The 251,482-nt window shown below is 43.0% G+C and overlaps 2 protein-coding genes and 2 pseudogenes across 9 annotated transcripts; 2 read left to right on the forward strand and 2 right to left on the reverse strand.

The window, feature by feature from the left end:
• Positions 1 to 8,765: 8,765 nt before the first annotated feature.
• On the reverse strand, positions 8,766 to 138,066 carry FILIP1 (filamin A interacting protein 1). Of its 4 annotated transcripts, none has more exons than XM_066612443.1 (7): positions 138,048 to 138,066; positions 64,069 to 64,347; positions 52,971 to 53,144; positions 49,863 to 50,041; positions 27,022 to 29,827; positions 22,293 to 22,518; positions 8,766 to 9,577 (listed from the first exon to the last, which is right to left on the reverse strand). In XM_066612443.1, exons 2-6 carry the CDS (start codon positions 64,339 to 64,341, stop codon positions 22,312 to 22,314), a joined length of 3,639 nt encoding a protein of 1,212 aa, XP_066468540.1. In that variant the 5' UTR covers positions 64,342 to 64,347; positions 138,048 to 138,066; the 3' UTR covers positions 8,766 to 9,577; positions 22,293 to 22,311. The 4 variants fall into 4 exon arrangements, with proteins under 4 accessions (XP_066468540.1, XP_066468542.1, XP_066468541.1 ...); XM_066612445.1 differs by having other exon boundaries at positions 22,461 to 22,518; positions 138,048 to 138,065; XM_066612444.1 differs by lacking the exon at positions 138,048 to 138,066 and adding an exon at positions 116,937 to 117,337.
• Positions 58,668 to 58,784, forward strand: LOC136638214 (5S ribosomal RNA; annotated as a pseudogene).
• A 6,344-nt stretch (positions 138,067 to 144,410) lies between the features above and the next one.
• SENP6 (SUMO specific peptidase 6) lies at positions 144,411 to 231,440 on the forward strand. 5 transcript variants are annotated; one of them, XM_066612447.1, is made up of 24 exons: positions 144,426 to 145,026; positions 156,669 to 156,762; positions 158,545 to 158,608; positions 161,062 to 161,204; positions 172,037 to 172,138; positions 176,633 to 176,653; positions 184,859 to 184,929; positions 189,955 to 190,100; positions 191,793 to 192,171; positions 192,742 to 192,992; positions 198,043 to 198,216; positions 200,360 to 200,393; positions 202,006 to 202,191; positions 204,466 to 204,692; positions 205,063 to 205,169; positions 205,252 to 205,368; positions 206,620 to 206,742; positions 206,912 to 207,004; positions 209,487 to 209,893; positions 211,265 to 211,368; positions 218,394 to 218,479; positions 225,688 to 225,756; positions 225,847 to 225,997; positions 228,749 to 231,440. In XM_066612447.1, exons 1-24 carry the CDS (start codon positions 144,978 to 144,980, stop codon positions 228,956 to 228,958), a joined length of 3,408 nt encoding a protein of 1,135 aa, XP_066468544.1. In that variant the 5' UTR covers positions 144,426 to 144,977; the 3' UTR covers positions 228,959 to 231,440. The 5 variants fall into 5 exon arrangements, with proteins under 5 accessions (XP_066468549.1, XP_066468544.1, XP_066468547.1 ...); XM_066612450.1 differs by having other exon boundaries at positions 144,427 to 145,026; positions 189,955 to 190,016; XM_066612448.1 differs by lacking the exon at positions 176,633 to 176,653 and having other exon boundaries at positions 144,427 to 145,026.
• Positions 157,626 to 157,744, reverse strand: LOC136638218 (5S ribosomal RNA; annotated as a pseudogene).
• Positions 231,441 to 251,482: the final 20,042 nt, after the last annotated feature.

Raw genomic sequence — 251,482 nt, forward strand, 5'->3', positions numbered from 1 at the left:
CATGCACCTGTCCTGAGAGAGAATTCTTCTGGCTCTCAGGCAGGGTCTCGGCTCCTGGGAGTATCTCATGCACAAGGTCCTCCTAAGGGAGAGTGTTTGAGAGCCTCTCCGGCCAATGCCACATTATGCATAGTGGTTCCTCTGCTGCCACACTCAGGTGAGGTGGCCTAGACCAGTGTTTCTCAAACTGTGGGTCGGGACCCACTAGGTGGGCCAAAAGCCAATTTCAGGTGGGTCCCCATTCGTTTCAATATTTGCTTTTTATATATTAGACTTGATGCTATCTCTTAGCTTCACCTTCCTCAGAGCGTTGTTGTGAGGATGAAGGAAGGAGTCACGTGCACCACCCCGAGCTTAAATTGCACACCTGCCTTCAAGGAGCTCAGGCTGATGTACCTGGTTATCACCCTTCTCCTGCCTTTCATACTCACATATTTTATCCCATTTATCCTCACAACCCTGTGATGTAAGTTAGACTGCAAGTGACAGGTCCAGGGTCACCCAGTGGCTGTCTACAGCTCTGACCCTGCCTTCCTAGTCCTCACCCAGCATTCTAATTACTGCACACAGTGAGTACACTGTACATTACACAAATATATAAGGAATTAGGTGTAAAAGGATCTGGCTGCCACTTCAGTGACACAAAAAAACACACTGAACCTTGGGACAAGTGAAGACCTTCCTGTTCTTTTGTGCGTTTGCTAACAAGCTTTTTCACTCCTCTATTGTTTATCGGCTTAGGGCCAAATCCTATCCAACTTTCCAGCCCTGGTGTAGCCATGCCAATGGGGTTTGCACTGCATCCTGTGGTGGGAGGGTAGTTATGGAGGCCTCCACAAGATAAGGAAACATTTGTTCCCTCGCCTAGGGGCTGCGTTGCAGCTACACTGGGGCAGGAAAGTTGGATAGGATCGGGCCCTTAGTTGTTATTGTATTAGTTACAATAACAATAACTATTGTAATAGTTACAATAACAAAATAACAAAAAATAGTTATATGTTTTATTATTTGATTGTTGCATTTCTATTAGGGCTGATCTGAAGGCCCCCCACCCACCCATTTTGACAATATTTGGGGAAGAGGCAAAAATGAAGGTGAAACTTTGTGACTTTTATGAGTTGTTCCATGAAAGTTATCAATTTTCAGAGTGGAGGGAGGAATTATCAGAGATGCGGGCAGTAGTGTTTTTCTTCTGTAAGAGAAAGGCAGTGCCCCTGAGGGCAATGACAACAGGGCTAGCTTCCCATGCTGTTCTTTACTCTTTTCCTCCTTTTCAATCAGGGGTGATCTTGTGAGTACATTTGTGAGGTAAGGAAACTGCCACGCAACCCCCTGTGTGGCAGTTTCTGACCTGCTAATCAGAAAATTGTACAAAGCTGAGGAGGTTACATTTGTGATGCTGGTGTGATAAAGATAGCAGAAAATTGTACCTGCATACAAAGCTGAGTAGTGGTATGCATTATGACGCTGAGTACAATAGATAAGCCTTCTGAGTTCATGGCCTTTTTTAACATCTTTTCTATATCTTTTAGTATTTTTACAGGCCTGATTCCTCTATGATTTGCTGCGTTTTGCTCTTTTTATCTGACTTTTTATCTGACTACTGTTTTTATGGGTATTTGTTAATGTGTTTTAATATGTTTTTATTTGCAGTTAAATTATGTTTTTAATCTGTTTTTAATATGTTGTAAGCCGCCCCGGGTCTCTTCGGGGAGAAGGGCGGGATATAAATAAAGTTGTTTATTATTATTGTTATTATTGTTATTGTTATTATAAGAGCTAGCCTGCAGTGGGAATTGCAAGAGGAATTGTGTGTGTGTGTGTGTGTGTGAGAAAACACAAATGCTAGCAGTGTATAAACTGGATGGATGGATGCATGTTCCTACAGGATGCTCAGTGCTGACAAGAGGTTTGGCAACATCCACATCCTTGTTAAATAGACATTGTGTACTGTACTATTTTCTGTGGTCCTAAAAGCATCTCTGTGGAAATGATGAGGGTGCTTTCCCTTTCACCAACTGGCCCAAATGCATAATCACACATATGGAAAGAAGCACATAGGACCCCACTCTCAAAATAAATAAGGGGTGTATCCAAAGTGAGAAAAACATGAGTGAGAAAAATGAGGATCTGGTTTTGTGGGTTAAGGAAGAATGAAGAAGAGACAGAGCTAAGATGAGTGAGGGGGAAAAAATGGAATTTTTCCTTTGAGGGAATGGCATATGTATCTAGATCAGGCACTGGCCATGTGCCCGCACCCATCAGAGAACCAACCTGACCAGATTGACCTATTTTCAGCAGTAGCTAGCCTCTGGAAGCTCACAGTCAGCCCACAAAAATGACAGTCTTTCTTTGCTGTTTGTCCTCTATAGTGTTCAAAGCTCTCTTTCTTTTGAACAAAGAGTTTCCATTTAGCTCTCAAGACTAACAGTGGCTGATTCCATTCATATGGACTCAGTCCTATCTATTTCCTTCCCACAAGCTAATGCAGTGGTGCAAAACTGGCTACTGCTGCAACCTATGGGGGGCAGCGGAGGTGGTCTCCTCTGAGTAAGAGAACAATCATGGACCTGTGTTGCGGGATCGGAGCTAGGAAGGTGGTTAGCATTCAGTAGCTGCTGTTGCCGTCACCAAATCCACTGCCTTCTCAGACCCATTCTGCCTACCCGTCCCCTCCCTGTCCCATTTTGCCCCCATCCCACCCCGTTCACCCCACCCCCACCCCTCCTGCTTTTTCCACTGACTTACCTACTCCAGTGAGTAGTGGGAGAATTGATGACACTGGCAGGAAGATGCAGGTCTTCCATCAGGGCTTCCAACAGTATGAAGAGTGGTGTGCCAGACCAATGTTTATGACTGGTGCTGACTGATTTATGGACAGTCAATGCCGGGGGAGGTCCCCTAGCAACATTGTGTAGTAAGTACAGGATTGGGCTATAATTCTTTTTTTAATGCTGTCCAAATCCGTGAGCCTTGCCACACCTTGTGACCATGAATTGGATAAGGGCACGATCCTAAGGCGCCCATGGGTGAGCACAAGTCCCTTGCGCCAGCCCAGGCAGGTCGGCTGGGTCAGCGCAAAATGCACGCCGCCCTACAGAGGCTGAATCCAACCTCCACGCTGACTTTGATGGAGAGGCTTGTGTCAGCTGAGCTTGGCCAACGCAAGGGTCTGGGGAGGGCAGGGAGGAGACAGGAAGGAGGCAGGAGGGAGGCATTCCAGGGTGGGGGGAGGATGGTCCCAGGGGCAGAAGGCAGGGCTGGGACCTGACAAGCCTCTCCACTCTCCTCAAATTTATTCCACCTCTGGAGGTGGCACAAGTCCGAGGAGACCCATTGGGGCTGCAATGGCTTACCCAGGGATAAAGGGAAGAGTTTCCCCTCACCTTACCTTTGGCTGAGCCACTTCTGGCCCCTATCTTGCGCTGGATTTACCCTGTGTAAAGAAATAATAGGTGCAGCAAAACTTGGTCAGGTCCCCTGAAATTGTTTTCCTTCTCAGCCTGCAAAGGTGGGAAGTCTTGGGAAGAAAAAAAGGAGGAGAAACCTAGAGTGAGGTTTATCACAGCATTGCAGCTAAAATGGGGGCAAAGATGTGGTTTGACTATAGTTAGGTCTTAGACCCCACATCTGTGTTGAACTCAGCTTGTGACCCCTGGGCAAGTCACTGTTGTCTCTCAGCTTCACTAGTCTGCTTTCTGAAAATGGACATTTTGTTGCAACGGTCAATGCAGGGGCAAAGAAATGGTAATTAGTTTTCCTGTTTGGGCCCAGAGACAGCAGGAACAGGAAAGGTAAGTGGGGAAGGTTACGTCTCCTGTGTCTGTCGTGTGGAAAGAACATTCCATTTCTGCATGTGATTGCAAGCAGAAAAGCAACAACTGGCTGGCACAACAAAGAGCTGACCTGGAAGTGCCCTGGGATTCCATCTCTGGCCTGTATTCCTTTTTTGCCTTGTCTTCATCTCGCCCAACATTCTGTTTCCAATAATGACCAGCCAGATGCCCCTGGGAAGCTTATGAGGAGGGGATGAGGACAACAGCCGTCCCCTGTTGTTCCTCACTGGTCTCCATTTTGCAATCCATAGGAGGGGCTTCCCTTGACAGAGCTGAAGCAGCTAGGAGGAGCTTTGGGTGGGTGTAGCTATATGGTTGCCAATGCTGAAAATCATTGGGGTTCCTCATCTTAGCTCAGGTGCAGAAGGGGATACTTCAGCAACAAAGAGGGGTTTATACTCGTCGCTTTATCAAGAAGCTTCTTGGTGAGCCAACCCAGAATGGGCTATGCATCTGGCTGGCTTCCTTTGTTCACCATGGCAGGGGGTCGGGGAGCACCAGGGGACCAAGTATCTGCCTTGCCCCAGATGTTTTCTGCACATTTAACTGTGCTACGTTCCCAATGAAGAGCACAGGGAGCCACTCCAGGGATGCTGCTATAATAAGCAATAGTTTTTGCTCTCTTTCTGCAGATTGCTCAGTTATCTCTTCTATTTTCATGAGATACTCCTTTTGTTTTAGGGAGGGGAGAAAGGTAGAATGGATCCCCACTCTGGCAAAATACAATAGTAGTTTGCCATTTCCATTTTTTTTTCTCTCAGATGGGTTTTCAAGTAAAGCATGCAAACTCTAGCTGATGTCCAGCAAAGAAACTATTCCAGTTTAATTTACTTTGTACATTATCCTATATTCATAAAGTAGGCATGTACAAATAATCCCCTTGCAGTCAACTTGAAAAGACATAATGCAAGGCTGCTCAGCTTGGACATACATCATTGGAAATCAGTATCTTGAGTGATGTATAGCAATAACATTACCTTCTTGAATGGATGAAACTTCACAAAGGCCATCAAAGCCTGGTTATGCTCTCTACCCATTTCATTCTGTCATAGTGTGGAATGCGCTTTATAAAAACACAAACACGCACAAGCTCCACAATCAGTTATTCAAAATGCTTGCCTGAGCTATAAAACAGACATACATAAGTCCTTGTTAAGTGACATTTTCCTGCATTTTAATGCGCCCTTCTGTAAAAAAAAAAAGGCATGCCACACAGAATGTTGCTATCTATGTATGGGATCACCTGGAACATACAACTCCAGTTATTCTACATCCAGAATTAACCTTGCAGTGTAGGAAATGAACTAATTCATTCTTTCCAGCTAAATACAGATTGCTGATAGAATTTTCTCCCCCCCCCCCCCCAGTCTTGATCATTAGGAAAAACTTGTAGGTCAGTTATCCATCTGCTATTTTGCAAAGGAGACTGCATGATTGGAGTAACAAAGCCAGGAGACCTATGAAAGGATGGTGTAGAATAGTTAGCAAAATCAAACAGAACCACCAGAAAGCAAAGGTAAGTGCAAGGAGACACACCAAAGTTTGTTTTTAATGTTCATAGACTCAAATTTAACAGAAATGTACAAATAACTTTATTGCAAGCCCTGTATAAATCAAATCTACACAAAACAGGAGTTGGCGTTTTAAGGCAGACAACTGGGCTGTTGTCTTACTAGGCAGTTAAATTGAACAGCAAACCTCTCTCTTGTCTCCCTTACAGCCACTGCACCCTCTAAGGGCCTGTGCCAGTGTGCGCACCTCTTCTGCAGCTGGGCAGTGTTGCAACTTGTCACAACTTCTGGAGAAGTTCTGGAGAAGTTCAGTAAAGATGTCATTGCCAGCCTTCCAGGCTTCCTGAGCTCTGTGCTTTGTGGAGCTTGGCCACACATCAGCACTGCTTATAGGCTGATCTTGTTCTTCGTTTTGGGAGAAATGAATCCCCTTGATTTTGCTGGAGCTTACAAGTATGCTTAGGATTACAACCATGGGACCACTCTGCTTATTACACTTTAAAAAGGTATGCCTAAGAAAATAAGCATGAATGCAAAAAAAAAAAGTCATGTCTCGTATCAATACACGTGGCAAAGAATCATGAATGGCTACAGCTCTGTTGAGAATATACTTGGTAGGGGAGAAAGGTGGGATAAAAATACTATATATAAATAAATAAACAAAACTTATTTCACTTCCCTAAATACTCCAGGCTGCTAGATTCTCTTCTGTCTCCCCACCCACCATCCACACCTGCCTTCACAATTTTGATCATGCTGTATTCCATGCCTGGAACAGCCTCCCCTGCATCACATGTTTGCTCATAACAACCCCATTTGCTCATAACAATCCATTTAAAAAATCTTAATAAACAAAAAATCTTCACCACAAACTTTCACCCCCCCAGTGTTTCCCATGCTGTCCTCATAGATTCTAGTCTATGCTACCTACAGTTTATGCTGCCCTTTATCAAAAACCCTTCCTATTCCTCTCATGTACCTCCATTTCCTCTACTACACTTGACATGATGTAATTTGGATTCAGATCCCCAAAGCTGCTGTTAGCCAGATAGAAATGCATATGGGGATGACTTGAGATGTGGTATTGGCACAGGCATGAAAAATTAAAACACCCTTTCATGTGCTCTGGCCCCAATCAAAATCAGGGCTCCATCATGGAGCTTTGGAAATATATTGGAAAATATATTTGGGAATTCCAATTTGGAAAATATTCCAAATTCTTGGAATACTCTTTGGAAAATATATTGGGAATTCCAATCACAGATCTCTCATGACAGGTCTAATTTGATCCTGAGGCAACATCCACCTCCCACCAGTGAGAAGGCTTGATGATGGATTTGGACTGCACCAACTGCACTCATCCTGCTAGGTCATATGGGCTATCAATGATCAGCACATGAAGGGACATGTCCCCTTAATTTGTTTTGCTTGATGTGAATACTAGATGTATAGGCTCCAGGCACCTTACCTGTGCCGAGTTTTTCTGTCTGCAAGACCACCTAAATTACAAGTCTTCAGTGTTTTGCACAATACATAGCCTATTACTGCTGCTACATAAAGGTTAATAATTACCCATCAATTATTTTTCCCGTAGCTATATACTATTGAAAAACTTACAGCATCCCCAAATAACTGAAAGTGCAGGAACACTAACCCTCTGTAGATGTTTTTAACTATGGCCACTCACCACAGTTACACCACAGAGTGTCCAGGAGTGCACCAGTAAGTCCCATCCCCATCACACTCCATAGCTTCATCCCCATCTTATCTGGGGATAGCATTTGTCTTAAGAGGCAGATTGGGGTGGAGCTCGAGAGTACAATCAGGGTAGGGCTTTCTGGCACACTCCTGGATGTTGTGTAACCATGAACAGAGTCCACTGTTATAAATGTCCTCACATGGCTAACACAGTTTAAGAATGTAGAGACTGCATTTTATCTCTGATGCATTTAACCTCTGATGGAGATTCTAATTCATGGATTTTCTTCTTGAGTGCCTCTGATGGAGATACCTTCCTCTGAGTTTGTCTTATTTACTAAGATAGCACATGTTGAAAGATTCTGGGGAAGTGGAGAGAGCTAGGATTTGATCTGGCAGAGACAGTAATGGAAACAAAGAAAAGAACTTGGCAGCTAGCAACTGCACATGTTGCTTAGAAGCCACATGTCACTGATGTTGCTACCAATTCCATCCTGTGCTCAAATATGCACATTTGCAAGTAAAGCAAATATTACAAAGACACTGTAACTCTCCAGTTCAAAGGAAGTCCAAATCTAGTTTCCAATGTGTCCCACTTGGACACATGTGACATGAGCACATAATATAGAAATTACCAGTGTAATTTCAGTATGCATTGACTAAAGGTGCACATACTGTATATGGGACCTGCGCATGCACAGGAGCTCCCCATCCACAGTTTTCCTTGCATTCCACACTCCCCATATATACACCAAAAACGTTTAAGGGCTGGGGGACCACTAGGAGTCACTTGTAATGCTGGAGGAAGGACAGAAACAAGAGGGCAAAACAGGCAGAAAACTCAAGGTCCAAACCTATCCTTCAACAGCCCACAGCATCATCAACAGCGCATGCTATGGGGACGGGGTGACCAGACAGCCCAGGAGAGGCAAGTAAACGTTTTTACTTACCACTTCCATAGGTCACTTTTCCTCCAGTGGGTCTCCTTAGACCTACACATGCTCTTTGGCTGAAGTCTGAGGAGAGAATGAAGGTGGGTTCAGGCCAGAAAGGGGGGAAATCTTGGCATGTGTGGCTGCCACCAATATCCTCTTCCTCCCCAACCCACTCCCCACCATGATCCTGCCCCCAAACCACCTTCACTGCTGACTTTATGGCAACAGAGGTGGGGTTCTGTAGGCCAGTGTGGCCTATGTGTGGCCTCCAGTCATTTGCACTGGTGACTGGAGGAGCATCTTTTCTGCCGTAGGCCTGGGATTTATGGTGGCAGATTGTGAGATCTGTCACCATAAGCTGCAGATAGGATTGGGCTGTCATTCGTATGCAGAAGCAACTTGGCTGCACCTTAGGAGGCTTGTGTGCTGCTAACATCAAAACTGCAGTTTGTTTTGGATCTGAAATCCATATTCTGGAAACTAAGGTTGGGTTTTCCTGATCCCACATTCGTTTCTAGTATGCAGCAAACTCAGAATACATCACAGCAAAACAAGCAGTTAGCTGATCCTATGTGGATTTGGTGTGCCTAAACCCAATGAGAATCAAAGAGCTTCCAAATGCCAAACATAGCATAGGATCAGCTATTAACCTCACAACAAAAATCAGCATTTGCTTACAATCAGGCAAGTGTAAAGTTGCAATCCTCATCCTGTGTGAAGTGGCTCTAAACTAAGCACCAGTGTTAACAGCAGTTTAACGCTAGTAGGACAATTTGTACACCATATTACTGTTGCACACTTGTGAAAATTTATTTGTTACAGTGCGATAAAAAGGAACCTTTTTGGTACAGGCATATGTAAAAGCACATATTATATGACTTAATAGAAATCAGTTTACACCATTTAAAAAAAATTCTTAAATCTAATACAGTTCCAAGGCTTTGGTTTGTTGGTATTCAGTTTTATGTTAAACCACAGCGCAGTGCAAAGAACTATAATACTCCCCACATAGCAGTCTTCAGGGCAATTAGTCTCACAGTCAGGTTATGGCTAGAAAATTTTGCAGTAAGTTTTCTCTAAAAGGTGCCATTATGGAGGTCACGACAACATCTTTATAATCTTCAATACAAAAAAATACAAACTGGCATTTTGTCATTTTGACAGTGTATTCTACAAATGAATGTGCCACAGACAAAAAGAAGTCAGAAGGTTTGGCAAAAGACAAATCTGCATTACAACATGAAATAGAAAAATAAATTATGTAGGAAACACCAAACAAATCAAAAACAAAATTCAAACATTTGCCAATTGATTCAAAGCCTTTGCAAAATTGGAGTAAAATTCAATTGGCACAAGAGACGTGGTTTTTTTTTCCCCATGTCATTTCAAAATGTCAAACATATTACCTTTTAAAAAAAATTAAAATCTGCACAAAAAACTCAGATTCCAAAGGAAGCAATAAAATACTTCTATAAGTGATCAGTAGCACAGAAGATCACAGTGATGGAGTTTCAGTTATCCAACCACGTGGCATAGTACGGGTTTGGCAGGGCATCTCATCTGGAGTTCATGCGTAACTGATGAATGATGATGCTCTCTAAGGGAAGAAGAAACATAGCAAAGCAATGGCTGTTACCACAGAAATACATAAAAGCCTGTGAGGACCCATACCGCTAATTCTTTAATCCCATCAGTAGTTTTGGGCTGTGTTAAATAAACTTCAAGTGCCACTTGAGACAAGTAAGGTAGGGCAAACTAGCCATATCAAGATTAGAACCCAAAATATAAACTGAGCACATTCCATTCCTATGTAAAGACTACATCAAATGCGATTTTCTTGAAAGTGGATGACCCAATCCAGAATATTCACATGCAAAACAGTGAAGCTTCCTTTCCATTGACTATGTGCACACCCCACTGTCGGGGGGGCCTTTAAAGTGAATGAGAAATCTGTGCAAATCTCTCATATCTTCAGCCAGCCCCTATTGGATGCAAGTTATTTGTGCTCATGAGCAAATTGTCCTGAGTAAAGAGGAAAAGCTATGTAAAGAAGAAGAGTGGGGAGCACAGAAAGCTATTCCATTGTTCCCATGATCTCTTTATGCTACCTGCACATGCAGCAGGAAAACTGTGCATGTGGCTCTGTTGGGATGTTCCACACATCGGAACTGCATTCAGTGAACTGCATCATGTCCTTATTTTCCTTTAAAGAATTCCAACAGTTCTTATTTTTTTCTATCTTGGGGTACAATACCATTCAGTAAATAATGTTTACATAGCTTTATTTTAAAACTGAGCAGGAAGTAAGAGTTGAAGTCTTCCTGAGCAGAGTTCCATAATGTAGTTGGCATTACCATACTTAAGACTGAATCCAAAAAAGCGCAAGCAGAAGAAAGCGCATGGAAGAGAACTTTTCCATATGTATTTCATCACTGCAGTCCCCTGCACCCTTGGGAGTCAGGGGACTCAGAGGGTATGGCAGGGGGTTACAGGGATGGCGATCCGACAGAGGTACCTTGTAGAAATGGAACCTCCTGTTGATGTAAGGTGCCTCTGTCAAACTTCAGTGGATTGCCCCTTCCTCTTACCACATGCCACATACCATCTTGTCCCTGAAGGTCTCTGACCATAGGTGCAGCTTTGAGGGAGCACAAGGGGCTGATGTGGGATGTGGAAGAGACCCCTTCTTTTAGCATCTTTCTTCTCATGCCTGTTTGAACACAACCCTACATTTTCCCAACTTTGGGCACACAAATAATGGTTTTATAATGCTACTATATAGTTGATTTTTTTTGTCTTTCTCAAATCTTATTTTCAAACTAACTTGGTTCTCTGTATCTTAAAATTTCCATCCTTATACCAATTTTTAAAGCTTCTAATCTGAATATATTCATTGTATATATTTAGAAGGTGAAGTCCAGTCTCCTCATATGAAACTTCAGGTAAGAACCTGTAGGCTCTTTGAATCCCAGACTATAATGATGGGCATGCCAGAAATTCACTGCTCTAAATAGAAACAAGCAAAATCCCAACAAAGTTTGGGGTTATGCAGCCCTTCTGCAGGGGAATGTTTCTGATTTAAAATATTCAAAGAGGCACATCAGGTTGTAAGCTGCCAAAGGGTTGTATAGCCTTAAACACATTTTGAAGATGACAAGCTGATATTCCCTATGCTATTTTCTAATTGTATCATGGCTGGCAATGTAGAGCTCTGTCAGGCTGAAATCCTATCCACATTTACCTGGGAGTAAGCACTATTAACTGTAATGGGAAGCTTCCTGGGTGACCTTGGACTAGTCACTCTCTCTCAGCCTCACCTACCTCACAGGGTTGTTGTGAGGACAAAAGGAGGAAAGCAGCTGCGTACACCGCCCTGAGCTCTTTGGAGGAAGGGCAGTATAATAATAATAATAAATAATAATAATAATAATAATAATAATAATAATAATAATAATAATAATGTAATGAGTAGACTCTCATCATCAATGTGCTCTGTCTCATTTCACTTGGAGAATTCCTAAAACTAATTTTGGAACTGGCAAGTGTGGCCACTTGAAGCATTATTCAGCTCATGTCCTTTTTTTCCCCTCTTATGGGCTACTCACGTGCATGAGCATAATACATGCATTCACTAAATCAGAGTGAATAAAAAGGAATCCTAATGTGACAACATTAAAAAAAAAATTAAATACCTGGATCGTAAGATTACCAGTAGGTGGCAGTACTTTAACTCAGCTTTAAAAAGCGAAAGGTCAATTCTCTAGTACAGGTAACTTGGAAATATAGTACAGTATAGTCCATTGAAATTAATGGAGGTTTCAACAACATTGAGTTGTTATTTTTATTTTCAGAAAGCTTTGAAACTTGGATATAACTCTGAGACAAAAGCAATATATCTTGATCCAATTGCTAACATCCAAGTTCATGGTGATCTCTCAAATACTTTGATTTGACTGAAGGTACTAGCTTTTCACTACATTCTTAATCTAAGCAAGAGTGGCTACCAGCAGCTCTATTATTTGTACTAGAAACAAACAACAATAAAAGGGATTACAATAAAATAGCAAGAATATAAGAGTTATGTCTAGGCAGATGATACTGCAATTATTTTTGACAGATCCAATGAGTTCAATAGAAGAATTATATGATTATGGAAAGATAACTGGCATTAAATGGATATTAAAAATTTAGTTATAAACATAATATAAACATTAAATTTATACAGTAGAAAAAAACAAAAAATATTAGTGTCCATATCAAAGACAACCTAACAGGTGGATAAGGGTAGATGTCTTATAGCTTTAGCTGTTCATTTATAGCCCACATCTAGGAATATAAGCAACAAAGAACAAGAATATGCTTAAAAATATGAATTTGGAAGCTTAAAATACAGATAGAAAAGTGGCATCACTCCATGATGGTATTACTCCAATTTAATTAGGCAGCATGCAGATCTTTTGCAGAGCAGTGCTCTACTGTTGACAGTCCCTTCAAGGACCTCACTCAGCAAAAGTTCTGGATGCTACTCACTCAACAGTATTAAATTGTTATTTTATTTGAACAAAGCAACATGATGGTATAAGCACAGAATAGAGCTACTGTACAATAAACCTACAAGCATTATTATAGTCATGAAAAAGGAATAGAATGATTATTTCGAAGATTCAATTCTGTAAGAACCTGCTTAAAATCTGGGGCATATAAAGTACCTCAATATTTAAATAGCAGTAGTGATCTATAATTTTAAATTTCAGTAGAAGAGAAAGTTAAGTGCTTTTGAAATCTGGAAGGAAACACACGTTTAGATATATACATTTGTTTGAAGCAAACTAGTTCAGCTTTCTGGAAGAGATAAGGATAGGACTAAATGTGGTTTACCTACCACAGTTTGAGTACTTGCAACTACAAACTTACTACAGTGGGCCTTCAGTATCCATGGGGGATCCACTCTAGGACCCAATACAGATACCAAATTCCATGGATAATGAAATTCGCAGTGAGTGGCATGGCACGGCACCGCATTACTTACCAGGGGGTTGCCCTCCAGAAGTCATGAGGTGCCTTCTGGCCTCCTTAGTAGGCCAGGTACAACTGATACAACTGAAAGTCATTTCTGACTGGTTCTCTGAGGCCCTCCGGCTGAGGGTTGGCATTCGCCAATACTCAAATCGGCAGATGCTAAGCCTGGGAATACAGAGAGCCCACTAGAGGTAAATTTGAAATGGAGATAGAGGTATCAACGGCAGTTTTTAACCAGAGAGAGGGTATCAACCATTTTTATCCCCAAAGGGAGAATCATTTTTTCTCCTAAAATCCATAAAATTCCTCTGACATCTGGTCAGAGTTTTGGGTTATTTGTAAACTTTGAGATTTACAGTAGGAATATCTCTGGAGATATGCAAGTAACTTCTAAATACATTCCAATGTACATGAAAACTGTTGCAAATGATGAACAGGTGGTATACCACTCCAGAAAAATATACATACTGAGTATAGAAATACTGATGGAAACGTAAGAAAAAGTGAATCTTCCCCCCACCCATGCGTAGTGGTTATGAGATAGTGCTAGGAAGCACTGTACTGAAGTTAGAGAAAGAATTCTAAGTGGTAGAATTAGATCCTATTACTCTAGTACAGGGATTCTTTATCAAGGGTATCCATACCCATTGGGGGAGGGTTGGGAATCTTGGAGGTATACGACAATTTTAAAAAATGTTGTTAGATTAGATTATTAACTATTATCATTATCAATATGATTGAGGCATTGTGTTCTTAGCTTTTCATATGTAAAGTAAAACCAAACTATTGACATCTTTTGAAGTCATAACGGTATCTAATAGAACTGGTGAGGATGATTATTTAGACCAGCGATTTTCAACCACTGTGCCATGGCACACTAGTGTGCCCAGAGTGGTTCAATGGTGTGCCACAGGAATTTGGAGGAAAGTCATTTATTAGTAGGGCCAATGGGGGATGTGAGCCCCCCACTGGTAGCATGGTGTGCCTTGTCAATTGTCAAAAACCTGATAGTGTTCCTTGACAATTTTAGTGCCTTGTCAGTGTGCCATGAGATGAAAAAGATTGAAAATAGCTGATTTAGACAGTATGGTGATGGAGGTATGAAGACATACTGGGTAATCAATTAGGGATCTGTCATTGTAAAAAGTCTATGAACACCTGCCCTAGTATTTAGACCCTAGTATTACTGATAATACCTATTATGTCAGAATGGGAAGAAAAAATGTATTCAGTTACAATGAAACAAACTGCTTACATTAGTGAAAACAAAGGTAGATGGCAGTGCAACCAATTTGTTCAGAACTGGCTGCCTTGAATTAGATATTAAAATACATCACACTCTTCTTTTGATGTTCAGTATTTATGTCATATCTTATAAAACTGAAAATATGTATAATTCCTGCAATGTATTACATCTTCTGCACTGTTTTAAATATAACAGTGTTTTAAATATTGAACAATATTAAGTTAAGAAAATGGAGCCTATTTCTAAGTATTCTGAAGGGAAAACTCTATGATTTACATCCAAATTTACCCTTCAAACTTGATGCAGTATTGCACATTCGGCACATGAGTTCTTTTGCAGCCACATAATGTCATCAGCTCTAATGCTCACACCAAAACGTTTATATGAATCCTGAGAATGATCACCAGTAGAATACTTTTAATTAAGATCCCTTTTACAATGTGAATTACTCTTTATTGCATACATCCAAGGAGATATGCTTTGCAGGGCCCCTTTGACAGAACATCATGGTCTACCACTTTCACTATTGAACAACTTTTAAAAACCTTGTCCTATTGGAGCCTCAACAGAATACTTTTTGCATCTTCCAGAATACAAGTAAAATTAAATCAGAATCCACTTCTGCCTAGCTTTGCACTCCTGGTTGTTAACTTCCAAACAAAATATTCAGCCATGACATTTTCCCCCGCTATAAAAATCCCCAAAGCGGAACACAGAGCAAGTAGTAAGATAGTTTTAAAATGAAGTCAACCTTTATAATAGCAAAATATTCGCTCAAGCTCTTATGAAAACTCACTTAAGATTAAGAGAATTACACTGATCTGGGAAAGAAAAATATAACCCTAAATGAAAATAAGCCCCAAAAGATGATCTCACTGCCAGCGCACCACAGTTTGAATCAAGCCCAGCAACATCAGCAGTCAATGTGCAATAGAAGCATTGAAGGAGTCTTTAAAGCCATCTTCACTGCAGTAACCTCTGCCATCAGCCAGTTAAAACAAGGGAGGTTGTTAACTTGCATTATTTTACAATGTAAGTATAATACCCTTGCATTGTAATCAAAGTGGCTTTGAACTTGTGTTAATCTTGAGAGGGTACCTAAGCAGATAAGCACTGCATGTAGTCCATCACCGATGGCAGTCCTACGAGCCCAGCCTTATTATACTGTGCGCTCTGTGAACAGCTGTGAACAGCTAATGCAGCAACAGAAAAGTCATAAGAACTTATGGAACTTGTAATCACATACATGAATGGTGCACAGGTTTCCATTTCTAAGCAGTCTGGTTTTTGACATGCTCAGATGACTCTTGAGCATGAGGGCCAGCTCAAATAACCTAACTCCACAAGCAGAGACAAAGGATATGTTTTGTTTTTGCATACAGTAGTCCTGCATTGCATGCTCGAAAAACAGCTGTTTCGAATGTAGGATGATCTTTTTCTAAATAAAAGGCAATCATTTCTCTTCAAAAAAAATGGGAGCGGGACATCCCTCTCTTAGTCACATAGCACCTCTATAGGTTCTATGGAATTGCACAGCAAATCAGAAGCGGCCAGTAAGGTCACAAGTAAAATGGTTTCCAATCTTCCCAGCATTAAATAGCCTATGTACTAAACAAGGCACTATCAGAGTACTCTAGAAATCATGATTTCTCTGTAAAAAAAAACACAGTTACCAATAATTCTACCACAGTGTAACCAAGAAAACAGAACCCAACACAGGACACAAAGGTTGGAGGAGACTTCACTCTCAATGGACCAAGTGCTTTAAGGTTTACCAAGTGCTGGGAACAGGCTTAGGGCACAATCCTAACCCCTTATGTCAGTGCTTTCCAGCACTGGCATAGCGGTACCAATGGGACGTGTGCTGCATCCTGCAGTTGGGTGTCACTCACGGAGGCCTCCTCAAAGTAAGGGAATGTTTGTTCCCTTACCTCAGAGCTGCACTGCCCTTATGTCAGTTCTGGAAAGCAGTGACATAAGGGGTTAGGATTGCGCCCTTAGTTACTATCATTTTGCAGAGGAGAGCAATGCACAATTCCTCCTCTATTACAGCCCCTATGGGACCCCTTCACTGAAGTCAGGACATTCTGTGCCCGGGACAGAAGGTGGGCTTTGCTTTGACACAACAGTCTCCTGGTATACTCCTTTCCTTTTTCCAAAACAAGTGAACGCCTGCCATCATTCAACCCATCTTGCTACTCTCCCCTTTGTATAAGCTATATACACTTCACCCCTCATAAGAAGGGATATTTTACTAGTCATATATGTAAGAGTCAGCTCTAGTGTGACCCAGAACTGGGGACAGCACAGTGGAAAGAGAAGTGCTTTTTTGAATGGAAAAAGATTGCACAAACCGCATGTACAACACAACTGCCACTCATGTTACAAGTTGTATTAAGAGATCCCAGGCATGAAGCGCAGTTCTCCAGACTCATTTCTGTATGGAAGCATTAGCTGGTTTGGCTGGAAAGAGGTAGCAGCTGCTGCAGACACTTCTGTCACAGGCTTAGCAGAAATGGAGCAAAAGGAAAGTGACAAGCAGGGTGAAGCTAGCAGTATTTTGCAAGTGTGAGAAAGTGAACATACTGGAGGTGGATATTCCCATGAACTAGAAGGGAACTAAGGGCATAATCCTAACCCACTTTCCAGCACCGATATAAGGGCAATGCAACTCTGAGGTAAGAGAACAAACATTCCCTTACTTTGAGGTGTGCCACCCAACTGCAGGATAAAGAACATTCCCAATTGGCATTGCTATGCCCGTGCTGGAAAGTTGGTTAGGAATTGGGCCTAAGTGTGATAAATGAGAGTTATTACATGCAACATGGTTGGAGAAAAGGTTACTATAACTTGCCTGATTTTGTCATAGCACAATGTTAATTGTCCCTCAAAGTACTCTTGAGAATTGAGTTCAGGCATCAAAGTGCTGGGGGCCCTGGGGCAAAATCCTGCCCCAGGCACCCCTTAGTTCCCCTATCTACTTCCAGTGGTGCACTGGGCAACACATATGCCATCTATACTAAAGATTCAGGGATCTGTTCTGGCCATGTGGGCACTCTGGCGTGGGCCCTCAGCCAGGCTGTACCTGGCCAGTCTCTGATGCCACACTGTGTACAGCCTATTCTTTCTATGGAGCAATAGGATCAACCTCCCCTTTAATAACATTACAAGGCTTTGAGTGCCTCTCTTATGGGAGGGAAGTGCACAATACAGTATAACTTTTTAACTATAATAAATAAATGTGGTACCAGCTTAATGGTTTCAGTAGAAAGAACATGCTCATTCTAGCTTGTTCTACAAATTTAGTTCAAGACAACTTCAGTCTATACCAATCCATGTTAACTTGGACTCTTAAATATTTTCTATTCTAAAGCAAAGAACATCAGCAATACAGAACAAATTAAACTTGGAACATTTTTAAAAACTTAGCTAAAGGCAACTCTGAAATACCTAGAAATATTTAATTATTGCTCACTGCCAAAATGAAACCTGGGGCATATACAGGACCCTAATGACTCCAGAAAATAATACATACACATCTTAGCTATATGGTTAGTATGGTATTAGAAAATCAATGTGGGACTGTCTTCAGAAATCTTATCCACAATTTTCAGCTAAACCTAATGGGATAGTAGCAGTTATTTTAAATATTAATATAGCACAATCCTGTACATGTCTACTCAGAAGTAAGTGCCATTGTGTTCAATGGCACTTACTCCCAAGAAGGTGTGCACAGGATTGCAGCCTAAGTTGACTGATCGTGAGTCAAACCAAAATATCAATAGAGTCTCCTGAGTGGCACCTCAAAGATTAATACAGGAACTGTGGTGTAAACTTTTGTGGGATGCACCTGATAAAGCAAGCATAGAACACAGAAGCTTATGCTGCAATACATGTTAGTCTTTAAGGTGCCACACAGGATCCTTGGTTGTTATGGCTGTAACAAGCATGGCTACTCCTCTAGAATCTGAAATATCAATAGCCCTGTGTAGATGTTATGTTCAGCATATAGGAGACTGTGGAGGGGGGCAGAGAGAATACTCTGGCAAGACTCATCCCATGGCAATGGTCTCCCACCAACATGCTGCCAAACTCTCATTTTCCATCACACATACAGCATTTGCCTGAAGCAATGAACACTGTACCCAGGGAGAGATATTCCCTGTGTAATTAAGGATGCTGTCTTGGGCATCTTAGCTTTTAAGAGGAAAGGTGGCATAGAAATCTTCAATCAATCAATCAGGGCGCAGTCCTAACCCCTTATATCAGTGCTTTCCAGCACTGACATAGCGGTGCCAATGGGACATGTGCTGTATCCTGCAGTTGGGTGTCACTCACGAAGCCTCCTCAAAGTAAGGGAGTGTTTGTTCCCTTACCTCAGAGCTCCATTGCCCTTATGTCAATGTGGGATTAGGGATTTAATCATAAGGGATTAGGATTGTACCCTCAATCAATCAAAGGAAGGATCTCTCCCCAAGAACTGTAGTGCATTCTCCTATACAGTAAACATCTGAAGAGGACTAAAGAACATGTCAGTACACCAGTGCAGATGAGACCTTGCTCACTGCAATCTAAATCAGTGGTTCCCAATGTTCTACTTGGACTTTGGGAAGCCTGCAACCCCCTCTGCAGCCCTTCCCAAAGCTTCAAAGTTGTGGGGGGAAAAAGAAAGAACATTTCTGGTTTTGCAATGAAAACAGGAAATGTTTTTTCCCCTTTTTTTACAGGACTTTGAAGCCTCAGGGAGGGCTACAGAGGGGGTTGCGGGCTCCCCAGACCCTCTGGAGAGCTATAACAACCCCCTGGTAAGTTGGAAAAACCCTCCCCAAACTGGCAGCAGCACCATCGTCTTGATTGTGCTGCTGCCAATTTCTGGCCCCTTTCCAGCCCTTTTCCATTTCCCCTGGTGGGTCATGACTTATCAGTTTGGGAGCCACTGCTCCAGATACTTATTGGTACTTTTAACAGAATGGCAAATGAAGGCTACATTTCACCTACATTTCCATACATTCCTTCAGTCACATATCACCTGCAACTATTCATACTTGGCTGACTTTCTTTTACAGACACTTTCCTCAAACTATTATAAACTTCATAAAGTAGTTTAGTAATCTCTTTGCTACACAGAGTCCCATTACAATTTCTTAATGAGCAAATTTGTTCCCTCTGCTTTAGCTTTCACTTCATTTCGAATTGTCACTGGTTATATATGTTGATTCTTATTTTTGCTGTGGATTATCTTCCTTTCTTTCCAAGTTGGTAAACTAAGGGCAAAATCCTAACCAACTTTCCAGCACTGACCTAGCCGCAGTGCAGCCCCAAGTAAGGTGACAAACATGCCCTTACCTTGAGGAGGCCCCATAGACTGCCTCCCCACTGCAGGATGCAGTGCACACCACATTGGCACAGCTATGTCAGTGCTGGAAAGTCAGTTAGGATTGCGCCCCAAGGGAATGCATTGATGAATTTTAACAGTTATGTCTGGCACACTCTGGTAAAGATTTTGTACTGTCTCACTTCAGACAAAGCGCTGAAGGAGCTTGAGTTCCTGAAGTTTACTTCTGTGGAACTCCCTTCAGTGGAATGCTCACAATGGTTGCGATTTGACAAACACAGTCACGATAACAGTCAAATGTATGTGCACACATTTCCACTCTTAAACATGCTTTCAAAAATACGTACAAGCAAGGCACTTCAAGGACTCCAGAACAAGCAAAAACACACAAAAATCTAGTTGATTATATCACTAAACTCAGGCCTCTGTGACAGATACATGTACAATCATGAGGAACACACATATCCAGAATACACTGTATTCACCAGCCTCTGTCACACCTGTCTCTATGCAAATTCTGCCAGCAGAACATGAGAAGAGCCCTGCTGAATCAGGCCAAAGCTGCTTCCAGCTTCCTGTATCTCACAGTGCCCCACCAGATGCCTCAGGCAGGGCCTCTGAGAGGAATTTTATCAGGGGGTACAAAGTTTCTTTTGGGCCCCTTTCCAGAGCGGGAGGGGGTGAAACAAAGTGGGAGTGGCAATGAGGGTGGGCGGAATGGGGGCAGAACAGGCAAGTGGAAAGTGGTAACAGTTGGAATAGCCTTTGGAGCCCAGGTCTACCACTCTTCCCAATGCAGAGCAGGGCCTCTGAGAGGAATTTTATCAGGGGGTACAAAGCTTCTTTTGGGCCCCTTCCCAAAGAGAGAGGGAGTGAAACAGAGTGGAGGGTGGCAATGGATAGTGGACAGAAAGGGGGCAAAGCAGGCAGGGTGAAAGTGGCAACAGCCACAATAGTCTTTGGAGCCCAGATCTACCAGTCTGCCCAATGCAGAGCTCAGGTTTACATGCCAGCCCGGTGTTGGCAGCTAGATACAGAAATATGGAAAACCGGCAAAGACACTCCTAAGTCTCTCTAAAAATTTTCAAATAGAGAAAATTATTGCAGGAAATTAGTATTGTTGTACACACTAGGCTCACACTAGAATGGAAAGTGTCCCGTGTACACCAAAACTGACATCTGCAGTAGCTGCAGTCCATCAGCTGTGTCGATGAGTTCCTATACACTCCATCATGGTTAGTAGATCCACAAGCCAAAGGGCTTCTGTAGCAGGTCGGTTTCCTCCCAGATGTGACATTGTTAAGGAATATATGCATTCCTGGGCCTGCTGTGTATGGCCTCCTGGCAGTAGTCGCCGCCATGTGCCCACAGTAATGCCCCCGCTCCCCACATGGGCAGTAAGTCTGGATGAGATAGGAAAATATAATATCCCATAAAATTTCTGGGCCCCCTCCTATGGTTCCTGGGCCCCCTTTCTGACCTTGGGCCCAGGTATAAATTACCCCCTTTACCCCCCTCTCCCAGGCCCTGATGCAGAGCTTAGGTTTACGTGCCTGCCTGGCACTGGCAGCTAGATACAGTAATATGGAAAATCAAACACACTCCTAAGTCTCTCTAAAATCTTTCAAATATAGAAAATCATTGCAGGAGATTAGTATAATTGTATTTAGGCTCACACTAGAATGGAAAGTGTCCTGTGTACACCAAAACTGATTTCTGCAGCAGCTACAATCCTGCAGCTTTGTCGCTGAGCTCCTGTCCACTCCTTTAAAGTAAGTGGATCCATAAGCCAAAGACCTATTGTGGCAGGCCAGTTTCCTCCCAGATGTGACACTGTTAAAGAATGTATGCATTCCTGAGTATGGTGTGTATGGCTTGTGGCAGTGGTTGCCGCCATGTGCCCCTAGCATTCAGTGTGGACAGTGAGTCTGGGTGACATTGAAAAATGTAATACCCCGGAAAATTTCTGGGCACCCTCCTTTGGCTCCTGGGCTCCCTTTCCGACCCTGGGCCCAGGTACAAATTACTCCCTTTACCCCCTTCTCCTAGACCCTGGCCTCAGGGAGCACACAAGACAACAAAATATCTGTATCTTGTTGCCACTCCATTACACCTAGCATTCAAAATAACATAATACTACTTTTCACTGACCAAAAACTACAAATCATGATTTAATTTTGATTGCACACTATGGAGCTAGATTCATTTCTCCCTGACATAACTGAGATGTTGTTTTAGTGAACCCTCAATTAGGTCCAATTTGAACTGAAAGAAAATGTTTTCCAGAACATAGTCTCTGGTACAAAGAGTATCTGCAAGAGATATTTCCATCCTGCCAATTTCTGTCTTAGAAATCCGAAGTAGAACAGTGCAATTCCTAAAATAAGTTACAATTCAATGATCATTCCCTCCCCTAACCCCACTACTACTACTACTCTAGCAAACTCTCAGCTTGGTTGCCACTGCTTAATGGAATTATTTAAATAGCAGCCCCATTTTAGAAATAGTTGAAGAATGCCTGTCTATTTTTAGTGAGATCTCAACATAACAAAGAGGGGGGGAAAGAAGAAATTATTACATTCAATAGGGCAAGACATGCACATATTAGTAGAAGCAACAGCTTTGGCACACTCTATTAGCATGGGCAAACACAAACCACCAGACAGACAGGGGGCTTATTTCCATGGTAGCAGCAAAACCCGCAGAACATACCCCCTTATAGCCACTGCCCTCAGCCCTTCCCCCCACCAAGGGAGGAAGAGCTATTGGCTGAAGACTTCTTCAGTTCTATTTTCATGGACTGAGTCTCAGCACGAGGCTCGAATTTGCTCTGATTTCCTGCTCCTGGGGCTGTCACTACTGGCTTCCCGGCTTTCATACCTTTAGACACAGGGATTCGGGTGGGTGTAGGTCTCTGGGATGACCCATCATGTCCTGTCTGCAAGGCAAAGAAGAACATCAATGTAATCAAGACAGAGTTTTTGTAAAGTAACTTGTTTCATCTACAACACCTTCTTTAAATCAAGGGTGGTTGCTGTTTCTCCTTTAGTATATTTAAAACTAAAGCAATGTCATAAGCAGCCAGCAAAAATGCACTAGACTGCTTTAAATATTAGGCAACCCTCTTATGCGGAACGGACCAGTGTCATTCTGGTTTCACCATCACTTTTGCACAGGTAACTTAAGACTTTTAAAGAAATACGTCTACAAGTTTAAGCACTGCAGAAACCATATTTCTTTCCCAAAGGAGAAGAGAAAGATCATCACAACTGGAACATCTGAATGCCAGCTCAAAAGATTTTTCAACAGCCAGAACAAGCGTTTACAGTAACTTCAAAAGGACAGTCTGTTATTTGCTTTTCCACGTCGAAAGAAGCAGACTTCAAGAAACTTCATCTGGTTAGCAAGGCAAGTGCTTTCTATCACTACTGAAAAAATGTCAACATAACATGCTGCCAAACTGATCAACATCCTGTACTTCCTGAAATCTTTCCATAGTGCAAGTAAACATATAGCAATTAAGTGAAGCAGCTGGAATCTCAGGCATCTCTTAAGTTTCAGTAGCATGTTAATTATTTACTCTGGGTTCCAGCTCTTTAGAGAATTAACAAGCTACTAACGTAAATGGCACCCAATCCTATGCACTGCTGGTGAACTTAAGTGCTGGGCTCCCAGGCCTCGTCTCAACAACAGATCATGCAGTAATGTTCCTGGGCTTTACTACCAGAATGCCACTGGAGTGAGGAAATTGCACAAATGGATACATAAAACATTCCTGCACATACAGAAAACTAAACCTGAGGCAGATGGGTGCAAGCATGTCAGGGAGCAAGCTTGGCTAAATGTAAATGTACACAGGGATTTCATTTTTTCCCTTTCTGTTGGCAATTGTATGCTGGAATGCTCTCGTGCCTGCAATCCAAGTCTGAAGTTTTCCCACATTCTGGTGTTTATAGTTGCCATGATTGAGGCCTACCACAGTGTTACTGATCAGTGTGTGGGCCCTCTCCCCTCAAGCTTGGAGAAGCGCAGCCTTCACGGTTTCATGTCAGGAAACATTGTGGGAGGGAGAAAACGTGTGATAAGGTGGTGTGGACAGCAGTAGCACCCTGCAATTTTCTGCTTTAAAACCATCAAGACTCTGAGGCAAGGAAACCAAGGTCATTTGATAGGAGCAGAGGTGGGTGTCTACGTCCCATCACCTTGCAACAGGCATCATGGATTTACATCAGCTTCTCACAGGTAGCCATTAAAGGTATGTGTGATTATTCTCAAGGAATATATTTTAGGAAAGCTACCTCAAATCCTGCAAGAATTGAGTTCTTCTATTCATTTGGATCTGAGCTACACTACAAACTAGTTTCAATTTTATACTACTTTGACATACTGTGCCCAAAGGATTCTGAGAACTGCAGCTTAGTGAGGCATTGAGCATTTTCCAAGTGATCTCCTACTCCTCTTCCTTAGAACTACAATTCCCAGAATTCCCTGGGGAAAAGGAATGACTGATAAAACACTTCATAGCACAAATATGTGCTAAAATAGAGTATATATCACTTACACTCATCAGGATTGCAAGCTGAAGAAAGCAGCTATTTTCTAAATTTCCATAGCACACCCCTACCTCAACAGATGGTTTGCAACCTTGTTGACACATTTTAAGTTGAGAAGGATAAGCAATTGCCTACATCTGTTAGAATATATCTATGACTCACATTAAAACATGTGGATACGATTTTCGGGGCAACAGATGAGACTTGGTAAAAGGGCTAGCTGGTTGCTTTATGCAATCTTACGTGCATCTCTCTCCATTATTCCATTTTAATATGCAAAGGTGGCTTTATACCACCTCATAAAGGTCAGTCATCTGGTTCCATTTCCCTGTTGCAAGAGAATACTGTAATAGATTTTCTGTTCCAAGCTGGAAAATTCTTAGTTTGAAGGAAGCCACCTCTATGAATTATCACTCATCACTGCTTTTGACTCCTGCTGTTCAAAGTATCTTTTACTGATTGCTATTAACCACTTTCAGTTGTTTTTTGTTGCATCATGGCTTTTATTATGGTTTTGAGAGCTGCCTTGGGTGATATTTATAGCAGAAGGCAGGATACAAATTTCTATGTACGGTACAAAAATGAATAAAGACACTCAGAATGAATAATGAACCATGACAGGTCCTAAGGCAGCTATGGGCTGACTAGAGGCCTGCAAGATCAGCTTGGGTTTTTTCCCCTAGAACCTTGAGCTTCACCAAGCAGATCCTAAGTACAAAACAGATTGGGATGGACATACAGTACATTTATCATGAAAGGAGAAGGTAACTGTGAGCACATTCTTAGCTCAGTAGTTTGTTTTCAGTACTGGAACTGACCTTACAGTCGTTCCCCACTAAAAATCCACTTCTCCCCTCCCTCAGGGAAAAAAAAAAGTTTTCTGCTTCAGGACTCTGCTTAGAAAGAAAGGGGGAAGCTTTGTTATGCTATCTTAAAAAAAACTGGTAGTCAGAAATTCTTGCAGTTCGACCACAAATCACTCTGATATCTACCAGCAGATCCTGATCTGCATCCTGCCCATCACCATTTGTAGAATTTAATTCCACCAAGAACAAGAGAGACCTTGCAGCACATGAAAGACTAATTGGTTTATTGGAGGCATAAACTTTGATGGACTAGAGCCTGCTCCTTCAGAAGATGTGAAGCTTTAGCCTCTGTTGGAAGATGAACATTTGTTAGTCTGGAACAATTATTGAAAGCATGGATCCTATGAAAGGCAATGAGTAAGAGGAGGTCTGTGGCACTAAGATGCCACCCCAGAGCTCCCTGGAGGAAGGTAGAATTAAAAAAAATGATGCAGATAAGACAAGCCACATTGGTGGGGAGGGCATTAGAGTACCATTAGAAGCAAGCAAATGTATACGATGAGGATCACCATTATGCAGTGGTCAGAGTATAGGACTAAGATTGAAGAAACCTGGGTTCAGATTCCCATGAAGTTCACAGAGTGTCTTTGGGCCTGTCACAGTCTTTCAGCCTAACCTCCTCACAGGATTATTGTGTGCATAAAATGAACTTCAGAAGAAGAGTGGGATAGAAATGGAACTAACACTACCAAAGAAACTATGAACACTATATATTAGATGTTAAATAGGCAATGGCAGAAATTGCCAAGTTGGTGACACAGAAATCTTGTTGGAAGTCAAGACATCTAGTCCTATTTGTTCTAGAAACTTCTTCTGACCTTGAAAAGGTTGACATCTAGTGAGGCAATTCAAGGAGGGAAGGGGGAGGTGTCTCTAGAACCCACAATCTACCAGGCTACACCACTGTACTAACCCACTAGAATGGAAGTAGTTGGGGAAGTAATTCAACACATCCACTGTAAAGTGGTCCAGTCCAGGAACAGTTAGTTTTACAGCTTGATGAGTTATTTGTCAACAACCCCCAAATTACAAATTACAAGCTATTAATTTAATAACTTGAGATAAACCGCAGTGAATGCAACATAATTTACACACGTTTAAACAGCATGCACAAATTCTGACTTTACAGAGGTATGGACATCCACCAACAAACTGCACACGTCTCCTGTCATGTGAATGATGCATGTGAATAAAATATGGCACATGTCCATTTAAAACAACTGAGAAAAGATGAACTCTAGCCCCTTTTAAAAGGGACGTAAGCCAAGTTTTACACCTCTGTGTAAACCTTTACTGCCCACTTGTCCCTTTCTTCTCCTTTGGTTCACTGATCAATATCTTTTATCCTCTGTCTTTTGCCATACCCCCACTTTAATCTGTCAACCTTTTAAATAGGTTTTACTGCCTGATCTAAGTTCACTTGGGAAGGAGTGTCACACTTACCAGCACTCCGGTTTTGCTGCTGTTTGGCTTTAAGTGGAACCCTTTGGATGTGAGAGATCATTGGGAGAGAGGCCCCCTTGGTAACCTCCTTCTGTCTAGGCTTCCTAGCTTTGGTTGGCATCAGTGAAAGCTATGTTTTTTCCTCAGCAATTTCACTATACCCAATGAGAAGAAAGCAAGGGAAAAAGCTGGTTCTGCTAACTGCAAGGAGCAATGCCTGTAATGCCCTCTGGCTTCCTTTATAGCCCTAACGTCTTGCTGAGAGATGTGTGTATTTTGTTCGTTAGTACCCGGTTAAGTGTACAATATGCAAAGGTGAGTGTCCTAAGCAATAGGCAATAACACAGTAGTAACACACTTTTACAAGGTGCATTTTGGGGTGAGAGACAACCGTTTGGCCAAGCAGACACAGTGAGTCTCTAACTGGATTTGAACCCAGATCTCCCAGATCCAAAGTATGATTCTCTACCCATTGACAAGATGGATTCTCAATATAATTCTCCCCTGCCCCAAGCAAAGAAGCATGCACTCTTATTGAAGAATTGTATGTATGCACCCATACAATTCTATCCTGCTTACCAGTGATTGTGTTCCTCGAGTGGATGACGTAGTAACTGGAGTTATGGTAATGGTACTTGTCACTTTGCTTGCTCCGGGCCTTGAGGACACGTTATTCCTGGGGGAACGCAGGACGGTCCCAGTCATGACCTCCTTTTCTGCGGCCACATTCCTAGGTCTGACAGTTATCACAGGACTTGCTCCATCCTGAGCGGCCCCAGGAGAGCGCTTAAACTGAGAGCCTAAGTGGATGTGAATTTTGTTGTCCTCTGTTGTAATGATGTTTGCATTGGCATTGTACTTCCGGACTGGAGTCGGGACAGTTTGCTTTTCTGGCGTGACTTTGAACACAGCCCTTCCCATGGTCATGTCTTGCGATTCTGGGGACACTGTGATATCTGCTGGTGCTGCAGAGGTAGACACTGTCATGATCTGAATTGGAGACACAGGTCTTTCCATGAATGGAGATTTAGGGCTCTCAGGAGATTTCTCTCTGGAGAAAGTGGTTATAGTAACTGGCGACATAGCTCGCTCTGGGCCTACTGGACACTCACCACCTTTTCCTTTCTGGGGCTTAATGTTAGGAGAGGGAATGATGGTGATCCGTGGCTTCTGATTTCCCAAGGTGGGGAAAACAGTAGTACTGGAGAAGAATTCTTCAGATGTCGGACTTGTAATCTCCAGAGTAGCTGTACTGTTCTCGTGGTCTGGAGTGACCCGAATATGAAGTGGCTGCCCCTGCTTTGGAGAAAGGACCACCTCTCCTGGGCATTCTGGACTGGTATGTAGTCGGGCTCCTTTGTCTTGAGTTCCTGGAGAACCATTCTCCCTTTTTTTCATCCATGGAATCCAGGACTTCCTCATCGTGAGCTCATTTGCTGCAGGAGGATATCTGTCTAGCACAGATGACCTCTCTGAAGGCTTTCTGAGTCCCACCTGTCGAAGATTGCTCATGATGTGATTCTCCTCCTGGAAGGACTTCCTTATGAAAACAGCAGGGGTTTCTTCTTCTGCTATTTCACTGCTTACTGCATCTGTTTGTACTCCAGTGGATGTAACAGGTACATCTACCATTCTTCTACCATTCATGCTGGGTCTTAGGACACGACTGTAGCGCTTAGACAGTTCAACCTCTTTTGTTAAGTTCAGTACCTCCTGCCCCATGCTTTTATTTTTATTTTCTTCTTCTAGAAACCTTTGCTGGAGGACAGAGTAATCCACTTGGAGCTGAGAAAGCTGATCTTCTTTGTTCATCAACTCATGAATCTTCTCCTTGAGAGCCTGAACTTCTGCTTTCAAGTCTCTGCTTTTTGCTTCTTCCAGCCGAAACCTTTGCCTCAGCTCTGCCTCTTGACTCACTGCCTCACCCTTCTCTATTGCCTTATTTTTGGCGATCTGGAGCTTCATTTCTTCCAGCTGCTGAGAAAGGAAGTTAGCTTTGTCTTGCTCAGTCCTAAACTTTTGCTCCAGTTGATCATACTCATCCTCTGTCTTCATCAAGTCTCCTTCAACCACCTCTAGTTGCTTGAGGCGCTTTTTCAGTCTCTCAATTTCAACCGTTAGCTCTTTAATCTTGTTATCATCCTGCCCAGAAAGTGCCTGCCCTTTTCTAACACGACCTCTGGCTATTTCTCTTTCCACCTCCTCTATGCCATCAATTCTTTTCTTTAACAAATCCACAGTACAGGTCAGCTCAGAAGATTTTTCCTCTTCACTCTTCAACTTTCCAATTAACTCATCCCTTTCCTTCATTAAACTGGACACCTTTTCCTCCATTTCTGATTTCAACTTCAGAAGCTTTTTACTTTCATCTATTAGCTTTTCAGTCACCTCCATAACTTTGCCTTGCTCCACCTTAAAATTCTTATTCAAGCTTTCAACTTTCCTCTCTTCCTGCTTTATCTTATCCACCATGTTTTTTCGTTCATCCACGAGCATGACAGTAAAGGACTTCAGCTTCGTGAGGTCATCTTTTAAGATTAACTCTGCCTTTTCCAACTTACTTTCTGAAGATTCGAGGTCTTTCATTCGTGTCTTCACCACTTCCAACTCATTGATCAAATCTTTGGTTAAATTTTTTTCTTTCTCCAGATTCAAGTGCAGTTGGGTGCACTCAGTTTTGCTTTTGTTAAAGGCCTCTTCCAGCCGCTCCAGTTCTGACATTCTTTTCTGCAGTTTCTCCACTTCAAGTTTCAGTTCCTTGCTATGGTGCTCCTCTTCCTGTAGTTTCTTTTTCAGCTCTTTACACTGAGATTCTGTTTTGGTGATCTCCTCATCTTTCCCTTCCATTTCAAGCACACGCTTGCGGAGGTTTTCCACCTCAGCCATCAAGCTGGAGTTCCCACATTCCCCTTTGGCTATTTTGTCTCTCAGATCCTGAAGTTCTTCTTCAGTCTTCTGAAGATTTTTGTTGGTTTCTTCCAGCTCCTCAATTCTACGGGTTAAACCAACCAGCTTAAGCCTAAGTTGTCTGCTGTGCGACTCTTGACTAACCAATTTAGCAGTCATCTCCTCATGCTCTTGAGAAAATGAAGATGTTTTGTGTTCAAGTTCTGCCTCTAACTTTATCAGCTTCTGCCCATCCTCTTTTGTCTTGGAGCTTAAAATTTTAAGCTTTTCTTCTTCTTCTTTCAATTTCTGAGTTAGATCCTGTATTTTCTGGGTTTGCTGATCAAGTTGCTCAATGTGCATCTGTCTCTCATCCACCAGCATGAGTGCAAATGACTTGAGCTTGACTAATTCCTCTCTTAACTTATTGAGCCTTTTTGCATGTTCTTTTTCCTTGCGGGCTTGATAGATCTTTTCCTGTTCGAGAAGCTTCTTTAATCTGACGGGGGGGGGGGGGAGGGAAACAACACAAAGTGTCATTAGGCTTCCTTTTTGAAAGTGTTCATTCCTAAAAATCTATCTCTGGGCATTTGTACGTGCATGTAGGCACCAAGTCATACATTCGTCAAATCAAATAGTGTGCTACTCTTCTGAAAGTTAAAGATAGGTTGAAGGCACTTTATATGAACGTGAGGGCCCTTAAATCTTTCCTTTGGGGTTTCTATATGCTAGTGTACAATTCTTGACCAGAACAGGAAGAAAGCAAATTCTTCTTTAAACCACATCCTTCCCCACTCACCCGCCATACTTCAACTACACCCTGCCACAATCCCAGATTGTGCCCACCTCCTAGCACCTATTGTGGTGTTATTTACAAAACAAAATGAGCACACCAAGGTAATGGTATAATTAAAGTCAAACTGAAACTTTCTCCAGACATTTGCTCTCCACAGAAAGCAGCAGCTTGAGGGGTCACGAGTATGCCACTTAGCCCCAGTCTGTGCATATGCTAGCTCTAGCCCTGCCTTCCTCACGTTCAGCAGCTGTCAGCAGAAGCAACACTGAGGTTCTAATCATAGGAAGAAGCTTCCTCCCCATTCAGTGTTTCTGCTGACAAACATACAAGGAGAGCAGGTGGGGCTAACATCAACATCTTCAGTGAAGGGGGCAAAGTGGCACAGTCCACTCCCACATGGAGAGCACACTGCCTGAAGGATGTTCTTGTCTGGGGTGGTAAGAATACTTTGTACAATTGGAGAATAAAAGTTGAGGTATTAGTTTCGAGTGCCTCTCCACATCAAAATAATAAAAACCTCCCTGCAAGTAAAAGGCCATAGGAAAGGAACAAACTGGTCTAGAACCCGTTTCTTGTAGTAGCAGATTTTCCATATATGAGAGCATTCAAAAATGTGATTGCCACTGCAAAAATGCAGTATGAAGTGGTACACCACCCCACCCCAAGACTCTACCACCTCATTCTCACTCAGTCTGCTGTAGGTGTAGATCAGTCCTGAATCACATGAGTACAGCCACTGACTTAGATACAAAAACGGAGAAGAATAGAAAGTAAACTCCTTTTAACTTGGGGGGAGGGGGAGACATAAAACAGTAAAAAAAAGTCTGCCTATATAATAATAATAATAATAATAATAATAATAATACAGGTATTTATATACCGCCTTTCTTGGTCTTTATTCAAGACTTTATTCAAGGCGATTTACATAGGCAGGCTGATTAAATCCCCATAGGGATTTTTACAATTGAAAGAAGGTTCTATCTTTCAAGAACTACAACAGTCCAGATGTTTCACTCTGATCTGGTTTCACATTCTGGCCTCCATCCTCCCACGCTCAGAGCAGATGGAATGGCTCGGCTTCAGCTTGTCAGCTGCTTCAAGGTCGCATGGTGCCGGTGGCCTCGAACTGGCGACCTTGTGGATGTTATCTTCAGGCAGACGGAGGCCTGACCATCTAGACCATATATATATAGGCAGACTTTTTTTACTGCTTGAAATTATACGAGTATATAACACTTCAAAAGATGTAGGTGGATATATCATGTTGCCACAACATTGCTCCTAGAAATTTCCATCCACAACTGCAATTATGGGTTTGTTACATCCTTTGAAAATGGACATGAAGGGGCTGTTTACAGTGGCACAGCTCTGTACACACAACAGAGGTCCGGCATCATTAAGAATTCCAGGATCCAGGTGTCTATTTTCAGCATGTATGGCACAATCACACATTATTGTTCAACTTTAAATGTTCAGTTCAGTATTTTTCTAGCCATTTTATTTTCATTTATTGTATGCTCAGAGAGTTACAAACATATACCAATACCATTTGCTAATAAATAAATATGTTTTGAAACAAGGATCTGGGAAGAACAATCCCCAGAGGAGTGCTGTCTTTTGACTACTGTATCCAGTGGTCTTCCAGAGCAGAACAAATCTCTGCGCAATTGCTTTTCAGACAATATTAACTGCTATCAATGCCTCACAGCTGACTTTATAACGTACCAGAGTCAATGAAGTACTTGAAAAGGGCCAACTCTTTCAAGTAGCAGCAACTGGTTCTCTATAAAACTAAGTTCATGCAACACTTTCATGTTTCCTCTTACCAGAAATATTTTTAGATTTCCAGAAAGTACTAAGATGTTTTCACAATCTTTCTCTGTTTTTACAAGTTATAACTCAAGTAGTCATGGGTTCCCCTCCCCCCCCCAAAAAAAACTGACACACATTCAAAGCATAATCACAAAGGCACTTCCTCAGTTGGCTTACTATTAAAAAATTGATACTAGATGCTTAATGTTACCATAAATTTTACTACACAGAAACACTTTCATGAAGGGGAAGAGCATTTGAAAACCACAAAGATCAACACAGAAGCTGTATGCATTTTCCTATGTGGAAGAGTCCATCACACAGGAAAATCAAAATGGACAAAGGTAATTCTCACACCAGCCTTCCTTGAAGCTAGTCACTTTCCCTGGGGAGCTATCCAGCATTGGTTCTTATTAAGGCCCAGCATGCATACATGAATTTCAGAGTCCAGGTGGACTGTTGTTATCCATGAGGGTTCCATTCCTGGACCCCTCCTGGATATCAAATTTCACGTGAAACCAAGTCATGCAAATTTGGGCACCACCAAGCTCCAAACATGACCAGAGTCTTGCTCTGGTTGCGTCCAGAGCTGTTCTGAGGCCTGTGGAGGCTGCACACAGCCTCCACGAGTCTCAGAATGACCTCCAGAGGTCCTAGAAGGGCACTTTTAGTTTTTGGGCAAAAATTGCCCTTCTAGGACCTCTGGAGGTCATTCTGAGGCTCATGGAGGCTGCTCACAGCCTCCATGGGCCTCAGAAGAGCCTCCGGAGGGCTCAGGTTGGGCCACGTCTGGCTCCAAACAGGTCCAGAGAGCCCACGTTGAGCCAGATACACAGATGGAAATTCCGTAGATAAACAGGTGCCACCTGTATACTCAGTTGGACTCCCACTTGATGGAAATATGTAATGGTTCCAATTATAACCGGATCAACTTTTGCTTTGGTGCAGAAGGTACTACTATGCTCGAACGGCTCTTCATCATCTGGTATTTCTAGAGCACTTAATACATACATATACATACATATGTATATTAATACATACAAGCCCTTTAACAATAAATAAAAATTCACAACAGCCCCCGTTTATAATCTAATAAGCTGTTCACAGCTACTTCACACATGATGTCTTTTTCCTGCAGTACCAAATGTATAAACTTATAATCAGTGGCACATTTTAAAATGTAACACATTTTTAAAATCAATGATTCATTTTAAAATGTAACTTGTACACCTATAGAGCCATGCCTCGTTAAGGTAACAACTATCACCACCTTTAAACATCTTCATCAGAGTGTTTTCTTCTCCTGCCATTTATTTCTACTTTGAAACTTACTATACTTCATTTACAGATGTAGTTAATTTCACCCCGAACTCTTGGAGTGGGTTGCAAAAGTTTTTAATGTATAAAAATTGGATTTAAACATATCCTAAATAAATATACAAAGCATATTAGAGTGCTAACCTCTACATGTAAGTGCCACTGTGCTCAATAGGACTCACTCTCAGATAAATGTGTAACTTTAAAGTATCTTGTGTCACATACCACCTCTCAGGTAACCTCTGGGAAAGAGGAGGACCTAGACCAGCTCTTGCCTAACTACAATTCGTGGGCCAGATCTGGGTTTGACAAGAACCTTCCTCCTCCCCCCCCCCCCGAACAGCGTTTACCATTCCACCGCGCTGTCACTTCTTTCTTCACCCGATCTGGGCACAGGGACACTCTTAGCAGTCATGTCTGCCTGGACATCATTCTGCAAAGCCTGCTAGGACATTGGGCAAGAGACGTGACTGTTCAGAGCATCCCTGTGCCCAGATCGGGTGAAGAAAGAAGCAGCAGCACAACAGAATGGTAAGCGCTGGTCGGGACAGGGAGGGCTTTTTCAGAGCACAGTGGTCTCCAGTTTGGAGACTGCTGACCTAGACCAGTAATTCCAAAACTTCTACGGGAAAGTAGAGAACCATTTGTTGTGGAGGTGGAGAAAAACCAGCAACATGATCGCCAGGATTGCACCACTGCTGGGGGCGACAGGGTTTGTTTTAACTTATTTGTTGCAGCACTGACCATCCCATGGGTTCAGGTAGCCCATGGATGCCTCTGCAGGGCTTCCTAAGCCTCTGAATTTCTAAAAATAGACATCATGACCCACATGAAGGGGGAAATTTTTAGCAATTCAGAGACTTGGGGAGCCCTGCAGGTCATGTTGCTGCCTTTACTCCTCCCTGCCCCTTTAGGGGCCAGTGGTAGGGCTCTCCCTGACTGGTGGGTCACAACCACCAGTTTGGGAACCACTCATGTAGGCATAAAGATATACCCTCAGGCAAATTTCTCAGTTTGCCTCCTGCTGATCCTGATCCTATTTTTCATTAGAAAAGCCCTGATAAATCAGACTAAAAGCCCATCTGGTTCAGCATCATGTTTCCCACAGTAGCCCAACAACTTCCTGCTTCCACTTAGTGTTCAATCTAGTCACTTTAAGCATTCAGGCTGCCTGCAGCCTGTCCGCACATACTATAAGTTTGCATGTTAATAGAGATCTGTAAAAAAGAGGAAATATTTTGCCATGGTAAGCCACTAAACAATGGTAATGGACCCGGGGGTCCCACGGATCCTCAGAACTGAACCCACGGATACTGGATCCGCAGGGACACCTGTACTTCTCTCTTGCTATTGTTCCCTTGTCACTGGTATTCACAGGAATACTGCTCTTGAACCTGAAAGTACCACATAACTATCACAACTAATAGCCATTGACAGACCTGTCATCCATGAATTTGTCCAATCCTCTTTTAAAGCCATCCAAGTTAGTGGCCATCAATACATCTTGTCAATTAAGGTCCTTTGAAAAAGGTTTCAAAACACTGCACCTGTGCACTCTTCCTGATGACATCACTGCTCCTGCTGCAGGAGAAGAAGAGTTTTAGGCAAATCCTTGAACATAAGAAAAGGGAAGGCTGTTGAAAACACTGGTAAAGACCAGTCCAGCCCAACTTACTATATAGATGTAGACCCAGTATAAATTTTTGAGTTTATAAATAAAGTATAAACATATTTACTGGACCAGAAGTTTACCACAAGCTAATGTCTCAATCTGACCTCTCACTTTATAATATGGAAATCACTGAACTGGCCTACCTGATGGGGCTGTTGTAAAGATTACCCAGATAAAAATGTCTTGTGACCCATTAAATAATACAATAATCAAATACCTCTGTTGTGCTGACCGAGGATCCAATCCTATGCAAACTTCAGAGTAAGCCCTATTGAATATAATGGAATTTACTTCTGACTAAACAAGTACAGGATTGCACCGTAAGTAGCCAAGGTCTGCCCAATTTACCACAATATTTTCTGGTGAAACATGTTCAGTTATTTTCAGAGGTACCCACTTTACAAAACTGAAGTACAAGTAGAATACAATTTGTCTTCCTATAAAAATTATACCAAGGAAAATGTGGGTGCTGCTAATAAGATTTCTGTCCATTAGAATTAGGAACTATTCTAGGGGAAAAAACTTTTTCCCGAAGTCTGAAACATCACCTTTTAAAAAAAAATTAATGTACTGCTGATCAAGTTTCCTGTCTTTGAGGAGTGGGACATCTTACGTATTTACGTACACGGATGGCTTTCCAAACACTTTCTGCATCAAATCATGTAACAAGAGTCATCACACTTACGAAGACCAAACAATTCAGCATCTGACAGCACAATCCTATGCATGTCTACTCAGATGTAAATCTCATTGAGTTCAATGTGGCTCACTCCAAGGAAAGTGTGTTTAGGACTGTAGCCTTAGTTGCATACAAATAAACAACTCAGCACAGTGGGACAGCACAGCTTAACACAAAGCATTCCACCTGTGTCAATGGGAAACAGTCGCTCTCAAATTTTGGAAACACTCCTTCCGGCTGACATTAAGCTTTCCTGAACAACTCAGGTTTGTGAACTGTCTTCTTCACACGGAAATAAAAACTGAACCACAGAGTAACACCAAGGAAAAGGTTCAGTTTAGAGCATCTCTCTACTAACAACAAAGTCAAAACATTCCACATACAATACCTGAAAACCAGAGTGCCCTAGCTGGGATGCAAGGCAGTTTTCTCTCCCTAAGTCAGCAACACACAAACAGTGGAGCTGTTAACCTGGAAAAGTTGTAGTCATTTGCCCCCTTTCAGCACATGGCTGCACTTCACACTGTTACTTACAACTGCTCTCAGCTGAGTCTTCCTGCCAAGCAATTCTATTAACAGACACTGAAAAATGTACACGTACAAGAAAGAACATACATTTATGAACCAAGCAAGCAGAGCATGCTTTCCTTACCTTCCAATGAGGAGCACTTTCTATCCCCCTCCCTTCCCCTCTTTGCAAGAGTTTACTAGTCTGAAGGCCCTGCTTAGCCCCTGCTCTACAGGGAATTAGCCATCACATTCCAGCCATGTCATCAGAACAATGAAAGGTGAATGTTGTGCAAAACAGCTTGGGACCTCTCACTGATGATGTCATCCCTCCCTTATATGGTTCATTATTGTGCAGATTTAACTTTCAGCAGTGGGGGGGGGGGGAGGTGGAGCCTTACTACTTCAGAAAGCAAGGAGAAATAAGTTGGCCAGAGAAAGGCTTAGCAGTTGGGGGGGGGGGGGAGGAGAGAAGAGTGGCAGGAGAGGTTCAAGAAAAGTGTATTCTCTCTCCCCCTGCCATTCCCCCTCTTCCAAGCTAATTGAACTCCAGCCAGTTCTATTCAATATGTGTTCAAGCAGCAATTGCAATCCTTTCCGAATCAGCATAAGGAGGTGAAATCATACAGCATGAAAGTAAACCATTATTCAGCTAGAAAGGAATTCCATCCAAAATGCAGCACAAAGCAAAATGGATGCCAAAATAACCCCCTACTTGTTAAAAAAAATCTTTTCAAAATAGTTTGGGGGGGGGGAGGATGATCTATCACGGTAGCCAAACATCCCTTGTGCATGTCGTAAATAGGATCTGACTTACCATCTTTTGCATTTGTTCACAATTCAGGTATATTCCTTATTATGGCCTACAAGGTTTGGGGTTTTTAATTTTGCAAACTCAAAATAATGATCCAGTTTACTGTTGTATGTACTGAAGGGACAGTCATAAATTAACAGTTACAAAGGTGAGATGACCAAGGAAACCAGAGTTCTGTGTCTGGTTAGTATATGATACTGACCACTTGCAAATTTATGCTTTTATGGAACTCACTCCAGTAGTCATCTCTTACCAGCAAAATCTGAGCAAAACGCTCTCTACATTGTGACTTGGGGCAGAATCACACAGCCAGTAAGTACATGGACAAATGCATGCCTTTCAGCCCAGAATGCTATTTATAAAGATTCAGCCATAGGCCATGAATGGAGGTGTCATTATTCAGCCACCTTTAAAGAAGTTTTATAGTGTCACACCCAACTGTCATCTGAATTGCCTCCCCTTCCATCCTGGGCCTTTCACAGTTATGCAATAGGAAGAACATCAGCCTGTCAATGTTTTCCCTTCAATGCTAACAAAAACTTCTCCTGTTGAATCTGTCAGGCATATTTTTCACATTTTTATTTTCACCAATCTCTTTGCTGCCCCTTAAGCCTGAAACTGACTCCCAGAAAACCTGTCTGTTGGTACCACAACTTGTACATCCTTCAAATCCCTCCTCAAAACACACCTTTTCCATGAAGACTTTGACATAATCCCTTAGTCCACACATCCTGTTGTGATTAAGCCTTAGGGATGTGTAACAGTACAACCCTCTGCATGTCTGCTCAGACATAAGTCCCATTGAACTCAATGGGACTGTCACCTGGGCCCGGCTCAGGTGGCCTGGAGTTCCATAGACACAAGGGTCTCTTTGGGAGACAAGGTCTACTTGGAAGGAAGCCCCAAGTGTCAGCAGGACTGGAGGCCTGGGCAGGACACCTACAGGGGAGTAGGGACAAGGAACAGCTGGGAGCAGGAAGACACAGCTGGGAAGGAAGGGTGGGGTCAGGCTGGCCAGAGGTAAGCCTCATAAGGGAGCTGAAGAGGGAAGAGGGAGGTCTCTTCCTGCCAGAGGGGTGGAAGGCCAGGAGGAAGCCCGAGGGAAAGGATGACCCCGGCCAAGGGGAAAGGAGAGAGGCCTCTGTAGGGAGGAGACTATGGTCAGCTACAGAGACAGGAGGTTGGGGCCAGAACCTCCAGGACCCAGGGCCTGCCCAGTCCCAAGGGGCATACCCTGGAGAGCTGTGGTGGTCGAGAGGGGCACTCGACACCAACTACAAACCCGGAGTACGAATGGAGAAGGGAGCCCACACCAAGGGGCCAGGGGCCATCCTAGGGCCGGCCAGCCAGCACGGTCCCTGTGGGCTGGGGCAGAGGCCTCCAAGCACAGGGCAGAGGGACCTGGTCCGGGAAGCCTGGACTCCCAACTACCAGGAACCTGAAGGAACGGGGCCAGAACCACTCTGCCAACGCCGGCATCAGTCAGCGTAGACTGAAGGGGGCTGTGAATGTAAGGAGATTGACTAAATTAAACCATCTGTGTAAAGCTGCCCTGCTGGTGTCCCATGTGTTACTTCACCGCCGACCACCGTGCCTAGACCAGGTAAGCCCCTTGCGCTCGGTACAGACCCCAGAGCAGGGGCCTCCTCCCGCCATGGACATTACAGGGACTCACTCCAATGAAAGTGCACATGGGATTGCATCCTAAGACATAAGCACACTTTCCCTTGTTTACTCCTGCTTCCATTTCATTCCTCTTCCCCTTTTGTCTCCACATGACAAAATTCAGACTGTAAGCTCCTCAGGGCAGGAACCTATCCTTGATAAAATACCATGCGCATTGATGCCATTATATAAATTGTTATGTATGCAAGTTATGCAGGATCAAAATCCTGCATAACTGATTGGCCCAGACTTCTGGCTGGCCAATCGGGTGGTGGATCAAAATCTTACCATCTGATTGGCCCTCTAGTTAATGTTTCAACTGCACCAATCATGTGGAGTCTGGGCAGAGCTAAAGGATATAAAACCCAGGGGTGTCTGCCTTGTGTCAGATTCATTGCTAGGTTCTGTTCTGAAGATGGAATAAATGTATTGAGTTGTTATCACTATGCCTTCCTTTATTCACATGGACCCACTATATAACACTGGCGACAAGGATGGGATTTGATTCCTCCATGCTTAACAACGCTAGGACCAAGAGCTGATTCATCACCGGGGAATTGTCGCCCCAGACGAAGAAAGAAGGACCTGCTTCCATAAGCCTGCTGAGCTGCCACAATGACCACTCGAGGTCATATTGAGGAATTCGATCCAGCATCCCCAGAGCTATGGGACACTATGCAGAATGTCTTGAGTTCTTCCTTGAAGCCAATGCAGTTAAAGATGCACCTTGCGGGCCACCTTGCTAAAGCGGGCCACCTTGCTCAGCATCTGTGGCTCCGCCACATTTGAAATCGCCCAGAATCTTGTGGCACCAGCAGAATTAAGGGCTACCAGTTATAAGGACATTGTGGCCCTCCTGAAGAATCATTTCCGCCCCAGCCGTCCCGTATTGCATGCTGCCATGCCTTCTACAAGCGAGATCAGGCTGCCATTGAGTCTGTTCCAGCTTACGTGTCCGTGCTTCGTCATCTTGCATGAAGATGTGAATTCCGAGACCTGGAAGAAATGCTTCTTGACCGGTTTGTATGCGGCCTCCAGGACGAAAGGATTCGGAGGAAGCTCTTTGCGAAGGAAGAGCTGACCTTTCAAGAGGCTGTCAAGGAGGCGCTGGCGTTTGAAAAAGCAGAAGAAGCAACAAGGGAGATTTGTGCCTCTCGCAGCCCAGCCACAACTTGAAAAGCCGAGGCAGTCCACCATGAGGACATGGCCTCAGATCGTTTGGAAGAAGGGGAGGTGCTATGAATTAATTGAGGTATGTCGAGACACAATGATCGCCAGGAACCACAAGCACCTAGACCTAGGGCCCAGCAAGCCTCCAAGGTCTCCAGCCTAGGCCCTTGCGCCAGCTGTGGGGAACCACACGAACGTCAGAGTTGCCAGTTCCGCAATGTGACTTGTTGGGCATGCGGAAAGAGGGGCCATATTGCTCGTGTTTGTCACAGTAAGCCTTCTCGGACTCGGAGCCAGAAAGTTCTTCAGCGGTCTGTCAGCCAGGAAGAGCCCTACACTACTTCAGTACATCCCATCCAGAGCGTCCGTTTGCCAACCAAGAAAAAGATACATGTGACAGTAGAAATTCAAGGGTCTCCCTGCGTAATGGAAGTGGATTCTGGATCAGCGCTCTCTATTATTTATTTACAGAGACTTTTAAGCGCCTTTGCCCTAGAAAGGGCCCCAGCCTTGAGCCGATTGGAATTTTGCTTATGGATTTCCAGGGCAACAGTGTCCCTGTTTGGGGTGTGGGTAAGTTTCAGGTTCATTATAAACACTTTGAGGGGCTCCTGGATCTGGTGGTCATCGAGGGCCATCACACCAGTCTCCATGGCCTTGCGTGGTTTGATCCACTTGGCATCCAGGTAACTGGGGTCCAGAGTATGAACAAATTAGACTTTGATGCTGACAACATTCATCCTGCACCAGACAGAACTTTGGAAAGACCACTGACTTCCAAGATACGAGAGGCCATTAGTGGGTTCAGCCTCAGTGACAAAGTGTACGTCTGGAACTATGCGAACGGTCCAGCGTGGATCCCAGCAACCATCATTGGAGTCACCAGTCCTGTCTCATACGAGGTTGCCATCCAGTATGGCCGGACTCTCCGCCATCATGTGGACCAGATGCGCTGCTGCCTGGCTGACTCAGCACCCACCACACCGATTCCAGTCCCTAGTAACCAGCATCAGGTCTTGCCACAAACTGGAGAGGCCATCACTCCTGATGTGTTACCGTGGGAACCAGAGACCTCCCTGGACTTATCAGAGCCACCTGATGTTAGTGCACTTACGGGGATTCCCTCTGCCATAGCTGTGCCAACCCCAGAGCGGACTAAGGAACCAGAGGTTCCGACATCAAAGCCTTGCCACACCTTGCGAATGTGGGTACAGCCCCGCCACTCTGAGGACTATGTTTGTGAACCTTGAACTGTACTTTGGTGGGGAGGGGTGTTATGTACGCAAGTTATGCAAGATTGAAATCCTGCATAACCGATTGGCCCAGACTTCTGGCTGGCCAATCGGGTGGTGGATCGAAATCTTACCATCTGATTGGCCCTTTACTTAATGTTTCAACTGCACGAATCATGGGAAATCTGGGCAGAGCTAAAGGATATAAAAGCCAGGGGTGTTTGCCTTGTGTCAGATTCATTGCTAGGTTCTGTTCTGAAGATGGAATAAACGTATTGAGCTGTTATCACTATGCCTTCCTTTATTCGCATGGACCCACTATATAACATAAATAATAAAAAGAAATAATGTTCTAGGGTTCAGCCCTGTCTTGAAAAGAGATTCCAGAGCACCAATTAGACCTTGCCTTGGCCTCTCTTTTGCTTTTTATCTCAAGTGCAGGAACTCATGTTATTTAACAACAGTAACATTCCCTGATTTCCCCAGATTCCATGGCTACATCACTTAAATCTCTCCAAACAAACTCAGATGTTTCTGTTACAGAAACACAAACAACCTCCCTCTAGGATTTGTGTTTGCTTACTGCCACGAAAGTGCACCTCATACAAACTACAAATCACCATCCTTAAAGAAGCCATTCAAGTCTTTCCTTAATTAAACCCCAAGTTTTCCCCTTATGCTCACAGAGGTCTGGCTTCCAGATAATTAGCATCCTTAGATGCAATCCTGTCATCAGACTTCCACCTGTCCAGTGCTTAAGGGATATTAACGGGTTTCTAGAACCCATTTTTGGGGTAGTACAACAAAAATCATGCACAACACTTTTGAGACACAGACAAAGAAAGCTGGCTGTTTTCAATATACTTTGAAAATATATTGCATTAGTCATCTTGTGCCTCTTGGGAAAGTATTCAATAAAGAGAAATACAACATATCCTTGAGAAAGAATGCTGCTAGGGGAAGAGGGCTGCAAGTTGAGCCGATTCCAGGCTATACATTTTCTATGACTTACATCATATTCCCTGCAAACCCCTCACTTACTAAACTTAAGAGGAGCAACTGGCCTTAGTCACCAACTATTGCTGTTATTTAAAACAGGCAGATGTTGTAAAACACTATATTATTCTCAAAGGGGATTCTTTTTCTCCTGAACGGATGGACTGAGCTTTCCCTTTAAATCTCACCATGTGAATTGCTCAAGGTCTCCCTGTTATACACATTGCTTTTTATGGAGCATGATTAATGAACTCAATACAACAACTCTAGATACTTTGGTTTAAAAAAAAATTGCCTTTTTAACTGAAGAAAATTCAGACTTTCACAAAAATGTGAGCAGATGGTGTTGGGATCTTGGGGTTTGAGCCTGACTCTTTCTGTATCAAAGCAAAGTTCCAATTCAGTTGAATGATACAGGACATTCTTTTAAGCCAGCTATTTTCAACCACTGCCCCATGGCACAGTGGTATGCCACGAATGGTCCACAGGTCCACGAAATGCCAAGGGAGTTTGGGGAAGGCCATTTATTAAGAGGGCTATTGGGGGATGTGGGCCCCATGCTGGCTCAATGGTCAAAAAACTGATGGTGTGCCTTGACAATTTTAGCACCTTGACAGTGTGCTGTGAAATGAAAAAAAGTTGAGTTATAATTGAGAACTACCATAATGAAAACCAAAACCACAAATGAATGCAAGCTCATTAACTAGAAGTCATATATGGCATTAGTTTTAAATAAGACAAACCATTGTTCTTATTTAAAACAGACAGTTTGCATGCTTGTCATATAAATTTCTTGGCTCTCCCAGGTGATTTAAAGTATCCTAGAAGGCAGTACCACCAAGAGACTAAAGCTGGCAATACCTGAGCTCATCATGTTGTATAAATAGTATTCCAGCCCTATGTGCTATTATAACCTTACCTCCTGCATCAGTCAACTGGGAAAGTAAATCTATTGAGTCTCAGTCCCAAGTAAGGATGCATAGGATTGCAGATATACAACCCAATCCACTCTTTCCTGGGAGTAAACCCCACTTACTCTAATGGGACTTACTTCTGAGTAGACATGCATAGGATTGACTGGCTGTTAATTGGGAGTCATCATCACTGAACATAACGAAGTAAATCTACATAGACTGTGGTGTTCTGAAACTGTCTGTCTCCATTCCTTTTTGCATCTTTGGCCAATTCACAGTCCTACAGGTCAAGTTCATTAGTTTCTTCTTGAATGCTATGGAACCCTTTTATTCCTGCTCAAATATTGTATGTTGGTATGCACTCTTGCTTTCCACAGATATCACTGGCTATACTACTCTGCGTTATCCAGTGTATATTTGAATTGTTTTAAAAGTTATTTTTCAGATACCAGAGGCAAAAATTGTAGTATTTTTACATAGTCCAAAGGGTCTGAGCTGCATAGTCCAAAGGGTCTGCCCAGTCCACAGGTATACACATTTGATCCCTGTTGTGTATATGCAGTGTTGGGCAGAAATGGTTTAATGATATACAAAACACAGTGCAAGAATATTATGAAGGGGCAGCAGGTGAATACATTTTGTCAAACTGTCATCCTCACCCTGATAGTTGTCTTTCTCCTGCTTGCAGTTTTTATGTGTCACAGGCTACAGTCCTATACACACTCACCTGTGAATAAGCCCCACTGACTTAGGACTTACTCTTGAGTAGACACACATAGGATTGCACTGTCAGGCTTGGGCTGAATGTCCTTGTGCTTACATTTTTTCTTTAAGTGCCTAACAAGCAATCCTCTTCAGACTAAACAGTTCATCTTGTACTAGGATAGTTTTTTAAAGGCTCTGTGCTTTAAAAAGCTGCCCTAAAGCCACAAATTCAAGGCATGGAGTTTTCTGCCATGGTGACCATGTGGCAGTGCCCTGCCTGGCCTAACCCTGCTGCATGTTGGTGTGAATGGAACCAGGGCCACTGAGAGGAATTTACCGGGGGGGGGGGGAATAAAGTTTTTGGGGGGCCCATTTGCAAAGAGGGAGGGGTGAAAAGAGCAGGGGAGGGTGGTGATGGGTGAGAAGAATGGGGCAGGGAGGGGCAAAACAGGGTGGGAGGAGGGTGGAGGCAGCTGGAAAAGTCTTTGGAACCCAGGTCTATCAACCTGTGTGGCGTCGGCAGCTAGATACAGTAATACGGAAAACCAAACACATTCCTAAGTCTCGCTAAAATCTTTTAAGTATAGAAAATCATGCAGAAAATTGGCATCATTTTATTTAAGCTCACACTAGAATGGAAAGTGTCCTGCTTTCCAAAATGCTTCTGCAGCAGCTGTAGTCTTGCAGCTATGTCCCCGAGCTCCTGTACACCCCTTCATGGTAAACAGATCCACAAGCCAAAGAGCTACTGTAGCAGGCCAGTTTCCTCCCAGATTTGACAATGCGTTAAGGAGTGTCATGTATGCATTCCTTGGCTCAGCATATATGACTTTGCAGTAGCTGCAGCCACACACCCGTGGTAGTGTCCCCAGCGTCCCGTGTCGGCAACAAGTCTGAGTAGATAGGAAAATGTAATATTCCAGGAAATTTCTGTTCTGGCTCCTGGGCCTCCTTTTTGACCCTGGACCCAGGTACAAATTACCCCCTTACCCCTGGATGGAACAGTACGGTGCATCAGTTGGCAAGAAATGCCTATTCATCTGCCTATCCCTTCAAACATGCCGTGGTTTGGGAAGGCCCAACTCAAGTCACACACTCCTGTGCACAGCTGTCATTTTTGGAGTCAGTGGGAATATCTGCAAAAGAGGTACCGGCAAAAAGTGGTACTTGCCAAAAAGCAAAAACTGTTGAAAAACCCTGGATTAGAACAGCTTCATTATGCTAGCTATTAGTCATCAAGAAACATTCTGGATAACACTGTTCTAGGCCATAACCCTTGTTAAAAAAAAAAAGTTTAGAGACTGTAGCCTGACATCCTCATCCTCTAGTTATCATGTGGTTGCAATTATCTAGTTATCCCTCTTTAATCTTGACAGATGCTTAACCCATACAGAAGCTTGAAACTATTTTCAGTCTTGCTTGCTGCTAGAAGTCACCATCCTAAAAGTCAGCTGGAATTAAGAACAACTTGCACTTGAGATTTTGTTTTATTTTCTCTGCCAGTTTCTAAATGTTCATTGGAGCAATCACAACACATTTATGTGAAATTAGTAGGCAGCTCTTCTCAGACCAAATCTGTTTCTATCATTCAGATGCTTGCCTTTCACTTTAAACCATTTCTGCCCAATGTTGCATATATGTAACAGGAATCAAATGTGTACACCTGTGCACTGGGTTGAAATGGGTTAAGGCAACTTTTTATGTACAAGAAATTCACTGTACTGACGACACCACTGGGAGGTGGACAAAAATCTTGCTCAGTGTTACAGATTTGCCAGTAATGTACTGCATTGATGAAAGAGTTTTGTGTGTTTTGCCAAGCTTCTCAGAATGTTGTACTGGTTCTCATACTTGTCTGTTCCTGCCAACTTTCATTGCTGATGTACGGTAAGATGAGTAATAACTGCAAAGCCATGGATTCCCACAATATCCCGTTGCATTATTCTGTCTCCCGACCCTCCACTTTCTCGACCTTCGTTCAGAACTAGGGCAGAGCAAAACAGACAAAAAAGAAAACTTGAATACTGAAATCAATATAGGCAGAAAGACTGCTGGCTGCTGGGTTTTGTATAATGAAAAAAGATCTTTGCAGCCCAGTCCTAAGCTCTGCAGGCAAAGTGGGGCTGCATGGACTCCGCTCCATCCAGTGAAGTTCAGGCGGTGGCAGGAGGTCTTCTTGGGGTAAGGAGACCTCCAGCCACCCCACAACCCCCCACCCCGGGCCACCTGGCGCAACCTTACCTGCGCCGTCCAGCCAATCGTCAGGATTCAGAATTGGCAGGGGTGGCGCAGGCAGGTTTGCCGGTGCTGCTTACTCCGGAGGTTTCATGAACGTGCTTTATGGCATGTTCGTAACACCTTCAGCAGGCGCAGCAGCTGCTGCTCCAGCCAAGGAAGAAGTTAGGATTGCACCATCAGTAAAACTTCAAAATTAAACCAAACTAAAATAAAATTATTTTATTTTACCCAACCCAAGTACCAAAGTCCAGGTTCATGCATAGTCCTTGAGGGTGCCATACATACTGGCATGTGCGTCACCTGAAAATGTCATTAGTAATGCATTGCTTTTAAACATGACCAAGCTGGATACTGAGAGCACAATCCCAACTTGCGCTGAAAGCAGCCAGGCCAGTGGGCCTGCACTGCATCCAATGCCAGTTTGGGGGCCAAAAGCCTGAGCCAAGGGGAAACCTTTCCTCTTACCCCCTGTCACAATGCAGCAGCCCCAATGGGTCCACCTAGATCTGCGCCACCTGACGAAGTGGTGCAGATCCAAGCAGCCTGGGACTGCCCTGGGCTGCCCAGGAACGGGGTCAGGATTCAGCATAACTGCCAAGGACTAGTCCTGCCTCAAGCTCCCTGCCCATCCACCCATGGTCCCGCCCACCCTGTCCCACCCCAAAATGCTTCCTCCCCACCCTCCCCATACCCCCCTAGACCCCTCCATCAGTTGAGCTTAGCCATGCAACTCAAACTCTCCTCAGGTCCTGTGGCAGTGCAGGGAGGCCAGCACCATGCGCCGGCCCATCTCCCCAACGAGTGGCACAAAAGTGCTTTACAGCATTTTACGACACTCCCGGGCCAGTGCAAGGGCCTTGCATGGGCCCAAGTGCCAGGTAGGATTGTGCCCTGAATGTTTACATTCCAAACCTTATGCCCAAAGGGACTTTTTTTCCTTGAATGGCAGCCTACCCACCAACCGTGTTTATCAAATGGCTTGTGAAAGTGAGGTTTCAAAAGCTGTTTGTGATCAGGCAGGAGAAATAGCTGTTCAAAGGGAGGAAAAGAATCAGTTGAGCTGACAGAAGCACCTTATGTGAACTCTTTGAACCTCAGCCTACATACTCAGGGTAATCCTACATTAGTCAACAGTAAAGTGATAGCACAGCTTGTGCTTTCTCTGTTTCCTCGATTCTTTATTTTAAATAACCCCACAAAGTCTTCAGATCTGAAATGAATGAGAGGGCAGCAGCCCTACTCAGAAATCAGCCTCCACAGAAATTCCGTCACCCTCTACCTGCATCTCATGTATATGAAATAAAGTGGAGCCAAATGAAAACAGCACGGGCTTCTCATGGGAAAAGGGAGAGAAGGAAACCCAAATAACAAAAGCACAAAAGTTGGGGGGTGGTGTGTGTGTTTAAAATCCACTAACTAAAATCAGTGCTCCTGTTTCTGTTTTGGCTGTTTCAAGACGGCTGGGCTCTTTATTACTTGCAGATCAGTTTCCTTTGCAGGTGATGTGGTCCCAGCATTACATCACCAGAGGAGCAGCCAAGGAGCGTCCCAGTGCCAGGATGACTGAAGCAGAGAGGAATGTATTATCACAGGCCACTGAGAAACTCACCAGTTCTTTCTTTGCTGGGGGTGCCGGGATGGGGAGAGGAGGGGAGGAAATGTCACTGGAGGACTGAAAGACCTGATTTTTTTGGTAGAAGAATGATCTGGGGATCTGAGAACCCTCTACATACATATAACTATAGCCATGTTTTGTCAGAGGAGGTAGAATCAGGGGTATTAACAGAACCCAGACTTAGCAAGCCAGTGCTTCAGCAGGATAACATGAATTTTTGACTTTGCATTGGAAGAAATTAATCACTGCTTCTCTATACTTGGGACTGCTTTCACCAAGGAATAAAACTTCAGGGACCATGAGCTAGGAAAATTCCAGTATGAAATCATAATCAGTGGTTTAACCTACAAATGGAAGTCTTGTGCAAGAGTTCAAAGTATAAAGTTTAACCCGAGCTAAACTACTCTAGCAGAGTTTATGTAGGAAGAGATAATGAACGCAAATTAAGGGAATAGTTCTCTGAATTTTGTTTTTCAAGGTCTCAAATGATCTCACTGAGCGCATCCAAACTTGGCAAGCCACAATGCACCCCCGGACCACTCCCCTGATCCTTTTCCCATCCATGTGGCAAATAGGGCTATACAGGACACTGATAACAGATCACATGTTTTACCTTCACCATTATTGGTTATGCATTTCAGTACCATACAGGGAATGTGGGACACTCCTATGTGCATATTCCTTAAGTATTCTTACCAACTATGCTTGATTCTGGTGAAACAGCCATGGTGTACAGTATTTATTAAGCTACATATTCACAAATGTTCTCAGCCAGTGGACAACAGGAACATCATATATGCCGACATGATGTCATGTATGCCGTCTACTACCAGCCCAATATCAAGGCTAGCCCAATATCTGAGGTGGCTTGCCAAATGTTTTTACCTGGTGATGGGCCAGACTCTGCTCCTCCCATTCACTGGATTGGAAAAGGAAGAGGGGAGTGAAAAGAGAAAGTGAGGGCATCGCTGACACTCTAGCTCACCACCCACCCCTCTTCTTTACTTCTTCTTCTGCTCCATCCACCCTTTCTTTTTTCAACCCAGGAAGTGAAAGGGGAAGCAGCAGTAGTGAAGGCAGGTGGGCAGACGGAGGTAAGTGTCCCATCAATCCACTGTCTGAGGCACCTCCCTCAGTCAGCCTCATAGAGGGGATGGTGCTGATGCCATCAGTGTCCTGCTCTGTTCTTCACTAGTTCATGCTGGCTAGATCAACAGCCCCCATGTATGTATGAAATGACACAATAAAACTCTACATTAAATTTATTACATTAACAACGCAATCCTAACTTGCACTGGAACAGGGAGGCCAGCAGGCCTGCCCCGTATCCAGTGTGAGTTTTGGGCTGCAAGTAGCTCAGCCCAGGGGAAGGGCAAATGCTTCCCCTTACCCTGGGGACAGCCGCTGCAGTCCCAATAGGTCCCAAAGAGGTGACGCAGATGAGCAGAACCAAGCAGCCTGGAGCTGCTCTGTGATGCCCAGGAACAGGGTCAGGATCCGGCATAACTGCCGGGTCCTGGCCCCACCTCCTGCTCCCCACTTGCCTGCCCACAGGCTTTCTCGCCACCTGCCCCCCCCACCCTGAAACGTTTCCTCCCTGCCTCCTCCCCACTCTCCACACGCCCCCCCCCGACCCATGCTCCAGCCAAGCTTGGCCTGTGCGAACTTACCTCCCATTGGGGCGGCACAGGCTAGATGCAGCCTCTGTGTGCCGAAGCACCTCCATGCGCAGGCCCAGCTGACTCCTAAGGAGGTGCAAACATGCTTTATGGCACGTTTGTGACCCTCCCAGACCAGCACAAGTCCCTGGGCACATGACCCAGGGCACAGTTAGGATTGCGCCCTAAATGATGCAATAAAACTCGGCATTAAATATGCGAGTGCATACAAACTAGTGAAGCAGCATTTCAATCTCCCTGAATAATCCTTCTCTGATAACATAAAACAGGCCAGTTTCAAAGGACATTTATACAATGAGTCTGTAGAACTGGAATTTATCAACAAATGTTACTTCATTTCTCAGGGCTCAAAAATGGTTCTCTGCTCCAAAAAATGGTCTTTCATTCTAGGGGAGATGGCGGGCATCTGTCTGCCACCCTTCCACTTGGGCCTCAATCTGCTGCCTGATGCAAATAGAGTCATTTGCATCATGGATGGGTCGGCTGGCCGGATGTATAGCAGTACAAAAGAGCTGGCAATAGATTTGGGTTGGGAAAGTTGTTTTGAAGAGTGGTGTGAACAATATATGGAAGAACAATGTTTCAATGTGGCTAAACAATTTACACTCCAGTGGTAACTGCACTTCTGAAGCTTTGCTGAACTATATTGAATAAGAACCTGCCATTCCCAATCATAATATTTGAAATGCAATGTTTGTTCACCAGACGATCTCTCATGCTCACCTTTCACGCTCCTGCTCCAAGAGGTTGGTAAAGTCATCGCTCTTGTTCATGTAATCTGTATGTTTATGCTTCTCATTTTCCAGCTCGTAAACTGTGCGCCGATGACATTTCTCTGCCAAGAGAAGCTGCTCGAGCATGCGCCGGTATGTTTCTTTCTGCTTTTCTTCAAGTCTGTCCAGCTGGTTTATTGAAATATAAAATGACCTGTGTTAAATATGTCATTGGCTGATTTTGGTCTAGCTAATAAACTCATGTGACGTGGCCTATTTTGCTCGTAAGCAGTCACTGGCAATAAATAAATGTTTATGTATTTATTTAAGAGATTTAAAAACTCTTTTTCTTTTGTAGTATTTACTGAAGGAGGATCACTAAAAACATGAACAAATCAAGTCGCTTCTTCAATAAGCGGAGAGTCTGATTTTCATGAGCAACTTGGAAGCAAAGCACATTTATTAAGAGTACCATTTCTGGGCCAAACCTCACAGTATGGTCAATATGTAGTTTAGCCCAATGTTTTTCTTTTGCATAAATTGCAGCTGTGGCAATGCTGGCACCAGGGCTGGAGGCCCTAGAACAAAACTCTACACTGGATCTCCCATTGCCCCCAATGGTGTAAAGGGCTGGCCCGCCCACCAGGCCAACTGAGACAGTACCCACCTCTATCCATCCACTTCCCTCCAGTGCTCCTCCTCCCACTCCCTGGACTGGAATAGGAAGAGGCTGGTAGAACAGAAGGGGGGGTTAGAGCAGAAGAGCTTTCTGACCTCATAGGGTTGTTGTGAGGTCAGAAGGAGGAGAGGGACTATATACACCACCCTGAGCATCATGGAGGAAGGGCAGAATAAAAACATGAAAAACAAAATAAATATCTTGGAGTCCTGAGGAATCACCATATAAAAGTTTCTGCTTTCTGACCCATTTCTTGAACCTGATGAACCTGATTGTTCTGTTGGGAAGAATTGCCTGATTATTGCAGCAAGGGAATAAATCAGAGACACAATAATATTCTAGAAACTCCTCATCTTAAACCATCATTAGAGAAAACACGAATGCGCGAAGCCACACTAGACGATGTTCCAAAACCACCTTTCAGAGCGCAATATCAGCCACACTAGTTTCACTAGCCACACTAGTTCAGCCACACTAGACGATGTTCCAAAACCACCTTTCAGAGCGCGATACCATAGTCTCTCGAGACTGAAGGTTGCCAACAAAGAGAAAACACATGAACCAGGGGTGGGAGGGGGGAACATTGTGTCCAGCCCAACCTAATGCTCACTCTTTTACCCTGAATGAACACCTGAAAAGGAATAGTATAGCAAGTACGTATTCTCAGCCACAATGGCAGAAAATGAGGAGGATCTAGAGAACTCTTGATGAGGGTGCAGGAGGAAGGTGCAACATGTGGCTTGAAACTTAACATAAAAAAAAATAAGATCATGGCATCCAGTCCCCTCAACCCATGGCAAATAGAAGGCAAAGAAATGGAAGCCATGACAGAGTTTATCTTCTTGGGCTCCAAGATCACTGCAGATGGAGACTGCAGCCAGGACACTTGCGTCTTGGGAGGAAAGCTATGGTAAGCCTAGACAACTTAATTAAAAGCCGAGACATCACCTTATTGACAAAGGTCCATATAGTCAAAGTTATGGTTTTCCCAGTAGTAATGTATGGCTGTGAGAGCTGGACCATAAGGAGGGCTGAGCACTGAAGAATAGATCTTTTGAATTATGGTGTTGGAGAAGACTTTTGAGAGTCCCCTGGACTGCAAGGAGATCAAATCAGTCAATCCTACAGGAAATCAACCCTGACTGTCATTGGAAGGACAGATGCTGAAACTGAAGCTTAAATACTTTGGTCATCTCATGAGAAGAGAGGACTCTTTAGAAAAGACCCTGATGCTGGGAAAAATTGAAGGCAAAATGAGAAGGGGATGGCAGAGGATGAGGTGATTACATAGTGTCACGGAGGCAATGAACATGAATTTGGACAAACTCCGGAAGTTAGTGGTAGACAGGGGGGCTGGCTTACTGTGGTCCAAAGGGTCACAAAGAATCAGACACAACTTAACAACAACATTCTCAGCCAAGCCAATTTATGCTAGGTGAACAGTGAATACAGTGCAACTGTAGTTCCCCTAGTGTGGGAGGGAGGCTTAATTCCCCCCTTTTTTCTGAAGCAAACTCAACCAGATTCCCATGACTGCACACAGATGTCACAATGGCTTGGTCATCAATATATCATGCTGCTCAGGAATCTACAGTTCCTAACACAGCAGCATCCCTGGTTTCAAATTCAAAGTTTTAGAGTCTATCTTCAAGACTTTGAACACTTGGGAATTCTCTGAATTTATGCTATTTGTTCAGCCATACTACAGCCATAGCTAATCAGCTGTATACTCCCACATATGCTGCTGTTGCCACTTTCATATGTGACATGATGGTCATGCAAGAGAGGAATGTAAATGCAAGAAAATTAAATGCAAGAGGGGTGATTATGCAATACAAGTATTATACAGTATTATACAACACTCTATTGATACTAGCCAAACTGAGGGCCTATTCTTATCTGTACTTGTCGTAAGAGGCGACTTAACAGCCACTGGGTAGGTGGGACTTGTTAGCCTGGGAAGGCAGCTCATCTGAGAGAAGGAAAACTCTGATCCCAAACCTCCACTGCCTTGTGGCTTCATCCAGTTATGGAAGAGGCTTCAGGAGTCAACCTTGAGGCAAAATTCGGAGCCGGAGTCCCTGAGGCAGTTCATGGCTGAACACAGTTCTGGCAACTCCTGCAATGCCGCTGGAACCAACCGTATTGGCCTCTGCCTTTCCATTGGACCATTTCAGTGATGTGGAGAGGGGGGATTTGCTGCATGGGAAACAGTATATCCTCCATATCTACTTTACCCAGGCTTCGTGCACTGGAGAGGACACTCTGTTCCAGAACCACCATTCAGAGCGCGATACCGTAGTCTTCTGAGACTGAAGGACACCAACAACATTGATACTAGGCAGCACTGATACTTAAAACAGACCAAAAGAGAATTAAAGTGGAAATCAGTTACAAAGACATCCTGGCTCGCATTAAAATAATTTGAGAGGTGGTTACCTCTGAAATGGGCTTCTCATAGACATCTTCACCAGCTGATTTCTCTTGGGCAAGAATAGCATCTCTGTGCAATATTCTTAGGACATTCTCTGGAGCTGCAGATCCATAATGTGCCTCTAAAACATTAGGTTTGATTTTCTCTGTCTTCAACATGTGGATCACATCTTCTCTAGCCTGTAAGATTATATTGGAGAAATATTAGTACTATTTCCACCAATCCAGTATTTTAACACAGTGGAATAGCAGCATTTTCGCTGCTTTGATATCATGAGCCAACCATATGCCCTGTTACACATCTGTTGAGGTTCTGATAGTTCCCAGTACTAGTACAATCCTGTCTCTTGTCTCAGAAGGTGGGAGGGGGGAGAAATCCATATGCGGGAGTAATGAAAGGCTAGGGATTCTCAGGCTCTTTCATCTAGAACACTTGATGTAATGCAGATCTATGAATCTGCATATGGAGTGAAGAGAGTGGGGATTGGCAAAAAACTCAATGGTAACCTTATTGGTTACATGACTCATCATGTTACATGACTCATCATTAATGCATACAGTGAACTTTCACAAGGTGTGGTGATGGCCACCAACACAGAGGGCTTTAAGACATGACCAAGTCACAGTTGGTGACTCACATGGGATATGTCTCAAAGCAGCAGATAGCAATAACAGCTGAATTGAAACCTTAATGTTTGGAGTCAGTATACTTCAGAGTAACAGATGCTGGGGACAAGTGATAAAGAATGGCTAGTGCTATCAAGCTTTGCTTGTGAGTTTCCAGAGATGTCTGACTAACTGCTGTGGAAGTAAAAGACTACTAGACTATATGGACATTTGATATGATCCAGTGAAGTACGTAGATTATATGGTCTAAAAGACATTTTAGGTATTGTAGCACCTTCAAAGCCTGCCACATTTGCCTTGTATGGAATGTGCTACATGGGTTGACTGATGTAGCACATTCAATCCCTTAACTTTGATGAGTGATCCGGACATTCCCTAAGATGATCTGTAATGCACTGAAGCTACACGTCACTGGTCCCATTATCTTTGACCAGTGGTTCCCAAATTGTGAGCCGTGGCTCCAGGAGCACCATAGAAACCCACCAGGAGAGCTGCAGAATCCTCACAAGAAACTCACTGCACTATACAATGTACGAGTATATAGAATTGTGGTCCTAATGGAGAGCCACAGCCAATGTCCCAGTAGGTCAAGGGAGTTGCCAGTAGAAACGTTCGGGAACCACTGCCTTAGACCCACTATAACAAGCTCATTAAAACAACTTGTTTCTTTTTTTAATTCTTGACTTTTATTTGCCAACAACTTTGTTTTCCAGCTCACAGATGTGCTACATAAGGCAATCATTTAGGCTTTGCTGATCAAAAATAGTTTATTTCACAAATACAATGAGCACTGCCCAAATAATTATGAAGGATCTTGATAACATTAAAAGGGCATTACATTACATTCATAAGAAATGTTCTTCATTAAATCATAGGCATTTATTAGGTATTATGAATTTCTCAGGATGGCTCTTCCAGTCTTCCTGGTACACAACTAGGAATCCATAAGTGCAAAAATCATGAAACTGAGGATCAAAGTTTACTAAGTCATATTTATTCTTCTTCTTATGCTAAAAAAGTAGCTGTCAAGTCCTGGATGTGAGGTCTCTACAGTACTTGTCCGGTTTATTAATAGTGCAACAGTTGCTGTGTACTAGGATCAGAAATAAGATAAGGTCAGGGTCCCCCATGCAGTGTTGTGGCCATACCAGTGGCAAATTTCATACATTCCAGAGGACTTTGTCAGCATTTCACACTGGCCTAACAATGTGCATGAGTAAAGCCTCAGATGGAAGGCTTCTAAAGGATTCAGGTGGCCAAGGGTATGCTAGATGTGAGATATGCTACCTGACAAGCAAAGAGAAGCTCTCATCCGTTTCTGGAAATTCAAGCTAGTACAGTGTGTTTTTCAGATATTTTTCATGCAGTTATATAATACATATAGTACAACCTCAGTCTTATTGCAAAGTTTACTAGGTAGGGGATATAAGTGGTATAAGGCCAGCAGATACAGTCATTACCCACACACATCCCCAGCAGCCATTGATTGATTGCAGATTTCCCAGTTTATTTTTTCAGATTTCAGGGTTGTTATTTGTTTGTTTACAAAAATGAGAAGTGTAGAAAGTGGTGTTATGTGCTTTTATATTGTTGTTGTGAGGCTCTTGGGTGTTGTCAGCCTCTGTTCGGGCTGACTGGCCCATTAAAGGAGTCCTGAGAAGGCCTCAGACTGGTTCAGGGAGAGGGGTTCCAGTACCCTGGTCCTCTTCCCTGGCTGGGCTTTTGCTGTCTGGGTCCTGGGCAGGGGCTGTTGGCTGCATAGCCACCCACCGCCCAGCTTCTGGCCAGCCCCAGCATCACTGGCCTTCCAGCTTTTGTAGGGCCAGCTACCCTCCCCATAGCCCCTCTCCTTCCTCTCAGGTAAAAAGGGCGGTCCCCGGGAGCCACCATTCCCTTGGCCTCCCTTCTTCCCATGCTGCCTTCACCTTGCCCTTTCTCCTGCCCTTCTGGCTTCTCCCCTCTCCTGTTGCCTGGCTCCCCAGCCCCGGAGCCTTCTCCTGACATAAGGCAGGGGCACGGGTGCAGGGTGGGGACCCCGACAGTTGTCACCAAAAAATCACACCTCTACTTATGTGTCCAGGCTGGGCCACAAGACTAGTCAGTGAGGTACCTACTGCTGCAGAAACTGGCTGCATGTAAGATTGACACCTATCTGTCTTCTTTATAGATTGTTCATGTTTTGAGAGCTCCTCTTATACTAAGTGGGAAACTCAAAGAGTGAATCAGTCCATATTATCCTGGCCCAGTTATGGACCCTACATTATGACAGCTGAAATTGTTAAAATATGACAGTTCACCTTGCACTGTTGGATTATTTTCAGCAACAAAATTTAGTCCAACAGAAACAATTTTCCTAACCAGAACTCTAACCTACCAAATTTTCCTCTTTTGGGCCAATCTGCATGTGACCACACATGCATTGTTATGTTGTTACAGGCTTAGGTTTACACTTGTGTGTAAGAGCCATGCAAGGTTCATGCAAGCCATGCAAGGTTGCGCATGATGTGTATGCGCAACCTCCTGATTTTAGAAATGGGCTATGTCAGAATGCCAGATGCAAGGGAGGGCACCAGGATGAGGTCTCTTGTTGTCTGGTGTGCTCCCTGGGGCATTTGGTGGGCCGCTGTGAGATACAGGAAGCTGGACTAGATGGGCCTATGGCCTGATCCAGTGGGGCTGTTCTTATGTTCTTATGTTCTTAAGGCCATAATTTAGATCAGGACCATACCGCGGGGTAGAGAATATTTAACCGTTTACCTCCATGCTATTTTCCCCTGCTGAAAATGGTATCTAATATGCTGCAGTTTAACCTTAAATGTACCCTTATAGCAAATAGCATTTTTTGGGTTACATTGCTGCATCGTGGTGGTGATTTTCAGTAGGAAAACAATTCATTATTACCATTTGGGTAATATTCCCTTGGATCTGCAAAAACTTTCACAAACCCATTGCTGATTCGAAATATTCCAATGAATGGCCCTGTTGGACCCATTCCATGAATGGAGCACTCTCTTGTTATATAACTGTGTGCTAATGTGGACTCCACCTGAAACAGCTAATCAAGTCTGATGTCAGAGGCAGGATACTGGGCTCAGCAGATCACAGATCTAAACCAGTGAGCCTGCTCTATTTGTTTCTCTATACAACACTTTCTATAAAATGCATCTCCAGAGGGGCTGAGAACTTTGGCCCCAAATGTTTAGAAAACAAAATGAGGACATGGCAGCGGCAGTGATGCAGAGGAGTCGCACTTGGTTACTTCTCACACCAAGCTTTGAAACAGATCAAATGAGCACTGGAAGACATCTGTCTGTTATTTCCTGCCCACACAGCTTTTGGTTCTGCTTTATTGCCAGAGAACTGCATGGATGAGGTCACCTTTCTCTGAAGAGAACAGGCCACCAGAGCCTTTCACTGACATAATTCATTATCTGTAGTCTGGCCCAGGGACAGCAAATTCCCATGACAAGGAATTAACTTCACCATGCTTGATCTTGTCAGACTTTTAAAGGGCTGAAAGATATCACTTTTGGTTTTGTTGATGCTGAATGGGAGCTTTGTTCTGTATTATCACACCAAAGGGAAGGTTACAGCCGCCTATGGTTCCACAGCCCTTGGCAGTACAAGAAGTAAGCTCAAAAGGTCATTGCAGATTATGTATACAAATCAAAGCGTGTTGAGATATGCCTTGCATGCTTCAGGAATGAAGGCATCACAATGGATAAACCAGCTGACTTCATGAGTTATATTATAAATGCTCTCACAGCCAAATTTAGCCATCTGTAGATACGGCACACAGAAGGTTATCAATGGCTGGAGTGACTGAGGGCAACCAGGATAACCCTCTCCCCTCACCAGCTGCTGCAGGATCACAGGAAGACTGAAGACTGATCTCTTGGGAAGCATGTTGGTTGGGCTCATGTGATGTAATGGTGACCCAGAGAAAGGCCTGAGGGCAAAAGGATGCAGCTGCTTTGCTCAAGCTAAGCAAATCTAAGTAGTTAATGCATGAATGAGTGACTGCCTGGGAATCCCATGTTCATTCCCACCTTGAATTCCTTGATAGAAGAAACGTGGCATATAAATAAATATGCCACCCACCAAAGAGAGACGAGCAGGGAAGATTACAGGGAAATTCTCATGCATTTCCTTTTCCTGAATCCTCTGGTTTCCAGTGCCCTGCAGCTCCCCAGAGCACTGTAGCTGGATACAGCATCCACGGTTTGACTAATGTCCAGACAGAATTCATGAGTTGTACTAAAGTAGTGTTCGGGGCATGCGAAGTTACTGCACCTAAATCTCAATTCTTCATGATAGATGTGAAGGTTACAAGGAAAACCTCTACAATACATGAGAAAATGTCTTCACAGAAATGAACTCCAGGTCTTGATCTGAGAATCCCATAGGTAGGTCTTAGGTTGATGGGATAGGGCTAGACCTAGGGCTATGACCACAAACTCTGGAGCTCTCTTTAGGTGTGGAAAGGAATATGGGTGTACACCATCAACCCCTGTAATCAGTAGGCCATTCTGCAGCCTCTGGATTGGCCTGTGCTGGCTAGTCAATCCAGAAGCTTGGAAGATGCCTGCCAATAATAGGGGCTGATGTTGTGCACCCTTATTCCCTTCTGCACTTAAAGAGAGCTCCAAGCATTCTTTTAAGCTTTGGTGCTGGGAAAGAAATGGTCTAGTTACATCCTTACCTGATGTTCTGGCAAAACTCTAGTGGTATTGTTTAGATGTCAATTATCTAGATATCAGGCATGAGTGTTCCTTGAAAATCATGGTAGCAAAGCTAGAAAAAGACACAGAACTCCATGCAGAACAGTTATCTGTTAGAAAGTAACATTTGTTCCATTTCAAGTGGCCAATAGGTGGAGCCTTTAACACAAATACGTACAAACTAGAAAAGTTCTAATTTTTGAAGCTCTCTTAAGAGTATTCGGTGTTTCATTAAAACAAACATTTGATGCACATTGTGGTGAGTTCCACGTAATAAATAGTCATTTTTTTCCTTGAGTTACAGCAATGTGAGCTGTATGATACACTAGTCACACAGCCTCCACTGTGGGGGAATATTAGCAACTGTTACCCTGCACATGCCTGATCTCATCTGATCTCAGAAGCTAAGCAGGGTCAGGCCTGGTTAGTACTTGGATGGGAGACCACCTAGGAATACCGGGTGCTGTAGGCTACTACCATAGTCTTTCGAGACTGAAGGTTGCCAACCATGACTGATATGAAAGTCTGAGGCAGTCATGCCCAAACCACTTGTGGGTGAAGACAATACTTACACCTCTCAAGCAGTGGCTAATTCCTGAATAGATGAGCAGCCAGACACAAATTTATCCAATTCCTCTCAGGGTAATGGGAGAAGCAATGCAAGAAACAGGGCCATAAGGTGAACTCTGTCTTATGCCAAGTTTTTTTTTTTTGGGGGGGGGGGGGCTTACCAGACATACACATACAAAAGCAACTCACACCCAACATTCACTTCTCTATTCCTGCAATCTCACATGGAAAAGAAAGCATCGAAGTTCTGCTCCTTATCCTGAGCAGATCCTAAGATACTCTCCATTTTTCTACAACTAACGATACAGCCATTATTTTTTGTCATATACCACAGAACAGTGACCTGACCACACTGCAAACCACAACAGGTTTTAGGTTAGCCATATTTACAATATGTGGGAAAACATGCAGTTGGGCCATTTACTGGTACTGCACTTCATGGGTGGCATCAGGGGTTGGCCAGGTTAGGCACTGGTGGAAGGCTCACACCCACCTGAGGGCACACCTGGCTGAGCCAATTCTCGAACCCTCATTATGGGGGCAATGGTAGCACTCAATGCACCTGTGGGGGGCAGACAGGTAGGTGCTATGAGGGCTTTGCTCCAGGGCTTTGCTCCAGGGATCCCAGCTACCTAGCACTAGCACTGCCACAGTCAAGTCCTCATGTCAATGCTAAGTCAAACAGCTAATTTGTCCCTGAACACACACACTCAGGTCCCTACAAGACATTCAGATAGTCCATGGAAAAATGCATCCGTGAGTCACATCCCGTGATTCAGCCACATGTTCACTCCAATCCAGGAGTTTCATTGTGGCAAAAGCTGCTCTAGTCCCTCCTCTAGCATTGTCAACCATTCTTTCGCAGACTTCCTGTGTCAGCATGTATCCCAGCAGCGTATCTCAGCAGTGGTTGCCCACCAAAAGGGATGGAAGTTTCTCCCTGGAAACTTGTGCTTCTGAGGGCAGTAAATTTCCTGGTTCAGGCATATCATGTAATTCACCACTTCAAACTGCCAACATTTACATAAATGAACAAACTCTAATATATATCATAGGTAAAATAGTGAGGACCTTAATGTGTAATGTTCTCAGTAACTGGTGTGTCCATGGATGGGATTACTACTACTTCCCAGCTTCAGTCTATCAGATGCACCAGACATAGGGATATTACACAACTGGCCAGTTTAATTTTAATAAGGAAGTTTTTTTCCACATGTGTTCTTTGACCAGGAAGGCAAGGTTCCTCCATGCCAACTGACTGCAGCTCATCCAGGACAACTTACCCAAATGGAATCAGGGGAAGGAGCTAGTGGGTTGGCAGGCATGTTGGACAGTGCTGCTAGATCCATAAAATTTCTGCCAAAAAGATAAGACAAACTCCCAGCAGCTACTTCAGGAGTGAAGGACTGGATTAATCAATGGCTCAAATAAAGAGATGGATTTGGGGGGAGGGACTTTTACTCTCAGGGACAAGCAAGGGTGTATTTTTAAAATAGTTTGCTGTCATATTACCTGCTAATAAACTTTCCAAAATAAATCCTACACCATGTGCATTCCAATACACAATCTCTTTCCATGTCTAAAGAATTCAAGAACTAAGGTATAGAAAGTCAACTGAAATAAATGTAAGAAATTAATTATTCCCTGCAGAAAACTCTGCTCGAAAATTAGATTCGATTGTATTTTCTATTGCAAAACAGCAGCAGGGTGAGTATAAATGTGTAGGTGTGTAGGCTCTTGTTTCCTTCCAACATTCAGAAGAGGAAATGTTTAAAATTGGCATGGCCTATGGCTGCATTTTGGAAGGCAGAACTGGAATATTTTGCTGCCATGACAAACACATATTGTCAGCCCTTAGTTTGTGCACCAGTGACCAGATTATTCATTTACAGGAAGAGCACAGCTTCTGTGACAGCCATGAGAAGGTGCCTTCCAAATAAATGTGCCCAGCAGAGGGGGGGGGGGGAATCTGGCTTAAGCCTTCATTCCAAAAACTGAGTAATTCACAAAGTAAAATTGCCTGTATGAAGCAAAAGGAAGAGAATAACAAAACATGTTATATTAGGCCACTGCAGCTGGAAATAGATTCCTGCCAGGATCTTCACCCTGGCTTGTTTCACCTTTGGATTATCTTCGTCTTGCGTCAAGCCAGATTCTTCGTTTGCCCACACCAGTACATTCAGCAGCACATTAATTTGGGGAGTCATTAATAAAAAGCACACTTGTGGATTAATTGTTTCAATAGCCCCAGGGCCAGCTCAAGATCTCCTGGCACCTGAGACGGCATGCCAAATGCTGCCCTCCTTACCTGGTGGTAGGCCAGCTTCTGCTCCTCTCACACTCTAGCCCATAAGTCTCTTCTCCTCTGCACTTCTATTCTATCCCCCTCTTTCTTTTCCAATTCTGGGAAAGGGTGGAGGAAGAGAATCTGTTACCTGAGACAACCGCTTCAGTCAGCCTCATGGATGGGCTGGCCCTGAATAGTCCCTTCCACCTGTGATTAACAGCTAGTGCTGACTACTGTACAGTCCAAATTGAGTTTCACTATGCCTTTGTGGGGTGGGCAAATATGTTTAGGCTGTCTGAGTAACACTGCCTTGTATGTCGGGAGCTTTTGCTAGCTAGTTATTTTTGGATGATGGTGTGAGGCCGATTATGTTGCCATAGCCACAAGAAGAAGGCCAATCAGAATTGGAATGGCAGTGCGAAAGGGCTTTAATGCCTCACCCCTGCCATTGTCCTGATCTGGATTCCTCTACTTCCTGTGGCTCTTTGTTCCCAAAAGCAAGCCCCCACCAGTGTCAATGGGAGCTACTTGCTGATGGCAAATAACAATTATGCATCAGTTCCATAACAGGGCAAAATCTTAAAGTCCCTCATGCTTATAGCCCATGCAGATTGCCTTCCTGTGTGGCTGCTATTTAGAGACAAAATTCAAGCATGTAATTGGCAAGTGCACGATGCTTGTCATAACATGCAGTTTGGCTCTTAGATGTTGCAAGCACAGATGCTGATGAACAATGTTCCGATATAAGAAGTAAATTCCATTATATTCAATGGTTCTTACTCTCAAGTAAGCATCTAGGATTGCAGCTTTATTTCTTTTGCAGAGACAATGGGAAAAACCCATTAGAACATGTTCCAATATAAGAAGTAAATTCCATTATATTCAATGGTTCTTACTCTCAAGTAAGCATCTAGGATTGCAGCTTTATTTCTTTTGCAGAGACAATGGGAAAAACCTCAAGTCTTTCTTTGCCACAGATGAAATGGCCAACTCTCTTTCAAGTTAGCCAGAACTTTACTCCCTTGAACAAGGTGAAGACATGGTTTGAAAAACATCAAGGGTTAAACCAGATGTGGCACAGAATGCATTAGTATCCCTTTTTAAATTTCTTCATTAAGTAGTGTGAAGGAGGATTTCAATGGCAGGATTTTTCCAATCAAAATATAACATAGGGAGAGTGTGATCAGGATTGGAACTACAGCAGGGACAGAGAATAAAGCCCCATTCAACCCCCCATGATGGTTTTATTGGGGTTGGTGCAATTCCATCTGCTGTCCAGAGGGGGCAGGATGCTGTCCAGAAGGGGTCAAGTTATGACCCATTGACTCTGACCTTTCTATCTGTTCTCTCTGTGATCCTTGAGGGGTGTGGCCCTAACCCTTTATCCTTCCCTTTTCCTCTGAGCACTTCTTCTTGTCCTCTGACCACCGACCTGTTAAGATGGCACACACCAGGGCTCTGATGCCCAGGCCATCTTGAGCACAAGCATGCAGGGCGAGGCAGCTCCAGGGCCTTGCTATCTCTAAGTGTTAGCTGAACCTCTGATCCTAATCAGATGCTGTAAATATACACTCAATGGAACTGTAAGTAAATAACTTCTTTTTGCAACTTTAACAAGCCATTGCCTCTTTGTCTTTTTTATTGATTAGCAGTCAGCTGGGTGAGGAAGGTTCCCTGGGGTGTTACCCAAAAAGGGGGGGGGGGTCTGCTGCTTAAGCTACTCTGCTTCCCCCCAAAGAGGAAACTACTTTTAATTTCCTCCAACAGGTTTCACTCCATTTCAGCAAGCCATATGATTTAACAGAGAGAGAGAGAGAGAGAGGACTTCCATGGTCAGATCACATCTAGTTTGATCCTAAAAACCTATGCACTACTGTAGGGGTTTCCTTTCCTTTTTCCCATAGTGAATTGATCTAGGCTTACTTTTTCAGGCTGCTGTAGATGTCTGCCAGATGGCAGTCAGGCTCTTCTCAGAAATAAAGGCATATGATGACATTAGGGTTTGCTCTGCAAGAAGCATGTGCACATACTATTATTTTCACACACTGGTGTAGCTAACGCATCTGGTACCCAGGGGCACATACAATTTTCATACCCTGCCCTACAACAAAATCAAACCAAATTCATTGTGTAAGTTGCCAGGTTTGCAGGGACTACTTTGTGTAGTTAAGGAAGAAATCAGTTGAAGTGAGTGGTAAATATGTCTAGAAATGTTACACCTAACCTTTTGTGTACTGTACTAACCAATTTCCCATAACTGCTAAATGTGAAAGCAACAAACTGTCCTGTGACACCTTAAAGATGAACACATTTATTTCAGCACAGGCTTACATGGATTACAATCCACTTTATCAAATGCATGAAGTGAAACCCTGGTAGGCAGGCATATACATGTACTGCGGGGTGGTGGGAAACACCTATGTTTTGTTAAACAGCAGGGTGAATTGCAAAAGGAATACTTGTGAGTTTCAGGTTAATCAGCCTGATCTTTTACACAGACGGAGTGGAGGCAGCGAAAGCAAACTGAATTAAACTATTTGCCTGAATGAGCCAGGGATCGATGTTAAACACACACACACACACACACACACACACACACACAGAGAGAGAGAGAGAGAGAGAGAGAGAATTCCTCCAGCTGGATCCCATGTAATCTTACCCAAGAAATTCATGCAACTTAAACCTAATCAAGTGTACACACGATTGACATTTTAAAGCACTTGGAACTGTTTGGACTGGGCACCCTTAGTTCTCAAGGAGCAAAATTCTGTACCACATTCAAGATCATACGACGCACAAAGAGAACGGTAAAGCCAATGTAATCACCTTCTTATGTCTGGGCCCAAATATCTCATCCTATGAACAAAAATGTTTTAAAAATAAACAAGCAGCAGAATACCTGTAGTTCTCCTTCCATTATACTTAGGAGTCGAATCAGGTCCTCTTTGGAAAGTTCAATGGATTTCTTGCTTTTCCGCTCACCAGGACCTGGCACTCTGCTTTGGTGTTTGACAGTTCCTGAGACAGTGAGCTCATCTTCTTTTCGATTAGATTTGTTCTTTTTCTTTGCATCTTCCTGAAAATTTTGGTTTTCAGTGGTGTTGATAATGGGCTTTGACTTGGAGAAATGCTCATTGGACGAGCTTTCTCCACCTTGATTTCGGGATCTCATCCTGACCTATAAAAGAAATATGTATATTTGAACAATAGGATGGACATGCTCATTTTAAGTACTGAGTGGTGGAACATTTACTGAGTTATAAAAATATAGTTACCCTGCCCTTCCGTCCATACAGGACCTTGACAGCAGCTAACAGTCAATCGTAAAAACAAATTGTGCAATCCTAGGCATGTCTACTCAGAAGCAAGCCCCACTAAACAGTCAATAGTCCCACAAACAGCATGGTAGAATTTTTTTCTAGAACCTTTACTGTATCAACAGATAGCTAGAAACATTACTGTGAACTTTCAGTAGGAGAAACCACAGGCCATGTTGCACTTTGAACTTTCCAAAAGGTCTTTGTAGCAGGAACAGGAAGAGTAAGTTGCTGACATCAGGAAACAGAAATATCCAACAGTCTCTAACAACTGATAAAACAGGCTGCTGCTCCCACTACTGTTGGAGGAGATTGGTCAACCCTTAGTTGCACTAAAGTACAGTATCCATGGGGCATCCATACCCGGACTCCCCCACAGATACAAAAACCCGTGGATGATTAAATCCAGTGGTTGTGATCCAATAAGGCTTCCAGATGCAGCCAGAACCTTGTTCCAGCTGCATCTGGAGCCATTCTGAGGGCCCTGGAAGGGCACTTCTGGTTTTCTCACAAACCAGACCCTTCGCAAACCTTCCAACACTTCCGGGGGGGGGGGCTTTTGGAGGCCCATGGATACAGTGTATGGCCTCTATGGGCTCCAGAAAGCCTCCCGGATGCAACCAGAACCAAGTTCTAGTCACATCTGGGAGGTCCTCAGTGGGTCCTCCAGCCTCAGGTTCCAAACCCGTGGTGGATCAAATCAGAAGATTCCAAATCCGTTGATAAAGAGGATCCACCTGTATCGTGCTTTCTCTTTGCTCAATTCCTAAAAGACCATACCTCTTTCATGGTTTCATTTTGCTCATATAAACTCATATAAACTGGAACAAAGATCCAAGAAAGGTATACAATGGCCAAGGCCGGACATAGGAGCTATTGGGTCCAATTGACAGGTCTGTAGAATCTTAGAGATATAAATAAAATTTATTATTGACTTTATTTCTCTATGGTAGAATGGAAAGCAAGCACAATGTCGCTTAAACAGTGCATGTGAGTTACGGCGCAATCCTAACCCCTTATGTCAGTGCTTTCCAGCACTGACTTAAGGGCAATGCAGCTCTGAGGTAAGGGAACAAACACTCCATTACTTTGAGGAGGCTTCCATGAGTGACACCCAACTGCAGGATGCAGCACACGTCCCATTGCTAACTGGGTAAGAGGCACTTTTTAAGTGGGTGCTCTTCTTTTATTTAGTGGGGGGAGAGTAACTGGCCCTCCTCACAGAGCCTCTGAGGAATTTTATCAAGGAGTACAAAGTTTCTTTTGAGCTCCTTTGCAAAGGGGGAGGGGTGAAACAGAACGGGGGAGGGTGGTGTCGGGTGAGCAGAATTTTGGAGGAAACTGGCCTGCTATGGCTGGTGGATCTGCTTACCATGAAGGAGAATATAGGAGCTCAGGGACACAGCTGCAGGTCTACAGCTGCTGCTGAAGTCAGTTTTGGTGTACACAGGACACTTTCCTTTCTAGTGTGAGTGTGGGGAGGGTGGTGATGGGAATTGGCAGGGCATGAAGGGGAGCAAAACAGGGTGGGGGATGTTGGCAAAGGCCAGAAAAGTTTTTGGAGCTTGGGTATACCAGGCTTCCTGATGCAGAGCCCAGCTCTACCCTCCCATGCAGCATCAGCAGCTAGATACAGTAATATGGAAAACCAAAGACTCTCTTAAGTCTCTCTAAAATCTTTTAAATGTAGAAAATCATTATGGAAAATTAGCATCATTGTATTTAGGCTCACATTAGAATGGAAAGTGTCCTGTGTACACTAAAACTTGCTTCTGCAGCAGTTGCAGTGCCGCGGCTATGACCCTGAGCTCCTATACGCTCCTTCATGGTAAGCGGATCCACCAGCCAAAGAGCTACCATAGCAGGCCAGTTTCTTCCCAGATTGGACACTGTCATGTATGCATGCACAGTGCATGCATACATAAGGAGTGTCATGTATGCATTCCTTGGCCCAGCATAGAAGGCTTGCCAGTAGTTGCAGCTGCATGCTCGTGGTAGTGCCCCAGCATCCTATGTGGGCAACAAATCCGAGTATAAAGGAAAGTGTAAGATCCAAGGAACTTTCTGGGGCCCCTCCTTTGGCTGCTGGGCCCCCTTTTTGACCCTGGGCCCGGGTACAAATTACCCCCTTTACTCCCCTCTCCTAGGCCCTGCCTCCTCACCCCAGCACTGTCTTTTCTAGTGGCTTTGCTGGTGTTCTTTTGCATCCTTTTAGATCGTGAGCCCTTTTGTGACAGGGAGTCATTAGTTATTTGATTTTTCTCTGTAAACTGCTTTGTGAACTTTCTGTTGAAAAGCGATATAATAATAATAATAATAATAATAATAATAATAATAATAATAATAATAATAATAATAATAATAATAATAATAATAATAATAATAATTGGCACCACTATGCCAGTGCTGGAAAGTACTGATATAAGGAGTTAGGATTGCGCCCTTAATGGACCAAATGGATCTAAGGACATTTTAATATACAATTGGAAACAAGAGAGTAGATAAAGCTAGCGTGGGGGCCGCTCAGGCATGAGGCCCAACTGGGAGCAATTGACCCAGGTGGCTTAAAGCCAGCCCTGACTATGGCTACCACATTCTTGCACAATATTCTTCACAGAATATTTCCATCCAGGCAGCAATACTTTTCCCCCTAAAAATAAATATCCATTAAGAGCACAAACAATAACTGAGGAGTTCAGGAAACACTTGGTGTCTCAGGATTACAGTGGAAAAATAAACAAGGTTTACTGTCAGACCAGTTCAGTGTGCTTGACCAAACTGAATCTTGAGCATTTGAACTCTACTGTCTTTTGAGGAATGAGTCCTTGGGACTGCTTGAAACTCAGATTTTATGCAGGGAGTTTTGCCTGAGTGACATAAGAACCCATTGAGCATTGTTCAGAATATATGGTCTTAATTACCTTGGGGCATTCTGGGTGATGATAAGCAGGGAAGTGAACTCAAGTCAGGTGATTTGGTCCAAGTTGCAAAAACACATGTCTTTCACTGACTTGTGCAGACTTGAGCCACCTCTGTCAATGACTCAGGCATTGACTCGAGTCTGGGGTCACTGACTCAGCATTTGGTTCTACTCATGCAGACTCGTGTCTGTCTATGTCTGGTGCGCTTGCTTACTTGTTTTGCAGCATGAAAGACCTCATGGGGCCATCATTCAGACCAGGCAAGCAGCAGGGAAGTTCCAGCCAGGAGGCAAGGAAGGGTTAATGTTTTGCTTTTGCATCGTGCAGGAGGGGGACAGGCAGAACTGGACTCTCTTTTCTGTCTCTGAAGGAACTGATGATCATTGGATGAGGGGTGGGTGGTGTGATTTTTTTCTTTGGCTAAGGTAGGACAGTAGGAGGAGCCCAAGGGCGTTCTTGACTTAGAACTGGCTGGACAGCCAGAGAGGGGGAAAACAAGGGAGGCAGGAAAACCAGGGGGAGGCAGTTCATAGCAATCACGCTTTCTAAATGCATGGCTTCTTTTGGCTGTGTTGGCACTTGGGAAGAGGAAACTACACTGAACGACTGGGACAAATGGGACAACTTCCAAATAGAGCTACAAAGGATTGGGTCATACTAGTAAGCCTCCCAGCTGCTGTATGTGACTCTCCTCCCAACAGAGAACCTGGGCAGATGTCTAATCACATACGTTCATATACCATGCAGAATGTTCCATTAGGGTCAAAACAGACTACCTAAAAATGTACAAGGTAGTATGTGGAAAGTCTAGAGATTAAAATATATGTAAGTGAAAATTTGTGGCTAATGTTTTTGTCAGTTTTTTAAATCCCACATCCCCAGGGTCAGAAAGGCTCAGTTTTCAAAGGCTATAATTTTGGCATGGTTCAGCCAAAGTTCAGGACTTTTAAGCCCCCTTGATTTCAGCAGAATGTGAGAAAGCATGCGGTGACATTGTTCTCTGACAACATTGGCCAAAAGTACATCTAAACGCAGAAATTGTGTCTTGAAAGCTCTTTCCTGGCATCTGGCATCTTGTTTTATGTTCCTCGGTTATACCTCTCCAGATTCTGTCCTCCACCCCCATCCCTAATGTAAGAGGTGCATTTTGCGAGGGTTTTATTCCTTAAGAGCATTGATGATTTGTATTGTATTATATTGGCAACCTTCAGTCTCGAAAGACTATGGTATCGCGCTCTGAAAGGTGGTTCTGGCACAGCGTCTAGTGTGGCTGAAAAGGCCAATCTGGGAGTGACAATCCCTTCCACACTGGGAGCAAGTGCAGTCTGTCCCTGGTCTGTCTCCCTGGCTATGGGCCTTCCTTCTTTGCCTCTTTGCCTCAGACTGCTGGCAAAGTGTCTCTTCAAACTGGGAAAGGCCATGCTGCACAGCCTGCCTCCAAGCGGGCCGCTCAGAAGCCAGAGTTTCCCACTTGTTGAGGTCCACTCCTAAGGTCTTCAGATCCCTCTTGCAGATGTCCTTGTATCGCAGCTGTGGTCTACCTATAGGGCGCTTTCCTTGCATGAGTTCTCCATAGAGGAGATCCTTTGGGATCCGGCCATCATCCATTCTCACAACATGACCGAGCCAACGCAGGCGTCTCTGTTTCAGCAGTGCATACATGCTAGGGATTCTAGCACGTTCCAGGACTGTGTTGTTAGGAACTTTGTCCTGCCAGGTGATGCTGAGAATGCGTCGGAGGCAGCGCATGTGGAAAGTGTTCAGTTTCCTCTCCTGTTGTGAGCGGAGAGTCCATGACTCGCTGTAGTACAGAAGTGTACTCAGGACGCAAGCTCTGTAGACCTGGATCTTGGTATGTTCCGTCAGCTTCTTGTTGGACCAGACTCTCTTTGTGAGTCTGGAAAATGTGGTAGCTGCTTTACCGATGCATTTGTTTAGCTCAGTATCGAGAGAAAGAGTGTTGGAGATCATTGAGCCAATGTACACAAAGTCATGGACAACCTCCAGTTCATGCTCAGAGATTGTAATGCAGGGAGGTGAGTCCACATCCTGAACCATGACCTGTGTTTTCTTTAGGCTGATCGTCAGTCCAAAATCTTGGCAGGCCTTGCTAAAACGATCCATGAGCTGCTGGAGATCTTTGGCAGAGTGGGTAGTGACAGCTGCATCGTCGGCAAAGAGGAAGTCACGAAGACATTTCAGCTGGACTTTGGACTTTGCTCTCAGTCTGGAGAGGTTGAAGAGCTTTCCATCTGATCTGGTCCGGAGATAGATGCCTTCTGTTGCAGTTCCAAAGGCCTGCTTCAGCAGAACAGCGAAGAAAATCCCAAACAAGGTTGGTGCAAGAACACAGCCCTGCTTCACGCCGCTTCGGATGTCAAAGGGGTCTGATGTGGAGCCATCAAAGACAACAGTGCCCTTCATGTCCTTGTGGAAGGATCTGATGATGCTGAGGAGCCTGGGTGGACATCCAATCTTGGGGAGAATCTTGAAGAGGCCGTCCCTGCTGACCAGGTCGAAAGCCTTTGTGAGATCTATGAAGGCTATAAAGAGTGGCTGTCGTTGTTCCCTGCATTTCTCCTGCAGTTGTCTAAAGGAGAATACCATATCAGTGGTGGACCTGCTGGCTCGGAATCCGCACTGTGATTCTGGATAAACGCTCTCTGCAAGTACCTGGAGCCTCTTTAGTGCAACTCGGGCAAACAACTTTCCTACAACGCTAAGGAGAGAGATGCCACGGTAGTTGTTGCAGTCACCCCTGTCACCTTTGTTCTTGTACAGTGTGATGATGCTTGCATCCCTCATGTCTTGAGGTACTTCACCTTCTCTCCAGCAGAGACAGAGGATTTCATGCAGCTCAGTAGCGATGATCTCTTTGCAGCACTTTAGGACTTCAGCAGGGATGCTGTCTTTTCCAGGTGCCTTGCCAAAGGCAAGGGAGTCCAGGGCCACATGAAGTTCTTCTAGGGTTGGTTCACTGTCAAGCTCCTCCAGCAAAGGCAGGCACTCAATGTTGTTCAGTGCTTCTTCGGTGACTACATTTTCTCTGGAATATAGCTCAGAGTAGTGCTGCACCCAGCGTTCCATCTGCTGCGCCCAATCCTGGATGACCTCGCCTGTGGCAGACTTCAGAGGGGCAATTTTCTTCTGTGTTGGACCTAGGGCCTGCTTGATACCGTCATACATCCCCTTGATGTTGCCTGTGTCAGCTGCTACCTGTGTCTGGGAGCAGAGCTGAAGCCAGTAGTCGTTAGCACATCTCCTGGCAGTCTGCTGGACTTTGCTGCGAGCAGCTCGGAGGACCTGCAGGTTGCGCTCACTGGGACAGGCCTTGTATGCTGCTTGAGCTCTCCTCTTTTCCTCAATGACTGGTGTCAACTCCTCAGAGTGGGCTTCAAACCAGTCTGCCGTCTTGTTGGTCTTCTTGCCAAATATGGACAAGGCGGTGTTGTAAACGGCATTCTTGAAATGTTCCCATCTGTTGGATGCGTTTGCATCGACCGGGCCTGGAAGAGATTCCTCAAGTGCTCGTGCAAATTCCTCCACTTTTCTCTGATCCCGGGTCTTGCTGGTATCAATGCAAGGTCTTCCTTCCTTTTTCGTGTGATACAGTCGCTTTGTTTGCAGTTTCACTCTGCTGCACACCAGGGAGTGGTCAGTGTCACAGGCAGCACTCTAATAGCTGCGTGTGATCTTGGTGCTGGGAAGGCTGGAGCGTCTGGTGAGAATCAGGTCGAGCTGGTGCCAGTGCTTTGATCTTGGGTGTCTCCAAGAGACTCTATGTTGGGGCTTCGTGTTGAAGAACGTATTGCTGACACAGAGACCATGATGACAGCAAAACTCTAGCAGGCGTTGGCCATTCTCGTTCATCTTCCCAATGCCGAACTGACCTAAGCAAGTGGGCCACGAACTGTTATCAGCACCAACTCTGAAATTGCCGAAGATGAACAATGGCTCTTTTATGGGGATCTTCTTGATAGTGGTGGCCAGGTCATCATAGAATTTGTCTTTGGCTTCTGCTGGAGACGACAAAGTTGGTGCATAAGCACTGATGAGAGTGACAGGTCCTGCTGATGACTGAAGCTGCAGGGACAAAATTCTTTCACTTCCCACAGTAGGTGGGATGATGGACTTCAGCAGGGAATTTCTGACTGTAAAGCCAACACCATGTTCCCTGGTTTCGTTTGGTGGTTTTCCCTGCCAGAAAAATGAGAAATTTCTCTCCTTGACAGATCCAGAATCTGGAAGCCTCGTCTCTTGAAGGGCGACGATGTCCATTTGCAGTCTGCTCAGCTCCTTGTCGATGACAGCTGTTTTGCGTGCGTCGTCTATTTCTTGCAGGTCATCAGAGAAGCCAGGTGTCATTGTCCTAACGTTCCAGGTGCCCAGCTTTAGGGCAGGAGTTTTCTGTTTTCTGTTGCATGGTGCAGAGTTGTCGATCCGCGTGTCGGTTTTCACCCTAAACCCCACGCACCCCGTGAGGTTAACGGACATTAATTATTGTATTACTAATAATACTTATAATTATATAATTATAATTATATAAATTATATAAATATAATACTTATAATAATACTTATAATAATATAAGTATTACAGTAATAAAAGGCTCTTTGTGCAAGAATCATGTAGTGACCACTATTAAATGTTACACTAGCACCACAGGAAAATGTTTTTTTTTTCCCACGGAGGATGGAAAGAACTATGCAATCAATCTTGCTAATGCTGTTGTGAGCCTTTAAAAATTACACTAGCTCTATGGAGTGAATCCACAGAAATGCATTCTCCACTGTACAGTGAGGGCGAATTAGTAGCATCTTGTACAGTTAGGACTGAAGGCAAGTGCTGATGACACTTCAGGATTAGCAGCCTCTGTGCTAACACTGGAGGTTTCCAGCAACCATATGGAGCAAGGGAACTATTGTAATGGGACTTCCCAACAGCCCCTGCTGAAACCTATCAGTATGACCTGGAAAGGCCCTGCTGGGGGAAGAAGACGCTGAAGAGCAGAAGGAGAGGCTCAAAGTCACTGCTTGCAAGCACACTGTTCATTGCTGGCAAACGCTCATTGAGGAACTGGGGATCCTGGGGAAGAGAAGGAGCAAAAGTAGGTTCTGTCACTGCACAAGTGCTGGGGAAACCCTGGAGAGCAGGGACCTGGTGATGTGCTGCACCTGTGATACTTATGGCTGAACTGGAAGCACAGAGATGTCCTGTAGTGAAAGCAACATCCACTTCCTCTGACCTTAGGAATGAGAGGCCACAGATTGAGGAAGCTGTGGAAAACCTTTGCTTAACCCAGGGCTTTTCAAACTGGGGTGTCACGACGCCCCAGCCTGTGGGCCCTGGCCTCTGCCCTCTTAAGGGGCGGGGACAGTGAGGAGGCAGGGAGGAGGCAGCAATGTGATCCCCAGGATTGCATCGCTAAGGGAGCTGCAGGGGCTTGCTGCACTTACCAGAGCCTCCTGCAGCCTCTCATGGGTGAGGGGAGCCCTGCATGACTGTTTGCAGGGCTCCCCGAAGCTTTAGAAGCTTTCACTTTTAAAGCTTCGGGAAGCACTGTGAGTTATTCATTGTCGCACAGACAGTCCTGCAGGGCTCCCCAGACCCCCGGGAGGCTGCAGGATGCTCTGGTAAGTGCAGCCAAGCCCCAGCAGCCCCGTGAGTGGCGCAATCCTAGGGATTGCGCAGCTGCCTTCCCCCCACCTCCACAAGGACTGAAAGCGGTGCACTCTCAGAGCGGTGCACTCTCAGAGAGTTTGAAAACTGCTGGCTTAACCCATTTTTGCCCAGCCTGCAGGTGTACGCATTTGGTCCCTGTTGCGTATGTGCAGCATTGGGCAGAAATGGCTTAAATGTAAACAGTTTGGAACACACAGTCTTTTTAATGCATATGCAAGCCTACAAACTCAAATTAGTTGTGATCTACTGAGGCCCTGCCTGCTCCTTAACTTTGAGCTGAAAAGATCTTAACTGAGCCAAATTCTGATTTGGAGTTCTTTTGAGTCACTTCTGTGCTTGCCTTCTGCCACCTCAAGCAGGGGTTAACAAGGGAGAGTGGGTCATTAATTGGGATGGGGGTGGAGAGCATTCAGCTCTTCACTTGAGAAGCAAGTTGCTGGTCTTGGATTGTGCCTTCAGCAGCAGATTTGGGGAACACAGGAACCTGCAAAGCAGGTACCTTTAGGTTAAATTTATCTGGAGTAGGACCAAGAAGTGGGTCATGAAAGGACAGCAATTCTCAAACTTTGTAAAAAGCGTTTTAAACTAGAGCCATCTGGAGAGGGCCGGACCTCAGAAGGAATGCCCCAAAGAAAGTGTTCTTCATTTTTGAGGTAAGGACTCAAAAACTATGATGATTATGCTAATCATGCATCAAACACTTTGTGAGACATTAACACAACAATCTGCCCAGTTCAGATATTTGTATACAAATGCAAGAAGTATGAGGAATGAACAAAAGGAATGTGCTGGTTTGGCACAAAGAAACAAGACTGTGACTTGTGCTGCTTGAAGTTCTTCAACTGCCCACTGCCCCACTGAACAGAAATCAGCTCAGGATTTTGCATAAGTGGAACCATGAATGGATTTGATGCAAAATGGGGAAGATGCTGCAAGAATTTAGATTTGATGACAAATAATGCTATTCCTTGTTGTCACTTGAAAACATTGGGGTTTCTTAAATCAACACAGCTAACAAAAGGTTTCTTTAAAAAAAATTCTAAGCAATTGGCATTATTAGCAATGAATAACTCACACTAATAAAAAATTCACATGAAGTTATTTGAAGCTTTAAAACATTTCATTGAAAAACACTGATGCTAATTCACAGTGGAAATTAACTCAACAGTTGCTACTGGAACAGCATGTGGGTCCTGGCAAGTGCTTTTTTGCTTGTTGTAAAGTGGTTTATAAATAGTAATATTTATTTAGTAATTAAAATACTTGTATCCTAACTTTCAGTCCTCAAGGGTCCCCATGGAAACTTGCAATAAAATAAGTTAAAACAGCATACAGTTGATATTCCAGATATCCAAGAAAAATCAACAGAAGATAGCAACCAGGAATAATGGACTATTGCACAAACTATTGAACAAGGGGGGTTAATCAAAGCAGAACAAATGCACAGTGAAACAAATAGTTTCAACAGTGTTGCGAAGTGTCCATCAAAAGGTAGCCAACCACCTTTCTATAATCTGAGTGCTGCAACTGAGAAGGTCCTCTCCAATGTGCCCCATCAACCAAATTTGTGATGGCAGTGGAGCAGGGGCTCTGCTGATGATCACATTGGGTCAACAAGCTCAAGTGGAAACAGGTGGTCCTTCAATTATCTTGGTCCTAAAGTGTTTAGATCTTTTTGGGTGATACCAGCTCTCTGCTGGAAAACAAATGAAGATCCAGTGAAAATTAAACAATACTGGAGTTGCATATGCTAACCAGCGCATTCCAGCCAGAATACTAGCTTAAATGTTTTGCAGCAACTTCCAAACATTTTTCAAAGGCATGTCCATGTAGAGTGCATTGCAGTAATCTAAACAGGACGTGACCAAGAGTGTGTGGCAAGATTTGCCTTTTCCAGGAAAGGCCACAGCTGGTGCACCAGCTGAAGCTGAGCAAAAGCACTTGTAGCCACAACCACCACCACCACCACCTGCTAATCCACAAGCTTAGCCAGGTCCAAGAACATTTCCAGACTGATCCATATCTTTAGATGACATATATGAGGCTACCACCCAGTTCTGTCAACTTTCCTGTGAACCTAGTGGAGACCAACAGGGGAGGGGCGGCCCACTCCTAAGGGCACTGCAAGGATGGAAATTCTCCACTAACAGAACTGCTGGGGAACAAGACATGGAAGGAATCAGTGGGAGGTCCTTCAGATGTTAGAATTCCATTATTACAGGTTACAAGAGAGGATTACAGGTTGCACAACATTTTGGCAGTGATCAGTCTTTTCTTCAATATTCAAATCCATGCCTGTTAAGTCATTTCTATGCATTAACTATTCAAAGCCACTAAAATGTGCATTTATGTAGCAGGTAATTGGACAAAAATATCCTACATGCAGGATGATAGAAGTCAAAGAGTCCACAGCCATGTTGTTTTCATTAGTGTGAAGCATGTTATGTAGGACTCCTCGAGGCAATGAAGTTTCTTCTCAGCTTATGCAAGTACACAAATGCTCTGGTTATTTACTGCAATCTTTGTTGTTGTTCTGGGCAATAGTGCTTCATGCAGAATAATTAGCAACACATGCACTTTTAATTATGTGACTTCTACATGGGTTTTACAGAGGTCAGAAAGCAGTCTTTCAAGGAAACTTGCTGACCAAGGAAGATGTCAAAAAAGGATCAACTTAATCTTGTTTTCTTTCATCCATTATAAGATGTACTTGCCAAAGCTCTTGCGGAAACAGGCCAGATCAGATAATGTTGTGACATCAGCTGTACTTGTAGAACCAGAAAAAAAGAGGTTGGTCTGAATTACTTATAGATAGGAGTCATGTAGAGATTTGGCTTGCACCTCATTCATGTACAGGCTTAAGAGGCACTGTTGCAAGTAATGCTCCCTTGTAATATCTCAAGCTTTCAGTTCTGTGACCAACACTACTGATTCTACCACTTTCCTAGAGCAACAGCTATGCTTATGTGTGGGAATCTGAAGCATCCACAGTGCATCTGATTGGTCGAATCTCTTGAGTGCACCAGCTGTAGGAATCCAGGCAGATTCACCAGGGACCACCTGCTTCCCATGGATCAGCAGGTGCCCAGTTGACCTATTATGATGGTTTCATAGTAGGTGGCAAAACTGTACCTTCCCACGGCTGCCTCTGTATTGGCTTGGTAATGTACAGAAGCTCAGAATGCATGAGACTCCCCTAATATTATGATAAATATACCAAGCTTCAGCTCTGATGAATCTTAAGCAAATTTCATAAACATTTATATTTTACCTGGCATTTAAACGACATCTATTTTTACTGGGTTTTATAATAATAATATTTTTCTATGGTGCTTTCTCTCTCCACATGTATTATCTTGATGTAGTCCTTACTAGCAATGTTCCCTGTAATTTTTACAGGGAGTGCACAGAGCCCACATGGAGCTATGCAGGGGGAGCTTGGTGCTGATGATTTCATTGCCAAGTTCCACAGCACTGTGACAGAAGCTGTGCATGGCTCTGATTCGAGCTGTGCAGCCAGACCAAGTTTCTGGGGGGCCTGGAGCAAAGTCCTAACAGTGGGTCACTCTTGTAGGCTTCTACCAGCTTCCTGATGGCACATTGAGCCACCAGTTCTTAGGGCTCAGGAGTCAGCTTGGCCAAGTGGACTGTCTGATGATTGTGAGTCTTCAACAGGTGCCTAACCTGTAGACTCCTGATGCCGCCACAGTCCTTACAACAACTCTGTAAGGTAAGTATGATTGTTAGGCTCATGTTATGATTGGGGAGTTGAGGTTGAGAGGGAGTGGCTTGCCTAAGGCCACTGAATCAGTTCATGGTAGAGGCAGTATTCAACCTGGGCAAGTCCTGATTCACAGCTCAGCCTCTTTGCTACACCAGTTATCTTTTTAATGGGATACTGTTTGCTGTTTTATTATGTTTTACTGAAATTTGTTGCTTTGCTGTTTTACTTTGTTTCCAGTCTTGTGAAAAGTTTTACATTTGAAAAGTGGTGCATGGATATATTAAATAAATATATCCTTCCCATTCTAGCAATTTCTCACTCTAGCAACAGCCTCCCATTTGGCCACTGCAAGAAGTAATGATACATATGATTATCATTAGAACAATCTGATTCACATTTCTTTCTCATACATTACAAAAGCATCAACAAGCTACACCAGTACTTGTCAATCTTTTCACTGCCACAACCAGCTTCATTGGCCATAGTGCATAGTGTATAGTTGCACCCCAGAATGCTTGCAGCTTCCAAGTAGCACTTGCACACACTCCACTTTGTTGGTCACTTTATGCCCCAGAATGCCTTGCAGCTTTGGGGTAGTGCAACCCACCAAAATTTGGCTTGCGACTCACAGTTTGAGAACTACTGAGCTAGAAAATAGGAAAGATACCTTCACACAGCACCAGCTCATCCATGAGGCCAACTGAATTGGTCACTTCAGACAGAGGAATGGTGGGTGATACCCATCAATGCCTGTTTGCCTCCATTGTCCCTCCTTCTCCTTCCAGTCCCTGATTGGAGAAGGGACAGAAGGGACAGAGAGAGAGAGGATATGTGGAGGGGAGGCTAGAAAATTTAGAGCAGGGTTGTCAAACTTGTTTCATTCCAAGGGCCGAATATCATTCATGATGCCTGCTGAGGGCCAGAAGTGATGTCATTAGGCAGGAAGTGATGTCATTAAACAGGTCATAATAAAAAATAAACACATTTTTCTTACTTAGGAACTCATTAGCTGCAAACAACAGAAGAGAAAATACACAAATCGTGATCATATTTCAAGATATGAGAGAGCTCAATTTTCATGTGGGCTGCCCTTTTAGCATTAACACCATAGCACTGCTCAGCAGATGAGAGCCTGAGGGCCAGATAAAAAGCTTCTGTGGGCCGCATCCAGCCCCTGGACCTTATGTTTGACACCCCTGATTTAGAAAGTGGGAGGAGTAGAGGCTGGCACATCATCGGGTAAGAGAGCAGCATTTGGCATGCCCCCTCAGGCATCAGGGGGTCTTGGGCCAGCCCTGCTTTCATATAATTTTCTGCTTCCCAAGTTATTCCATTCATCTTAGCAAATAGCGCCTTAAGTCCACCTTCAGAGGAAACAGCTTTATTAATTTTGCTCCAGATTTGCTCCATTATCTCTCTGCAGAACTGTGCCTGGCAATTTACAAGACAGATTAGTTAGCCTACAAAAGAGATCCTTTCCTCTTGAAACAGCTAATTCTCAATAGTAGGAAACATTTATTTTTTCTCTGTTGTTCTTATAAAATTGATTGTGTGTAGTGCAGTTTCACTACATCATATGTTTGTTAACTGTACTCTTCTTGCTTGAACAGTTTTGAATGGTCATTACTCCTCTCACAATAATGTATTTTGTTGTTCTACTATGACAACAACTTGCCTTTGTCATCTTATGCAGTAAACGCAGTATATTGATAATATACACAGCTGTTGGCTCTTGTTTCCAGGTCTGTTGCCGTCCTTCATCTTGCCTATCAAAATGATCAAAACACCTACGCCTAATTTGACTCTCCACCTAGTCAGGTAATGTTTCACAGCCAAACAAGACGTGGACCTTATTGCACAGTGTGACTGGATGGAGGGTTAATTTTATAATAGCAGGGGGGTTGCTGCTGCTGCAGTTTTGATCCCAATCATACCCCCCTCCAGCATTTTTTGTGAAAGAAAAACTTCTGATGTGTTTGAAACCACCATCTGTTATATTGAGGAGAGGGAAAGGTGAAGGCAAGACAGAGGCAAAGGCCTCTGTCACAGGAAACATAGCAGTACCTGGTTGTTCAAACCAGTGATGAAGCTTGACCTGGACATTTTTATAGGAGTGATGCAGTAGCACAAATCATTCTTTGACCTGTTATTGCTGATAGGAGACTTCCTTGCTTGTCTGCCACATTTTCCTGTAGTTCTTTTCTTAGGTCTGTCAGTGCTTGGTGCTTCAGGGTCTGCAATGGACTTCAGTCCTGACACACTGTTTAACAGCTGCCAATGATGCCACTATAGTCACCTTTCCTTTGGACAAACGTGTACAATACAGTTTATAGGGCCTGAATTTCTGTTTCCCAGCAGTAGCAATCTACAGTCTGATTTCATGCACAGCACATACAAATGAACAACTCTCCATCTGAAAACAGAGGTGGCACAATCCAGCACAAGGCCTGGAGCACCTCAATGAAGCATCTTTGAAACAGCCTTTGAGTGCAGATCGCTCAACTTCATGTTCCATTTGGGGTCTTTACTACTCCATAATTCTGTGGTTGGACCGTTTATCATCTGTGAAATGACACAGCTAGGAACTATTAAACAGATGGCAGCTGGTGAACTGCCATGCTTGAGACCGTTTTGAATGCTAACAATGTTTTCCATGGACAAAGTGAAGATAAAATGCAGCCTAGTAGACCCCTACTTTACTATTGCATTCCAGATACTCTATCTTATCCTGAAAAGATTGTAATGTGAACCCAATAATACTATGATTTTTGGTAATTCGTTCCAAGACCTTGGAAGCCATTCCGCTAAGAGAATTCCTTTTGCCCTGCTGGGCTGCCTTGGAGGTATTCCCTCTCCTCTCTGGTTGATGCTTATTGCTTCCCCTTAAGATATTTTGGGTTGTTCAGGATTCAGGAACTCCTGGCGAGAACCTCCTTCTCAGACATGCTACTTAAAACCCCACTGAGACTTGAGAGAATGGTGTGCATTTGCCAGAAGGTAAATCTCTGCATTTCAAGGCTGCCAGTGAGCTCAGATACTCTCAACCACACACACATCACAGGGAAGGAAGAGCTATGCACAGCACTCTGCCAGTTGCTGCCACTCACTCAGCTTGTCCCTTCTCAATTATTTCACCATGGCCTTGCCATGGCAACCCCAGAAACGGAATCACTGTCGCTGGCTCTGCTGCTACACTGTTGTCTGGCAAGGAACAAGGGTGCAAGGAGCTCCTTCTGCTTCTCTGCTTAGTCATACACTAACTGGCTGCCAGTTCCTCTTCCCTTACTTTCCGCAGTTATGGTGGCGCATCCATCATAAAGTGCATAACCTGTTGTATAGTGAACCTTATTTTATTATAGAAAGTCAATTGTAAAGTGATTTCTTCGTATGCTGAACCAATTGTAAAGCAGGAGTCCACTGCCCTGAAAAATGCAGCCTATAAGGCAGTCTAATCTATAGCACATAAGCGTATTTATTTTTCAGAATTCCCAAGCCATGCTTACTGGCCTGCAATCAGGATTATAGAAGTAAGCTGTAAGTCCAGACCACAATCCTTTGGGTTAAACAGACTTCAGCTGACTTGGGACCGCATACACAAAGTTCTGTTTTAAAAAATCTGCTGAGCTTCAGACAGCAGGGAAACATAAAGCAGAGCTCTGCTGCTGATCTAGCCATTTAGGGGGTTCAGATGGGAGAAGGCAGTCCATCAGGTAGCCTTGTTTGACCAGGGAGAGCTTTGACAGTAAGAACCAGTACTTTGAATGTAATCTTGAGATGAGAGGGCAACCTGTGTAGATGAAACAAACTGGAGTGATATGGCTGCAAGCTTTAAACATAATTCTATCAAGACAGAAGGGGGGAAAAATTGGCACAGTCAGTTAGGTACCCAGTACATATGTTCATTTGTTTTTAATGGAACAGACATGCTTTTTCTCTCTCTTTTGAATAAGGTTACAATAGAAAATTATGTTTTATCAGAACCAATTACAATCCTAAAGTATGAAAAGCATTACTAGAACCCGCTTGGAAGAGATGAAGTTGTTATGCCTGATTAACACTCCCAAGGAAACCACAAATGGATCAGTTTGTTCCTGTAGAAAGCAGGAAGTGGGTAAGGCACTTTTAGAGTCAAATTCTCAATAACGTGCAACTCTTGTTGATATGTCTGAACAAGGGCCAGATTTCCAATAATGATACATTTTTAAAATCATGTACATAGCACTTTAGAATGCTCAGAACACTTCATTCATTATCTCAGTCATCCTGATCACAACAACCCTGTAAGTAGGTCAGTATTATATCCCAAAGCTCCAAATAGAAGGCTGAAGCTAAAAGACAGTGGCTTGTCTGAGGCATTCTACAAACCAGCAGCCTACTGATTCACTGCAGCCCTCAAGAGTATCGGCTCCCATGAAGATACAATATTGAAATAAGCAATTAAACCCCAATGCACTAACAAATCCTTAAAAGAATGCTTTTGTGCTAATATCTTCTCAAAGACACTGACAGCCCAATCCTCAGTGGTGTCTCTAGGATTTGTGGCACCTGGTACAGGAGGCCAGAGAGTCACCCCCATGATGGACCTCCTCCCATGCAGTGGGTGGGGCAACACACCACTGATTTTTTGGCTGTACCTTTCGATAGAACATATATATGGGTGTCAGCTTACTAACACCTTACTGCAGTGATTCTCAGACTTTTAGCACCAGGACCCACTTTTTAGAACGACAATCTGTCCAGGATCCACCAGGAATTATGTCATGGCCGGAAGTGACATTATCAAGCAAATTAAAATAAATAATTATAAATAATTAAATTAAAGTAAGACAAATAAATAAGGAGAAGCCAGCCCAGTTCCACCAAATGAATTTTCTCTGTAGCCTGCTTGCAATACCCCTTCCAAAATCAGTAAGATTTTCAGCCCTACCCAGTGCTCAGTTCAATTTAAGTTCTTATGTTTAAACCAGAACACTGTCAAGATCCACCTGGCTTTGCAAGTATAAAAAAGAAAAAAATTCACCTTACCAGTTGAAATCTCTGTTTTATTCTTTTTATGGGGGGGTGCTGCCTTCTGGAGCATTTGTTGAGCTCCAGTTCCATCAGATCAGGACCATTCTGGTAGCTTCACATTCCCCTTTGCCTAGCCTGACGAGAGCCAAGGCAAGTTTGATAACTCACGAGTAAATGCTTAGTTTTGCTTTCCATAGGGCTCAATACATTCATCGGCTTGGAGGGAGAGACTTCCTTCTCATGTGTTTTGGGGGGCAGCTTTCATTGGATAGGAACCATTCTGGTGTTGTTGGATTCCTCTCAGCCTGCTCTTTCTGCTGGACTAAGGCAACTTTGCCTACTCATGAGTAAATACACGATAGGACTCAGTTTCACTTTCCATAGGGCTCCATGCATTTTTGTTTTACGGTTTTTTGGCCATAACTTTGGACAGAAAGATATTTCAGTCCAGGTTTTTTCATTGCATTCTGCTGTAAATTCTGCATCCAACAGTGTAAGACATGTTGTTATAATTCCTAACAACTGCTATTTTACCATGTGATACCCCCAGTGCATGTCACCCCCCCGTGCACATCACCGAGTGTGGCCCGCACCCCCCTAGTGATGCCATTGCCAGTCCTAACCAACTTTCCAGCACCAATGCAGCCTCAGTGCAGCCGTGAGGTACAGAACAACCATTTCCTTACATCAAGGCGGCTTCTGTGATTGTCCCTCCTTCCCCTGCATAATGCAGCATGTACCCCATTGGCACAGCTGCATCGGTGCTGGAAAGTTGGTTAGGTTTGGGCTGTGATTCTCAGAAATGGTCCATGACTTAAGCCAGAGGTTCCCAAACTGGAGGGTCACAATGTCCCAGCCATGGAAGCCTTGCTCTGCCCCCTTAAGGGGCGGGGTGAAGGTGAAGGCATTGACACGATCACCAGGATCACGTTGCTGCCCAGGACAACGGGTGGGGGCTGTACTTTCCATGGCAGTACCATCCTTCCAGGAGTGCTGGGAGACAATGGACGCCTCTGCAGGGCTCCCCAAGCCTCGAACTATCTAAAAATAGTGATTGTAACCCACTTCCAGTTTTGCAATTGAAAAAATTGGGAGGCTGGCGCAGCCACTGGTAAATACAAAAAAACTCTTTTGTCCCTGACAATGGTGCAATCCTGGCATTGCTGCCTTCGTCCCTTCTCCGCAAAGATTTACAGCAGTTCCCAAACACTCAGAGAGTTATTAGATATATTTCTAACACTTTAGTTCCTTAAAATATAATGAGATTGGGCATATTAATGACATTATCTCTATTTGAATTTTTCATCGGATTTGGAGGTTTTGAATTACCTTGTTCGTGGAGCAGCACTGCATTAGTTATCTGCCCTTCTTCTGCTTCTTAATTTCTGTACTAAATTCAGTTTGCCACAGGTTTCAGTTGACTTTTTTTTTCTTTTGTATTGGCAACCTTCAGTCTCGAAAGACTATGGTATCGCGCTCTGAAAGGTGGTTCTGGCACAGCGTCTAGTGTGGCTGAAAAGGCCAATCCGGGAGTGACAATCCCTTCCACACCGGGAGCAAGTGCAGTCTGTCCCTGGTCTGTCTCCCTGGCTATGGGCCTTCCTTCTTTGCCTCTTTGCCTCAGACTGTTGGCAAAGTGTCTCTTCAAACTGGGAAAGGCCATGCTGCACAGCCTGCCTCCAAGCGGGCCGCTCAGAGGCCAGGGTTTCCCACTTGTTGAGGTCCATCCCTAAGGCCTTCAGATCCCTCTTGCAGATGTCCTTGTATCGCAGCTGTGGTCTACCTGTAGGGCGCTTTCCTTGCACGAGTTCTCCATAGAGGAGATCCTTTGGGATCCGGCCATCATCCATTCTCACGACATGACCAAGCCAACGCAGGCGTCTGTTTCAGCAGTGAATACATGCTAGGGATTCCAGCACATTCCAGGACTGTGTTGTTTGGAACTTTGTCCTGCCAGGTGATGCCGAGGATGCGTCGGAGGCAGCGCATGTGGAAAGCGCTCAGTTTCCTCTCCTGTTGTGAGCGAAGAGTCCATGACTCGCTGCAGTACAGAAGTGTACTCAGGACGCAAGCTCTGTAGACCTGGATCTTGGTATGTTCCATCAGCTTCTTGTTGGACCAGACTCTCTTTGTGAGTCTGGAAAACGTGGTAGCTGCTTTACTGATGCGCTTGTTTAGCTCGGTATCGAGAGAAAGAGTTTTTTTTCTTATAGGTTACCAATATGCACACCTGTTAAATCACAGTGCAGTTGGTGCAAGTTATGAAGACTTCCTAGCATAGGCAGCAAAGTACACATGAATGTTCTCATGTGAGGATCTACATCTGGTAGGCTATACATGGTATCTCCTACACAGAAAGCAAATTTATAATAATGATATAGTGATCTATATAGTGATCTATGCTTCCAAGTTTGAAATTTGTTACCAAAAACATGAAAATGTATGTGTCAAGGAAACTAGGAAATTGCATTTGTTCACAATATTGACCATTCTTCAGCAATATAGCTCAGTGGTGAGAATGCAATGTTCCACTAAGGCTGCAATCCTATGCACACATTTTCCTAGGAGTAAGTCCCACCGCACAAAATGAAACTGACTTCTTAGTAGACATGCTTAGGATTGGGCTGTATGTCCATTAATATCTGTGCCATTTCATTTACGGTATGTCATCTTCCGCAAGGAATGATCGACCAAATCACAAAAAGGTTGTTCAATCCTATTTTTTCAGTGAGAATCCATTTGTGGAATGACATGGAGGTAATATATTTATCAAGGTACATGCATCTGCGTTCAGGTATTCTAACAGCGCAACGCTATGCATGTCTACTCAGAACTAAACCCCCTAAATTCATGACACAGGCTTGTAACCTAACTGCTGCGGTGGGGGCAACATTGCCGCCCCCCACAGAGTGCCGCCCAGGGTCACAGCATCCCTGTGGAACCCCCCCCCACACACACACACACTTCAGCTACACAACTGCTTGGAGGATTTCCTTTTCTCTGGAAAGTTCTCTCATAGCAATCTTGAAACCAGGTTTAATTTACTGACGGTTGAGGTTTCAAAACAGATGTTTCCTTCACAACCTATTTCGAGGATGAGTTGATTCTGCTTCAAACTTCTTGATGCCTAGCCAGCCCCTTTAAACGCATGAATTAAAAGCCAAATTCTGGAAGAGCATCAAAGGAGCACCAAAACGTTACAATAGAAACACAGGTGTTCTGGATGTTCATATGATGCCAATTTGGGTGTTCCAGCCACAGTTGCTTCTCTGCTCTTGCAGTCATTTCAGAACATTTTCTTCCTCAGGTTGTCTTTTTCTTTTAATAGGGTTGCCCTCCTCCTTTCAGCACAGTGCATATCTATTTGTTTTGGGGGCTGAGCGGGCATTCCTATCAAGGCTAGCCCTCTGATATCACACTTCCATTTATTTGAATAACTGTCACGCTAGCACCACTAGACCCGGCCTGGTATGATGGGAGCAAGACATGGGAAGCTGGTGCCATTGCTCCTAAAAAGTGAATGTCTGTCCAAGCCCTTAGGATTAGCTTTCTTGGAAGATGACTGGCTCCAGACATTCTGCCTGGAAGCATGACAAGTCAAGTCCATTGACTCAAATCGCAACTTGGTGCCAGCTGTCTCTACATTGATTAATAAGACCTGCACTGTTTATTCACCTCTACAGAATGTTGTTTTGCTTAACAGCAGCATAGTCATATCAAATGAAGTCACTATTTAAGCAATAGCCCTGGGGACAACTGATAGCAAGCCAGGGTAGTAGCTATTATAATAGCACGAGACACATTTTCCCATGTCCCTTCTAAATGAATTGTTTGTGCATCCTTGCAAAAAAGGTGGGGTGGGGAAGCTGCACAGTGATGGGAAAAGGCTGAGAAAAACAACTTGACATTTACAGTCAACACAATCACCATGTAATCTAAGAGTACATTTTAAAAAGTCTCGACTGAGTCTGTAATTGAAAAAAAGGGGAAGTATGGTAAAATCCCAGCCAAACACAGGCTTACTGAAACAGAGGGTTTGGAGCACTGTATCAGAGAGGGAAATCTGGCCCTGGATGAAAATAGATTGTTTCACAGATAATGAAATACAAATTTTCATCTTGGAACACTGGAACAGAAAACTTAATCATGAATGTCCAGTTCCAGAATACAATTCTGTACTATTTTACTAGTTATTCCCTGACAGCATTGCCCCTCTGCTCAGTGTGTTGTGTTTAATATTAAAATCTTCCATTGGATGTGATGCTTTAAAGCAGCCAGTAGAGAGATAGTGCCCAAGTATAGGTGGAGTAAAATAGTGAGATATTTTACTTGGGCCCAGATGTACAGAAAGGCCTGGCTCAGTGCTGTAGCCTGCCTTTATTATGCAGCCATATTTCTAGGTAGGCCCAGTCCACTAAGGAGGTTCTGTGAGGCAACAGCCTCAGGCAGCTGACTGATGTCCTGTTCCCTTTTACCTAACTGGCATGCAAGATATCAAGCGCCCCCCACCCCCCAATTCCACAGTTAACTTTAACCACTACCCCTCCTTTGGCCCACCTCAATTCACCTGCTGCATTCCTTCCAGGGAGAACAACATCGTGCTGTAGCCAATAACACACACACCCATGTCCAACCCAGTGCCATTCTGGTCTGCTATAAGGAAACTGCTGCCACTTGGACTCGCGTCTTTTTGATCCCACTAAAGCAGGGGTTTCCATACCCCGGCCTGGGGGCCAGATGCAACTGCAGCAAGCCTCTATCCGGCCCGCGGCCAGCCTCTGATCCCCCCGAGAGCCTCTGGCCCAGTTGACCAAACACAACCAGAGGTGTGCTTGTGGGGAGGGGGAATGGGGGTCCATTTAAGTGTGTGTTTTATTTTTTGGACTGCGTTTGTGCTTGGAGAAGTCCTGGACATTTGAGCCCATTCATTTATTCATTCATCTAAGTTCCATCTCTAATGTATCTATTTAAATTTTATATTTAATTTTTTCCCCGGCCCTTGACACAGTGCCAGATATTTGATGCAGCCCTTCGGTCCAAAAGACCCCTGCACAAAAGTCCTAAGGATCCAAAGTCGAACTCCTCCCCTTTTCTCTTCACACTGTGTCAATAAGATAATCATTACAAATAGACATCAATTAAAACTAATTGAAATATTCAGACACCCCAGGGAAGACTAAAATTCCATCAAGAGCTAATATGATAACTGGACAAAATTTCTTCCCAGCCCTTAATAAGATGAGCAAACATACACATAAACACATTGGGAAGGAGGGGGATTAGCAGACCCCAACTGCTTCTCACTCTTTCTTGCAATGCCTACAGGAACCATATCCCTTGAATGCCCTTTCAGGCTACCCTGCAACAAGCCCCCCATACCACAGGCTTAGCTGCAGAACAAGGGACCCTTTTTTTTGTTCTCAATTGCATTATGTCCTGTGAGAGAAAAGCAGCAAGTACATTAAAAAAGAAGAAATAGAGTGATCTTGCACAGAAGAAAATCAACGGACAATTTATTTTCAAGTCAGCCTTTCCATTTTCATAATTCTCCAATTTTTTTTAAATCAAAAACCACAGCCCTGTGACAAAGCAAGAGACTAAAACAATTTACTGTGACATGAATGTTTACAGGCAAAGTTTCTCTTAATCAGATATCTACAAAAACTTTTGCCGTGATACATTTGCTAGCCTTTACAGATACCATTGAATTTGTTCTCATCTTTGCTACATCCAAGTTATTTTTCTGGAATTCATGAACAGGGGGCGGGGGAGTATTTATGGAAGCAAGAGAGGTTCCCAAGGTTCAGGCCATATTGAAAGACTGTTCATTGTGAAAGACTGAATTACACTTCTGTGTCACCTGAACCAATGCCTATAGGCAAGGAGATGGAGTCAGCTCCTTGGTGGGCCATTAAATCATGGTTCCTCTTAACTGATGTTCCAAACTTCTGAATGGGAATAACAGAAATGGGTGTTTTCCCTTGTACTTGAAGTTCTTGATAGATCAGTTAAATTGTTCTCTAGAGGCCTGAGGCTGATCTTGGGCCTCTCCTGAAGGAGTTTAAAACAGAGGTTCCCAATCTTAATGGCACCGTGTCCCATCTTATTGTTCTGCTATGGATTGCAATGTTCCTGGTGGTGCCAAGGAGGCCTCTCCTAGGTTGTGCTGGGCCACTCTATTGGCCTCTGCAGGCCTCAGAATGGCCTGCAGAATTCTGTCTATAAAAGCCACTTCTGATTTTTGCAGGCAACCCTGAAGTTGTCTTCAACCAGAGGTGGCTTTCAGGGTCTTCTGCATTCTGAGCCCTGCAAAAGCCCAGATGGGAAGAATCAAGGAATCCTGTAGGACATTTGTGAGGTGAGCTCCTCTAGAGACCTTCTTTTGTAACTCGATGGTCATTGATTGCTCATTGCTGGTTCTAAATGGATGCTGCTATTGTTTTGCATCCTACCAAGGTAGCCACTAGCTCTGGAAGCCAATTGCTTTAGTAACAAGTACTCCTTGATTGACTTTAGTTATGAAGTTGCTAAGGGCAATGAGGTTTGGAGACCCTAAGGACTGTCACTGTCATGTTATTAACAGCTTTAGCTTAAGACAGGAAGTTTCCAGGACGTAGCATTTGTTCATGGGATCATATGTACTGTTCAGTTAGGTGCGGCCACTCGTGAAATCTTTCAAAATGAACGCCCTGCAAGGCTTCTTTGAAGGTAGCCTGCTAGAGTGGGGTGATTGCTCTTAAAAATTAAAAGTTTTATCTCCCTCGTCACCTGTGGGATCAGAGTCCTCTTGCCATCAGTCCAGCTCCAAAGTCTGGGGCCTGGGTCTCCCTGGCCTGTATTGTGTTCTCCTGGCAGGCCTGTGCCTTTTTGTGTTCTCCTGGCAGGCCAGTGCCTTTTACACATGTATTCAAGCATGTCACACATCATACATTCAAATAAAAGAAATAAAAATGTCAGGCAACAGAGCCATGTAGTTTAACCACCCTTTTCCCACTTTCCTCCCCACTTGTTTTTCAAGCCTGTTAAGTACCTATTGCAAGGTTGGAAAGGGGCAGGCAACTGAAAGAATACAGATGGGAGACATACTGATGATTTTTCATCCAGGACCCCACAAAACCCTGAAGCTGACCCATAAGAATTCACAATTTTTTTAGTCAGCCAGTCACTGTTGAGAATGATAAAAAAAAAATTTATAATGTTTTACAGTACAATCCTATGCATATTTGTTCAGAAGAAAGTCCCATTCAGTGGGACTTACTTCCGGGTAAATGTTATAGGATTGCAGTCTTAATATTGTCCTTTTATTAAGAATGTAAGAAGAGTCCTTTCCTAAACAGAGATATTTCTTCCCAGGCTCCAGACAAAGTGCCCTGGCAAACTTGCTGCAAAATAGTTTTGTGAAACAACTTTGTTTTGGGGAACCGGATTCCTGTGCGTCAGGACCTCACACCCACAGTGATTGCATTACAAAATAATGGTTGTAGTCTGATTCTAGGATTCTAGGGCTGGCTGTGCCAAGAACGCATGATACGCAAATGCCATTGTGTTACCGTCCTGCTGCAAGTGATGGTGTGCTGCTCTAACAAAAGAGTCACTGTGTAGGACTCCTTGAGTGATGCCAGTCAGTGAGCAAGAGTGTTAATAGCGCAGCCATCCTCTAACCATGAGTGACACAGGCTGTCTTGCTGTGAATGGGCACAGATACAAGTGATGAAGCTGTGCGACACACAGACCAGGCAACACGCAAACACACTTGGTCACTGCCACTCCTTTGAAACCCAATCAGTGGATGTCAGAAAGAACAGACATAAAGGACCATAAGGAGAATTCCAGTTGATTGAAACCCCCTGTTAAAAAGTCATGTGATGTGGACAGCCCCATGCACACAGTAGGATTTCTGACCCTGCCCTCATTCTGGAATTCTGTACTACTAAACAATTGTCCTGAAACCCAGAAATGATTTCAAGAACCATTTTCAATGCCATTAGCAGTAAATAACTGCTGCTTGGGGGGGGGGGGCACAGGGAATGCCAATGTAGGCCCTTGTATATGTCTAAGGCTGCAATCCTATACAACCTTTCCTGAGAGTAAGCCCTATTTAACGCACAGGGGGCACAAGCCTAACCAGGTCTACTCAGAAATAAGTCCGATTTTGTTCAATGGGGCTCACTCTCAGGAAAGTGTGGTTAGAATTGCAGCCTTAGTCTTACTTCTAAGTTGACATGCATAGGATTGTAAGTGAGTTTGGGGATCACGTCCAGGCCATCACAGACCACAGAATGCAGTTTTCAGCAGCCTGCCCAGGACTGGCCTGCCCATGGAATCCACACACCAGACCCATGATTGCTTTTCCATGTTGATGACACTGTCATCATCTGATTTCGATCAGCTGAGTTTTGGATTTACATTTTCTTAATATTTTTAAATAAAGATCCTATGGCAAGATATTTAGCAGCCATTGTATGACCTCAGAGATATCTGAAACCTAATTCCCAAAATGGGAATACTGTATTGTGAGATGGAGTTTTTCTTTTTTTTTCTTAATCATAGTTCCATACAATTGATGCTTAAAAGGGTAATCACAAATATTTATAAAACAAATGCTTTTATTCCCACATCCAAAGAAGTTGTAAAGTATTGAGCAGTATGCCAAGTTGAAATTGCTCTGAGATCAGATTTTGCACTATTGCCATTGCTGTTCAGCCACAGTATCTAATGTGTGTTCTCTGGAGTGCTTGCACAGCAGTGTGCAACATTATTCTTGGAATGTGTTTATGAGGCCTGTGCATTTTAGACTATGGTGCACTTTTTCAACAGTTCTTCCATTAAGTATGTCAGCACAACATGCACAATAGCAACAATGACCTTACACAAATTTTTATTATTGTTAGCGAAATTTCTATCCCGCCTTTCTCATGCTGAAGCAAATGCCCAAAGCTGCTTACGAAGTTTCACAATAAATGTACAATGTATAACAAGAAGTAAAATCATTAAAACACACTACAGAGTACAGCCATGGGGTGGGAGTAACTATTTGATCCAGAAAGAAGCAACCAAGCCAGAGCATTATTACAGAGGCGCAGGAGGTAGGCACATCAACCCATCACCCAAATGCCAGATGAAACAGACATGCTTTGAGCCCTTGCTGAAAAGCCATGAAGAAGGGGATAGGGTTAGAAACAACAAAATGTATATCCTGAAACAATGCCTGGGATTATCACCTTCATCCGCTGACACCTAAATATGCTGTGTAGTGTGTCCTGATGTATGCAGCCTGTAGGCTTCGTTCAGTAAGGGAATGTGCCCACAAAAGCAGCTTCTATATTCATATCTTCCTTGCTGGATGGCAATGACAAAGGACAACAAATGTTTCAATAACTGATCTAGATCATACAGGAAATGAAATTGTCAAATTTCCCAAGGGCTATCGAGTCCATTTCTCAGAGCATTGTACAAATGCCTCAATAACAATATGCGCACTTACTTGGAAGTAAGCCTTGTTGAACTCAGTGGGGCTTACTTGCAAGTATAAAGGAATGGGCAGCACAAGCATTTTTTCCTGCATTTCCCACCTATCAAGCAAAAGACCTAAATTGGTTTAAAAATAGTACAGGTTGAGACTAATTATTTGCGTGGGTATAAAAAAAACGCACTATAGCAAATCAATTAAAAAAACAAAGTTTTTTTGCTCCAGTGATTGAAAAACAGCCTTGCTGACCTTTTGACTCTAAGATAAGAGTCATTAAAAAGACAATCCATCAGCACTTTACTCAGCCCCTCCCTTCACCAATGCAAAATGATCACCTTTCTTTCACATGCTGGGGGAAGGAAGGGGTCCAAAGGAGAGAGAAGGATTGATGGATTGTTAGCTTGCTCCCCCCTCCCTCCCTCTCTCATTAAGGAGGCTGTTGTTAAAGGACTGTTCAGTTTTTGAAACTGATTTTAAAGGGATGCATTTTTCCCCTTCTTCAGGGATCAGCACATTCTTTCTCATTTGCAGGGGCCATTCGTGTTGAGTCAAATCCATGTATAAAAAATCCGTGTATAAATAGGCTGGACCTGTACTGTTTCCCTTTCTAAGGATCATCACAACCATCATGCACACACTTCAACAGCATCAGAGAAGAAGAGAACTTACAGGTTGTGTTTCATTGTGCCAAATCATGACTTGGGGTTTCTAGAGGATTCTTGGGCTTCTACATGCTCGCCTCTTTCTCTCACCTGCTGCAATTCACTGCCATCCAATCCTGGTTGGAGGCAAACCATAGTATTCAACTGGTCAAATAGGATTCGTGCAAACCAGGCCTGAAAATCAAGTGTGATCATAGTTTGCAGGATGCCACAAATCCTAGTGTGGCCACCTGAACACTGATACTCAAGACTGGGCAGTAGAGAATAGCCATATGTGAAGGAAGAAGGGGGAGCTTGAGCCTAGGGATCCTCTAGGTTTGCTCATGTTTCTTGACATGCAAATAATTTGTAATTATTATTATTCATTTGTAACAGAGGTGGGTCCTCTTTATCCGCAGATCCAGCACCTGCAGTTTTGCCTTACCACAGACGCTGAACCTCCGCATCGCGCCCCACTGAAGACCTCTCAGATGCGACCAGAACTTCATTCTGGCTGCATCTGGGAGATTTTCTTAACCTCAGAGAGACTGAGAGGGAGAGAAATTGAGAAAGAGAGAGAAAGAGACAGAGAACACATACATTTATAATAATATGTAGGATCATGCTTAAAATGTATTCTTAAAACTTGTCACAGAATTTTTTATACAGGCCCCCAAAACAAACAAGCAGGCTCTGAGGAGAAATATGCTGGCCAAAATACCACAGTGATGTAATGATCTAAGGACATTATTCTCACTCTCTGGTTCCTCACTGCTTATTCAGCAGTCCTCGAGGCCCAGCTTTTCATTAAGGTTACTCTTAACCCCCCCCCCTTTTTTTTTTGCTCTGTGCATTTTGGTGGCAACTCTGAGACAGACTCAGGCATCATTCAAAAAACATCTTCAGCAAAAATGTTCTGTCTTCTGCAGAACCATTTTGACTGATGCCATCTTTTCATTCCAAAAAAATGTATCTCAGAACAGAAGCTGCTAGAAAGGTCGCTGTTTGGATGGCCAAATCACTCCAAGATGACATCCTTTACAAGACAGGCTTCTCCACAGACCTATTTTATATTAATTCATGTATTGCACTTACATCCCACTCTTCCTCCAAGGAGCTCAGGATGGCACACATTCTTCTTCCTCCCTTTTGAACTCACAGCAACCCCATAAAGCAGGGTAGGCCAAGAGAGAATGGCAAGACCAAAGTCATCCACGGTAGAGCAGATATTTGAACCCAGGCTTTAGTCTGACATTCTAGCCACTATACTATACAGTGGACCCCAGCTTCATGATAGTAATCTGTCCCACAGACTCCATCGCGTTGTGAAAATATTGTAATGTGAACTCAAAAACTCAGACTACAATCCTAACAGCAACTTTCCAGTGCTGACATAAGGGCAATGCAACTCCGAGATTAGGGAACAAACATTCCCTTACTTTGAGGAGGCCTCTGTGAGTGCCACCCAACTGCAGGATGCAGCACATGCCCCACTGGCACAGCTGTGTCAGTGCTGGAAAATTGGTTAGCATTGCACCCTCGTTGTTTTTTGGCAATTTGTTCCCTTGGAAGTTGAAGCTTCTGTTACCACAGAACTAAACTATTTCATTCTAAAAGGTTGTTTAAAAGGTGCCTTCCGTGCACTTTAGGGGCCACATTTATCAGTTTACTCAAAGTCATAATTATAAAACATAAATTACAAGGCTGTATCCTTCCCTCAAGACACACAGTCACACAAACGCTGCTATTGGCTAAGTTGCTACCAAATGCTTGCATTCAGATCACTGATTGGCTTATCTGTCACCCACACAATCCTGTTGGTGACAATCATGAGCTCATGATTGATTTACATCAATTGTAAATGATGTAAATGTAAATTTGATGTAAATTTACATCCAATGTAAATGATTTCAATCATTGTAAAATGAATAACTGATTGTATAGTGAAGCTTGTTTTACTGTGGGAAGTACATCGTAAAGTGATATGATCATATGCTGAACCCATTTGATAGCAGTCCACTGTACTGGTAAAAAGTTAAAGCTTTTTATTTAACATTATAATGGAACTCATGCTCTGAGGATTAGCATATGTATATCATATACGTGTGGCTCTCGATAAAGCTGTACTACCTATGAACTCTTCAGTGCTTTACTTATTCCCCAAATTATTCCTATAACTTGTTTTTAACAATTCATGGGGTTTCACTACAGTTTGCTTAGCAAATGGTTTGCAAGCTTTATTTTTTCCATTTCTTGCTGCTATTAATCCCTGTGCATTTGGGTCTGTGTTGCTCCCACCCCCCACCCCAGCCCAGTTTGATGTGCCAGTTTCTCTTTATGCTGTCAGCTATTCAGGCCAAACATGGCAGAATGTGACGGACAGGAAAGGAAAGGAATCCACTCAGCCCCCTGTAGAGCCAAAGGAGACTCTCTGCTGTCAAGGCCATGAAGTCATATTCACAAGGATGATTCATGCTGCTGTTGCTGTGTAGCAAAGCAAACCAGTTCAAGCTGTCAGTGTCACTAGTACCAGAAAACACTGGAAAGATTGTCTTATGGTTTAGAAGTCCAGAAAATCTCAAGCTTCAAGGGAACTCTGAAGCAACCACAGGGCAGTAGCTCTTGCAACCTTACTGTGGGACACCTAAGAACATAAGAACATAAGAACAGCCCCACTGGATCAGGCCATAGGCCCATCTAGTCCAGCTTCCTGTATCTCACAGCAGCCCACCAAATGCCCCAGGGAGCACACCAGATAACAAGAGACCTGCATCCTGGTGCCCTCCCTTGCATCTGGCATTCTGACATAGCCCACTTCTAAAATCAGGAGGTTGCACATACACATCATGGCTTGTAACCCATAATGGATTTTTCCTCCAGAAACTTGCCCAGTCCCCTTTTAAAGGTATCCAGGCCAGACGCCATCACCACATCCTGCGGCAAGGAGTTCCACAGACCAACCGCATGCTGAATAAATAAATATTTTCTTTTGTCCTAACTCTCCCAACACTCAGTTTTAGTGGATGTCCCGACTGCCCCCCAGCTATAAGATTCAGTCTTTGCAATTTTGGTGCCACTGCATCAGTGGGGTGGTGATTGGATATGATTGGGCTGTTATTTGTTGAGAAATTATATGATTATGGATAATGTAATCAAAGTTGTTTGGAAGTTGAAGTGACATTGGAGTTTAAAAAATTATTTTCTATAGTGACATGGGAATACTAAGAAATTATTAGTGTAAAGTCAAAGCTCAACACTAAACCCCTTTCAATCATATAGAGATCAGAAGTGAAGTTTATCTTTTCCTTTACCAAACTATATAGACACAGGAAATACACAGTTAGTGCTCAGTTTGCCCTTTTTCTTAAGTAGCCTGCTTCTAAACTGCCTTTCAACATACTACCAGAACAAACCAACAGCTGCTCCCTAACTTACTTTACTACTACTCCTTTGCAGCTCACAATCTGGGGAAATGGCAAATTCTTCAGTTCTTCATTGCTACCCTTTTAATCTTTGCAATAATGAAACAAGGGGCAGTGGTTATTATTGATTTCTACATAATTAGGAACAAAAGAGTGAAATACTGAGCACAGAGTACTCTGATCTTTGCCTTTGTCAGCATCTGTTGGACCAATCTAGACGCCAGCACCACATCCTGTGGCAAGGAGTTCCACAGACCGACCGCACGCTGAGTAAAGAAATATTTTCTTTTTCTGTCCTAACCCACCCAACAGTCAATTTTAGTGGATGTCCCCTGGTTCTGGTATTATGTAAGAGTGTAAAGAGCATCTCCCTATCCACTCTGTCCATCCCCTGCATAATTTTGTATGTCTCAATCATGTCCCACCTCAGGCATCTCTTTTCTAGGCTGAAGAGGCCCAAACGCCATAGCCTTTCCTCATAAGGAAAGTGCCCCAGCCCCATAATCATCTTAGTTGCTCTCTTTTGCACCTTTTCCATTTCCACTATGTCTTTTTTGAGATGTGGCGACCAGAACTGGACACAATACTCTAGGTGTGGCCTTACCATAGATTTGTACAACGGCATTATAATATTAGCTGTTTTGTTCTCAATACCCTTCCTAATGATCCCAAGCATAGAATTGGCCTTCTTCACTGCCACCGCACATTGGGTCGACACTTTCATCAACCTGTCCACCACCACCCCAAGATCTCTCTCCTGATCTGTCACAGACAGCTCAGAACCCATCAGCCTATATGTGAAGTTTTTATTTTTTGCCCCAATGTGCATGACTTTACACTTACTGACATTGAAGCGCATCTGCCATTTTGCTGCCCATTCTGCCAGTCTGGAGAGATCTTTCTGGAGCTCCTCACAATCACTTCTGGTCTTCACCACTCGGAAAAGTTTGGTGTCGTCTGCAAACTTAGCCACCTCACTGCTCAACCCTGTCTCCAGGTCATTTATGAAGAGGTTGAAAAGAGAAATGCCTATCTTTGATGAGGCATTCCACCATCTTACCCGGTATGGATGTTAGGCTGACCGGCCTATAGTTTCCCGGGTCCCCCCTCTTTCCCTTTTTAAAGATAGGCGTGACATTTGCTATCCTCCAATCTTCTGGCACTGTGGCCGTTTTGAGGGACAAGTTGCATACCTTAGTCAAGAGATCTGCAACTTCATTCTTCAATTCCATAACTCTTGGGTGGATGCCATCAGGGCCCGGTGACTTATTGATCTTTAATTTATCAATGAGTTTGGAAAAGTTTGGTGTCGTCTGCAAACTTAGCCACCTCACTGCTCAACCCTGTCTCCAGGTCATTTATGAAGAGGTTGAAAAGCACCGGTCCCAGGACAGATCCTTGGGGCACACCGCTTTTCACCTCTCTCCATTGTGAAAATTGCCCATTGACACCCACTCTCTGCTTCCTGGCCTCCAACCAGTTCTCAATTCATGAGAGGACCTGTCCTCTAATTCCCTGACTGTGGAGATTTTTCAGTAGCCTTTGGTGAGGGACCGTGTCGAACGCCTTCTGAAAGTCCAGATATATAATGTCCATGGGTTCTCCCACATCCACATGCCTGTTGACCTTTTCAAAGAATTCGATAAGGTTCGTGAGGCAAGACTTACCCTTACAGAAGCCATGCTGACTCTCCCTCAGCAAGGCCTGTTCATCTATGTGTTTTGAGATCCTATCTTTGATGAGGCATTCCACCATCTTACCCAGTATGGATGTTAGGCTGACCGGCCTATAGTTTCCCGGGTCCCCCCTCTTTCCCTTTTTAAAGATAGGCGTGACATTTGCTATCCTTCACCTAACACAGACACGGTTCTTGGACTGCAGCCTCATGTACTACACTGAGCACTGATGGGAGAAAAGAAGGCTGCCTGGCTCTCCCATTAATGGGGTTCAGGTGACAGGTTACAACTGTGTGACAGTAGTTGCCCATCTCTCTTGTCCACCTGTACTTCATTATTGCTGTTTTTATCAGAGTGGTTATTTTTAATTGCTTTTTAAAAATATTGTTGCTAAGCCACCTTATGACTCCTGAAGGATGGAAAGGCAGGGGAGAAATATTTAAATATATATAGTGCTTTTGCAAGGAATCAGCATGTGCACCAAATAACTGCTGTCAAATATCAGCTGTGGTGATCCATGCATTGATTGCTGTCTACTCAGAAGTAAATTCAATGGGACTTACTCCCAAGAACGCGCTTATAGGATTGCAACCTAAAAGTATTACAGGTGGGATGATGGTGGAGAGTCAGCAGCAACCATAACTGGAAACACCCTGACAGTCCATTTTCTAACAAGGCAGCAAGTACCACAGAATTCAATGGAACATGCTCTCAAGTCAGTGTGCCTTATACTCTGGTTCCGAGCTGCTCTTCACCTAGACCATACCACTCTGCAGCATTTTTTCTAGCCATCACCATTGGCAGTTGGTGCTGCTGGAGAGGAAGAGCATTCTAGGGGGACCAGTAAGCCCAGTCTACCTGCTTCCTAGAGACTTCATCTTCATCACACCTAAAACTGAGTTCTGACCTCCACCAAGCCCAAACCACTCCACAGGTGACTCTAATAACTCTGAATAACTTTTCAGAGAGGGTTATCTGCAATATGGAATGGGTGCTTCCTTTTAAAAAAAAAATCTATATGTATATTTGTATCTATTGATAGATTTATGTTTACATTATGTTTACATTTTGCAAACTGTTAACTTTTTTAGGCTGCGTGCCCCTGGAGAGCAGAACTATTAATATTTAGAAAAACAGCTATATGCCAGTGTCCTGCAATGAGAGTCCTGCAAAATCTAAATCAAAATAGACAAACAAATACATGGCTGCTTGTAACTTTCACTGGATTTAGTGGGATTTACTACCTAAGTGTGTTTAGGATTGCAGCTGCAGGCTCTAACTACAAGATGCAGGCAGCTGCATGAAACTGAGTCTTAATCACCCTTTTTTCAGGAAGTGGTGTTTTGGAGAGAAATGACAGCAGGGTAGACAGTGCTTAATGCTCTGCCCATCTTTTTTTTCATCTCCCAAGCTTGGCTTCCTTCACAGGGTTCCAAACATATGTTTGCTAGGGTAAACATGTAACTGGAACTCCTTTGGAAAATAAAGCAGCTGGGGGGGGGGGCTGTGATTTCAAGAGGAGAAGCAGCAGGTGCTACCCCCTTGCCGGTCTATCCTTAAGATCCTAATCCTATGCTCCCCCACCCACCTCCCGCTGGTGCAGCTGCAATGGGGCTCCTCAGACCTGTGCCCGTGATTTTGCTGGTGTATGTCTGAGGAGAGAAAGGGAGCAGGGAAGCTCAAAAAATAGGGGATAGGTCCAGTGCACTTCATTGCTGCCACACCTTCTGCAGCCTCCCCACTCTCTCACCACTTTGTTTCAACTCCTCCCTGACCCGCCACTGCCTTACCTGCTCTGGTGAGTGTTTAGGCTGGTCCACCAAGGGTCCTGGAACGCTGCCACCTTGCATGACAGCACTCCTAAAGTGGCCACTGGTGCAGCACTCAGTGCACCAACAAAGTGCATTCTATTGTCGCAAAGGGCTCTGCATGTTGGTGAAGCAATCAATAAGATTGGGCTGTAAGTGTCTTTTCCTGAAAAAGGGGCCATCAGAATTTGGTAACACACATTTTAATGTAGCGTATGGTTAGATTCAGAGACTTATCAAGGAGCTTGATCCTCACCTTTTAAATTGAAATAGTGACCATCATCATGAGATTCTACAAGGATTATAAGACCCCTTCTTCAATAGATACTGTATGTACATCTCTCTCTCTCTCTCTCTCTCTCTCTCTCTCTCTCTCTCGCACACGCGCGTGCGCACACACACACACACACACACACACACACACCTTTATGTCCCCCTATATATAGGGAGAGGAAGAGACAAAGGGTTTTAAACTGTCTCTACTGTGTCCTTAGAATCTCTTGTTAAGAAATAGATCTTAATTTCTGCATCTGGGACAGGTTCTCCCATAGTGAACGTGCTTCTTATGACATGTAATGAAATAACATGCTAAATAAATTATTCCTCAATTCCATGATCAAAGAGAGAGCTTGGATCAACTTATGCCTTCATAAAGCCTTGATCCATTAAAGGCTTATCTTGTGTCACGTACCACCTATTTTATTAGACCAAGATGGTGTGAGGCATATATATATCTGGATCCTATCCTCACACATTTTTTTCTATACTAAAAGTTATGAAACAATTGTTGTTTCCCAGTGAATGTTCTTTGTCTATGCCAGTGGTTCTCAAACTGTAGGTCTGGGACCCACCAGTGGGTCAGGACCAAATTTCTGTTGAGTGGTAGAATTGACAGGGCAGATTATGCTATGTGCTTCAATCTGCCCTGTCAAGTTAAACAAGCTGCTACTTGGGGGAGGCGGGGGGCACTGCTGCCCAGTCACCATTACAGCCACACCCCTTGACATTTATAAATCAGGCTGCAATCTCCAGGGCTTCTAAAAGGTTTGAGAACCATAAACTAAGCATCCTAAACACCCTAATGAAATGAATTTTTTTGTGATAGTTCAATGATGACTTTTTACTCAGAATTAGGAAAAACAAACTGGAAAAAAGTAGAAAGTAAGTAAACCAGCATTACACAGTTCCCACCCAAATAAACTTGCCAATGACTGATGTGAAATTCTTTATATCACAAAAATGGATTAAAGAATTTAAAGTGCATTTCAATAATTTCATCCTTTGTATGTTGCAGAAAGTTTTCCATAGACAATAAAAATTAATTGTTGGTGGTGCGTGTCTTATTCTGACAAGGTCATTTGAGAAGACAAATGTCTCATCACTGCTTTACAGAAACTGTTAGTGAAAGCTGCACAGAACCAACCCTGCAAATGTTCGTTTAAAATGTACTGAACAGAGTCATTTAAAAAAAAGGGGGAGGTGCAACAGACTAAATGATTCTTCTCTCTGGTTGAAGAACATTCGTGTTTAATCAGTCATTGATCAGTCAGGGTGCTAGCCATGCTGGTACTTCAGGGACAAACTAAATGTTCACCTAAGGGCCAAAGTGCATGTTTCAATGAAAGTGTAATGTGGTCCTATATTTTGTTCTTTTTTTAAAGTGCGAAAGCTCTTACTTTCCTTAATTTCTACTTAAAATAGTGCACAAGAGGTCATCATCAGGAACAGATCTGTGGGGTGTAAAGTTCTAAAACCCTCTACCTCTCACTGTAGTCTCACTTCATTTTGCAGCCCCCATATGCATTTTTTTAAAATTTAAAATAATGGGCCATATTGTGCGTTCATTGTAATGTGTAGTTTGGCTCCAAATGCCTTTTTAAAGAGGTTTGTTTAAAATTGAAATAACCTTCCCCCCCTCTACTCCCCCCCCCCCGCCCCACACAAACAGCAGCTGCAGAGGGCCCAGTTTTGACTGGAACTGCAGTATTGTATGCAGGATTGGGGAGGTTAACTCTTTCCCATCATACTGAAAATCAACTCCCTGTCTTGAAGGTTTGCAGATTTCCTGCAATAGCGACCTTGGTGGCAAATAGCAATGGGCATGGGGTGATTTCTGGCAGAAAAAGGACTTTAGGAAGGAAGGGTTAACCCCTGCCCTGTACCATGATCTTAATCAGGATCAAGCCCTCAAGCCTGCTTTTTATGAAAGAAGAGGAGCTTCCAGTTTTAAGAATGCCTCTTCCAAATGCATTCAGACCAACACATATTTTGAAGAGAAGTGTAGGAAAACACCATATACCCATCCTGCAGTCTGTATACAGTCTCTATTTTTAACACTGCCAGGATATTATTTCTTAAGAACATAAGAAGAGTCCCGCTGGATCAGGCCATAGCCCATCTAGTCCAGCTTCCTGTATTACATTCCAAGCCATCGATCACCCTCTCACAGCTGTAACTATTTAGTTTTACCATTATTGCAAAATGAGGACCTGTTAGCCCTGAGTGGGCTTTGTTTATCTGGACTACAATTTTATTCCCATGCACATGTAACCCTCTTCTGTACAAAACAGCTGGTTCTTTCTCATATAAATTCTTGGGAGTTGCAGAATCAATATGGATAACCATTTTCCAAGCGGTAATTTCCCACAGTGTGCATGGAGTTGCTTGTATCTGGATTATAAAGAAGTACTCTCTGCAGAGTACTTCTGCCTGGTCCTAAAATTAAACACCAAGGTTGTTTATTTGCACAAGCAAATATGCATCAAAGAATGTCATTTGGAATTCAGATCAGTAACATGCTGTTACTGGAGTGTCACTCCTGTAAAGACCTCACATTCTCTATGCGTAAAATAAAAGGTGACTTCATACCTTACTGAGCTCTCAGTCATAAAAATTTAATATTAGTGTTTATGATACTGATACATGAATATCACTGAAGCAACGGAGCTGCCCATCACAGCAAGAGAGCTTCATTTCCAGCTACAATGGTTAACTGATAAAACGAGAAGTATGGGAACACACATTCTATAGGGAGATGCATCCCTGCTGAAGCCAAAACAAAAGCAAATAGTGCTTGAATTTGGCCCCTCTATTATCCTGCAAAGAATCTGTTCTGGCAGCAGACTGGAAATGTTGAAGAACAACATAATAGCTACAATTTGTTTTCTTTCCTGTAATGTTTCATGACAGAGTTTTTAAAATATTTGACACTTAGCCACAGTTATCTTTTGGAATTCTAGCCCTTTCTGCCACACACAAAACTCAAGAAAGATGTTTTCACCCATGTATACATAAAATGTAGTTTAACTTGAGGAACAAAATAGAAACCTAAGTATCAATCTGTTTTCAAAGATGTTAATAGTTCACACAGGTCAAAGAGCTATGCACATTCCTGAGGCAGAACTCTCACCTTGACCCAGTTCCTGTGTTTGTTGCTATCTCGTTGGAGCTTGTAGCCTACCCTCTAGATACATTTGTGGACAGTTCCAGCATCTTGAACATCTTGTTTTTGTCAGTATCCAACTAATCCCATGCTATATGGTATTAAGATATGAGAGAGCCCAGTTATCACAATGGGGGAGTCCAATTTTAACAGGGGCTGCATTCTGCTTCCAGGGGCCACATTCAGCCCACGGGCCTTATGTTTGATACCCCTGATCTAGACGGACCAATGGCCTGGCTCAGCATCAAGCAGCTTCCTGTGTAGCTCTGTGCACTTACTTTGCATGGAGAAGTCTGAGGTTTACTATCCAGGTAGAACAAAGAAAATATTCTGAATGAAACTCTGGAGAGTTACTGCCCATTAATGCAGATAATACAGGGCTAGATTGACTTGATCAATGGACAGATGACTCTGTCCATGGTGCCTGCCCTCCTGCCTTTGGGCCATCTGCTTTCCCTGATACCATTCAGCTCCCTCTTTCCATCCTTGTTTTTAATGCTTGCACTGAAGTTCCAAGTTAAGTTAACTTGGAGGTAACTGCCAGTTAGGTAAATTAGAAAAGCAAGGTGGTTTGAGTGTCTTCTATATTAAGCAACCTAGGGCGCAATCCTAACCCTTTCTGTTCATGCTTTCCAGCACTGACATAGGGGCAATGCAGCTCTGAGGTAAGGGAACAAACACTCCCTTACTTTGAGGAGGCCTCCGTGAGTGACACGCAACTGCAGGATGCAGCACACGTCCCATTGGCACCACTATGCCAGTGCTGGAAAGAACTGATAAGGGGTTAGAACGGCACCCCTAGAAGGTGTTTTCGGTCACATCTCCAATGATGGATTTTGACAATAGCCTCAGTCTGCTTCACAACTAAAAACTACATTTCCAGCATCCCTAACTCCTGCCTACTAAGGAACTGTATTAGAGGCTTCTATGCCAGTGATGATTGTGGCAGTAACATGAAAATAGGGGGAGAGGAAGAAGGGCCGAGAGAACGTCACCTGGCTGAAACTGGACAAGTTAGGGGTTGAACTAAAAGGCAAAGTACACTGGGGATAAGTTGTCCGGACATTCCACTTGTTAGGGCCTGCCCTAGCAACAGTGCAATTACTTGGTCGGTAGCTGTGACAGATACGTCAGGATATGGGGTTCTGAGGAATTCACTTGGTACCACATTCTTCTTGTGCTTTCATGTGCCACAAGATTAGAATCCAAAAGGTTTATATCAGGGCATCCTGTTACTCTGCTTTGTTCCTGCCAAAACCCTTTCTTGTTATAGCTTTTGGACCTCTTTTGTGCTATTTAGGTGAACATTTGATGATTGTACATGTATGAGAAAAAGTAAAGAAGAGCCATTGGACACTGGGGAAAAATGACATATCACCATCTCAGTGAGGGAGGCAATGTGTAGAATGCAAGCATATTATGTGAGGAATCACTCACTTATACTCAAAGCAGGCACTTGGAGGCAGAGTTGATACTGCAGTGAACTGAAATGTATCCGTCAGCTGTAGCTGTCAGCAGAAATGTCTCAGAAACAGCAGCTGCACCATACTGCCAGTAGGGGAATGGGGTGAACCTAGCTCCAAAATAGATTTGGAAGTCAGACAGTGTTTGCGTCTCATAAACCCCATGAAAAACTAAGGCCTGTTTATTCTACATTTGTATACCTGGACCATTGTTGAAAGAATGGAAATATGACATGTCTTTTTTTGGTTTTTAGTGATTCTGTAACCTCTACTGTTAAGGCTGAAAACCATAATTAACTGCCTTACAGTTTCATCTTCTGCATGTTTACTTGGAAGGGATTGCTCCAAGGTAACTGTGTATAAGAGTGGAATTCTAGTACTCTTAAATTTTATGGTTTCACTATGCAGTGTTGCACTATGCGCAGGTCTGCAGGCACAAAACATGTGGACTTTAAACATAAAAATATCTGACTCTTTAGTCAAACTCTTTGCAGCATCAAAATTAAAGTTATACAGCCCGGTCCTATGGAGGCATGTAGAGCGCTTTGTCAGTGGCCATTTTGTGAGTGCTGCCACACTCCCCATCTTTTGCTGGACCTGTCCTCAGCCACCGGAGCAGGTAAGAAGACTGTAGATGGGGTAGAAGGGGAAAGAACAGTGGCGGGGAAGATACAGAAGGGGGTGGATTCAGCAGCGATGGCACACATTAGATCCTATCCTATCCTTTTGGCAGTCTCTGCCTCTTTCTTCTCAGTGGAGTTATGCCAGTTACACAGTTGGTGCAGGTCCAAGGAGACCCATTGTGAAGCAGGACGCTTATGGGGAGGAGGGTAATCCCCTTTTCCTCTGAAGCCTCCTGATCTGCTCCTTCCCTGCCGCATACAGCACTCTTCAGCGTGGCTGCACCAGTGGGTGGGGGAAGTTAGGATTGGGGTCTTGTTAAACTGATGGCCCAACCGATGTCTAAATTATGGTTTGTACACTGAGAGAATTTCAGAAAACTCTGTGCTCAGGGTACTTATAAATCAGGGGTTAGAAATGTGCTTCTTTTAAAAAATCCCAAATTCTACAATCACATTATCTGACTGAACTGTCATAGTAAAATTATACAAATAAACCTGAATGCCCTGTGTTTGCAGTGGCATAGCTAATTATCCTGTTGCCTGGTGCAGAGCTCACAATAATGTCCTGGAAGTGGCATCACATCCAGAAGTGAAGTCACTTCTGGGCTTGGATTTCACACCTGGTTTTTTTAAAAACTGAAAAATAAAAAATCTTCCACATCCCCCAAACTGCTTGCTGCCTCCCCCCAGCACCAGCTCCCTCCTACTCACCCCCAAGCTGCTGGCACTTCTCCAGAGGAAGAGGTTGCTCCCTGCCTCTGTTCCCTCTGAGGTCTTACACTTTTGCTGCAGCCCCACCAGGTTCATTGGATGGGGGGGGGGGGGGAGAAAAGCAGTCGTCCACAACCATTGGCACGTGCCCCACCAGCCAGGCACATTGGACTACAGGGGGCAATGGGCTACATTGAGGTGAGCCCTGCACACGTTTGAGGGGAGGTCTGGGCATGCCCTCCCTGCCAGGTAGCCATTTGTTTAGCAGGCATGGCTCGTGTCCCACAGCTGCCTCGTGGGGGGGGGGGTGGAGAGGAGGCTGTGGAGAAGCCACCAGCCCACTTGCTGGCTCCAAGTGGCTGGGAGGAAGGAGAACTCAGGGCAGGCAGGGGGGAGGAAGCTGCACTTGACTGACTGAGACTCGAATCCTAGCCCCACTTACCTGGGAGTAAGCCTCATTGACTATAATGGGACTTACTTCTGAGTAGACGTGCCTAGGATTGGGAGTGAGTGAAAGGACGGCTTGCTCATTCACAGTGGCTGGGGGAAAGAGGACTTGGGGTGGGCAGGCAGGAGGAAGTTGTGCCTGACTGACTAACTGAGGCTGCAGTCTTCTCCACACTTTCCTTTCCCTGTAAGTAGACATACGTAGGATTGTGCTCCGAGGCTGCATGGGAGGAGGATGTGGTGGTGACACGTCTCCTCCTCCCTCTCTCCCGCCCTCCAGCTGCTGCCACTGATGGGAAAACAATAGTTTTCAATAGCAGATTGGCAGCCCCACTGGAGAAGCTCCCTTGCCTCAGGCAACTGTTGGTTCTCAGCAGGGGAGGGGCTGCAGCGCCCCCCTGCACTGAGGTGCCCGACAAAGACCTCCCACAGCCCTGCTGAGGTCTCAGGTACAGAGCTGCAAACTCTGTTCAGTATCTGCTGTCACTGTCTCAACCCCCTTCTGGGCTCCTCCAAGGACAAACAGGCAGCACGTTCCCTTGCCTCTCCTTTTCGCCCAAATGTGGAGCAAGGGCAGCCCAGGCAGGGCTCCCCCAACCCCTCTCCAAGGGGCTTCCCCACTCCCTCCCAGTTGTTGAAGCTCACTGGGGGGGGGCAACAGTGTAGCCCATTGCTTCACAAGCACGCAACTTATACTTGGCTGCTGGTCAATGTGCTTGGTGGCACTGCAGCAGACTCAGATAACTTAGCATAGTTGCCCCAATGTTGCTCCCCCAGCCACTGATGTCGCCCCTCCAGCAGCTGTAGCCCAGTGCATTTGCTACCCCCTGCACTCCCTTAGCTACGCTACTGTGTGTTTGCATTCCAATTATAGAATTTTTATTTTGTGGATAGAACAGTGTATCTCATTGATTTGAGCAAGAACCCTTTGAAGTGATATTTCCTTGACACAGTTTCAAGATTTTCCTACATTCATGACATCTAGATGCTTGATTTTTAAAAAATTAAAGTGGACATTTTCATGATTCTAGAAAACCACAAGATTCTAGTCCAGGGGTGTCAGTCATTTCATACAGTGGGCCAAATAGCATTTAGGATGCCTGCTGAGGGCCAGAAGTGATGTCATTAAGCAGGGACAGTATAAAGCAAACTAGAAAGAAGCACTTTTTTTCAACTTTGGATCTCATTAGCTACCAATAACAGAAGAGAAAAATATGCAAATGTTGATTATATTCCCAAGATATAGGAGAGCCCAATTATCACACGGATTGCCCTTTTAGCAGTGGTACCTCAGCACAGCTCAACAGCTGAGAACAGCTGACAGTGGTGCTGGGAGAGCCCAAGAGCCAGATAAAGGGCTTTGGTGGGCTGCATCTGGCCTGTGGGCCTTATTTTTGACACCCCTGCTCTAGAACATCCTGTTTGAAATGACCAGACTGTACCCAAACATTCTGTAGCTCTGTACCCAGACTGTACCCAAATATTTTGTTGCTAGGCTTAGCATTCATGGTTAAACATACAGTTCTGTTGCTATCCTTCCAAAACAACTTCGATCAACAACCTAAATCAACCATTACAAAAGAGGTAATAAGTGCATCATGTGAGTTCTATTGTCAGGTATGCAAGGGACTTGAGAGAAAATCCTCCCTGCAGGACTTAAAGACTATGAACAGAAGCGGGGATCACATGCTGGGTTTGGGGGTATATGTTTATTGTCACCGTAACTACAAATCTCCTAATAAACAAGCATTGCTTCGTTTAAGAAATGCACGAAACACTCAGGTTGCTGTATTAAAATAGAATCATAAACTTGACACCACTTCTGTCCTTGTATCAGCCAACATCTTGCTCAGTTACCGGAACTCAGGCTATTATAAGGTTACATTAGCCTTTAAGTACATTAAAAAAAAAAAAAAACACAGAGGGAAAAACTGGAATGGAAAACAAAGAAAGGCTGCTTAGACCCATTGATTCAATGATGTGTGGGAAAGACCTGATTTTCACAAAGATCTCATCAATAAACCAGGCAAGTTGGCAGCAGATGATGAGGGTGATGTCAGAAGTCTACTGCTTTCAATCATATACTTGTTTGTTTTACATTTTTCTTTTAAAAAAGAACAAAACCAACTATGATACATTGTAATGTATAATACGACAGAAGCAAGGCCACCACGTCACCTACATATTAAGAGGCATTACAAAAATGCTGCAATAAAGATAGACAACTGCTGGACTGGGAATTACTAACATTGCTACTCTTGCCATTCTGTAACAATCCAGCTTCTTGTCTCATAATGCAGTGATAATTTTGTTCTCATGCACCAGAGCAGAGTGGAGCTAATAAACCCCAAACATTTCATCCTCAGGAGCTTTAAAAAATCCACAGATCTGTCTGCAAAAAACTGGTTGTACTTTTATAAAATAATTTTATGCATCTCCCTATGATAAATTTTTTGAACAAAATAAATCCTATACAGAATGAGAGGATTTACCCAAAAAGATAAAGCAACCAAAAGGATCTTTTCAGCTGCTTCTCTTAGCCTTACTGACATTTAAATAAGAACTCATCAGAGGTTATTTTTTCCCATTCTGTCCCACACTGAAAACAATCACAAGTGGTGAATTCCAGACTGAACATTTGGGAGACGTTTTTAAGAAGATCCAAGACTATTCACACCACTCTGAAAATGCTGAACTTCAAACTGGCCACTAGTGGCTATCTAATTGCTGTGTCACATGGTTGAATAGAGGTGCTGAACTTACATCTGAATATATATGAACAATGATTCACATTCAATCAAACTTACTCTGCAGTGGCTAAATCAAACTATCACTCTGCCACAGTTCTAACATGCATTGAACTTGCCATAAGGAAGGGGCTGGTTTTCAAACTTGTGAACTGGAAGTTTGCCAAGCCACGCTCTCACTTTTGAGATGCCAATGATTCCTATTGAGATACCAGAGTTGATTTCAGCATACTGTTCCTAAATATTGAGACCTGCTGCAAATCAATCACCTACAGTGCAAACCTATGGTGACTGCTCAGAAGTAAGTCTCATTGTGTTCATTGGCACTTATTCTCAGGAAGGCATACATAGGATTGAGGGCCCAATCCTATCCAACTTTCCAGCACCAGTACAGCCCTGCAGTAAGGGAACAAATGTTCCCATACCTTGAGCAGGTCTCTAAGACTGCCTCCCCACCACAGGACACAGTGCATGCTCCATTGGCACAACTGCACTGGCACTGGAAAATTGGATAGGATTGGGCCCTCAGCCTTCTACAGTGCTTTTACTATGAAAGTACTTAATATATCCTCTCATTAAGATGCTTGTTCACATACCCATTTCAAAGATGGTGAAATGTGATTTGCCCTTATGTTGTAAAAATCCCTGATTTTCCCACATTTCCATCAACATTCTCCTAGGGAGATTCTGTAGTGGATCAACATCATGAAGGCTGCCTGGGTCATTCAGAGCAATAACCATTTCTCCTTTGCTGTTATTGACCTTCCCATTCAGCCCCAGCTGAGTGGTAAACAAATAACATGGCTTTGAAGCAGTTCGTTTGAACCTGAAGCCATCTGACCTCCCAGGTTTTATAAAGCAACATAAGGACCTCTTAGTGCATATTTGCCCTGATCTCTCATCCAGTGTGTTGGATGCAGTGACCATGGTGGCCCGTCCCTCCAGCCTAGTTTCATAGATAGCATATTGGAACTTTTCTGGTAAAGGCCAGGATATCAGCCTGCGCTGGTCTGATACGACTGCACTCGACGCAAGGGCCAACTGCTCAACCTCTCGTGCAAGCTGTGGGCCAAGGGCTCTCTCCACTGCTTGCTGTTTCATGTCTGTGAAGCAGCAGTGGTAGCAAAGGCCAGTCTTGCTTTGCACAAGGCCTTTTACAGGCCTTAAGCTATCATGAGACCTTCATTCATTCATATAAGTTCCATCTCTAATATATTCCTTTATGTAAGTTTATTCAAATTTGAAATGTAAATTGACTCTTTTTTTGGTAGCCCCCAACACACTGTTAGAGAGATGATGTGGCCCTCCTGTGAAAAGGTTTGGACACCCCTGTACTAGACCACACTGACCCTCCAACAAATGAATGATTTTTAAAAGAAAACGTATTATTCCTATACATAAATCCTTTATATTCAAGCCCTTGTGCATTCTGGCTCATTTATATCTGCGACACCAAAAGACTAGCCATGTAAGGGAAATGTTCACACTCCAGGTTATGTTTCTGTACTTCATAGTTTATTTCCTCATTCTATCAACAAGACCTGCTGTGATGCCAGAAAGCATATTTTTCTCTTGTTATACACACATGTACACATACAGAAAGAGAGAGATAAATTACAGCTATCAGCTGTATGTCTGCAGAATGAACGGGAGGGGCCTACTTTCCATTTTCCTTGCTAATTTGATACATTACAGAGAGCCATTTCCTGGCAGCTTGAAAAGGCAACTAAACAAAACCTTGTGACCTCGACTGATGCATCTATATCACATATACAAACACCGTGACGTGTTTTCATGTACACTGAAAAGAACGGATTTCGTGGAAAAAAACTTTTCGCAACCGGCAGAGTTACACAACTACAAGAAATATTTTAGAGTTATGCTTGTAAAGGGTATATTGGTATATTCTTTGGGAGGTGGATCACTCACTGCTCTATAGAACCCCCAAACCAAAGCACAGCCTCACAAGGTAGGCTGAGAAGACAAGCAGCACCATCAATGAGGATTCAAAGTAATCTTCCCAGAAAAGCTAATGGTTTTGTGAGGTGCACAAGGATAATGTGAGGAATAATTTGTGGAAGAGAAAATATTATTTTCCTGTTTGCTGAGGAAATGGTTTCAAAATGATAATGCACAATGCAGTTTGAGTAAACTTTCATAAGTCACAATCTTGCACTCAACAGCAAAAGCATGACTGCTTTTAGCAGCCCTGATGTTCACCCCCTTTTCACACATTGAACTGATGTTCTCCCCCTTTTCATACACTTTGCAGGGAACCGCCTGACTTTAACCCTGCATGCTGTTAGGCTCAGTGGCATAGCTAAGCGGGTGCAGGAGGTAGCAGTTTCACCAGGCATCAAGCTTTAGGGGGGCAACAAGCTGAGCTTGATACTAGTGCCCAAAACTGTGAAAATCTTGATATGTATGAATAATACCATCATGTTATATATCATTGGAAAGGTAATTTAATGCAGAATGCAATGAAACAAACTGCATTGGAATATATGGATTCTACCAAAAGTTATGGCCAGTTAACCAGAAAATGAAAACACCTTATGGAACAAAAAGTGGTAGCAATAGATTGATTGCTTAATTAAAATTGATTTTATCATGGGGGGGGCTACAAATCTTCTTTGACCCCAGATAGCAGATAGATACCTAAGCTATGCCACTGGCTGGGGGAGGCCGCAGAGAAACGGTGGTGAGCTGCTGGGGAGGGAGAGAGGCAGGTTCCCCCCAATCCTCACTTTTTAAAAAGCCCAATGTGATGTCACTTCCAGTTGTGACATCACTTCCGGAGCATCATTTTGAGCTTGGCAGCGGGCTACACGATCATTAGCTACGCCACTGGTAGGCTTCTTAATTAAAGTCTATTGCAGTTGATGGGCTTACCTTGGCCAAGGTCCAATTTATACATGGGTGTTAAACCCACATATATATTGGCCTCATCAGGATTTCAGTGGAGTGCTCCATTTTGGCTGAATGGTGTCCCAAATTTGTCTGCAGAGTTAAAGAATTATTAGCTTGTTCAAATCACTGAGGTTGCTTCTCTAGAAGAATATTTGGAGGAGATTAGATGACATTGCGCACCGTATGTGCCTGGCTAGTCACCCACACACCTGCACAAGACAAGAGGTCCACAGTGGGGTTGGTGCAGGGTACTCTGAACACATGAGCGAAAGTATGAAGAGTTCTGTACCACATTGGTCCTGCTTTTGGGATGGGGAGATTTTCATCTACGTTCCTGTTTGTCACTGCTGAGTGAGAAAAGAAGAAAGCACCATGCAGGTACCCCTTAACTCTATCCAAATGCTGCTCCGTTGCTTATGTAGGGTTTAATTATCTAGCTGTGCCCTGGAGTCCAAATAAAATTCAAAGTGTCAATGCATATACATTCCTCTGTCTGTTGCCTATCTTTCCTACATAACCTTTCCATAGATTTTCCTATAGATTATAGGGAAGCTGATCAGAAGATTTTATTGTATAGCTTAAAACCTATTGAGACACATGTTCTTACAATGAATTAGATTAGCTCCCAAAGAGGTAGAAAGGATGACAATTATAACTTGTGTTCACGTTCTAATGAAATCAATGGGACAAATGGAATTGGGGCCATAGTCCGCCACCTGAAGAAGTTGAGTTGCCTGGCTTGTGCTGTTCAGAAACAATGTTGCAGAAAATCTGTTGCTACCTAGAGTAAAATTACTGCTGTTTTGGGTGACAGAGGAAAACGCCTGTTGAGAAGAGGCCATTTGTCAGCACAGGGAAGGGTTGGAAGTGGCAACTGGAAGAAGGCATGGGACAGAATCTCTGAAGGTGAAATCAAAATCTCAGAAAGTTGAGGAGGTAAGAAGCAGACAGCAAATTGAATGGCAAATAAGAGACCCAGCAAAGGGAGGGGTCAGAAATGACAAAGATAACTGTTTTTGTACATTGCAAAAGAGAGACTACAAAGAAAGAACCTGCAATTTGTCAGTGATTCAGCTCCAAGTGCTTCTTTAGAAAACAGCCCTGACAGTGACAGTTCTGTGCAGTTGTTACCAGATTATTGGCAGTATTAATCTCTGCAACAGTCACCCCATTTTTTTTTTTAACCCAAAACATCTCTGTCGGTAGGAAACCAGCATGCAAAGAACAGGAAGAGCTAGAAACTGTTTCCCTGATGTCTTATGTGAAGGGCATTTTTCATGTGAGGAAAGATGTGAAACATGTGGGGCATCCCCCACCTACAACCTGCAAGTCTACAGTCCACTCCATTCTATCCCTTCAGGATTCAGCCACCTTTAGAATTTGTATGTTTAGAACTGACCTGAAGCTACATAGAGGCTGTGCATACTGAGCATGCTGACATGTGGATTAGCAATGATCAGCACATTTTTTATAGTTTGCAGATATGAGGCTGTGCGTAATAAGTGTACCTGACACTCACAAACGCATATTGAGGCACCAGGAGAAGTGACATATATAGCTAATAGTAATGACAATAACTAAAATGAACAATTACAGTGCTTCATGTTACTGGTCAGTCAACTGAAGTAGAATCCGTTCTTGCAACAGTGAAATCAGTTATCAGGCTTGCTTTGTCTCCTAGGAATAGTTGCTGCTAATTGATTCCACTGCTGCTCTTTGAGTAGACTGGGCAGGAGCATGAAGTACATTGTTCATTTTAGTTACCACTTCTATTAGTGATCTGTGTTACCCTTCTCCAGATAGAGGGTTTTTAGAGTACCAGGTGCACAGTCTGAGATTTGTAAGCCATACAAAGGTCCGTGCGAGTCCACAGATCAGGTAGGTGCCTGTGGCAAAGAAACCCCATGCTTGTAGAATCAGACTCTTAAATAACAATACTGTGCATGTCTGCTCAGAAGTAAGTCCCATTGTGTTCATTGGGTCTTACTTGTTGTAAAGGTGTACACACTTTGTGTACATATTTTGTGTACATATTTTCCCAGGCGTCCTATTAAATACAATGGAACTTACGTCTGAGTAGACACTTGCAGGATTGTGCTGCTAGTGATTCTTATGTAAAGACATCAGAATATGGAGGAAAGAAAGAAATGCACACAGTTGTGTTTAGGTCAATAGCCTTTCCTGGTGACTGTCTGTGTGCTAGATATACAGCCCAATCCTATGCTTGTCTACTCAGAGGTAAGTCCCAGTAGAGTAAATGGGGCTTACTCCCAGGAAAGTGTGGATAGGATTGGGCTGTAAGTCAACAACAAATGACTCTCAGCCCAGAAGACAAGATTATTTCTTTTCATACATTTACAGCACATCCCAAGGGCTCCATTAACTTGTTTAAACTTCTGAAAAACAGGCAATGCTATTAGCAATCCTTCTGAATCCAGCTGTTGAAAAAGCTCTGTTACATATTTTACAGAATTGATAGGAAAATCCTAGGCAGGCTTTGTGGACACCTGTCCAGAATTTTAGCCTGCTTTTCCACTATAAAGAAAAAAAAAAGCCCCAAAGATGCCTATATAATTACAGTATTTTCTTTATTAAACTTATCAGCTGATTGGTTTTAAGGGACTTCATTCAGACTTGAGCTCCCATTACATAAAGATGTTTGGTAAAACACTACCTGGAAAAATAGTAGGGGCCCAATCCTGTTCAGTGTGCACCAGTGCTCTGCCATTGCTAGCCCAGCGCTGGCCGATGCTAGGCTAGCGCCGGTGGAGCACTGGAGTTCCACTGCTCTGGTGGTCACGTGAACCACCAAGCAGCGAAGAGGTAGGTGGGGGTGGGGAGGAGGCGTTCCAGGGCGGAGGGAGATGGAGGAGATGGGGAGGGGGTGAGGAAAAAGCATGCCAGGAGAAGGGAGCGGGGCGGGAGGGAGGTGAGGCCAATGGAGCTTCACTCCACTGGATCAAGAGCCTCCGTGTCAGACTGGCCACCCAACACGGAGGCTCTTCATTCTACGCCGACCTTTGGGTTACCGTAGAATCAAGTAGCCCCATTGCTGGGCTACTAGGTTTACCTGGGGGAAGGGGACAAAAGTCCCCTTCTCCTGAGGAGGTGGCAGTGGCTGTCTGGAGCACGCTGGATGCAGCGGCAGCCATTTTCAGTGCCACTGCAGCCCCGTGCACCGGGCAGTTCAGGATTGGGCAATAAGATGGCACCAAAAAGAATGCCAACAAATATTAAGTTCTCAGCAATGTCAGGAAGAAATAAAATAATGTCTCTCCAACAAAATAAGAAACTTAACTCTATGAAGTTATTTTTTCTTAGTGCTTCCACTGTCTTCTTTTTTGTTGATTGCAGAGAGGAAAACAATGAAACTAATTAATTCTTAGCATCCCAAATTATTAAAGAACCATTTTTTAAGTCTTTCTTTGTTTTCTATCACACTTTTCCATCAGCATAAGACTTCACTGTTCTGGCGTGCATCTCTTTTCATGAAATATTTTAGTGCTTTCTACTAAATATCTCAGCAGTAGTTACAACAGATGTCTATCATGATTGTTTTAGATCTCAGTAGCCAGTAATGTTAGATGAAATATATATTCAGCAAAAATTGACCATATATGGGAGTTTTACTCTGATATTGGAGGTGGATTATTTCTTATAAGAAACTGAGTGATATAAACAAGGATATTGTTATAAACAAGAACTTGATTATTGATGGAAGTAATCAAGATATGGGTATAATTAGAAGAAGAAAAGGATGGTTGATCCTAGTAGAGGTAGGGGAAGCCAACATGTACTACAAGAAAGAAATGGAGGACAGTGTGGGCGCAATCCTATCCTGCGCTGGAACAGGCAAGCTAAGAGGCTTGTGCTGTATCCAGCGCAGGATAGGGGCCCAAAGTGGCTCAGCCAGAGGCAAGGGAAATCTTTTCCCCTTACCTCCAGGTAAAGCATGCTGGCCCCTATGGGTCTCCTCGGACTTGCGCCACCTCCCAATGCAGCTTACTCCTGAGGAGGCGCAAACATGTTTTATGGCACATTTGTGACCCTCCTGGCCTGGTGTAAGGGACTTGTGCCAGCCCATGGGCACCTCTGGATTGCACCCTGTGTGTTCAACAGAGGGAAGCAGAAAGAAGCCCGGAATAGCTAATACCTTTGGTAATATCAGATCTAAATTTGCAATTTGCATTTCTTATGAAAATAACATAAAACATTTTTTACTGCCCCTTTGGAATTTTGTCTCATTGTTAAGTGTTTCATCTCTTCCATTGTTTTGCTAAAAGTTATACATCATGTTGTTAGTATAGTAATAACTAACAACACGAATAACAGTGTAACTTAGTGGTGTGATCTTAAATACTTTTAATGGGAAACGCGTGCCATTAACATCAATAAGTCATAATTCAAATCAGATGTGTTCCTTATCAGAAAATCAGTCATTTTATTTCTCTATATATTTAGCTGAAACAAATCATTTTCATCTTCCTAGAACTGACACTGAATAAACTTTCTGGGTTGAGAACAAGACAGAAGACTCAGCCAATACATTCCTATAATACCGCAAAATCTTTAAACAGACAATCTTTTACATGAATGTCAAAACACAATTTGTGTTATCAGATCTTACATACTTTTTAATTTTCTACCAATTATGGTTGATGGTTTCTTTCTTTCTTTCTTTCTTTCTTTCTTTCTTTCTTTCTTTCTTTCTTTCTTTCTTTCTTTCTTTCTTTCTTTCTTTCTTTCTTTCTTTCTTTCTTTCTTTCTTTCTTTCTTTCTTTCTTTCTTTCTAATGACCTTATCTAAATCCTATGTGCCCACTTGACCAAACCAGTCAGCATTAAACCAGCCATCCTAAACGTAATTGATTAGCAATAAATTTCACTGAAATCAATAGGAATTGCCTGCAAGCAATTTTTTTCCCCTTAAATGATCAAAAACAAAACAAAACAAAGAATCTCCAAAACCCACAGACTCTGGCAAGGGGGCCAAATTGTGAACTGATAGTTCTCTATAAAGATGTATTTATGTTTAAAGAAGTAAAATCAATCATTGCTATGTCCAAAAATATCCTGTTTGTGAGTACCCAGAGAAGCAGCTCATGGAGTTGTTCACATGTTGTAAACAATCAAACTGTGATTTAATATGATAGATTTTTTTGATACCAGCAGAAGTACTTAAGGCTATTATCAAAAGGGCAGAACAAAATGTACCAGGTGTACAAAAGTACTTATACACAGGCAAAAAATAGCCCAATGAAATACAAAGCAACAGGCAAGCCTCACACAAATAAGTCTGAATATTACAGCATGACTATTTCTCTTGCATACCATCTAGGTTTCATTACTAGCATTTATAGCTGTTGTGATGCCAGCCGTAGTCAGCCTCTTTAAAAAATCAAATCTTAATATGTCCTCTGACTGCATGTGTTTACACCAAGGGCAATGCACAGCTCATTTAGCCTCTTCATATGCCTTTGTATTATACCTCCTGTCATTAGTTCTCTAGTATTTTAGAATTTTGCCATTAGTCCTGCTGGTTCGACAGATTGTTTGGAGAACATGAAGATTTTCCTGTACTGATGCAACCACAAGAAAGCCTTTTCTTCCCATATTTTAAGTACTTAACTTTCTACATTAAGCAGAATATTAAGTACAGAAGGAAAAGGAGAACCAAAGGAAACCATCAGAAGCAAGAAGAACAACTTTGAATCCTTACAGAAGGTAACCACTTGAGAAGCCAATTCAGCCTTACCTGCTGTCAGGAAGGAGCTAGCTGTAGTCCTTTACGACAGTGTGTTCTTGGAAGACTTCAGAAATTTTGCCTTCATGACCAAAAATGAAGGTTATCCAGCCCAGAAGGATACACAGACAGAAGCTGCTCTTTTTTTCTAGATCTACCAGTGACTGAAGTAATGCAGGAAATAGGGAAGAGAGCAGAAGGAGCAGAGTTCCTGCTCAGAAAAAATACCAATCAGAAGAAATAGGAGGTGCAAAACTCTCTCTTTATGTTTCACCCAGGCTTTTGTTTGAACACTTCTTTTTTGTGTGTTGTTTTTTTTTCCCCACCCACAACTGTTGCTCTGTGAGGTTAGGTTTTGGCAGTGAAGTTCTGAGATTGCATTTCCCCTCTCCTGGTCTCCTCGCACACTGTTCAGAGCAATGACTTTGTTGCGCTCAGCTCGCTGGTGCTATATTTAACCAGTGTTCTCAGCAAGTCAAGCCTGTCAACAGCTGAGAAGTTTGGAACATGCTCTGCAGAGTTCTTCAGCTGCTGACTTATCAGTTGATACAGAATGGCACTGTATGGACACACAAAGAAAGGAGATTGCAAAGGAACCTCATGTCTTTTTAAGGTCTCCCTATGACTGTAAGCATCAGGCACAAATTTAGTATAATCAAATAAGAAGGGGGAACCATAGTGGGCTTCCACAGATATCTCTCTCTCTCTCTCTCTCTCTAGTAAGGATTTTCTTCTTGTTTGTTTTAATTACAGGAAAACTATCATGTGAAAGGCCTATGGTAGTCATTTGAAAAATGTGACACACAAAGAACTGTTTAGAATGGTTTTACCTACACTTTGAGGCATATGAAACGGTTTTGTGTGTGGAATGCTAACAGACAACGCAATCTGGTGTTCTACAGTTCTTCTTATGTAACCATCTATCCTGAAATATCAGTCTACGAATCAACTTCCATCACTGATGTGTTTATACATTCAGGGGATGAAATAGGTTGAATTGTGTTTCAGGACAGAATGAAACCCTAGCAGGAGCTCTTGGCTTGCCTTTCCTTTGTCTTGGGATAAGTGGTCAGCAGGGCTGTTATCTCCAGTGGGTGGGATTCACATTACACGCAGAAGTTCAGTAACCACTGAATGGCCCAAAAGTAATCAGCACAGGAATTATGTGTGACTAGAAGGGCATTTCCTTAAGAAACCTTGGAGGCAACAGCCTCTAAACTTTGATTGGGTAAAAAAAAAACTGAATATGAAATATTAAAACAACATTTCTCATGGACCTGTTCACATGGTGTTGTTTGAGCATCGCTTTTTATCCAGGTAGCGCTGCATAACAGATATGTGTATATGCTGTTGGGTGCCAGGACAGCGTGACTCAGGAAAGTCTCACGTTGCTTTTGTTTGGACTGATGTCAAGAGAGTATCAGGTCCCAGAGACCTTGGGTATAAAGACCAGCTTTAAGTAACACCCCTCCCCCCCAGCTGGTTGGAAGTCTTACTCTTGGAAAATTCTATGGCCAGCCACACCTTACTTGGCCATCCAATGTGAACAGGCAACAATACCACATTCTTGCCTCTGAGATAGTCACTAAAGATAAACAGTGGTCACAAAGGATGGATTTTTAGTCTCGGACTTTCCTTTCTAACTTCACTGGCAATTCGATCAAGAACCTTACGCTAACCTGGACACAGGTCTCCTGAGCCATTGAGGACACAGTTGCATTCTTCCCATGGTGCTACACAATAGGAGATAACCAATGCCACCTGGGATGGGCGATCAGAAACCCATCAAGTTTCATCTCAGAAGAAAAGAATGTCTCAGGCTGAGCTCATCCCACGATACACTCTATGTTCATCAGTGGCAAAATTCCTTATAAAAGATCATGGAACCACATTGTTCTGGGCAGTGCTTTTTTTGTAAAAAAAAAAAAAAAAAAAAAAGGTGCCGGAACTCACTTGTTAATCTTTTATTTATTTATTTACCTCCCCACCTAAAAAAAAAAGAAGAAAAAAAATTATTCCTTATGGGGATTTGAACCCTCAACCTCTGGCTCCACAGACCAGCACTTTAGCAATTGAACCATAGAAACTCTTAGACTAAAACTGTTTGGAACTAATACTTGAGGTGCTGATGGCCAGCAGCTGGGTTCAAGACCTTATATATTAGTTCTGAGCACTTTGACTTCAGGAGTTCCTATAGCCCAATGGAGAGGGTGCTGGGCTGTGGAACACAAGGTCAGAGGTTTGAAGCCTGCCTTAGCCAGCAGTGCAAAAAGCACTTTTGACTACAGGAGTTCCTATAGCCCAATGGAAAGAGTGCTGGGCTGTGGAGCATGGGGTCGGAGGTTCAAATCCAGCCCTAGCCAGCAGTGCAAAAAAAAGGGGGGTGGAGCTAGTGGGCGAAAAAGGTGCCGGAATGCCGTTCCTGTGCGTTCTATTACAAAAAAAGCCCTGGTTCTGGGACACTCTTCTCCCTTCTAAGGTCAGTGTTATGTCAGGCACCTTCATTCCTTTCAGCAACACAAACCACTGTACTATCTGGCACCTAGACTTCTCACTTCTCTTTCCAGCTTCCTTTGTCCTCTTCCCATGCCTTCGTCCCTTTGAACACAACTGCTGAGATCAGTATTCACTGAACTGACTTCCAAGAAACCATCCCCTGAGAAGCACTGTCAGCAGCCTTGCCCCTCTATGCTGAGCCCTGCTAGGCTTGCTTATCAAACCTTCCTGCCTTTACACCTCCTCTGAACTGGAAGATTGCTACATCTTGACTCACTAGGCCTGCAACTCCTGCATCAGTCCAAGCTTCAACCTCAGCAGATACAAATAGGTAACCTTGGCAATTGCCAACCTGGACCAAAAGTGCCAATATGAACAGTCTTCCTGACAACATGTTTTGTGTTTCTATTCCTTTTGCTTAGTGCAGGGGTCTCCAAACATTTTGGCCAGAGGGCCGCATCAAATATCTGGCCGGAGTGAATAAATGAATGAATGGGCTCATTCCTTCAAACTCTCTGGCCCTTAGAACATCCTCCAGACACAACCAGAGCACAGTTCCAGTCATGCTTGGCCAAGTGGGCCAGAGGTTTTCAGGGCACAAGAGGCTGGCCTCGGGCCAAACAGAGGCTTGCCACGGGCCGCATCTGGTCAATGGGGCCGGGGTTTGGAGACCCCTGGCTTAGTGTATGTTCCACCTGCACTTTGTGGAATACACTCGAGCCACTCGGGAAGGCCAGAGCCTTTCCACATACACCAGAGGGTCGACAAAGACCCACCAGCATAAGTAAGGCAGCAGAAGAGGTGGGATGGGGTGGAGGAGGGCGGAATGAGGCAGAGAGAGGGGCAGGGGGAGAGTGGAATGTTCAGCAGCTGAACTTGCTGAATCTTTTTCAGGGAAGCCTCAGCCTGTTTCACTGTGATAGGCCATGCCAGAAATTGCAGTGTTACCCAGTTTTTCTTCAGGAGAGATCATGGGTTTCTAATCAAATATGGGTTTCCAATCTGATCTCTTCCAATTAGAAGAGATTATGGGTTTCCAACCATGGGGTCCGACCCCATGCCAAGCTGAACATTCCATGCAGATGACAACTTTGCCATGGTTTCAATAGTTCATTTAAAGTCTATTAAACTTCAGTTTCAGTGTTTCAGTGGGAATTTCAGCATACACATAAGAGTCCTTCACTGATATCAGTGAGACATGCGTGCTAAACATTGCCTGGAGCATGTCCTGCCTTTGTTGGAATGTAGTTATTCATTCTTATTCTAACTTCAGGAACAATCACGAATGCACAATTGGATAATGTGCAATTCTTATAATGCTTCCTGTGGAGCAACACAGGAAACTGGTGCCCCATTAAACAAAAGACAATGTGGAAAGAGTAAAGAAAGTGTGGTGGCTGCAAATTATTCTCAGTGCACTCTTGTGCCGTTAAACCACAGACATCAAACAACTGACTTCTGGAACAGACCCACCAGCATTGCTGGGATTGCTTCAGAGTAACCATTCTTAAGCACATTTTCTCAGAAGTAAGTACCACCAAGTTCAATGGGACATCTTGGCATGGGGGAGGATCATAGGTCTTCAGCCTTAGCCACTATTCAGTGGGTGTCATATAAGAAATAGTACTGATCTTATTATTCATGCAATTAAAGAATTTCTGTGTTAAAAAGAGTTTGAGATACTGGCATGGTGGGAATAACTAGCTTTGTCTACATAACACCATTGGTTCCATCCTGGGTGTGGCATGCAGCTCCACTGTTGCTGCTATAAACATCAGAACTAGCAAACAGATTAGCCAGCACTATCTCTTCCTGTTTTTCATATAGAGTGGAGAATAGCAAATAATGCGTTGTTTAAGAGGTATGTAACAACAGCAAATACAGTATTCATCAAACCCTTGTTTCACTATCAACCAATTAACAGTGGCATTGCTAAGGGGTGCGGGCCACACTGGGTGATGCACTCAGGATGGTGGTGATACCACTACTGGGCAAAATGGTCAAAATCTTGGAATTTTTGAATAATATCATGATGTTATATATCATTTGATAAAGAATTTAATACAGAATGCAATGAAACAAACCACACTGAAATATCTGTATTCTATCAAATGTCATAGCCAAATAACCAGAGAAGAAAATCACAACTGCCTTATGTAACCAAAAGTGGACTTCCTTAACTCAAAACTGACCTGTGAGACTGATTGTTCCACAAGCCAATGAGATGCTATTATGACACAGCAGGGAACCAATAAAGTGTCAGCATGAGTCAGCTCTCATTTCCATGTATCAGAGCTAATACAAGAATATTCAATTATGTGAGTGCCATCCAGTTGGCAACTGTTTTTTGTTGGTTAATGATTTGTTGGGTAACCTGTACAGTTCTATTTTTAAATAAATAAATAAAGAGAAAGTTAATGGGGGTTACACCAACCCTAGTGATGCCACTGGATTTATTTTAATTTATTCTGTATGGTCTGGTACAGGAGGAGGACCATCATGGGGGTGATGCAATGAGCTCTTGCACTGAGTGACGTAAATCCTAGTGATGCTTCCACCAATTAACCAATTCTTTAACATATTGGAAATGTTGCTTCTACACTGGGATTTTTAAAAATTGAATTATTAGTGCAATGATCTGGTCTCAGATGAAAACTCAGTGGTTCTGGGACTGCCTGTAGCTCAGTGGCAGAACCCAAAGATAAGCATGCAGAAGGCTCCATGTTCAATCCCTGGCACCTGTAGCGTGCTGGGAAAGACCCCTGTCTGGAATTCTGAAGAGCCACTGTTAAACCATTGTGCTAATGCACCTCACCTTGATTACTACCTAAGGCCGCAATCCTAACCAACTTTCCAGCACTGACATAAAGGCAATGCAACTCCAAGGGAAATGAGCAAACATTGCCTTACCTTGAGGAGGCCTCCATGACTGCCCCCCAACTGCAGGATGCAGCACGTGCCCCACTGACACAGCTATGCCAGTGCTGGAAAGTTGGTTAGAATTGCGCCCTAAGTTAACTGCATTGGCCAGTTAGCTATCTTAAAGGTTAGTGCCCATCAGTACTTTGCGTCTATGTAAGTGCACAGTAATACTACTAATAAAGCTGCCTTCTTTAGAGTGTTGCATTACATCCCAGATTAAGTGACAACAATTGTAGCCAATGGGAGCAGAAGCATTCTGAATAGGGTGGAGCCTATCAGTTCTCATTTCTTTCAATTGTGTCTCCTTAAGCATTTTTGTGTGCTTCTCATCTCTAAAGTTCTCAACTTTGGAGGCACAGATCTTGTGCACTGATGGAGAACTTACTGTATTAACATCTCCATTTTTTTTGTTGGCATCCTTCAGTCTCGGAAGACTATGGTATTGCGCTCTGAATAGTGTTCTGGAACAGTGTCCTCTCCAGTGCTCGAAGCCTGGGTAAAGTAGATGTGGAGGATAGGCTGTTACCCGTGCAGCAAATCCCCCCTCTCCACGTCGCTGAAATGGTCCAATGGAAAGCAGAAGCCAATACGGTTGGTTCCAGCAGCGTAGCAGGAGTTGCCAGAACATGACTGTCTCAGGGACTCCGGCTCTGGATTTTGCCTCGAAGTTGACTCCTGAAGCCTCTTCCATAACTGGATGTAGCCACAAGGCAGTGGAGGTTTGGGATCAGAGTTTTCCTTCTCTCAGATGAGCTGCCTTCCCAAGCTGAGGAGTCCCATCTACCCGGTGGCTGTTTAGTAGCTTCTTACGACAAGTACAGCCAAACTGAGGGCCTATTCTTATCCCCAGCCCCCAGGGGATAACATCTCGATAACATCTCCATAACACCATCTATTTTGGCTATGGGGCCTCTTTGAAGCATCCATCTGAGAAGGCCTTAGTATAATCAAAGTATATTTCTTGAATTTAATATTTCTCACTAACCTCATGTCACCAAAGTCTCTAAGGCAGTAAATTGACATGAACAAGGAAAGAGTGATTACAGTAAATGAGACATGATTAAAGAAACAACTTCCATCAGCTCTTTTATACTTGAAATTTTTGGAAAACATTTTGTTTGAAAATATACATATGATTTTTATGTACAGCTTCAAAGAACAAATGTCCATGTCAGAAGAAATTAAAAGAAAAACACAGCAAACCATCCTCTGAGGGTATCGGTTCAATAAAGCAGGGGGGGTATAAAGTGCCATTAATCAAACCACACATTTCAAATACACAACTAAGGGTCAAACTACACATTAAGCACATGTTTAGTGCTCAGTGGGACCTTCCCTGCTGGGGCAAAGAGCAGTTGTAAGAGAAGGCTCTGACCTGAATCAGGACAATGGCAGAATGGTTGAAACCCTCCCCCCACCATGGTGCCAATCTTGAAGAGCATAGAGGGACTGCACCCAACAGCAGGCCTTCCAGGCCAGGCCAACACCTGAACCATTGTTAATGTTCATGGCAGTATTAGTACCATAAGGGAGCAGCTGCCATGATGGGTCTAGGGCAAGGTGTTTGTCCCAGGAACCCTCACAATCTCATGCCAACACTGCTCTCCTCACCCAGCTGACATTTCCTAAAGAAATTACTGCTATCTACTATTGACTACTACTGACCAAAGTTTTCTCATATATGAATGTTTTTCTCTGGACTTTCTCTGTAATTGACTCAATAATCTGTCATGGTTAAAAGAGCTCATCTTTTCTAAGGGCTTCCTCCCCCCTTCTGGTTAATTTGTCTGTTTGCCAGTTTCATTAATCCAAGCATCTGACTACATTCAGCCATCCTCGCGGGTGCTAGCCAGCAGCAAAACAGGGACTCTTGTGGCACTTTAAACACCAACAAAAATAGCAGAACAAGTCTTTGTGTGTGTCATGCATGCAGGTGTATAGAGAAAAATGAACAAGCAGAATTGAAACCAAGAATGTTATTTGGTAGGAAATATACAGAGTGGCCCCTGTATACAGCTGTAAACAAACACAGTGCTTGTCACTGGATAAGCACTGTGACAATTCACAATTTGAAAGATGGAGAAACTGACAAAAGTTTTTAAACTGTCAAAAACTACTTCAGATAGTTGGCCTCATCATGAGAGTGATAACTAGTTCACTGAACATGGAAAAAAAATTATTTTCACAACAGTCCTATTGTAACTATGGCAACATGTGACCAGCCACACTTAAGCTGCGGGAGCACAAATATAGGGGAGAAAAGGGCAGGATAGAAGGCTTTCTGCTCTGGACCAATGAGCTTTTGAGGTCCCCAATGTTGTGAACCCGTATCTGAATCTTTTCCCCAAGTCTCAGGCCATGTGGACTGTCAAAGTATTGGGAGTGGTTTCTCCTCAAAAAAATTGACACAAAAATAACTGTGTTCCACTTATATTGGTAGGAACCTGCATGATTTCTACAGCTAAATTTTTTCAGCACATCAGCTTGATCATACTTTGTGTGTGGAGTCCAAATGTCCCTGACCTAATCTTTCCAAGTATTATCAGACCAAAACAGTTTTTTTTCCTCACCTCTCAATCTCAGTTCCCTCACCTCTCCTAACTGGCTGACACATACCACACATTGATGGGATCTCATCCTGGATTGACTGCCAGGTACTGGTGTAAAGAAGACTCCTCCAGAGACCAGGCAACATTGTCCTGCCAAACTCTCTAGTTTCTGAAGGCTGAAAAGCATCTTTTTGTTTCTAAATGAGCCCCTCCTATAACTCATTCCCAGAGAGTTTGCTTTATTTATGTACTGAAAGATACAGTCATTACTATCCATCAATGGATACAAAAATGTGGGCAGGAAGGGACAAAGGATTTCAAGATAGGTGGTGGCGAGCGACATACTTTGGTTTTATTTATTTATTTAGCGTACGGCATATAATACATGGACTTATATATCAGTTAGACAAGATCAAATGTCAATGTCCAGTTCATGCAGCCATTCAAGGAAAGAGTTACCCTCAAAGAAAAAGTCAGACCATGGGCCAGTATATGCCCTCAGTTTGCAGCCAGACACGATGTGGTATATGGTTTGGAGGGAGAACCCGCAAACACACTGTGGGGTAGATACTAGCCCCCATTTAGAGTCCTGGCTAACACCATGTAGGATACGGATCCTGTTCAAAGTTTTCCAGTGTTGGCGAGGTAAGTTCAAACCTGGCACCTTAAGTGTAGGATTGTCTATATATCTACCTGTTTCTGGGTGTTTGACTGCCCTTTTTGCTTTCCACTGGGCATTGATGTTGAAATTGTTGAGCAGATGTTGTGCAAGTGCCAGAGAAGGCTTCCTGGATTTGAGCCTACTGATTGATGAGGAAGATCGGCAAGCACTGGTAAAAGTGGGTTGCTGGTGATTTTTCTGTATTCTTTCACTAAAGCCTCTTGTTTCCGTAGGGCTGGTGGTGCCATGTGGCTCAAAACAGGGAGCCAACAGACAGGAGCGGGTCTTATGCATCCACTTATGACCCTCATGGTTTCATTTAATCTGGCATCAATCTTGCTAGTATGACAGCTGTTAAGCCTAGTGGGGCACAGTATTCTGCTTCGGAGTAGATTAATCCTAATGCTGATGTTCTGAGAGTAGTGGCTGAAATTCCCCATCTTGTTCCTGTTAATTTCTGGAGTATGTTGTTCCTGGTATTGACTTTTGTGGCCGTGTACTCGAGCTGTGGCTTATAAGAGAGAGTCCCGTCCAAAGTTACTCCAAGATATTTTGGATGGGGATTGTAAGGGAGTAGGTTGTTATTTAGACAGACCTTCAGGGCTACATTAGCTAGTTTATTATTAAGGTGGAAGCATGTAGTCACTGTTTTGCTGATACTGGGTATTAACCTCCAGTCAGCAAAATATTTTCCCAGAATCTTAAGGTCTTCCGAGAGGAGGCCGTTCAACACCTCCATGTTTTTCCCCTGCACTGCTAGAGCCAGGTCGTCAGTATATCCAAATTTACATCTCCTGTTACTGGCAAGTCTGAGATGTACAGGTTAAATAGCGTGGGTGCCATTACAGAGCCTTGTGGGAGGCCGTTGTTTAGCCTTCTTACCTTGCTTGCATTGTCCCCCATTATGATCTGGAAAGATCTGTCACTTAGCATATTGTTTACTACTTTGAATACTTTCGTGAACAATGAGAGTCTGAGGCTGCAATCCTGGACAGTCTGTCCCACTGAAATCCATGGGAAGTACTTTGGTGTAAGCTTGTTTGGGGTTGCAGTGCATGTTTTGTACAAGGTGCTTCTGAGGCACCTTTACTGTGGAATCATATATTTTATGTGGCTTTGTGGAACTAGGGCTATTTATTGATCAGTATCCTAAGAAAGTAAAAACTAAATTGCATTGAAACTAATAGGCCTTGTTATTGCTATGATTATGAATATTTACATACTGCTTTTTTCACTAGAAAAATTTGCAAAGCAGTGTACATAGCAACAAACATGTCTCTCTGATGTAACTGGTGTTGATCGCAATTAATTTTCTTAAGATGCAATTTTCTTAAGATTCTATGCAGAGCTAGTAAACAACAGTGGCTTCCTGAGGACACCCACTTCAAGAAGTTCCCCCTGCTGGCAGCTTCTCTGTTATGGCAACCTCAAATGAGGCAACAGAGCATTTTACATTTGTCTATATGTTAATTAATTAGCAAATGCAAATAAAGAATGGCAAGATTGTTCCCTGGGAGGGAAGGTAATCATTGTGACGTTAAGAGACCTAGAGCCATCTAATACTAGCAGGAGCACATGAGGAAACAGATGTGGAAAGTGAGAGTCAGTGGCCTACTTCAGATGTTTATTGGATAGCAGCAATAGTTTTGTCATGATAGGGCAGACCTGCATCCCTCCCCTCCAGCATACTGAGTGAAATGTCTATTCATGCATGGAGGCCTGATTTGCTTATTTCCTCTTGTTTTTTTTAGAAGAATCCCATGTATCAGAAAACTGCATATTAGAAAACCCCTCCGACAGCTACAGCCCGAAGTTGTATTTAGATAAATGAACATGTATTCAGTTGTGATGTGATACTGGGACATCTAAAAAATCCTGTCTTATCTACTTTAGGTGCAAAAGCCAACTGAGAGTAACTACGACAAAGCACTCTGGAGAAAAGGCATGACTACTTGAAACAGAATGTTATGCTATGGGAGAAACTGAAGAAAGACCAGTCTGATAACTGCTCCCTGATTCAAATTTGTCGGGGGTATCGCACACTCAAGGATATATTGTGGGTTGCTACAGTAACATAAAGTTCTAACTAGTCTTTCAGAGATTATGTATGATGTCACTTGCTAATTGCATTCCTTTCCAACTTTCAAATTAACTCTGTGGCTTGATATTAAACTTGGGTCAGCTGACATAAGTTAACCCTGCTGTCTTTTTGAGTTAACCAAAGCCAATGTCAACAAGGAGTGGCATTGCGGTAGCGAACTCTAGAAGGCCGTAAGTGTGCTGATTATCTTTGGAATGTTTACTGAGTCAGCACCCAGTCCTGTTTATGTCAGGTTTTATGCCATTACCTCACATGTAGTGTTTTGAAAAGCTAAAATAAGCAACTTCTTCTGCGATAGATTTGGTTCCAACACCAGGCATGGTCTGTGACCCCCTAGTCACATGTTTCTCATTAGGAAATAGCAGTATGTAACATTTGGAGTATGTAATCATATAAACAAAATAAGTGTATATATGTGAATATTAGTTGAGTAAAGAGGAAGTATGACATAATGTGAAACACACACAAGCCATTTCTTTTTAAAGTATATGATAACCAGCATTTGATATCGATGGCATTATTAATTAGACCACATGTAATTGTTTTCAGATGTGCTTTGTATGTTTGATATCCATATGGATGTATACTGTAACTCTATTTAGATAACATATTGAACACATAAGGAGAGCAGGATTACATGTGCTATTTTCATGTCCAACTTCCAAATGCAGAGCTTCGTATTAGCATAAGGTTTATGCTCTTTGTTGATATTTTTTTCATTGAGAGCACAATCCTGAATCAGCCTAGTACTTGCAGAACAAGTACTCACACCGTCGCAAACGGGCTGGAAAGAAGGTTGCAACAGTGCAGATGTTCCTGGTGCCAGCGCTAAGGCCTGCACCAGCCTGAGCACCAGATCCTAGTGGAGTGCTTGATGGAGCAGGTAAGCTCCCACCAGGAGGCAGGTGGGCAGGGGAGGGTGGAACAGGGCAGGGAGGGGGCTGATTGGGCCCAAGAGGGGGCAGGAACAGCAGTACAGGCGACTGCCATATCTTATCGCCCTTCCCAGGTCTTATTTCCTGACACAGGGCTGCTCGAACTTACAGTTTTGCTGATGCAAGCACAAGTAACCCAATAGCAGCTGCTGGGGCTTACCACGGAGGAAGAGGACAAATGTTGCCTAATCTCGGGGAGACCTCCAGCAGCCTATCTTCCTGTGCTGGATACAGTGGAGGCTGTATCGGTGCCGCTGCACTGCAGCATGGAAAGCTCGCTCAGATTGGGCTGCCTAATTAATATTGGGAGCGGGACGGAGCACGTGACCAGGATTCCCACTCCATGTGTTACAGGTCTGAATAAAGCTCGATTTTAATGGAACAACACTGATTCCATAACATGTTTACATATAAATCTCTCAGTAACATTTTTTCCCCATTTCAACCAATCAACCAAGACCTCTCAAAAACCTTCTGAAGGAGATTATGGAATGCACTCCAGATAATTCCAGTTGTTATAGTTTTGTGAGGAAGAAGACTAGGCACCTCTAACAGAGTACTCTTAGCAGCTCACCAAGCTACGGTTCCCAAGATTCTACACAGAAAGCCATGTCAGTGGAAGGAGGATAAAGCCAACTTACATTTGAACCACAAATAGGTTCCTGATCTAGAAGACCCAACTATGGGTAGTATCTTTATGTAGGCACAAAACATGTATTTAAGCACAAGACATTATCTGAAATTTCTAGGAATTTTTCTTTTCAGTTTTGGAATTGTTTCTTCTCATTCCTTCATTGAGAAGGTTCATGACTGAACCTGTCATAGTGTAGCATCCCAATTAGTGCTTCCATTCTGAGCAGGCTACAATCAATACTGTTGTGGCACTTTGAAGATAAACAAACTTACTGCAGCGTTAGCTTTGGTGGATTCCAGGCCACTCCGTCAAGTGCCTCCTATACAGAAAGGACTTGGGAACCCCTTGTATAAAAGGAATCCCAAGCATATAGGCTGAGATTTCACATAAATATACTCATAACTAAAAGCCATAAAGAATAATGAATCATGAATAAATTTGCTCAGGATTGCAGGTTGATTAGTCAAGCTGGAGTTAAGAAGACATAAACATGAATGGTGTGCCATTCTGGTAAATTATGTTTACCTCTGCAATTTATTGTTTCCTTCCTTTTGGTGCCTTCTTTACAGTTGTAGTCACAGACATAATTAGCTGTGCCCAGAGGATTTCCTTCTCCTCTGTAATTATTAGGATTGGCCTGTGAGTCCCATTTCTTCTTCTTTGTTTAAACTGTATACAGTACATTGACTACAGCAGCACTCTACATTAATATTTGGTTGGGACACAGCAATTCCTTTTATGGAATTTCCTTTCATTTATTGTCCAAGGCTTACTAAGCAATAAAATAATGCCACCTTGTGGTGCTCTGTTGAAGTTTGTTTGTACAACGCATTTTAACAGGGATCCCATTTAGTAACAACGACTGGTCACTCTTTATATCAAATTATTCAAAAACTAACTTCTAAACTTGTTTGCTGCCTTGATCAGAGAAAATAGTATTATGATCCACTTTTTTCACATTGGTTGATTTTCTTGATCCCACACTGCTGACACATGTTGAGTTTCAAATCTTTAACAAACATGTGTTCAGTCTGAAAGCAAGAAGTGGTGCTTCAGGAGGAGGGGTCTAGTTGAGGAGGAGAAAGGAAACTTCTCCTACTGTGGGAGTGTTGATGGCATCAGCAGGAGTGCTTGGGTGCTGCCTTTGAAAGTCTTTACAAAGAACCTTATCTGAGAAGATCAGGCTGTGCAGGAGGCAAACTGAGAAATTTGCCTAAATTTGCTACTTGACTGTATGTAACTTATGTTACATTAACACTGCAATCTTACCTAGATGAAAGTCCTTTTGAGTAGAATGGGGTTTACTTTTGAGTAAACACGCAGAGACTAGCATTCTAATACACCTTTTGTATTTATCTGGGACATTTTTCATTCCATTTTTCAGTTTTTATACATTTGTTTTAAACTACTATAACTCAGTTCAAGAATTTGAAATGAAATGGGCTTGATCTGTAAATGGAGTTTAATAAGTTTCAATGTCAGAATAAGTGGCAGTTAAGGAAAACACCCCAATGAACAGCCCTATGTAGGGGGAAGAACAGGGTAGAGACTGGGACAGGAAGGATGTGGTACCAGCGCAGTGGTGTCTCTGATATCCTAAGCAGGATGCAGCATGCACTCTGGTAGCGCTATTGCGTTGGCGGGGGAGGGGATTTAGTTAGGACTGGACTGTTCGAGCAAGAACACACAGGTTGAAATCCCCACTCAGCCACAAAACCTATTGAGGGCGCAATCCTATCCTGCACTAGAACAGGCAAGCCAGGAGGCTTGTGCTGTATTCAGTGCAGGATAGTGGCCATAAGCAGCTAAGCCAGAAGTAAGGGGAAACATTTCCACTTACCTCTAGGTAGGGGCTACTGGCCCCTATGGGTCACCTTGGACTTACACCACCCCAATCCCCGTTCCTGGGGAGAAAAGAGCAGCTTAACTGCCGGATCCCAGCCCCACTTCCCGCTCCCCACCCACCTGCCCCCTGGGTCACCCACCACCTGCCCTCCCCCTGTCTAGGAACGCCTCCCTCCTGCCTCCCCCCGCCTACCTTTTGTCCTTGCGTTGAGGTGGAAACCAGTACAGTATGTCAGCCTCTGCAGGCTGGTGCTTCTCGGTGCACTGGCCTGGCTTCCTCTTGAGAAAGCTATACTCCTATACTATACTCCTATACGCCATTCTGGGCCGGCGCAAGGGACTTGCATCGGTCCAAGGGCGCATTTGGATTGCGCCCTAATTCTTTTTTTTTTTCTTTTAAAAAAGGTTGCAGGGAAAAAAGCAACAGGTTTCAGTAAATATGTAAGCCAAGGGATTTCTCAGATACCAAGTTAAGTGCAATTTGCTCATCAACAATAATTACAACAAGGCACAAGAATCGTCTGGTGCATGGTTGTTGGCATCCTTCAGTCTCGGAAGACTATGGTATCGCACTCTGAATGGTGGTTCTGAAACAGTGTCCTCTCCAGTGCGTGAAGCCTGGGTAAAGTAGATATGGAGGACAGACTGTTTCCCATGCAGCAAATCCGCCCTCTCCACGTTGCTGAAATGGTCCAATGGAAAGGCAGAAGCCAATAAGGTTGGTTCCAGCGGCATCGCAGGAGTTGCCAGAACATGACTGTGTTCAGCCATGAACTGTCTCAGGGACTCCGGCTCTGGATTTTGCCTTGAGGTTGACTCCTGAAGCCTCTTCCATAACTGGATGTAGCCACAAGGCAGTGGAGGTTTGGGATCAGAGTTTTGCTTCTCTCAGATGAGCTGCCTTCCAAGGCTGAGGAGTCCCATCTATGTGGTGGCTGTTTAGTCGCCTCTTACGACAAGTACAGCCAAACTGAGGGCCTATTCTTATCCCCCAGCCCCCAGGTGCATAACCCGCCCCGTCTGGTGCATAACCATCTGCAAACCAAACATTGACACCACTAAATAAAACTTAAAACCTTGAATCCACACATTGAAAGCAATACTTTAAAACCCTCTAAAACAATAGTACTATACAAAATAATCTCAGCTCAGAAATGACAGAGTGAAGAAAACTCTCTTACCAGAGCTATCGTGATATTCTTCCAGAAATGTCCTGGCATTATTACTGAATTCCAAGGTAAGTAATCCTTGCAGCTTATGTTAAAGTGTAAATACAGTCAGATTCTGAAGGACATGCATTGACATACTAGAGTAAAAACTGAAGGTACCAGCGTTTCGGATGTTATAAACATCCACTGGTCTGTGGGCCTGAAAGAAATCTTTTATTCAATTTGAGAGTGGGATGTACTGTCTGCATCCAAACTATGCATAATTTTATTCTGAGTTCCGAGAAAAGCAAATAAAACACTGCTCTTAACAGAAGGCATAAAATCTGCATGGGATAACTGTCTCACAAAATCAAAACATCCATACATTTAGCATTTTATCATGTAAACTTTGGAAACAGTAACACTATATATGCTGGATGTCATAATACTAAGGATTTTTCAGTGTATGAGAGAAAAGAGAAACTGCATGGAATTTACATCCTGATTGTAGGTCATGCGTAGTGTGACTATACCTCTGTTTGAACAAGAAGCCCACATATTAATATACAAAACGAGAATTTTAAAAACAATGGTGAATTTTGCAGTTAGACATAAATGTGATATATCCCCCCTCCCACCTGCACACATACACAGAAACCACATCAACAATCACTTTCAGGCACACTTACTTGTATACAGTAAAGTACTGTTGCTATCATTAGGCCAACTAGGCAGCTGCCTAGGGCACAGATCTCAGAGGGGCAGAGTGCTAACCTTTGAGGGGCAGAGTATTATCTTTTGAGGGGCACAGTTTTATACACAGGGGCACAGTTTTTAACTCAGGTAAATAATACAACTGAAAATGTATATTTTTGTTATTTTAAGATAAACACCACAACGGTGCTATGGAATATAATTAATTATAAAGTCTTATGGAATTTTTTGGGGGAGGGGTGCAAGTAGTTAGCCCTGCCTAGGTTGCAAAATAGCCTAGCACCTGCCCTGCTTCTATGTAGATCAATGGATTTCAGCTGAAATTGTTTTGAAATGATAGCTGTTTTTCCTGTGTTGCTATGATTGCTGGGTAGTGCAAGGAGTGACTTGGAACACACAAGATACTCCTGGCAGGGAAGGCACAGCTATCTGGTTTTATTCTTTATTTGGCTAAGACCAGCAGAGCCAGAACTGGCCCATCCATGACACAGAAATATGATTGTTATTGCTATATGATTGGACATTGACCTAATCTAATTGTATATAAGTCCATGTATTATATGCCATGTGCTAAATAAATAAATAATGATTGCTAATAAATTACATAGACTTATCATAATGTTCATCACAGTCTGCAAGGAATTCTTGTGTATTGCCATGTGCACTGCAATTCATCCTCCACATGGGAAATAAATCAAGCTTAGAAGAAAACATCTTTAATTTGAAGCTAGAAAGGGTTGATCACAGATGATTCTTTCCAATTTTATAACAACAGAATTGGTAAATTACCTCTGTTTAGAGGGCAAGTGGAAACTCCAGTTCTCTCATCTTTTTTTCACACACACAGCCCCCCCCCCCCCCAGGTGGCATAGGCCCACACCAGACATGCAGTTATTCCATGAGAAAATACTGTACATCCACAAGTCAACCATGAGTTTGAACCAACACAGAATTTGTAACTAGGTGTTCATTCCAGTCTGGGATTTAATTTGTAGAAAAAGCTACAGTAGTTCCTCCTCTGTGCTGCCAGTCACCTTTCCGTAGACTTCATTGAGTTTGCATGTATCCCAGCAGCACTTGCCCACCAAAAGGGGAAGGATTTGTTTGTTTTTTGTTTTTGTTTTGACCTTCTGAGGTTTTGACCTTCTGAGAGTAGTAAACTTCCTGCTTCTGCAAGCAACAGCAGGATTTTGAGTAGGCATGCATAGGACTGTGCCATCATCCTGTGGAGAGATGCCTCTGCCTGTCTAGAGAAAAAAGGTGTCTGCATCCTCTCTTTCTTATGGTGGCACCTTTGGCAGCCCAGGCAGTGACAGACAAGGAGGAAACAACCCTGTGCCACCTTTCCCCTCCCTTCTCTCTCAGCACCACAGCAGGATCAGAAGTGCTGACAAGAGGGCCTCCATCAACAAAAAATTGTGTGTGTGTGTGGGGGGGGGGGGGTTCTTATCAGTTTGGCATCCTTTAAATGGCTGACCTTTACAAATCTGAAAGCACGGGAAGGACACATTCTGGTGAGGGTTCTACTAAGAGACAGGTTAGGGGGCTGTTTCACCTCCTCTGAAGACTCAAAACTCATAGATATCGACAACCATGAGTCTTGCAACCATATGTTCAAAACCAACATGGAAGATTCAAAACTCATGGGGAAAAATTCACAAACAAGAAAATTCATGTGAGTATGGCACCCAAATGTGCAGTCAGTCTGTGGGAAACACAGATTTCCACATGAGGTTTTGAATGTTTGGTCTGGGCCTTAGATTCTAACTCTGAATACCTTTCAGAAAAAAGTGGTTACTGTACTTACTTAGCAAGGTTATTAATCTGAGAAGAGAAATGCAGTATCACTGTGTGATGTCACAATGATAAATTACAACAGTGCACTAGATTATCTCAGAAGCCATCTAATTTTCCTGCTGCATTTTATAGATCCCCATCCACACACACACTGTTATTGGCTTTTCATGGGAACGTTTACGTATTGCCAATAAACTAATCCAATAACTGTGGAAATTTTTTTTCTTTTTTAAACTGAAAAAATTATCAGTGACATAATCTGTTTACAATTTTAGGACAAGACACTAAAACACCATTCATCTGGGAGGAATGAGGTCCTCTGATGTAGAATGATGTCAATTTCCATGCTGGGGAAGGGTATTTTGCTTATGTCTTTTTTAAAGTCTCTGGAGTGGAATCACTGTGCAGCTCAGGCTGCAATCTAACACACACTTATCTGGAAGTAAATCCCACTGCATTTTCTGGAACTTACATTTGAGTAGATATGCATAGGCATGTGCTGTTAAACTCTTAAGGACCCCTTTAAGTGGAAGGGAGGCGATCAGTTGATTTTAGTAGGAATTTTATTAAGCCAAGTGACCAGAATAATGATATTCATGAGTCTTGACAGCAAAATGCAGATGAGCAGAAACAGAAATGCAAAGAGCACACAGAATGGTTCTATTTGGAAACAAGACTTTTGAGGCTCAGCCTCTAACTGTAGGATTTATACCCACATGTGGTGTTATCCACATCCATCTGCTGCTACTTCATCTACTATGTACACACCTCCTTCTCCTACCACTACAACCCATGTTTGGTCTTATCTCTGTGCAACAGTGATACAGTCATGCCCAACATATCATTGGTCTTACAAATGTTTGCAGTTAAATAACTCCACTGTGCACAAGAGGACTATTCATTGCACATATACTTTTGGTTTTATGCTACAGGACCAATAGTGCTCCTTTGACTTTTTTTGGTCAACAGCTGAGTAGTAAGAATGCATCTGTGAAATGTGTTTCCTACTGGACCCTAGGAAGCAAGACATACACAGCAGATCAGGTAATGGGGGAAAGGAATTTAAAAAGAAATAATTAAATGGCTTTTGCTCAGCAGATCACGTGGCTGATTGTTTCCATAGTGGAAGGAAAAATAGGAGACTGAGCTCTAGGAAGAATCTATAATTTCTACAGAGATTGTAAGAGGTGATGCTGAATATTTAAGGATCTTACAAAATGTCTTTCTTTTTCATTACTGCAGAATAGAAATCTGCAGTACCTTACCACATTCCTTTTTAGATGGAGAAAATATTTGATAAACAGATAAATGGAAAAGTGGATTGATTAGCTTGGTTCTTGTGGAGATGAAAACTGGAGTGATGCCACAAATGCTATTATTGTATCTTGGAGTAACCTTCTCCTGTCACTAATATTTAGTTATATTGCACTTTCAATGTGCATAAACATGTGCACATGAATGCATGTTTATGCTTTGGGGTTTTATTTTGGCATAACTTAGTTATGCTGTATGTTATATTAAGCCTGGCCGACCTGAAGGGGACTTATGTGAAGGAAGATGGTAAGAGGTCACACTGCCTGCATATACACACATGCTACTATTTGTGGATAATGGATTGTATAGGATTGTAACTTGAATTTTAATTCAAGCAACCAGCCTTGAATTTCTGCCATAATATGGAACTACAGTATGCTTCATGCAAATCCATAGGATAGGATAAGAGAGGAGTGTTAGTTAATTTTCTCTAGAAAAATAGGAGTTCCCTATCTGACCTTCTCCCCTCCTTTTTGACATTACACATTATGGAATTTTCCTCCCTGCTGCAAGAAGAGCCATCAAATCATTCAATACACACTTTGTAACAACAAGTTCATTCAAGCTACTCTGGTGATTATTGAATACCAGTCAGTTATATGTATTATATGATTCCTGCCTCTAGAAAATGGACTTCTGTTAGCTACACTGCAAACTACATTCACTGCAAAGTGACCTTCTTACACTCTTATCTTAAAAACACAATCTTGAAAACAAGTCTCATTACCTCCAGCATAGCTTTCATTTATGCATGCTTAGCATCCTAGGCAAAGCATGGAGACAAGGCATGGACCTCCATGGCACTGAGCTTTGAGATGGTGGCTAGCAGCTTATAAGCATTGCCTAGAAATGATGTGACAGTTATTTTGGAGCAAGCATCGCCTGACCTCTGGAGCAGAATTTTGTTGCAACAAGAATTAAAGCAATTACCTTCTTGAACACCTGTACCTGGATGCATGGTTTTATTTATTTATTTGAAAATTTTTATCCTGCTTTATCTCCCAAGCGGGCATTCAAAAAGGGTTACAACAGGTCAATACAAACACTATAAAAATAAACATTAAAATTCCTAAAAACAGTAGGCAACCTAAAAATCTAATTAAAAGCTAGCAGCAAACAATAAGAAGAATGTAGCCCATAAAACTAATCTGCACAAAACCTTTAATATCCATATTCAAAGCCTGAAACTCTGAAGGTGAGATATCCTGCCTAGGCAATGATTGTAAGCTTCTTAGGACAGAGACCTGCTATGTTTCATCAGATCTGTTTTAAGTCTTCCTCAACCTAAGCTCTAATGCAGTGTTTCTCAAACTGTGGGTCCGGACCCACTAGGTGGGCAGTGAGCCAATTCCAGGTGGGTTCCCATTCATTTCAATATTTTATTTTTAATATATTAGACTTGATGCTATCATGGTATATGACTGCATTTGGGGAAATGTTATAGATCTGTACTTTTAACAAGCTACTATGTCTGAGGTATTCAATCTGTGCATCGGGCCTCCCTAGGGAGGCATGGCTAGCCCCCAGGGGCATCCGGCATCTTGGGGAGAGAGGTGGCCTTAGCTGCTCAGCCCTACTGCCTCCCTACTCACTGCTTTTCTGCAGCTGTGAGGGAGGTGGGTGGGGCATGTGAAACATGGTGGGGGGAGGTGGGAGAGAAGGCTGGCTAGGCAGCGGCAGAGGTGCTGCATCTTATTAGCATAGGGCATGCTCCTGGCAGGCTTCAAACTGGGAGGGAAGAGTAAGTACAGGCAGTGCAGTGCTTTCCTCCGCTTGGGAAGGAGGGAGCCCAGTCTGCTCTTAGTGGGGGGGGGTGTCCAAATGCCCCAGCCTGCATTCCTCCATCTTGTCTGGGGGGGGAACAGGGGTGGCATCTGCATGTTGGGGTGTAGGTGTGTGAACACACCCCCATCTACTTCAGGGGTGAGTTGTAATCTTGCTCTGGGTGGCTGCAATCCTATCCACACTTTCGTGGGAGTAAGCCCCATTGACTCAAATGTGACTTACTGCTGAGTAGACCTTGATCAGGCTTGGGGTCTGCATCAGCTTAACCAAGGATCTTCACCTTTCTCTTTTTCCTCCCCCTTCAAAAAAGAAAAAACAAAGCCGCTCTTGATCAGTTCAAAAATTGATTAAAAAACAAAAATACCCATTCCTTTTCAGCCATCCTCCTTTTTGCTCCTGCCTCCTTTGGGGGGGGGGGGTACTTCTCATGTTGGCTGCTATTATAAGACAAAAGGCACAATCCTAGCTAGGTCTACTCAGAAGTAAATTTTACTGTGTTCAATGGGACTTACTCCCGGAAAGTGAGGTTAGGATTGCAGCCAAATAGTCTCTGGGTCTCAGTTTCACAGCAGTTTGCATTTAGCAGATACACACAGAACAAAGTCTTCCTCTCCCCCTGTAAATTTTATCACTTCTCTCTCCCTTATAAGAAATTCCCTTTCCAAAACCCTCCAGGTGTGCTGCTAACAAACTCAGGGCACAATTCCAACCAGGTCTATTCAGAAGTGTCCTATTTTGTTCAATGGGGCTTTCGTGAATATGTACAGTTTAGGCCTAGTAGCATGTAGAGCCTGAACCAAACTAAACCAGTAACAGAGAAGTGGCTTGCAGTTCCTAGCTGCAAGGATGTGAGTAACAACAGCCAATGAAATTAACAACTCAATGGAAGGTAATAATGTAGCACCTAAGCAGACAGAGAGGTGCCCATGAATCTCCAGTGGAGAGGGGAAGAACTAAGAGGACTAGCATCCAGCCCCACTTCAGGAAGATTCTGTCCCCAAGAGCTTCTGATTGGACAGTTTAAATAAATACAGAGTCACCTCCATCCTGTTAGCCTGAGAAGTATAAGAACAAAGCCCAAGGGGTGTGTCTGGGTCTTTTGGTGGAAAAGGTTGTGGGTGCAACATCCTGCAGGTCAAGAGCCTGGTCCACCAGGCCAATGTGGCCTCATATATAACCTGGAACTGAAAGATCTACAAAAGAAAGCTGACTCAGGTGAGAGTTAGGGAATAATAGAGATAGCCAGTTAATTTTGTTATTTTAATGCTGATATATTTCCTAGATGTTTTATGTCTCTAGCATTTGCTGCCTTTTGTAACTTTATGTAACCCTATGTACTTAATAAAGTAAAAATCCTTTTACTAAGTTGTTTCATTGTCTGTTGGGGACAAAGGTTCAGAATCCTGCCTAGCCGTTCAACAAGCTACCAAATACTCATTGAGGACTAGTAACTTGAAGACTGAGGCTTTAATTAAAGAAAGTACTCAGTGCCTGCAAGGGATAGGATTAAGCCTAGAGGGTCTCAGTGTCCCTGGACTGAGACACTGGCCATACAGGGTGGTGGCAGTACTACTGAACAGGGGTCCTTGAGGGCTCTAGGATTTGAGAACCAAGAACTCTGGGCACCCCAAAACCCCTGGAGTATACAACAGGGGCTTACTCTCAGGTAAGCGTGGTTAGGATTGCAGCTTCAGAGTGCTGGCAGCTGTTGTTCATTCTAAAAAGTGGGTCCTGGTGGTAAATGTGTGAGAACCACTGCTCTAATGATCTGCCTATCTGCCTCTTTGTCCCCAATAGCCAAATCCTATCCCCTACCACCAGGTGCAGTGCAGTCATGCCAAAAGGGTGCACGGTGCATCCTATTATGGGGGTGGAACTCATGGGCAAGCAGTACATAAGTACAAATAATTTTTCTTACTTCCGCATACACCCTGAGGCTGCCTACAGGTCTTCTTGGACATACATAGCCTATTTTCAGTGGCATACATCTGAGGAGAGGAAAAGGGCACAGAGATTTACAAAAGAGGGGATAAGATTTGGCGTGGTGCAAGATCCAGCTCCTCCTTGCCCCAAATGGCCCCATTCCTCCCACAGCCTACCCCCACTACCAACTTGCCAGTGGATAGTGGCCTCTCTGCCACCCTGTGCATGTGGCCATTGTGTTGGTGGCCTTGTTGCTCTTGTTGGTGGACTGTCACTTCCACCGGCATCCTTATACATAAAGGATTGGCATATAGGATTGGGCCATAACTCCCTATACAGGATGGAGGCTCTTGAACTCTGTTAAGTGGGACAGGAGTTGAACTGAGTCTGAGTTCTACTGTCTAGAATTGAAACCCCATTCAAAATAACTGGGAACACAATCCTACCTTGGAGATCAGCTGGTTCAAGCCTCCTGTGCTGGTGCAGGAGTGTCACAAACATGCACAGTTGCACCTTTTCTAGAGCCAGACCAAGGGGGGGGGATGGGAGAGGGTAGAGGGAAGGCGTAATGGAGTGGGGAGGAACATTTTTGAGCAGGGGAGGGTGGATCAGGAGGCAGATTGTGGTTGTGAGGGGGATGAGATTGGCCACAGCAAGTCCAAATTCCAGTTTGATCAGCCTTAAATGGGCTGCTTGGATTTACACCAATGAGTTTGCTGGTGTAGATCTGAATAGCCCCATAGAAGTGGCTGGGGCACTACTTGGGGTAAGGAGAAAAATATCCTGTTACCCTGAATTGCCCTCCAGCCAGCACCTACCTTTTGCTAGATACAACGCAGGCCACTAACCAGCACAAGTAAGGATTGGGTTGTTAAGGTTTTGACAAAACAGCTTGTCTATGTCAGGAAAATCATCTCCTAAATCAGAATGGAAAACCAAGGCCAAAACAATCCCTACAGAGATTAAGAGCACAAGCCTGTGCATGAACAGTAAGTGTTCATCACTTGTGTTCATTAGTTTACTCGAAGGAAATGTGTGTAGGATTGCAGCCTGAGCCCATGAAACCAACCTTCCTTGAGTTGTGGCAAAGGCTTTCCCATTCACTGGCTGGCTCACTGTTTGAAAAATCAAACTGGGAGGATGTGATCCTACGGCAAAGATTCATTTAATTAAAATATTTTATTTTGTGGTTACATCTTGAGCTACTAGTTTTGCATGAGAGGTTGGCACAAATCAAGAGTCGGATGACTTAGAGTCGGATGACTCTAAGCATTATATTGATTTTAGCTGAAGTTTTAAGTACTCAGGATTTATCTATTACCATATTATGTCTGTTATGTATTAGGGAAGAGTGATGCCGTTGGGAAGATAGGTGTGGTATTTATGGAGATCTCTATGGAAAGAATGATTTGGTGTGAAGGCTTGTGATACTTGTGCATAAGTAGTCAAGATGTAGCATATAAATTATTATATCACAAATCATGATGTTTTGCAGAGCTATTGTGGCGGTAGCTGACAAGTCAATAACTATCACAAATGGTTAGGATCAAGCCAAATAGAGATTATATTAAGCTGCCTTTATATTACATTACATTATATTGCTGTTGGCATCCTTCAGTCTTGGAAGACTCTGGGATCACGCTCTGAATAGTGTTCTGGAACAGAGTGTCCTCTCCAGTGCGCGAAGCCTGGGTAAAGTAGGTATGGAGGATAGACTGTTACCCATGCAGCAAATCCGCCCTCTCCACGTCGCTGAAATGGTCCAATGGAAAGGCAGAAGCCAATACGGTTGGTTCCAGTGGCGTAGCAGGCGTTGCCAGAACATGACTGTGTTCAGCCATGAACTGTCTCAGGGACTCCGGCTCTGGATTTTGCCTTGAGGTTGACTCCTGAAGCCTCTTCCATAACTGGATGTAGCCACAAGGCAGTGGAGGTTTGGGATCAGAGTTTTGCTTCTCTCAGATGCGCTGCCTTCCAAGGCTGAGGAGTCTCATCTACCTGGTGGCTGTTTAGTCGCCTCTTATGACAAGTACAGCCAAACTGAGGGCCTATTCTTATCCCCAGCCCCCAGGGGTAGAGATTATATTAAGCACAGGGGTAGAGATTATATTAAGCACAGCAATACTGTGTGCAGGATACTGTGTGTTAAAAATTATATTTTGGTGCTTAATATTACATGCATAACATTCTGACCCCAAATATGTTTACAAAGAAGTAACTCTCTTTTAATCTCACTAGCGTTTTCTTCCACACAAGTGTGCTTAGTAATGCCTGGACGGTCTAAAGAAACCAGTCTGATCCACTGGTTTAACTTAAACCAGAAATACTTAGGGTAAAGTTCCTACCCAGACAGAAAGTTTACAGGATGGTGCTGGGCCAGTCTCTCTGTCTCAGCCTAATATACCTCACAGAGTTGTTGCTATCCTTGGAGAACTTGCACATTCCCCTCTAGGCTAAAATGATTAATAAAATCAAATCTGGCTCTTTTATTCATTGCAGTAATTCAATTCACTTAGTAAGTTAAAACCTCTACACTTTTTTCAAAGTGGACTCTATGGACTCTAACAGCCCAATCCTATCCACACTTTCCTTGGAGTAAGCCCCATTGACTTTAATAAGACATACTTCTGAGTAGACATGAATAGGACTGGGTTGTAAGGCTGCAGTTCATATGCACTTTCCCAGAATTAAGCCCTACTGACCACAGTGGGACTACACCCGAGTACACTTGCACAGGATCATGCTGTTGGGTTTACATCAGCATATTTGCTTATGCCAGCATAATGCAATGTGTTGTAACACTGCACTGGTATAACTGTGGGCATGCACAACATTTGAAACACTTTTGCTCTGATGTAGCAAATCTTCAGTATTTATAAGTGCCATGTTTTAAGGGGCGTCACTGAGACCCTTTCTGACCTTATGGGTTAGAGACTTATGGGAATACTTTCATCAAAAGCAGGTTAGTGTTCTTTCCAAGAGCGACTTTTTCCATCTGCATTCAGTGTAGAGGCTCTGTCCCCTTTGGAATAGGTTGGTATGACCACACTGACAGTACAATCCTATGCATGTCTACTAAATAAAAAAAAGCAAGCCCCATTGTGTTCAATGGGGTTTACTCCCAAGAATGTGTATATAAGATTACAGTCCAATTCATGCTTCCAGATGGACAGTCCAATCCTATCTGTTGGGCTCTACTGGCAGAACATGCGTTCTGCCAGTGGAGCTGGCAGGATCCAGGCAGAAATACCTGGATAACCTGCATAATACCTGCATAACAGTGTTGACTACTCTGGTGCTGCCAGCAAATATGATGATGTCACCAAGTGTGGGTCAGCTGCAAGGCCTCTGTCCACCAGCAAGAGGTGAGTCAGTGAAGGGGGAAGGCAGTGGGAGGGACAGATGAGAGAGTGGGAAGTTTGGGGTGTTTCTGGGCAGGGGGGAGAAACTGGGGGCGGGCAGGAGGGGATTGATCCAATAGCAATGGTCAATGCTGGACCCTATCCCCTCCTTTTAAAACCTTTCTGCCCCTTTTCTCCCCACCCTCTTCCCGTCAGACATATGTCACCAAAAGAGGTGGAGTATGTATGAGGAGACCCATTACTGCTTGTACAGCCTGCCAGGAGGTAAGTGGGAATATTTCTACTTACCTCTTACAGGCTGCCTGAGAGCACCCTGCCCCACTACAGGATGCAGCATGCTGTGATTTGGCACAAATGCATTGGTGCTGATGGTGGCAGATAGATTGGGGACCTTGATTACTAAGTGCGCTCTGTGAAGGGATAAGATAACTTGCAAACTTCAGATGCAGAAGGAAGTTGCAGATCTTCTATCAACTATTGGGAAGGTGTGCAGATGTTCATCTTATTCTGTATATAATACATTGGTTACCAATTTCTGAGCACAATTCAAGCTCCCCATCTTGGGGAACAATAGTATTGGGGAACCCAGTGTGATATCCATAAATTGCATTTATATCACCAGAAACCCTCATTCATCTTTAGCTATGAAATGTATGATAAAGGCAAGACTGCTGCTGCCAGCCCTGATTCCACAAAAAGTGTGGGCTATATAAACAAACAAGTATATAGAGGCCTGGTGGAGTCAAAAGGTGTGTGTGCATGTGTGTGTGTGTATATATATATATATATATATATGCATGCACACACCTTATACACACACCTTTTTACTTAGTCAGGTCTCTATATATATTCATACATATATAAATGTAAAGTGTGCGTGTGTGCATGCATGCATGTGTATATATACATTTTAATATATATATATATATACATGCGCGCGTGCGCGCACTAATAACAACCTGAAAGAAAGGCAGCTGTGGAAGCTTTCCCAGGCAGCTTACACACCTTCTAAGGCTGCAGTCCTCTCCACACTTTCCTGGGAGTAAGCCCCATTGACTGTAATGGGACTTACCTCTGAGTAGACAGGCATAGGCTTGGGCTCTGAGCCTGCCATCTTGTCCACACTTCCCTGGGAGTAAGCCCCATTGCCTGTCATGGGAATGACTTCTGAGTAGACCTGCCTAGGCTTGGGCTCCAAGTTGCTTGTATGCAGCACTTTCGAAGTTCTTCTGCTGCTCCCCCCCTGCAGGTCCCAGTGCTGGGGGAGGGGGCGGCGAGCCCCACAGCCCAGCGCCGCTGCGGCCATCTTAGGCGCCGGGGCGGGGGCCAGGCAGAGGTGTTGTGTTGCGCTGTCACAAGCGAGCTGCGCCCTTCTGCTCTGCAGTTCGGGGCGGCCTCGGAGGCGGCGGCGCAGATGCCGAACTGCGGGCCCCCTTCAGCGCCAGCAGCACCGGCGACGAAGCGAGCTAGGCAGCCGCCCGCAGAGCAGCGCTGGGCCGCCCCCGCCCCCTCGCCCTGACCGCCCCCGCCCGGAGGCCGCGGAAGGAGGGAGCGAGCGAGGCAGCCCGTCAGCCTGCGCGACTGCCGCCGAGGCCGCCTTCTCGTGGCGGCGCCGGGCACGAGAAGGGACGCCGCCGCGCTGCAGGCCTCGCTGCGCTGCCGACCCGGAGGAGGCCCCGGGCGCCGCGCCGCCTCCCCCCGCGCCCCCTCAGCGCGAACCCGCCGAGGCGGGCGACAGGAAAGGCGGCTGAAGGCGCAGGCCGGGGTGGAAGGCCTAGCGCCGCGGCGGAGGCGCCTGGGCCGGGCAGACCCCGCTCCCCCTCGGCGCGATGGAGTGAGCGCGGAGCCGCGGGCGGGCTGAGGGAAGATGGCCGGTGGAGGAGTCGGAGGCGGCGGCGGGGGAGCCTTTCTGCACGGTCAGTCTGGGAGCGCCAGCCGGGCAGGGCGGCTCAGGGGGAGCCCCTCCGAGGCAGTGGCGCTTCCCTCCAGGCAGGCGCGGGCAGGACTGCAGCCTGTGTGGGGAAGGCGAAGGCCGCGGAACTCAGCGGCGCTTGCTTCCGAGTAGGGCTGTACACGCACACACACGAGTCGTGTGCAGGTAAAGGTCTGAAGCTGATGCGTTTAGAGGCTGGGGGGGCGGTAGATTGAGCCCCACTGCGGCGGGGAGATCTTCACCATTCATTTTCGGGGAGCTCTGTGGGGTGCGGGGCTGAGGGGTGAAGAAGGAGCGCTGTTTACCTGTCGCCTTTGTGGTGGGAAGGGGGCGAAGAAGATAGGTATGTTGGCGGGCTTAGAGCCCAAGCCTATGCATGTCTACTCAGAAGTAAGTCCTATTATAGTCAATGGGGCTTACTCCCAGGTAAGCGTGGATAGGATTTCAACCTGAGTGCACTCCTATGCGTGTTTACTTCGAAGTAAGTCCCATTATACTCAATGGGGTTTGCTCCCAGGTAAGTGTGGATAGGATTGCATCCTTATAGGGGTTTCAGAGGATTGGGAGGTGTGGCTATGCTTAACCAGCAAAGGTTAATGTGTAGGTAAAGGTTTGAAGCTGATTGAACAAGGCACTTTTGTACATTGCTGCTCCCTGTGGCCAGTTTCCTTTGGGCAGTGGCCTCCCTTCTTCTAGTCGTTCTAGACTTCTCTTTTTCTAGTTTTAAAAATATAAGTGAAATGCTATGAGGTGAGGGTTGAAGAGTAGACTGAGGGCCCAATCCTATCCAATTTTCCAGTGCTGGTGCAGCCATGCCGATGGGGTGTGTACTGCATCCTGTGGTGGGGAGACAGTCCCCAGAGGCCTCCTCAAGGTATGGGAACATTTGTTGCCTTACCTTGAGGCTGTATTGTGGCTGCACCAGTGCTGGAAAGTTGGATAGGATTGGGCCCTGAGAATGGTAAATCTTCAGGTGAGATAGTTACTGTCAGGGATTTTGGCCTCTTTCCCCCCTTTCCCGGTGTTGCAGATACGAAAGGTAAGGGAGTTATTTAAACCAGTCAGGTTTGTAAAAGAAAATATTTGTAGAATTATGTGTGAAAATTGCAAAAAAGGGCATAGCTGTCAGATGCTTGTACACTGCTCAAAACAATAAAGGGAACACTTAAACAACACATCTGAGATCTGAATGAAGAAAATATGCCTATTAAATGCTTTGTTCCTGACATAGTTGAATGTGCTGACAACAAAATCACACAACAATCATCAATGGAAATCACATTTATCAACCCATGGAGGTCTGGGGTTGGTGTCATACTCAAAATTGAAGTAGAAAAACACACTACAGGCTGATCCAACTTCGATGTAATGTCCATAAAGCAAGTCAAAATGAGGCTCAGTAGTGCGTGTGGCCTCCACATGCCTGTATGACCTCCCTACCACGCTTGGGCATGCTCCTGATGAGGTGGCGGATAGTCTCCTGAGGGATCGCCTCCCAGACCTGGACTAAAGCATCTGCCAACTCCTGGACAGTCTGTGGTGCAACGTGGCGCTGGTGGATGGAGCGAGACATGATGTCCCAGATGTGCTCAATTAGATTCAGGTCTGGGGAACAGGTGGGCCAGTCCATAGCATCAATGCCTTCATCTTGCAGGAACTGCTGACACACTCCAGCCACATGAGGTCTAGCATTGTCCTGCATTAGGAGGAACCCAGGGCCAACCGCACCAGCATATGGTCTCACAAGGGGTCTGAGGATCTCATCTCGGTACCTAATGGCAGTCAGGCTACGTCTGGCGAGCACGTGGAGGACTGTGCGGCCCCCTAAAGAAATGCCACCCCACACCATTACTGACCCACTGCCAAACCGGTCATGCTGGAGGATGTTGCAGGCAGCAGAACGTTCTCCCTGCCGTCTCCAGACTCTGTCACGTCTGTCACATGCTCAGTGTGAACCTGCTTTCATCTGTGAAGAGCACAGGGCGCCAGTGGCGAGGTTGCCAGTCTTGGTGTTCTCTGGCAAATGCCAAACGTCCTGCACGGTGTCGGGCTGTCAGCACAATCCCCACCTGTGAACGTCGGGCCCTCATACCACCCTCATGTTGTCTGTTTCTGACCGTTTGAGCAGACACATGCACATTTGTGGCCTGCTGGAGGTCATTTTGCAGGGCTCTGGCAGTGCTCCTCCTGTTCCTCCTGGCACGAAGGCGGAGGTAGCGGTCCTGATGCTGGGTTGTTGCCCTCCTACGGCCTCCTCCACGTCTCCTGGTGTACTGGCCTGTCTCCTGGTAGCACCTCCATGCTCTGGACACTACACTGATAGACACAGCAAACCTTCTTGCCACAGCTCACATTGATGTGCCATCCTGGATGAGCTGCACTACCTGAGCCACTTGTGTGGGTTGCAGACTCCGCCTCATGCTGCCACTAGAGTGACAGCACCGCCAGCATTCAAAGGTCACCCAAATATCAGCCAGAAAGCATAGGGACTTCGAAGTGGCCTGTGGTCACCACCTGCAGAACCACTCCTTTATTGGGGGTGTCTTGTTACTTGCCTATGATTTCCGCCTGTTGTCTACTCCATTTGTGCAACAGCATGTGAACTTGATTGTCAATCGGTGTGGCTTCCTAGGTGGACAGTTTGATTTCACAGAAGTGTGATTGACTTGGAGTGACATTGTGTTGTTTAAGTGTTCCCTTTATTGTTTTGAGCAGTGTATTTATAGCTCAGTTCTTTAAAGATATGTGCGCTTAATTCCAAAAAAATAAAACTTCTAGTCAGCCATGTAGATATTTGTAAGACAGCTTACAGCTACAACTTAGAACAGCCTGTCTATGTAAACTGCCTTGGATTAAAGTCTGAGGAGAAATCTGACGACCAAAGAAAGGCGGTATATAAATACCTGTATAAATAAATATATAAATATAAACTTAACATCCTGTGTTCCTATGCAGTGAAAGAGAAGCATACTTTCTTCATTGAAAAAATTACTTGGGGAGAAAGAGTTTCAAAAGATGTAGTGGGTCTTTTGTTTCAGCTCTGAATATTTTTTTTTTTTGTAACAACTTGCATTTATCCATCAGATGCCTAAATAATTACCCATTTTTAATATACTGTATTTGTTTCTTGAATTTGGTCAGTGAGGTTGCTTCATGATATCTCAAATTGTAAAATGAAGAATCTGCTCTGTGGGCAGGCTCATACGTTGCCCTTTTTCCTGCATAGAGATTTCTCTGTAGGAAGTCTTGGGTTGTATGATGAGCAAGGTAAATTGCCTTTCATTTCCCTGTTGTGGGTGCATTTGTTGAGCTGCCTATATTTGTACATGATACAGAAATACCATTTGCAGTGCTACTGGTACATTTCCATACACTATAATTATCTCCATGTACCTAACTGGAAAGTAATACTGAAAGCATCCACAATATATGTTTTGAACAATCAAATTTTGTAGTGCAGTGTTGGAAAAGGAGGGAGCTAGCCTGTGATGGAGCCTGTGATGAGCAGGAGGGAGTCCCATCAACAAAGCTTTGAGGTAAATGGGAAGCAAACAGGTTGAGTTAAGATACATGGGAGAGGAAGGTAAGTACAGCATACCCTCCTTATCCAGGAGGTTTGGTTCCACAACACCCCCCTCCCCCCAAGAGAAATTCAGCAGATGCTCAATTGCTGGTACAAAAGGCCTACTGGAAGTGAAAGAGAGAGGCAGGTTAGTGTGAGGCAAGGCTTAGCAGCTATTTTAAAAGAATTGGAGCAGCTACTGCCATTGAGGCTGCCATACTGAAGTGTAGAAGTCCCATCCGGCAGGAAGACAGAGCTGCCCACTGGTGCAATGGTGGTGAGGTGGTGGCAGCACTGCTTCTTCTGTCAGTGCCCTCCACTGTAGGAGTGGAGTTGCTGAAAAGAGCAGCCCAGCTGGCCACTCTTTGCTTTCTCTTTATGGCCAGCAGTGGAAGCAGGAGTGGACTGCTCTTTGCTGCAGCAGTGCTAATGAAGCGTAGGGCAGCAGCTCTAGGGACAGAGATGGTGCTGCCACCTGGTTGCCACCCTTCTGTCTGTAGTGCACTGCCTACCTGCCTTCTCCTTCTACTCCTCAGGTTGATGGCAGCTGCTCCAATCCATTTAAAATAGCAAGTGAGTCTTTCTTTGATCCGACTGCAGGGGCAGGTGGGCCAATCTATGGTTTGTTAGATCCATGAATGCCAAGGCTGTGAATGTGCACACTATACCAGTGTGTGTTTCATTTAACTAACTGAGGTTTAAAGGAAGGCACAGCAAAGAGATACATTGATTGTCAGAAGCTGAATCCTAGGGAGTTTATTCTGTAAAAACTTACAGGTTTCAGCTCTGCTGTAGCAGTTAACATACTGAAGTAAAACTGAGCCAGAAACCCAGACTAATCCCAAACCTGATGATTGAAAAGCTAGTATAAACTGAGAAGGGCAACAGTGCTGACTTGGCTAGAGAAGAAATGGTTTGTAAAGCAGCTTGGTGGTGAAAGCATTGAAGCTGAATGGGATATAGGCAGATGAATTGAACTTCTATGTGACTTGAGCAGTTGTTGAAAGAGACCAAGACATGAACCAAGCTTCTAAATCAAGCTTCCTAAATGAGGTAGAACTTGGTTTTCTAAATAAACATGCTGTAAAAGAATCTCAAAGAAGACCAAACAGTAATCAGCTATGAAGGTAGAAAGCCAATAGGAAAGTAGGTGCTTTATCAGTGTATTTTATAGACTTCATCTGTTGAACTCTCTGCCTGTTAAGCATAGCTTGTGGGTTTGTCCTTGGTGTGATAAGCTCTCAGGCACCCAACTGCTTTGTCTTCAAAGCATGATATTTCTATCATGCTCCTGAAAGTCACAGGCTACTTTGGCTTCAAAGTAGCTGACCTGGAAAAATGGAGAGAGTCAGGAGTATGTAGATATGACTTTCAGGAAAATGATAGAAATATCCTGCTTTTAGGCTGATGCTCTGTGGTTGTCATGGAGATGTAATTTTGGGGAAGAGGGAAATAATTCTTTAGAAGGGACTTGTTGATGGTTAAACTCATAGCTTCATATGCCAGGGTTGGCCCTCCAGGAATGGAGCACTACTAATAGTGGGCCATAGCATCATTAGGAATATGGAGAGATGAATTTGAACAGGCTTGTAGATTGCATCATGACTTGTCTGCTAGGTGTGAAGGCTGCAAATGTCATGCCTTCTCTGTAGAGACTGATAAGCAATACTGGGGAAAAGGCCGTGGTTGATGTGTTCATTGGTACTTGTGACATTGGAAGATGTAGTTGGGTAGCTCCTGGAAGCTGATTTTTGGTTGCTAGTTAGAATGCTGAAAGGCAGGACCTCCAAGTTAGTTTTTCAGAAAGGTATATATTCCACACGCAGGGTCAGTTAGTCATGCAGTGTGTGGATGAGATGGTGATATGGAGCTTGAATTTGTTCAGTGCTGGAGAGTTTTTTTGAGACTAGCTTAGCCTTTATCAAGGGGATAGGCTCCACTCGAACTGAAATAGAACCAGACTGCTGCCATTTAATAGCAAAAAGTTTGCAGTGCAGTGTTTAAACCAGTCCAGGGTGAAAATTGACAGGAGCAGCATTTGCTTTAGGTCAAATCATCCCTGAGGGATAAAGGTATACATGTTCTGGGTTATATAAAAAAGAGAGAGAGAGGGTGCAATTTAGAAATGAACATTCAGATGGACAGGCCAACTGATCAAAGAGAATAAAAGGTTACCAGGGGAAAGGCTTATGCCAGTAACATTTGGAAAAGTACACAAAAGTATATGTGTTTATATACTTTGGAATCACTTTGGAATTCTGGCAAATACCATAAATCTCCAAGCAAAGTTGAAAAAAACTGGAATGCTTGGTTTCAAAGGAGAATGTAGATCAGAAGTGTCAAACTTGTTTCATTGGGCCAAATAGCATTCACGGCCCCTGCTGAGAGCTGGAAGTGGTGTCATTAAACAGGAAGTAGTGTTATTAAGCAGGTGACCATCAGAAACAAGTACTTCGTTCTCACCTAGGAACTCATTAGCTGCAAAAGACAGAAGAGAAAATTATGCAAATCTTGATCAATCATAAAGTGACTACAGTCAGCAACTTGATGATGCCTCAAAGAAGGCAATTGCTACTCTGTGATGTATTAGATGTAGCTACTCTGTGATGTATTAGATGTGACAACCTCTTTATGGTTGGGGAAATATATTGGTAATGTGTATTACATTATGTTCTTAGTGCACATGTTTGAAGATTGTCCTCAAAGTTTTGTAATTTTAACCCTTAATCAGGACTGCTAACTGGTGATATGGCCACAATATTTGTTTATTATTATTTTTCAAAAGTGGTAATGACAAGAGTAGCTAGTAACTCTTCTTTAGAGGAAGAATTCCTGAAGCTCTCTGAAACCAGATAAGGCATTAAAAGAACTGGATCCACTGTGAGGAGAGAGGGAGTGTAGTCATGCCTCAGAACTCTGCCTTTCGGTTTTGTGAAGTCCATCTTAGTAGTTTGTTTCCTGGACCTCTAAAAGTCACTGTTGGGATGGGAGAGGAACTCAGTCCAGGGGGTGGAAACTCTGTAGTGATGTAGGAGTCTAATCAAGAATTTGAAAACATGGATTGGCTATTTTTTAAAATGAAAATATGGTACTTGTATGGAAATACAATCTTACTGAGATGGCAGTTTCATGTTGTTGTGTACTGTATGGTGAATGAGCTTACACCTTGTCAAATATGAGCTTCAATACATCAAGAGAAAAGGGCTAAAACTCTTTAGGTGTTCCTTTTCTCACCCATGGATGAAAACAAAGGAAGTGGGTCATGTGGTAGAGTTGCAGGATTCATAATGCAGGGTCTCCATGGAAATACATTTCCCATAATTTTGTTTTTTACTTAAAGTTTTTGTTCCAGTTTCTCTGCAGTGTGCAGCACAAAAAGGCTTAAAATAAAGCTAAACGTTATAGCAAGATTTAAAAGAAATGGGGTATAGCAGTAGCAGCGGCAAAAGTCAGAGGCTTGCATTCCTGAGCAGCACGTAAATAGCTCCGTGTCAAAATTCTCACAGAAAACATAAGAACAGCTCCACTGGATCAGGCCATAGGCCCATCTAGTCCAACTTCCTGTATCTCACAGCAGCCCCACCAAATGCCCCAGGGAGCACACCTGATAACAAGAGACCTGCATCCTGGTGCCCTCCCTTGCATCTGACATAGCCCATTTCTAAAATCAGGAGGTTGCACATACACATCATGGCTTGTAACCTGTAATCGATTTTTCCTCCAGAAACGTGTCCAATCCCCTTTTAAAGTCATCCAGGCCGTTTTGAGGGACAAGTTGCATATTTTAGTCAAGAGATCACCAAATTCATTCTTCAGTTCCTTAATAACTCTAGGGTGGATGCCATCAGGGCCATCAGAGAAGGTCTTAAGTGTCTAAAAGGAAAGTAGTGTTAAAACTATGTGGACCTCCAGTGAGAAGATGTTCCAAAGTGTCAGGGCCATCATAGAAAGTAGCTTGTTCCTAGTGGATAACTTTCATTTCTGAAGGCAAGGGTTTCGGATGTAGAATGAAGTGTTCTGGAAGATTCATATAGGATGGTGAAGGCAGTTTTTCAGATCCCAAGATAAGTAGTACTAGCAGTTTGAATGGGACCTGGAGACAAAGAGGTAACTAGTGCATATCACAGAATCAGGGTAGCATAGCCAAATTTCTACAAGATAGAGAAGGTGTACATTTCAGAGCTTATCAAGGATAATATTGAGCAGTATCTGTTGCACAGAAGTTCTCCTTCCAGAAAGTTATCATCCACATTCCTGCAACAATGGACTGGCTATTTTGAATTGACATGTAGATGCATAGACCTGATACTGCCATGACAGCACAAGTCATGACTCTTAAAATTTCTGTCAGGATCTGGATTTAGCTATCCTAATTCCTCGTGGTACCATCTCTTATCTGGTCACATTTCTTCCTGCTATTAGTGAACAGTCCCTCTTGTCTGTATACTTAGTAGTTTCATCCTAGTCCTCCTTTATATGTGTCATCTTCTTCCTTTAATTTTTCTTTCTTTAATTCTACCAACCATGTTTTGGTTAGGTTCCTTTTTTCAGACCTGCTGTGTCAACCTTATCTTCCCTATCTATCCTGTGACTTGGCCAGCTTCTCTATCATGCCTTTCTCTCTCCTCATAGCATACAACTCATCTTATTTTTAAACTGAGTGAAACTGCCTTAGGACCCCCCCTCCCCGATTAGTCTTTTAGTTCTCTGTCTGTTCTTCCTTTTCCTTCAAGGAAAGTAATCAGCTGACCCTTCGTATTTCTGTTTCTCAATTCATTATTACTGTGCACCCTTGCTTTATCCTTTTCCAGGGTTTCACAGATTTTTGTTATCTTTTGTAATCTAGCCCAGACTTGTAGCATCCAAGACCCCACGCTTCTCCTTCAACTCAATCTTACGCATACCTGCTTTGAAGTAAGTCCCAGTGAGTACATGTGATTGCACTAGAGCAGCAATTTTCAACCTTTTTCATCTGATGGCACACTGACAAGGCATTAAAATTGTCAAGGCACACCATCGGGTTTTTGATAATTGCCAAGGCACACCATGCTGCCAGTGGGGACTTCACATCCCTATTGGCCCTACTAATCAATGACCTTCCCTCAAATTCCTGTGGCACACCTGTGGACCACTCGGAGCACACCAGTGTGCCACGGCACAGTGGTTGAAAATGGCTGCACTAGAGTGTAGTGTCAGAAATGGAAATATCAGTAATGATGTTTTGGCAGTGCTGTTTTTTAAATTGCAATGAAAACTGTACAGTTCAACTCCAATATACAGTAAAAGGAACTCACATCAGAGATGGAAAATAAGTCTCCAAAGAGAATTCCATACTTTTCTCAAGGCAGTTCGTTCAACTACTTAATCTGCCTTCAGTAGTTAGATCCACTTTTTTGATATGTGTTTGAAGGTTAGGCTCCTACTTTTCTATGGTTACCTGGAGCAGTGAAGGTACCAAACTCTTCTTGGGAGTGCCTGACCCCTTGTAACTGCAATGATGTAGTCAGAATGCTTGTCTGAATCTGTAGTGTTACTGTATAAGGCTGACTTTTTGTTGATTTCCTTTGCTGTCTAACACTCATTGTTTCTACAGCTAGTTTGTTATGGGAAGGTATAGTAAAGTCTTGCAGACAAATTCTCTTTTTACTTAGGGAGAAATGTGCTAGTTCCAGCTCAGTCGAGCATAGGTTATGGAGCCTATAATTGGGAATATCTAATGGGCAGTTTATGCCATCATCTTCATGTGCTGTTATATGCACAGTGCTATGACCTGCATTTACCAGCATTTGCATGTTAATGTACAAATAACTTTTGGCAGTTTTTATGTTAGTCTTTTGTGATAATGTAGTAAGGTGATGTCTAAAAGGAAGAGGACACCTGTGATGATAGTGAGGTAGAAACAGCCCTGTTCCTACTTGGGATTGGTTCTTACATGTATTATCAGGGTGGTACAGTATAGTCTTTGTGCAGTTGCATCAGCTTGGTTTCACATGGAGCAGCTAATTTTCAAGCATTGTCTGCAATAAGTTCTGTGATATTCATGTGAAAGTAATTGGGTTTTCAAGCTTTATCTATGGTAAACACTAGGGTTGTGTTTGCTAGTAAATTAAGTCTGTCACAAAAATTTTCCCCTGTACACAAAAATAAATGCTTAAAAGCTCTAAGAATAATAATTATTTATTATTATTATTATTAACAGTGTTTATAATGTTAGAACCCCCCCCCCAACTTTCCTGAATCTTAACATGTTAAAATGCTACCTTTCAGACCACAACAATTGAAGAAAGCAAAGCAGAACTGATTGTGATTTTCATCCTGATTATTTTGGTGTTAGACTTTAAGTGACTACGGGTGCAATCCAAACTGCGCCCTATGCTGGCCCAAGTCCCTTGGGCCGGCCTAGGAGGGTTGCAAACGTGCCATAAAGCACATTCCGAGAAGCGCCGGCCTGAGGAGGCTGACCGTGCCGGCTTTGCCTCAACCGCTTGTGTCGGCCTGCCTGCGCCGATGGGCGACCCTGGGGGCAGGCGAGCGGGAGGCGGGGCTGGATCTGGCAGATAAGCTGGCTTCAAGTTATGCGGCTTCAAGCTGCTCCACTCTCCACCAGCGGTGGCGCAAGTCTGAGGAGACCCATTGTGACCAGCAGCCCTTACCCAGGGGTAAGGGGAAAAGTTTCCCCTTACCTCTGGCTGAGCCGCTTCTGGCCACAATCCTGCGCTGGATACAGTGCAAGCCTCCTGGCTTGCCTGTTTCAGCTCAGGTTAGGATTGCACCCTAAACTGTTTCAGGGTGTAATCCTAACTTGTGCTGGAAGCAGACAGACCGGTGGGCCTGTGCTGCGTTCAGTGCAAGTTTGGGGCCAAAAGCAGCACAGCCTGAGGCAAGAGGAAGCCCTTCCCCTTAACCCTTGTTGTACTGCAGCGACCCCAGTGGGTCTACTTGGATCTGTGCCCTCTGATGAGGAGGCACAGATCCGAGCAGCCCAGAGCCACGCCGTGCTGCCCGGGAATGGAATCAGGATCCGGCATAACTGCCAGATCCTGGCCTCACCGCCTGTCCTCCGCCGCCCCAAATGTCTCCCTCCCTGCCCTCCCTGCTACCCCCAGAACCCCTGCATCAGCCGGGCATGCTGACACAACTCATCTTTCCTCTGGGGCCCAGGTCAACGCGGGAAGGCTGGAGCACGTCCTTACTTGCTTCGGCCCAAGTGAATTTAGGTTTGCTCCCACAGTGGATAATATGAACACTGTAGAACAACAGTTGTAAATAGGTGATCAGTTGTATTTGTTTAATAGTTTTTGGTTTTCTCAGCTATCAGTGGACGAATGAAATTATTTGGGTGCATGCACACATCAGGAATTCTTCGCACCTGGCAGGTTCATAATTGTATCAAAACCAGTGAACTGGGGGAAAAAATATATGTAGGATATTCTTTCTCTTTAAGTGGCTATTGGAGCATATAATCTATAACTTCCTGGAAAGTGTTCTTTTCAAACAGTTTTTTTAAAGCCGTCAAGAATTTGTTGGTAGTGATGGGTGTATTCATTTTTGTAGTGTTGTTTCTGGCTTTGTTGACTTGAAATTTGAAATTGGCATAGTGCTATTACTGGAGTACTGGATTTGGGTTTGAGGGGTTTAGATTCTTTGTCTCTTAAAAAGCATTGCGGGCCCAGTCCCGTCCACCAGTGCAACCTCGAGGTAAAGGGACAAATGGTGCCTTGAGAAGCCTCCATAACTGTCTCCCCCCCCCCCCCGCAGGATGCAGTGTAATACCTCTTTGGCAAGGCTGCATTGACGCTGGAAAGTTGGATAGGATTGGACCCTCAATGGCCTGGTTCAAGTCGATCTTTCTTGATCTAGTTTACAGCACAAGGGTTCAATGAGAGTGAATTCATATGCTTAAATGCTGTACAGCTGACAAATAAGAAAGTGAAATAATATTTTAAACAGTCTTCCATCTGCCAACTAAACGCGCGAGAGGATAATTTTCCCTCTTTATATCACTAACTAGCTGGCTAATGTGGCTTTGAAACAAAACTGATCCTAATTTATTTTCATTTCAGCTTTGGATAAATCACAGTCCAAGAGGGATGGAGGCTTTAAAAGTAACTGGAGCTTTGATCACTCAGAAGAAAGTGAAGGAGATGCTGAGAAAGAGTAAGGATACTTCAGCCTAGATCATTAACAGTAAAAAGTAGTCAGTTGTAAGAAATCATTAGTAAACTATTGAGCTCTTGGATTTAATTCTCTAACGTGAAAATGTTGCAGTATGTCACTAATTTACATACACAAGAGATAGTCACAAACACTTAATGGGAACAGGGTAGTTAGGCTGCAATCCTATCCATATTTTCCCAGGAGCAAGCCCCTTTGATCACAGTGGGCCTTATTTGTAAGTAGATATGCATAGAATTGGGCAGTCAGTTCTCTCTGGTGCAGTTAATTGTTGAGAAACTAATATTAGGATTATTTAGCAAAATGCCTAGAATCCAAATAGAGATAGTTTCAAGGAAAAATTATGTGGCCCAGTGAGATTAGACTTGAAACAACCTATTCAGGAATTGTCTTAATTCCTTTTGTCTGCACTTTGGAGTATAAAAAAACTTGCAGAGTTCAGCCAAAAAATTCAATTAACGTAGCTATCAGTAGGTTATATCCAAAGGAGCATAAGCAGAGTTTAGCACTTGCACAGTGGGGTTTTCTGATCTCTCTATTGTAGTGCTGTCTTTATTTTTTCCGCATTTGCTCTTGAGGACCAGGGAGATCCTGGAGTGGTGGGGGGTATGTATAGGAGGGGGAGATCAGGGAAGAGTACCCTGTACAAGTGGAAGCACCTTTCCAGTCATGTAAGGAATATTTGACCATAATCAGATCGATGGGGAGTGGTTGGTTGTTTAACAACGATAAATAAGTGAATGATGGAACTTTTAACTGAGAATGCAATCTTAATGTAGCAGGAATTATTTATATATTGGTGGTTAGGATCCAAGGAGTGATATGCACTCCTTGACTGCAGCCTTTTCCTACGGCGCCTGGTATTCCCAGGCAATCTCCTATCCAAGTACTAACCAGGCCTGGCCCTGCTTAGCTTCTGAGATCAGATGGGATTGGGCACATTCAGGGTAGTATGGCCATAGACAACCTCAGCCTATTTATTGTATTGAATTCTGAATTCAGTCCCCTAATCTTAATCAGTAGGTTTTGAAGGATTTAGGTGGTAACTATTTTCATCCCCTACCTAATGTTCCAGTTATGACTTAATATTTGTTTCAAGTTTTACTGTTTATTACCTTCTGTTTTATAACAGAATTATGTGTGTAATTATTTCCCTCATCCCAAAATAAGGAAATCTATACAAAAGATAATTTGTGAAGGCTTCGTGCTAAAGTACTCTGCATATTCTCAGTAGTTTGTAAAGCAGTGTTACTAATGCTTCCCCTCTTCCCACCGGTCTCCTTAGCAGCATTTTACATTTTGTGGAAAAATAGAAGCATCATATTCAAGAGAAAAGTGTAGACCAGTGTTTCTCAGCTTTTTCTTTGCAAGTATCACTGTGTGTGTGCCACCAGAGAGCAGCTGTGTCTAGGAGTGGGTGGCTCACCCAACACCCTGCACTGTCTTCCCTAAAACCATAATTCCTTTGAAGAGCCAGGCAACTGCAGAACCAAATTTTACCCACTGGAGCACCACCATCCCAGCTATTTCCACTTTTGGTGGGTTTGGGCCAAGTGGGCATTTGTCATGTGATCACCATGGTAGTGGGACCAAGTACCATTTTCCTTTCTGTGAAGTCCTAATAATTGAAAATTACTGTTGCAGGTTACAAGATTGTTAGTAAAATTAAAGACACATTGTTTGGACATGCTGATTCTTTTGGAATGAGTCTGCAAACTCTGTTTTGCTGCTGTTGAATTATTTTGTCTCCTGCTTCTTTCTTAGTGAAGCCAGTCTGCTAAGTGTAGAAGACAGTGATGGAACCAGCAGTCCCAGCAGTGAAAAAAAAGTGAGTACTTGTATTTTCCCAATTATGGGCCCAAGCCTATCCAATTTTCCAGTGCTGGTGCTACTGTGCCAATGCACTATATGCACTGCTTCCTGTGTTGGGGAGGCAGTCACAGAAGCCTCCTCAGGGTATGGGAACATTTGTTCTCTTACCGTGGGAGTGCATTGTGGCTGCACCGGTACTGGAAAGTTGGATAGGATTGGACCCTGAGTCATGTAAAATGATGAAAATGCATAGTTAATGTTTCTTAAAACCTATAAAAATGAGACTTCAGTTCTTTAATGGGTGAGGGCCCAATCCTATCCAATTTTCCAGCACCGGTGCAGCTGCAATGCAGCCCTAAGGTAAGGGAACAAATGTTCCCATACCTTAAAGAGGCCTCTGTGACTGCTGCCCCATGACAAGATGCAGTGCATGCCCCTTTGGCACAGCTGTACTGGCACTGGAAAATAGGATAGGATTGGGCTCTGAGTTGGGACATCTTTTCCTCATTGTCAGTTTGAGCCCTAGACTCTTAGACAAAGAATATTCCTGATGATGCAATAAAGGAACTGAGCTCACTTTACAGGGAGAGTCTATTACAGATGGAAATTCTAGAATATTCTATTATTCTAGAATATTCCATTATTCTAGTATAATTACATGCATTTTAAATTGTGTCCACATTTTGAGAAACACGCTTATCCCAATATGGTAATATATGACTTCATACTATATGTATTGTATGTTTTATGATTGAAAAAAAAATCTAATTTTTTTGTACCAAACACCAAAAGGGTTGGGTACATGTATGTTGCAAAAAGGTTAAAATTGGAGTCAAGTTGTGATATATCAGAATAATTCAAAAAAACAAACAAAACAGTTGTATAGGTTTCAGTGTATCGACTGGTGGTCTTTCTATTTTTCCCTTTTTATTGTGGTTCACTGGTACTTTGGCACACTGGCAAAATACATTTCTCCTCCCCTTCCCCCCTAAAAATCCTAATTTTAGCTTATCCAGGAATGTACCTAGGCCACTTTGAGGACCAAAAGAAAAATGTGCAGTGGTGATGTATTTTTGTTTTGCCATAGTTAATAGTTCAGTTTCCATTTTCAGGTCTAAAGTTTTCTTATTTATGCATCTGTAACTAGTGATTATGCTGTCCAGTATTAGGGCCCAATCCTATCCAGTTTTCCAGTGCTGGTGCTGCTGTGCCAATGATGTATGTGCTGCTTCTGGTGTTGGGGAGGCAGTCACAGAGGCCTCCACAAGGTATGGGAACATTTGTTCGCTTACCTTGGGTCTGCATTGCAGCTGCACTGGTGCTGGAAAGTTGGATAGGATTGGACCCTAATGCTACTATGAGAGAGAAAAGAGTCTCATTGTAATGAAATTTAGTAAAGCTGTCTGTGCTCCCCACTTTTTATCCCATAACTATTTATTTGAATTTATTAAGATATTACTAAATGTCTTCCATGCAGCTTTGATGCTATTTTAACAATTTTTGATCTCAGTTATTCTTACAGAACAGCAGCATTTTGTGATGACTCCCTATTCTGAGTCAGGAATACATTGGGCTATTTCTGCTGCATATGTTATAGGTGTGTCACAAATTTGTTTGAAATTCCCTTTTCTTGAATAGTAATTTGCAAGTTATTTTGCTTTGCAAAGCACCTCTTTGCTGCTGAGCTGCGAAGTGCTGCCTCGGGCAGAAGTGGCACTGCTGAAATGGCAGTTCTCATGATAATTGGGTTCTCTCATATTTTGAAAACATGATCAAGATTTGCATATCTTCTCAGCTGAAGCAATGCTACTGATAGGGCAGCTCACATGATAATTGGGCTCTCCCAGAGTCTTGGCATCTCCTCTCTTCTCCCTTTCTCACCTTTCTTGCCTCTTCCCCTGTACTGCTCCTTACCTTCCAAGGCCACCTCCTGTTTTTCCCTCCCAGCACTTCTATAGAAACAGTGCTGCTAAAAGGGTGACCTGTATGATAATTGGGCTCTCCTAGCGCCACCCTTTCAACAGTGCCACTACTACTGATGCATCACTTTGCAGCTGAGAGCAGCTTATGGGGATGCTGGGAGAGCCTAGTTATCATGGGATACAGATAATGAGCTTCCACCGGCCATGTCCAGCCCGCAGGTCTTATTTGACATCCCTGAACTAGAGTGTAGTCAAGGCTTAGTGCTTCATAGTTTCACATTTGATTTGTAAGGCACAGATTTCATCAAAATAGAGATTTTGTGTTACAATTTATTTTGGTTGTATCTCAGTCAAAACATTTTGATCCTCTACTTTTTGTGCCAATACCTCTTGTTTTAGTGGCATTTTGAATAGCGCAGTTTTTTGGAAATTGGCATAAGAATATCTCAATGTTTGAGAACTGAGTAAGCATGTAATGAAATAATTTTTCCCTCCATTTTACAGCTGCTTTTATATATTTCAGCTTTTGCTTATTTTTTCACTGCAGTCACTACATTATCGCCTAGGAACCATTGGGCCCAGACATGATTCCATAAGAACATACACTAGAAAAAACAAAGTTGAAACTTCTAGAGTTATAAAAGGAAACTCAATTGGACTCAACATGCTGGCAAACAACAAAAAATTGAGGTACAGTGCTTTTGAATATACCCAGAATTGTTTAGTAAGTAGTTTGTTCTTCAGGAAACATTGCTTGTGAATGCTGTTAGTAAAATAGTGTTAAGATTTTCACATGTTGCTGCTGTACTCCGAAGTGGTGATTGATTAAAATGTTTTGTTATAAATGTAACCTAAATGGATAATGTTACCTAAATGAGGTACCTGATACCTAAATGTTATGGACTAGGGAAGTGGTTCCCAAACTTTTTCAACTGGTGACTCCCTTGACCTACTGGGCCATTAGCTCTCCATTAGGGCTACATTCCTATATATTTTATAGTGTGGTGGGTTTTTTGAAGGTTTCCACGACTTTTCTGACTGATTTCTGCAGCTCCCCAGGGAGCTCTGACTCAGTTTGGGAACCACTGGACTAGGATTCGGGATGTTGTTTTTGCGAATTCTTTGAGTGGAAGTTGTAAGTTTTTTCTCATCCCATAACTAAAAAAAATCTCACTACAGCTCCAGCCTTGTAATACACGGATTTTTAATACACAGATTTGACTCAACACGAATGGTCCCTGCAAATGAGAAGGAATGTGTGATCCCTAGAGAAGGGGAAAAATGCACCCCTTTAAAATAACAGTTTAAAAAACTGCTTTTTACTGTTGCAGAGAGACAGTCATACAAGTGATTACAGGTATACCCTAAGTATCCACAGATTTTTCTGTCTCAAAGCTGATGAGAAGGGCCCTTTAAATTAAAGGAAAACAGTTGTTTAATAATGCCAGAGAGGGCAGCCGGCTGACAATCCATCAATCATTCTCTCTGTAGGCTTCACTCCTCCCTTCCCCCTGAGCATGTGAAAGAAGGCTAAATGGCAGTGATTATCACCTTCTCCATTCTTTCCCCCTTGCTGGGGCTCCTGGTAAAGGGAGGGATTGTTACCTCCTAGTGAAGCCTAAGCTCTTGGAGAGAGACTGATTGACTGTGTGTGCATTTCAAAAGGCAGAGAGGCTGTTTTTAAATCACAGAAGCAAAGGGACTTTGTTTTTTAAATTGATTTGCTATAGTGCTATCAATATAGTGCTATTGATTTGCTATCCACTTGAGTTCTTGGAATGGAACCCTCATGAATAATGAGACTCAACCTGTATATGTCTTTATGATATCTGTGCAGTTGCATATAATAGAGTTCCATGCCTGTCCAGAGCCAACCTAGGAAACTTCCTGACCTGCTTTGAACGTTCTGTCCCTGCATTCAAGTGTGGAGTCCATACGCACATTTAAGTGTATTGAACGCATAGTATGTTTCAGCTGTGGAACTAAACACCTCCTATTGATGAACATGACTTTTTTCACTGTATTGGAAACCCATATTGTAGATTTCTGTCCCTTTTATGTGGTTCTCTCAATGAACTAGAAAGAAACATTAGCTTTTCTTAGGAACTTCCTCCACAGTAAGATGCATTTCTTCCAGACTTGAGGCTTCATCTGTTTTCCTCCACTGAAGTTGTTGTTACCTTCCTCAAAACGAATGGTGCCAGTAAATAAGGAAAGACAGTAATTAATTTTTTTTACCTTGGTGTACTTGATCTAGGTAACTGAGATATGGATTGTCAAAGCCTAAATGTCAGTCTTCTGAATTGGAACAACCTAAACAGGCTTGATCCTGAAAGGACTCTGGCATCCAAAGTTACATAAAAACATAAAATTGGCACCTAAGCATGGGCATTCATATCAGGCTCCATCCCAAAAGAGTCTGGCATTTTGATTAATACCAGAATCATAAACCTGATGCCAGGACATAAGCTTTCAATGTTGAGGCTGCCTAAGCAGTTTGTCCCTTGCAGAATTCTGGATTTCACATACAAGTTAGAAACATCTGAAAGGTCTGAGCATAAACCTTTTGTACTGAAGATGACTGCATCTTGAAAGGGATTGCAGCCTTCACATCCATACAGGAAATGTGAATCCTTGACCTGGGGATAAGATTTCTGTATTGTGGCTACTCAGAGAGGCTCCAGCCTAGAAAGGGTTTGATCTCGCGCTCAGATAGGCTGTTAGGTAGTTTTTGCCATGAAGTAGGATGTGATTAAATTAACTTTCTGTTAGAAAACCATTGTTTTGACTCAGTAAAAACCAAAATTTATAAGAAGTCTCATTTTATAGGCACTTTAGTTTTACCAAACAGTCTAAGCTTTGATATTAGAGCCTCTATACTGAACTCGGCCTTGATGTCAAGTAATGGTCTCTATATAAAGCTTTCTTGATTTAGATAACTAAACACTGGTATCCAACTAATACTTCGTTACTGACCTGTGGTCTCATGGCTACCTCTGTTAACAGCGCAACGCTTTGGTACTTAAACTTCAGTAGCTGGCTCACGATTTATAGGTAGAGGTGGGTGTAAAATGTTTTTATTTCTTTGCAGACTTAGAGCCCAATCCTGAGCTCAGCGCTCCGGCTTTCTGCCAGAGTACACTGTTGCAAACGTGCTGTAAGGCACATCTGGGAGGCTTATTGCCTGGCTAGCACCAGGCGGGCACCCGTCCTCCGCTGCTCGGCGGTCTCGCGGACTGCCAAGCACAGTAAGCGGGGGCAGGGAGGAGGTGTTCTGCGGAGGGGGGAGGAATGGGGAGGGTGGAGAGAGGGCGGGCAGGAGGCGTGACCGGGAGGTGGGGTGGAGAGAGGGCAGGTGGGAGGCATGCTGGGGGAGGGAGAGGAGGTGGGTCTGGTGGAGCTCAGCTCCACCAGATCCTGTCCGTTCGTGTAGGGCTTGGTGCCTTTACTTTACTGCTGATCTTTTGGTTGGTGGTAAAGTGAGTAGCCCCGTTGCGGATCTGCTTCCCTTACCCAAAAGTCCTCTTCTGCTGAGGCACCACCTGCGGCAGGCTGAGCCATGCAGGATGCGGTGGCAGCTGTTCTCGGTGCCACTGCAGCCATGCGCCCCAGGCAGCTAAGGATTGGGCTGTTTGTTGTTTTTCAAAGTTAGAAGTGCAGAAAGTGTGTTCTTATTCCAAGGATACATTTTTATAAATTATAATCACTTTAAAAGTGTAGTAGATAGGTGATATAGGTAGTATAGTGTCAGCAGACACAGCCATATGCATGTAGAGTGTTAAAGAATATGTAGAGGTGTTAGAGAATGATCTGATTTTTTTTGCAGATTTTGAGGTTGTTGTTTTTTTTATAAAAGTGAGAAGTGCAGAAAGCGGTGTTATGTGTTTTTTTGTTATCACTGGAAAAATCCCACCTCTGCTTATAGAAAGTAAAAGATTTTGATATCAATCTACAGTTGATTTCCAGGTCTCATTGCATGGACACGTGAATGCCTCAGTTCCTATCCACTAGCTCAGCCATTTTCAACCACTGTGCTGCCGCACACTGTTCTGCAACAAATGGTCTGCAGATGTGCTGCAAGAGTTTGGGCGTGGTTCATTTAACAGTAGGGCCATTGGGGGTTGTGAGCCCCCCACTAAGAGAATGGTGTGCCTTGGCAATTGTCAAAAAAACTGATGGTGTGCCTTGGCAATTTTAGTACCTTGTCAATGTGCCATGAAACAAAAAAAGTTGAAAAATCACTGCACTAGGTACATATCTCTCCATTTACAGTCTGTCTGGGCTTTGATTCCAAGCTATGATCTTTGATGCTAGAACACTGGTTCCCAAATTGTGGGTTGGGACCTACCAGTGGGTTGTGACCTGATTTTTTTGGTGGACCATGAAACTGTCAAGTTGAAAACTGACAAGGAAAATGTATTGAGCATTATAGAAACTGTAGTGGGGCAGCACATATACGTTTACTTGCAAGTAGGCAAACTTGCCTCCGTCCACTTCAAAGGGCAGGCCAAGGGAAACATCATGCCAACAGGATGGTTCCAATATGATAAACATGGAACTCCACAGAAGCTCCAGAAGGTGCCCCCCCCCACAATAATAAAGAGAATAAAAACAGGCTTTAGTTGCTGGTAAGGTGAAAATTTTTTTTAAGTTTCATAAAACTAGGTGGGTTCTGATAGTGTAGTTTTAAAAAGTTGGTCCTTGGGAACCACTGCGCTAGAATATTTTGGTATCTGTTCATTTTTCAGGAAGTCTGAAGCCTCAGTGCCATGTCTGAACTATCATGTTGATACTCATCACTAAGTACCTACTGTTTACCACATAAACGGCATCAAAACTTCAGAATCTGAGGCTACCGTGGATTGAGTGCAATTTTAAAAAATTGATTTCAGTGAAATTTATCAGGTTTTTGAGAATGGAACATTTTGCTTCCACATCATTTCACACTGTTGGTCTTGAAGATTTTCATCTTAAACACTTCAGGATCTTAATATGTTTCATGATATAGAAAAGTAGTGCCATACTAGCTTCCAGATACGTCAACACTTTTTGTAGAGACCAAGAAATTCATATGATCTCAATATTGAACATACTGATACTTTACAAAGTCATCTGGTATGCAACCATAGATATGAAGAATAACTTTTTTTCACATTGCAAGACATCCACAACAGTGGAGATGCCTAGAGCTTGTGGTCATCTCAAAACACTTTTGTTACTGAGTGCTCTCCTTTGGTATTTCCATGACACAGACAGTGAATGCAAGATTTGTGGCTGTAGTTGGTGTTCCTTCAGTGTTGAGGAATAATGGTTTTTATCTTTTTGGAGCAGTAGGCTTATAGCATCAGAATCCAAACAGCAACTCCTACACAAATACCTGGACTTTGGCCCTACCGCACTTTTATGGACCTGTATGTCAGCCACGGAAAGTCTCTAACCATCTCAGCTGATCCAGTTTGTAGGAGATTTGCTGGATTGTACTCACTGTCATGCCTGTCTCCTAAAATTTGGGAGGGGGGCAGACCATAATATTCCTCATCACAGAATTTCAAATGTCACTACCTCAAGCTGCACATTGCACTAAAAGGCTCCTAAGTCACATGTGAACAGCAGTTGTTGAATTGGCATATCTACACATGAAGCCTGTAAAGAAATGGATCCTGTTGGTATTCAAACTTCAATTGCATTCCCAGTACAAATACTTTTTGTCCTTGCTCATGATGTACACTCTCTGTAGTGGCGAATCCTTCCTATCAACCTCTTTGGGCTGTGCCTTTCCATTCTGGTGCGTCAACTAAGATCACAACCACTGACGTGTCAATGTTAAGATGAGTTCAGTGTGTCTCTCTTAAAGCCATTCGTTATCTTCTGCTACAGTTACCGAGGCCCATTATCAACGTTTTAGATTGGTTGACCATCTTCAAAGCATTAAAGTCTTTTCTACCATCTTTGATTAATTCTTGGAATGATTCTAATGGAAAACCCATTGGTCAGGTACTGCATGAAGAGGGTGGCACAGCAATGAAAACAATTTATATCTTAGTTTGTATGATTTGAGACTGGTGTCATATCACCCCTAAAATTGTCCATCTTGCTGGTTTATCTAACACCTGGTCTATCCAACACTCAGTAGTGTGGGAGATAAGGTAGCGGCCCATGAGTGGAGCCTTGACATAGAAGCTTTCCACTCTACAGCTCATTGAGTCACCCTCTTGTGATCCTGAATGTCATCAGCTACAGTGCTAAGTGCCACACACTTTACAGCCAAGATGGACACAATCTCTGCTCAATAGGTGATATTTTCCTATTTCCATGGGCAGGGTGTTTATTCTGTGTTGCGCTTGCTATCCTACTCATCACCGAGGTCATAAACAGGATGAAAAAGTTCAACACCAACTTCATCCTGATAACACTATGGGGACAAAGTCATGTCTGACTTGCACCTCTATGCAGGATGTTGAAGGGTGAGTACCTTAGCTTTTTGCTTCCAGTCAAACCTTGGAACTAGGGCCAAACACTTCACCATGACATTAAGGTGTTGAAACTGTCAAAGGGGAAGAGCTGACTGTAATTGGCATCAAGGGTGAGCTAAATGACAATCTAAGAAAATGACAATCAATTTAAGAAAAACCTTGACGTGCAAGATTTTTGACAAAAATCTTCTGTCTCCATAATATCTAGCAACTTGTAACCAGAGCTTGCTTCTATCAATAACTTACCTCAATGTGGCATCCATCTCAAGTCAACAGACTTGGCAAATTCTTTTCTAATTGTTTTGCAACTATTTCTGCTTCTATCTGACACTTGGAAGTATCCTTAAGTTATGTCAGAAGGTTCTTCAAGTGTCTGTCCAACTCATACTACTATTCAAACCTCCAGTTTCATCATGAAATTTGTACTTGGTTTTGTCCCCACTTTCAGGCAAACCTTTCAAACCTATGGTAGACTTGAATCTTATCATCTTCAAAGTGATGTTTCAAACGGTTGTTAACCTTGGTAAGAAGGGCCAGTGAAGATCTGACTCTCTAGATCTGTCTCAGTTCATCAGATTTCATCCAGACCTAGTGGTCCTGAGACTAGACATTGTCTTTTTCCTTATGATAGTCTTGGCCAGGGGTGTCAAACATAAGGCCTGGGGGCTGGATGCAGACCGTGGAAGCTTTTTATCTGGCCTTCAGGCTCTCAGCTGCTGAGGTGTCATTGCTGAAAGTGCAGCCCTCATAAAAATTGGGCTGTCTCATATCTTGAAATATGAAAAACATTTGTGTATTTTCTGTCATTTGCAGCTAATGAGTTCCTAAGCAAGAAAAAGTGCTTATTTTTGGTTAAGACCTCTTTAATGACATCACTGCCTGCCTAATGACTAAACTTCCAGCCCTCAGCAGGCATCATGAATGCTATTCGGCCCTCTGTATGAAATGAATTTGACACCCCTGGTCTTGGCATTCCACATTGATCAAACTTGACAGTGCCTGCGTTACAGAACCCAGCTTCAAAATGGAAAAAACACTGCACATGTTGAATATTAAGCATTTTCTTCTGTGTTCCCATATCTGCTTTATCCTGAACAGTCAGTGGGCTGTTTATCTATTCCCAGGGACCATACAAGGGAAAAAATGCCCAGCACCTGGTTCAGTGGATGATTGAGATTGCAGTCCTATATAGAAGCTTCCCTACTTAAGAATTTTCAACTGAGGAATGAACACTTTCAGCCCCAACTTTCAGTTAGCGGTGATGCTGCTGAGTATGGAAGTCACTCGGGAGCATTCAGAGCAGCTCTGCAGTGAAACTGTTAACAACATGAGTGAAAGTGACAGCTACAGCAAAGGAAGCAGGGGCATTACTATAACTGCGAGCAACACGACTTACTAACAGACCCTTGGAACCTAACGTGTTGTAAGAAGGGGAAGCTTCTATACATGCTAATATGGAAGTAAACCCCATTGAATGTAACAGGGCTTTTGTGTAAGCATGTAAAGGATTAAGTTGTAAGGCTGCGATTCAATGTACAGTTTCTTGGGAGTAAATCCCATTGAATTCACTAAAGCTGAGTAAACATGCCTGAGGCCTCGATTTTGATCTATTGCCCTGGCTTACCAGTTGACTAAGAGCCACTAGGTTCCTTGAGAGCACACTCCATCAGACCTGTTTCATCCTCTGCAAAGGTGAGGGGTGTCCCACTTGTGGATAACTGCAGAGCAACAGTGTGGTCTATACTGCATACCTTTATCTAGTACTATACCCTGGATACAAGGGTGGTGCCTTGTTTGGGTGCCCTGCACTGTGAAACTCTCCAGACAAGTGACTTACATCTACCTCCAGTTAAGGGCTAAACCTGACCAGTCTCCTCTTCATGTGACTACACAAAGGCTATGATAAAAGATGACAAATTGTTTACTGGCAACTGTTTTGAACAGTTTTCTATAGACATACAGCCTTCCTGCCTGCCTCTCTATTAGTCTGACATCAGCAATTAGAACACCTCTTAAATAGTTAGGCTTAGTTAGTTAATTAAATAGTTAGTTAAATAAAGTTAGGCTAGGAGGTAGTCCTCAAAAGAATGGAGGGATTGAGTATTCTACCACTTCTTGAGGCATGCACCCATGCACCATGTCCTGCCATTTGAACATAGGGGCAGAATGTTCCACAAAGTCTGGAAGCTTCCAAAAAACATAGCCAAAAATGTACGTGTATGTGCAGAGACTCTCTCTTGAGAACTATAGTTGCAGGAAACCAATCTAAAATATACTAGCATTGGTTATTTAAAAACCACAAATTGAATGGAAACGTTTCTGCCCACCTGCTCACAATCTAAAAGACTTAATTTAAATGGAAGGAAAAAAAGAGAAGGAACTTGAAGGTTCAAGAGGTGTCTTCGTTGCTTTCTTAAGTCAGAGATCTTCTGCCAACCGAAGCCAGAAGTAGGTTGTGAGAAGACCTCGCATTTTGTTTAGGGTCTCAGGCTTGCACAGGTTGAACAGTAGCCAGGACTAGGGGTCTAGAGGAGACAAATCCTGCTTGAGGCTTTTGCTTTGAAGGGGTTGTTTTAGCTAATCCCAGTCTTCAGTGGGCCACCTCTGCAGCCTTCTCCCTCCCACGCCACTCTTCTGCTCACCTTGTCTCACCTCATTTCCTCTTTGCCTTTCAAAATTTAGTGCATGCTGTTGTCATGCCATGCTCTGCCCTTTCTCTCCTTCAACTGACCTGGAAGGAAAGATGGGGCAGAATAACACCATCACAGCACACACTGTTTGGCTGTCAACTTTTCCCAGATGGGGAAAGAGGAATCATAGATGCTCACTGTTCTTGCTTCCTGAGCTGTTGAAGGTGATCTCATTTTTCAGTTTGGGATTGGCAGTGGGTCATAGCTCTTGACCAGTTGAAGAACAGTGGCGTAAGTCTCACCTTTTAATACCAAATTTCTCAGGAAAAGTTTCCTTTGAGACCTCTTTTGTACTTGTTCTTTAGCTGCTATGTTTGAGATTGAGGGGGTGGGGATGTGAACTGGAAAAGCCACACATTCAAGTCAGTGTTTCTCTTGACTCCAAAGCTGTGTGGTTCTGCTGTTTCTGGCTAACAGCACTGTAGCAGTGGCTTTGATTAGGTTGTGTAGTAGAAGCTCCGATCGATATGTAACTTGGAAAATTAAGCGAAGGAGAAGTTCTTTTGACACAAGGTGACCTTTGAACCCGGACCTGGATAGCCCAGTAAAGTAGTATGAACAAGAGTGCTGAGGATTCACAATGTCTAAAAATAAAAATGCTTAAATAGCAGGGAAAAACCAAATTGCCAACTGCCTGATTATTAAAAGCACAGAAAACATCACAAACTCGTCTCATAAAAATAGTCTGAGGCCAGTCTCACAAAACGATACAATTCTGAGCGAGACAGGCAACATTGGCAGGCGTCCAAGTGTGAGAAGACACTTGTTTATTCTTCAAAGTTTCAAAAGAGAAAAACCAATATAAATATTTAGTCTTTATTCTTTAAAAGTGTAATGTAAAGGCATGGTGGTATTAGAAGTGAGTTTTAACTGTTTGAAAGTTTAATAATAGCATAAAATACACAGAAAGGTGAAAGGTTATTTCCAGCTAAATTCAAAGGTCTGTCTCACAGACAGACTATGGAATGTGAGCAGTTGCCCCTCAAAGATAACCCTCTTGCAAAAAGTGGTACTAAGAGATGCTGCTTTGCAACATTACAAGGACAGAGTTATTTGTTGGCAGATTGAAATAGAATTTTCTAACTGACAAACATGCAAACACCTACAGAAACCAGTTAGGAAATCAGATAGGGCAAAATATTTAAAAAAACAACAAAAAACTTCTGTCTGGGCTGCAACTGACAGAGGAGCAAAAAATTAAGTTAAAAGTAAATAAGAAAAAGATTTCTTAAAAGGAACCCTTTCTACAATAAAGTTTAGTTTGTTTTGTATTAAAATACAAAACTATACGTCCCTCAAAAGAATATATCCCTTAAAGGTGTCCAGAGGTGACAGGTCACAAACGGGATTAAAACATGGAGAAGAGGCAAGTCCAAAAGGACTTTGCTTAACAGAAGTTAACAGAAAGCCCCATAGTGTTCGATAAAAACAGAAGGAAGAGTTTAATAAGCAGGTACAGAGAGCAGTTTAGTGTTATGAAGGGAGAGAAAGTTAGTATGATGTAAAGTAGTAGGTTCATGAAAAGTTAACAGAGCAAGAAGTTGCCAAGAGAATGTGCAGAGTACAATATTAGAATGTAGAAAGTCATAAAACCTTATTTTAGCTCTAAAATAAGTCACAAAATATATAGAAGAGTGTTAAAAGAAGTTTAAAAAGTTTGGTTCACACAGGTTAGTAAAGGACCCTTAGAAAACATGCTAAACCCAGGAGAGAGGATGCAGATACGTAGTTCAGCAAACCCATTTAATTAAAAGAGTTTAAAAACATGGGTTAAGAGTTCTACCAAATTAGGGCCTACACACTCATATTTAAGTGTTTGTATGTTCTCTTTAATAAAGATGGTATGAAAAACTTGTTTTCTCTAAAAGTCCATAATAGATTGATAAATATGTTACAGTGAACCCTACTGGTTTTGAAAATTGTTAGAAATTGTGTAATTTTGTCAAAGTTTTGGAATGAAACCCCAACTGTATGTAAATCATACATACAGAGCCAATCAATGGTTTTGTTTACTTATTGCCCACCTATCCTCCATCTTGTATGTAAATGATGTTATCTGTGCCCTATTAAAAATTGTGCCCCATTTATGATGTCAAACCTTCAGCGAATGAAAAGTCTGGATGTTCAAACAAAGGACTGTAAAAAGTATAAAAGTTAAAGCACAATGGTCAATCCGGGTCCATGCTTTGCGACCAGAGTCCCGTGGACCAATTGTATACAATTCAATAAAGCCTGTGAACCTTCACCCTGTATACTGAGTTGCTTATTTGGGTGGCCCTTTGGCCTTGCAACACTTTTAGCAAAATTATTCTGCTATGGAATAAATGCTGACGCTTCTTACCTTTCTGTTTGTTTGCAGTGAAAATGTTCATAATATATCTCGCACTGGAACTGTAGTGCAAGGGAGACGTTTTCACCATACCCATGTACAAACAGCTGTAGTAAAGACAGCTGCACAAAGGTAAAATGGAAATTAAATGCAGTTTTTCTCTTTTTTTTTTACAGTGTGTGTATGATGCATGCTTCCTTGCTTTCTTCCTTTGTTTAGCAGACCATTGGTATGAATTCTTTTTCTTCTATTCAGTTTTATTCCTACACAAATTTGTTTGTGTTTTGTAATAAATTCATATACTGAATAATGTGTTATGATTTCTTATATCCTTTTAAAATTGCTTAAAGAGCCCACTGTTTTATTTCTGAAAAAAATTATGTTACTTATGCTCAATTTCAGAATGTGTAAAAATTAACAAAAATGTTAGTAGTAGTTCACAGTAATGCCTCTCATAATGCTGCTTCCTTTAGCTATGATATTTTGTTCTGGGTTATCTGCAGGCAGTGTATTCTGGCCAATTGTCACAATCTCCTGTCTTACCACCTATACTGCCATTTCAAATGGCACTTGGCTTTCAAGGAATGAATTCCCCATGTTGTTGGAAATGTTACTGTATTTATAAACGTTTATAGTAGATCATCCTCTATCTCCTTTTTAGAAGTTTTTCATTAGAGTACATTATATTTCTCTTTATAAAATTTCTGGGTGCAAGTGGGTATTTTAAAGAAACTTTAATAAGTCTGATCTGAAGGTGCTGATATAAGATTGATTTGTGGACAATTCTCAATTTAGATTTCAGCTAGCATCAAGAAATTGATGAGTAGGGAGATGCTGCATAAGTAGCAGTTCTCCTGGCCTGCAGATTAGCGGTAGCACTTACTACTGCAGTTTTCCTCCTCATCATGTCACTGATATTCCAACTTCCTACCTCCATTGGTTCCAGACTTTAAAGAGTTTGGGGAGTGACTTAACTCTTTAATACTTTTTCAAGTATTGTTTAGTGTAGATAAGCATGGTTTGGGGTTGAAAACAGAGATAGGAGTGGCAGAGGGCACATGAGGAAGACAAAAAGTGAGCAGTGTTTATGGACCAGGTTTATGCACCAGAGTCTTTTCTTGCTTACCTTGCAAAACTGTTTTAGGAGAAAAACATATCAACCAGAAAATATTACCCCAAAGGTGGACATTCTGGAAGGAAATAGTACTGCTGTAGTAGGCAGTTCGATCCTTATTATGTAGAATTGAATAAAGACAAAAAATAGTGATGCAGTGAAGAATTTATTTTGGTATAATAGAGAATGTACAGGATGTACCCAGACTTTATGCAAGCGAAAGGAAACTCGCCATGAGAACTTTTTTGTCCCTGTATCCCCCAAAGCCTGCTTTTGAGGTTGGAGGAACCTCAAGAATGGAGGGGGGGGGCTGGGAATGGAAAAAGGAATTGTTGAAAATTGGAAAGTTGCCTTTATAAGAGGTGAAAATTGAAAAAAAATTCAGTTTTCAGAAATTTCCTCCCAGGCCCCATCCTATCTATTCCGTTATTGTTTTATTATCCCCACAATAAAGGTTACCTATTGTTATAACTTTACCTATCTTTCCTGACTTCTTTATGTCTTTGGCCACTGCACTTGGTCCTTCATGCATAATAGATTTCCCCAATGTGCACATAAGAAATGTATCTTTAAAGCAGGGGTTAGCAACCTGCAACCCGCAGGCCGGATTTGGCCCACTACCCAAAATAATCCGTCCTGTAGGCCTTTTGCTTCCTTAACAAGCATAGGTTGCTTGGAAGACTGGCAGAAGCACTTCCTGGGTTGTGAGAAGAGGCAAAACACTGCACTGAGTTGGGAACTCCTTATGGAGTTCCATAAGGAAGGAGATTAAAGGGTTTGTGACATGCTGCCTCTCAGTGGCCATTGATTTCCATAGATACAAGAGTATTAGTTGAAAAGCGGTATATAAATACTGTTAATATTATTATTATTATTATTAATTGGCAGAAGCAGTGCTACTGCAAGGGTGACCTGCTTAATAATTGAGCTCTCCCAGTGCCTTGGCAGCATCTTCCTCCCTTCTGATGCTTCCTTCCATCTCTCCATCTCTGAGTCTCTGCAGAAGAAATGCTGCTGAGAGGGCAGTGCTGGGAAAGCCCAGTTGTCCTGTATACAGGATAAAGAGCCCAATTATCAGTTGTCCTGTATACAGGATAAAGAGCCCTATTATCATGTGGGCCAGATAAAAGACCCATGGGCTGCATCTGGCCCATGGGCCTTTTGTTCAACACCTTTGCTTTGCCTGATGATATCTTCATCTTGAGCAGCTTGATTGTAGTGAGGCGGGAGGAATACAGAGAAGAGGGACTGTAAATCACCATGCACTACTTACACAAGGGTTGGATGTGTGCCTGTCATAAATCCCTGAGGAAAAATCAGTGGGATCACTCTTTGTTGAATGCTGAGCTGATTTATAACTTCATATATGATACAATAAAGTGTTGTGTTAGCAGGGAGGGGCGTATGCAGAAATGAAAATGGGACTTGAAATCCTGATCTAGGTTTTAAATATTGTAGTTGGTGCCTTGTTTTGTGTAGAACAGAGTTTTGTCTGGCACTCAAGCTCTTAGGAGTTTTGTGCTGAGGTAGTCACAGTAATTTTCCTTCTTTTACCCAGTATACCAACTAGTTAGACAATTGAAAAGGCTTTCTAGAAGATTTCAAAAAGAGGCTGTTTGTTACATGCTGTGACACACTTGCACTATATATTAGGCTGTTGACATCTTTTTGTTTTCTGCCCCCTTGTGTCCTCCTACCCACTGCCCATGGGTTAACTAGTAATGAAAGTGTCTGAATATTGATTGTATTTTATGTGATGGTAATTGTATTGTCTGATTTGAACTATTTGTTGTAAGCCACTCTGGTGGCCCCTGGGTGGAAGGGCACGATAGAAATTTTGGAAATGAACAGTAGTAGAAGTCCCTATTGTGGAGGCTTCTTATGTATTCCAGTTTGTAGACCTGGAACCCATTGAGCAATCTTAGGGACTAATATTTGATTCTGAACATCTGACTTTGAACATCAAGCCTGACTTCTTTGTCTGTTGTATTGCCTTGAACCCTGCCTTGTTTATATCTGATTGAGTCTAGACTATGGGTTTTGTTATTATGTTGAATCTGGTCCTGTTTATGTACCCATTGGAGCTCTTGATTCTGAAAAGTATTCTGACTACCCGTGTTTGAACTCAAAGTTTTAATCTTGAATCTTTTGTTGTCTGGGATTGGCTATGACCTATATGTTTGGGATTTTGACCCAGAAAATACTTCTGTGTATATCTTTAGCACTACAAAATTCTGTTTGGATATAGAGAAGAACAATTAAGTTATTACGTGAAAAAAATACTGGTATAGACCACATGCTTTGAAAACTCAGTGCCCAGAACATTCCAGGAGCAAGAGATGCCAGTGTTGGTTTCACAACATATATATGCATGTATTTTTATAGCCTGCTTTTTCCTCTTAGAAAGTTCAGAGCAGTTTCATAACACTGACAGTATTCTCCTATCCAAACTCTGATAAAGCCCATATCTGCTTCACTTAAATGGTGCTATGACAGTAGATGCATCAAGACCATTCACTGAGCCTACATAACACAAAACCTCCTGCACCAAACATGTATGCCTTTTTGGTTGGCTCTTTATATTAGAAACTCAACCTTTAATTTACTCTTTGTAGTAGAGCATTGGTCTTCAACTACTGCACTGTGACTAGGGATGTGCAGAATCCTCCTGAGAAATTTTGCTAGTCTTTCTGATCTCCTTAACTTCTCTTGCAATGCATCAAATTGCATTAGTGCTCTTAGGATACATAGGAATGCTCTATGTGTGTGCATAGAGTTGAGAATTAAATTTTTAAACCTGATTTTTTTTTTGAAAGAGAAACTTGGTAGAAGTGAAATTTAAAAAATTTTGAACAATGTTTTGAAGTAAACACTTACTGTAGGAAAGAAAACAGGGTTTATATAAGACAAAGCAAGTGACTTTGAAAAGAGAAAAGGAGGGAGAAAAATTATTGTCAGGACTTGCCAGAAGACTGACAAAGTGATTGGGATCCCAACCAATGACAACTGAAGATAGCAAACGCCAAAAAAGATAAAGGGTTCAAAGCTAGCTGGGAACAAGGCACAGACATTGGGGCATGGTGGAGTAGACCAGTGCCGTTCTTCTCCTTTCTTGCCATGTTTCTGCATTCTACTATTTGATGGGCATGTGACTAGAATTGTCTTAATAGCTCAGCCTTGGACTTACTTGCAACAGGAACTAATGGCTATATAAGAATGCTGATAAGAAGTAACCACACTCTTTAAAAGCCATGGATCATTTCATGCTGTATTTTGACATGTTCTTCTAAAGAAGAAAAGTTAATAGCTATTTGCAGTCATCAGAGAATGAGATCATTAGCCAAATAAGAACTGCTCTCCTCAATCATTATTCAATTAGATTTAAACCGTTATTCAATAAGTAAATATGTGAGATTTCAAGTATTTAACAATATAGATTTTTAAAGATCTACTGATATTCTGCTGCAATTGAAGGGCTTTGCGTCTTATATTTTTCTCTTTCACATTTTAAGCAATCTGGATCGAAAGGAAAGGTAAGCTCAATACTGTTGAAATGAACAAGGTAATAAAATGTTGTGGAAATAATGTCTTCTGCTAATTAATGAAACAGCATCACCAGTGGTAAAGCTTTACTGTTGAAACTATCTTACCAGGATGACATTGGAATGTGGCTATATATTCAGCTACATTGGAACTTTTGTTTAATTGATATGGCATGGCGTTTTGTTCCCTTTACTAAAAGTCTTCACGTACGCAGGTATGCAGCATACGTACCATGATTGCTTGACTATATAGGGTAAGGGGCAGAAATGTTTCTCTGTAGGGACTGGGAAGTATCCCAAGAGGGGAGGGGAGTATCATAAGTTGGGACAGTACAAAAGAAGTTTGGCACAGGAGAAAGTACAGCTTTAGGGGAGGGAAATATGCAAGGAGAAGAAACCTAAAATGTCTCCACACCTTCTGATGTATCTCCTACACAAGTCAGGCTTTGAATTGTTATAATTGAACCCACTGGAATTATTTTGCTGATAAATGTCATGCAGGTTGCTGATATTTTTATTTCTTAGTATTTGAACATGGAGGTGGTAGGTAACCTGGTATGTATTGGAAAAGAAGGTAGATGATTGAGGGACTGTTCTTGGTCTACTGTGTGTTGGCAAACTTCTTTTTCCGGCACCAAACTTTGGTTAGAATGATTGGTGAAAGGAGACTTGCAGTCATCTATGGACAGTTTTAATGTTTCAAAGCAGGTTCTGTGTTAACCTTTATGACCTGAAACGGCTTTATTTCAGGTTACTAAGGGAACACATTTTCTGCTATTAGCCACCCAGTTAATTAAGTTCTACTGGAGTCTTACCTTGAATCTGTTTTCAAAGAGGGGTCCTTCTGTGGGAGGACCGTGGGAACAGAGCCAGACCTTTTCAGTAGTTTCCTGGTTTTACAGAATTCCCTGTGCACTGTGGTAATTCCATGCCCAGAGATGCCTTAACTTTTAAAAGCTTTCCTAAGGAAAATCTTTCTGATGTGTTACTTTTAACTGTATACAGTTTAGTGAAGCTGAAGTGTATTGTCTTTAATTCACTGCTTTGAATTTGTATAAGCAAAGTGTTGTGTAAATAAGAAGTGTAATGAAAAAGAATGAAAATGTAGAGTAATACAATACAATATCTGGCACTTGATGATACCGAAAGCTCTGTTAACTAGCCCAGTGAGCTTACCAACCCTGACTTCTGATTTGCAGCCGATGCTGCTAAGGATTGTGGAAGCCATTCCAGCATTAAGAGCAGTTCCACAGTGAAAACGACAGCCTCTTCAGTGAAACTGTGATAGGACTGACTGCATTCTGAGTGACACTGACAGCAACAGCAACTTACCGCAGATACTCGCCTATAAGGCGAAAAATTTCTGTCAATAAATCAAGCGTAAATCATCTCCTCGCCTTATCTGTGGGTCACTCAGGTCAGGGCAGTTCAGGCAGGCAGGAGAAGCCCAGAGGAGAGCAAGAGGACAATGCAGTGATTGTAGTGAGCACTTAGTCTCAGTGAGCACTTAGTCTCCAGGGCAAGCTGCAGCCAAAGTTAACCTTTTCACTCCTCCTGAGAAAAAAAGTAAGCCAGGGCTCACACTTCCATTTACATCAAGCAAACCTCCTTCTCTTTGGCAGGATTACACTTGTCCCTTCTGCATCCTCCTTCCATTTTGCAAACGCTTGGCAGAGGTCTGGTTTTTCAAAACACTAGGATGTAATCCTCTGAGTGTGGATGTGTTCCATCTGAAACAAAGTCTCAGGTTACAAGTTTAATCCCTCCAACAGCCAAGGGTCATAGAAAATTCCATGATTTTTGGCTCAAAACCTGCCTTCAACTTATCTGTGTGATCGACTTATCCTTGGGTGTCTACAGCAGGCATTCAAATATTGGGTTACTGGTCCCATGGATGCCATATATCACAACTTCTGTTGTACCACCTTTTTATAATCATATGTGTTTGGAAGATGAGTTATAGTAGAAGGAAACTGTTTTTACTTTTAAAAAGTTGGCGATTCTTTTTTTTTTTTGCTAGCAGCAAAAGCAATGACAAGATAAAAGTAATTTTTTACTTTCATTCTTCGTATTCATTTTATAATTTAAAATGGGGTCCTCCAAGCTATGGCCCACATGCCAGATATAGTGCGCTGAGAAAATCATATTGGGCGCGGTGGTGGCAAAGCTGTTCCTCCCTACTGCCTCCTGTCTTCATGCTCAGTCTGTGCTGAAACCAAAGCCGGGCAGCTGCTTCCTTGGGAAACTGGGGCACAGAGTCTTCTGGGGCGATTGGCTGAGAAAGTGGCTTCCAAGTATGAATTTCTGCACAGCTCGGGCGTGAAAACAGGAGGATTGATAGGATTTTCTGCGTAATGGAAAACATTTTTGACTGGAGAAAGTCAATAAACAATTAAGTTCCTCAAGAACTTTCCACAGCGAAAATGTTCCTTAAAGGAGAAGGCTGCCTCCTGGCAGCCTGGACATTAAAAAAAAACCAAAAAAAAAAAAAAAAAAAAACAAACTAGACAGAGGTTACCAGGAAGTGGCTAAATTCCACTTCCTGTTGACCTCTATTTAGTTACTTAGAAGCAACCAGGCTGCCATGAGCTTCTAAGCTAGTGGTGACGAGGTTTAATCAAGAATCACTGCTAGGGTAAGTTTAAATCACTTGTGGGGGGGAAGCTCCCGCATCCACCAGGAAATGAAACAGTGGATGCGGGATCCGTAGATACAGGGGTCCTCCCTATAGACACCTATAGATTTTGAAAAATAAAGAAGTTGCATACTCCTGCTTTAGACATCCATTGGACAAACTTTCTTTGGCAGTTAGTAAAATTGCTGATAGTTTGCTAAAACACTTAAATGGTCAGAGATAAAAACTGTAGATAAAAGTGGATGTGCATAATGCATGATGTCTCAGTTGCGACAAAATTTGTCCAAAAACACACTTTTTTGCTATACATTAATGCTATTTGCCTGGATGTACAGATATGTGAACGATATATTCACTTTTCAAGTGAATGACTGACTTGAAAAGAAATCTACTTTCAGGGCAGAATGAAGGTTTATATCTCTTAGGTGAGGTCTGGCCAGTACTTGAAATGTTGTTATGTACGTGTTAGTGTATAGTGCAAATACAGTGACCAGGATCAAAAGAGCAATTTGAATGCATGCAGGGACTTTTCCTTGTACCCTTTTTAATTTGAATACAGATCTCTCATGTTCCATCATAAACTGCTTTTGAAATTCTTGTTTGCTGTCCAGCATTTGGAATAGAAAGAGAAGAGCCTAGAACTAGGAACTTATCCTAATTCCTGGAGTAAGACAAGTCTAGAGCCCCTTTGAGATCACACAATTGTGTTCTTTTGATTCTGGCAAGGGATATTCTTGAACTTAACTGCAATCTACATGTTGATATCATGATGTTTTCAAAACAATCATTTTGTAGTGGTTCATTGTAGTAGCATTGAAAATCATATTACTATTGAATCAAATGTATAATCTTAGGTACTTGCTTATTTTAAACTTGAGTTAATTTTCTAGCTCTCCTAGGAATGCTAAAAGTGATACACGGCAAATCACATCAACTGTCATGCAAGTCACATGCAAAGATTTATGTTGATGTATGCTCACAGGAGAAAACTATCATAGAGCTGATTTTTTGACATATCTGGAAACCTGATGTACTGTATTAGGCTATTGCCTATGTAAACTTCATACGTTAATATGCTTTTATCTGTTTTTAAATTATGTTTTTAATTTGTTTTAACCTGTTGTAAGCTGCCTTGAGTCCCTTCGGGGAGAAAGGCGGGGTAAAAATAAAGTTATTATTATTATTATACCATAACAGACTAAGGGCCCAGTCCTATCCAGTTTTCCAGTGCTATTGCAGCTGTGCCAAGGGGGCATGCACTGCATCTTGTGATGGGGAAGCAGTCACAGAGGCCTCCTTAAGGTTTAGGAACATAGGTTCCCTTACCTTGCGGCTGCACCGGTGCTGGAAAATTGGTTAAGTTTGGGCCTAAGTGCATACCTGTGCTAGTTTTCAGTATTTGGGTAGGAAATATCTCATTTAATGTGAATTCTCCTTCCCTTGCTTTATGGAAAGTCATAATCTGTGTTTTGCTTTCATCTCAATCAATTTCACATTTACTGTGGGTTTCTAAGAAATTTATTTCAAATAAATTGCCCAAGAAATGAATTGAGCCACACATGGTAGATCAAAATAACAAGCATAGCATCTTAGTTCTCCACAGTGCTCTACCGCTTGTTTTCATGTTGATTTAGCTTCGTAGACCAGCCTTTGGAGTGGGAAGGGAACATCAATCTCCTTTTGGGATTTCAGAAGTGATATATATGCTGTTAGCCATTAAGGTGCCACTCTTTGCTTTCTGCAGATACTCACCTATAAGTTGATCTCACAGATAAGGCTAGGGCAGATTTTCAACCAAAAATCATGAAATGTTCCATTTATCTGGATAAGCTGGGGGGGGGAGCTGTAAAACTTGGAGAATGGTGCTTGTGAGGGGAGCTTCAGAGCCTGATTGCTCTGTTTCCTGATTGAAAGGGGGAATGAATCTGAGCCAAAGCACTGTTTTTGAAGACATTAATAAGTTGCTTGTGTAGTACATGGTGCCATTCTCCCCCCCCCCCCCAAAAAAAGCAACAGAACTGAACATTGCATTGAATTGCTTAAAAAAATCCAGGTTTGAATCTACAAGAAAACGTTTGCAGTTTTAAAAACCATTCAAAACAAATGCAGCACTAATATAAAGCAACATAAACAACTCACATCAGCACAACACCTTGCTTCAGTTGCTGCCAGGCAACTTTTTATACTATTCACTTTTGTTTTAAGAGGCACTCCTTGGTTTGGAGTTAAGGAGCATGCTCGGAAGACTGCAATGGAGCTCCAACAAAAGTAAACAAAGCTGCCTGTTGTGAGCTATCTGCAATCATTCAAAATGTTACTCAAAAGCTTCACAGTCCATTCCCAGACAGGCACTTTTAAGCTCCTCTGGCCTTCTTCTGGCTAGCATGACAGCTCGGACAGCCCTGCCTGAGCGACTCACAGATAAGACAAGGTGTCAGTCTACACTTGGTTTATTGGTAGAAATTTCTCACCTTATAGGTGAGTACATGCATGACCTGATTATCTGCTGATTTTTCACCTGTGGTTTTATCTCAACATCAACCCTGTGAGATGGGCCCTTTAAATTAAAGGAGAAAAAAACTTTTCACAATAACCTCTTTAATGCTAGAGAGGGCAGTCAGCTGACAATCCATCAGTCTTTCTCCAGGCACTTAGAATAGCTTCACTCCAAGGCAAGCGACCCCTTCCCTTCCCCCTGAGCACGTGAAAGGAAATAACTTTGTGTTCTTTCCCAGCGCTGAGCTCTGGGTGAAGGGTGGGGTCGCTGGCTCAGAGTGAAGCCTTTCTAAGTGCCTGGAGAGAGACTGATTGATGGATTGTCTGCCTAATGACACTATCACAGAGGTTAGCAAGGCTGTTTTTAAATCACTGAGCAAAGAGACATTTTTTAAAAAAATGGATTTGCTTTAATGCAATTTTTACCATCCACATGAGTTCTGGAAACAGAACCCTCGCGCATAATGTTTCAACCTGTACCTACGGTATATTGCTATAAAAAAGTCACCTGTACATTCAAAAATTTTGTTTTTGTATGACTTCCTGTTTTTTTTTTTTTTTTGATTGACTGTTCTTGCACTTGGCATTGAAAATAGTTATATTCTTGAATAACAAATGGAAGTTTGAAAGTGAATACCTAAATTTTCATAGCGGTTTAGTAGCTTTTGTATTTTAGTCTTAAGAACATAAGAACATAAGAACAGCCCCACTGGATCAGGCCATAGGCCCATCTAGTCCAGCTTCCTGTATCTCACAGCGGCCCACCAAATGCCCCAGGGAGCACACCAGATAACAAGAGACCTCATCCTGGTGCCCTCCCTTGCATCTGGCATTCTGACATAGCCCATTTCTAAAATCAGGAGGTTGCGCATACACATCATGGCTTGTACCCCATAATGGATTTTTCCTCCAGAAACTTGTCCAATCCCCTTTTAAAGGTGTCTAGGCTAGACGCCATCACCACATCCTGTGGCAAGGAGTTCCACAGACCGACCACACGCTGAGTAAAGAAATATTTTCTTTTGTCTGCCCTAACCCGCCCAACACTCAATTTTAGTGGATGTCCCCTGGTTCTGGTATTATGTGAGAGTGTAAAGAGCATCTCCCTATCCACTCTGTCCATCCCCTGCATAATTTTGTATGTCTCAATCATGTCCCCCCTCAGGCTTCTCTTTTCTAGGCTGAAGAGGCCCAAACACTGCAGCCTTTCCTCATAAGGAAGGTGCCCCAGCCCCGTAATCATCTTAGTCGCTCTCTTTTGCACCTTTTCCATTTCCACTATGTCTTTTTTGAGATGCGGCGACCAGAACTGGACACAATACTCCAGGTGTGGCCTTACCATAAATTTGTACAACGGCATTATAATACTAGCCGTTTTGTTCTCAATACCCTTCCTAATGATCCCAAGCATAGAATTCGCCTTCTTCACTGCCACCGCACATTGGGTCGACACTTTCATCGACCTGTCCACCACCACCCCAAGATCTCTCTCCTGATCTGTCACAGACAGCTCAGAACCCATCAGCCTATATCTAAAGTTTTGATTTTTTGCCCCAATGTGCATGACTTTACACTTACTGTCATTGAAGCGCATCTGCCATTTTGCTGCCCATTCTGCCAGTCTGGAGAGATCCTTCTGGAGCTCCTCACAATCACTTCTGGTCTTCACCACTCGGAAAAGTTTGGTGTCGTCTGCAAACTTAGCCACTTCACTGCTCAACCCTGTCTCCAGGTCATTTATGAAGAGGTTGAAAAGCACCGGCATGACAGCTAATAACCTTTCTGTATAGAAACTACCTACAGAAGTATAAGAAATGTGCTTGCAAATTCCATGTAAAAAGATGAGTAGATTACATTTTTAAAAGTTATATTTGTAAAATTAGTTTAAACCTTTAAATTAAGTATACCCATTATCTGTTCAGTAAGTAAAATGGAAAGTCAACCTTACTATGGAATGTTCTTACAGGGATATGTATTCCAAATACGGGATACAAAACATACCAACAGTTTTAATATGTTTTGTCTTACAAGATTTTACTTTAACAGTAGTGGTAATATAACACCAGTATTGTGTGACTTTGTGCAGCAGCAATTGAGTGCACTTCTAATCAGTTCCTGGTTAGGATGAAAGCCTTGCACGGAACCTTTTTGGTTTTAGTTTATGTTTTTTTACTATGTAAGTTGCTTATAAACTTTTTTGTTGAAAAGTGGTATCTAAATATTTGTAATAATACCTAAGTAAATGCTTAAATTGGCAGTTCTTTTCTATAACCATTGCAATGCAATTGGTCTCCACCCCCCTCAGTGTGCTTATCCTTCTTGTCAAGGTAAAATCTATTAAAGACCATTTTGACTCGATTTGCACATCACTTTTTTTGTGTCTGTGCACTTTGCCACTTCTCCAGGGCCTGTTGTTCTTTGCTGTAATATGACTGTTGACCTTACTACATTAAAACTTTTATTGAATGAGGGCCCAATCCTATTCAATTTTGCAGTGCTGGTGCTGCTGTGCCAATGGGGTATGCATTGCTTCCTGTGTTGGAGGTGTAGTCACAGAGGCCTCCTTAAGGTATGGGAACATTTGTTACCTTACCTTGGGGCTGCATTGCGGTTGCACCGATGTTGGAAAGTTGGATAGGATTGGGCCCTTAGTTTATACAGCTGAAGACTGGAAAAACTATGCCTTTCCCTACACAATGGAAGTAATAGTGTCTTTGCTAAATTTTAACACAGGTTTGAGTCCAGAAAATAGCATTTCTTTTATAATTAGCAAAGCAATATATATATGGTCATGGAAAGTATTTGAAAGTATTCATTTGGTAAAAGGAAAAAATACAAAGTTCAAAATGGGAACATAAAAAAAAAATTTTTCTAGTGTTTTCATCTAATATCTTTGCAGTGAAATACCTGATTTCATCAAAAAAGATTTGAGAATGCAGATTACTGTCTTCTAAAGCTATAGAATTTCAGTAGTCTAAAGTAAGACTTTTACACTGTAGATGTATTTTATATCTAGATTATGAATAAATATCTCTTGACTACAACTGTTAATTCATTTTTCTCAGAAAAGAATATCCCCCTAATATCCAGAAGATAGAAAATGACTGCATTCGATTCTCTCGGCTTCAGGAGATGCGTAAGTTCATTCATAATTACTTTCCTTAAACACCTGCGATATTAAAAAAAAATTTACATACCACTTTTCAACATAATAGTTCTCTCAGCAGTGTACGAAAACAAGAGAATAAGGTTCCTTGTCCCAAGGATTTTCACAGTTCAGAAAGAAACACAAGAGACATGGCAACAGCACTGGAAGAGGTGCTGTGCTGGATGAGTAACAGCAATAGTTCTGCTGAGTAGGAGAGCCATTTTTCTCAGTTATCAGGGCTTACGTTTGTTGAGGATTGTGTGTTAGAAATTCAGGGTGCTGCAAAAATTTTACACATACAGGTGAATGTGGCTTTATGATGGGGATGTGTTCTCCAATCCCCATCATTAAGTGATGCCATCATTAAGCATCATCACCTTTGTTAAGCCTGTCACAGAAAAAGCAAAACTGGGTAAAAGCAAAGTATAGGCCTCTGCCTGAAACCACATTAACTGCCTGGAACCATACTGGCCAGACACAGCTATGAGAAAGTTGTTAATTAGGACATTCCTGGGGAGCTAGTTTCTTGGAGGAATGTGGGAGTGGCCATCCCTCATCTCTAAGAGATAACTGTTCCCAGAGTGGCTTGATTGGCCAAGGACACCTTGTTTGGGAATTTGTTCCAGCTGCAGATTTCAGGATAGGTGGTGGTGATCCACCGTGAGCAAGTGGCTTGATTGCACGTCTGCCTCTCAGAAGTTCGGCTGACTCCAATTTCTGATTAGCTATTGAGCTCAAGTCAGTATAAGAATCACCTGTTAGGAGCATCCTTTGTCTTAGTTCTTCTCTGGCCTGTGGGGCCTGAGCTTTGACCACTCTGTTCCAAGATGGGCAAACCCAGACCGCTGCAGTGCTGACTGAAGGACTGAGATTTATTGATGTGAGACTTTTGGTGAGTGATAGTTAGTCTTTGTGTTAGGAGTTACTTTTATTATTTTAATATTGCTGTGTATTGTGTACTCTCTTTAAATTCCTAAATCTATGCCTAAGTAAAGTGCTTGTCTTATGTTATTTCTATCCTTTAATAAATCCTATCTATTTACAGCTGTGTGGATTATTGGAACCACAGAAGGGGGAACCTGGTGGTAAATGGGACTGGCTTCCAGTGACTTGGCCTTATACTACCTTGATGCCCAGTAACTGTGCCTGGCACCCTGTTGCAAGCTGAGTAGGGACTCTGGCTGGGAAGCCAAGGCTTTGGAGGACAAATTGACCTGTTGTATAGTCTGTGGGCTCCTTGGGTTGAGAGAGCAAATTGGCAGGGTGCAGAAGTTGGTTAGGTAATTAGAGGGTGATTGGGTTATTGCCCTGCTAGTTGCCTGACTTGTGAAAGGCTTCTGCCTGCCTGCATGTCACAAAGCCTACAGGAGCTTCCCTGGGTCTTAGAATGCCTTATAAGGCATAAAAATATCTCTTCTGGTTTCCTTCCGGAAACTGGAAGTAGCATTTTTTTTTACTTTGCTCGACTAGTCTGAAGTCCGCAGAGGCCATGGGTGGATGTGCATAGCCTCTGAAGGGCTCAGATGAACCTCCAGAGGTGAGGGGAGCCTAATTCTCCTTACTCTGAAGGCTGGGGGAGGGGGGGAAACGGGAATCAGCCACAGACTGTTGTATATGCGGTCCATCACTAATTAGAACGTCACTAAGCAACCAATTTTATGAAGACTTACAGTACCTTCTAGAACTTATAGGGGGTTGGAATGCTAAAGTAGGAAGTCAAGAGGTAACAGGAATAGCAGGCAAGTTTGACCTTGGAATACAAAATGAAGCAGGGCAAATGCTAATAGAATTTTGTCAAGAGAACACACTGGTCATAGCAAACTCCTTTTTCTACAACCCAAGCAGCAACTCTACACATGGACATCACCAGATGGACCACTGAAATCAGATTGATCAGGTTCTCTGCAGCCAAAATGGAGATGCTCTTGATACAGTCAGTAAAAACGAGACTTGCAGCTGACTGTGAATCAGATCATGAGCTTCTTATTCATTTGAATACGCAGTGGAGGTGATAAATAGATTTAAAGGTTTAGATTTGGTAGACGGAGTGCCTGAAGAACTATGGACTGAGGCTCGCAGTATTGTTCAGGAGATAGCGATTAGATCTGTCCCTAAAGAGAAGAAATGCAAGAAGACAAAATGGCTGTCTGAAGAAGCCTTACAAATTGCTGAGGAAAGAAGGAAAGTGAAAGGGAAAGGTGGTGTGATCACTGAACTTGAGCCATGCATCCTGGAGTGTGAAGTCAAGTGGACCCCAGGAAGCATCACTAACAACAAAGCTAGGAGAAGTGACAGAATTCCAATTGAGCTCCTTAAAAGTTTAAAAGATGGTGCTGTTAAAGTGCTGCACTCAATCTGCCAGCAAATTTGGAAAACTCAACAGTGGCCTCAGGATTGGACAAGGTTAGCTTACGTTCCAATCCCAATGAAAGGCAATACCAAAGAACGTTCAAAACACCACACAGTTGCGCTTATTTCACATGCTAGCAAGGTTATGCTCAACATCCTACAAGCTTCAGCAGTATGTGAACAGAGAACTAACAGAAGTACAAGCTAGTTTTCGAAGAGGCAGAAGAACTAGAGATCAAATTGCCAATGTTTGCTGGATTATGGAGAAAGTAAGGGATTTCCAGAAAAAAACATCTACTTCTTCTTCATCGACTACACTGAAGCCTTCGATTGTGTGGATCACAACAAATTGTAGCAGGTTCTCAAAGAGATGGGAGCACCAAACCACCTCATCTGGTTCCTGTGAAATCTGTATATGGGTTAAGAGGTAACAGTTAGCACTGGATATGGAACAACTGATTGGTTTAAAATAGGGAAAGGAGTACGACAAGGCTGTATATTGTCACCCTGCTTTTTTAACTCATATGCAGACTACATCATGCGAAGGGCTGGATGAATCACAAGTCGAAGTTAATATCGCCAGGAGAAGTATCAGTAACTTCAGATATGCAGATGATACCATTCTAATGGCAGAAAGTGAGGAGGATCTAAAGAACCTCTTGATGAGAGTGAAAGTGCAATTTGTGACTTGAAACTTAACATTAAAAAACTAAGATCATGGCATCCGGTCCCATCACCTCATGTCAAATAGAATGGGAAGAAATGGAAGCTGTGACAGAGTTTATCTACTTGGGCTCCAAGATCACTGTAGACAGAGACTGCAGCTTTGAAATTAAGAGATGCTTGCTTATTGGGAAGAAAACTATGATAAGCCTAGACAACTTATTAAAAGCTGAGACATCACTGTGCCAACAAAGGTCCGTATAGTCAAAGCTGTGGTTTTCCCAGTTGTAATGTATGGCTGTGAGAGCTGGACCATAAGGAGGGCTGAGTGCTGAAGAATAGACGCTTTTGAATTATGCTGTTGGAGAAGAGTTTTGAGAGTCCCCTGGACTGCAAGGAGATCAAATCAGTTAATCCTATAGGAAATCAACCCTGACTGTTCATTGGAAGAACAGATGCTGAAGATTCTTTGGTCATTTCATGAGAAGGGAGGATTCTAGAAAAGACCCTGATACTGGGAAAAATTGAAGGTACAAGGAGAAGAGGGCAGCAGAGGATGAGGTGATTACGGAGGCAGTGAACATGAATTTGGACCAACTCCAGAAGTTAGTGGTAGACAGGGGGCCTGGCATGATGTGGTCCATGGGGTCACGAAGAATTGGACACGACTTAGCAACTGAACAACAACAAAAGCAACGTTTACCTGTACTTTTATAGTGTCAAATTTATGCTGTAATTCATACATACACTATACTACTAGAATTTACATGTGTGTCATATAGTTTACACAAAAGCAGTTGCTTGATTTAGCTAAGCAGTGAGACCAAGTGCTCCAAATGTTCCTCAGTGGCGTCTATACACTGCTGACATAATTGATTAAGGGAATCTCCAAACTCCTCTGCAGGCATGCAAGGGATGTGCCTGCACCCTCACCTGTTCAGAGTATTTTCTGCGAGCCAGGCTATGAGGGACATGTACTGCATACCATCATGGCTGCATCAGTTTTATAAATCATTTTCTAACTCACTGGCTCAGTGCTTGGAGCACCTAAGAGTTGTATTGGATATGACCAAGTTAAAATTCTTGTACATTTTTGGGAGAATGTCCTGCAGTTTTGATGTTGACACTGAAATGAGAAGCATATGTCTGCACTGTCAACAGTGTTCATTATTCTTTGCCTGCTAGAGTATGTGCCTTCTGTGTGCATTAAGACATGTTTTGGTTAAATCAAATAAGTTAGCAGGAGGTTTGATATATGATGGAATGCTTGTGTTTCTTCATTTGTGCTCATAGAATTTCTACTGGCACATCCTGAGTTTTGTCTTGTGGCAGTATGTTGGAGTTGATGCATTCAGCTTCTTTGTGGGAAACATTAAAATTGTGGACTTAGTTATGCCTTGCATAATTTTCAGAATAAAATAAATGAAATTGTTAGTAACGTTTATCCATTAGACCTTTGTTGTAGTAAAGTCAGCTTTGACATTGACCTTTCCCACTTACTTGGAGTGTGAACCTTCCCAGACCTTCTTTTAAGCCAGGGGTCTCCAAACTTTTTGGCGAGAGGGTAGCATTGAATATCTGGCATGGTGTGGAGGGCCAGAAAAAAAATTTAAATATAAAATTTAAATAAATAAATTAGAGCTGGAACTTAAATGAGTGAATAAATGAATGAATGGGTTCATTCATTCAACCTCACTGGCCCTCAGAACACCCTCCAGTCACAATCAGAGCATCATTCTGGTCATGTTCAGTTGAGTGGGCCAGAGGCTTTCAGGGGACAAGAGGTTGGCCGCGGGCCAGAAAGAGTCTTGCTGCGGGCTGCATCTGGCCCCCGGTTTGGGGTTTGGAGACCCCTGTTTTAAGCTATCATGTGACATTGGTTCATACAGATAGGCAGGTTTGTCCTCTTCTTGATTGGATATAATGGAATAAATTAGGATTATGATACTCTTCAGTGGAAGATAGTTGTTGGTGGTTAATGATTTCTCTCTTCCCTTCCAGAAAGTGTGGCAGAGAACAGAGAAGAGTCTGGGTCAGAGTCAGATTCAGGAGTTACAAGGAAGGTACAACTGAAGCGTCACTGCAATTTGTATCAGTCTGGTTTGCTTCAATCTCCTGCTTCAAAAAAATGTGCAACCCACCTAGAGGTGGGTTATATATTAACTTTAAGTTCTCTTAACTTAAAAGTTGGCATTGCTAAAAGGTTAATCTGCATGGGAACTTTATAGTCCTAATTTAGCTGTACATATTTATCACAAGAGCATTTGTGGGGTTTTCTTTTGGTTTTTTTTCAAATCTAAAATGCATAATGGTAAATTTTGAAAACAAAGAGCTTGTTTTCCTTATGTGGATCTCTGCAGTGTAGCATGGTGAACTTGCTGCATTCTTTTGCATGTGTGTGCACAAGCACACAGTGTATTATTGGGGGGAGGGAGAATAGGATATTGGTAAATTATTTGGTTTTGAATAAGCATCCTTAATTCAGACCCTACTGCCAAATCCTTGGAGTGTTGTGGGGCATGTAAGACTAGAAGTTGGGCAGATGGATGGCAAGAGACTCTGGGTGTGGGGCATGTTGACAGAGGGAGCAAAGAAGCAGAAGGCCTAGAAATAATCTGGCTAAAGTGGGTAGACAATGAGCTGAAAAGCAGGCATGTGAAGAAATCTTGGAAATGAAGGCAGATATCAAAGAGAGATGGAGTGGGGAAATGGGGGCTGAACCAGTGGCTTTGCTAGGGGGATGCTGGCCACACCGGGTGACATGTACAGGGGGGTGACATGCACTCCTGACTAAAATGGTGGTTTGTAGGAATAATACCAGCATGTTATATACTATTCGATGCGTAATTTACAGCAGAATGCTGCAATGAAAAAAAAAACTGGAGTGAAATATCTCAATTCTATCAAAAGTTATGGCCAAAAAACCAGAAAACAAAAATGCAACTGTCTTAAAGTAACAAAAAGTATATTTGCTTAACTTGGAATGGATCAGTGAGACAGAGTGTTCAAAAAGCTCATGAGCTGCTATTATGACACAGCACAGAACCAGTAAGGTGTTAGTAAGGTGACTCCCTTGGGGGGTATTACACCACTAGTGACCAAAATTGTGGAAATGATGGTTTTTAGGAATAATGCATCATGTTATACACCATTAGATGTGTAATTTACAGCAGAATGCAATGAAAAAAGCGTAATGAAATATGTGTTCTATCAAAAGGTATAGCCAAAAAATTAGTGGGGTGGGGCAATGGTACATCACTGCACCCATCACCCGGATCTGCCCGCCACTGCATGGGAGGAGGTCCATCATGGGAGTGATGTGCTGTCCACCCGCAGCGGGTGATGCAAACCCTAGTGATACCACTGGGCTGAATAGGATGTTAATTTGAATTATGCTGCTCAGTCCTTATAGCAGCATTCTTAAATTTCTAAAAGATAATCGTGATTACCAAATGTATTCTTATTTTGTCTAAATTTTATTAGTAGGGTGTGTTTTTTGTTTGTTTGGTAAGAATGCATAAAAACAAAACACCACATTTTGGTATTTAAGATATTTTCCAGAAATTAAAATACTTTTCCAGTTAGAAATAACACTGACTGCATCCGCTGACACTATATCACCTACCTAGTATATTTTTAAAGTGATTATAATTTATTAAAATGCTCCCTTGGATTAAAAACAGAACACCACTATCTGCTATTTTAATCGAGAAATGTTGGAAGAAAAATCACCAAAAAAACCCACCCCTATTTATTAGATATCTTAATGTGTGTTTTTTCATGTGAAATACAATGAAGAGACATGCACAGTAAAGCTGTGTTTTTCTTTTAAATTCAAGGGCTTGGAACAAAGTCATTATCCCACAATTTGCCCATGCAGTGTGAAAGCAAATGAAAGCCAGACCAAATGCCAAGTTTGTGGAAGCATTTACCTTGGGGGCTTACAAAGACAGTCCATGCAGAGTGTTGCATTAAATGATTCTTTGGGACCTTTACCACGGGAATCAATACATGAAACTTCACCAGGGCAGAAATCTTTAACTACAGGACTAAATGCAAAGAAATTTTATGGATCTTCTCCTGGGGCAGTTTCAATTGATTTCATGGTGAGCCGAGATACAGGACCTATAATGTTGCGGCCAAATGGAAAAGTTTGTTCTAAAATTACAGGAAAGTTAAGGCAGAAGAGTCCAACAACCTCTGAACTAAATGATCCAAGTAAGTTCTTTTTTTATTATAAGCTGGTTACAAATTAATTTGCAAAGTAGAAACTCTTAAGGACTAACAAATGATAGAAATTGCTTCATTCTCTGAGCGCACATGATGTAGCAGTCTTGTTGAAGCTGAGCACGTCCGATTCTTATCATTGCTGTCTGGGGGACTGCCTGAGTATGTTATATCCTCTGCTGTAAGTTTCATGAAAGAAAGGGAGAATTTAAGTAAGTAATAGTGATGCATACTCTTAGTTTTTGAAAATATTCTTGAACTAAGCAGAATATTTCTACATCTGCTTGTAAAAATGAAATACAAGACAAATTGCACTGATAAGTGGGTTGGTAAACTAAGTGGGTTGGGAAACGGCACACTACACAGAAAAGATTAAATGTTATCCTGTTTAAGCTATTTCTGCCCAATGTTGCACGTACACAGCAGGGACCAAATGTGTACACCCGTGGGCCAGGCAAAAATGGGTTAAATATTTCTCACTCTTTCTCACCTTGAAAGAACTACCCTGAAGTTGAATGGGCTTGAATAATTGTAGGGCTTGATGCATACTTTTCTTTTCAGTTGTTCTGTCTAGTGATGAGGAGGAGGAGGAAGAGGAGGAGGAGGAGGAAGAGATTGGCAGTGCTAACAGAATGGAGAGCATATCACCACGTCCAGCAGATTCAGCCTGTTCTTCTCCTGCACCTTCAACAGGAAAAGTGGAGGCAGCCTTAAAAGAAAACACTTGTGGAATAGAACAAAGGCTAACTAGTATTACAGCAGATACAGAACCTGCAGTCATATTACCAAGAAAAGCAAGGATGAAAGATGAGGTAGTCCTTTCATAATTAGTTTGGAATATGCAAACACTTCAGGTAGTGATTAAGAGCTATTGGCAGGAAAAGTCTTTTTAAAGAAAACTAGAGAAACATGAAGTGATGCTAGTGCATGCCTTTAATGTGCAGTGCATTAATGCCAAACATAATTTTGACGTATCTTCATGCCACAATAATAAATAGCTACCACTTGGTGTGTATGGGAGTTGCCTTTGTGTATTAGCTACAAATCTAGACCACATTCTGTAGAATTCTGTGGTTGGTAGCATGTTCCAGTAGGTAGAAGTCTCAGTAGGACTTCTGAGAAACTATGTTTCCCAGGCTGCATAGCAAGATGCTTTTGAAACTTGGAAACTTTTAAAAGCAGTTTGTATGCAGCGCTGGTGGTTGAGTGAGGAAATCATTGTGTGTGTTTGTGTGTGTGTGTGTTTGAACCATCATGATCATCATCCCACTAAACATAATCAGGTGCCTTGGTTCAGTTAAAGGAGTTCTCTGGACAGGGTGCTTAGTTAAGATGTATTCTCATCCGCCTCAGAATGTGGGAACCACTACCTATGGCTTGCTGTGCTTTTCTGCTAATGCAGGAATGAAAGAACCAGATGAGAGAAGTGGGATGATGGGTGGTAATGGTGTAAAATCACATTAACTTTAGAAGTTGGATCATGGGGAACAATGATAGGTGCTCCATGTGAATCCACTACTCCGATGTGTTTCCTCCATTCCTGTGTTAGCAAAGGAGTATGGGAAGCAGCCGTGGGAAGTGGCTCCAACAGTACTGCTGGTAAGTGTGGCTCAACTATCAGTAAACCAAGAGATTCCCAGCAAGGATAAGAATTGCCTAAAGAAAGATTCATTTTTGAGTTATAAGGCTACTATCGGAACATCTAGATCAGTGTTTCTCAAACCGTGGGTCGGGACCCACTAGGTGGGTCGCGAGCCAATTTCAGGTAGGTCCCCATTCATTTCAATATTTTATTTGTAATATATTAGACTGCATTTGGGGAAATGTTACAGAGCTGTACTTTTAACAGGCTACTGTGTATATGCTTTTAACAATGATAGTCCTGGGTATATGTGGGTAGGATTGCAGCCTAAGATTGTTAAAACGTTTCCTGCTTGATGATGTTACTTCTGGTCATGACATCATTTCCAGTGGGTTACAAGAGATTCTCATTCTAAAAAGTGGGTCCCAGTGCTAAATGTGCGAGAACCACTGGTCTAGATAGTATCCTAATGTTTGCCCTAACTCTGTAGAGCTTTCTCAAGGGAATAAAATAAAACTAAAAGGTAGTTAGCTGACACCTAGAATTACTGGAACTCCCTTGAAGCAGAAGAATTGCTAAAATTGCAGAAGAAGGATAAGAATTGCATAAAATTAAAATACTTTGAAAATTGTCCCAGTTAATGGCACTTTACTGTAAGGTTTTCATGGTGGGGATTTTTGTTTTTTAGTTTGAGCATCACTGCAAGAATTGGATAAACAAAGACAAAAATGCACCATGAACAGGCTGCTTAAGTGCTGTCAAAGGGGACAACTTTTACGGTATGTTAATCAAAAGACATTAACAGTCATGGCAGCAATTCTCTTAAAAGGGCATGTTTTTTCTAACAGTTTATCTTCAGATTTGTGAAACTGTTTAAAGCTCTCTATTGTGTTAAGCAGATATTTTCATAAGAGTACTAGAGCAGTGGTTCTCACAACTTTTAGACCAGGACCCACTTTGCAGAATGACAATCTGTCTGGGACCCCACCGGAACTGATGTCATCAACCTGGTAATTATGTCATGGCCGGAGTGACATCACCAAGCAGGAAGTGACATCACTTTTCTCACCTAGTACTTCATAAACTGCAAATGACAAGAGATAATAGTCCAGTTCAGAAGCTTGTTTCAATTCGCACTGCACCCCCCCCCCCCCATTGCTATCAAGCATCCCACCTGTTCACTGTATTAAAGGGAGAGTATCTCATGGTGTTCTATTAGCTTGGGTTGGGTTATTTCTCAGCCATTTTCCAATAGCAAAGTATAAGGAGAAAAAACCCATTTAAATCTTGACACATATTTAAACCTCCCCCATTTCAGGGATCTGCTGCGGTTTAAGTGCCTGGAGGGGGGTGGGAAGGGCAGAGCTGGGCTGGATGCAAGTGGGGGGAGAGGGGGCTGGATCACAGGACAGAACTTGAGCTGGAAGGAGGTGGTGAAAGAGAAAGCAAAACAAACAAACCTGCCCCCCATTTGCAGGGAGAGGCTGCAGCCCACCTCAGGACAATCCAGCAGGGCTCCCTGAGACACTCAGCAGCCACACTCACTCCTGCGCGCCTGTGCAAGCCACCCTTTTGCTCCCGGGAGGAGCTTTGACTACACACATGCAAGCTGAGGCAAAGGCAGTTCCAGCTTCAAGATGGCTTCCTGCCCTGTTTGGCAGCCTCCAAGATGGTGTTGCAAATACACAGAAAGCTGAGGCAAAGGCAGTTCCAGCTGCCAAGATGGTGCTGCCTGCCTAATTTTCCAGCCTCCAAGATGGCCACACAGATGCAGAGCATGCTTAGGCAAAGGCAGTTCCAGCTTCCAATATGGCAGCGGCTGCCTAATTTGCCAGTTTCCAAGATGGCCGCTAGCATCTTTCCGCAACCCACCTGACCTCAGTTTGCAATTCACCAAGTGGGTCCCGACCCACAGTTTAAGAAACCCTGTACTAGACAGATGCACACCTCCATAAAGGCACACCCACTAAACAGGAAGCAAGCATTTAAACTGACAAAAAAAATCCTTAAACCATTAAAAATCCTATATAAACACATACACGGTAAATGAACATTGAAACAGCATATGTAAAAATTGGAGGATCACAGAAATGCAACAAAGATGATTGGTAATTTGAAATACAGTATTGTTTGTTGAAAGCCTTAGCCATGAAATAAAAAAACCAGTCTGGTTTTAATATGTTTGTTTTTGCTTCTTGGTTGGGCATCACTGCATTTGACGTTGTTGAATTGCCTTTCTGTAATCTTGGAATTTTTCTGTTCTGCACTGAGTTCACTCATGTTTGCATGTGGGCCCTATCTAGCCAAGGGGAAATATTTTTATGTCCTATTTCCTTGAGGCGAAAGAGTTGGTTACGTCCTTATGTCTGCCGGTATAATCAGTAGCATTTAACTTTGACTAGTTTGTGTCCATTCATAGTGGGGTAATACAGTAAACTTCTGATATAAAATGAAATTACCTGGATGTTGTAACTAATTATAATTCAGGTAATTCATAATTACCTGAATTATGTTTTTAAGGTTGCCCCTCCCTTTTTGTTTTTGCATCCTCTGTTTCAAAGGGGGTACTACTTGAATATTTTCTGTTCCAGGCTTACTTGTTATATATGGAATATGAAACAGTGAATTTATATGCTACTCTTAACTATTCCAGCTCAGATGGAAGACATAGTTCTTCATATAATGTGTATCTAGTTTCATAATTAAATGTTAGTTGAGTGAAATTGTATTTTCCAGCCTTTTTGCTGAAGGTGACCCTTTAGAGCCATTGCTGAAATAGACATCAATCACCTTCACATTTGAAGAAGAGAGGCAGACTTGAGTGGATCGCAGTCTGAGCTAGATGTTCCTTGTTTTGTTTGTGTCTGCAGACGTGGGAACATCTTTCTAGCAACCCTGGAGAAACTGCTGCCCTGTCATTCTACACAAGCCTTCCAACCTCTTGGCAAGGTTGGAACAAGACAGGCAGCCCAATCCTGAGCTGTCCAGCATGCTGGGCTGCAACAGTGCCAAAAATGACTGCAGCCACCTGTTACACACTCTAGGCAGCCACCAGTGCTTCCTCGGGAGAAGGGACTTTCATCCATTTCCCCTGGGTAAAGCGAGTATCTCCACAATGGGGCTACTCGATTCTATGGTGACCCAAAGGTTGGCATAGAATCAATAGCCTTCATGTCGGGTGGCCAGTCTGGCATGGAGGCTCTGGATCTGGTGGAGCAAAGCTCCACCTGTCCCACCTCCCCCTTCCCAGAACACCTCCTCCCCACCTCTCCCCATGCCTCCACCAACCTTTCTGCTGCTTATAGGCCAGTGCTGGCTGAGCACTGGTGCTAGGGCCCTTATGGCATGTTTGCAACATTGCAGACTGGCAGTGAGCCGGTGTGTCGAGCTCAGGATTGGGCTCTGATAGTTTGGGCTTAAAGACTTTTCTGCCAAAATGGTTTTGGCCGAGAACAATTTAAACCCTTTTGGGACAGACAGCAATACTAAGTGATACTTGAACTTTACCAGCAGAACTAAAACTGTTCCTTCATCTGTGATTTTTCTTTATTTGTTTTATTTTGTCCTGTAGTATTCAGAGTTACATTATAAATACTGAATAAGAACAGATAGGTGGCTGGGGCTTATTCTTGACTATTAACTGGTAATGGACAGCACAGTAATATGGACAATTGTGGTGATGGACAACACAATAATATGATTGAGTAAACAAAAGTGAATAATATAGGAGGTTGGGAGCAAGTGCACATGTATACGTATAGCTATTCATTCATTTACAATTTTCTGGAATATACAGGCGCCCCTCCCCATCCATGGATTTGGTTGTCCACAATTCCCTGTGCCCATTACCTTTGTTTATATTTGTTACTTTTATAGAAAGACAAGCAGGCAGGCAGCCTGAACGCTAGAGGGACACTGGCAGAACATTAATGGGATTATAAAATTGCATGCTTATAGTGGCAATAGTGAAGATAAACTAAGATAAAGGGCAGGGCATGGAGATGGGGTTCCCTTTTATCTGTGGTTTCCGGTATCCTTGGGGGACGGGGGGACGGGACAGGAACGTATCCTATGCAGATGCTGGAGGATGCTTGCATGTTCTTTTCCACAAATGGTTTTTCTTGTATAGAAGGGCAGGATTTTTAAAAAAATTCTAGTTGCTGATATGTATGGCCAGTATTTAATCTATGTATGTTCTTGAAAATGTACCCTAAACATTTTAAAGGGCAGCTTTTAAATAATCTTTTATGCTGTTCTGACAAATAATAATTCCTTTGCAGTTTGGCAACGTTGTAGCTAATGCTCCAGTAAAACGCCGTAAAGTTCTTTGTCAAGAAAATGCATCCGAAGTTGTTGTACCTGTAAAGTACCATCATTCTTGTGAAAGCGTCATCTTAAACTGCCGAAGCATAAGAATAGGAACGCTGCGAAGAATGGTGGTGGAGCCTGTAATTGTAAGTGTAAATGGACAGTGGGGCGTGTGAGTCGAGAGCTGAAGGTGGAACTAAGAGTTTACAAATGGGCACGCACAAATAGGGAACTATATTTTCAAGCTGTGCTATTGATAGCACTATAGCAGGTCATGGAAGAAACAAATCAGAATTTTTGAGTTGGATCTAAAGTGTGTAGTGTTTTGAAATAAACATTGGTTAGCATCCAAATACTCTGCTAATGGTTCCCATCCCTCTTTTAAGGAAATTCCACCTCTCCCTAGCCTGCATCTTGGCCTTAGAAGCCAGGCAGCACATGAAAGAATGTGCAATGTGCTTCTTTTGCTTGCTCTGTTGCCGTTTTCTCTGTCATCCTCTATCATTACTGGCTCTTTCTGCCATGTAAAAAGGGAAGTGAGAGAGGGGCCTTCACCCATTCATCCTTTTCAAAGGGCAGAAGCAGCCAGAATGTGGTGGTGGAAGTAAGCATCACTATGAAAATATGGGTGCTTGTGCACTCCTCCAAGTTGGAGAAATGGGGGAGGATGGTGAGCAAGGTTGGTACTCAAATTTTTTTTTTTTTTAAATCTGAGTGGCAGCAGAAGGACATGTCCAACTCAGGAACTGAAGAGTCTTAGACCAGGCTTGCCTATGTTGCTGTCAAGGTTCCCTTCAATCTCCAGGACTAGCTTTTCAGGGGTTTTTGGTGGGTGGAATGGGAAAGACAGCTTTTGATCACATGTTCAATTGTAGCTGTGGATGCTGACCTCTGTGGTGGTCAGGCACATGGGATTTCAGGTGGAGAGGCTTGAAACAGCAGTTTAAAGTTAAACCCCTTCTGTCCAATGTTGCATATATGCAACAGGGACCAAATGTGTACACCTGTGGGCCGGACAAAAATGGGTTAAGTTCATTAGGGAACTAGTGATGACAAGTGGAGAATCTGTCTAAATGTGGAACTCGTAGCAGGAGATCAGGAAAGAAAGCTGTGATACAGGTAAGTCAACAACATGAACACTGAAGTTACTGAGGAGTAGCAGCATTGAAATACTGGTTTATGTTTTCTCCAGCAACTGTCCCAATCTTATGTTTGAGCTGGAGGGATAGGATAGGACTGTGTGACACAACAATAAGGAGACATCTATGGGAGTGGCTTCTAAGTTTAAGAAAAAATTCTTAAATTGTTAGTAGCGCCACTTTATGGAATGCACTGAACTTTCTCAAAGAAATCTTCTAGCTTTATTAATTTCTGGAAGTAGCATCGTGGATACTCAAGTGTTTTCATATAGTTCTTTGGTTTAGGTCCAAGTACTTTTAAGCTGGATTTTGAGAAGATTCATGCTTTCTAGCAAATGCCTAGTTCCTCTTGAGGTGCATTTTACTCAGCAGTACAGGTTGGACCTTGATATCTGTGAGGGATCCATTCCCAGACAACCCACAGATACCAGACCAGCAGATACTGGTATCTGAAGGTGGGCCCACAGAGAACCTCTGGATGTGACCTGAAGGTACTTCTGGTCACATCTGGATATCCACTGTGGGCTCTCCAGACTCCGTTTCAGAACCCGTGTTGGGTCAAATACATGGGTTTCGAACCCTCAGATAAGGAGGACCCACTGTATTTTGTCCATCACCCCCCCCGCCGATATCGGAAACTACAGGTAAGGGGGACCCTATCTCCATGCTCCATTACCTTTGTCTTCCTTCATGCCAAGGAAGAACAAACTCTAGAAGCAGGACTAGGTGGCTAAACAGTTGCTCAGAAGCCACACTCGCAAATATTCATGGAGAAATTTTCAATTCAACATCATGCACTCATTCCATCCTAGTTAAACATAGTTTTCCAAAGCAGAATTCTAATTCTGACTATCTGTGCTTCACTATAAGATGCGTATGATGATAACCACACACAATCCCTTATGTCTTAGGGACCTCTTGAATTTCCATTACCAAGAAACTTCCAAGAAGTCTGAAATTAGAGAGCAGGATTCTGAAGGATGCAACTTCCAGTCTCATTTGAGCTCAGGCATTGCCTTTTCTTTTTCAGGTTGGGCACTGGTCCAATTTAAAAAAGTTGTCCAGTCAGTCATTTCATGTTTGAACTATAGGTTGGGAAGGGCCAGGGAGTGAGACTGTATAGCTTCAGTAACATACATCTTTTTTTCAGTTTTGCCTAGATTTTATCAAGATACGTCTGGAAGGTTAGTATTTTGTACCCCTCCTACTATTTTCTCCACTTGCTTGTGCATGTAATAATTGCATGTTGTGCCCTGTAGCTGCACCTGAGACTGTTACGAACAGGGCTTTGTCTCTTATGGACTGTCTGTGCCTGTAATAATGTCCTGAATTAGCAGTTTGTTGATTTGATTCTTATCTATTTAAAAGATTGTTCATTTTAAAATGATCAGAATGGTAATATGCTGTTTTGGGTATGTGTGCTAGTCTTGCCTAACCAGGAAAAAATAATACTGAAAAATTCTAGTGCAAAGGATTTGAACACTTAATAGTGCCAGGCTAGGAACAACTAGTCTGAATTGTATAAAGTATTGAGAATGGTAAAAAAAAGGTTTTCTAACTTTAGCTACCTGAACAAAGAAGTTCCTTTTTAAAGTGGTGCTCCTCCTGTATTGTAGCAGAGAGCAGTTGTTACTATTCACCACACCACAATCCCTTTTATAGTAAATGTTTTCTTGTGATTCCTTTTGTGTAGTGGGAACCATTTATTTATTTTGCTTCATAAAGGACGTCATTAACTCAGTTGGAAAGTAGTCTGCAGATATCCTGAATATTTATACTTGTAGTTTCTGGTTTAATGTACACTACTTGTATCTAAATATAATTTTTACATCATGTACCTGTTTGCTTATTAACTTAGAATAAATTTTTAAAGTTAAGTAGTTTTATAGTATTGTTTATTATTGCAGTGAAATTATAAAATACACAAAAAATACAGCAGAAACTCTAGTAAATTCCTATACAGCACCTATCCAAATACCTTCTCATATATATGAGTTTTATGTGCTTTTCTAAAGATGAGGAAAAGATAGCGTCATAACCTCAGCGCTATAGTTACAAAAGCCCTGATCCTTGCTAGATCGTTTTGGGGGATGTAGGGGAGAAGGTGATCTGAGAAGTGTGAATATTTAAAGAATTACATCCTTCCTTTCTCCCAGTGAGGACAATCAAGGTGACTCACAATATTAAAACAGTAAAGTGATGGTGAGGGGAAAGTCCCCAGGTAGTGGAAGTATGCAAGGATTAAGTAGTCCCTTCGCCTCACTTGCCTGTTCTCTCCTCAGAGGCTGTGTCCTGCTCCCTGCTTTGCGTGTCTGTGGGTAACACTGGATTGGGAATCCTGTGCCTGCTGTTTGAACAATATAGATCCAGTCTTGCCTACTGTAGTGTACATGTTATGGAAACATGGAAACCCTAACTCTAAAAGGGTTGTTTTAGTTTCCTTTTCAATTGTTTATAAACTTTGTTCCTTATAATATTGAGTGATCTAGGGAATACGTTTGTTTTTTCCTTTTTTTGGGAAAAAAAGTACGTTTTGGGGTTTTTCCAAGACTTTGACAATAGTAGTGATTCTTTGTCTAAGTATCTAGACATCTATCTAGTATCTAAAATTCTAGTATGTCAAGCCAGGCAAAGAGATTTGTTTGTTTGCTCTATCAAGGAATGCTTACAGCAGATTCTGCACCTCTCAGTGTAGCGTTTAGAGCTGTTCTCCTTTGTTATAGCTGCATATCACTGTCGTAGTTTATAATAGTGTGTCTAACTTTGACTTACAGAAATTTTTTTTTAACTTTTTAGAGTCAGAAAATGGTACAAGGGATATTAATTTAAAAACTACTGAACTAACTAAGTGTGAGTGGTGTGGTGTAAGAAAGTTGCCAGTAGTGTTTCTGCAAACTGTACTTGCTGCCTGCATTAGCCTAAGATCCCAACTGAAGATGAACAAGGAGAAGGATAACGTGTGGTATGACTGTAATGGAGCAAGTAAGTAAACCCCTATCTGCTAGTCAAACTTTTACTGTTTAAATATTCTGAAGAGCAGATATATATGTATTGAGCAGAGCCATGTTTCAGGGAACATTGCTAACTTTTAGAATTCTCTAAGATTCCTAAATAGCAAAAACAACGCTAGAATAAACTTGTCAAATTTACCAACACTGAGGTGTATTGTATAAGCCTTGAGTATAGAAGGGCAATGACTATAAGTGGACTGGTAAGTTTCTGTGCTAGAGGCTTTCATCTGTCTGACTGCAATATATTCTTATGATATAAACAATGTTATCTGTAGCATTGTTATCTGTAGCATTTTAAGTATGTTTTGCATGGCTGAACATTCCTAAAATGGGTGTACATGCGTGAATGACACACACATTTGGACTGTTTTTGTTGCGCTCTTAAATTGAAGATCTTATAGATTTAGATGTGCTCAGCTTTAAATTTACTGTGCTCAAATGTTAACAAGGTACAAGCGTATTTCCATATCTGCAGGGGTTCCCTTCCAGAACCCCCCGCGGTTACCTGAAACTGCAGATATGGGCGATTGCCGTCCCCCACCCTCTGGAGCCAAGGCACTCCTGTCGCCTCTGGAGGGGCATGTGGGGCAGGAGGTCTGGTCTAGAGGGTAGAGCCTCCGTCTGCCTGAAGATAACATCCACAAGGTTGCCAGTTCGAGGCCACCGGCACCGTGCAACCTTGAAGCAGCTGACAAGCTGAAGCCGAGCTATTCCATCTGCTCTGAGCGTGGGAGGATGGAGGCCAGAATGTGAAGCCAGATCGGAATGAAACACCTGAATGTAGTAGTTCTTGAAAGAAAGAACCTTCTTTCAAATTGTAAAAATCCCTATTTAATAAGGGATTTAAATAAAGCCTGCCTATGTAAACCGCCTTGAAGAAAGTCTTGAATAAAGACCAAGAAAGGCGGTATATAAATACCTGTTGTTGGGGGGGGGGCCCTGCAAACCCAATCTGCAGATAACTGAATCAGTGGATATAGGAACCGCAGATAGGGGGCAGTACAGTATATGAATTTTTTTTTCCTTACAAAATGTTTCATAACATTTGAGGACTTGCAGTTTTATGCTATTAAATACTTTAAGTAAAACTTCAGTGCAGTAATTTAGGTATAATTTGAAAAAGTGAAAATGCTATAATTTTATTTTCTCAGTTAGAAATACATTAAAATGCTATGTAGTTCTAAAATATTAGTATTCATCAATATGAATATTAAATAAGAAATAAACGTACCTGTCAGATTTATGGTGGTTTAAAATAAAAAGTAGACATCTTTATGCAGCCTGCTGAGAATCAGGCAAGTTTTTTCTTTGCTAGGATTGTGAAGAAATTGACATAAAGGGAGAAATATGTGAAACATTGGACATGGACAGTTACTAGATGTATGTTGTTGAGGTAGAGGTGAAATGTTGAAACATGTCCTTTTTTCCTAAAAAGTACATGCAGTAAGCAAGCATGCATGGTTGTCTGTAAACTTGTTTCCTGAAATTCACTAACCAAATCTTAAGTTAATTTGAAAGATTTGATCCTCTTTTTCTTACAAAAAGATTTGTTATCTACCTGCTTTCTGTTGACCTTTTGCTTTGTCTAGTAAGACAGTGTTCAGATATTTGCCAGAATACCAAAGGGTAAGTTACTCGACAGAATCCCTCTCTTGAGTTCAGATCTTAGATATTAGATCAGAAGAAATATTTGAGATTGATTGCTTTTGAGAGTAGATATGCATACTTAGTTTGGAGTTTAAATATCTGTTCCATCCAAGGGTAGATTTGTTCACTATGCAGAAACACAAGTCAGTTGCGTAATCTTATTCCATATCTGTGAAAACATATCCAGAGAAGTTTCCTTATTGGGAAATTTTTGCTCTCCTAATTTTGGAGACATTGCAAATATCTCTCTTAAGAGATGCATAGATTCTCCCTTAGAATTGCAAAAAGAGAGAGTACAGCACAAAGCACAAAACTCTTTTTCACCAAAAAGAGAATCTGCGTTTGAACTGTGTGTGACATTTGTATTTCACTTTCTCCATATAGCCTGCTGATATGCAAACTGATACAAACCTAAATGTAGGAACTTGAGCTATAAGGTATTATGCGTTGGATCCTAACTTTGAGCTCTATGAGCAGTAGCTCCTTCTATGAACAAAAGAAGCTTCTATTTATGAGATTCAGGTTTAGAATACAATCCCATTAGTTTTAAATGTGCAACTTCGTTGTCTACTAATATTGTTTTTCTTTTTGTTTTTAGATCCAGAAGAACAATATATCATTTTAATTTTTGAGACTGGCCTAGATCCTCATGCGAATGCAATATTTGAAAGAATAATAGCTGATATTGGTGTCCGGAACAACATTTCTGATTTTTTTGTGAAAATTCCTTTTGAAGAAGCAAATAGTCGGCTTGTGGCCTTTACAAAATCCTTTGAAGACACCTCCAAAGGAAGTGCTGCTCATAAAGAAGGCAAAACAAAACATGTACAACTCTTTTATTTTGAGTACAAATGTTAATTTAAGTTGTGATGTTACTAACCTAAACTTTCTTTCTTCAATGTCTGCTGCTTCTATTTTATAGCTAAAATTTTTTGATGAAGATTGTCAAAGCAAACCGGGCTGTTCGTGTCAAATTGCAGAACTTCCAAAATTGAAACATTTAATTGTAAAGTTGAAGAAAGTATCTTCTTTGAGTTTTCCATATATCACACTGTCAGTGTGGTTTAAAAGAGGAGTTGTGTTCAATGAAATTTTATAGAAAAATGAAGGAAGTGTCTTATTTGGGGATTGGTAACAATTTTACTATTTTATAACTTCTGTATTGTAAAATAAATACTGTGTTTGTTTCTCTAAGGTTGTGTCTGAATCAAAAATGCAGTTGCGAAATACAACACAGTTCCAGTTTTTTGATGATGATGAAAGTGGGGAGCCACATACAGTCTTTATTGGCCCTATAGAAAAGTAAGAAGTCATTCTGTGAATTGATAATGATTTCTTTCAATATCTGAAGTTCAGTGTTTTATTTAATGTCCTTTTCTTGCAGGCTGATAGTTTATCCCCCACCTCCATCGAAGGGTGGTATTTCTGTGACTAATGAAGATCTCCATTGCTTAAATGAAGGAGAATTTTTAAATGATGTAATAATTGACTTTTATTTAAAGTAAGTTTTTCTAATATTTTGAAATTTTCTGTGGTTTTTGAAACTTCTTCCAGTTCAAATAATGCATGTTTGCCTAAACCAGAGGTTGGCAACCTATTGCCCACTGGTCAGATTTGGTCCTCATGGAGTTTGGCTTGGGAAGTGAGGTTTGCGCAGCACAGGGACTCCATGGACCTGTGCAGGTGGTTCCACTGTTACCCATCTGACATGCGGAAAACTGGGTGGAAGGCCTCGCCTTCCAAGCTGAGCTCCATGCGGCTGCTTCTGGAAGCTTGGCAACTCAGAAGTTCAGTGGTGACATACAGGGGGAACCCTGTATCCGTGGATCCCATATCTGCGGATTCATTTATCTGCAGATTGGGTCCACACGCACCCCCACATGCTTTGCCTCCAGAGGATCGTCTGAGCCCAGCAAAGGCTGCACACATCCATCTGCAGCCTCTGCCAGGCTCAGACTGAACCTTATAACGAGAAAAGTCTGGGTTTTTTTGTTTGTTTGTTTTTTTGAAAAACCAGGTGACATTTTGAAATGCAAAAATCCTTATTCCTACTTTTTTCCTTGCTGCTTGTGCACTCTTCCCACATCCCCAAACAGCGGTTAAAAAGTGGCTTGTGGAGTGTGAAAAGATGCTGTGCCAAAGGACAGGGCACTTACTACAAGGAACACAGAACTACTGCTGAAAATAGCTTTGCATTATGTACTGCATCCTTAATGTATTAAACATGCAGCCTAATACAGAACTGTTGTTTCCATTGCCCAACATGTCCTGGATTGTCATGGTGAGAATACCTCTTCCCACTCCACAAAGAGCAACTAATGAGCAGAGATGGGGTAATAACAGGTTGGGAATTTGTAGATGATATAGAGGAGGAAGCAGGGAACTTGTCAGCAGCATGTCGTTTTTACCACCAGCCCTGTGTTCCTTGCAACATGTATTTCTACCTTTCTACACTGTGATAAGTGGTTCCATTGCTTTTGTGTTGCATTATTAAAGGTCAGATCCTCTACTAATCTGTCAAGCGCTTGATTTGAAATATTGCCTTTAACCAGAATTTTGAAGCTGATAACTGAGAGATACTTTTTATGCTGTGCAGTTTAATTTTCTTGTGTAGGGAAATTCTGTTTCCCTTTGGCAAGCTCTTATTGTCAGGATAGAATGGCCTGCCTAAGAATAGATATTTATAGGCAAGAATGAAGCTATTGGAAAGTGCAAATCATTGTATGTGTGGATTTTCTTTCTCAAAATGAAGGTATCTGGTGCTTGAAAAGTTGAAAAAGGAAGATGCTGATAGGATTCATGTGTTCAGTTCTTTCTTCTACAAACGCCTTAATCAAAGAGAGAGGAGAAACCTTAATGAAACCTCAAAGCTCACGTAAGTTTAGCTACTTAATAGTTTGTAAGAATTCCAGTTGGAGAGTAAGATGTTGGCTCCACCCATGTAACTATGATATAGTTATATTTTCATTTTAGGGAGAACAGAATACAATCCCTTAAATATTTACAAAAGAGATCATAACTGTTTCCTATTGGTGTGTTTGTAGAATTCAACAGAAACGACACGGACGAGTGAAAACATGGACACGACACGTTGATATCTTTGAGAAAGACTTTATTTTTGTTCCCCTCAATGAAGCGTAAGTAGGACTCTTACCTGTTACTTTATCAATTTATATCCCACCTTTGTGCCTCAAAGGGCATATTATGTGTGTAGTAGGGGGTGTTAGTTAGGTCATTCGAGCTATGTTTGCAACTTCCATAGCTTCTAGAAAGCTTTTCTATAAATTGCTTGATTTAAAAAGCTTTGAAATACTAAATAATGGAACATAATATTTTTTGAAGAAAACACCTGCAGATAACATGAACAAAACTACATGATGATCATGGTTCCTTTAGAGACCAGTTCTGGGTAAAATAACAACATGAAAACTGTATATGTTCCTTTATTGTACAGTGCAACCTCAACGTCTGTAGGAGTTCTGTTCCCGCAGATGCCAAACACCATGTGAAATCAAATCAGCTAAAAAAATTAAAAATTGTGTCCATTTAAAATAGCAGTTTAAAAACCACTTTTCTTACTGTTGTAGAGAGGCAGGCAGGCAATTTTTGACAATGGGTAGCCCAATCCTGAGCTGCCCAGGGTGCCCAGGTTCAGTGGCACCGAGAAGGGCTGCTGCCGGATCCTGCGCCTCCCGGGCTACCACGGGAGGCGCCTCTGGAGAAGGGGACTTTTGTCCGCTTCCCCTGAGTAAGGTAAGCAGCCCCACAATGGGGCTACTCACTTTACCGCCGATCAAAAGGTCGTGTAGGGCACACAGCCCTACACGAGTTCCTTGGATCCTGTGGAGCGGAGCTCCATGGACCGCCTCCTATCCTTCCCCCAGGCATGCCTCCAGCCTGCCCCCCTCCCCACGTCACACCTCCCCGTCACACCTCCTCCCCACCCTCTCTCCGCCCCCGCTGTCCTCCCTCCTCCCTGCCCTGTCTACCATTCCGCAGCTCGGTTGTCCAGGTGACCGCCAAGCCAAGGAAACTGAGCAACTGTCCTGTGCTAGCCCAGCACCAGCCGGCGCTGGGCTAGCACTGGTGGGAGCCCAGCGGTGAGGCTGGCAAACGTGCCTTACAGCACATTTGCGACAGTGCTCGGCGGCTCAAAGCTGTGCTGCCGAACACAGGATTGGGCTCTAAAACTGCTATTTTCAGGTCACTCCGAGGCAAGCAACCATCTCCCTTGGCCTTGGCTTGCTGAAGAATGCAATGCAGAATTGTTTAAATGATTAGGATGGACCTGTACATTGCTTTGGAGACTTTTGCTTTGAAAAGCCTAACAAATTTTAAAAATAATTTCACAGAAGTATCATATGGACAATAAATACCAGCTTTGACCACATGAGGGCACAAACAGCACCTAAAATTAATGTTGTGAAAGAGAGCATCGGGCCTCACAGCTGCATTCACTTGAAAGTTAACTTTCTTTGTTTCGGGATTGTAAAATTTGTTCAGTCACAAAGCACAATCGAATTCTTAAAAATAAAATGGTGTTTGAACCACTGGGATTTGTAAAAGTGTAGAGTTCATTCACGTAATATTGGATGTTCATTTCTGTGTAGTTTCAATGCAGCTGGATCCTCAGAAGCAGGGGTGTTCAAAGTTTTTGGCAGGAGGGCCACATCATCTCTCTGACACTGTTGGGGGCCGGGGGGAAAAAGAACTTACATTTAAAATTTGAATGCATTTACATATGCATAAATGAATATATTAAAGATGAATTTATATGAATGAATGAAGGTCTTGCAATAGCTCAAGGCCTATAAAAGGCCTTGCACAAAGCAAGGCTGGCCTTTACTTTGCTGCCGCTAATGCATCACAGATGTGAAACAACAAGCAGTGAAGAGAGCCCTCATCCCACAACTCACGCAAGAGGTCAAACAGTCACCCTCACGCTAAGAGCTGTTGCGTCGGGTCAGCATGGGCTCCAACAAATCTCCGGAGAGCTAGAGGCTCATTGGAGACTGGGGTCTCCCTGAGGGCCACATTGAGAGGCCTCAAGGGCCGCATGTGGCCCCAGGGCCAGGGTTTGGGCACCCCTGCTCAAAAGCCTTGATGGCCTTTGGATCTTGCTCATTGCTCCAGTTCAGATGCATTGACAAGCCAGGGTTTTTCAGTAGAAGAGTGAACAGGCAAGAGCCTCTGGCTCTCCCTTAGCTGCTCTTCTACATGCGCAAAAGCTGGAAATGAGAAGTTTCTGATGGCTTCTGAAGTCTTATTCTCATTTGTTATCATGGTTTGTGAACAAGCGATGGTTTGTACACACCACGGCTTCTGGAATTTGAACAAAATTGGAAACTGGTTTTACTGCAAACTGTTAGTGGAAGCCTCTCTGTCCTCATGACAAAAGGAAGGGAAGGGAATGCACAGTCCTGAGGCTTATGCCTGTTGGTTCTTATAACAAACCATGTTTGGATCAAGTCGCAAATTTTCAATTGCGGGTGATTGACAAAAATGGTCAGGGAAGTGATCTTGTTCCATACTTCAGAATAGTTTGATTTACTTGGTACTGTTGTAATGCATGGTTATGCAAATGACTGTTATTTCTCTATTATGTATTTTCTTCTGCAGGGCACATTGGTTTTTGGCGATCATCTGCTTTCCAGGTTTAGAGAAACCAATATATGAATCAAATCCCTATTACCAGGAGCATATCCCTACACTGGTTAAATCAGCCTCTTCAGAACAAGAAAGGAGCACTTCACCCATATCCAGTGAACTGGATCCACTGCAACACTCCTCTGCAACAAAGAAGATGCTGAACAAGAAGCCTGTTGCAGCATTAAATGACATAGGTACAGAAGTGGAAGAGACTGAGTTGCTTTTTCGCAGAAACAGTGGCTTTAAAAAACTAAATCAGTTAAATAGTAGTACAGAAGAACTGCTGACTGTGGAATTTGTATGTCCTGAGCATGCTCATAGGACTTCAGAGGCAAATGGCTTGCAGTGTGAACATCAAACTCGCATGCAGGCTACAGGTTAGTACTCTTACTAGCTGTGTGCCAAAAATGCTTCTAGAAGTTTGATATACTATATCAGCATAATGTAGAAATGAATTTCTATTTTAATTAGTGCAGCAAGTCTTGGTGAATGATTTGAGGGTCTTGAGACGATGGCATTGTTAAAGCTCAGCAGCTGTGGGTCTAATAAGTGCCTGGATGGAAGACGGAGCCCAACTTAAGCTGCTTCGAGCTTTCTAAAGGAAGAAAGGACAAGTAAAATAAATTGCATTGGTGTGGGAGAATATAATACTATTGGCAATGTACACATGATTACATTTTTCAGTGTTGCATATTTAACTCATGGCAACTGTGTTTTGATTTTCCTCTTCTTGGCCCCTGCTTTGGAGCACACTTTGGTGGGTGGGGCGTAGCCAATAAGTTAGAAGAAAAACACTGATGAAGAGATTCTGGATCTAACACATTGCATAGGGTGAAGAAACTGTCTACTTAATCTGATCAAGCAAAACACTTGATTCACTCACTTTAGTAGGTCTTTCATAGGCAAAGTGCACCAGCTTGTTTCTTCATAAAGATTTCCCGAGAGACCTTCTAGATATCCTTGATGGTTAAGTCCAAGCTTTTCCACACACCTAAGTATAACAAAACATATTGCTGTTCTCGTGGGGTATGTGCATATTCTGATCACAGTTAATACTCAGAAATGTTGTAATAGCTAGAAATCACTTTTCCCCCCAGAAACTACTAAGTGAAATAGATGAATACAATAGACATAGTAAACAAACAGTTTACTCATAAACAAACAGTACTGGAAGCTCTGCTTCAAAGCACACTGCTTATAAAACAATGTTCTAGTATTGTGTGTTAAAATAATTTGGGGCTGCAACTTCCGGTTGATTCCACAAGGCATTCTGGGACTAGCAGAGGCCAATGAAGTAGGTCATGAGCCCATCACAACCTGAAAGCAGCCTCCAGAGGCTCCCTGAACAATTTCATGGGAGAGCATTGAGCGTGGGGTTGCGACCCACCACACATTGGGTTGTGACTCGCAGTTTGCTAAATGCTGTACTATATTCAGTTGAATTGTAATTAATTGAATTGTAATGTTGCTACATTTGTAAGAATTCACATTTTTTTAAAAAAGCGTAGAACTTAATGATGTAATTTAACTGTTTTATAGTATGTTAATGCTCAAATGGAGAACTGTACATATGTAAAAATGCAATCTAAAATTTTCTGTAAATATGAGTTGTCAGTGAGATGGTTGTTCACAGAATACACTGTTTGCATAAAAGCCATTCACTCTGCTTTGTGGTTTACCTTTCCTATCTGGGAGTTGATGTATCTCAGGCACTCTAAAAAAAACTTACTTCTTTTTGATTAATGCAGATGGTTTACAGAAAATCAGACTGAACTATAGTGAAGATTCTGCTGATGGCAGTAAACTAAATGAAGATGAATTAATAGATTTTTCAGAAGATCAAGATAATCAGGTAAGGTGTTGCTTAGCTAATTTGTGTTTTCTAGGATTCAGGTTCTGCTCAAAGCATTTCAAAAGTTCAGTGAAAATTAGTACGGTGGAGCAATTTGCCTGTTGAACACTTTGACTTCTTACAGAATTTTTAGGTCTTAAGATTCACTTTCATTTGGCATTTAAGAAGTCAAGATGATCTTAGTGTCATGTACAGAATTGTGTTTTGCAAACCCTCCTCCAACCTAACAGTCATGGATTTCAAGCTAGTAAAGTAGTAAGATGGGAGCGAGGTACAGTAAGTCCTTTTCATCCAGAGATTTCTTCCTGCTAACCTCAGTCAACTTTTTTTCCCCAAATGTCCAGGCTGCCAAGAGGGGTCAGTATAAACTTGTAAGCTTATAGCAACCTGGTTTAAGCAAGGCTTTTTTTGATGGGATAAGTCTTTAAACTGATATGGGAGTGCAGGGGAGTCCACACACCACCACCACCCCTGTGCCCATTAGCTCCTTTAGAAACTTATCCAGCCAAAAATAATAATAATAATAATATACAGTATTTATATACCGCCTTTCTTGGTCTTTATTCAAGACTTTATTCAAGGCGGTTTACACAGGCAGGCTTATTAAATCCACGCAGGGATTTTTACAAATTGAAAGAAGGTTCTCTCTTTCAAGAACCACCACATTCAAGATGTTACGCTCCGATCTGGTTTAACATGCTGGCCTCCATCCTCCCACGCTCCGAGCAAAAAGTCTTGCTTAAATGAGGTCACTATAAGCTTACAAGCTTCAGACTGCCTCACAGCAGCCCGGTCATTTGGAAAAAAAAGTAGATGGCCCATGCTGCTTGAGAATTTAGTTAGAATTAGGTTGTTTGTTCAGATACTGTGTTTTACATTCATCTCATACTCCTTGCATTCTTTAATTCATTAGACCAGTTTTTCAATATTTTACCATTCAGCTTCAGAGTAGCTTATGGAAATAGTAGTGTACGAGATAGAACTGGATGACTTATGAAATGTATTCAGTATTCTGACCATGACCAGCCTAACACTGGTCACATGATGCAAATCCATGAGTGTTAGGTTGCATCAGGGTGGCTAGGGGAAAGAGCAGTGGATTTGGGATGCCCTTCACCCAGACTCTGCCTTTGTCTCCCTCCAGCCCACTGTAAATAAGAACATAAGAACATAAGAACAGCCCCACTGGATCAGGCCATAGGCCCATCTAGTCCAGCTTCCTGTATCTCACAGCGGCCCACCAAATGCCCCAGGGAGCACACCAGATAACAAGAGACCTCATCCTGGTGCTCTCCCCTATATCTGGCATTCTGACTTAACCCATTCCTAAAATCAGGAGGTTGCGCATACACATCATGGCTTGTACCCCATAATGGATTTTTCCTCCAGAAACTCGTCCAATCCCCTTTTAAAGGCGTCTAGGCTAGACGCCAGCACCACATCCTGTGGCAAGGAGTTCCACAGACCGACCACGCGCTGAGTAAAGAAATATTTTCTTTTGTCTGTCCTAACCCGCCCAACACTCAATTTTAGTGGATGTCCCCTGGTTCTGGTATTATGTGAGAGTGTAAAGAGCATCTCCCTATCCACTCTGTCCATCCCCTGCATAATTTTGTATGTCTCAATCATGTCCCCCCTCAAGCGTCTCTTTTCTAGGCTGAAGAGGCCCAAACGCCGTAGCCTTTCCTCATAAGGAAGGTGCCCCAGCCCCGTAATCAGCTTAGTCGCTCTCTTTTGCACCTTTTCCATTTCCACTATGTCTTTTTTGAGATGTGGTGACCAGAACTGGACACAATACTCCAGGTGTGGCCTTACCATAGATTTGTACAACGGCATTATAATACTAACCGTTTTGTTCTCAATACCCTTCCTAATGATCCCAAGCATAGAATTGGCCTTCTTCACTGCCGCCGCACATTGGGTCGACACTTTCATCGACCTGTCCACCACCACCCCAAGATCTCTCTCCTGATCTGTCACAGACAGCTCAGAACCCATCAGCCTATATCTAAAGTTTTGATTTTTTGCCCCAATGTGCATGACTTTACACTTACTGACATTGAAGCGCATCTGCCATTTTGCTGCCCATTCTGCCAGTCTGGAGAGATCCTTCTGGAGCTCCTCACAATCACTTTTGGTCTTTACCACTCGGAAAAGTTTGGTGTCATCTGCAAACTTAGCCACTTCACTGCTCAACCCTGTCTCCAGGTCATTTATGAAGAGGTTGAAAAGCACCGGTCCCAGGACAGATCCTTGGGGCACACCGCTTTTCACCTCTCTCCATTGTGAAAATTGCCCATTGACACCCACTCTCTGCTTCCTGGCCTCCAACCAGTTCTCAATCCACGAGAGGACCTGTCCTCTAATTCCCTGACTGTGGAGTTTTTTCAGTAGCCTTTGGTGAGGGACCGTGTCAAACGCCTTCTGAAAGTCCAGATATATAATGTCCACGGGTTCTCCCGCATCCACATGCCTGTTGACCTTTTCAAAGAATTCTATAAGGTTCGTGAGGCAAGACTTACCCTTACAGAAGCCATGCTGACTCTCCCTCAGCAAGGCCTGTTCGTCTATGTGTTTTGAGATCCTATCTTTGATGAGGCATTCCACCATCTTACCCGGTATGGATGTTAGGCTGACCGGCCTATAGTTTCCCGGGTCCCCCCTCTTTCCCTTTTTAAAAATAGGCGTGACATTTGCTATCCTCCAATCTTCTGGCACTGTGGCCGTTTTGAGGGACAAGTTGCATACCTTAGTCAAGAGATCTGCAACTTCATTCTTCAATTCCTTAATAACCCTTGGGTGGATGCCATCAGGGCCCGGTGACTTATTGATCTTTAATTTATCAATGAGGTCTGAAACATCTTCTCTTTTAACCTCTATCTGACTTAACTCCTCGGTTAGGAGGGGCCGTTCGGGCAGCGGTATCTGCCCGAGGTCTTCTGCCGTGAAGACAGATGCAAAGAACTCATTTAATTTCTCTGCCATCTCTAAGTCTCCTTTTATCTCCCCTTTCCCTCCCTCACCATCCAGAGGGCCAACCGCTTCTCTGGCGGGTTTCCTGCTTCTAACATATTTGAAGAAGCTTTTATTATTCCCCTTAATGTTGCTGGCCATGCGTTCCTCATAGTCTCGCTTGGCCTCCCCTATCACCTTCTTACATTTCTTTTGCCACAGTTTATGTTCCTTTTTATTCTCTTCATTAGGGCAAGACTTCCATTTACGGAAGGAAGCTTCCTTGCCCTTCACAGCCTCTCTAACTTGGCTGGTTAGCCATGCGGGCACCCTCCTGGATTTAGTGGAACACTTCTTTCTTTGCGGTATACACCTCTGCTGGGCCTCTATTACTGTTGTTTTAAGCAGCCTCCATGCATTCTGGAGAGACTGGACTCTTTTTACCCTCCCTTTCAACCTCCTTCTAACCAGCCTCCTCATTTGAGGGAAGTCCGCCCGTCGGAAGTCAAGGGTTTTTGTTAGAGATTTGCCTGGTATTCTTCCCCCAACGTGCACGTCAAAACGGATCGCAGCATGATCACTGTTCCCCAATGGCTCAGTAACGTTTACATCTCTAACCAGGTCCTGCGTACCGCACAAAATTAAATCCAGAGTCACCTGTCCTCTGGTGGGCTCCGTGACTAGCTGATCTAAGCTACAGTCATTCAACACGTCAAGAAATCCGGTTTCCTTATCGTGACCAGAACACAAATTGACCCAGTCAATATGAGGATAATTGAAGTCCCCCATGATTACAACCCTGTCCTTCCTTGTCACCTCCCTGATCTGTTTCCTCATTTCAAGGTCCCCATCAGATTTCTGGTCTGGAGGACGATAGCACGCCCCCAGTATTACATCGCTGCACAAGCCTGGTAATTTAACCCACAGAGATTCTACGGTGGAGTCGGACCCACCTTCAATCTCTACTTTGCTGGATTCTATCCCTTCCTTAACATAAAGGGCCACCCCTCCTCCAACACGCCCCTGCCTGTCCCTCCTGTAGAGTTTATAGCCCGGGATTGCGGTATCCCACTGATTCTCCGCATTCCACCAGGTTTCCGTTATGCCCACTATGTCAATATTTTCCCTTGTCACCAGACATTCCAGTTCTCCCACCTTTGCTCGTAGACTTCGGGCATTCGCATAAAAGCATTTATACACGGAATGCCCCAGGATGGGCTGCTTATTCGCTCCTTTGTCCCCGCATCCTCTCATTGTGCCAAACCGTCTATCACATCCCATCTCCCTACCTTTCCCGATTTCTTCTCCTACCCTGCCTTTGTCTTGTTGTTCTCTAACCTCCCCATCCTCATCCCATAGGGATGAGGAGTCCCGAACCGGATGCCCCTCGGCTCCTGTCGGCCTTCCCCCAGGGATCAGTTTAAAAGCTGCTCTGCCACCTTTTTAATGTTATGCGCCAGCAGTCTGGTTCCATTCTGGTTCAAATGGAGCCCGTCCCTCTTGTACAGGCCCCGCTTGTCCCAAAACGTTCCCCAGTGCCTAACGAATCTAAACCCCTCCTCCCTACACCACCGTCTCATCCACGCATTGAGACCCCTGATCTCCGCCTGCCTAGCTGGCCCTGCGCGTGGAACAGGTAGCACTTCAGAGAACGCTACCTTTGAGGTCCTGGCTTTCAGCTTCCTGCCTAAAAGCCTAAATTTGGCCTCCAGGACCTCCCAGCTACACTTGCCCACATCGTTGGTGCCGACATGCACCACAGCCGCTACCTCTCCCCCAGCACTGTCTACCAGCCTGTCTAGACGAGAAGTGATGTCCGCAACCTTCGCACCAGGCAGGCAAGTCACCATGCGGTCCTCACATCCGTCGCAAACCCCCCTCTCTATGTTTCTAATAATCGAATCCCCCACTACAAGAAGCCCCCGACCCCCCTCCCGCCGAGGAGTATCCCGAGTGCGCTCGGATACAGGCCCATCCCCTGGAGAAGGGATCCCCCCTAGGGGATCCCCCCTAGGGGAATGCAAGCCTCATTGATCCAGTCCCCACTTGCAAAATGTAAGTGGGAATTGGATCATCCCCTTCCCTCCCTGTGTTTTAAACCTCATGTGTGGGCAGAGCACTATGGACAAGTAAAGAGCTTTTTGTTCTGTTCTCCTTTTAGTGCTACTGGAAGGAGGAGGGGAAAAAGAGTGTTGCATTCCAGATCTCCTCTCCTCGCTTAGTTGATGTTTACAAAGCACCAGAAAGGGAGGAACAGGTTATTTGAAGCCTTCCCCCTTCCCTTTACTCTAGTGTACTTACCAGCAGCATGATCTTTGGTCTACTTGCTTGTTTGGTATATGCAGAATCGGGGCTGGCTGGAAACCCAGGCACATTCTTTTCAAACGGAAGTGATATGAACCAAGCAGTCTGTGGATTGTGCACCTAGTAATGTTGTGGGGACAACAACAATCATGGGAAGGGTATGCATGTACAGGAGTAGCATTGGGGTGATCAAGGCACCATGAAGGCATTGGTGTTCAAGGCACCTGGGGTTGATGGGCTAGTCCTGACCATAAGAGTGCCATGTTCTTGACAAAAAGGCATGTTTTTTGTTGGACTAATGGCTCAACTTCACAGCTTACTTTGAAGCTACTGTATGTGTTTATGAAGTTTGCAAAGCTGAAATGTTACTAGGCAGGCGGATAAAGTATGTCAAAGCCAGATGTTTGTGCTGTGCTAATAAGAGCAATACAGCATAAGCTAGAAACAGGCAAACATATGACTGCAAAGAAGTTTATTAACATTTGTACGAGTTAGCTGGAGACCAAAAGATGTACCTGAATGCTGTTTTTCTCCCACTCCCCAAAGATTCAGATTAGAAGTGAACCTTTCCTTTGTGCACTCTCTCCCCCACTTGCAAACCTCTTGTAGGAATAAAGAAATGACCTTCTGTGAATCTGGTATGTTTCCTGACCTTGTAAGATTAAATTCTTTTAAAATGAGATTTCTGTTGCAGTACACTGTATAACAGGGGTCTCCAAACTACAGTCTGGGAACGACATCTGGCCCACCACAAGATTTTATCTGGCCTGGAGCAACTTAAAATATTTTTCCCCCAACCAGGCAGTCAGACAGTTAACACATGCAGTCCCATCTGCCACACTCCTTTCCATATGGCCTGGGTGGTGTCTGCCTGGCTAACCTTCATTTATAGTCACCTGGGCCATATGCTTTAAGACCCTCAAACTATAATTACTCATTGTTAACATCAGTCTTGCTGATTAAACAAATTAGGTTTCCACATGTTGACTTTTCAACAATGCCATAAAATGATCGTGGTAAGGAAATAGTGTCATTTTTGCACATGTATGAACACATCATAACGAACTGGATTTCCTCAGTGCTGTTTATCACTTGCCTCTGCCCTATATAAAGCTGATTTTTTTTCCAGCAAAATATATTATGTGACCCTTGCAGTGGAATATTTGGAGACCCCTGCTGTTTAACAGAGATCATGCATTCAAATAAAACAGGTCATTGGCTTCACCTTGCAACAAAATGAGTGGGAATTAGGGAGAGAAAGTGTGCAAATTCACAAGTGTCTGAGGTCTGCTTTTAATCTGTCTCCCAGGTACAGTCTGGTATGAGGTGGGGAGAGAGAGAGAGAGAATGGGATGGTATTTGAAGGGGGTCAGACTCTTCATTTCCTGTTGGCTTGTTTTTTCAAAAACTGCAGATGGTTTAAATTCCCTTTAATGTAAAGTCTTTTTCCTTGTATATATTTTCTTTAGCTATTCATTATGCCATACAAAATAAAACAATAGGATATTAAACAGAAATTTCATAAGCAGTAGCTTGTTGTAACTTAATTTATAATCTCAGGCATGTTGATCATATTGCTAGTACCTATATTTTCTCCCAGTATTACCAATGTCTTCACTTCAGTCAAAAAATTTTCTTTTACAACAATTTGGAATAAGTTATACTTTATCTGACATGGATCAAAATAGTGTAGTTGTTATATTCATAAACAGATCTTCTCTGAGTTTCTTAAGAGGCAGTATATTATACCAAACAATTTTGTGTTTTAGGATAGCAGTGATGATGACGACCTTGCAGATGATGACTGTAATTCAGAATTAGGACGATGGCATCTGAGGCCAACTATATGTAAACAGTAAGTTTTAAAGTTAGATATTTACGGGTTTCCATAAATATCAGAGATGCATTTTGAAACGCTGATCAATTTTAAAGGAGAGAAACATCAAGTGCATTCAGCGTTTTGAGAATTTTCTAGTTTCTATTGTTTGATACCTTTACTGCAGGGGTGCCCAAACCCCGGCTCTGGGGCCACTTGCGGCCCTCGAGGCCTCTCAGTCTGGCCCTCAGGGAGTCTCCAATGAGCCTCTGGCCCTCCGGAGATTTGTTGGAGCCCATGCTGACCCGACGCAACTGCTCTCAGCGTGAAAGTGACTGTTTGACCTCTTGCGTCAGTTGTGAGATGAGGGCTCCCTCCACTGCTTGTTGTTTCACGTCTGTGATGCAGTAGCAGCAGCAAAGGAAAGGTCAGCCTTGCTTTGTGCAAGGCCTTTTATGGGCCTTATTGCAAGACCTTCATTCATTTATATAAGTTCATCTTTAATATATTCATTTATGTATACTTATGTAAATGTATATAAATTTTAAATGTAAATTAATTCTTTTTTTCCCTGGCCCCCGACATAGTGTCAGAGAGACAATGTGGCTCTCCTGCCAAAAACTTTGGACACCCCTGCTATTCTGTAATGCAGTGGTTCTCAAACTCTCTGGGAGAGTTTGAGAGCCAGTAAGTCTTTGCAGGGGCGGGGGGAGGAGGCAGCGGGGGCAGGGGGAAGGCGCCACTCGGTGCTGCAGGGGCTTGGGTGCACTTATCCAAGCCTCCTGCAGCCTCCCTGGGATGCGGGGAGCCTGGCGCGACTTCTGGCAGGGCTCCCCACAGCAGGGAAAGTGGATGCAAAGCGATCACGCTCCACTTCCGCTTCAGCGGGATGGGGCGCGATCGCTCAGCATCCACTTTCCCTGCTGCAGGGAACCCTGCCAGAAGTTGCGCCCCAGTTGGAATAGCACTGCTGTAATGCATACCACAGCTGTACTGTGTGATTTGTTGATAACTTCTGTTACTGAATGTACTTTTTAACTGTCAAAAGCTGAAATCATAGTCTCTTCAAGTACAGTTTGTTTTAATTTATTGACAACTTTTGTTAACCATTTTGTAACCATACAGTCATTCTAAGCAAGTCCTTCATAGAACTGAGCTAACTTCAGCAGTGCTTGTAGACAGTTCGTGTTAGCCTGATTTCTGTACGCCTATCCCTAGTGATTAAACTCCATATGCAAGAACTTTTGTTCTTTTGCTCCTGTTAAATGTTAAATCCTATTTGAATACAGCTAGTCTGCTTACGCCATTTCTGCCCAATGTTGCATATACGCAACAGGGATAAAATGTGTACACTTGTGGGCTGGGCAGAAATGGGTTAATTAAGAATCTTAGGTTATTCTTAGGTTATTGGGAGTCTTCTGCCTACCCTCTTCTCCCCACCCACCCCTAAAGAAACTGTTAACTGACTTGGGTCACTCACAACACAATCCTAACTGCTGATTGAACCAGCACAGCTGACCCTGAGCCAGCTCAGAGTATTGCGAATGTTCCCTCTGCAGTGACTTGTGAGCCAGCAATGCCGGCCCAGTAGCCTGTGCCAGTCTGCCTATGCAGTATCCAGGAGCAGTGCCAGCTGGCATAGGTAAGACTGTGCCAAGTGGTGCAGGGGCGTGGAGATGAGTGGTGGAGGGAAGAATGGGGGGGGATCGATGAAACAGGCCTCTGCCATACCCTAACCCCCTCCTGGCTCACCCTGCATTATGCTGGGCTTATCAGATTTGCACCAGCTAAATAGCTGGCCCGGTTCCGAGAACCCCCATGGGGTGACTGGGGCTTTCCTGGGCTAATGGATAATATATCCCCTTACCCTGAGGAGACCTCAGTCTGCCTCCTAATCTACATAGGTTACAAGACCAGCCATGCAGCCTGTTGTGCCAGAGCAGGTTAGGATTGGGCTGTAAGATGAGATAAAATTGCATGATATAAATATTTAATTAAAAATCACTGCATTTTTCTCTCTTTGATCATATTTTCACATTTGGAAAGTTTTCACAGCTATTTCCACTTGCTGTGTAGGGAGAAAAAAAATGAAAAACATCTGTATACAAGCACAAGCTGTTGGGCATGCCTTAAAAAGATCTTGGATGCTGTTCTATATGTGTTTTTTCCTCCCTAGTCAATAAGATTAGCTGAAATCTCCTTCACCCTGACTCTAAATTCATTCTGTCGAGACCCACTGATTCTTCAACAGTGCATCCAAAAAATGATACTTGAAACCTGTCATCATTCCTTTCTTCTGTCAGTTGCAAATTTAGAACTCAGAATCTGATTGGGCAGAAAATAGCAATATATACACCAACTTCAGAAAATCAGGCTTGGAAACTTTTATATTAAGTTGTGTGAGGGGTTTTAGCGATTGTTTGTTGCTTTTTTTCAGAATTCAGTTTACCCTTTTTTATTTACCTTTCTTCTGTTTATATGTTACATTTCTGTGTTGTATGCCCACTGTATTTTTATCACCAGTGAAATATATGTCATGCCACCTTGTACACCCAAGAGAATCCTGGTCAATTCTGACAACTTTTAGAGCAGCGGTTTTCAACCGCTGTGCTGCAGCACACTAGTGTCGAGACAGCCTCAGGTGTACCGCGGGGCCAGAGGAGGCAGGCAGGCAGGCAGGCAGCAGCCATGGGCGGGAGAAGCAACTGATTTGACCCTCACGAAGCAGCAACAAAAAAGGAAAAAGGAGCAGCCGGAGCTGCTTTGCATCTCCTGCTGTGAGCAAGAGGAAGGCTGCAACCTGATCCTCCTTTACCTAGGAGTAAGCCCTGTTGACTATTATGGTGCTTACTTCTGAGTAGACATGCCTAGGATTGGGTAACAAGTCCCTTGTCTGCCCTGCCTGCTGATTGGGCAACCAGAAAAGCCTGGAGGAGGTCTGGACTGAGTGAGAAGGAGGAAGCCAGGCAGGTAAGCAGGTAGGAAGGGATCGAGTCTGCTGAGGCCACCAGCCTAAGAATGGGCTGGCTGAGTGTCCACAAAAGTCCCTTTTCCTTGCCACAGTTGCCTGCAGCTCCCCAAAGCAACCCTCCCTGCCTTGCCTTTGCCTTTCAGAGGAGGTGTGTTGGGCCACAATCCTATCCACACTTTCCTGGGAGTAAGCCCCATTGACTATAAAGGGACTTACTTCTGAGTAGACATGCCTGAGCTTGGCTGGCTCTGGTTCCTCTCCTAGCCCCACTTTCCTGGGAGTAAGCCCCATTGACTATAATGGGACTTACTTCTGAGTAGTCACGTCTAGGATTGGGCAAAGTCACACTTTGTCACACACACACAAGTCACACTTTTTTCTGAAATACAGGAACAGGCAGTGGGGGGGAATGTGAGGCAAATGATTCTGGACCTTTGGAAGGTGTGGACCAGTGAGGGGAGGGACAGTAGGAGAGGTGCTAACTGCAATTATGATATGAGGGGGGGAATGTCACTGTGGGGGGGGGGGTGTTAGAGAGAGAAGTGCCAATTGCCTGCTCCTGTATTTGAGAAAAAAGAGTGCAACCAAAAGCCCAATGCAAGGCATGTCTACTCAGAAGTAAGTCCCACAGGCACATTCCTCCCCCAAGTGTTTGGCTGCAATCCTAACCACGCTTTCCTGAGAGTAAACCCCATTGAACAAAATAGGACTTACTTCTGAGTAGACCTGGTTAGGATTGTGCTTTTTGTCGTGTAATGATTTAATTGTATTAATTATGTTAATTAAAAGTTAATTGTAATATAGTAATTTAATGTAAGTAAAAAACTGGGAGTGTGCCTTGACAATTTTAGTGCCTTGACAGTGTGCCGTGAGCTGAAAAAGGTTGAAAATGGCTGTTTTAGAGTATCACAGTTGGAGCTACTGTGACTTTGGGCTATGATTTGGCATGAATTGTCCCAAACAGATGGTAGATCAAATCAAGAGTCCTGCCATTCAACTGAAATTAAAAGGCTTAATGATCCATGGATTACTAGTTCAAAATTATAGACTTCAGCTTGTCTTTGAAAAAGGGCACAAAAGCTTTAATAGTGCCACTTTTTGCCCAAGATGCCATATGTCGCTGACCAGATCTTTAAATTTTCTTTTGCCATTGGAAAGTTTGCCCCTTTTGTAATGTTTAGTCACTTAAATTTCACTTTTCCTGATTGATTTCAGAATTGTCCTTTGACTTGGAGGCAAAATACATAACTTAAAAATTCATAACTGCCAATTTGACTAACAACCCAATCCTGGCCTGCCCCACATCCAGGGCAGGATTGGGGCTGAAATCAGCACAGCCTGCGGCAAGGTGACTTTCTTCCCCTTACCCCGTGTTGCGTTGCAGCAGCTTCAGTGGGTTTACTCGGATCTGTGCCACCTAAAGCGGAGCTGCCCTGGGCTGCCCAGGAACAGGATTAGGATCTGGCATAAGTACTGGATCCAGGCCCTGCCTCCCACTCATGAGCCCTCCTGCCCCCACTCTGAAACACCTCCCTCCCCCCCCCCCACATCACCCAGGCATCCGAGTTCGACTGGTGTAGACTTACCCATTAGGCCAGTCATGTGGATCCCGTATCGGCCTCCAGAGGCTGATGCATGCCCATGCACCAGCCTTCCTCCTCTTAAGTCGGCACAAAAATGCTTTACAGCTCTTACGCAACTGTCTTGGGCTGGTGCAAGAGACTTGCATTGGCCCAGGGTACTGTTGGGATTGCACCCTAAATGTAACAGTATATATTTCTCTTACATTTTTTAGAGGTCCTGACAATGGAATATTTGGGGGACAGGAGCTACAGTGCTTATGCAGTGTCTGTTCTTTTTTAACTGCTATTGAGAAAATCAACCTTGTCTTGTTATTACAGGGGCCCCCCTGTATCTGCGGATTCACTTACCTGCAGGTATAGGAGGGCCCCCAAACCCTGCCCCACCCTTGCCTCCGGAGGGTCTTCTGAGCCCGGAAGAGACTGCACACCTCTGGGGCTCCCTCAGGTCTTCCTGTGTCTTATTGGGCATTAAAAACCAGAAGTAGTGTTTTTTCACTATTTTCAGTCATTCTGAACCCAGCAGAGACGACAGGTGGATGCTCGTGGCCTTTCCTGGGCTCGGAAGACCCACCAGAAGCAAGGGGAGCACTGCTCACCTCTGGAAGGTGGGAAGCCCCCTCCCCCATACCTCCAGATTTACATATCTGTGAGGAGTTCTGGCAGTGTTGGGAAAACCCGATGGGCTTGACTCAAGTTGCTGAGTCACAGCCCCTGCAACTCGACTTGAAAACGAGTCATAATGGGGCACTTTCCAAGTCACCCTTTAGTGACTCTAATGGACTTGAGTAGAGTCGCCTACCCTTTTAAAAAGCTCACTGTGGAAAAAACAGGGCTGCTGCCAGGCTCTCTGTGTATGTGTCAGAGTTCTCTTTGAACACTCCACTGTTATCCCCGCCCATCTGTGAACAGGATGGCAGGGGTGGGAGAGAGACTGAGCGAGCCAGGACAGAAGCAGCAAGAGGGTCACGAGCAACAGTTGGGAGGCTTACCAGGATGACCTGATCCTTGCAGCTCTACTCAGAAGTAGTCTCACTGCAGCCAGTCATTCAATGAGCCTGCTGGAGATATGCCATGAATTTCTCTGGGATGGCTAGGAACTGCCTCCCTTCTCCCCTGCCATCTCTCTTCAAAACCTCCCTCCCCCTCCCTGGGTTTCTGCAGCCAGTCGTAAGGCAAGAGCACCTTTGGCCCCTCCTCCTGCCGTCCATCAGCCAAAGACAATATGAGCATACCCCCTTCCTCCAATGAACATTGCTTCTTTCACAGATGAGCAAGAAGGTCCGGTCCTACCTCCCTAGGCTTCTGCAGCCAATTGTAAGGCAAGAAACTGCTTATATTCCTCCTTGTGCTCTCCCTAAGCCAATAAAAATATCTGAATGCCCGAAGTTTGTCCAATGATAATTGGTTCTGACCTTCCTATCAGAGATGGAGAGAAAGAACTCACTCCCACCTCCTTGCCACTTGGTTGGAACTCTCTGCTGCTCACTGTCGGAATGCTTGCCCGACGAGGTTTTCCACGCAACAAAAACAGTAGGCAAGTCAGCATGCGTGGGGGCTAGTCCTGAGGGCCCTGAGTCTTTTTCTGAGTCTTCCACGTGAGTGACTCATGAGTTGCCAAAAAAATGCATTTTTGCTGCTTGAATCAGAGTCACTGACTCAAGTTCCCAGCACTGGGTTCTGGAATGGAACTCCTGATACGGGGATCTGCAGATACGGGGGTGCCTCTGTATCTGTATCTGTTTTATAACAAATTAGCCTTGTCTTCTTGTTGGTTGCTGTATAAGCTGTTATGTTGATTTGAACGCTAGTTTGCATCTGCTATATAGCATCATGTCTGAGTACCTCAGTCCTCAATCTGAATCTTGTTTCTCATCAACTCTCATCAACTCCATAGGCAAGACCATTGCCGACTTATTTCAGTCCCCCAACATACCTTACAGGGTTGTCATAAGGATTACAACACAGTAATGTATATGAAGCATATGAAAATGCTCTATAAATATTGTATACTAATGTTCACATGATTGAAAATAAAATGACTTAATGGTCTAGTTATGAATAATTCTGTGTATTAGATTATTATTATTATATCTCCCTGTGTGTGTGTCCTTTTTTTAATGTTTGGTTAGTGTTTTGCTTACTTAAATGAGTGTGCTTCAAATTCCACAAACTAGAAGGAAAAAAAATGCGAAGTAAACATCGCTGTGATTTTTAAACTGTAGTTTTATAGATCTATAATGTAACAGTGTCCAAAACAATTCCCTATTTTTAGACATGCATGAAATAGAAGAGCAGTTCATTTTCCTTTCATCTCATTGTAAATTTAAAACAAATGTGCAGTCCAAGATAGTTTGTGAGCTTCAGACCAGAACACATATGTGGAGGATACAAAACTCTTCCATATCTCCTGTTTAATTTCACAGTTGTGAATAGATTGTGTGTGCATGGGTAAGAGAAATAAAGTTCCTCTAATAGTAGAAATCATGGTGAAAATGCTACTTTTTTCTGTGCATTTTATTTGTAATCTAAAATGTCTCTAGACATTTCTGTAATCTAAAATGTCTCTAGACATTACAATCTAAAATGTCTCTAGAGCTCTGTGAGCTTTCTTCTAATAATTGTGTTTATTCCCCAGTCTAAGCAATGTAGCATATATGAAGTACTAACAGAGGGGCACATGTATTTCTCTGTAGGCCTTGCATTCTGCTGATGGATTCATTGAGGGGCCCATCCCGTTCAAATGTGGTCAGAACACTAAGGGAGTGAGTAATTTAACTCTAATTTAGAAGTTTTGTTCAGTGGTGGGACGCTCCCTAAGAATATTCTTCTTACCTGTGTTCTCTATATTGCAGATACTTGGAAGTGGAGTGGGAAGTCAGGAAAGGTAGTAAAAGAAGTTTCTCCAAAGATGTCATGAAAGGCTCTAACCCTAAAGTACCACAACAGAACAACTTCAGTGATTGTGGAGTTTATGTACTACAATATGTGGAGAGCTTTTTTGAGGTGAGTAATTGGTATTTAATCTGTATTATGTACTTTGTATACAAATCTGCATTTTGTACTTAAAAACAACTAACTACTTTTTTTAAAAAGAAGTGTTTCAGTATAGCTGATTTTAGAATATTGAGTTGGAGGAATTTACATTGTTGCTATCTTCCTCCGTTTGTGAAATAAGGCATTTAAGGCAGAACCTTAATGTGATTGAGACATACAATGATTGTGACATACAAAATCATGCAGGAGATGGACAGAGTGGATAGAGAGATGCTCTTTTCCCTCTCACATAACAGCAGAACCAGGGGACATCCACGAAAGTTGAGTGTTGGCAGACTTAGGACAGACAGAAGAAAATATTTCTTTACCCAGCATGTAATTAGTTTGTGGAACTCCTTGCCACAGGATTTAGTGATGGTGTTTTGCCTGGATGCCTTTAAGAGGGGATTGGACAAATTTCTGGAGGAAAAGTTCATTACAGGTTACAAGTCGTAGGTATGCGCAAGTCGTAGGTATGTGCAAGCTCTTGGTTTTAGAGGCAGGCTGCCTCTGATTGCCAGATGCAGGGGAGGGCACCGAGACACAGATTGTGGCTGCAATCCTAACCACACTTTCCTGAGAGTAAGCCCCATTGAACAAAATAGGACTTACTTCTGAGTCGGTTAGGATTGTGCCCTGAGTCTGTTGTCTTGTGTGCTCCCTGGGGCATTTGGTGGGCCACTGTGAGATACAGGAAGCTGGACTAGATAGGCCTTTGGCCTGATCCAGCGGGGCCCTTCTTGTATTCTTAACCAGTCATTTGAGAAAAAATATTTTCAGCTTCTTATGATTGTGTTAAGAAACCTGAATTGATGTTTTCTCAAAATAAAATTATGGAGGGTCTAGATAGAAATGCAGATAATGATAGTTGTGGATAAGTTCTGGATCTTCCACCCCAGCTTCTGTTCTTTTTGAAATTTGAATGAGGAATTGAGTGTATGATGGGGCTCAACAAATTTGCATTGGATGTAAGAGCTACCCCCAAAATTTAGAAGCTGGACAATTTGTAAGGGTTTTCTGTTTTACTGCTGATTTCTCCCCACCCACCCCCCCAAAAAAATTTGCATGCCACCAGGGAATGGAATAAATTAGATTTTATATATACAGTAATACATCCTATAATAGGGGAGATGTTGCTGGAAAGTCAAATGTGAAACAGCACTAAAGGAGAAATACTGAGGCAGGAAGCTGCCACTAGGTTCCTCACTACTCCTATTGGTTGTAATAGCTGCTATCACACCAAAGAGCTCTATAATAAATTGGCATTAAAGAAAGCTGCATTATGAGATATGGCATTGAAAATATGCATTAAAAAGTGTATTTTCATCTTGTGTGATGGTAGAAAATTGTCAGATGTCAATATGACAGCAAAAAGAACTAAAGTCTTTGATAAAAATAAAGAAGGTACATCAGGTGTGTTTTGAAGTTAAAATTCACTGTACTAAGGGTCTAATCCTACACCAATGTATATGGAAGTAAGTCCCATTAAACTCACTAGGTTTACAACTGAGTAGATATGTGCTGTAAAACAATGCGCTCTTTTCCTCCTTGCCTCCCAATCTAATTTTTTACCTTTCCAGCATTTGGAGGGGATATCACATGCATGGTTATTAGAGGAAAGGGGCGAGTGTACTTTGAGGCATCGCCCCCAAGGTGCAAGAGAATTCCCTCCATAATTAAGTCTCATCTTTCCTCTCCTTCCACTGACAGCTCCTCCTGTACCTCCCTCCAGTCTGGTCAGTTCTGACTTGTTGCTCCTGCTTCAGCAACTAAATCCGACTTTTCTGGCAGCTGAGACGGTAGTTGTTGCGCTTTACAGCAACTGTGCTCAAAGTTGTGACCATAGTCCTACAAAAATGCAATCCCTATCCAGATCGCAGCTTTTTGCTCTGCCTTCATGCGGCTCCTCTTCTTGGTAGACCTGGGCACCAAGACACTGGGAAGTCGCATCTGTTGCCTGGAGTCTCTGAAAGCTATGCAACCGGACATCTGGGCAGATGCGACAGCCTGCAGCATCCTGGTGCCCAGGTCAGCCAAGAAGAGAAGCTGCACTTCACTTGTGTAGCATCCACAGATTTAATGTTCTTTCTCACACTGAATGTTTTGCTACATAACTGCTAGTTGTTTGTTTGCCTCATAACTACTAGTTGCTTGTCATTTCTTATCATATTACCCTTCAAAGACAACTTTAAGCCCAGTACTTCCTGAAGTTAATATCACAGTAAATTGATATAGTTTGGCAAGATTTCTGTGCTGTAAAATGTTCAAGCTAAAGAAATGAAACCATTTTACTGGGAAAAGGTAGAACTGATCGTATAGGAAAGAGATGTGATTGGCAGCCCAGTCCTAACCAACTTTCTAGTGCTGATGCAGCCATGTGAACAGGACATTGGCTTCTTTCTGCATTGGGAGGGGGGAAATCATGGAGGCCTCCTCAAGGTAGGGAAATGCTTGTTCCCTTACTTTGGGGCTGCACTGCAGCTACATCAGGGCTGGAAGGTTGGTTAGGATTGGACTGTTAGGCTGTAGTAATATACATACCTGTTTGGTAGTAAGTTTCATTGGGCATGGGATTGCACTGTTAGTCATGCAGTGGAAGCTGTATGTGTAAATTTTATTTACTGAATATTATTTACTGATTTTGAATACTTTATATAATACTTGTTGTATCAATTTTCTGTGTAGACACTGTAATGTTACAATATCTTTTCTCCTTTCTAGACTCCCATCCTAAGCTTTGAACTACCAATAAATCTAACAGACTGGTTTCCACGCCCAAGAATGAAAACAAAACGGGAAGAAATAAGGAACATAATCCTGAGTCTCCAAGAACAGCAGAACAAAGAGAAGAAGGGACAGAAGGACATTAATTCAACAGAGAAATCTTTTCAGGGAGGACTGGAACAATTAATCAGCAGCAATTCAGACTGAATATTTTCTGTTGCATGTTAGCCCCTGCATTCAGAAACTGAAATTTACTTTGTATTCTGCCCAGACTGAGGACTTGGAGTATTACCAACTCAAACTTACTGTTGATGCTTATAAATGTGTGTCATGAATTTAATAGATTCCCCTCAAAATTTATTAAGTAGACAAATCTGTACATATGTTAACTAGGCCAACTTTTTTCAACATTTGTAATTAAGTTTTTCACTTCTTAGGAAACCTTTGTTATGTATTTCTGTTAATAAAACTTAATAGCAACTTCTAGACGCAAAGCAAATAAAGAAAATATTTATAGGATAAATTGGTTAACTTTTTCTGTGTTTAAGTAAAATTGTCATTTAACATTTCCCAGTAAGACTTATGTAATGCATGGGGAATGCTTATGTAGCAAAGTTATCAAAATCATACTTTGATTTACAGTTGCCATTACAAGATGTTCTGCTTCAGCTATGTACAACAGTATAAGAATGTGTCAATGCACTGTGTTTTCAAGGTGAGTGGTTTGCGTTTAAAATCCAAGTGCAGGCAGTGTAACCTTCAGATATGGGTCATAATGAAAGAACGAACTTCACGAGTGCTTGGGATAATGCTGCTTAATGTCCACAAGACGTCTTACTCGAGCAGAATTTAACAAAAGTCTCATACAGTCAGCTTAAGTACGAGTCAGCTCGTAATAATGTTGGATTCCTTTTTTGTGGTTCCTGATTGTTGTGCAACTGTATTTTGACAATTCTTTCATTCTAAAATTGTATTTTTGGTAAGTGTACTTGAAATAGCAGCAGATCACCCACATTACATCTTCTGTGTCAGAATTCTGAATGTTGCATTCATATGTGCTTTATCTATTTGATGAAACATTTTTAAAATGTATGAGTACTATTTTTTGTAATGTCCAGAAAACCAAACTATTGCTAGGCTTCCTTGCTTGCTTGCCTTTTAATTTTAAGTAGAGTTGTCTAACAATACTGAGTCAACTTGCTGGCATATTTTCATGATGTAATTTTGATTTTTAAATTATGTAAAATGTGCGGCCTTGTGATATCAACATCTCCAAAAGTCCAGGCAGAAACGTTTTATAACTTTTTTTTTTACAAACATTCACAAGGCATTATACTTAAAATAAGGCAACTCCTCTTGCAAAGATGTTCTATTGCAACAATGCTTCTCTCAAACAAGAATCTTTTGTGGGTGGGGGGTAGGAAGAGATGGATAGAAGATGCAAGGAAAATGCAGGTGAAGTAGAGAACTTACCTCAGAGCTTTTCAACCTCATTGTTTTGAGATAATTTACCACCTTTTGCAGATACTGCCACTGCCATCAGAGATGGCAGCTATGCACATGAGTGAGTGCTAGCCCAGCTGGGGCTTTGCCATACAATCTTCTTCCCCAAACTATGCCTCTTGTTTGAAAGGACAGACATCTGCACCACCACACATTGCTCATTGGCAGACCACTCCCCCAGACATTTCCACTTTTAGCATAGTTGGACCAGTTGGGACAGTGCCATGGTCTCCATGGTTGAGGTACCAAGTACCGCCTGCCATACTGCTGGTTGCAAGGCACTGGTCATGCATCCTTTCAAGTTGTTTGACAGAGAGCACTTCATAAATAATTTTCACCTCTGTCGCCCCTTGATTCATATGGTTGTGTCCTCTGCTCTGCAGTATGCGGGTTTTTTTAGGCAGCTATCTCTGAGGGTGTTTTGTCCAAAGAGGTGTGCAGACCACAAAGCTAGCAAAAAGTATTGATGTTGGATTGCTGCCCTAAACAAGCTACTTAAATTCCATTTATTCCTGTTTAAGCAACTTAATTACATGCAGGATCGCAGTGATAGCAGCCAGCCTTTCCATTTTTTCATCTGGGTTTAGTAAAACTGTGTAATTTATTACTAGACGAGTCTTGCAGCCCTTGCAGCATTGTCTGCGTGATTCACAAAAGAAAGCAATGATAACTTGTTTCTACATGATTTTGAAAGAACTCTTGGGATTTTATTTACAACACTAGTACTGTATAATGGACATTAAATTATCTAATGTTCTTACCGATTAATTGTATAAGGATTTCCAGGAATTTTTTTAAAGCAAAGCTGGCTGGAATGAATGGAAGTAAAGGAGTTGGCAACGAATGTAAACAACACCAACAAAATGGCTGGTACTGCAACTGTCTAAGTATTACTCGAACACATTCTGGAAGATATTTACTTAGTGAAATTCTTGGTAACATAATGTCTTGATTTGGTCAAAATGAGAATTTTATTTTATTTTTTTAAAAAACATTGTGGCGCATCTTAGTTTCAGATTATTCCATTCTGTTCTTCGGCATGGCCTGGAGCTTGTATTCCATTTCAGGATGTGAAGAATGCAATGTTTATCTCTTAATATTATGGTAAAGGATCAGTTATACAGCAAGCTGATACACTTGTTGATATAGGAAATTTTATTTTTTTAATAAAATGATAGAAAACCAGTGTCAAGAATTTGAGTATTTATCAGACATTTGTTACCTAGCCTTACACTGATTTGTTTTCCCAGTGCATTTAAAAAACTTTCCTAGCTAATGTTTAATGAACATCTGAGTTCAGATATAAAACTTTGTATATACACAGGCAACTTCAAGTTGTTAAAGCATATACCCTTAAAACAGCACAGGGTAGGACCAGTATTCCTTAAATTAGTATGAACATTGTGTTCAGTCAAAGGTATCAAGTAGCTGCCTAATTGGATGTATCTTTTTGTATTGGTTTTCATGTTGGCTAGAATAACTTAACCATTCTTATACAAGTTTTAGGTTACTTAGCATGAAAAATGCATGCCTCTCGGGTAAACATTTGCTAGAGGCAGAAGTACAGCTGACACTGAATATTCTCTTGGGACATTCTTATTTTTCTAGTTGAGAGGGTTGTTAGCTCATGCATATGTGTACAGAATTTAGCAGAATATTCTAAATCCAGTTCCTGATAATCCAGTGTAACAGGAATTTCCCAAGGACATAATGACAGTTGCTCTTAAAAAAATAAACAGTAGTTATCCTTTCTCACTAACGAGATGTTCTTGCTGTGTAGAGCAGTGTTTCTCAACATTTGTCCTCCGCCATACCTCTTCACATAGTCCACCTATTTGAAGTACCACTGGAAGTAACTGGTGATGACATCCTCGCCAGTTATGACTGGGTTGGGACTCCAGATGCAATGCAACATACACCATAAGAGGCTCAGGGTGGATAGAAGGGCTATTTCAAGCATGGAAAAGCATGCTTTGGAGCACTGCCCACTGAGCTGAGCCTCCTGCTGATGTTTGTGTCGCATTCCTGGTTTTTCTGTTGGGCAACAGGCGTCTGGTGAGAACCACCAGTCACTACCTCAAGTACCACTGGTGGTTCCTGTACCTCTGGTTGAGGAACACTGGTGTAGAGTACATGTGTGTCTGAGAAACTTCTACTTAGTGAAACATCAGCTTCCATGGTGCTTGGTAATACTCCCAAGTTGGTCAAACTTGGGCGTATTCCTTCTGCTTTCAGTACACATTTTCTGAGGCTGATTTTTGTAAGACTATAAATTTGTATTGTTTTCTTCAATAAAGGCTTTGGGAGTGAATTGAAACTGCTCTATATATTCAGAAGAAAATCATGTAGAACAAGTTAATTTGGATTGTACCACTTGAAAATGCAAGTTGCCCCCATTTCAGAGCTCTCTTAGCTAGCATGCTAGCTTTAGCCTGCCCTCTATTTGACCTGTGTGTGTGCCCTGTACAGTGAGTTTTGACAAGGGGAAGACTGAAACCATCCTTCACCTGCATTCTGAAGTGGTACAGCCCGAGAATCCATCCTTATTGCTACCTTATGGATGATTAGTCAAAGCAGAGAGTTTTGCTTAAGACTTTGTTGTGATTAGCTGGTCTTTGTGTTGCATTATACAGCGGACTTTATTAGCTCTTCAAGGGGAAAGAATATTCTAGTTGGCCGCCTATTGTGAAATGAGATCGAGTTTCTTAGCTGAAATTTACCATAAGTTGTCATAATTTCTCAGTGTTTTCTCTCCAACAGCAGACAATCAGCAGCTATTAACTTTTCTCCTGTAGTTAAATTGTGAGGTGCTTTCCTGGAAAAAGTAATGAACTCCTCTACAAATAAGCTTTGAATCTTTGTGTTATCTGTGCACATGGTAAAGTTTTGTGAATGCACAGAGCTAGCCTCAGAAGCTCCAGAGCTTTGTCTAGCATTCTGTCTCTTCGTTTGAGTAGGGAAACCCGTGTGCATTAAGCGTAGGTAGAGCACCCCATGCACAAGTAGTGTTGTGAAATAATGTTTCCTTCTCGCTCAAAGTTGACAAACTTTTTATCCTTCTTTTAGCCTTTTCATGTTTGTAGTAGTTTGGTTTTACAAAATAAGTAAGTAAATAAACACCCGGTAGGTAGTTAGTAGCTTAGCTCATCCTGCATTTGCTGTTTAGTGAATGGGTCACCTTTTAAAATCTTTCTGATGTCATTTGCAGCTAATGAGTTCCTAAGTGAGGAAAAAAGTGCTTATTTCTGATCATGACCTGCTTAATGACATCACGTCTGGCCCTCAGCAGGCATCTTGAATGCGGTTTGGTCCACTGTATGAAATGCCACCCCTGTTCTAGACCAGCTGCTCATAAGTCTTCTCTCCCGCCATCCAAGTCTATTATCTGAGACAGATCTGTTCTAAGTTTTGCCTAATAATTAAGCAACCTTGGCCTTAATTAGATGCTGCTACATTGTTGTTGATCTTAGAAAAGCCATTTGTTTTTATAACCGTCAGCCCAAACAACCTAGGCTAATTTCTGTAGAAGAGGTAACTTTGATGTGCAAATGGTTAGTGCATTGCAGACAAGTGCTCTCTGGGAAAACTCATGCATTTTTGTTTCTTCATTAATTCTGCCCAGTCAACAGGTGTGTACATTTTATCCCTGTTGCATATATGCAACGTTGGGCAGAAATGGCTTAAAAAAATTATTTGGATGTTTTGTGTTTAGCTGGATCTTCTGTGTGGTTGCGTTCCAAAGCATAAGTTTCACAAGGTGGGTATGGGTTTTTGCAAAAAACCAGACAGTGCTTCCTAGCAAGTAAATGAAAACAGTTTTTTTAAATTTCCGTTCCTTTTATTTTCCTTTCTTGGATTGACAGAATCCATCTATGAATAATATAGTCAGTTCACTTCCTTTCAACTTCCCCTTAGTGCATAAGTACCACTAATATTTTTCTATGCCTTGTAACATAAAAGCAAAACAAAAATGTCTTGGAACAAAGACTACTATTTTAAAAATGAAAACACTGTATGCTCTTTCAGAACTTGCCAAAAAAGAAACCAAGCTGTTTGGAGTTAGTCTTGCATTTTCTTAACAAGTTTTGCCTTTGCAAAATAGTTTTCTAAAAATAGTGGGCATGCTTTCTTCAGATTTAAAAGGGAACACGGAAATGATTTGTCTTATTTAAACGATAACTGGATTGTGTAAAATGGAAAACTTGCCTTGTAGCTGAATACCCAAACCTCCATCTAGTATAACATTCTGTTTCTGTGTCAGCATTCTGTGACTACTGGTTCACTGCATGTCTCTGGAAAGATTAGAAAACCTTTCATTCATTCATTCCACCTTTATTGGCATAAAAGGTTAGAAAACCTTTTCCAGCAGGGAAAGTTTAGAAAAGTGTGGTCAATGCCCTTGTGATTCTTTCCTAAACTTTAATTAAGGACAATTTTACTTTGCCTTTCTCACATATAGCATAGCCAAAGGTGACTTAGAATCAAAAGAAAACCAACAGCCAAAATAAAACAAGTAAGCAAAAGCAAATCACAATGACCATTAAAGACACTGTGAAATCAGATGAATCCACAATAGGAAAAAACAACAACATTCTCTTGCACAAGTGGAATGAAAAAAGCCAGGTCTTCTTTCAATATTTGAAAGAAGTATAGCCCAATGACAGCCCAATCCTATTCACTCCCCCAATCTATGCAGCAGCAACAAAAAAGTTGCCTGCGCCAGGTGCCACCCCCCAACGCACCTCCTGCTATCCCCCACCACTGTTATTGGCACATGCTGCTCTGTCCTCTGGTGTGCCATGGGCCTCTAGGGCTTCACAGCTGGCATTCTGGCAATGCTTGACTTTGCAGACCGTTGGAGCGGTTTTTATGAGTGCCGTTAGGTAGGATAGTTCCAGCAGCAGAGGAGCTATGAGAATTGTAGAAGATTTCAAAATGAGCATAGTAAATGTTAAGTAGCAGTTACTGCCAGTAATCATTAATAGTAAACCAACAGAGAAAAGAGGCGCTGGTTTTGGCACCTCCATCATGTGCTGCCATACTGAGGATTGCTCATGTTTGCAGCTGTGATGACAAATGGATAGCTCTGCAGTTTTTGAGAGGAACATAGCTAATGTTAAAGTATTGGCAAAACTGAATGTAGCCTTCATGCACTCCCCCAATCTTGACTGAATTCAGCCGTCAGGAACTGCATCTCTCAGCCTATTTGGTGGACAAAGGACAACATGTTTGGAAGGATATTGGCCTTATCCACTAGACTAGGGGTGTCAAACTCATTTCATACAGAGAGCCACATAGCATTCATGATGCCTGCTGAGGGACGGAAGTGATGGCATTAGGCAAGAAGTGATGTCATTAAACAGGTCATAACCAAAAATAAACACTTTTTTCTCACTTAGGAACTCATTAGCTGCAAATGACAAAAGAGAAAACAGACGAATCTTGATCTTATTTCAAGATATGGGAGAGCCCAATTTTCACCTGGGCTGCCCTTTCAGCAGTAACACCTCAGCACTACTCAGCAGCTGAGAGCCTGAGGGCTATATAAAAAGGCCTTATGTTTGACACTCCTGCACTAGACCTTGTAAAGATCTCAGCTGTCTTCTGTGTTCAGAACTTCTACGCACCGCCTTAGTTGTTTTTGTATATAAATATTGGATTGTTGAAAAGTCTAGGAATTGGAAAAGAATCAATGCTTCCAATTTTAGTGGTTTTGCTTGCCTGCTACCAACCAGCATGATAGGAGTGAGGGCTCCTTCCGAATGCCATATTGGATGGGTGTAGCCCTCACAGATATAGGGTGCAATCCAAACCTGCGCTGGAGCAGGCAAGCACCAACACAGTTTCTTTGGCAGCAGCGGCTCAGCCAGAGGCAAGGGGAAGCTTTTCCCCTTACCCCTGGGAAAGGGCTGCTGGCCCCAATGGGTCTCCTTGGACCTGCGCCACCTCTGGAGGTAGCGCAAGTCCAAGGAGAGCAGAGTGGCTTGAAGTTGCCCCGTTCTCCGCATGGACGGGGCCTGTGATCCAGCATAACTGCCAGGTCCCAGCCCCGCCTCCAGCTCCCCACGCGCCCGCCCCTGGGGCCACCCATCGCTTGTCCTCTCCCTGCCCAGAAACCCTTCCTTCCCTCCTCCTCCCTGCCCCCCCCACACCTACCTTTGCTGCTTGTGTTGGCATGGGTGCGCTAACACAAGCGGCTGTGGGGAAGCTGCCGTGGAGGCTTATGTCAGCCTCCACACATTGGCGCATCTAGATGCACCGACGCGGCTTCCTCTCACAGAGGCGCAGACGTGCTTTACGGCATGTTTGCGACCCTCCTGGGCTGGTCCAAGGGATTTGGGCTGGCCCAAGTCAACTTTAGGATTGCGCCCATAATGTGTAACTCTGGATGCCTACAACTGGTGGTGGTGATGAATAAATGTGTTTTGTTACCTATTTAACTCTATAGATATCGTAAGAGTAAGAAACCATAAACCTGCCAGCTACAATGATCTCACCATAATATGAATGCAGCTGATGCTACAATGATTCAAGGAAGGCATTTAAGACAAACTCCTAGACAGATTCACTGAAATGACTCCTTCCTACCCTATGTATTCTGTGCTGGAAGCCAAGGACCTCTGGCAGAATGGTGATTTCCATCTGCCTCCTTCCCACTATGACCTCTTCCCCCCCCCCCATACACACACACACTACCTCATTCTTGAGGCTTGGGGGACCCAACTTGAGCACAATCAGAAATTTGGGGAGTCCACTGCTAGAGCAGAAATGTATAGAAATTGGGACTTTCCCCTTGCAAGAGCAGAACAGCTGTCCCATTCTTTTCTTACTGCTCATGCAAGTAACTTTTAGAATTCAAGTCCTAGTTTTACCCTGATGTGAACTTCCAAACCTTCGGCAGAAAAAGTGACCTTGCTCTTGTGATGACTCTCATATAAGGAATGTGGTCAATGTACGCTTACATTCCTTGTGGTTTATACTATTCTGTTCAGGGGGAGCCCAGCCTTGAGACTGGCGGAAGCATTTGTTTTGAGTGGTGGACTGGAGGAGGTGACAAACTGATCGAGGCTGCCCTGTACTCTATTCCTGTTTGATCTCCATCTTTCCAAGCCTGCTGCCTTTTGGCCAGGCCAGGTTTCCTCTGTCCCATTCTTGCATGCTTTTCTTGAAGACCAAAGGAGAAGAGGGAAGGAATTGAGCTCCTCCTCCAGCACTGTTACCACCAATGGTAGCACTGGCACTGGAGAAGGGCCATCTTCAATTCTGCCCCTTTCTTCCTACTTCTTATAAAGAGGCTAGTGGGGGATACTGGGAATGGATAGTTTTTAATCCAATCACTTTACAAACAGACAAGGCAGTACATACTGGCAAGGGAGGGCAGAATTTTATGCTGCTTTGGACAGCAGTTCAGCCTCTGAATCTGTTTCTGTGAAACCTGGATTGGAGAGACCTAAAAATAAAATGTTCTGGATGGTGTGATCCCAGTATCCCAAAAAAGATATTTTCTTAGCCTTCAAGAAGCACGCAATGGAAGTAATTGCATGACAAAGTTAAACACTTGTGCAGATGGAATAAATTCTGATGCAAATGCATGTGAACTGCTGTTAACTGAAATGGTTTGGGATGGAAAACAGAGATGGAAAGAGGAGTATTCAGCTTCCTGGCCAGGTCTCGAAAGACTTGTTCATTGAGACAAGGTTTTTCTTTGCCAACAGAGAAGGAAAAAAAATCACGATTCATTTCTGCCAGCATGCGGGAAGTATCACGGACCGAGACCTACTATATTGCCAGCACGAGCGGAAGGAGTATTGAATCAATGTGTGCTTTCTGGCTCCTTATTTAAGAAGCACTGCTTGCCAAAAACTTCTCTGGCATAGTTCTGGCCTTGTTTCTATTCTTGCAGTCGCATGCTATAATCAAGCCTATCTCTAGAAACTAATTTTAATTCAGGTTTTCTTTAAAAAAAAAAAAAGCTCATATGCAGAAATTACCACACTTTAATTCTATCAATGCAAAAGAAAAAAACAACTTTCCAGCTACTTCTAAGGCAGTATTTGGAGAAGACTTAACTTGCTGATCTGGTGCCTGATTTTCGGTGCCAGCTGGTGCCTTGAAAAAAGTATCCAAGTATCATACCCGGGTAAGTCGCCCCTCTGCAGCAATCACTTCTCTGTTGTGCCCAGTGACCCTGTACCCTTCTCCATCTCTAGGGTTTGCATCATCCGGTGCGGGATGCCAGCGTGTCACCCCCAATGCAGTGGGCAGGACAACACCCCAAGTGTTGCCCCAAGTCCGCCCCCACTGGTTTTTTTGGCTGTACCTTTTGATAGAACAAAGAAAGAACACATTCTGCATAAAATTATGCATTGATTGATATATAACATGATGGTATTATTCCTCCAAACTGTGATTTTAGTGATTTTGGTCACTAGTGGTGTCACGCACACCACTTACTAACACCTTATTGCAGCAGTTCTCAAACTTTTAGCACTGGGACCCACTTTTTGGAATGACAATCTGTCCAAGACTCACCAGAAGTGATGTCTTGGTGGAAGTGACATCATCAGGCAAATTAAAATAAATAAGTATAAATAATTAAAGTAAAACAATTAAATAAGCAGAAGCCAGCCTGGTCCACCAAGTAAATTTCCTCTGTAGCCTGCCTGCAATAACACCCTCCTCCAAAATCAGTAAGGTTTTCAGCCCTACCCAGTGCCCAGTTCAATTTAAGAACTTCTGTTTAAACCAGATATTTAAAGAATACCGTTTCAAGAATACCGTTTACAACACCGCCTTGTCCATATTTGGCAAGAAGACCAACAAGGCGGCAGACTGGTTTGAAGCCCACTCTGAGGAGTTGACACCAGTCATTGAGGAAAAGAGGAGAGCTCAAGCAGCATACAAGGCCTGTCCCAGTGAGCGCAACCTGCAGGTCCTCCGAACTGCTCGCAGCAAAGTCCAACAGACTGCCAGGAGATGTGCTAACGACTACTGGCTCCAGCTCTGTTCCGAGATACAGATAGCAGCTGACACGGGCAACATCAAGGGGATGTATGATGGTATCAAGCAGGCCCTAGGTCCAACACAGAAGAAAATTGCCCCTATGAAGTCTGCCACAGGCGAGGTCATCCAGGATCGGGCGCAGCAGATGGAACGCTGGGTGCAGCACTACTCTGAGCTATATTCCAGAGAAAATGTAGTCACCGAAGAAGCGCTGAACAACATTGAGTGCCTGCCTGTGCTGGAGGCGCTTGACAGTGAACCAACCCTAGAAGAACTTCACGTGGCCCTGGACTCCCTTGCCTTTGGCAAGGCACCTGGAAAAGACAGCATCCCTGCTGAAGTCCTAAAATGCTGCAAAGAGATCATCATCACTGAGCTGCATGAAATCCTCTGTCTCTGCTGGAGAGAAGGTGAAGTACCTCAAGACATGAGGGATGCAAACATCATCACGCTGTACAAGAACAAAGGTGACGGGGTGACTGCAACAACTACCGTGGCATCTCTCTCCTTAGCGTTGTAGGAAAGCTGTTTGCCCGAGTTGTACTAAAGAGGCTCCAGGTACTTGCAGAGAGCATCTATCCAGAATCGCAGTGTGGATTCCAAGCCAACAGGTCCACCACTGATATGGTATTCTCCCATAGACAACTGCAGGAGAAATGCAGGGAACAATGACAGCCACTCTTTATAGCCTTCATAGATCTCACAAAGGCTTTCGACCTGGTCAGCAGGGACGGCCTCTTCAAGATTCTCCCCAAGATTGGATGTCCACCCAGGCTCCTCAGCATCATCAGATCTTTCCACAAGGACATGAAGGGCACTGTTGTCTTCGATGGCTCCACATCAGACCCTTTTGACATCCGAAGCGGAGTGAAGCAGGGCTGTGTTCTTGCACCAACCTTGTTTGGGATTTTCTTCGCTGTCCTGCTGAAGCAGGCCTTTGGAACTGCAACAGAAGGCATCTATCTCCGGACCAGATCAGACGGAAAGCTCTTCAACCTCTCCAGACTGAGAGCAAAATCCAAAGTCCAGCTGAAATGTCTGCGTGACTTCCTCTTTGCCGACAATGCAGCTGTCACTACCCACTCTGCCAAAGATCTCCAGCAGCTCATGGATCATTTTAGCAAGGCCTGCCAAGATTTTGGACTGACAATCAGCCTGAAGAAAACACAGGTCATGGTTCAGGATGTGGACTCACCTCCCTGCATTACAATCTCTGAGCATGAACTGGAGGTTGTCCATGACTTTGTGTACCTTGGCTCAACGATCTCCGACACTCATTCTCTCGATACCGAGCTAAACAAGCGCATCGGTAAAGCAGCTATCACGTTTTCCAGACTCACAAAGAGAGTCTGGTCCAACAAGAAGCTGACGGAACATACCAAGATCCAGGTCTACAGAGCTTGCGTCCTGAGTACACTTCTGTACTGCAGCGAGTCATGGACTCTTCGCTCACAACAGGAGAGGAAACTGAGCGCTTTCCACATGCGCTGCCTCCGACGCATCCTCGGCATCACCTGGCAGGACAAAGTTCCAAACAACACAGTCCTGGAACGTGCTGGAATCCCTAGCATGTATTCACTGCTGAAACAGAGACGCCTGCGTTGGCTTGGTCATGTCGTGAGAATGGATGATGGCCGGATCCCAAAGGATCTCCTCTATGGAGAACTCGTGCAAGGAAAGCGCCCTACAGGTAGACCATAGCTGCGATACAAGGACATCTGCAAGAGGATCTGAAGGCCTTAGGGATGGACCTCAACAAGTGGGAAACCCTGGCCTTTGAGCGGCCTGCTGGGAGGCAGGCTGTGCAGCATGGCCTTTCCCAGTTTGATGAGACACTTGGCCAACAGTCTGAGGCTAAGAGGCAAAGAAGGAAGGCCCATAGCCAGGGAGACAGACCAGGGACAGACTGCACTTGCTCCCGGTGTGGAAGGGATTGTCACTCCCGGATTGGCCTTTTCAGCCACACTAGACGCTGTGCCAGAACCACCTTTCAGAGCGCGATACCATAGTCTTTCGAGACTGAAGGTTGCCAATACAGATGTTTAAACCAGATCACTGTCAGGATCCACTTGGTTTTACAAGTCTCAAAAAAGTTCACCTTATCAGCTGAAACCTCTGTTTTGATCCTTTTTAGTGGAGGGGAGGCTGCCTTCTGCACCACTTGTTTAGCTCTAGGTGTATAGGATCAGGACCATTCTGGTAGCCTTGCACTCTCCTTCATCTGATCTTCCACACCTGCCAAGGCACGTTTGCTTACTCGTGAGTAAATGCGACCATGAGGCTTAGTTTCGGATTCCATAGGGCTCAATACATTCATCTACTTGGAGGGAGGGACTTGTTTCTCAGGTGTTTTTGGGGGCTGCATTCATTGGATCAGGACCACTCTGGTGTTGTTGGATTCCACTCAGCCTGCCCTTTCCGGTGGACTAAGGCACATTCGCTTACTCGCGAGTAAACACACGATATGGCTCACTTTCCATAGGGATTCATGCCTTTTTTGTTCTTCGGTGTTTTGGCCATAACTTTTGATAGAAAGGAGATATTTCACTCAGGTTTCTTGCATTGCATTCCACTCGAAATTCTGCATCCAACAGTATATAATATGATGGGGTTACTCCTAACCACCGCAATTTTAGTATGTCACCCCCCAGTGTGCGTCAGCCCCCTGTGTGCATCACGTGGTGCGGCCCACACCCCCCGCACCCTCCTAGCGATGCCACTGGTTGTGCCACTGTTCGAGTGCCTGTGCGGCACTAAGCACAAATCTTTGGGAGCAGGTGGGTTAAACTTTGGGTACTCTTCCCATACTTCACCCACCGCCAAAGCACAGACCTCAGTGCTTTTAGTTCTGTCAGGCATTGCGGTCCTGTCAGGCACCCACCGCCAAAGCACAGGCCTTAGTACTTTTGCTCCTGTCAGGCATTGTGAGAAAAATGATACAGTAAAAAAAATCAATGTACATTGATCTTTACTGTGCCTTTTTCCCTCGTGATAGCAGATCAGCATGTCAAGTGCCTGGCAAAAAGAACCCCAAGGGATGGTTTCTCAAAAATAAGTACTCTGGTTTCATAGGTTGAGTCTTTCATCCTAGTCAAAAACCAAATATGTTGGTATTTCCTGTGTAATTTGGTAATGTTCTGTGGTATTCTAACTGTGGCTGAAATGAATTTTGGGGAGGATACCGTGTATTAAAATCTCAGATTTACAAATGTGCGCAGATGGGAATTTATCCATGATCTTGATCCTCCTGTTCTTCCCTTGGTGTGAAGGTTCTGCACATGATGGAACATGGCAACTCTGCCCCTCAATTTGGAAAATGTCTGAGACCTCAGTCTGGACCTGGCTTTACCATTGTTTTTTTAATCAAAATGTTTTAAAACAATGAAGATTATATATACAAGAAATGGGCTCAGTTAATTTTTTAATGCTAACTCTATCCTTCCCCCTGTTCTTCCCTGAACTCCAGTTCTGCTTCTAGTTAAAAAATATAATTCAAGTTATTCTTTCCCATGCTACGTAACAAGTAAAACAGCCTGTTCTACTTATGAAAACAAAAACAGCTGACTGCAAAATGTGAAACATTTACATGTATCAGACTAAGGGTGCAGCTGCAGTGCAGCCCCAAAGTAAGGGAACAAATGTTCCCATATCTTAAGGAGGTCTCTGTGACTGCCTCCCCACCACAGAATGTAGTGCATGCCCCATTGGCATGACTGCACTGGCATGGAAAATTGGATCGGATTGGGCCCTAATTTTGCTGGCAAAGTGAGCATGATTATCTGAAGATCTTATATAAATGTAGAAGGTTTAGGCCTTACTGGCTATCATAACAATTCCCTGGGACTGGAAATGAAGCTGCAGGGCATCATTTCCCCCCTTCAAGTAACCACATCACTGGAAATGACACCTGCAAGGGGACATTTCCACTTTAGTCCCAGATTTCCACAGTCTCCTAGATTTTGTGAACCAATAGAAAGAGGTTTTGGAGTCTGGTTGGTTGGGAAAAGCAGCAAAGCCCCAGAAAGTGTTAGAAAAATTTTGAAGGACTTCTGACAAGAAGATGCTTCAGCACGTACATTAACAAAGTTATAAGAAGTGTCTCATCAGTATCAATAAAAAAGTGAATAAATGTATTGTTAATTAGATTTAAAATAAAAGACTAGAAAAAATATTTAGACAACAGGGTGCTCAATCAGTGTATGATCAGGGCTAAAGGCTATGAGTCATTTTTGTGTGCGTGCCTATGTACAAAAGAACAAAAGTGGCAAATACAATGTAGAATAAAATGTTCATTTTGAAATATGCCAGTATGTCTTCAGCTGAATGTCGACCTACATAATTACTTGCAGCTCTTGCAAGACTTACTCTTCCATTGCATTCAAACATGTGACTCCTGTCCCCACTTCCAGTGTGATGTGCTACTTTCCAGAAAAACTTCAGTCATGTGATTCCACTGACATACTGTTTGGTTGTAAAAAAAAAAGAAAAAAAATTATGCCTTGCAGTAGCGAGTTAGTAATTAAAATGTAGGTCAAGTATAAGGTAGATGGAAGCCTGAAGTTGGGTTATAAGACAGACTTATGAGGTGTGTCATCTCCACCAGATACTGTCAGAGCTGATGGACTGGAGCAGGACTGACCAAAATTTGGCTGCTGCCAAAGGCAGGGTCAAATTTTGCAGACTTGCATGTCCTGCGACCACCTTGTACACCCGGAAGCAGCAGTTTCACCCTTCTTTTCCCCCAGTGCTGTCAGAGGAAGGGGAAACAAACAAGCTGTCTTTGCTACCCCCTCCTTCTCCACCTGCCTGCTTAGTAAAGCAGCAGGGGTGGCAAGGAGGGTGAGGCAGGGTGATCCACAGCCTGCCCCACCCCCTTCCCTTGAGCTCCTGTGCCACCACCTTCTTCTGCACCACCCTGTTTGCAATAAACAGGATGAGCAGCATGTGCTGGGAGCTCTTGACATGCCCCATTCATCTTGTATAATTGAGACAGGAAGTACACAAGAAGGCTGCAATGCCAAAGCTCAAGGTGAGGGCAGGGAGCTGGGGCGGACTCCAGTTGTTGGTACTTTACCTGTCCTTGCTCATCTGGCAGCTTTCCTAAACAGCTGAATGTGGGCAAGGAGGAGCTGGCAGCTTTATTTTACTTCCTCGTTCTTCCACTGGCACTGGAGAAAGAGCTGGGCTGCTGCAAACCTGATCCTCTTCCTGTTCACTCTTAGCAAGCAGGACAAGGATTAGAGAGCCGACTTGGTGAGCAATGGACTAGAGGAACCTGTTAGGTGTGAGGGGCACATCTGATCTGTTCATCAGATCAGGAGGTCTGGTCTAGAGGGTAGAGCCTCCATTGCCTGAAGATTAACATCCACAAGGTTGCCAGTTCGAGGCCACCGGCACCGTGCGACCTTGAAGCAGCTGGCAAGCTGCAGCTGAGCTGTTCCATCTGCTCGGAGCGTGGGAGGATGGAGGCCAGAATGTTAAACCAGATCGGAGTGTAACACCTTGAATGTAGTGGTTCTTGAAAGAAAGAACCTTCTTTCAATTTGTAAAAATCCCTGCGTGGATTTAATAAGCCTGCCTATGTAAACCGCCTTGAATAAAGTCTTTATTCAAGACCAAGAAAGGCGGTATATAAATACTGTATATTATTATTATTATTATTATCACCCCACCCCCACACCCCGCGCTGCTTGATGGAAGCCTTTCAGTCAGCACTGTGGGATGGGAGTGATATAGGAAGCAAAAGAGCCGTCTGGGAGTTCAGTCTGTGCTAGCGTTACAAACTGCTTACACAGAACCCCATAGCCCCCTAACACCCACCAGACAACTGCTGAGCAGGCAGTTGCAATATATTTCCCTGGCGATCCATGGTGGTGGCAGCACTGAGGTGTAGCTGTGAGCTGATGAGAAAAAGGCAACTGAGCTCTGTTGTTGGAGTCCTCTGAAGAAACCCCTGATGACTTTCAGGAACAAAAGTTCAGAACTGAAGAACTCATACATTCTTCAAGACACTGGAGTGGTGCTGAATGACACTTCAAACATTTCCAGTTGTCCTTCTAGAAAAAAAATGAATGTATCCCTTGGAGTGATTAATGTTTAATACAGTGATTTTCAACCATTTACATCTTATGACTCAATGACAAGGCACTAACTTTGTCTTCAGTTTTTTTATGACAATTGACAAGGCACACTGAACTACTGGCTGGGGGCTCACATCCTCCAATGGCCCTACTAATAAATAACCCCCAAACTCCCACGGTGTACCTGTGGACCGGTTTTGGCACACCAACATGCCATGGCACAGTGGTTGAAAGGTGCTGGGCTAATACAATTAGCAGCTGCCCAAAAACTGAACTTAATAGCAAAAAGGATATGACCTCTGTCATACACTCCCAGGGTTTTGGGGTGCTCAGAGTTCTTGGTTCTCGAACCCTAGAGCCCTCAAGGACCCCTATTCGGTAGTACTACCACCACCCTGTATGGCCAGTGTCTCAGTCCAGGGACACTGAGACCCTCTAGGCTTAATTCTATCCCTTGCAGGCACTGAGCACATTCTTTAATTAAAGCCTCAGTCCTCAAGTTACTAGTCCTCAATGAGTATTTGGCAGCTTGCTGAAGGGCTAGGCAGGATTCTGAAACTTTGTCCCCAACAGATAATGAAACAACTTAGTAAAAGGATTTTTACTTTATTAAGTACATAGGGTTACATAAAGTTACAAAAGGCAGCAATTGCTAGAGGCATAAAACTTCTAGGAAATATCTTAGCATTAAAATAACAAAGCTAACTGGCTATCTCTATTATTCCCTAACTCTCACCTGGGTCAGCTTTCTTTTGTAGATCTTTCAGCTCCAGGTTATCTATGAGGCCACATTGCCCTGGTAGACCAGGCTCTCGACCTGCAGGATGTTGCACCCACAACCTTTTCCACCCAAAGAAGACAAGGACCCCGACACACCCCTTGGGCTTTGTTCTTATACTTCTCCTGCTAACAGGTCTGAGGTGAATCTGTACTCATTTAAACTGTCCAATCAGAGACCCCTGGGGCCAGAATCTTCCCGAAGTGGGGCTGGATGCTAGTCCTCTTAGTTCTTCCCCTCCCCACTGGAGATTCATGGGCGCCTCTCTGTCTGCTTAGGTGCTACATTATCACCTTCCATTGAGTTGTAAATTCCTTGCAGCTAGGAACTGCAAGCCACTTCTCTGTTGCTTGGTTCAGGCTTTACATGCTACTAGGCCTAAACGGTACATATTCATGACAACCTCTGTGAAAATGTGCAGAGCGCACTCTTTTTTCCGATTTGGAGACTGATGTCTGTGTAGGTCTTGCAATGTGTGAACGGCCCTGGGTGTCCCAGAGATTTTCAGAACCCTTGGTTAAGGTTACAGAGGGTGGTCCTGAGGGGAGCAACTGTTGCAAGGTGCAAAAACCAAGATGTTACAAGGAATCCTAGATGTTACAAGAGATCAGATGTTGCACGGTAATCCCAGGTTCCAAAGCAAACTCAGAAGGCAAAGGTGATCAAATCCAGGCCTTTATTGTAAATCCAAAGTGAGAGAAATAACACCAACGTTATGCGAAGCTTTGAGAGTGCGTGTGTACAAGTCAGAAGTGGAAGTAGAGAAGCGAAGCGAAGCCTAGAGTGCCTTCTGCAACGCACTTTTGTAACAATCTGGGGTTTCCTCCTTGAGACACACACATTTCTCTTCGGAGACAATTCATTGGTGGGTTCAAAACATCTGTTGTTCTATAATAGGCCATCTTATAAGCCCAACATACAAATTTTGTGCAGGCAGTCGATGGGTACTTAACTTGCAATCTCGCTCACAAACCTGACCTCATCCATAACCATCGGATGATGTACTGTGACCTTCGTAAGGCAACATGCTTGCCATTGACGTCACGGTGTGTGTGTTCATCTAAAAACTGCTGCGAAATGATTTTCTCTGGGAATCTGACCTGTGAACCTGGAAATGATTTTGGTGTGTTCTCTTAAACCTTTTACTGCTGTTAGACTACTACAACTTACTTAAGATAATGTTAGTTACATGTGTTAATGCACGAAACTGGTTTTAAAATGAAGAACAAGAAATATAAGGAAACTAAGCTGACTAGTATCCTTTTATGATATATCTTATACTATAAATACTAGCCCCTTATGCATATATGGCTTTCCAGCATATATATTAAAAAGCCTGTTGCTCCTTCAAACCAAAAATTTCAAACTGCTAGAATGTTCCTTATCTGTAGCACACAAAGGCCTGTTCATTCAAATGTATCAACATTGTTCTGCAGAGAATCTGTGGCAGGCTGCCTAGCTCTCGCAATCGGCCTGACTTTTTAAACTGCAACCGTTTTTTAAACTCAAGTTGAACATTCAGAGAGAGAGAGAGAGAGAGAGAGAGATCAAAAACCATGCTGTTCACATTTCAGGTAAGCATCCTATACCATAACTAACAGTCCTTTTACCCTGCATCACAACAACAACAGCAATGCACCCTAACCTTAAGCCTGAGCACGCAGGTAAAGAGAATGGCATGGAATGAGTGAGCTCATTGGCAGCCCAATCCTATCCACACTTTCCTCAGAGTAAGCCCCATTGACTCCAGTGGGACTTATGTCTGAGTAGATATGCATAAAATTGGGCTGTTAGCCATCATTGAAATATATGTTGTAGCAACATACTCTTTCCTGCCCTTAGGCATCCTGTTTCTGTGATCTTTTAAACTGTATTTAGCAAATGGGAAACCCAGCATAGGTACCCCACCCATCATACCTAGCACCATGTTGCACTTATGGTGTGGAGTCCTGCTGTCAACAAAAGTCACCCTTTAACAAAGTGCTGACTCCTCCTGTACAGTATTTACTGTGTGCATGTTTTTATGTTCTATAAATACAAATGCGTTCAATGTAAATATGCTTAATGTACTCTGGTGAATTAACTAAGGCTTTTGCCACCCCGAGAGAGTTCATCATCACAGAGGTATGACTAGACAAAAGGGAGTGTCTCCTGAGTGAGGTCCAAGGTGAGCATAAATTTGGGTGCAGCCACAGAATTGGGTAGCCCTCATCATCTCCACACGAATAGCTCAGGTTCTCTTCAATTAAATAGATACCTAGTGCTATGCCATGTCATTATGAAAGTGTGCCCATCCTACTGTCAGAATCTTGTCCACATACATATACAGGGCTGGCCCAAGACTTTGGGACACCTGAGGCAGCGTGCCCAAAGTTATCCTCCTTATCTAGTGATATGCCAATCTGTGTTCCTCTTATGCCCTAGAGAGGAATGTGAATGAGAGGACAGTGGTGAGCTAGAGAACTCTGTCTCCCTCTTCCTTTTCCAAACCAGGGAGGAGGGAGAGCAGTGGAGACAAGTGAGTAGATTGAGGTGGACAACCACTTCAGCCTCACGGTGAAACCAGCCCTGTATACTTGTTGTGAAAGACAAAATACCAAAGAGAAAACAACTTAGAATTTAGATTGTGAAACATATTTGTTGCCTCTGTTTGTTTTAGAATGGTTATACAATGGAACTGCTGCTGCTATATGAAAAAATACACACATTGAAGAGAATGGAGGTGTATGGAGCTTCTCTCCCTGAGGCCTGGATTAGAGAGATACCATTTTCTGCAATTACTGAAGAATTTGCATGTCAGCTATGTCGCTGCTGACTAAAAGAAGTGGCAGTTGTAGATTTAAAAAAAAAAGTAAAGCAAGAAAGCAAACTAGTTCACGACAAGTTTAAATAATACAGGAACTTCTGGACAGGGCAGTGAATTTATTGTTACCTGTGCACTGCTGAAACAGCGGAGCGACTGCAGCTCTGTGGAAGAAAACACTGTCACGAGTCATGTGAGGTTTCAATTTTTGGAGTAGATACAGGAATGTTGAAGGGTCTTGTGTGTCTGTGTGAGGAAGAAAACAGCTGAAAAGGCAGGAGTTCTGTATGACTCAAAACTGAAGACTTTCTACTTGCAGAGAAGACACAGGTTACAATTCTATTCATATACCTTCCTGGGTGTTAATCCCATTGAACACAATGGAACCTATTTCTAAATAGATATGCATAGGATTGTGCTGTAAAGTTTCAAGGGCAGTAAGCTGCCCTTCGGTTCCAGAAAAGTGTACCACAAACAACCACAACGGCCAGGAATTTCTGGACAACCGTGTGAGTTTGATTGGATAGGGGCAAAATTACTAATGTAATTAATTTTGTGATTTTTGTAACAAAAAATAAAGCTTTTAGACAGTCAGTATTTTATTTCAAGACTCATTTTCAGACACTGACCAAGGCCCCCTCAAATGATCCCTGGGCCATGTTGGGCTTGCACCTGATCATCTGTTGCCCAGCCAGGCAAATTTTGCATGATAATGTGCTTCATGTGCAAAGGGTCACAGGTTCAATCCCTGGCATCACCATGTTGGGGGGGACGGAGAGAAGAAAAACAACAACAAACCTGCCTGAAACCCTGGAAAGTTACTACCAGTCAGCATCAACAATAGAGTAGTGTACTAGATCAACCAGTATGACCGGACTCAGTCTAAGGCAGCTTTCTATGACATGGTCATTCACCCAGGTCCCATGGGGGCAGGAGTTAAAGGGGGTAATTGGTACTCAGGCCCAGGGTAAAAAAAGGGGCCCAGGAGCCAAAGAAGAGGGCCAAGAAATGTCCTGGGATCTTATATATTCTGATCTCACCCAGACTTGCTGCCCACATGGGGGCACTACTGCAGGCAAATGGTGTCTACTGCTGCCTCCATAAGCCATATGCACCAGGCCGAGGAATGCATACATGACACTCCTTCACACAGGGTCAAATCTGGGAGGAAATTGGCCAGCTACAGTAGCTCTTTGGCTTGTGGAACCACTTCACACGAAGGAGTGTATTGGAGCTCAGGGACAGTGTTGCAGGACTACAGCTGCTGCAGATGCACATTTTGGTATACACTGGACACTTTCCACTCTAGTGTGAGCCTCAATACGATGATGCTAACTTTCTGCAATGATTTTCTATATTTAAAAGATTTTTGAGAGATGTGGGAGTGTGTTTGGTTTTCTATATTAACTGCCTTTGCCGTGTAGACAGGTAGACCTGGGCTCTGCAATGGGAATCTGGTAGACCTGGGCTCCAAAGACCTTTCCAGCTGTCACCATCCTCCCCCTGCTTTGTTTTGAAGAAACTTCAAAGAAACCCTTTGAAACCCTACAAGAAACTTTGTACCCCTTGATAAAATGCCTCTCTGAGGCCTTGCATCCACTCACTTTGCTCTCACTTCCAATCTTATGTATCTTATGTCAATGCCAAACACATTCTCCTTTCCAGAACAGTCCTTTGTCTCCCAGCTGCAGTTGGGGAGAGGGGGACACAACAGATAACGCAGAGCCCAGTATTGTGCTTTCTGCAGACAGTGCAGCAAGTGGGACTATAACAATTAGTCATTGTCTCCAGCCCACCTCCTTTGAGGGTTTTTCAAAGGAATGCTCTCCATTCAGACCAGGGATGTCAAACCTAAGGCCTCTGGGCCAAATGCAGCCCCCGGAAGTATTTTATCTGGCCCCTGATATAACTTTGCTTTCTCAGCTTGATAATTGGGCTCTCTAATATCTTGAAAATATGAACAAGATTTGTACATTTTCTCTTGTTTCATTTGCAGCTAATGAGTTTCAATGTGAGAATAAAGTGCTTATTTCTGGCCATCACCTGCTTAATGATGTCACTTCCTGCTTAATGATGCCACTTCTGGCCCTCAACAGGTGCCATGAATGCCAACTTTGGCCCTCTAAAATGTAACAAGTTTGACATCTCTGATTCACACGTTGCTATTTAAAGCTTCCTGTAAAACTGTGGAAGTAAAGGCATCAGTTTAGCATTTCCAAGTTGCCACCTTACAGAACTTGAGGCTGGGGCTTGATCACTTTCCAGCAATGGGATGTCTGAAGTCCAAACTCAGTGTGGGACAACCCAACTCCTGTCCACGGCTGTTTTGGCTTTGTGGTTAGAAAAGTTAACTGCCTGCAGATGTTGTCTTGAGCATGGTCTTTTCTTACCAGATCTGAATCTTCTTTTTGCTTGACAATAAAACACATTTATGCCTCTTTTTAAAGCCTTCTCTTGCTGTAAAATGACACACATGTTCATTCTCCCCAGGTTGGACTCATAGTTATCATGATTCTCTATGCAGTGCAGTCCTTTGGTCTCACAGCATCATCCTATGCATTTGA

The sequence above is a fragment of the Tiliqua scincoides genome, chromosome 1 (genome assembly GCF_035046505.1).
Source record: "Tiliqua scincoides isolate rTilSci1 chromosome 1, rTilSci1.hap2, whole genome shotgun sequence".
Taxonomy (NCBI): domain Eukaryota; kingdom Metazoa; phylum Chordata; class Lepidosauria; order Squamata; family Scincidae; genus Tiliqua; species Tiliqua scincoides.

What these genes read in the sequence shown, in the direction of transcription:
- FILIP1 (XM_066612443.1), bottom strand. Translation starts at nt 64,341, where the DNA reads ATGAGATCCCGAAATCAAGGTGGAGAAAGCTCGTCCAATGAGCATTTC. An exon ending in TAATGGAAGGAGAACTACAG is followed by an intron (nt 53,145 to 64,068) that starts GTATTCTGCTGC and finishes ATAATCTTACAG; the next exon opens with GCTAGAGAAGATGTGATCCA. An exon ending in ATGAGAAGCCCATTTCAGAG is followed by an intron (nt 50,042 to 52,970) that starts GTAACCACCTCT and finishes TCAATAAACCAG; the next exon opens with CTGGACAGACTTGAAGAAAA.
- SENP6 (XM_066612447.1), top strand. Translation starts at nt 144,978, where the DNA reads ATGGCCGGTGGAGGAGTCGGAGGCGGCGGCGGGGGAGCCTTTCTGCAC. An exon ending in AATGTGCAACCCACCTAGAG is followed by an intron (nt 190,101 to 191,792) that starts GTGGGTTATATA and finishes TTTAAATTCAAG; the next exon opens with GGCTTGGAACAAAGTCATTA. An exon ending in CAGAAGATCAAGATAATCAG is followed by an intron (nt 211,369 to 218,393) that starts GTAAGGTGTTGC and finishes TTTGTGTTTTAG; the next exon opens with GATAGCAGTGATGATGACGA.